Here is a 288,358-nt window from a genome sequence, read left to right as displayed (position 1 = left end):
ACAAGTATTCTCAGTTGCTGATGCCTGTCTCCCGAGTCCCTCCCCACCCTCTCCTCTCTTGGATCCCCGACCAGCAGCCAGTCTGTGCCTCTTCTACTGCAGAAGTGACACACCACCCTGAACTGACACCCACAACCACACAGTTGCCTGGGACTAGTCCCTCCAAGTGTGTACTTACAACTGTCACCAACCTAAATTGCTGTGTGAGCACCATGGTGAGACCCTGCTGAAAGCCAGGGCCCCCCAGGAGCATGTGGGTCCAGATCCAGCCCTGTCTTGAGACACTGACCTGCACCTCTAAGCTCACCTGCAGCTAGCCCCTCCAGCTATGCACCTGGAAACCTCTGGTCCCCATCACTGGCCTCCTCAGCTATGTGTCTGTGGCAAGATCCAGTAGTCATAGTGCTGCACACCAACAGCCAGGACCCCCACAGACGTCAGCACCCCTGCCACTGGCACTTGCCTTGATATCAGCTGTGGCCGCCAGGGCTACACGTGTGTTTATAACCAGCTCTGTCACCACACAGGTACCTGTACCTGGCCCATGTGGCCGAGAGTGTGCACACCAGGCAGCTTGGCCCACTACTGCTGTTTGCTCTGGTGCTCTCCCTCGTTTACGACAAGGAGGTGTCACTGAGAACCCCAACAGTCCTTGGAGCCTCTGCAGACGCCTGGCAGTGCTTTCCAAAGATCACACAGTTGTCGATGTTGTGGATCCCAATGGCTTAATCCAATGAGTTACACCACAATCCCCGAGACATGGAGCCACACACGCCCCTTCACAGGGAACTCTGCACCATTAACCCAGTGTCACAGCAATCTTCAGCATGTCCCCACCCACAGGGGAATAGGTCTTTTCTTAGCAAAGTCAGTCCATAAAGTCTTTTCTTCAGCATCCAGACACCTAAGCAAGGATACAGGATTGTGGAGAGTCAGGGAAACAAGACTCCACTGAAGGAATACAGTAAACCTCCAGGAACTGATCCTCCCAAAATGGACAGAGAGGATTTACCCCTTTTTCCAGGGTGTCACTGGCCCAAACTGATTTAGTTTTACTTCATCTTGGAACCAATCATTGATATAGTAAATGAAATTAAGCATGGGTGGTTCAGTCCACTCATCTGGGATGGAATGCAAACTGAGATGCCAAGTACAAATTCAACCTCAGTGTCAAGATAGGTACTGACGATCTTTAAAATGATACCCTTTCACGAAAATCTGAAATGTTTAAAGGAGAGTTATCTTAAAACAAAAAGGGGTCAAACTGATACGAATAGGGCAATATAAACTTAAGAACTGAATTCAGTTCTCTATTATCCACTGAGACCAGTTAAAGTTCTTAACTCTTCAAAACACCTCTCAAGACTCTTAGGAAGAGGAGAAAACATTCATTTTCCTCTGAGGGTGATAAAATGAAGAACTGACTCATTTGAAAAGACCCTGATGCTGGGAAGATTAAAGGCGGGAGGAGAAGGGGACAACAGAGGATGAAATGGTTGGATGGCATCACCAACTCAATGGACATGAGTTTGAGTAAGCTCTGGGAGTTGGTGATGGAAGGGAAGCCTGGCATGTTGCAATCCATGGGGTCACAGTCAGACACAACTGAGCAACTGAACTGAACTGAACTGAATTAAATACATTTTCTGACACAGTAGGCACTGAAATGCTCAATGAGTGACTGAATACACATATATTTAGATGATTAACATGTTTCTGCTGATTTCACACTTAAGAAGTAGTAGATGCAATGTGGATGAGAAATGGAGACTGGTGCATTTTTGGAACTACTTGCTTTTGATAAGATAGAAATTATAAACTCCTCTAAGGGGAACAACAAAAAGAAAAGCTAGAGGCAGTCATTATTAACACTTTCTCTTTTTATCTGTCTATCCTATTTTTCTCTTCCACTAACCATTCTGGTATTTCCTTTTAAGAAAAAAAAAAACCTATGCCTTAAGGCTACTTAAGGGTATCTTCTAGCATCACTCATTTAAAATGATGACATTAAAATGTAGCTTAATTTAACAATTAATTGCCCACTGTGTTGCCAGACTCAGTTCCATACAATGGACACAAAAACAAGTAAGATAAAACTCATAATGTAGTAAGGAAATCAGACAAAACCAATATAAAATAAGTATCAAATACTACGGGATATAAATGAGTTCGTCTAATTGGGCAAATACATAAATCCTACACCTATTAGTCATTTAGAATGTTCTGTTAGGTCTTGTATAGTTGGGGAGTTGTTTTAACTCTTTTGTAATGTTAACAGGGAGAAATAAATGGTTGAAATGAAGTATTAGGGGGGATTGTGAAAAAGGACACAAATTAAAATGCCTAATATAACTCAAATCAAGGAACAATGCAAGAATTAATTTTTGATCAAACCATTATTTCAATCTGGAGGGGGCAGCATATAGTCAGTCCATTCTACTTTTGCTCAAAAGTGTGGTTTTTAGGAAAGACTATGCCATGAACTAATTCTGTCATTTCTATCCATTCTCCCAAACTGATACCAAGTTGGGTAGCATGTTTGAGTCAAGAAGAACTGATTCTAAAACAAAATAAAGAGATCAAACACATTCTGAAATGAGTTCTCAATGTGAATCCATCAAGCTACAGTTAGGTTCTAACTTAAAATGCAAAATGGTGAAGGAAGCAAGTTCAGGAAATGAAAATGCTGAACCGTGTTCACACAACATCTGTACCTACAAATACAAAATGTTTACAATGAGAACTTCCCATGTGCTGTTATTTTTTCTTATCAAAATTACCTAATGGAATGTGTCTTTCCTCAAAACAGAAGGGGCACTTTTTTTTTCTTTTGGTCCTGCTATGCGGCATGTGGGATCTAGTTCCCCGACCCAGGATCGAATCAGTGCCCTCTGCGCTGGGAGCATGGAGTCTTAACCAGTGGACCGCTAAGGAAGTCGAAGAATGGGTACTTTCTAAAAGTTAAATGTCAGAAATTGTGGCTCTAGTGGGATAGTTGGAAACAGCCAGATACAACTGTGCCAGATTAAAACATCAACTCAGTCTCTGAAGGACTGAATCAAGAAAAAAAGGTACATTCTAAATACTTTAATGCTGTTTTATATTATGTAAGAGGCACAAGGCATCTACAAAATGCTGTTTAATTAATGTGCTGATGTTATGCTTCTGAAAAATTTACGAGGATTAAAAAATTAGAAGGGTGTGTCTGAAACCTGGCTACAATAACGCATGAAACTTACTAATCAAATCTCACATGTACCTCTTTACTGTTACAAAAAGCTATGAGATGGCAACAAAATAATGAATGAAACACTTCTGTACTTATTTTCTTGGTAACACTTATAAAATCTCAAATGGCAGAAATAAAAAATTTGTATAAACACCTCACAGAAAAAGCAAACAAAATCTCAAACATCTTTAGGTCACAGTAACTTACCTCTTAGAAGTAAAATTTTTTTCTAGGCCCTCATTGTGAATCAGTTTTGTATCCCCAAACTGCCATGAAGACTGTAGGTCAGTGCTTACATCAAGCCGGCACTCGTTGAGAGTATCATGTATGAAACTATACTCTCTAGTATTGGTGTAACAAGGTGACAAGTAAACTAAAAATAAAGAAAAGGGTAAGCGGTTATTTGTGTTTAAAATGACATCATTGTAGGATAGTTAGGGTCTTTGGGAAGGTCATGTACACACTGCTATATTTAAAATGGATAACCAACAGAGACCTAGTGGACAGTACATGAAACTCTGCTGAATGTTATGTGCTAGCCTGGATGGGAGAGGGGTTGGGGGATGAATGGATGCATGTATATGTATGGCTAAGACCCTACATTGTTCACCTGAAACTACAACATTGCTAATCGGCTATACCACGATACAAAACGTTTTTGGTGTTATAAAAAATAAAATAACATCATTGTACATCCGCACAATGACAACTATAGATATGTATAAGACACAAAATAACCAAGTACTTGGAAGTTTCATTAACATCTGGAGGCATTTATATTTAAGACTTTATAACAGTAATACAGACTTCCTATACCCGGTATAAATGAAAATAGGAACCTTGTCTTACTCCACTTACCTACTGGGAGTTCTTAAAAGCTGACACAGATATACTAGATGGTATATAGGTGACTCATTTTCAACTTAAGATGTACAGGCTCTACAACATACATTATTACACAAACCACATTTGTTGTATTTCCCCCAAATAAGGCAACCTATATACTAGTAAACTATTTGGTTATTTTGACTTGCAATAATATCAGAACATCTTTGTTAACTCTTGACTGATATGGTGGCATGAGTCTTTTGGAGGACAGTGAGCAATGTTTTAAGCATTGTTATACTAAGTAGATGCATTAAAGAATCAAAACCCTTTAGGAAAAGGACCCAGAGGAAATTGGGGAATACAGCTGATTCTTGTTATTTGTGGAAGTTACAGTATATTAAAGTTGCTGCCAACCTTGAATCAGTGAATACTGAACTATTAATATTAGTCTTAGTAGAAATACAGGGTTAGGTTCCTGTAGGCCTCTGGTGACATTTTTGATAACTGGAATGCCATGTGCAGTAAGCTTGCCTGCCAACATCTCTGTAAAACGAGCCAGTCTCATTGGAAACTTGCCACATAACTTTTTCCTGTAAAACACTTAGCAGGTGTCTTTGAAATTCTTCCCCAGTCTCCTGTTCTGCAGAACTTGCCTGCATCCATTATCACCTTCTGAAACGTGGGAGCCAGCAAGCTCTAGCCAAGAAGGGCTTAACATTCTCCTGACCCTTGGTGCCATGATCAAATGTCTCTTTGGCTTTTCACCTTCCAACAATGCTGCCTACAAGCTTTTTACTGGTGGTCATCTCATGAATCTACAAATGTAGATTCCATTCTCTCCACAGGAAAGGTACTCAAATGTTCCTTCAACACTTTCTGGAGAGGCTTGATGTACAAGTTGGTGAATTTTGTTTTCCTTTTTCTGAATGTGCCATATTTTTAGCCAATAGTCCTGTAACTTTATGTCACAGTGTAGCTTATGTAACATGCATTTTCTCTGTAAGGCACATAATAGACCTCTTGAGCTTAGGAACACTAGACAGCATTTCTAGCATTAAAATGGGAGGCCATTTTAAATGATGACATCACCAATAAAAATGCAAACAACACAGCACTAAGCAGGTGATGAAGTGGACACTTAATTATAAGATGACAGCTGGAATAAGATGCGGAGCACTGTCTCATCTGGATACAAAAGTGCACCAAGTGACTCAAATTTTTCACCATTCTGCATATGCCTGCAAATGACTGAAAGTGCTGCTGCTGAGTACTGGCGCTGAGGTTACAAACACATTTTAGCAAGTAGGAGAATTTGAAAATATGGCAAATACAGAATCTGTGAATAATGAGCATCAGTGATATATACAACTTAAGGCAATTTCTGTACACATGAATCTAACATAAACAATGGTCCTCTGTATTAACAGGATAAGACAGTGGCAAAACTAACACAAAATACTACAAACCTCTGTTTTTCTAAAACAACTTATTCTTCACCTCCTTTCCATTTAATTTTCACTTTAATATTTGTAACAGTTCATTACAAAATTTGGTCATTTCATAAGATATATGACTTTGGGCATGTGTGCTTGTGTTTAACTTATGTTGAAGTGAATACAGATCATATGACATTTTTATAGAGGCTCTCTATATATACCCTTAGCCCAGACTCCCCAGTGTAAACACTTCATGTAACTATAATGAAATATGAAAACCAGAAAAATGATATTGGTATAATACACAGATCTCATTACTATTTTACTAGTTTTATGTGCAGTTACGTGTGTGGGGGTAGTTCTATGCAATTTTATCACATGTGTAGATTCATGTAACAACCACTATAATCAAGATACACAACCATTCCATCACCACAAAGATCATTCTTATTCTACCCCTTTACATATAGTAATACTGATAACCTTATTCCTCCTCTCTGCCTCTAAATCCTAGAACTACCAATCTGTTCTCCATCTCTATGCTTTCATCATTTCAAGAATGTTTTGTAAATGGAACTTTATATTATAAAGTTGTTATATTTACAATTAATATTTATAACCTATGGAGACTAGCTTTTTAAATTCAGCATATTGCTTTTGAGATTCAATTAAGCTGCTGATACAGTGAATCTTTTTTTTTTTTTAACTTGCTAAGTATCCTACAGTATTGATGCATCATACTTTAACCATTTACTCAATGGAAATCAGGGTGATTAACAATTTTTGGCTACTACAAATAAAGCTGCTATAAACATTTCCATACAGGTTTTAGTGTGGACCTAAGAGTCCATTTCTCTGGGATAAATGCCTCGAAGTACAACAGCAGGGTCATATGGTAGTTGTATGTTTAGTTTTTCAAGAAACCATTAAACTTTTTCAAAAAGTGGCTGAACTACCTTATGCTTCCATTGGTTGCATGACTGATCTGGCTTCTCCTATTCTTCCTAGCTTTTGGCATTGCTATTCTTATTTCAGCTGCCTTAACAAGAATAAAGGGAGCCCCTATTGTGGTTTTCATTAGCATTTTGTTAATGGCTAAGATATTGAATATCGTTTTTTTGCTTATTTGCCAATACACATTCTCTTTAGTGAAATGACTATTCATGTCTTTTTCCTGTTTTCTGGTTGATTCCACTTTATGATTCATCTAGCCCAGCACTTCACATTATATATTCTGCATATAAGTTAAATAAATAGGGTGAAAATATACAGCATTGATCTCCTCCTTTCCCAATTCTGAACTAGTCTGTTGTTCCATGTCCAGTTCTAACTGTTGCTTCTTGCCCTGCCTACAGGCTTCTCAGGAGGTGGGCAAGGTAGTCTAGTATTCTCAACTGTTAAGAATTTTGCAGTTTGTTGTGATCCACACAGTCAAAGGCTTTAGTGTAGTCAATGAAGGAGATGTTTTTCTGGAACTCTCTTGCTTTTTCAGTGATCCAAAGGATGTTGGCAATTTGATCTCTGGCTCCTCTGCCGTTTCTAAATCCAGTTTGTATATCTGGAAGTACTTGGTCATGTACTATTGAAGCCTAGCTTGAAGGATTTTGAGCATTACCTTGCTAACATGTGAAATGAGCTCAACTGTGCAGCAGTTTGAGCATTCTTTGGCATTGTCCTTCTTTGGGACTGGAATGAAAACTGACCTTTTCCAGTCCTGTGGCCACAGGTTTTCCAAATTTGCTGGTGTACTGAGTACAGCATGTTCACAGAATCATCTTTTAGGATCTGAAATAGCTCAGCTGTGATTTTATCACCTTCACTAGGTTCATCCTAAGGCCTACTTGGTTTCACACTCCAGGATGTCTGGCTCTAGGTGAGTGATTATCTGGGTCACTAAGACCTGTTTTGTACAGTTCTTCTGTGCATTCTTCCCACCTCTTCTTAATATCTTCTGCTTCTGTTATGCCCATACCGCTTCTGTCCTTTATTGTGCCCATCTTTGCAAGAAATGTTCCCTTGGTATCTCTTGGTATTTTCTTGAAGCAATCTCTAGTCTTTTCACTTCAATTGTTTTCCTCTATTTCTTTGCATTGTTCACTTGAGAAGGCTTTCTTATCTCTCCTTGCTATTCTTTGGAACTCTGCATTCAAATAGGTATATCTTTCCTTTTCTCCTTTGTCTTTTGCTTCTCTTCTTTTCTCAGCTATCTGTAAAGCCTCCTCAAGGAACCATTTTCCCTTCTTGCATTTATTTTTCTTGGGGATGGTTTTGGTCACCGCCTCCTGTACAATGCTATGAACCTCCATCCATAGTTCTTCAGGCACTCTATCAGACCTAACTAATCCCTTAAATCTATTTCTCACTTTCACTGTATAATCATAAGGGGTTTGATTGAGGTCATACCTGGAATGGCCTAGTGGTTTTCTCTACTTTCTTTTAAGTCTGAATTTTCCAATAAGGAGCTCATGATCTGAAGTCACAATCAGCTCCAGGTCTTTTTTTTTTTTTTTTTGCTAACTCTATAGAGCCTCTTCATCTTCAGCTGCAAAGAATATAATCAATCTGATTTCAGTATTGATCATCTGGTGATGTCCATGTATAGAGTAATCTGTTGGGTTGTTGGAAGAGGATGTTTGCTACGACCTGTTTATTTTTTTGGCAAAACTCCATTAGCCTTTGCCCTGCTTCATTTTGTACTCCAAGGCCATATTTGTCTGTTACTCCAGGTGTGGCTTTCTACTTTAGCATTTTAATGCTTTTAACGAAATTTTAAATTTTAGCATTTTAATGAAAAGAAAATCGTGTGTGTGTGTGTGTGTGTGTGTGTGTCTGTGTATTAGTTCTAGAAGGTCTTATAGGTCTTCATAGAACTGTCTGACTTGAGCGTCTTCAGCATTAACGGTTTGGGGCACTGTGGTGTTGAATGTGGATTACTGTGATGTTGAATGGTTTGCCTTTGAAACAGAGATCACTGTGTCATTTTTGAGACTGCACTCAAGGACTGCATTTTGGACTCTTCTGTTGACTCTGAGGGCTACTCCATTTCTTCTCAGGGATTCTTGCCCACAATAGTAGATATAATAGTCATCTGAATTAAATTTGCTCATTCCCATCCATGTTAGTTCACTGGTTCCTAAAATGTTGACATGCACTCTTGACATCTCCTGTTTGACCACATCCAATTTACCTTGATTCATGAACCTAACACTCCATGTTCCTAATACTGTTCTTTATAGCACTGAACTTTACTCTCAACACCACTGTGATAGTTGCCTGACTCCTTGCAACCCCATGGACTGCAGCCCGCCAGGCTCCTCTGTCCATGGTATTTTCCAGGTAAGGATACTGGAGTGGTTTGCCATTTCCTTCTCCAGGGGATCTTCCTTCTCCAGGGATTGAACCCAGGTCTCCTGCACTGCAGGCAGAATTTTTACCAACTGAGCTACCAGGGAAGCCCATCCACAACTAGGCATCGTTGGCTTTGACTGAGCCTCTTCATTCTTTCTGGAGCCTATCTCTCCACTCTTTACCAGTAACGTACTGGATACCTACTGACCTGGGGGGGTTGGGGGGCGCATCGTCCAGTGTCGTATCTTTTTGCCTTTTCATACTTTTCATGGGATTCTCAAGGCAGGAATACTGAAGTGGTTTGCCATTCCCATCTCTAGTGGACCATGTTTTGTCAGAACTCTCCACCATGACCCATCCATTCTGGGTGGCGCTGCACAGCACAGCTCATAATTTCATTGAGTTACACAACGCTGTGGTCCATGTGATCATTTTGGTTGGTTTTCTGAGACTGTGGTTTTCCTTCTGGAGGTTAGCTATATGTATTTTTTACATTTTTTTTTCAATCAATCTGAGTTCTGAATTCCTAGAGTGCCGAGTCTTTATCATGAATGTTGCTTTCTGTCAAGTTTTTTCTGCATAAATTTATATGATCATGTGATTGTTATTCCTTGTCTTGTGAATATAGACTGACTTTCAGATACCAAACCAGTCTTGTATCCCTTGAACAAAACTCCCTTGGTTATAATATATAATTCATTTTATACATTGCTGAATACTACTTCTTTATATTTTGTATAGAATTTGTGTGTTAAGGTTCATGATGGGTATTGGTCTGTAGTTTTCTTTTTTTGTATAACATTTGTTTAGCTTTGGTACCAGGATACTGCTGCTAAGTCGCCTCAGTTGTGTCCGACTCTGTGTGACCCCATAGACGGCAGCCCACCAGGCTCCCCCGTCCCTGGGACTCTCCAGGCAAGAACACTGGAGTGGGTTGCCATTTCCCTCTGTAATGCATGAAAGGGAAAAGTGAAAGTGAAGTCAGTCAGTCATATCCAACTCTTAGCGACCCCATGGACTGCAGCCTACCAGGCTCCTCCATCCATGGGATTTTCCAGGCAAGAGTACTGGAGTGGGGTGCCATTGCCTTCTCCAGGATAACACTATACTAATAGTTATTCTTTCCTCTTCTATTTTATAGAAAAAATTGTAAAGGATTTGTATTAGCTCCTTTCTTTAATGTTGACTAGAATTCTCCAGTGAAACCATCTGGGCCTGGGGATTTCTTTTCCAACAGGTTTTTTTCAACTATGAATTCAATTTCTATAATACAGACATATCTTGGAGACGTTGTGTGTTCAGCTCCAGACCACCACAATAAAGTCTATTAAGTATGTAACAGCATTATGTTTAAAAAACAATTTATATAACCTTGATTTTAAATACTTTATTACTAAAAAAATGCTAACAATCATTTGGGCCTTCAGTGAATCATAATCTTTTTGCAACAGTAACATCAAAGATCACTAACAAATGTAACAGCAGAGAAGTTTGAAATACTGTGAAAATTACAAAAATTTGATAGAGACACAAAGTGAGTGATTACTGTTGGAAAATAGGCATCAACAGACTTGCCTGATACAGTGTTGCCACAAACCTTCAATTTGTAAAAAACACAGTATCTGTGAAGAGCAACAAAATGAAGAATGCCTATAGTTATAAGGCTATTAAATGATCTATTTAGTACTGTGTGAGTTTTGGTAATTTGTACTTTTTAACAAACTGGCCCTTTCATCTAAGTTGTAAAGTTTATGTGCTTAGATCTATTCATAATACTCTCTTCTTACGCTTCCAATTCTGTGGCTCATAGTGATACACTGTGTCATTTCTGAGAGGTGTAGTTTGTGTCTTTTTTGTCAGTCTCACTACAGGTTTATCAACTTCTTTTTTTATCTTTGCAACCAGCTTCTTAATTTCATTTTTTTTCTTTGTGCTAGTTATGGGCTTATCCTGTTACTCTCTTTCTAGTTCCTTAAGAAGGAAACTTAGACTACTTGTTTGAAACCTATTTTCTAATGGAAGTATTTAGTGTTATAAATTTGTCAGTCATGATTCGGTTGTTCCCCTCAAATTTTGATGTTTGATCTCCTTTTTTATTCAATCCAATATATTTCTGAAATCTCATGAATATTTAGAAATGTATTGTTTACTTTCTACGTGTTCAAAGACTTATCTAATGCTTTCTATCATTAATTTCTAGATTATTTGACTTCTGCTGCTGCTAAGTCACTTCAGTCGTGTCCGACTCTGTGTGAGCCCATAGACAGCAGCCCACCAGGCTCCCCTGTCCCTGGGATTCTCCAGGTAAGAACACTGGAGTGGGTTGCCCTTTCCTTCTCCAATGCATCTGTTCTTTTAAATATGTTGAAATGTGTTTCATGGCCCAACACATCATCTATCTTGATGAGCATCAAATTAGTTCCTGAAAAGAATGTCTGTTCTACTGTTGTTGTGTAGAGTATAATGTCGTAATAATGTGCAAATGTCAGTCAGATCTTGTTAGTTGACAGAGTTAAGTTCTTCTATATCTTCACTGATTTTTTTTGTCTCTGCAGTTCTACTGGTTGTTGAGAGAGGTGCTGAAATCACCAACTGCCATTCCAGACTTGCCCATTTTTCCTTTAGTTCTATCAGTGCTGCTTCATGGTTTCCGAAGCTTTGTTATTTAGGGATACATATTTAGAACTCCTGCATCTTACTAGTGGATTTATGCAATATCCCCTTCTGTTCCTGGAATTTTCATTCCTCTGAAGTCTACTGGTATAAATAGCCACTCTGCTTTATTCTGATTGTTTGCACGGCTTATCTTTCTCTATACACTTACTTTAAACCAACTTATATCCCTATATTTAAAGTGCATTTGTCAACAGTCTATAGTTGGGTCATGGATTTTTTTTCAATCCATTGTGTAAACATCTTAACTGGTATGAGATAAATTATACTTAATATAACTGATACAATACGGCTTAAGCCTGCCATTTTACTGTTTATTTTCCCCTCAGTTGTTCAATTCTCTATTTCACTTTTTATGCCTTCCTGCGGGTTATGTGAACATTTTTAAAATTCCATTTTGATTTATCCATAGTGTCTTTATAAACAACTTTTAATTCTGAGATAACTATGTGTACATGTGCTCGTGTCCAACTCTTTGTGACCCCATGAACTGCAGATCACCAGGCTCCTCTGTCCTTGTTCCAACTGTCAAACAAAATTAGAAAACTCAAGAGGACTATCGATTGTATTTCCCTGTATTTCTCCTCTCCTTTGTCCCTCCTTCATTCCTAATGTTCCCAGCTTCTTTTGTCATTTTCTGCTTGGAAACTTTGCTTAGCCACTCTACACCAAGATTTACCAGTGAAAAATTTTGAGTTTTACTTCATCTGAGAATGTCTATTTCAGTTCTACTCCTGAGAATATTTTTCTGGGTATAGTTCTTTTCTTTCTGCACTTAAAAAATGTTGTGCCACTTCCTCTGGGCTCCATGGTTTCTAATGAAATATCTGCCATTCAATTTTTCCCCAATAAAAACATTTAGTTGCTGTCAAGATTTTTCCTGTTCTTAATTTTCAGAAGTTTGATTATGATGTGCCTTGTGATGGACTTCTCTGGCTTTATCCTCTTTAGGGTTCATTTGACCTTTTGATTGTATGTTGTTAAGACATATCCGACTCTTTGCGGCCCCATGGACTGTAACCTGCTGGTTTCCTCTGTCCATAGGATTTTCCAGGCAAGAATACTGGAGGGGGTTGCCATTTCCTTCTCCAGGGGATCTTCCCAATCCAGGCATCAAACCTGCATTTCTTGCATCTCCTGCATTGACAGGCAGATTCTTTACCACTGCACCAGCTGGGACTGTATAGGTTTATGACTTTTGCCAAGTTTGGGGAACTTTCAGACAGTATTTATTCAAATACTCTTTCAGCTCTATGCTCTCTTCTACTTCTGAAGCTCTGAGAACAAAGAAATTAGGTCTTTTATTATTGTTCCACAGGTTCCTGAGGCTCTGTTATTTGATGTCTTCTCTGTTGTTTAGGCTGGGTAATTTGTTACTGTATCATCCAATTCACTACTTCTTTCCAAAATCTTCTCAATTCTTCTCTGGAACCCATCCAATTAGTTTTTATTTCAACTATTTCATTTTTCAGTTCCAAAACTTCTACTTAGTTCTTTATTACATTTTTCATTTCTTTCTTGCAATTTTCCATTTGTTTCAAAAGCATTTGTAATTGGTTGTTTAAGCATGATTAGAATGACTTTAATTTTTTAACTGGTAGAAATGATGACTGGTTTAAAAGCCTTGTCAGATAATTTCAACATGTTTTATTGTGTTGCTGGCATTTGTTGATTCTTCTTTTCTCATTCAAGTTGAGATTTTCCTGATGGGTGGTAAGATGATTTTTTAAATATTTTGGTCATTTGGGATACTGCTGGAGAAGGAAATGGCAACCCACTCCAGTATTCTTGCCTGGAGAATCCCATGGACGGAGGAGCCTTGTAGGCTACAGTCCACAGGGTCACAAAGAGGAGTTGGACACAACTGAGTGAAGAGACTCTAGATCATAGTCAATCTTCTGTGGTAATAAGCCTCTACTAAGACTAAGTCACAGGGGTAACTGTGCCTGTAGGAGAAGGCTGGGGGTGGAGAGACTAACTCTTTACCACCAGGAAGTACTGGCTCTCCACAGGGTCTCCACTGACACCCTGGTGGTGACGGGGGTGAGGGTTGGGGGTGGGTCGGAGTGGGGGTGGCGGGGGGTGGGTGGGGTTGGGGCGGCGCAGGCGGCTGTCTTGTTACCAGGAGAAGTCGATGCTCCTGACTCAGCCTCCACTGACACTGTGGGAGGGGGAGAGCTACCCTGTTACCGGTGTGTGTGACAGAATCTCGGCTCCCCTCCTGGTCTTCACTGACTCTGCTCCCACCGAGTGTCTCATCCCCAACGGCAACTCATCACCACAGGGCAGGAGCAGAAATCCACAGACACTGCAGGGACAGCAGAGAGGGGGCCATATGACGGTCCACGCAGGGAAAGGCACTGGCACGGGCGGAGGTGGAGGCGGACGTTTCGGCCCTCCGTTCACACTTTGCTGAGAAAAGGAAGAGACACTCTGCTGTTTCTTCCTCCAGGTGTTTTGCAGGAATAGAGTGTTCATTGTCAAATAGGTTGACATTCTAAGTCACCCTACTCCCAGTCCTTGGCAAAACAGAACAGACTTTTCTTAGGGCTTTTTGTGTCTGTAAGAGTTGGCATTTCTCAGTTGTGGTCATTCAGTTTGAGACATGAAGGAAACAAAAGGAAAATCTGAAGAACTTTATACTATGTCAATACTTAACTCCCAGGGTCTCACACAGGCTCATCTTCCTCTCTCCACCCTTCACAGTCTTGTTTGTGTGTGATGTCCAGTGCTTTTAACTGTGTACTTACTGGGAGTGATAGGAGACATGTGTCTATCTTTCATTGTGTGGGAAAAAAGTACATGTGTGTTTAAGGAATTAAAGACCTAACTGAAGCTAATTTTACGAAGAGTCAAAATTGAAGATGAGCATAAACTAAGATCAGAGAAATGCAGTAATAGTTATGAAATAATCCCATGTTCCATAGAATTATTACCTTTCCCAGCTGTCCTCCTGATCTTGGGAATGGTGAATTTTTTCAAAGGATTAGTTACAAATAAAGGTTGACTGGTTGAGTTCATTTTCCATAGACTCTTGTATTTAGCAATCTCTTTCATTTCCATTTTATTGGTGGCCTAAAATCAACCCAAAGTTATTAAACACAAGGTCAATAAATAATAAAAGGCAATGGCAGTAAAACTGTTTAAAAGTTCTTATATGGAATTGAATAAAGATATATTTTTAGTCAAACAACAGATTTCAATCTCATTTTGCAGGTTACTCAAAATAAAAATGAATTAACTTTCGATTTTATATACTATTTAAAATATTTTCTAGTTTTTTTTTTTTTTTACTCATTTATTTATTTATTTTAATCTGGCTGCACTGGGTCTTGGTTGTGGCATACAGGATCTAGCTCCTTGTCCAGGGATCGAACCCAGGCCCCCTGCATTGGGAGGACACAGTCTTAGCCTTTGGACCACCAGGGAAGTCCCTATTTTGTAGTTTCTAACAGACTTTTTCCTGGAAGTTTAAACCTTCTGTGTTTCTAAAAAGCTTAATAACTCCTGCTGCTGCTAAGTCACTTCAGTCGTGTCCGACTCTGTGCGATCCCACAGATGGCAGCCCACCAGGCTCTCCCGTCCCTGGGATTCTCCACGCAAGAGTACTGGAGTGGGTTGCCATTGCCTTCTTCAAATATCTCCTAAACAACAATATTTATTAACATTTGGTAAAATTCTTGCCAAGTACCTATTTTTTAAAACATTTTTCCTATGGGCTTCTGAGAATTTAACATATTCTCTAAATTAGAATCTTTGGCTTTTGGAAAAACCTTCATGAAGGTTGTAGATCTGCACTGGTATCCCTACAACTGATGGGCTAAAATAGTCAACCGCTATTGTTCCACAGTATCACTACCAACGGATTAAGACGTTATATATTGCCATACCACTATTCCTTTTCCTCCTTTCAACCTTTTCCCCAAATATACACACATACATTAAAATTAACCTTCCAAGTAGAACTCAAACACAATATCAAAGGAAACCTATGGTGCCCACACACAGAGAAATATATGCAAAGATATATTTTTCATGCCATTTCATAATATGGCTCTGGGCCTCCTGAAACCCAGAGTCACAAATATGACATCACATTCCAAATTAAGAGCTGCCAAAATTCTACAGAAGGGTCACAAAGGAAAAGATTCTATAGAAGGTTCACAGTTACCCTTCCAATCCCTACTCCTTCATTCTTTGTGAAAGGTGATCTCTCAATCTCACAAACATGGTTCAATACAGGGAATGGAATGAGATCTCTAGAAAAAGAAGAAAACCAGCCTTTCTCTCAACCAGTCACATGGAGACACACCAGTGGTGGTGCCTACTAACAAGAATCCCCCTAAGATATACCAGCTCCAGAAATATTTGTCAAGACTTCCATAAGTTTCATGAGGCAAAAAAGAATAATTTATAGAATAACTCACATTACAAAATACTCTTTATTGTGATCTACACCTACTCTACACAAGGTATACAACCATGTTGAATATACTTCACCTGAAGAACTTCATCCTGTGACAATGTTTTAACTACAGTTAAACTGTATTTTCAGTTAAGGTGGGTAATATTTCAGCTATATGGTTCCTTATAAAATGTTTTCCTAGTAGAATTACAGTAAAGACTTCTGAGATTTACTCATTTTGTTCCTCAGTGCTTGGGATAATACTTAGCCACAAAGTGGCTAAAAAATGTATGTTAAAAACTGTCTGATGAAAGATGAATATTCAGGGAACAACAGTATTCAACTTTCTTCATTAAGTTGTATCCAGCAAGTTTTCAAGGGTAACCTTTCAAGTAAGAATAATATATCTTTAAATTCAACCCAAACAAATCAGCCACATTAAAGTGATAACAAATTTATAATTTCTTCATGCTCATATATCACAGTCCTATATCCATTTATATTATTCAGTTTTACATACAGAGGCAAAGATACATCACACTATGCTGTGAAATATACTCAACAGTCCTATTATCATTATCAATATATATATATTGTTTATTTTTCTATATGTAAAAATAAAATCAGGAAGTATGAACCCAACAGCCTCATATTATGGCTGTCCTATAAGGTCCTGGATTATCTGGGTGAGAATAAAGAAAAAAAAATCAACACTAAAAACTTTAAGAATAGTTAATGCACAGGACATTGAACTTGGTAAGTCCTTAACAGATACTAAAACGAATGAATGAATGAATTGAAGATCAAACAAAGAAACCAAAACCAAAAAGCTTCCCCTACAACTAAAATGTCCATTCATGCAGATCATAAGGGTGTGTATATTATGAACAACTTTAAGCCAAAACACTTAAAGATTATACAAAACAATAAATTCTAGGAAAAAATTATTTTACTAAAGTTGCAAGAAGAAATTAACATAATGCATCATCCTACCACATTAAAATGAAGTTGAATCAGTCATTACAAATTGATTCTAAAGATAAAAATAATATTAATATATCATAAGCAAGCCAAGTATATCCAAGGATGCAAGAGAGATTTAATATGTATGTTTTATTTACTAATATAAACCTATTATAGGAGGAAAAAAATAAAGTGATTATCTCAATAAATGAAATCAGCAATCAAATTCAAAATTCACTTATGATTTTAAAAAGTCTTAAGAAAGCATTCATTAACTTGATAAGTTATTTGTCAAAAATTTACAGTAAATTGGTAAATATCCAATGCACTCCTTTTAAATTTAGAATAAAACAAGGATACCACTATCTCTGCCTCCTTTGAACAATGTCCTGGAGGTGCTCATAAGGGCAGAAGACAAGACATAAACAGTATAAAGAAACTAAAAAGCTGAAAGGGAAAGGAAAAGGGCTTGAGAACTTCCGGGAGTGAAAGAGAATGATTTTTGGCTTGTAAGAGAAAGATCAGACTCAAATAATTTGGAGAAGGCAATGACAACCCACTCCAGTACTCTTGCCTGGAAAATCCCATGGATGGAGGAGCCTGGTGGGCTGCCGTCCATGGGGTCGCTAAGAGTTGGACATGACTGAGTGATGTCACTTTCACTTTTCACTTTCATGCATTGGAGAAGGAAATGGCAACCCACTCCAGTATTCTTGCCTGGAGAATCCCAGGGATGGGGGAGCCTGGTGGGCTGCCGTCTATGGGGTTGCACAGAGTCGGACACGACTGAAGTGACTTAGCAGCAGCAGCAGCAACACAGATTAAGAATGAATTTTACTTAAAACAGGTAAAAAATCACAGTGGTTCAATTTTTGGTTCTACCATTAATTAGATATGCTGTGTGCAGCAGAAGGTCTAACTCCTCTGAGCCTAACAGTATCCATACCTCACATGGTTGCAGAAGCTGGTACAAAACAACTGCATACTATGAACTGCTAACTGATAGCCTGAAGCCTATAGTATGGAACCAACTCACAGAGTTCATCAAGAAGCAGTACTGCGAAGAAGGTTCAAAGTCAAGTCATAATGGTTCTAATTCTCAATCTGCAATTAACCAACTTTATTTCCTCTAACAATTTTCTAGAAAACTTACTTTACTGAATACTTTGTAGTGCATGACTGTGCTGGGATTATGAATCCTAACACACTTTTCAGAGGCAACTTAGTGGCAAAGGAATAAATCCCTTCTATGTCAAATAGACAGTCTAAAACAGGCCTTGTAAAGGTTTCTTAAAAGAACGTTTGTGCTGAGTTTCCTAACACTATCATTAAAAATTAAGGACTTGAGACCACTGGTTATGAATTATAGATTACTACAGAGACGACCTGGAGAAGGCAATGGCACCCCATTCCAGTACTCTTGCCTGGAAAATCCCATGGATGGAGGAGCCTGGTAGCTGCAGTCCATGGGGTCGCTAAGAGTCGGACACGACTGAGCGACTTCACTTTCACTTTTCACTTTCATGCATTGGAGAAGGAAATGGCAACCCACTCCAGTGTTCCTGCCTGGAGGATCCCAGGGACGGGGGAGCCTGGTGGGCTGCCATCTATGGGGTCGCACAGAGTCGGACACGACTGAAGCAACTCAGCAGCAGCAGCAGTCCATAGACCTCCAAAGTCTTCTACCTGATTGCTATCCAAAAATCCTTAATAACATAACTTCGTATTTCAACTGAATGATTTAGAGAGCCTTAGAGTTATTTATTTACTTGGCAGCGCTGGGTCTTAGTTGCAGCATGTGGGATCTAGTTCCCTGACCAGGGATCAAACCCAGGCCCACTGCATTGGGAGCTCAGAGTCTTAGCAACAGGACCACCAGGGAAGTCCCTAGAGTTTCTTAATAAGACTCATGCTATCAGTTAGGTTTCCTAGTATAAAGCAATTAAAGATGACTGTAATACATACATGAAGCATCCAGTTGGAAAGTTTTTTTCAGTTCTCTTTCAAACTTTCACATTAGCTTGCTAACTTACTTTTAACATCTCTAAAAGTTTACTAATCTCTTTTTAACAAAAAGAAACAATGTCTCAGTTTCAGGATCTTCTGGCAAATGACACTGTTTCATCTAATTTTTACAATTATGTTTTTGATTTTTATAAGTAATACTGATTTTCTACTTACTTTCCACCCCAAGTATACTTAAGTAAACAGTAGGTTTATTATAAAACATTAAAGACATTATTGTAATGGTGATATGCAGGTATAGCAAAGATCATCCCTTTTCCAGTAATCTCAGGAAAGAGCATCTGATGAGTAAATAAATGATGAATAAATAGTCTTGGAACTTGAGTCACAAACATATACATTCTAAATTCTTCAGCAGAGTTCTAAATAGTTCAAAGTAAGAATTCTGATAAAAGGTTCAATCAGATCTATACATGATAAACTACATACACATTTAATGAGATTAAGTCAAGAATCCCCCAGCTAGGACAATATGATGTCAAGATGAAATATGTTTTAGTCCAACTTTTCATTTTATAGATCAGGGGTTGGCAAACTAGAGCCTGTACATTCAATCCAGCCCACTACTATTTTTTGTAGAGCTCACAGCTAAACAGTTTAAAAAAAAAAAACAAGGATAGTTATTTCATGTCACTTGAAAAATCATATGAAACTCAAATTTCAGGATCTGTAGGAAGTTTTACTGGAATATAGCTACTCTTACTGTCTATGGCTGCTTTCCTGCTAGAACAGCTGCTGCTGCTGCTAAGTCGCTTCAGTCGTGTCCGACTCTGTGCGACCCCATAGACGGCAGCCCACCAGGCTCCCCCGTCCCTGGGATTCTCCAGGCAAGGACACTGGAGTGGGTTGCCATTTCCTTCACCAATGCATGAAAGTGAAAAGTGAAAGTGAAGACGCTCAGTCGTATCCGACTCTTAGCGACCCCATGGACCGCAGCTTACAAGGCTCCTCTGTCCATGGGATTGTCCAGGCAAGAGTACCGGAGCGGGCTGCCATTGCCTTCTCTGACTAGAACAGCAGGGTTGAGTAAATGAGACCCCTGGCACACAAAGACTAAAATATTTACCATCTAGCCCTTTACAGAAAAACTTTGCCAACCCCTGTTGTAAATGAAACAACTAAGTATCAAAGAACCAGGATGATAATAACTAGACTTTATAACTTCCATTTTAGGGTTTTTTCTCCTACATTCCCATTGTTTCAATTATTTCTCCACTGTATCCTGAATTTCATTCCCACCCAGTTTGCTTCTCTGTATCTACCCCCATATTTAACCAGGTTCACACCTGATCAAGTAAAAAGCAAAACAGACAAAACCCGCCAGGGTCAGATTTGCCCCTCTCTCGATCACCATGGGGTCGCAAAGAGAGCGACTGATCTGAACTGAGATCACTTCCTACTTTCTCCGCAATCTACTTCTATTTGTACCTCCATTACTCTACCTAAACAGCAGTCTTCAGTCACCAGTGGTTTCCACATCAATCTCTCATTCACACAGAACGTTTCTGATTCACAGCTTACTTGGCCCCTCTACCTTTGAAACTGGTGACCAGTCTCTTCTTGAAATAAAAGCCTGATTTGAAATAATGCCCTGCCTTTTGTGACTTCATAATCCTGATTTTACAGCTACTGCTCAGGCATGTTTTCTTAGTCTCTTAGCAACTCACCTGTCTTTACCTGGCCTTTATTTTCTTTTAAGTTTTACTTGTATAAGATACATTTAAAAATATTCTCTTAAATTTTCTTTTAGTATTTTGCCAAACTAATCTTTGTAAATAATAAAAATAATACTCAGTGGTTTCAATTAGCATTTCTTTATTAGTGAGACCGAGTCATCCTGTTTATTCTCTGAATCACTTGTTCCAATCTTTTTCTCGTTTTTCAGCTAAAATGGTCTTTTAGTTAATGATTTGTACGGACTCTATATACATAGAAATTAACTTCTGTCTGTCATCAGTATTGCAGCATTTTTGTCTTTTAGTTTTGTTGACAGCATTTTCCTCCCATAGAAAAACTTTAATTTTTGTGTAGTCTAGGGATGAGATGGTTGCACGGTATCACCGACTTGATGGACATGAGTTTGAGCAAGTTCTGGGAGTTGGTGATGGACAGGGAAGCCTGGTCGCAAAGAATCAGATACGACTGAGTGACTGAACTGAACTGAACTTCTCAGTCTGTTAGCATACTGGATTTTTATATTATCAACAGAAGCATATGAGTTCCAGTTGCTCAATACCCTAACTGACATTCATATTGGCAAACTTTAATTCTTGTCAATATGATGCACATATCTCATTGTGGTTAGTTTGCGCTACTCTGGTTTTTGATGAGATCAGTCATCTCCTGGGAATATTTATTGGTCATTTGGTGAAAACCTTTGTGAAATGCCTGTTTAAGTTTTTTCTCACTTTTCTGTAAAGCTGTTTATTCTATTCAATGTATTTGTAAGGAAAGAGAGACTAACTCTTGACCAAGTATACTTATTGCAAATAATTTCTCCCATGTTTTTAAAACTTGCTGTTACACTTCTTTAAACAAAAAGATCTAATTTTAATGCAGTCAAAATTATAGATTTTCCTTTATATTGGTGCTTTTTCACTTTTGATCAACTTTAAGAAAGAAGTGCTGAAGATGGTAGAGTAAAAAGACCCTGGGCTCACCTCCTCTCACAAGCACACCAAAGTAACAACTATCTGCAGAATAACCACTAATAAAAACAGACTGGGACCTACCAGAAAAGATCTTCTACAGCTGAAGACTTAAAACATGGAACCACTAACATCATACTTAACAGTGAAAAGCTGAAAGCAGTCCCTCTAAGATCAGGAACAAGACAAGAATGTCCACTCTTCCCACTTTTATTCAACACAGTTTTGGAAGTCCTAGCCACAGCAATCGTGTTTTAAAGAATTTATTCCAAGGCACTTTATGATTTTTAAATCACTACATGGTATACTATGGATTTTTCAAATTTACATTTTATTCACTGCTAATGTTTTAAATGGTGTTGACAATGATAACAGCACTTACTAGTGTTTTAGATACAGATTGATCCATTTAATCCTCATTATACCCCTATGAAATATGCTTTTTCTTTAATTAGAAAAAGAAGTCCAGGGAAGTTAAATTACATTCCCCAAGACACAAAGCTAGAAAGTGGTGAGTCTGGAATTCAAAGTCAGGCAGTCTGGCATCAGACTGAATGCACTCAACAACCAGGCAAACTGACGTTCAGTGAAACTGATGCCTGCATATTAACTATCCAGAAGCCTTGTTAGGCACCTGTTAGTTCTAATATTTTGACATATGTTTGCATTTTTCCATAAGAAAAACAGAACTATAAGACTGCTTGTTAAATGTGCATGAGTTATCCAAGAGAAACAGCTGCCTGTGGAGAACAGAACACTAGAAAATTTAGGAATGGGGAGGAGGGAGATTTATCAGTTTCTACCTTTATTCTCTTTTAAATCTTATCTTTATAAATGTATATCCTCTAAAAAACTGGAAGACTTCCTTCACTCTTAGTGAAGACTCCCTTCATTCCCTCCCTATAGATACAAAAAAAAATATATCTAAGAATAAATTTTAAAATGGCCTGGGCTGATATGAAGACTTGTTAAAAGACTTGAGGATTATAAAATTTTTGCTTAAAAGGAGAATATCCTCACAATTTTTGAGAAGGAATACTTATTATATTGAATAGGCAAAAATCTTCTCATATTAAGCCTTTAAAGTTGATTCAGTCTTAAAGTGGATTCAACCGTGAAGGTGACAAAAATAATATGAATAGCTATATGGAAGAAAAAACAGAATGATCAAGGAAATTTCAAGAAATGATTGGAGGAGGAAAAATGGCACTGCTGCTGCTGCTGCTGCTGCTAAGTTGCTTCAGTCATGTCCGACTCTGTGCGACCCCACAGACAGCAGCCCACCAGGCTCCGCCATCCCTGGGATTCTCCAGGCAAGAACACTGGGTTGGGTTGCCATTTCCTTCTCCAATGCATGAAAGTGAAAAATGAAAGTGAAGTCACTCAGTCGTGTCCGACTCTTCACGACACCATGGACTGCAGCCCACCAGGCTCCTCCATCCATGGGATTTTCCAGGCAAGAGTACTGGAGTGGGGTGCCATTGCCTTCTCCAAAAAAATGGCACTACTGAATATTAAAATTTAGTTAATAGCTACAGTAATTATAATTAGCTTGGTACACAACTACTCAATTAAATCCAGGTTCTATTAATAAGAAAGGGGATGATGAATAATAGGCAACTTGAAACTGTGCCACTGACTCAAAAATAAACAATGGACACTGTGGTCCAGAAAAAGTCCAAAAAATCCTATGACTTTGAAGATGTTAATGTTGCTATTTCAAATCAGTAGGGAATCTACGGTATTAATTATGTTAGTGGTTTCTAACTAAAATCTCTGAGAATCACTGCCCTAGAGAAGCTCTTGCATATATCTACCTAGAGGCAAGCAGAGGAACGTTCAAAGCAGCACTGTCACTGAACTACTAAAATGTTTTATCACCAACCAGCAGATAAACATGTTGCAGTATATATACCAGGAAATAACAACACATGGGTGAAAAGGAATGAACCACAGTCATATGAAACAAAATGTCAAATCAAGTTACAAAGATTAAAGCATGATTCCAATTATCAATGGATAATTTCCATAACTGATTAAGTCAAGAAATACTACTAAACCCACACTATCTCTAAGTGTGGAGAAGAGCCAGGAGAGAACCTCTGAGAGTTGAAGCTGGCGGCCCCTAGGAAGTAAAACTAGCAACAGAAGAGACTGGGGCAAGGGAGGACTGCTTTTCGGTATATACCTTCAGTCCTGTGACTTCGTAAATAATCATTAATTTAACAAGCAAAAGTTAAGAAGTGTCTATAGCTCATATTTTGATGAAAATACAGATGAATATATATAGAAAACAGAAACAAGACTCACAGATAGAGAAAGCAACCTTGCGGTTACCAAAGGGGAGAGGGAAAGGGGGAGGGAAAGGAGAAGGGGAAATTAGGGGTATGGGATTCACAAACTACGACATAGAAGAGGGAACAGCAAAGCACTCCAGTATTCTTGCCTTGAGAACCCCATCAACAGTATGGGGTATCAAGGCAAAAAGACAGGACACTGAAAAATGAACTCCCTAATATGCTACTGGAGGTACGTGCCCTATATGCTATTGGAGATCAGTGGAGAAACAACTACAGAAAGAATGAAGAGACGGAGCCAAAGTGAAAACAACACGCAGATGCGGATGTGACTAGTGATGGAATTAAGTCCAACGCTGTAAAGAGCAATACTGCATAGGAACCTGGAATGTTAGGTCCAGGAATTAAGGCAAATTGGAAGTGGTCAAACAGGAGATGGCAAAAGTTAACAATGACATTTTAGGAATCAGTGAACTAAAATGGACTGGAATAAGTGAGTTTAACTCAGATGACCACTGTATCTACTACTGTGGGCAAGAATCCCTTAGAAGAAATGGAGTAGCCATCATAGGCAACAAATGAGTACAAAATGCAACAAACGACTCCAAAATGCAGAACTTGGATGCAATCTCAAAAACGACAGAATGATCTCTGTTCATTTCCAAGGCAAACCATTCAATATCACAGTAATCCAAGTCTATGCCATGACCAGTAATGCTGAAGAAGCTGGAGTTGAACAGTTCTATGAAGACCTACAAGACCTTCCAGAACTAACACACAAAAAAGATGTCCTTATCATCATAAGGGACTGGAATGCAAAAGTAGAGAGTCAAGAAATACCCAGAGTAACAGGCAAATTTGGCCTTGGAGTACAGAATGAAGCAGGGCAAAGGCTTACAGAGCTTTGCCAAGAGAATGCACTGGTCATAGCAAACATCCTCCTCCAACAACACAAGAGAAGACTCTACACATGGACATCAGCAGATGGCCAATACCAAAATCAGATTTATTATATTCTTTGCAGCTAAAGATGGAGAAGCTCTATACAGTCAGCAAAAACAAGACCGGGAGCTGACTGGCTCAGACCATGAACTCCTTATTGCCAAATTCAGATTTAAATTGAAGAAAGTAGGGAAAACCGCTAGACCATTCAGGTAGGACCTAAATCAAATCCCTTATGATTATACAGTGGAAGTGAGAAATAGATTAAAGGGATTAGATCTGATAGACAGAGTGCCTGAAGAACTATGGACGGAGGTTTGTGATATTGTACAGGAGGAAGGGATCAAGACCATCCCCATGGAAAAGAAATGCAAAAAAGGCAAAATGATTGTCTGAGGAGGCTGTACAAATACCTATTAATAGAAGAGAAGTGAAAGGCAAAGGAGAAAAGGAAAGATATAAGCATCTGAATACAGAGTTCCACAGAATAGCAAGTAGGTAAGAAAGCCTTCCTCAGCGATCAATGCAAAGAAATAGAGGAAAACAACAGAATGGGAAAGACTAGAGATCTCTTCAAGAAAATTAGAGATACCAAGGAAAGTTTTCATGCAAAGATGGGCACGATAAAGGACAGAAACAGTACTGACATAATAGAAGCAGAAGGTATTAAGAAGAGGTGGCAAGAATACACAGAAGAACTATATGAAAAAGATCTTCACAACTCAGATAATCACAATAGTGTGATCACCAACCTAGAGCCAGGCCTCCTGGAATGCGAAGTCAAGTAGGCCTTAGGAAGCATCACTATGAACAAAGCTAGTGGAGGTGATGGAATTCCAGCTTAGGTATTCAAATCCTAAAAGATGATGCTGTGAATGTGCTACACTCAATATGCCAGCAAATTTGGAAAACTCAGCAGTGGCCACAGGACTGGAAAAGGTCCATTTTCATTCCAATCCCAAAGAAAGGCAATGCTAAAGAATGCTCAAAATACCACACAATTGCTCTCATCTCACATGCTAGCAATGTAATGCTCAAAATTCTCCAAGCCAGGCTTCAACAGTACATGAACCGTGAACTTCCAGATGTTCAAGCTGGATTTAGAAAAGGCAGAGGAACCAGAGATAAAATTGCCAACATCTGCTGGATCATCAAAAAAGCAAGAGAGTTCCAGAAAAAATATCTACTTCTGCTTTACTGACTATGCCAAACCACACAGACCACATGGAGTACAACAAACTGTGGGGAATTCTTAAAGAGATGAGAATACCAGACCAACTGACTTGCCTCTTGAGAAATCTGTATGCAGGTAAGGAAGCCACAGTTAGAACTGGACATGGAACAACAGACTGGTTCCAAATAGGGAAAGGAGACATCAAGGCTGTATACTGTCACCCTGCTTATTTTACTTATATGCAGAGTACATCACGAGGAACACTGGGCTGGAAGAAGCACAAACTGGAATCAAGATTGCCAGGAGAAATATCAATAACCTCAGATATGCAGATGACACCACCCTTATGGCAGAAAGTGAAGAAGAACTAAAGAGCCTCTGGATGAAAGTGAAAGAGAAGAGTGAAAAAGTTGGCTTAAAGCTCAACATTCAGAAAACTAAGGTCATGGCATTCGGTCCCGTCACTTCATGGGAAATAGATGGGGAAACAGTGGAAACAGTGGAAACAGTGACAGACTGTTTTCTTGGGCTCCACAATCACTGCAGATGGTGACTGCAGCCTTGAAAATTAAAGACGTTTGCTCCTTGGAAGAAAAGCTATGACCAACCTAGGTAGCATATTCAAAAGCAGAAACACTACTTAGATGACAAAGGTCCATCTACTCAAAGCTATGGTTTTCCCAGTAGTCATGTATGGATGTGAGAGTTGGACTATAAAGAAAGCTGAGCTCCAAAAAATGATGCTTTTGAACTGTGGTGTTGGAGAAGACTCTTGAGAGTCCCTTGGACTGCAAGGAGATCCAACCAGTCCATCCTAAAGGAAATCAGTCCTGAATATTCATTGGAAGGACTCATGCTGAAGCTGAAATGCCAATCCTTTGGCCACCTGATGTAAAGTACTGACCCATTTGAAAAGACCCTGATGCTGGGAAAGATTGAAGCCAAGAGAAGGGGATGACAGAGGATGAGATGGTTGGATGGCATCACCAACTCAATGGACATGAGTTTGTGTAAACTCTGGGAGTTGGCAATGGACAGGGAGGCCAGGCATGCTGCAGTCCATGGGGTTGCAAAGAGTTGAACACAACTGAGCAACTGAACTGAACTGACATATATAGATAAGCAACAAGGATATAATGTATAGGACAGAAAATGATACCCATTAACTTGTAATAACATATTATGGAATATAATCTGCAAAAATACTCAACCACTATGCTATAGACCTATGTACTATTGCTGTATACAATACTATAAATTACACTTCAATTGAAAAATAAGATATAAGGTTATGCCATTAAATATGGTGACAACTTTGATAAGAATCAGAGTATCTAGGAAGAACAGTATAACATCTTTCAGAAAGAAAAAGAGTATTCACTTTGATGGAAAAACATGAATTTTGGTATCATATGTCAAGGAGTTCTCACAGATCCAGGTAACATCCTGAGATTATGGGGGAAAGTTTGTTTTTGTTGTGGTGGTGATTGTTACTGTCATATAAATGTTTATGTCCTTTTGGTATTTGGCTATATGTATCATTTAGTTTTTGGAATACACTTGACATTTTTTATAAGCAATGTTTGTCTTTTGGAATTGTCTAGTTCACTTAATGCTAAATATAAAGTAGTAATATTTTGTATATGAAAGAAAATTAAGGCTAAAAGAACAACAACTATAAGCTAGGATGTACAAGAAAAGTGTTCACCAGTAAGTGCATTTATTTAAGTAACAAAATCTTGAAGAAACAGGGATTAGACAAAGAAGCCTGAACAAAGTTTAAAAAAAATCTTTTCTCACTACAATTTACCTGGAAAGGAACTCTTCTTGCCATATTCCTACCTGCCCACTATAAGAACTACACACACTAACAGCTTTTCAATGTAAATGTGTGACTTTAAACTCAAGGTCTGGGTTGTCACGCAATTCTTCACTAAAAAGAATGCATGAGGAGACAGTCTGGGATGCTTTAAGCAGGACTGGCTTGTTTCTATGAGATGGAAATACCATGGGTCACAATGTAAAATTCAGCAAGGAAAAAAAAAACTGGCAGGTAATGTAACAAAAGTTAAACACTAATTATACCTTAGGTTACTGGAAATTTCCTTTTCACAGTCTACTTTTATATTTTATTTTCTAACATATTAAGTTCAGAGGGATAGAGTTAAGAATGTTCTATAGCCTTACATTACATAGAAGGATAAACATACTGATTTAACTTCAGACTTAAGTTACAAATGCATGTTTTAATTTCTAGGCTGTCAGGATAGAGGAATCATTGGTTTGGGGAAGAGTCTCACTCACTGCTTTGTAAACAGTGTGACATCTACTTTTTCAAGGACTGCTGCCATTGTGCTGTGTTAATTCCCCTCTCTCCCAGTCTCCTGAGTAGTGTGTTCTCTTACAGAGTTCTTAACTTTTAACTCATTCTCCATTAAGTCTCATTTAAAATTAGAGAAAGCAAACAAACTTATAATAGAGAAAACGAACAAAAGACAAAAATTGTTTCTTTGTAAAAGCAAAAAAAAAAAAAAAATCTTAAAAATACTTCTGCTAAGGCTGAAGACACGAATTTACTACAATTCTTCTACGTATCCCTGTAAAAAAAATTTTTTCCAGTTAGAAAAAAATGATTGGAAAATTCATGCGGAAGAACAAGTGCCTGAGAATAGCCAATATCCTTAACTGTTATTAAAATTTATTATTATGTTACTGTAAACAAAAAATAAAGTATTGGCTCAGGACATACATAAACAGCAGAATCAGAAGAGAATCCAGAAATAAATCTAAGTATCTATGAAAATTTAGGACTTCTCAGGTGGTGCTAGTGGTAAAGAACCCACCTGCCAATACAAGGAGACATAAGAGACACAGGTTAAATCCCTGGACTGGGAAGATTTGCTGGAGGAGGAAATGGCAACCCACTCCAGTATTTTTGCCATGGACAAGAAGCCTGGCGGGCAACAGTCCATAGGGTCGCAAAGAGTCAGACATGACTTAAGTGATTTAGCACATATGAAAATTTAATACATAAAGGTATCTTGTCAAATTGTTAAGAAAGAGATGGTTTATTTGTTAAATAGTGCCAACACAAATGGTTATTTTTTAAAAAACAAGACTAGATCCCTGAGAACATAATATAAAAAATTCAAGTTGTTATGGTAGAATTAATTATGACACTCGAGCACTACTCGGCATTTCAGGGGAAAGGAAATCTACAATGTTAGAAAGATTATTAACGAAATGAGTGACCATGAACAAATCCAGCTTCAATAATGATTAAAAAATATGCCAAAAGATTAAAAATACAATGGTGAAAGGGACAGAGATGATGGTGGAGCTAAGGGGACTAGGGCACAGATGAAATGGGAGGTATGGGAAAAAAGACTGTGGTTAAAAAGGTTAAGAGTGTGTGCAATTCCAGAACAGTGTCAGCTTCTGGTAATGAGTTCCCAAGTGGGAATGAAACATTACACTGAGGAGGCCAAGCGCAAAAGGATCCAGGCCCATGGAAAGGAAGAGGATGACAACAGAAAACCAGAAGGATACATTCCTTGTGATGTCACAATGAACAAATAGAACACTAAGAGGGAAAATAAGAATACTGGAGGATTTTTACAAGATTTCCAATACATCAGGTTGCACTGATCATTAGAGAGCAAAGGAATATGGTCTATATGATGGGAAGGAAAAGTCTCAGATGAAAGAAATATGTAATGTTAACATACAGATATGTTAAATATATAAGGTTAACACCTAATTTTATACAGATTTTCAATAAATGTCTCTTGAATTGGGGAGAGGGGATTGGAGAGAAAGTCAAACAACACATTGGTTTCATGGGCTGGGAAGCTTGAAACCAAATTTTGTTGAAGGGCAGAGAATGCCTCTAAGTTGCTATCATTAAAAGCCATCTGTTAAATAATCTCTTCTTTCACCTAAAGAAGGTTATGGACCTTTATTTGTCCATTAATATGGGCAAGATTGTACGTGCTAAGTCGCTTCGGTCATGCCCAACTCTTTGCAACCCTATGGACTGTAGCCCCCCAGGCTCTTCTGTCCACAGGTCTCCAGGCAAGAAGACTGGAGTGGACTGCCATGCCCTCTTCCAGGGGATCTTCCCAACCCAGGGACAGAACCCGCGTCTCTTGCACCTCCTGCATTTGCAGACAGGTGCTCTACCACTCACGCCACCGGGGCATGAGCATCTGGCCGAAAATCAGATCATTTCTTCTTAATTAATTCAAAATTCAACATCCACGAAACCATGATTACATGTCACATGTTTCAGTAGCTATTTCTAGAGGTTGTTCAAAAGGTTTAATGTCCTTGGCCAGAGGAGCCCACCAGTGAGAAGAATGTCGCCACAATCGGGGTCAAGCCCAGGAGCAAAGAAGGGGTGTGAAGGCCGGGAGTGTGCCTGAAAGCAAGGCGCACCTGGTCAGAGCCCAGCCCCAGGTCCTACTGGCAACAGAGGCGGCAGTGAGAAGACTTGGCCTCCTTGCCTAGGGTCTGTTTGTTACGACGATCTCATGGTGGCTAGGCAGAAACTTGCTCTAGAAACCACTGACTGGGTAGTTTTGGGGAAGATCATGTCCTGAAAGCAGGCGGCCACGACTAACTCCCTGAAGTCCGGGGGTGGGACTCTCACCTCCAGGCAGACTCCTGTGCCTGAGAAGCCACCTGCCACTGGCTAGGCTTACTATAAGGCCAACGAAGCCAAGGCTGGCTTGGCAGACGACTTTGAGAAGCTTAAAGCCCTGAAGGTTCTGAACCAGAAAATAAATATACTGCCCAGGTGGACACTCAAGAAAAAGAAGATGTGAAAAACTGTGCTGAGTTTTTGTCTCTCTCAGAGACCAGGATAGAAGGACATGAGAAAGAGCTGGAGAAGATGAAGAACACTAATTCCATCTGATCAGACAACCACTGAGGATATGAATGAAGTCTTCCCAGAAACCAAACTAGACAAGAAATATCCCTACTGGCCTCTAAAGCCTATTGCAAATTTATAAGCTTGGGTCTAGGAGAAAGCTCTGGGCCCTGGCCCTTGAATTATAAACTCTGGACATTACAAATAACTATATTCTGGCCAAAAAAAAAAAGGTTTAATGTCAACACCGTGTGAGCACATGTATTTAAAGAAAGCTCGATTTCACTGTAGTAACTTAGAAAGTTCTATTCTTAATTCTCTCTTGAGCTCTTCTTCAACCTGAGGTCTAGCAATGGCGACTTAGAGCTTGGGAGCAGAGCAGGGCATCTGGGGAGCCTGAATGCAGCATGTGCATCATACAGTTGTGTTTAGGTAAACTGCCCCTCAGTCTTATCCACAGAAGGTGTGCTAAGTTGCTCAGACGTATCCAACTCTGTGACCCTGTGCACCGTCGCCCACCAGGCGCCTCTGTCCATGGGATTCCCCAGGGAAGAATGCTGGAGTGGGTTGCCGCGCCCTCCTCCAGGGGATCTTCCCAACCCAGGGCTTAAACCTGTGTCTCTAAATTCTCCTGCATTGGCAAGCAGGTTCTATACCACTAGCACCACACCTGGGAAGGTGGAAGTTATGGAATCAAAAATGTTTTCTATAACATCTCCATCCTCTTCATATAAAGTTAACCCCAAATTGGAAATAAAACAGCAAAGGAAGTTCAAAAATAGTTTTATTTTGCTTTTAATTTTCTTAAAAATGGCCATTAGGACTATCTTCTCATTTCTTTCCACTCATCATATTTACTTTGTCACTGCCAAATCTCAATCTTTCAGAAAGGCACCATGTGGAGATCATCAAATCCTTTTGGAGAACAGGGGCCATCTGTTGAGTCCTACTTCCCCAGAGGGCATTATTCTAAATCAAGACAAGCTTAAAACAACCACATAGTAATTCTAGAAGCTATCTGGACTCACTGGAGAAAATAACAAGGATGATTTAAAAAAAAAAAAAGCCAAAAACTCCCAAGAGAATAGCTCTGCTTGTTTGACCAGCTCTACTTGTTTGACTAGGTTTAAAAGATTTAGACAAACAGAATTGTGTACTTCTGAAATCAGTGCCCGTACCAGCCACTTCCCCAGGAAGCATGCTGTTATCAAAATTAAGTATCAGACATTAGAACACACTATATCTTTAAACTCCTAGAAATGTACAGTAAAACATTACCATCTTGAACTATTTAGAGAATAAAATCTTATTTCCTTGGAGTGACCTTAATAAACACACTATAGAATGTTAACAGGTAAAAAATCTGAGAGAAGCTCTCAGATTTGTTTTGAAGACTTAACCAGGGTTGAAAAAGCAATTTTTCCCCAGTGCAAAAAAAGTCCAGAACTGATCACTGTGACCAGTTAAAATATGAGGAAAAAATCTAAATGCCAGCCCCAGTTACAGAAAGCTGAGGGTAACCTGGCTAGACAGCTCACACTCATGATTTAATCCAACTGCTCACTTTCCTTCTAAATCTTATGAAACTGGTTTGTAAAAGAATTTTTTTTCATCAGTATTTATGATATACAAGAGATTGAGGGCTTCCCTGATGGCTCAGTGGTAAACAATTCGCCTGTCAATGCAGGAAATGCAGGAGACGCGGGTTTGATCCCTGGGTTGGGAAGATCCCCTGGAGAAGGGAATGGCTAACCAGTCCAGTATTCCTGCCTGGAAAATCCCATGAACAGAGGAGCCTGGCGGGCTACAGTTCATGGGGTGCAAAGAGTCAGACACAGCTGAGCAACTGAGCATGAAACGAGATCAGCAGACAAGGATTTCTTGTCCCAATCCTGCCACTCACTATACATATCTGTTCCTACGCTTTACTGTCCTCATCTGCGCTTCAGGAAGGGTTAAGGCTGTATTATAAACTGTGCCTTTCTCTCTACCACTTAATTTCATCTTCTCTTTAGTTCCATATATATGCAAGAAATTGTATACTGTATGCAAGCCAAAGCCGTAAAAGGTTGATAGCTTCGTAAGTTAAACATTCCTGATCCCTCCTCTAACTTTCAAGTGACTTAGAAAATCTATTTGCCTCGAGCACTTCTGTCTATAACTATGGCACTTTTTTAGTTTTTAAATGTCAACAGTTGGTTCAATTTCCATCATGTGAGACGTTTTGTTTTTAGAATCAACTAAATATCACTTAAAACCCATCTGATTAATATGCGGGTGATGAAATGTGGCAATACCATTTTTGATTAAAAATATGTAAAAATAGAAAAAATCTGGACACAAAAGAACGAAATTTCTTATTCTGCTTATGTTCTGATTCAAAAGACAGTTCCAAATCTTGAATACCACAAATCTTCTAAGTGATATTTGCATATTGACCTGACTTTCCAACTTATTAAAAAATGCAATATCTTTGCTAAATTAAAGTCACTTTTGTATGGGCCAGTCTTCTCCACTGGACTATAATTTACCCATTTTTCTATCTCCAGCACCAACCATAGTTCCTTACAAAATAAGTACCCAATAAATATTCACTGCAAAAGATAAATGCGTATATACTTTAACATATTCCAACTTCAGGTATCTTTTTTTATTGCCAATTATGTATATGAATTGTAAAGTAGAAGAGCTTACCCAAGTGGGTTCAAAAAAGTAGATACAGTATTATAAGTAATAGCAGTAGTGAAGCTGTTATTTGAAATACTTATCACTCTTCAATGGAATTTACCATCATATGGTTATGACTGAGACTCAGTTCATACATGAAAAATGACAAAGGAGTATCTACAAAAAAAGAAAGGCAGAAATATGTAGAGAATTACAGTCATTAACTCCTTCCAGACTCACCTCTTCATTGTCCTCTTCATTCACTGTCTTCCCTCTGGTTTCTGCTCGCCTTTCCCTCCTGTTTGGGGAGAAGGGGGGTTGATGTTCTGCATGTCTCAGTGTCTTCTCTCTTGCACCCTTGCAGTCTCTTCTCCTCCCTTGTTCGTCTTTCCCCACTAAGTCTCTCTCTCCCCTTCAGTACATTCTCACCTGCTTTTCAGAATCAGCTCACCACCAGCCACCTAGGAGGGAAAACGACACTGTGACAACAGATGAGCTGGCCCTTGGATTTTTACAAACAGCACAAAACACTAAATAACATAGATAGTTTTATGTCACAGTTGTGGTTAACAGTCACTGTAAACAGCTGTGATACACGCTGTGCTTGCTCTGTGTAGGTATTTTGTATACAGTATCTCATGCAATTTCCACTGGCTGTAGTATTATTCCCATTTTCCTGCTGAAAAAACAGAGACTTGGAAAGTTAAAATACTTGCCTAAGGTTACCCAACTGTGAAGTTGGTTTTCAAGTCCAGGCTTGATGTCTGGATTCTAAACTACTACATTATCTCAACCAGTTCTTAAATTTCTTTCTAGAGCCATTTAAACCCTAATTTCAAGATAATACTATTTACGCCCTTACTATGAAATACCAACTTATGCTTAGATTTCAGGATACTACTACTGATTAAATGGTAGTAGCTACACGTCACTAATCCATACATTAGTATGGGTCCATGCTACATGTTCTCTAATGGGTTGCCATTCTCTTCTCCAGGGGATGTTCCCAATCCAGAGATTGAACCTGGGTCTCCTGTACTGCAGGCAGATTCTTTACCAACTGAGCCACCAGGGAAGCCCTCTCTAAGATACGATATCTTTTCATAGTGAAAACATCCAGCAAAATTTTTGACTAACTTTAAAATCTACATTTTTTTCTTTCAGCAAATTAAACATTCAAAATATAAAAATGTATTTAAAACAGACACCATAGATCCCTTTTTGAAAAAATCATGACCACACACTTTAATTTTTTTTTGGCTGCAACATGCGGTTTGTGGGATCTTAGTTTCTCAACCAGGGATCAAACCCAGGTCCATAGCTGTGGAAATGCAAGTCCTAACCACTGGACCACCAGGGAATTCCCCATTACTACACATTTTAAAACTCAGTGTATAAACAGAAATTTTTACCCTTTACCGAATTTATTGCCTATGTTTCACCCAATTGCTTTAATTAAGTGTCATTGCCCAAGAGACCAAAATAAGTAAAAGGTGAAAGCAAAAGTCGCTCAGTTGTGTTCGACTCTTTGTGACCCCATGGACGGTACAGTCTGTGGAATTCTCCAGGCCAGGACACTGGAGTCTGCCCTGAAGGACCTAGCTGTTCCCTTCTCCAGGGGATCTTCCCAACCCAGGGATCAAACCCAGGTCTGCTGCGTTTCAGGCAGATTCTTTACAAACTGAACCACAAGGGAAGCCCAAATAAAAGGAGAGAATACAAATAATCAAGGGTACACGTAATCAGGAAAGTTAAAGTGTTAGTCGCTCAGTCATGTCCAACTCTTTGTGACCCCATAGACTAGCTCGCCAGGCTCCTCTGTCCGTGGAATTCTCCAGGCAAGAATAGTGGAGTGGGTTGCCATTCCCTGCTCCAGGGGATCTTCCTAACCCACGGATCAAACCCAGGTCTCCCACACTGCAGGCAGATTCTTACCATTTCAGCTATCCAGGAAGCCCTTGAGTAGTCATGAAGTATCAAGGCAATAAGCATGAGAGTCTAGTGCATAAAATGAAATGCTAAATAATCTAGGTAATAGAAATTCTGAGCAATCTGATAGTGATGGTTCATCCTAAAGTGTGAGCTGGCAGTCACATAAGAATATAAAAAATGGTATGAAATATTTAGTAACACTTATATGGATATGTACATTTGAAAGTTAATGATATAATTACCGTAAGTTAAAATATAATTGTTAAGTCAGTACAACAGTAAGAAGCTGAAGCAAACTTGTAAATTAATATGACTGGCATGTCTAAAAAATACATAAACATTTCCAATTTTCTTTTAATCTGATCATGAATGTTGCTCAAGGAAGGATATTAACATTATGATTTTTGCACAGAGTTGTCCCAGGCTTTCTGGAAGAGTAAAAGAATGGCAAATAAACCCCTGGAACAAGAAAATACTGGTATGGAGACAGTGAAATTACAGAGCAACATCAACCACAGGTTTTTACAAAGATGGTAGGGATCTGGTAAGCCTTTCCACAAATTCATGGAAGATAGTCTATTAAGAGAAAAACTATTAACAGAAGTGTCTTCAAGATTTTTTTCCTCTACTAGAAGCTATCTGGGATAGAAACTCCAACTTGACTCTGCAGAGGATGCATGCATTTGATTCGAATGGGTATGGCTAAAACATCTAACTAAAGTCTCTATTAAACTTAATTCTTGAGATTCCCTGGAGGTCCAAGGTTAGGACTCAGCTCTCACTGCTGAGGGCCTGAGTTCAACTCCTGGCTGGGGAACTGAGATCCTACATACAAGCAAAGAAACAAACAAGTAAACAAAGAAAACAAACAACAACAATAAACTTAAGAATTCTGTATTCATTGAGCCTTTTGAGATTTTTTTCTTTACAACAATTTAGCAAGAAAAAAATGTCTTACAAAAGAGCTGGGGGAAAAAGGCTCAGTTTCACCTCATTTTAATCTGTTTCAGATGCTAAGAAATACTAGAAAATTGTGTTCAGCTGTGGGAAAAAACCCAAATGAAAGAAATGTCAACTTTCCCATTCTTTGGGAAGTTGTATTAGAGAACATAAAACAGAGGAACAAATATCAACTCCAGAAGGTAAACAAACAACACATGTTTGGGTATAAAATTACACTGGAAAATTAATAAGTGTGTTATGAATTTGTCAAATTAACACGTTAAGTGGAGCACAGGGGCTGGGTGGTAAGCCAAGGTTCAACAGCAGATCACAAGAGGAAATGAAATAAAGAAGTTCGTTCTTCACAAGTCCTAGAGGAAGTACTTGACAAGCCTTAAGGAACCACAAGGGGAGGTCAAGGCAGAGAGCAGACAGAGAGACAAGACCTGAGGCACATGCCTTTCTTAGTGTCTGTGTGAAACGCGGAGAGCTGACTCACTTGAAAAGACCCTGATGCTGGGAAAGATTGAGGACAGGAGGAGAAGGGGACGACAGAGGATGAGATGATTGGATGGCATCACAGACTCAATGGACATGGGTTTGGGTAGACTCCGGGACTTGTGATGGACAGGGAGGCCTGGCGTGCTGCGGTTCATTGGGTCGCAAAGAGTCGGACACAACTGAGAGACTGAACTGAACTGAACTGAAGCGCTTCCTGGGTTAAGCCTATACTGATAAACTCAAACCAAATGACCAGGGTTTTGGTAAGCCACATGGGCACAGGAGGGCAAGGCAGTGGGAGGGAGAGGGCACAGCTGACTAGCAGTCCTGTCAGAAACCTGCATGTTCCTGTGACTCTGAGTGTCACCATGCAGGGGATGCACTTGCTTGAGGGGACGAGTGTCAGTTTAAGGTCACTGCTGGCTGCTGGGCCAAACCAAATGGATGCCAACAAGAAATACCATGGAGTAGCTTAGCTAAACTCTCAACCAAGCTTGAGATGAAAAGTAGAGAAATGATCAGTGTGGCAAGATTTGGGTAAAGAATCTATTTCAGTCAATTAAGTGCAGTCATCTAAATAGGTGAACTTTAAAGTAGTTTTTAAAGAAGTCTGAAAAAAAGAAAGTCTTGTGTTGATAAAAAAGATCTTAACAACACCTTTGGGAGGAAAATACTCTTCAGTAAGTTTGTTAGCCAAGTACGTGTACTTTCCAATTACAGATCACTGGCTATGCAAACACCAGGAACTAATATTCACATGTATGAAATGACCTATATTTCTAGTCTTGGAGAACCAAAGGCAGCAGTTCTCAAATTACAGTCCCGAGACCAGCAGGGTCAGTATCACCTGGAAATGTACAGGCAATGAAAATCTTCTGGCTGGATCCTAGACTTGTTAATCAGAAACTCTTGGAGCTGGGCCCAGCAATCCGTGACTCGACAAGTTCTCCAGGTGATTCTGATGTAAGCTAAATTTGAGATCTACTGATAGATAATGCTGAGGAAAGCATCCAATCAGCTACATAAGAACCATTCTTTTCTTTCTTCTTTTTAGTGTTAGCAATCTCTTAACTGATATCACTATTAGGTGAAAGAAATGCTCTTAACTGGGAACCTCACTTTCAGACTTAATGCTCCTGCAAAGGACGACTCCAAAAGAAATTTTATAAGAATGTGGTTTTGTTTCAGGGAAGGGAAGGGAGGCAATTATTCATTTAACAAGTATTTAACAAGCAGCTACTTTGTTCCAGGCACTCACCAAGAAGGAAAGATAAGGAAGTAGAGAAGAACTCTGAAATCCACCAACAATCAGTGTATTACTAATAACAGGCTGTCTATTCTTGGAGTACACCTAGACAGTAACACCCACATGAGTAATAAGGTATATAGATTGAAAGCAATGGACTAGCAAAGCAAAAAAAACCTTGGTTTATCCCAGATGATCTAGGAGCAGTGGTTCTCAAACTTTTAATATATATCAGAATCACCTAGAGGGCTTATTAAAACAGATTCCTAGGTCCCATCTCTGGAGTTTCCAACCTCAGTATTCTGAGGCTCCCAATTTTTTACTTCTAGTAAATACCCATGTGATGCTGATGGTCCAGGAAGCACATTTTGAGAATCCCCAATCTAGACGATCAAGCACAAAAAAACGTGGGCATTCCACGTAGGAAAAGTCTAGGGATTGCCAGTACATTCCTCAAGACTTATTTCAATTGTATTTATTGCTCAGATTCAGTCTGTTGCCCTCAGGGCAAAGATAATAGACAAGAAAGAGATTACCTTTTAAGCAATTTTATCATGATAAACTGTGATCAGCTGTCTATGGTGGATCAATAAATCTCCAATATGAGGGATTTCCTAAACTAGAAGCAAAAACGGGTCCTCAAATATTTCCATAATTGTGATGCAGAAATCCAAATCTTGTTTTAATATTCTGTATTATACGGATGGACTTCTCTAAAAAATTTGAGACAAGCTCTCCCTTCGGGTCCAAGGAAAATCCTGTATCTACCTAATTATATGCAGCCAAATGAGAGTAAAGTTAGAAGTAATTTACATGCTTTAAAGACTATCCCAAGAGCCTGGGCTATGGGGAAAGAGCACTTCCAGTTCAGCTGCTTTTCAACAGGAGAATAATTAAAGTGAAGTAGTCCCCAAGGCTTAGAAGTCCCCTGGTTCCTTTCCCTTTGGAGTCTAGAAGCTTTGAGAAAAATAGATCAAGTTCCACAAAGAGGTCAAAGTCATTCTGGCTACAAAGATGAGAAAACAGATCGACTTTCACTAACTCAATCCTCCAGTCCTTAGTCCTTCCTTCAGTCTTCTCAAATGCCAAATTCTGACTGGCTAGACCCAAACAGAATCATTCAACTATGGAGTAAATTAGCAAATGATAACTTGAAACCTACTGCATAACAAGGAAAATAACCTGGATTACCTAACTGGATTATTTACCCTTATCGTCCATATCAACCTTGTTTTATAATACTTACAGATAAATACAACTTGGGAGTAACTGTTACTATTAGTGAGCCCAAGTATTAAAGAATGCCTTCCTCTAAGATACTGAAACATACTGTATTGTAAATACAGTGGAAAGTCAATGACAACAGCTAGAAAGTTGCCACCTTGCCTGCTTAAAGTTACTTCTTGTCCTCTCTATGCAGAAACAAGAAGAGAGGTGATTGCTTAGCCGAAGTCCTGGAAAGTAGATGTTTTGCTGAAAAGTGTAAAATATGTAAGTTGTGTTACCAGACTGTGAAAGATGAAACATGGATCAACATAACCCCAATCTTGAGTGCATTCTCTGCTCAGCAGATGGAAATTATTTGTAAGAGAAGTCAGGGAATTGTTGAAAAGCACAGGGATTAAAATTAGTAGGTAATCTATTACGGCTATGAGACTTTTTAAAAGACATTAGGGAAATACGAAGTAATAATCAGATGACTAATGATAATGACATACAATTTTCAAGAGGCTAAAAAAAAAAACCGTGGAAGAGAAATAACAATAAAAGCATCCTATAATCCTGGTAGAAAGATTATGAGTTACTTTCTCTAATAACAAAATAATCTCTAAAATTGGTCAGATCTAAAATCCACACAATTCTTTTTTTTTAATATTTATTTATTTGGCTGCATCGGATCTCAGTTGTGGCAGGTGGGCTTAGTTGCCCTGGTGACATGTGGGATCTTAGTTCCCTGACCAGGGATTGAACCTGAGTATCCTGCACTGGAAGACAGATTCTTAACCACTGGACCACCTGGGAAGTTCCCCACACAATTCATTTTTATTTATGTAGGAAAGATAACTAGATGTGAGGCATCCCTCGGTAAGTATCTAACTAGAACTGAAACTATGCTGAATCAACTTTTCCTCCTGCATTGGCCTGTTTTCTAGTTAAAAACCAAGAGATTCTTCAGACTGCCCTCTTAGATCAATGAACTGTGCACTGAATCATTCTTGCTATTCAAGATGTTCCTCTTGTTTAAGAATATTAAGCTATCTTTCTTTACTGGTCCAAAGAATTCAACAGTAGTTTAATTTTCTACACTACTTGGTATGGAAAATATAGCCACCAATCATATTCACCTAATATGGTCCACTGAATGTCAAAGTAAGAAATGTACAGCTGAGGCCAGAAACATAAGGTAAAGAAATTTTTTTTAATAGTTAATACTAAACTATGTAATTTGTAATGGAGTCATGTCCAGAAAACACTAATACACAATTATAACTTCTAAATAAATTCATTTAATTATCCACTGTTCTCATGAAAGAGGCAAACGATTCACTTAAAAATTAATCTTTTTCCCATGTTTAAATTTGAGAAGGTAACAACCAGCAATTATCCAATATTCTTTCACATTAGCAACAAACTAATAAAATGTGCATCCTTACTAACATCAGAATAGATTTTAATATATAAAGAACAAACAAGTAGTTTACCAGTGAGGAGAGGGAAGACAGACATGGACTCAGACAGACTAGAAACTTAAAAGGCTTCAAAGAAACCTGCAGGCAAACCTCGAATACTCTCGAGTTCCCAGAAAAAAAGGAACTAGAATGCAAGTCATAGCACCTTAGGCATAGAAGTGAACTTGGATCAGCTTTCTTGACTTCTGTGATGTTATTCTTTTGCTAGACTTTCAGTCCCACTTTTGGATAGTCCATAAATACCACAGTGACCAAAACAGAATAATGTGCTATTAGCTTTTCTTCAGACTCAGCAAAGTTGTAGCAAATAATTCTTTTAAAAAATCAGCATAAATAGTTCATACAGATTGTTTTAAAGAGATTATTATTTAACTCATGCCCTAGATCAGAGATAAATACATTTTTAGCAGCAATTTGGTAAAGCCAGATCACCTGGTTCAAAATCCTGTTCTGCCTCTTCCTAACTGCGGAACTTTGGACCACTTAAACTGAAGCTCTCTGTGCCTGAGCTTCTTCATATATAAAAACAGGAAAATTAGTATCTATTCAGGGGCTGCCCTGGTGACTCAGTGGTAAAGAATCTGCTTGCCAATGTAGGAGACACAGGTTTCATCCCTGATCAGGGAAGATCCCACGGGCCATGGAGCGACTAAGCCCGAGTGCTACGATTACTCCAGAGCCCGGGAGCCCAAACTGCTGAGCCCTCAGACCTAGAGTCAGTGCCACACAAGAGAGGCCACTGCAGTGAGGAGCCCACACCCCGCAACTAGAGAGGAGCCCCCACCAGCCCCAGAAAGCCCACACAGCAGCACAGACCCGGCACAGACAAAAAGACATAAACAAAAATTATTTTAAAATACCCAGTAAGTTAATTCAGTTAATCAACACTCTCCTATGGTACTGGTTAACTGAATTAATATATGCAACCCAGAAAAATGATTGCAAGTGCTCTGTAAGTGTTGGCTATTACTGGTGTATATTTAACATAAAGAAGTGTAATTTTTTAATCCTTACAGTTGAATATTAAACATCTAACATTCCTCCATCCTTTTTCTTCTAGTTACATTATTTATTGACCTGTGAAGCCCTATGCTCTTTTCAGCCTTAAGAAAGAACAAGGATTTTTAGGGGCTAAATGCCTCAGATGGATAGGCGCAAAGTATTTGAAGAAACTAAAATACTTAGTTTAATTGACTGGATGAGGCTTGAAAGATGCCTGCAAACACAAAATTTGGATCTTATAGAGACAGAGAGATGGATTGTGGAATGTTTAAAATGTGTTCATTGAAGCTACTTCCTATTCCCTGGCTAAATATGATACCATACAAACACACCCCACAGAACCTAAGGGATGTATAAACTTTAAACAAGATTGTCATTTCAAGGTCAAAAGGGCTTACAGACTTCCCTGACCACCACTACAATCTGTAATTCTACTAACAAAGAATCTGACTTTACAAAAGCTTTGTCCCTTTTGGACTTGTTCAATTACTAATGGCACAAAGGAGTGGTAATGTTTTCATCTATATTAGGAAGTATTTGTTCATATCTTCCTTTACGAATGATCATTCATTTTTTGCTCATAGTTTCTGTTAAGATCAAGCATTAAAATGCTTATGTGAGCTTTAAAAATCTCTCTAAACCAGACTTTACTTGTAAGTCAGAGTACAGAACACTGCCTTATCAAAACAAGAGGTCACACGAAGGTGCAATAAATGTGGATTAGTGAGAAAAACAAAGGATTGACGGTCAAAAACCTAGGCTTGAGGTTCCTGCTCTGCTACTAACTAGCTATTTCAGCTTATAAAACCGAAAACGTGTTCTGAAAATAACCTCTCTCAAGTTCACTGCTAAATTTATTTTAGGAGGAGGGAGTCTCACACTTTTTAGAAAGTCTGTTACGCTATATATCTTCTCCACAAAAAAATGAACACAATTCACTCTTTTTTTTTTTTGGCAAAGAATTAGGAACTTCTGTACTCACTGACGTCCGTGTATCCCAAGTTTAAAACTTTTAAATGAGACAATTACAATGGTACCTGCGGATTTAATATAAGAAAATGACACTTATCCATTTTCATTACCCCCACACTTCGCAGTTTTGCTGTTCAACCTGTAAATATACCAGCGCTAATAAGGTTATGCTTAGAAAACTGTAAAGGAAACGCCACTTCATCCTCATCAGCAAAAGGAAAGTGTTTCCTCCACTTGAGGAGTATGTGCTCACCTGGGACGTTTGCTATTTCTTTCCGGACAAGCTAGACCCTCAAATCAGTGATTTTCTCTATTACATTGAAAGTCGCTCACCCAAGTCTGACTCTGTGACCACATGGACTTGCCCACATAGGCGGCCAGGCTCCTCTGTCCGTGGGATTCTCCAGGCAAGAATACTGGAGTGGGTTGCCATTCCCTTCTCCAGGGGATCTTCCCTACCCAGGGATAGAACCCAGGCCTCCTGCATAGCAGGCAGATTCTTTACCGTCTGAGCCAGCATGCAGTACTGTCCTCAAAATTCTTAAGTTGAATTACAGTAAGCCTCTTGAAGACACTTAAAAAAAAAAAATGTGTGTATCTAGGGTCTAATAAGCACTACCAAAGCTATCCAAAAAGGAAACTTAGGTTCTGATAAGGACTGAACCATTGATATGTTCACAGCCGCACTGCCAGAAGCCGTAGCAAGAGCTTTGCCAGAGTCTCAGCTGTTGTAATTAAAGACAGACCCTCAGGAGCAGCTATCATTAGTGTTGAAGTGCTGTAATTACAAAGGCTTTGCATTATGTGGATTACACATTTCAAGCACAATGAGTTGCTACCAGACCTCAGGGACGATCTTTAATCAAATTTTCTCTATGCATGTGTTTAAATTTTTCTAAACTTTGCTTAACTTGTTGTGCAACTTTATCTAACCATGTAAAACAGAGAGATCTCTATAGAAGTTCTGACACTCTAACTCTACTACTTGACTAATTTTAAAAACCAAAGCATGACAAAGTAAAAACCAACCACCCAAGAACATCACTTAAATAGACACATCAGATCAACAAATAAAATACTGCTGCTCTGGAAGTAATTGTTGGACCAAAAAAAATCACTGTTTAAAATAATAAGTATAAGCAACAAAATATGAATGGAATAAAACAAAGATTTAGAGGAAAAGCAATTTCAACTGTGCAACACAGTCACGGTTTGTGATCCAATAGAAAAAGTGCAGGCATTTCAAACCCTCTAAATCATTCTTCAATGAAGTACAGATATTTCTAAATAAATGAGAAAGGAAACAGGAACACAGAAAAGCAAAACAAAGTAGTATGCTTACCAAAAAACCATAATTGCCAGTTTTCTAAAATTAAGTACTGTGAAAATGGTGACTATTTTCCCAAACTTAAGATTCTGCAACCCAAGTATAGTATGATTATTGTTGTTTAGCCACTAAGTCCTGGCTGACTCTTGCAACCCCATGGACTGCAGCCCGCCAGGCTTCCACATCCATCTTTCTTGGGATGGAGTGGTTGCCATTTTCTTCTTCCAGGTATCTTCCTGACCAAGGGATAGAACCCCCATCTCTTGAGTTGGCAGGTGTATTCTTTACCGCTGTGAAGCCCACATTATGATAGCCTTCAGTATCAGTTCAGTTCAGTCACTCAGTGGTGTCCGACTCTTCGAGACCCCATGAATTGCAGCACGCCAGGCCTCCCCGTCCATCACCAACTCCCGGAGTTTACCCAAACTCATGTCCATGCCTTCAGCATAATAAAACATAATTTTACAACTTAAAAGTGCCCATGTACACTAGCTGTACTAGAGAAAAAGTGTACCAGAAAAAAAGTGATTCTCATATAACTTGTCATTGAGTAAAAATGCAACAATATTTTTTATTAACAAAAGTACTATATTTTACTGGTTCTATAAAGTAATTTTTACATATTCTTGACATACATTGAGCTATAATTGACATATCACTTTCAGGTGTACATCATTCCATATGTATATACTGCAAAGTGGTAAAAACATTAACATATTGTATGATAAAAGTAAAAAACGGCTAAAAATTATACTAAAATTGATATTATCACTAGCCACTAGGTAGAAATTCCAGAAAATGTAAACAAAAGTTATGCTATTTTTTTCTCATTGTTCAACAACTCCATAGATAATTCCTATTTTTTCCCCCCAGTCATATGAATTCTTCCATATGTTTTTTAAAAGGAAAATGTGCATGGGTATATTCAAGATACTTGAGCATTCTCTCCAAATTTTGACATCTTTATGTTTCAGTAAGGTTTGGCTATTTAAGGATCTGGGCAATAAAGCAGACTTGTTTTTGTTTTAATTGAAAGCTTTTAAGAAACTGAGCAATGACCGAGTTTCGAAAATGTTTCTAAATTCTGACTTCACTCCTCCAGTCCCCTTGGGCCTCAAATGTTAAAACGGTACCCTCCTTTCCAATCAACAATATCTTTTGAATGAAGCCTAAAACCTTTTAAGAATATCTCATAAACGAAATTAACAGTTTTCTAAACGTGAACTCAAAAACATTTAAAGCCTGTACTACTTCTATTCCCTCTACACATACACGACACACTGTCAAAAAGAGAATTCAAAAATTTAGGTATAATTTTGTGCCACTCTGATTTCATACTTTGAAACAGTCCCATATTCATCTGTCGCTCCCAAAAGTGAATAATGCACTCACAGTTGGGATGCTTCACATTGCACTTGGAATCCACAATTTTGAAAACTTGAGGGAACTTGCAGTTACCAACAACCTCAGCAGGTTTTCTGTAACTTCATTAATCACTACTAAGCCGTTTCTTTCCACACAGCCATGACGGCGGCCAAGTACATCAAATAAATACTGAGAAACTAATTGGAATATTGAGCATTCCAAACGGAGAAAATTCAACCCTAAGCAAGGGAAGGATGGAAACTGCCTTGAAAGATCTAAGTGGGCGCGAGTTTAGGAAATGGCTCAAACTAAACTACCTGGCAGTGGGGAGACGTTTTTCCACCCACACCACCGTGGGATCTTAGGCGTTTCACGAAGTTCAGAGAACTGAAATCAAGGAGTCAAGAACTACCGACCACACAGCAGCCTCGCAAACACTCCACCCAGCCCTTACAACGGCCGCGTCGCTCGGGACACGCGGCGGCCGCACCGCCGTGCGCGTTAGGTCCGCCCGCCCGGCGGGGCTGCTCACCCCTCGCCGCTGCCCGAACGCCCTTCGCGCCCCGCTCCCGAGCCGCCCTCGCCTACCCGAGCGCCCCCAAGTCCACCCGCTCCTGCAGCGAGACAGCGGAGGGCAGCGCCGGCGGGCATCGTCCGGAGAGCGCGGGCTCTGCCCCGAGGCGACGCGGCGCGCGGACGGCCGAAGCGGCCCGGGCGGTTCAGCTTCTCGGGGCGCCTCGAGAGCAGCTGTCACTCGGGCGGCTTTCGCCGTCTCGCGCTCCGTGTGAACCTGAGGGGGCGGCTTGTGCCCGGAGAAGCCACGCCCACCAGAGCGGCCTCGGCCCCGCCCCCAGGGTGCCGCCACCCCCCCCTCCCCGCCCCCAACAATCCCCACCCACCCATCCTCCACTTCAGCCTCTGCGGCCCGCGACGAACGCGAGTGGCTTCCTTCCGAAGGCCCGCAGGATTCCAGGCGCTCTTCACCGCTTTCGGGCGACAGAGAACCGCGGATTTCCGGGCGCGGGCGAGGCCGCGTCCGAGCTATGGGCCTTCCCCCTCCCGCTGCCTCGGCGTAACCCGAGAGAAGCTAAAAGTTCACTTTAGGCATGGGGCGTTCACTCCCCTTGCAGGCCCCACCTTTGGGTCCAAATGCTGAACTTCGTGATAATTTAACGTTCTCTCTTGAATTCAACCTGGCACCTTGCTGGCTTCTAAGTCGCCTCTCCACAAACGCCACATTTGCCCCACAAACCTTGAGCATCCTTTGCCCGGCCAGTTCTTCAGAATTCAAATCTTCGAGGCTATACAGTCGATACAGAACTTCCACCAACCTGCAGCCGAAGAAGCTTCAGGAAGGAAGCAGGCGCTCCTCAGACACGTGTACCTACGCACGCGGAGGATTCTGTGCCCCGAAGATGTCACATCTGAGCCTGCGCAGACAGGAGCCAGCCTTCGGGGGCGGAACCTGAGGATGGGGGCCGGGGGGGGGGCTGCATTGGGGGTGGTGGGAGAGGGCGATTGGACCCTGAGCGTGGGTTCAGTGTCCCAACGTGAAAAGGGTGTTCACCACATACGCTATTTGCACATGTGAAAGTGAAGTGAAAGTCGCTTAGTCTGTTGAACTCTTTGAGACCCCAATGGATTGTAGCCGCCCCCGCCCCAGGCTCCTCTGGCCACGGAATTCTCCAGGCAAGAAGACTGGAGTGGGTTGCCATGCCCTTCTCCAGGGGATCTTCCCAACCTAGGGATCGAACCCAGGTCTCTCGCATTGCGGTCGGGTTCTTTACAGTCTGAGCCACCAGGGAAGCACACAGTAGACCTTAAATAAAGATCATTGTCTACGCCTGCTACTGGCATCCTTTCCACTCTGTTGGGGGCCTGGGTTCTCTTCCACAGAACTGAGTAGAGTGGGCACTGTGAAAATAAGTTTCGAACGTAGACTGGCGATTCGTTTCTTCTATGTTCGATACAGGATACAGGATGCCTGGGGCTGGTGCACGGGGATGATCCAGAGAGATGATATGGGGTGGCAGGTGGGAGGGAGGTTCAGGATTGGGAACTCATGTACATCCGTGGCTGATTCATGTCAATGTATGGCAAAACCAATACAGTATTGTAAAGCAAAATAAAGTAAAAATAAAAATAAAAACAATAATATTTAAAAAAAAAGAAAATAAGTTTCCAGGCATCCGCAGAAGGGGCCATTCATTTTTGATGACTGTAATTAAAAAAGTTTTTGATAAACAGTGTTTGTTAGACAGCCGAAGACCAACTGCCTTAGCTGAAGCTTGTGCTTGGAAGTAGTAAACACTTCACAACAAGTTTGAGAGATGAAAATGACAAGATTTTAAAGACTTCTTGCATTAATTAACTATATATAGTGAAGTTGCTCAGTCGTGTCCGACTCTTTGCCATCCCATAAACTCTAGCCTACCAGGCTCGTCTGTCCATGGGATTTTTCAGGCAATAGTACTGGAGTGGGTTGCCATTTCCTTCTCCAAGGGATCTTCCCAACCCAGGGCTCGAACCCGGGTCTCCTGCATTGTAGACAGACGCTTTACGGTCTGAGCCACCATGGCCTATTATAGCCAGATTCAAGGATTATCTAGATCATAGAATCTAGCTACTCCAGTCCAGTCACTTAAACTTAGCTTTCCATTCATGGGCCTGCACAATCCTTCTCTATTCATTTTGGAACAGGGAATCCAAATGATGCTGAGTTAACTTCTGCAGGTTGATAAGGAATCCAAGCCTAAGTTCCCTTTGAGGAGGAGGTGAACATTCTTTCTTTTTCACATTCTTTTGTCTTAGATACGTAGGCCTTGTAGGCAGCAGTATCTCTAGTTCAAGGACATGTCTTTTTTGAGCTTTGGATGAACATTATGGGAGAAGGCCCGGGGAAAACTTCCACAGCCTTGAGCTCTCGATTAAGCTGTTCCTTCTGGCTATTCTCATGCTGATGTCATCCCAGGATGTATGTTACTGGGAAAAGGTCTGGGCAAAATTGTCACAACCTTGAGGTATTTTTTATCTATTCTCAGCAGCTAGTTGAGAAGTATATAAGGCCCTGCTTCAACTAGTAGGCGGGTACTCTCCTGCCCCCCTCTGATGTCTATGTCAGAAGCTTTTTCTGTCACTTTCACTTTAAATAAAATCGACACTAAGTTCTGAGTGACTGAGACTGTCAGTCCCAGAGTTAAATCTTCTTTGGAGACCCTGAATCTGGGAGCACTGTTCACCATTCACCATAAGCTATCATCTTGGGGGCTCATCCAGGATCTTCAAGACAAGGTAAGGACACTTGGAGTACGTCAAGGCTGTGTATTGTCACTCTGCTTATTTAACTTATATGCAGAGTACATCATGTGGAATGCCAGGCTGGGTGAAGCACAAGCTGGAATCAAGATTGCTGAGAGAAATATCAATAACCTCAGATATGCAGATGACACCACCCTTATGGCAGAAAGTGAAGAACTAAAGAGCCTCTTGATGACCGTGAAAGAGGAGAGTGAAAATGTTGGCTTAAAACTCAACATTCGGAAAACTAAGATCATGGCATCCCGTCCCATCACTTCATAGCAAATAGATGGGGAAACAATGGAAACAGTGAGAGACTTTATTTTGGAGGGCTCCAAAATCACTGCAGATGGTGATTGCAGCCATGAAATTAAAAGACACTTGCTCCTTGAAAGAAAAGCTATGATCAACCTAGATAGCATATTAAAAAGCAGAGATATTACTTTGCCAACAAAGGTCAGTCTAGTCAAAACTATGGTCTTTCCAGTAGTCATGTATGGATGTGAGAGTTGGACTATAAAGAAAGCTGAGTGCAGAAGAATTGATGCTTTTGAACTGTGGTGTTGGGGAAGACTCTTAAGAGTCTCTCGGACTGCAAGGAGATCCAACCAGTCCATCCTAAAGGAAATCAGTCCTGAATATTCATTGGAAGGACTGATGCTGAAGCTGAAACTCCAATCCTTTGGCCACCTGATGTGAAGAACTGACTCATCGGAAAAGACCCTGATGCTGGGAAAGATTGAAGGCAGGAGGAGAAGGGGATGACAGAGGATGGGATGGTTGGATGGCATCACTGACTTGATGGACATAAGTTTGAGTAAGCTTTAGGAGTTGGTGATGGACAGGGAAGCCTGGTGTGCTGCAGTCCATGGGGTCGCAAAAAGTCGGACACGGCTGAGCGACTGAACTGAACTGAAGGACACTTCGAGCTCTAGTTCTTTTGTTCTCCTAGTAAATACATTTTCTATTCTACTTTACTGACTCTCTGGTGTGCCTGCATGAGTGATTGATTGAAAGCCAGATATGCACAAAACAAGTGCGAAACTAGAGTTAATCCCGGCTTTGTGGTTCCGAGACGCCTCCTAACAATTGAAGGTATGCCCAAAAGGGGAGGCTGTAGTGGGTTTAATACTGACCTGGCAGTGCCAAGAGGGACCCAATGTCCCCACAAGGGGAGCAACCAGAAATGGGTGAAGCATGTGGACCAAACTTTCCTTTCTCTGTCAACTTCTCCTGGTCTCTTTGACCATTTCATAACTGCCTGGGGAATTGAAACTACTAATCTGTTGAATCATAGACATTCAAGGGGCTTGCCATCCATGCTGTACTTTGTACGATTACTTAGACCTCAAATTTAGATTGATAGTTACCAAACACCTAGTCTTGCTAGAAGCCAAAAGTTACACCTGGGTTGTCTTTTCACACACGGCAGACAGGCGCGTGTTTGGGAGCTGGGTGGAGCTCTGGCTCCAAGAACGTCTCTCAGGCTAGAGGTTGCTCTCTTAGCTGCCTGCCTCAGGGGCCAACGGCTCGAAAGTGAGTCCGTGTCACAGCTGTGCCTCTGGTCTATATGGACGAATTCCTAGGTCGGGAATCCTAGGATCTGGTCAGATTGCAAGGGCAATGGGCTCCTTCCTTTGGTAACACCGGACCTTAGCAGACGGGAGGAGGCTCTCCTGTGGTTTTGGTCTCAACTCCTTAGATATTCTTTCTGTGGAGTCTGTGGAAACGAACTGGAAGGATTGGCCCTAATAGCTCGAGGACAAAAATCACTTTTTCCTTGCTTCCCAGCCCTTCACCATCTCTTTTGCTGTCACATATCGCCCTGGGTGGCACCAGAGGAGGAGCAGAAATCAGGCAGAGGTTTTAATGGTGAGGATGCTATTTTCCACACACTTTTGCTGGGGTGTTTTTGTTTGTGTTATATCTTTTGATACATGGACTACATTTTCTTTTGTTTTCCTCTAATGTTTTGGCAGCTACAGATAAACTTTTGTTAACTAAACAATAATAGGATTTGTTCTTTCTAATCATAAAAACTGAAAACTCTGCCATTTCTTCCACTTGACTACTAATTCAATTTCTATTTCTCCCTGCTTACTTTTTCGGAGAAGGCAATGACACCCCACTCCAGTACTCTTGCCTGGATAATCCCATGGACGGCAAAGTCTGGTAGGCTGCAGTCCATGGGGTCGCTAAGAGTCAGGCACGACTGAGCGACTTCACTTTCACTTTTCACTTTCATGCATTGGAGAAGGAATTGGCAACCCACTCCAGTATTCTTGCCTGGAGAATCCCAGGGACTGAGGAGCCTAGGGGGTTGCCATCTGCGGGGTCGGACAGAGTCGGACGCGACTGAAGTGACTTAGCAGCAGCAGCAGCAGCTTACTTTTTACCACAGTCTATTGACCTGATGACTCAGAGGTAAACAATTTGGCTGCCAGTACAGGAGACGCAGATTCAGTCCCTTGGATGGGAAGATTCCCTGGAGAAGAAATGGCAACCCACTCCAATATTCTTGCCTGGCAAATCCCATGGACAGAAGGGCCTGGCAGGCTATAGTCCATGAGGTCACAAAAAATCAGACATGACTTAGTGACTGAACAACAGCAATTGATTTATAATCTCATGTTTAAATTTTTAGCATTATAAAAATTATTTAATACTTGAGGAAAGTTCATCACACAACTAATACATAGAAAAAAAAACATTGAGTGCAACTCAAAAGTGAGTTCAATTATCTAAGTTTACAAATGGGACCAAATGTTTCACAAATGTCCATTAAAGTAATTTTTATAATTTACTACATTTATAAATCGAATAATAAGATTTGTAAGGCAACTCATTGTGAGCTTAAGAGTTAAGTTTATGATTATAGTCTACATTGATTATTTAATTATACAGTTTCAACTACATTCTTAAGACTAATCAGGTAGATGTATTAAAGTGCCAAAATTCTCTTAAACATTTTTATACTTAATTCTTGTTTTCTGTAATCATCACATGCCTTTATTTACTTTAAACTTTTTTATTTTGTATTGGGGTATAGCCAATTAACAATGTAGTGACAGGTGAATAACAAAGGGACTCAGCCGTATATATCCATGTAACCTTTCTCCCCCAAACACCCCTCTCATCCAGTCTGCCACATAACATTGAGCAGAGTTCCACATGCTATACAGCAGGCCCGTGTTAGTTATCCATTTTAAATATAGCAGTGTGTACATGTCCATCCCAAACTCCCTAACTATCCTGTCCCCCGATCCTTCTCTGTGGCAACTATAAGCTCATTCTCTAATTCTAAATCTCTTGGTTTTGAAAGATGTTTACCTGCAAAGAAAATAATGATATCAACATGAACAATCTGGGTTATTTTTCCGTATAACTTCAGGCGTCAGTTTGTCCGCTTTCTGCTGTTTCTTTTTATAAAAAGAAATTTATATACAATCGTATACAATTCATTAATTTATTTATTTTTGGCTCTGCTGAGTCTTCATTGCTGTGCAGGCTTTCTCTAGTGGCGGTGTGTAGGCCTCTCCTTGTGGTGGCTTCTCTAGTTGTGGAACATGGACTCCAGAGCATCAGGGTTTCGGTAGGCATGGCTCCTGAGCTCCAGAGAACAGGCTTAATAGTTGCGGCACACGGGCTTAGTGGCTCCCTGGCATGTGGGATCCTCCCAAATCGGGGATCGAACTGATGTCTCCTGCATTGGCAGGTGGATTCTTTACCCCCAAGCCACCAGGGAAGCCCCTTTCTGCTGTTTCTTAATGAACAGAAAGTCTCCTGGCCCAGACACCAACAGAATTCTTTTCCACAACACAGATTATGAGGTGAGTTTTGAAAGCAACAAATATCCTGATGAATCTTTTTCTACTTAAATTTCACTGGATGTAGGTGAGGATTTCATTTTTCTTCCAGCCTGACTTGTCTTCCTTTGAGTCAACAGACTTCTTATTTCCTGACTTGGTTGCTGATTAACATCTGCTCTATCTGGGAACTCCTCAAACATTGTCAGCTCATTCTGTCTCTCTTGTTACTGGGATGAAATTTTCCTTTATTCTATACCTTTCATCCTAAATGTGGAAATATTGTTTCATTCTAAAATTCTATTCTAACTTTAAATAGGTGCTTTAAAAATAATTTCTAAGATTAACTCTGATTTCTTTTCTAGATGTCACTAGCCACCAGGTATCACCAGGTATCTTTTTTTCATCAAAAGGCTGTAGGGTTAACAATAAGATTTTACCAAGGTAATGGTGAACTTCAAGTATAATCTACCTCCCAGGCATGAAAAGTTTCATGTTGAAGAGTTGGCAAGTACTTTAGTGTTTCTGGAAACAGAGGTCTCAGATGTTAAGTAACTTGCCCAAAGTCATATAGCTATTACTTTATTAAATATTTATAAGTAAATCATATTCTTTTCTTCCTAGTAAGAAATCCCTTACTCCCCACATACTGTACTCCATGTGAAACTAGATTGAAGAGAAATGGGTTATTGAAAGACTCAGTGTCTGAAAGACAGTGTCAATTTCCAGATATATTTCATGGATAGTTAATTTACCTAACTGGGTTTTCACCCCAAACATCCTTGTATCAGGACATATCAGTCTGGGGGACTTCCCTGGCGGTGTAGTGGTTGACTCCGCGCTTCCAGTGCAGGGACGTGGGTTTGATATCTGTTTGGGGAACTAAGATCCTGCACGCGCCACAGCACTGCCAAAAAACAAAAGAAACGTTGGTCTGTTCTCTTCTCTCCCTCTCTCTCCAACACAGAGACAAGATGAAACTAACTTTTGACACTTTCAGTCAGATCAAGTCGATTTTCTGTTGAATACTTTCTAGTCCTTAAGGGCTTCAGTAAATTATTTTGGAGGGACACTACATTTTGTATGTGTTACCAGAAATTGTGCCCTTTACATATTCTTATCTTTTTCTGACAACAATCCTGAAAAAGTGACATTAATTTCATTCTACAGTTGGAGAATCTGGGGCTCAGATCTGCTAATTTCCTAAGCACATACGGCTAATAAGGGATAGAGCAAGCATCCAAATCTAAGAGCTTTGGCTCTAAAACCCACTTTCCATTATACTACACCGAACAGAAATTTGAAAAGAATAAGTTAATTTTTTTAACCAAATTTCAAAAGTAGAGGTAGTTTATTTGTCAAAGTTTTTAGCACCTAACAATGTTATAACCTTCATAAGTTCAGGTCTTTGATATTCTGTAAGGTGATTACTGTAGTTTCAGGGCAGTGCTGCTGCTAAGTCGCTTCAGTCGTGTCCGACTCTGTGTGACCCCTTAGACGGCAGCCCACTAGGCTCCTCTGTCCCTGGGATTCTCCAGGCAAGAATACTAGAGTGGGTTGCCAGTTCCTTCTCCAATGCATGAAAGTGAAAAGTGAAAGTGAAGTCGCTTAGTCGTGCCTGACTCTTAGCGACCCCATGGACTGCAGCCCACCAGGCTCCTCCATCCATGGGATTTTCCAGGCAAGAGTACTGGAGTGGGGTGCCATTGCCTTCTCCGTCAGGGCAGTGCTAGGCACTTGAAAAAGCTGCTCAACAAATGCTGTTGACTTAAATCCAAAGAAATATTTTCTCTTGAATGATTATTAATTTCCTGGGAAGAAATCTATCATGTAAAACTTTTCAGCATCTTCCCCATATAGAAAGAATCACTTGAGTAATTTTGTAATTATGGCAAATATGCACCCAATTCCTTACAGAAAGAGTATAGTGGTAACTCTTCCATGACTTAAAAATGGCTGCAATTTCCATTACCCTCTTGGTGTGAAAATCTTGATACTGGGAAGAATATGTACAGATTTAGTCCAGAACAAGTGAGCTACTTGAGAGCAAAGAGATGGAGGCCTTGATTAACTCTAAGGTCAATATAAAACTTCTCTGATGAACTTAGATGTCACTACTAGGATATGCTGAAAGGGCAGCTCCCTGAAGGACCCCCAAGGATGAGCACAGGATGAAGGATGGGAAACTGTGGTGAGAATGGCCAGCTTCTATACTCAGCCTGGCTTGAATGTGGAAGCTCTTCCAGACAATGTGGGATTATTCCGGTGTTATAGTGGGGTTGTGTAGCCTTAAGGAGTACAAGCTTGGGACATCAAACTGGAGAAAAAGACTCTTTCCTCTTGAAGAATCTCTACATCTTTAAGAAGCTAGATGATCAGTGGCTCTATCACAAACACAAGCAGGGGTGCAGAGGTTGGGAGTAACAGGAGTGGTGCTGGCTATGACAGACCCATTGGCTGCAGAAGAAACCAGAAACAGTTCACCAGCATGCTGATCTCTGAGTTCTTTCTCCAGGTAGCCTTCCTGAAGCAAAAGAGGCCCCTCTGTTATTTCCAAGGGCTTCCTAGGTGGCACAGTGGTAAAGAATCTGCCTGCAATGCAGGAAAGAGACACAGGTTCCTGTGTTGGGAAGATCCCCTGAAGGAGGAAACAGCAACCCACTCCAGTATTCTTGCTTGGAGAATCCCATGGACAGGGGAGCCTGGCGGGCTACAGTCCATGGGTTCACCAAGAGCTGAACACGACTGAGCTATGCATGCATGCATCGCACTTACTAAGTTCCTGGAGTCCTTAGACAAATCATGGTTAGGGAGGTGGTCAGAGTCAGCAAACAATAAACCTAAATATAGGAGGCCAGGTTAAATTTAAACTTCAGATAAACAAGTATTTTTTCAACTGGAGTATGTCCTGTGTAATATTTATCTGAAATTCAAATTTAACTGGTACTTTTTTTAATCTCTCAACACCCCACGTCCAAAGTAAAAATTAAGGAATTTCTGGATAATTTTGTCAGATGAGAGTTTAAACATGGGTCATACCAGTTAATAAGCCAAAGTAGAATATAAAGAATATTTTGTCTGTAATCTACTAGTATTTGTGCCTACTACTATTTTAGCACTGTACCCTGTACAGCAAGCATCAATTTTCTTAAGTCTACCCCAATTTTCTGTGAGTTATCTGAGGGAAGGCATTGTGTTTTCCCCATATCTGTATCCCTGAAGCTGAACGCAGAACCTAAGATAGCCCTATTTGTTAAATGCTAAATGGTACTTGGGACTTAGCTGGTGGCTCAGTGATGAAGAATCTGCCCAGAGGGCAGGAGACCTGGGTTTGATCCCTGGGTCAGGAAGAATCCCCGGAGAAGCAAATGGCAACCCACTCCAGTATTCTTGCCTGGAAAATCCCACAGACAGAGGAGCCTGGCAGGCTAAAGTCCATGGGACTGAAAAGATTTGGAAATGACCTGGCAACTGAACAGCAACAAAATGAATACTTGAGAAATTAGTTCCAGTTTCAATGAACCTGGGCAAATTGTCATTCTCTCCAGTAGAGGGCAGCTGTGCCCACAGTACTGTATAGAGCAACCTGTCCATTATAGCAATCCAGCATTCTTAGCTTGAAAAACTGTAAACCATCAGCTCTCTAATTACAGCAATTCCAGCCACTTCCCACTCCCACCCCCACTCCTGTGCCTGTGTGAATTCATACAGGATCCAGATCAGTCTGTGGGAAAGGCTCACACATCTTCCAGTATTCTTAATGTTCATTGTTAAGACTTTGATCTAGATAGGGCCATACTCGTCCCTACAGCTATATTGCACTTTATATAGATGTTGACTAAGTTACCGACTAAGTGTTAGCACTAAGTGTCACTAAGTCATGTTTGCGACCCCGTGGGCTGTAGTCTGCCAGGCCCCTCTGTCCATGGAATTTTCCAGGCAAGAATACAGCAGTGGGTTGCTGTTTCTTTCTCCAGGGATTGAACTTGCATCTCTTCCATCTCCCACGTTGGCAGGCGGATTCTTTACCACTGTGCCACCTGGGAAGCCCCACACCTCTATTAGTGGTTCTCAGTCCAGGGTCACTGTGACTGCCAGGGCACATCTGACATTGTCCGCAGACTTGCTGGTTGTCACTTCTGGGTCAGGAGAGAAGTACCATTGGGAATACTAAAGACCTGTGATGTACTGGGTCCAGAGATGGTGTTAAACATCCTACAATGTGCAGGACAGCCCCCTACGACAAAGAGTTACCTGGCCCAAAATGTTAACAGGGCTGAGGTTGGGAACACCTGATCTATATGAGCACACTTTGTATTCAGTTTGGTAGTCACACTTAATAATGTATCACGGACATTTTCTCATGTCAAAACATATTTTACCTTTTCTCTTTGTATTCTTCATTCAATAATAAATTTTTAAATAAGAAATGAATTTTGAATTTTATCCAGATATGTCCCTATTCATTGAGATAACCCAAGGTTTTTTTTTACTAGGTTAGTAATATACACTATGAATTCATTTTCTAGTGTTGAGTCAATCTTATAATTCTCAAATAAACCTTTGTGATAAACATTTTTAATCTCCAAGAACTCTCCTTTCTCAACATCCTTTACAAAAAAAATTTTATGGCAGTTTGAATCTTTTGCAAGTTCTCTGTGTCTTCAAATTTGAGGACAATAATTAGAAGTTTTTTATGGCCTCTTGTATTCATGAAATACCCGTTTCTTCTGGAGTGGGTGGTTCCATTTTGTTTATCTTAAAGCTTTTCTTCAGGCTCTTGCTTTGCTTTAACTATCTGCTTTGAGTAACTTGTTCATGCATATTTTTCAATGACAGACTTGGTCATGCAGCCTTCAGGCTAGCCCAGGTACCCCAGGGCACCTCCATGATGGCTTTTCTCACCATAGGTGAGTGGTCAGGAATGTGCTGACAGACAGGATTCCATTCAGAGAGGGTGAAGATGGCACAGGTGGGAGAAGCCAGCTGAGCTTAGGTCCCTTATTTGCTGCAGCAAGAAAGCCCTGATGTGGCATCAGAGTGCTATTGTGTATTTCATGCCCAGCATGTTGCTCCACTTGCTTTCTCCCTTTGTGTCTGCTGTGGGGTTGCAAAGCTTCCCTGGGTTTCATTTAACTTCTCTCTTGGATTCCAGTGCTCTCCTTGGCAGGCTTCCCCTTTTACATATTTAGAGTTTTTTCTGATTATATCTAACTTGCAAGCAAACGCCTCCACTAGGTATTCCATCTACAAACAGTACAATTAATTAAATTATCTCATTCCATGACTTATCCCAGCTTTCACTCACTCTGAACTTGGAGTTCCTCCTAGAAACCCTCGGGGAAGGTGGTGTTCAGCTGTGAATCAGGCCTTGATTTTGGACAATGGGTTTCTTATTCAGTTTCCTCATCAGGCAAAAAAATTTCCTTTTATGTATTTTCTAATTCTTCAGTGAGATTCTGGTAGATATGAGAGAGAAACACATTTGCTTAGGTCACCACCTTGAGCAAGTTAATACGTGTTTTAAATTTCAAAACATATATTCAGTGTTCGCAAAGAGTTGGACATGACTTAGTGACTGGAAACAACAAGAGTGGCAAAATATTCAATACAACCTTCTAAAATAAAATTTACACTGGTTTGCACTTTTATTAATAGTAGATGAGCAGGTCAACTTCCCCATTCCCATGTCAGCTCCTGGCAAAATCTGGACTTTAAATTCATATCTTCATGGACTCAAAGTATTTTCATTTTCTTTTGATTTGTATTTTTGTCAAATATGGATTTTGTATTTTCCATCTTTGTAATAGCTTGTTAGTTAGTTTCTGTTTCTGTCAATTTTTAGTTTGATCTGCATTTATTGTTCTATTGATGTGTTTGCTGATTTTTATTAATTTGAAAATCATTTGTATATACCAAGTGTTTTAATTATATCTTTACCATGTTACGTGTATTTTTCCCAGTTTGTTACTTGTATCTGATTTTTATTTATGACCTGTTTTGCTCCAGAAGTTTAAAAATAAGTTTTGTAGTCAAATCTGTCCACATTTTCCTTTATGGTTTCTATTTTAGTATATGGCTTAGAATACTCCTTTATCTACTTTCTTTTAGTTGTTTTTTGTTTCTTGAGATAAATGCATAGTTGATCAATATTTATTATTTGTTCATATAAATATTAATATTTACAGCATTGAATTTTACATAAAAAGCTTCACAAAATAACCAACAGTATTTTTTTTTTTTTTATTAACTTCGATGCTCAAGGAAGAAATGTAGTTTTTAACATTTGGGTTTGTATGGCCTTTGCAGTATTTGCCTTTTTCTACTGTATCAGATACAAAGAATCCATTGCATCAGTTTTATCCTATATGCTGTCAATATAACCATATGTAGACAACTCACAGCATTGCCCGAAGAGAAAATAAAACTAAGCTATTCAGTGATAGCACAGGCCTGAACAAAATTATGGGTATGGCTGGGAGTTGTTAATAATGGGTTTGATCACTGCAGAGTGGGTTGTCACGGAATATGACTAGTAGCAAATCGTCTGTATCGCATTTATCTGAATAGGAGATGAATTCAGGTATCGCACGCTCCCTGGGGGCTGACAAGCCCATTACTCACATTGTGCAAGGATGGCAGAGTTGTTGTTACCCCGACAAACACTAATTCTTTGTTGTCTCTCCCTTGAATACATGAGACAACTTTCAGGAAAAGGAGTAAGTTTAGTGGATATACTGTTGAAAACATGCTGAGCAAGAGCCTGTTATGGACTGAAATGCGCTCCCCTCCCCCAGTTCATATGAAGCCCTAACCTTCAATGTGACTATATTTGGAGGTTGGGCCCTTATGAAGGTAGTAACGGTTGAATGAAGTCAAAAGAGTGGAGCCATAATCTGGTAGAACTGATGTCCTAATAAGGAGACACTAGAGATCTCTCTCTTTTGAACTCACAGAGGAAAAGCCACAGAGACACAGTGGAAAGGCAGGTGTCTAAAGGTCAGGAAGAGAGGCCTTAGCAGAAACTGATCTTACCAACGCCTTGATTTTGGACTTACAGTCCCCAGAACACTGAAAAAGTAAATCTCTGTTGTTTACACCACCCAGTGTGTGGTGTTCTCGTGCGGCAGTCCAAGCAAACAAATGTCCTAGCATCTTTCTTTTAGCCTCTCTTTTTATTAAACTGCAATCCCCTGTTGTCTTTTTTCAAGCCATTCTATTCAATCATCAGTCTCATCTCTGTTTTTTTGTTCTCAATCTTGCTCTCTTTCAATCACTTCTTATCATTTTTATCTTGCTAGCTTTTATTAAAAGTCAGTCTTTTGCTCTTTAGATAAGAGACTGAGAAAAATGTACAATGTTATTTCATTCTTTGAAAAAGCTAGTTGGGAAAAGTACAGCTTAAGACTCTGGCTTAGAACCAAATTGCTAAAATACCTTAGAATCCATACACATTTTTATTACCTTCTTTGTATGCTCTGTATTAGCTTTATTCATCTGAATCTTTGGAAAATGGTGACCCTCACCATCAGTCTATCAAGGTTACCATTTCTATGCAGGAGTTGTTAAACACACTGAACTTTTTTTTAAAACCTCAGGAGTAAAGAATTCTGTCTTAAATATTATAGCTTCAGTTCCTAGCATGATCCCTGAAAGAGATGAGCAGATATTTTAAAAGTTGAATTTAATTCTGTGCACACTCTCAAAATTCTCATCAGTAATAAGCTCAAGCCACCAGAAAAAAGATCCAACTGTTAATGATATATAAAATCTACTAAATGCTAGGCAATTAGTTCTTAAACATAACTTGCTTTAAGACCTTTGGTAAGGCACTTGGTTACTGGGCTTGTTTTCTTGTCTGTAAAGAGCAGACACCCACTGCTATTTGTGTTTTCCCCTGTGTGGTTCAAAGAAAAGGTAGAGGAATAGTCAACAAGATGATCTGTAAGGTTCCTTCCAGTTCTAATATTCTTTCAATCACATGTCACAATCCACAGCCTGTGCTGCACAGCATGCTGGGACATTCCACTGTCAGAAAGTGGCAGTGCTGTAGAGAAACCCCTAGGACATGAGCTCTCTCTGGAAAAGAGATGTGCTATCAAATCAACAAGTCCATGGAGATGGAACAAACTCCAGGTTACTCTAGGTCAATGGGTACTCTCCAAGAGGGGGAACTTGACTCAGAAAACTGGGCACAGCCCAGGATTTCTGGATAGCAGTGATTCTCAGTGCCAGGTGGGTTTCCAGATTTATAAGTCAGGGAGGACTCAGAGTAGAGTCAGGGCAAGGAATAGCAAGAGTCCTGGAGGGAAGCTATGACCAACCTAGACAGTATATTGAAAAGCAGAGATACTACTTTGCCAACAAAGGTCAGTCTAGTCAAAACTATGGTTTTTCCAGTAGTCATGTATGGAGGTGAGAGTTGGACTATAAAGAAAGCTGAGTGCAAAAGAATTGATGCTTTTGAACTATGGTGTTGGGGAAGATTCTTGAGAATCCCTTGGACTTCAAGGAGATCCAACCAGTCCATCCTAAAGGAAATCAGTCCTGAATATTCATTGGAAGGACTGATGCTGAAGCTGAAGCTCCAATGCTTTGGCCACCTGATCCGAAGAACTGACTCATCGAGAAAGACCCTGATGCTGGGAAAGATTGAGGGCAGGAGGAGAAGGGGATGACAGAGGATGAGATGGTTGGATGGCATCACCAACACAATGGACATGAGTTTGAGCAAGCTCCGGGAGGTGGTGATGGACAGGGAGGCGTGGTGTGCTGCAGTCCATGGGGTCGCAAAGAGTCAGACACAACTGAGGGACTTAACTGACTGACTGAAGGGAAGTAAGCAGAATACACTTAGTGAAGGGAACCTGAGTTACGGTCTACCTAGCTCGGACTCAGGGTCAAGCTTCATTCCCACTGGGGAAGTTGCTTGAGGGCAGAGAACCCTAGTGGGAAAACCAGACAGACTGGCTATACCTGGAAGCCACGTGAGTGTCTCTTAGCTGGGGGTAGGATCAGAGGCAGGCTCCTGCTCAGTGCTCACATCAGGAGTCTCTGCATCCTTGGTATAGCAATTATTTCCATGCTCCTACTCACTACTGGGGAAAGCTCTCATTTCTTGCCTGACTGAGTTTTCATGGGTTTCGAAACTACGTAGGGCTGAGCTTACAAAGAGAGGGATGTGAGCAAGCAGTGACTGACATCTGACAAGTAGAAGAGGGAGCTGACTTCTCTGGGGCCATCAGAGGCTGGCGGTTTCGTGTTGGTCTCACCTATCCATAGTGATCTACGGGCTAGAGATGCCTGGGGCACTCCCAGGGGAGCCAACAAAGACAATTCTCCTTTCAGAATCAACAGTGTGGTTACACCAGCTGTTGTGGGTCTTATTATGATTGCAAGACACACAGAGGTTATCAAGGAGGAGTTTAGGAGGCGAGGGGAATGAGAATTAGTATTTAATGGATATAGAGTTTCTGTTCAGAAAGATGAAAAAATTCTGGAAATGGATAGTGGCGATGGTTGTACAACACTGAATATTCTTAATGCCCTGGATTTATACACTTAAAATGGTAGTGTCTGTGTTTTGTATGGGGTTCCCAGGTGGTGCAGTGGTAAAGAATCTGCCTGCCAATGCAGGAGACCCGGGTTCGATCCCTGGGTCAGAAAGATCAGCTGGAATAGGAAATGGCAACCCACTCCAGTATTCTTGCCTAGGAAATTCCATGGACAGAGGAGCCTGGCAGGCTACAGTCCATGGGGTCGCAAGGAGTCAGACACGACTGAGCACACACACACGTTTTATATACTTTATTACAGTCAGCAACAGCTATCAGGGAACTTTTGAAAAACAAAGTTTGTTACCCATAGGTCCTAGATGGCGCATGGCGTCTAGGACACATGGAACTGCACAGTAAGCTCTCTGGTAGAGAGAGTCAACGTGGGCCTGGAATTCTTTCTTTGGAGGCTGAGGGTGGGGTACCTAGGATTTCACAGATTCACTCCTGTTGAATTTAAATGTTAAAGAGTGGGAATTAAAGATGGCAAAGGCAAAACAAGCAAATAGGGTCAGTTATCTAAGTCAACCGGAGATCTCTAAAACAAAGGAACTTCTCTACACCTATGCACCAATAAAAATAAATAGAACAGGGGAGCTTCAGGGGTGGGGTGGCCTGGCTCTTCAGTCACGTAGCTGGCAATGTGTTTATTGAAGTGAATGCCTCAGCAATCAAAGCTTAATGTCAGACACCGGTATTAAATCAAAAAGGCGAACTTTCAGGCATTTACACTATGCTGAGCTAGGACCACGTGGCAGAAACATATGAGGTGGACTTAGCTCCCACAGAAAAGAAGATTGTCAATTAGACCTGTCTGAAAATGAATTCTCCATCAGTGTTAGCTGAATTAGAGTTGATTGAAGAGCTGTAAGGGTTGCTGTTGAGGGTATTCTTCCCTAAGCCATTAGCAAGCCAGTCAGCTCTGCCTCCAAAATTTGTCTGCAACCTGACCACTTTTCCCCATCCTCTCCCCAGTCCAGCCACCTTCACTTCCTGCCTTGACCACTGCAGACACCTCCTCACTGGGCTCCCTTTCTCAGGAAAAGCCTAGGCAGTCTTTGCAAGGCTCACCTGATTAGGTTAGGCTCACCTCAGATTCTTGAGTCAATGGACTAGGGATCTTAACTACAACTGCACAACTTCTTCACCTTTGCTGTATAAAGCTACAGAGTCACAGGAGGGATATTCCATCATAATCACAGGGCCTGTCTACACTCAGGGGAAGGGATCATGCAAGGATGTGGGTCATTGGCAGCCACTGTAGGGTTCTGCCCACCATGGATATATTGTTATACCAGCCTCGACAGGACCCCACAGGGAGCTCTGAGCATAAGCACACCAAACCAAATCAGTGTGAGAAAGTCAGTGCTGCTGGGCTCTACAGAGCCTCCATCTCAGCCATCTTTTTTTCAGGTACCTGATGGCTGGTGATAGAAGTCACCAGACATTTTGGGACTTCCCTGGTGGTTCAGTGATTAATACTCTGCCTTCCAGTGAAGGGAGCATGGGTTCCAGCCCTGGTGGGGAAACTAAGGTTCCATATGCTCTGTGGTGTGACTACAATTTTTTTTTTTAAAGTCTGAAATTTTAGGAAACTCCTGTTTAATGTCTCTTCTGCAATGGATCTACTCTGGTGAACATTCATGGGGCATGCAAAGACCCTCTCACTTTAGCACATTCCTCTAGGCCCCCAGGCTTACTCTTTCCAAACCTCTGACAACCGACTGAGTTATTCACCACAGCCGATGAGCAATGGTGAACCTAGGGGATCACCACTGGTGGAAGTGATCCACGCCTGTGTGAGCAAGAAGGGTCTGTAGAGAATTTATGCAGAAATTCTTAAAAGACAAGTCACGTTTTATTATCACTGGGCAGTGGCAATTATAACAATGTCAGTATTAAACTATTTCTCCATAGTGGGGTGGACTGTTCCCACTACTCCCCTCCCAACAACTTGGTAAGTCCCAATAGTATCTGCTCAACCCTCCGTGATACCATCACTCAGACATTTCTCTCTTCCACAAGTAGATGACCAGGTGTGCTGCCTGAAACTCACCCCGTCAGGAGGGCCTCCACTCACTACTCTCCTTGAAGAACACTCCTGAATCGGGCTGGAGTGCAGCGCATTCTGTTTGTGGTCCCCTCTGATGAACTGAGGGCTTCCCTTGGGCCTCAGGCAGTAAAGAATCTGTGCCTGCGATGCAGAAGACCCAGATTCAGTCCCTGGGTTGGGAAGGTCCCCTGGCGAAGGACATGGCAACCCACTCTAGTATTCTTGCCTGGAGAATCCCATGGACAGAGAGGAGCCTGTTCATGGGTTGCAAACAGTTGGACACAACTAAGCAACTAACACATACACACACACACACACACACACACACACACACCGATGAACTGACCCATCCGTCCTCACCAAACATTACAGTAATTAAGTTCCCCTTGTTGGTGGTAGTTAAGGTCTACCACCTGGCTTCTGCTGTTCCGGAATCCTACCACCCACATTGTCATTAAGGAGAACAGCCTCCGGAATGGTGAGCCCTAAGCAGTGGAGGATCCCACGACCCAGGAGTGCTCTGTCCTCTCCTTTGTACATCCCTTATTGCATAAGAGAAAGAAGCATCATCTGGACCTTCTCAAGGAACAAAGTGAGTCCTTGATTCTAAATAATTGATTCGTTCATCTCTGAGCCTTCAGATTCCATCCTGAGCACTCTGCCAAAGCACTTCTAACATCTCCGCTTCTTTTAATGTGGATTACTTCCCCCTATAATTTCTAAAAGCCTTCCCAAGAGCACATTAGGACAGGCTCCACTGCCAGGAAATTAATTCCTGAGTCACAATATGGTGCCCCCAGCATTTCAAACTGCCCCTTATCCAGACTAGTGCACCGTGCCCCGCTCAGGTCTTGAAGTTTCATGATCCAGGTCTTGAAGCTCCTTCAGTGCGTATTCTCTTTCGCCCCATGGCAAAAACAGCTCTTTCTCAATCAGGCCACAGTGAGATTTGTCCTTTGTTATTGGTCTAGTGGCCAGGATGGGAGGAGACTGCTGAATTTGAGGAAGATGGCAAATATCATCTTTTTCTTAAAAAATTTATTTATTAATTTGACTGCACTGGATCATACTTGTGGCACTGGATCTTTGATCTTAGTTGTAGCACGTGGATCTTTCATTGTGGCATGTGAACTCAGTTGCAGCATGTGGGATCTAGTTCCCTGACCAGGAATCGAACCCACTGGGAGTGCAGAATCTTAGCCACTGGACCACCAGGCAAGTCCCAGTAAATATCATCTTGAGCACAGGGCATCAGCCATACTTGAGGCCTTAGGTGTTCTTCAGGTGAAGAGTGGGCTGCTATTCTCTGACCAGGGGCATAGAGGCCATTTCTCCAGACCCAGAGGGTTCGAGGTTCTCAAGTGCATCTATCCAGATGTCACCATTCCAAGATTTAGGTTCCCATTCCTTCCTGAACAAATCCCTGGCTCTGATCTAGGAGACTTGCCTCTAGTGTCTGGTCTCCAGACTAAATTGCTCTCCAGGCTGCAGACAGCAGATTATGGGACTTAGCCTCCATAACCAGGTGACCCCAGGCCTGGTTATAAATCTCCTCCTCTTATATCTCTCTTTATAACCCTATGGATTCTGTTTCTCCGGAGCACCTTAATAATAAGAAAAACATAGTAGCATAACAGAATTCAATAGATAGGGAACTTGGTTAAAAACCTTTAGGTCAGGGACTTTCCTGGAAGTCCATTGGTTAAGACCGTGCTTCCCTTGCAGGGGGGAAAGGTTTGATCCCTGGTTGGGGAACTAGGATCCCACATGCCACATGGTGAGACAAAAAAAAAGTTAGGTCAGTGATAATCAACCTAACTTTACAGATTTATTTATCAGGAAATAAAGATGATCTTAAAATAGACATGATTCCTGGTCAGACTACCACACAATTGCACTCATCTCACACGCTAGTAAAGTAATGCTCAAAATTCTCCAAACCAGGCTTCAGCAATATGTGAACCGTGAACTTCCAGATGTTCAAGCTGGTTTTAGAAAAGGCAGAGGAACCAGAGATCAAATTGCCAACATCCGCTGGATCATGGAAAAAGCAAGAGAGTTCCAGAAAAACATCTATTTCTGCTTTATTGACTATGCCAAAGCCTTTGACTGTGTGGATCACAATAAACTGTGGAAACTTCTTCAAGAGATGGGCATACCAGACCACCTGACCTGCCTCTTGAGAAATCCGTATGCAGGTCAGGAAGCAACAGTTAGAACTGGACATGGAACAACACACAGAATTCCAAATGGGAAAAGGAGTACGTCAAGGCTATATATTGTCACCCTGCTTATTTAACTACTATGCAGAGTACATCATGAGAAATGCTGGGCTGAAGGAAGCACAAGCTGGAATCAAGATTGCCAGGAGAAATATCAATAACCTCAGATATGCAGATGACACCACCCTTATGGCAGAAAGTGAAGAGGAACTAAAAAAAGCCTCTTGACAAAAGTGAAAGAGGAGAGTGAAAAAGTTGGCTTAAAGCTCAACATTCAGAAAACGAAGATCATGGCATCTGGTCCCATCACTCCATGGCAAATAGATGGGGAAACAGTGGAAACAGTGGCTGATTTTATTTTTCTGGGCTCCAAAATCACTGCAGATGGCGATTGTAGCCATGAAATTAAAAGACGCTTACTCCTTGGAAGGAAAGTTATGACCAACCTGCTGCTGCTGCTAAGTCCCTCCAGTCGTGTCCGACTCTGTGCGACCCCACAGACAGCAGCCCACCAGGCTCCCCCGTCCCTGGGATTCTCCAGGCAAGAAACTATTTGAAAAGACCCTGATGCTGGGAAAGATTGAGGGCAGTAGGAGAAGGGGATGACAGAGGATGAGATGGTTGGATGGCACATGGCATCACTGACTCAACGGAGGTGAATTTGAGTACATTCTGGGAGCTGGTGATGGACAGGGGGGCCTGATGTGCTGCAGTTCATGCGGTCACAGAGAGCCGGACGCGAATGAGCGACTGAACTGAACTGAACAGTCTCATGGAGTAGTAGTGGGGAAAAACAACATTAAATAAAAACATATAACTACAACTATCATAAAGAGTACACCTAGAGAGTATACGGCAGGAAGTCTGTGACACAGAAGGCCTTCTTTCGGAGGAAACGAGCAGGCCAGGGTACTCTGAGAAGAGCAGGAAGGAGAAAGTGGTACGAGATGAAAACTCTGAGAGACCAGATCACTGGGCCAAGTGGGATGACAGAGAAATGGGAAATACTGAAAAGTTTTGCACAAGGGAGTGATGACTTTCGATTTGTGTTTGTAAAGACCATTTAACGATGTAATTTCTGTTATTCTAAATAGTATATATATATGCTCTTAACAAACCAGGAATAGAGGATAACTCCTCAACTTTGTAAAGAACATCTACAAAAAAGCAACAACGAACATCATAGTGAATGGTGAGAGTTATGGGCTGAATTGTGTCTCCTCCCTGCCCCTCATTCATATGTTGGAAGTCCTAACCACTAGAACTTGGGACTGGGACTGTATTGGGGGGTAAGGTCTTTCAAGAGGTAATTAAATTAAAATGAGCTCATTAGGGTGGACCCTAATCTGATTGGTCATCTATATAAGAAATGGAAATTAGGACACAGAGAGGTACAAAGGGAAGGGCTTGTGAAGACACAGGGAGAAAACAGGCGTTCACAAGCCAAGGAGGGAGAGCTCAGAAGAAACCACCCCTGCGACATTTCGACCTCAGACTTCTAGCCTCCAGCATTGTGAGACAATAAATTTCTGCCTAAGGCGCCCAGTGTGTGTTACTCTGTTATGGCAGCCCTAGCAAACTAATATGGTGAGAAACTAGATGCTTTCCTAATGAAATCAGGAATAAGGCAAGGTGTCCTCTATTAACACTGTTATTCAATATCATACAGAAATAACAGCAACAACAACAAACATCACACTGAGCTCCTAGCAAATGCAGTAAAAGAGAAAAGGAAATAATATGTATACAGATTGAAAAGGAAGAAGAAAAACTTTTTCATAGGTGGCATGCTTGTCTATGTAGAAAATCCCCAAAAATCAAACAAAAAGCCTTGGGAACTAATAAGCAATTATAGCAAGATTGCCAGGATACTAAGTTAATGTACAAAAAGTCAATTGCTTTCTTATATACCAAAACTGGAAATTTAAAATGCAAAGTCATTTACACTAGCACCTCCAAAATTAAACACTTAGGTATAAATCTAACAAAATATATATAAGAGCTATACGAGGAAAACTGCAAAAATGCTGATGAAAGAAATTTAAAAAGATCTAAATAAGTGGAGAAAATATCCCATGTATATGAATAAGAAGATTGTAGAAGATTGTCTCAATACTGACAAGATGTCTGTCCTCCCTAACTTGATCTATAGATTTTATGCTATCCCAATCAAAACCTTAGCAAGTTATTTCATGGATATTTGTACATGCTTCTGTGTGTAGACTATATTCAGAAAGCTTCATTATAAACTGCTAACAATGATTGCCTCTGAGGGTGAGGAACACAAGGATATGAGGGGGGAGACTTGTTTTTACATTTTGTGTGACTTGAATTTTATACAACACACATGCTATGTAGATAAAAAAAATTTAAGTTGGAAAAGAATTTGCACAAGCTCACACAGGTAGTAATGGACAAAAAAGGACAGGTCTTTGGAACTGTAAGGGGGACAAGCGAAGGCGTTTCTCTTTGTGCAGGTGGGTAGTGATGGAAGGAAGGAAAGAGCCTTGTGGTAGGATCAGGAATGGGCTTGGCGGAGTGCCAGGCTCAGGAGTGTGGATGTCATCCTACGGATCATGGAGCGGTGGCCAAGTTTTATGCAAAGGAGAATTCGATCAAAGGAGTATAGGGAACTTTACTCCTCTCTTCTCTGATGACTGCCCAGAATCCATCTCATCAGATTTCAGAGGGAGTGAATCAGGAGAAAAAGGGATTCTGTAAGAATTGAAAAAGTAAGATATAGAATGATTCTCTTTTACTAGAAGCAAACAGCTTATTTAAATAAGCCTCGAAGGGCTGCAGGAGTGATGGAACACCTGGGTAGCCCAAGCAGGGACAAAGGAATAACTTGGTAAGTTGCTTAATAGACAGCATATGCATATCCAGCGAGCCATTAGAGGGCAGGGAGCAAGTCTGGGGAAAAGAATCAGGAACAACTCTAACATTCCTGCTACCCTTCACAATGATTGCTTTTTCTATTGGACCAAAAAAAAAAAAAAAAAAAAAAAATAGAGGAAGCTCTGTTCAGATTAGAAGCACTTCTCAGTGTTATGAGTGAATTGAGGATCTAAAGTCATAGCATTTGTACATGGAAGCCTAGCTATAATGCAATCATTTGCATTTATATAGAAACATTCATCTAAGGCAGAAACGTGCTTCCCAGCATTAACTCATTAATCCTCACAATGTCCTTGTGAAGGAGCTGGTGAGTATGATTATCTCCATTTTACAAAGAGGAAAAACGGAGCCGCTGAGAGGGTAAGTGATCTGGGTGAGAAAAGGTTGGGTCTGTACAGGGAATTCATACTGGTATTAACATAAGGCTCTTGAAATGAGTTATAAATGATTGGTCGGTTCAACACAGCTTAGTGTTCAGATTTCTCAAAATTTTTAATAAATGAAGGTCTTGCTTTGGCTTTATAAACAACAGAATCTGATTATTATTCAGTCTTTAATTCACGCTGATGAATAACAACACTTGTCTCCTGGGATTCAAAGCCGCATTTCTCCCTGACTAATAACTTTAGAGCCCAGGAGTCACAGACACTGCGGAAGGAATTGCAAGGTCAGGGAAATAATAATGGAAAGTCACTTGGCTTAGTAGGTTATTGGCAATTAGTTGTAGTTTCTGAACCTCTCCCCTTCACACACACGCAAAACAGCTTTAGGATAAAGATTTGACTGGACGTAGTTTATCCAGAGGGCATCCCAGAAAGCTTGTTGAAGGAGTGTGGAGATAAGACAGGGATGAGAGGAAAGTTAATAAAGTGTTGAATGAGCCGCTTGCAGGTGTGGGAGTGGACCCACAGTGAGACTGCATATACCTGCACCTCGAAATTGTCCCATCCAGGAGCCATGAAGTTAGGGTTTGATGCCCTAACTCCCGGACCACTTTAATTGATCATTTTTCCTGCAGCAGTCTGTGCAGGTAGAACGGCTCCTGGAGCCAGAAAGCCCTCAGAGAAATGCTACGAGGCTGTAGTCTAAGTGCCTCACTTTACTGGTTTGATTTCTGAGGCATCCATTGCAAAGACAGCCCCTCTGAATAGATAGCTGCCAGCTGTGCGACACAGCAGCTGGCAAAACAACTAGATGAGAAAACAGGCTGCCCCCGCCTTTGAAAGTCCCTTTAAGAAAGACCTGAGTGACCTAGATAACCAACCGCTGGAGTGACCTGGCTTTTCTTTTCCAAAGCCCCAATTCCTGACCTTATGTTTGAATTAGACACTGCTGGGACTTCCCTGGTGGTCCCGTTCAGGGGGCATGGGTTCGATCCCCAGTTGGGGAACTAAGATCCTGCAAGCCCAAAATAAACAAAATAACTTAAAAAGAAAAAAGAAAGAAAGAAATTAGCCAGTAAAGAGTGAACCCAGGAAGCCCTAGATACCCCACCCTGAACCCAGTTCTGTGTTCACTCCCTCTCTCTTCCTGCAATTACGATAAGAACCACATGGTCTAGGCACATCATTGGCTCTGGGAGAATGTCTGGGGGCTGCCACGAGTAGCAGGAGCCCAGGTGAGTGCCTCAGGGATCCTAACTGATAGCATCGCTGTCAACAGCCGGATGAACACTGCAGAAGGCTTCAGTAAGTCAGGGATGTCACACCTGAAACTGCTGGGGACCTCAGGGCAGGTCAAGAGGAAAAGACGAATGCTCTGACAGCATGTGTTACAATAGTCAGGTATTCAGCATTTACTTAATACCTACTATGTGCCATTTTGCTAGGTGTAGGAATACAACATAACTAAGACATGGCATTTCTCAGAAGCATAAATTCTGAACATGACACTCTTGAGAATCTCTTTAATAGTTCATATCTGCTTCAAACTGCTACAGTATTGCGAGAGATGCAGAGAAATTTGACAGCTTGAGATGGAAAAACATTAAATAGCGTTAATATATTCTATTCAATTGGGCTTGACTAAGGGAGTGACTCCCCAGCCTGCTTCTCTAATCTCATCCCAAAATCTATGCTATAAGACTTTGGCTTCATTCTAGAACATGGCAGAATCCTCTCACTTTATGAACCCAATTTCACCACAATTCAATGACTTCTTCCTTACTAGGCACAATATCTATTTGGCTTCAGTTTTTTCCATTTGTCCAAGACTGAATCACAAATATACTGGTTTCTCTCCCATTAATTTCTTTGCCTGTTTTTTAATCTTTTCAACGTGATTCTTCCCTTGAGAAATATTTTCAATGAGTTCATTTTGAGTGTTCCTTCCCTATTACAGTGACCTGATAATGACCACACCCCCAGACAATTTCTGCTCTCCATTTAAATTGAACGACATTGTTATGTAGTCCTGAAATTCTAATACTCTTTTGTGATTTCTGAAGGTAAAGCTAGGTGAATTTTTCCCTGCATTAGTAGATTGTGAGTGAGAAAAGACAAGCCCCACTGCTCGGCCTCACAAACACACCCTAGGTAGTGTTTATGGATTTTAATCACGGCTCCGCCAGCTGGAAAAAAATGCACAAGAGTTGTGAGGTAAGTTTTATTTGGACTATAAAGTATTATAAAAAGTATTATAGCCTGAAAGACAGCATCTTAGATAGGCTCTGAGTAACTGCTCCAAAGAGGTGAGGGGGAAGGTTGGTATGTTGCAGGAAGGGGGACCCCTTCCAGGGCTGGAAAGTGGGCTCTTGTCTAAGACTTGGAAATGAATTGTCTGAGGAGACACATGTGCTGATAAAGCAAGAGGAAAGGGTGCCTGGGCAGACAGCAGTAGGGTAAGGGAACCCAGGAGGACTGCTCTGGCAGTCCTGGTTTTTATGGTGATGGAATTAGTTTCAGATTGTCTTTAGCCAATCATTCTGACTCAGAGTCCTTCCCGGTGGTGCATGCCTTGTTCAGCCAAGATAGATGCCAGCGAGGAGGATTCTGGGAGGTGGTTGGACACATGGTGTCACTTTTTGACCTTTCCTGAACTCTCCCAGTTGGTGGTGTCTTATTAGTTCCGTGTTCCTTACCAGGACCTCCTGTCATAAAACAATTCATGCAAATGGTTACCATGGTGCCTGGCCAGGGTGGGTGGTTTCAGTCAGTGTGCTTCCCCTAACAAGTATACGTGTGATTTTGGTGAAAGTAGAGTACATGCAATCAAGCACTTTTTTTTTTTTTTTTTGGTCAGATCACTGCTAGTCACAGTGAGCAAAAGTCATCATGAAGGATTTTAGTGCTTTTCTGGGAGACACAAGAATTGGGCTCACAAAAATCTCCTGAAAATATCTATCTGAAGTCCTGTCCTGCCCACTTTTCCCAGAGCACAGAGTGCCTCATTTCTGATCCCCACCCTGAACTCTTTTCAGGGGGTGTTGATGGTCAGCAGCTTCAGCAGCTCATAACTTAATCTTTATGGAGGTAGATGGCAAGTGCCAATTGGTAGGTGAGAACTCTTAGGAGTCAGCCTTTCCCCTTTCTGACCCAATAGAATAGATTGACCCAATGGCATAAGGGTGGCAAGACCCTCAGTTTAATGTAAAGGCAGAGGTAACATGTTTTCTAGACATTGGGTTATTTCTGCTTAGAACTTGAATCGTATTGTGTATATTTCCCGATAGTCTCGTGAAGAAGGGAAATAAAGTAATTTGGTGTGGTGGGGAGGATTCAAGTTATATTTCTGTTAACTATATAGTTATTTTGATTCAAATCATTATCAAATTGTGTCCAACTTCTAATGTCAGAAAATGAAGTTTAGAGAACAGAGCCCATGTGAACACAGGGTTTGCATGTCCACGACTTGGTTGATGTTGGTTTAGTCGATAAGTTGTGTCCAACTGTGTGCGACCCCATGGACTGTAGCCCACTAGGCTTCACTGTGCATGGGATTCTCCAGCCAAGAATACTGGAGTGGGTTGCCATTCCTTTCTCCAGGGGATCTTCCCAACTCAGGGATTGAACCTGGGTTGCCCACATTGACCATCTGAGCCACCATTTTTTATTGCGGTAAAATATACATAACATAAAATGTACCATTTTAACCACTTTAAAACATACCATGCAATGGTGTGAAGTACATTCATAATATTGTACAACCATTACTCTCTCCATTTAGCTGAGCCTTCTTGAAAAAAAAAATTCTTATCACCTGTTTCCTAAGAGATCAAGTCAATTACAGTAATACTGGATTAAAAACATTATGTAAAATTAACTTACAAAAGCAATTCTGTGCGGGCAAAGAAATAAGCCATCTACAAGCCACGAAGGAGCCATTTCTCCCAGATTCATATTGAGTGGACAGATCTTGTTGCACCCTGAGTACCTCTTAGCCTAATTGTCTTAGTTTGGGCTGATGTGTAACAAAATACTGTAGGCTTGGTGGCTTCAACAGCGAACATTAATTTCTCACAGTTCTGGAGGCTGAGAGGTCCCAGGTTAAGGTCCCAGCTGATCTGGTTCTGGTTTCTGGTGTGGTCCCTCTTCCTGGATTGCAGGTAGTCACCTTCTTGCTGAAACCTCATGTGGCAGAGGGATCATTTCTCATGTGTCTTCTTCTGAGAACTTGAATACCAGTCATGCCCTACTTACCTCCTGAAGACCTCATCTCCAAACACCTCACCACCAAACACCATCACGTTGGAGATTAGAGATTCAACATGGGGATTCTGGGGGACACATTCAGTCCATAGCACTGCTACTAGTATTAGAGAAAGATACCTGTATTTCCAGTGCGTGGAAAGCAACTACACCAAAACTCAAAATCAGAGACTCTGTGGAAGCATAAACATCATTGGATTCCCACTGGCAAATCAAACCACCCCAGGTCCTTGATAGTATGATCTGCAGTGTCCTCACTCTTCTGAGCCTTTAAAAATAATTTTGAAAGCATTTTAAAACTTGGAGGGGAAAAACTGGACCCAGGAGAGAACAAGGCACTGAAATGAACAGCCGATGGGACACACATATTATTGTGTGTATTAAATGGCCCTGTGTTTGTGTGTGTGTGTCTGGTGGTGAGAGGAGGGGGTTTAAGGGAGGCAGAATTTAGAGAAAGCTGAGAAAGACACTGTCTTGTTCATTTTGGTAGACCAGTGGTGGTCTTCATTTAGAATCCTAAGAGAGATTTCCTTGATGGTTCAGTGGTTAAGACTCTGCACCTCCACTGCACAGGGTACCTGTTAGATCCTTGGTTGGGAACTAACATCCTGCGTGTCATACTGCTGCTGCTGAGTCGCTTAGCGACCCCATGGACTGCAGCCTCCCAGGCTCCTCCGTCCATGGGATTTTCCAGGCAAGAGCACTGGAGTGGGGTGCCATTTCCTTTTCCATGCATGCCATGAGGTGCAGCCGAAAAATTAAAAAAAAAAGAATCCTAAGGGATTGTTAGAGGTGATCTTTCACTTCCCATCCCTCAGTTATACCTGTTTTCTTTTCTCTCCCCACTGTCCCTCTCCTCTTTGCTGACCAATTTTCTCTCCCACAAGTGTCCTTTGCTCTTTCATTTTTTTCTTTGCCTCAGTCCTGTGCTCAATATCACAGGCAGTAACATAACATTTAAACAAGTACCCAAAGCCTCTTAGAAATCCAAAATGGATCCATGCAGGTCCAGAATCTCCTTAATTTCCCTAAGGAACTCAAGATTTGCCCTCTTCTCATGGCTGGCTGCATGGGAGTTCAGAAGTTATATTCTCTGCTATAAATGCATGATATTTCCTTGCCAATAGTGGATAATTGTGATTTCTGATATTTCAAGCCTTCAGGCATCCTTCAGTGAAAGATTCAGGAGAAATAATAATGATCCCAGACACCTATTCTTATTAAAAGTGAGTGTAATGTTTGTATAAGTTTTTTCAAATCTTAACTAAAGACAACAGTAGGAACTAGTGATCAAAGGCAATTAGGCATAATTCCCAATGATTAGAACATCTGCCCTGCTTGTTACTCTGCCTAGGATTCTTTTGTGATGTTAGGGTTAATGAATTAAATCGAGATTTGACTAATATGTGGCAGACGTTGGGGAAGCAGACACCCTTGTAAATAGAGCAAGGATTTTCTCTAAAGGGATCAATTATTTCTGACGTCATTTATTCAGTTGGATTTAGTAAATCAGAACTTAGAATGTATAGCAGGGAACAGGTGTCTAATTTGAGGTCTTGTTCTTTTCAAGGACAGATTTTAAAGAGGACTCTCCGTGAGGTGAGTGTCTGGGTGTGGGATCCTGGGTAAGAGATACAAAGATGCTATCTGTAGTAAATTGGACAGTCATCACCTACGGGGGTGGGAGGGAGCCTCAGGAGGGATGGGATATATGCATACATATCGCTGATACACTTTGTTGTACAGCAGAAATTACAACATTGTAAAGCAATTATCCTCCCCCCTAAAAAAAATTGACAGTCATCACTTTCTGATCCACAGTGCTATTTTCAAGATATTGTTCTGCCCATAAGCACTGGAATACACCGTCTCATATCAAAGCTTATAGGACAAGTTGTGGATATCCAATACTAGATAATGCCTATTAAATTTTTGTTTTTGAGAAGTTGGAATTGTGACAATGAGAGTTTGAGTCAATTAGATGGTTGGGGGTGTTTGAGCTAAAAGGTCAGGACAGTCAGGGCTGAAGTTGAATTTAGGGAAGCCCTGTGTTCTAGCCAAAAATGATAGGGAGCTGAGAATTCATCCTCAAAGAAGAGCAGGAGACTGGCAGAGCAATGCAGCCAACAAGACACTGGAGATCATTCAGCATCCCTGATTAGTAAGGGGCAGTCCAGCTAGTTGTAGTTTGGTCCTTTTCGTGGCTGAATAGTATTCCATCCAACATACTACACCATCCCATGGTAAAGCATGACTCTTTTCTTCATCGAATTCTCTAGTTTGAAAGCTCATACTTGCCAGGTTGTTCAGGCAAAAAAACATTCATATCACAAAGAGATTCTTCACTTTCAGAAGCATTTTCCCCCAGAGATTCTTTAACCAGAAATGACCCTAGCAGCACTTAAAATGTAGATCGATTTACCAAAAACCAACTTATAGGTTTTTTAATGTAAAGATTTTGTTTACATGTTAGTGTTCTAGTCCAGAAGACCCTTAGTAAAATTCCTTATGCTAGTCCTGAAGTTTATTGATACTCATTATGCATTTAATAGTTTTTCCTCCTCTCTGAGTAAAAAAATAGGAATACAAAACCACGACTAACGAGATTTCTCAAGCAAGTCTCACTAAGATTTGCGTGACATTTCTTGGGAAAAAAAGTCATACTTTATTACAAATAGCACATGCAAGGTTTGCAAACTTCCTACAGGTGTGTGTTAGTTGCTCAGTCATATCTGGCTCTTTGCAATCCAGGGACTATAGGCACCAGGCCCCTCTGTCCATGGGATTTTCCAGGCAAGAATACTGGAGTGAGGAGCCATTCTTTTCTCCAGGGGATCTTCCCAATCCAGGGATCGAACCCAGGTTTCCTGCATTGCAGGCATGTTCTTTACCACCTGAGCCACCAATATTTGTACTGACATTAATATAAAGGATACCATATTAACATTATACCAATGTTTGAACTAATATAAATGCTAATATTAGTACTAAATAACAGAGAGGGACCCACCCACTGAATCCTTCTTAACTGAGATAATAGAACTACTATGAGATGTTATCATCGTCCATCTTTTCTGCACCACAAGTTTTATTTTTTTATTTTTTTTATTTTTTTAAATTTTTTATTTTTTTAAATTTTAAAATCTTTAATTCTTACATGCATTCCCAAACATGAACCCCCCTCCCACCTCCCTCCCCATAACATCTCTCTGGGTCATCCCCATGCACCAGCTCCAAGCATGCTGTATCCTGCATCAGACATAGACTGGCGATTCAATTCTTACATGATAGTATGCACCACAAGTTTTAAAAAGGACCTGAAATGAAATTCTGCCTGCACCACAGCCAACTAGAAAGAAAAGGAACTGGAACATTTTCCCCCTTTGAAGCGGAGGAAAACCAGTGCAGACAAGAACCACTGTTAGAATCACTGTTTTTTGTCTTTTAATTGGAATATGGGGAGGGAAGCTTCTAATTAAACATATGAAAAAAGAAAACTCCCATGGACAAAAGGTTAAACTTAGAGTGGTCATATCTGAATGTTGTTTCATTTTGTTTTGGTTAAAGAATACATAGGTATTGAAATTTCTTTTTACTTGTCTCAGAGTCTTTTGGCATTTTAAAACTTTTTCCTGTAATGTATTTCAAAATACTAAACTTTGAGTTTAGTAAGCTAAACACAAAAAGGAGTAAGCTCTGATTTTAGCTAGTGTTGGGCATAGATACCAACTGATCCTCTTAGATTCGTCTTTAAAAAGTCATCACTTCTAAAGGAGTAAGCTCTGATTTTAGCTAGTGTTGGGCATAGACACCAACTGATCCTCTTAGATTCGTCTTTAAAAAGTCATCACTTCTGAGCAAGCAGAAGAATAATAATTTGCAAGATTGCATTGCCTGCTTCCAAGTACTCACCTGGAGTGATGTATTTCTCAGAATTCTCTTTGATTAGATGCCTACATTGCACATATCTTTCTTGAAAAAAAAAAAAAGAAATCATTCAGCATTCTTATTTTCCTGTAACAAACATGTGCTAGGTGTCAAGGGTATAGTAGTGAAAAAGCAATAAGTTTATCATGAAAACACTGTGAATGAACAGTTTCCAAGTGAGAAATGTGTCATGCTGAGATTTTGCTTTGCGGGAAAGATGCAGAAAATGAAGAATAAAGACATAAAGAGACACTTCTTAAGGAATAACTTTCAGCTTCACCTCCCTAAGCTTGAAAAGTCTGGAAGTTTTTTAGTGCAGAAGCTGATGCTGGGAATTAAAATCTCCTTCATTCAAAACGGTCTCAATCTCCTCTCCCCAACATAGAATATTGTTTCCAAGGTACAACATACAAAGAGTGGTATTTTTTAAACTTAAAAGAGAAATGGAAGATGTAGTTTGGATTGTGTGTATGAATTCCATAGATCAAAGAGCAAAATAAATTTACTTCATCTGCAGAGAAAAAGTGAATTTCACTTGAAATCATTCTTTCAAGATAAAAATGGACAGAAAATCAAGCCTAAAGAAATATGTTGGGTATTTTTTGTCTTCAGTGAATGAATTTGCTTAGCTCCAACACCTTTTTACTATTTCCTGATGAGAATGAGAGAGAAAGCCTCATATGTAACTACTGGCACTGACCTTTTTTTGCTGCTACGTAATCAGCAGGCTTTGTCCAGAACTAGCGGGAATTGGCCCAAAAGACAAGAACAACCCCTTGCTTTTTAACTGACTACTGCTGTTGGCAGTAATTTTCACAAAGAGAAAACATTGGCTGAAAGAAAAGGGAAGTTCTTTTCCATCATCTATTCCTCTATAATACCAAAAATAATCTGCTGAAATGCAATAGGGGAAAAATAATCTGACTGTATCAAATGATCAAATGATTTTTCTTTTTTTTTTTAATGAATTCATTGCAAAGAATGGTTGTTTCTGCATGGGGAAGAAGCAACTTAAGATTTCAAGATTTACCAACTAACAGATTCTGCTAGCCCAATAAAGATGGTGGGGGTGATAGAAGATACTATATATTGAACGTTTACAACATGCCAGGCATTATTCTGCTCATCATCTAATCCCCAAAACCTAATGTCTTCATAGTGCAATGAGAAAATGCCCAAGATCACAGAACTAATACGCAGCAGAGCTGGAATAGGAACTTGGGTTAGTAAGCTTCAAAATACACAAGTAAAGTAAACCGTAAAAGGGCTCATCTTTATTGATTTTGGATATGCCTATAAAAATCATGACTTAATATTAAAAACCTAGTAATAATAGGGCCCCAGGTGTCTTGGATTTAAATAACCATTTTTTTCCTGAATAGTCATCTTTGGAAAGAAATTTACTATCACTATTTTCCACCACTTAGTCATCTCATCTTGAAGAAATTGCAGAAGAGGATTTTTATGTCTGAAAGTTCCTAAAAATTGAAAGTGGTGTTCATCCATTTAGGTAGTATTTCACAGTATATGTAACATACTTTTGGATGATGACGGTGCTACAGGTGGGCATGGGGGATTAGAGAAAATAAATAAGTTTGGAATGAGAATAAGAAATCATACATCTTGTATAAACTTGGGCAAGCCAGCCCATTGCTGAGGGGTTCAACATATGTATACTTGGAGTAAAAGAGTAGCATAAATTCCTGGGTTACCTGACAAAGATAGATCACAAAAAGGAGGTAATATACAAGAAGTGTTTAGAATGCTAAGTACAACGTGCTATGTTGCTCTATTTCACGTATATGACATATAAAACTGCACTATATTTTTAGATATATGTCTTCTCTTTTTGTACAAAGGGCTTCACCTTTCTGTCAGTTAGTCCTCTTTTTCTCTCATATCTCACTTACTACCCAAGTCCTCTAAGCTGCCTCTTCAGGACATATTTATTTTCCTTGTTTCTCACTGTCTCCACCGCTCCCCTGGTTTAAGCCACTGCCATCTCTTTTTTGGGTTACTGCAACCTCCTAACAGAATTCTCTGCTTCCCTCTGGCCCTCTTGTGGTCTCTCGGGTCCTATGAAAATGCAAGTAGAAAACAAAATAAAATGCAAGTCATATCATGATACTAAACATGCTTAAAACTCTCCAGTAGCTTCTTATTTTGATCAAAGTACACATCACTGGTCTACACATCACTACAGGGTCCATCCCCTTTCCCCATCAACTCCTCTCCCATCTTATCTCTTATTTTCTCTCTCTCTCTTTTTTAAAATAATTTTTAATTGGATTTAAAAAAACTGTTTATTGGGGGCTTTTTTGGCTGCACGTCGCAGCAGTTCCCTGACCAGGGAGTGAACCCACGCTCCCTGCAATGGAAGCTTGGAGCCTTAGCCACTGGAGTGCCTGGGAAGCCTCACTTCTTATTTGTTAACTTTCCCAGCCACACGGACTCCCCTTCTGTCCCTTGAACACTCCAGGAACAATCTTGCCTCATGGCCTCTGCACTTGCTGTTTCCCCTGCCAGTAATGCTCTTCCCTCCATATCCAGATGGCTCAGTTCCTCACTTCCCTCAGGTATTTGTATATGTTCAGCATGTCAGAGACCTCTTCCCTATGGGCCAGGACTTCATCTAACCCCTGCACTCCTTATTCTTCATATTCTGCTTGATTTTTCTCTCCATTCCAGCACTTTTGGTCACCTGACAAATTCTTGTTTACTTATTGTCTGACTCTCTGCTCTAGAACATAAGCCGTAGAAGTAAGAACTTGTTCAGTTCACTGCTGTATCCCCAGGACATAATAAACATTCAATAAATAATTATTTTAAAAAATGAGTGAGTGATTTTGTCTTCATGATATTTTAGGATTGAGGATAGGATGGAAAGCAACTTCCCCTTTTAAAAAAATTGACTTGGAAGCAGATTTCCAAGAGACAAATTCTGTTTGCATGTTACATAAACTTTTACATGATTTAGGAAAACTGGTTCTAAATTTCCAAAAGTTTCAACCCATGGCTGATTCATGGCAACGTATGGCAAAAAACACTACAGTATTATAAAGTAATTAGCCTCGAATTAAAATAAGTAAAAAAAGTTTCCCAATGTTTCCATTTTGAGTTGGTGATAACCAAAGTGATATAAGTATAGGAGAGAGATGCATTAAAAGTTTGAGGCAAGGGACTTCCCGGATGGTCCAGTGGTTAAGACTCCTTGTTTCCACTGCAGGTTTGATCCCTAGTTGGGAAACTAAGATCCTGCATAACCCTGGGCATGCACCCCCCCCAAAAAAAAGATTTGAGGCAGATCTATGTAAGCTGTATGAAAGCAGAGACTTTTTCCTGTTATAGTCATTGCTGCTTTCCTAGAACTTTGAACACACAGAGTATGCAGTAGGTGCTCAACAAGTATTTATTGAACAACTAGACACATTTGAGCTTCCCTGGTGGCTCAGTGGTAAAGAAGCCACTTGCCAATGCAGGAGACAGGGGTTTGATTCCTGGGTCAGGACGGTCCTCTGGAGGAGGAAATGGCAATCTACTCCAGTATCCTTGTCTGGAAAATTTCATGGGCAGAGGAGCCTCCATGGGGTTGCAGAGCCAGATTGACTGAACATGTGCATGCGCGTGCGCACGCGCACACACACACACACACACACCACACACACACACAGATTCATTTATTATGTAACAAGTTCGATATCTCAGCTGAAATCTGCAGTGCTGTTTCTTAAATATTTTGAAGGACATAATGCATACTCTAGTTTTGTTACATGTATTTTTGATTTTGATTTTGGGCTGTAATTCAGTTGATTTATTCCCTGAAGTATTTCTGCACCTCTATGTCCAAAGGATGGATCAATGCAGTTATTGGGCTTTTGCAGAGCCCCATGAGTGGGAATGGGCCTAAACTAGGCTATTAGCCACAAGGGACTATAGAAGGAGCAGATACTAACTTCATTATGGCAGGAGTCTGGCCTGGACTGAATGTGAGGGACAAGAAGAAGGAGTATTGACTTTTCTTGACCTTGTTACTGTTCCTCCTGCCCTTTAAATGGCTATATGGAAAAAGTCCCTGAACTTCTTCAACTGGAGGCCCTATGGAAAAGGCCCTGTGTACAGGCCTGCTGTACACAGTGTGAGAAAGCTTACAAACAAGTCTCAGATGGGACTTGAGACTTCAGGGACAGAAAAGTTTATGACACAACCCTTCTGTCTTTTAAAATAAATATTTACGTATTTATTTGGCTGTGCCAGGTCTTAGTTGCTGCATGTGGGATCTAGTTCCCTGACCAGGCGCTGAATCCAGGACCCTTGCAGTGGCAGAGTAGAGTCTCAGCCCCTTGACCACCAAGAAAGTCCCAGTGCAATTTTTATGTTAGGATGTCTATACTTTGCTTGAAGATAATTCAGCCCTGACTAGGTGTTATTATGGATGTGTTACTTAGATTAAGCTACAACCTAGTTACAGCGAGCATTGTGATCAGATATTACTGGGGATGGCTATCCTACACAGATGATATTTGTGTGATTACGTGTGTTACGTGTATCTTGATCCACTCGTAGTTACTCTGTTACTTAGCAGAGTGTCGAAAAGGTCATTTTCCTGGCCAGGTTAGTGAATTGTTAAACAGCATAAAGAAGACAGAAATGGGTCATTTCAAGATATATTGACTGGTAAATATTTTGGAGACATTCCCCGAAGTTACCTGGAGAGAATAACAAGAATCTACAGAATACCTTCTGGGGGTAACCGTAGGCTAAGAGGATTCTTATCATCTATTGTTCTGGCATGTCCATCTAGAGTGGTAAGAGAATCTGGCAAGAAAAAAAAAGGACAGGAAAGGAGGAAGCAAGCAAGCAAGCAGAAATTTCTTCTTCTTTTTTTTAATGGGAGGAGAATTGCTTTTTGCTGGGAGTAAAACTTTAATGGGAGTAAAATTGGGCTTCCCAGGTGGCTCAGTGGTAAAGAAGCCACTTGCCAATGGAGGAGATGGGGGTTCGCTCCCTTGGTTGGGAAGATCCCCTGGAACCGGAACTGTCAACCCACTCCAGTATTCTTGCCTGGAAAATTTCATGGACAAAGGAGCCTCCATGGGGTCACAAAGAGTCAGACATGACTAAGCACAAGCACACACACATGCACACAATTGTTTTACAATGTTGTGTTAGTTACTGCTGAACAATGAAGCAAATCAACTATATGTATGCATATATCCCCTCCCTCTTAGGCCTCTCTCCCACCATCCCCCCATCCCACCCTTCCAGGTCACCGCAAGAAGGAGGAGTTGCTTTTGAGCACAGAATGGATTGTGTGAAAGGCTTTGCTCTTGCCTGTTCAGCGAACGGTTCAATACAAATGTGTGTGTGGATGATATTTTACTTTTATCTAGTTTGTTTCACTCTTTCTATTTCATATTCAGGGCTCCCATTTCATTTAGTTTATATTTTCCAATTTCTCCGTCTCTTTCTTTTTGATGTTCTTTCTCAAGCCTTTATCAGGTGTAGTAGAAAAGCTTTTGTATACACGTATATAAACAGTATGTAAAATACATGTGTTTTAGAAAACATGAATTTTTGCCTAACTAAAAAATGTATGACATTTTGATTCCACTTGTTTAACTTAGTATGGATAGAATGTTAGATTTCTAATTAAAATAAAATAGATGTGCAACAAAGCTTTACTGTATAGCAGAGGGAACTATAGTCAATACCTTGTCACAGCCTATAATGGAAAATAATCTGAAATAGTATATGTGTATATGTATAACTGAATCACCTTGCTGTGCACGTGAAACACTGTAATCTATCACACTTCAACAAAATATATATATATATTAAGAAAAAAAAGAAATGTGAGTGTGTAGGCAGAACGTGGTCTGAGGGCTCCTTTCCTCATATCCAGGTATCAAGGAGTCAGCTGAGTGCTAATCCTCATTCAAGGCAAACTTCTGGGCAGCTACTGTCATCTTTCTGAAAGAACCCCAGTGTTTCAAAGCAGCTTGGATCAGGTGGCAGCCCCTCACCACCATGTGGTGTAAAATAAAAGCAAAAACTCACATAAAATAAGTGTCAGTCAGTCCAATTATTTTAAAATCTATACCAGGATAACCATTAGATGATTTTTGAAAATAGTAAGTGCATGATTATTTATATTCTTTCTTATTGTCCGGCATCCCTCTTTTGCTGAAGCTTTAAGACTGTTTGCCAAGTCTAATCAAGATTGTTTGGGGACTTCCCTGGTGGTCCAGTGGCTAAGACTCTGTGCTACCAAAGCAGGAGGGCCACGTTCGATCCCTGATGGGGGAACTAGATCCCACGTGCCACAGCTAAAGGTCCCGCAGGCTGCAACTAAGACCCAGGTCAGCCAAACAAATAAATATTAAAGAAAAACACACTGTTCTGCCCAGAAAAACCCACACTGATGAGGTTGCCACTTTGAGCTTCTGGAGACAAAAAGTCACTTGGGCGATTTGTTCCTGGTCACTCGTGTCATCTTCCCCTGTGCAAGTGCATCGGGAGATGGAACGGCAAACCAAGGCCAGGGAGAGAAGGCAACTGAAAGCCAAGGGGAAGTTAGAGCAAAGGGTCGTGAAGAGACCTACGAAAAACAGTAGAATTAGGGTGAGTTGCTGAAGGATAGGAGAAGGCAATGGCACCCCACTCCAGTACTCTTGCCTGGAAAATCCCATGGACGGAGGAGCCTGGAAGGCTGCAGTCCACGGGGTCGCTGAGGGTTGGACACGACTGAGTGACTTCACTTCACTTTTCACTTTCATGCATTGGAGAAGGAAATGGCAACCCACTCCAGTGTTCTTGCCTGGAGAATCCCAGGGACAGGGGAGCCTGGTGGGCTGCTGTCTGTGGGGTCGCACAGAGTCGGACACAACTGAAGCGACTTAGCAGCAGCAGCAGCAGCTGAAAGATACCATTGCTGCCCAGTGCCCTAAGGGCAGCTGGCAATTTGCGTGGTATTTTTTCATGTACCTTTTACACGATGGAAAACCCATGATCTTGCTTTGTTTATGAGGCAACTGAATGTTCTTACTCTAAAATGAGCTTTCAGACCTCTGGTATATGGTGAAAGGAAAACAACCTCTTCATCAGTTTTCAAGCATCTGTTTTTTCAGCCCTTCAGATTTTTTTTCTTTCTGAATGGATTAGAAGTACTAACTTTCCACCATACCTACAAATTTAGAGAAATGGAGAGATACATTACCAAATTTAGGGAAGAAAACAGGTCTTGCTTACTTTAGTCTTTCTCTTTAATTATTATTTTCTGAACTTAAATTATACTGCTGTCTATAAAACTGTGCAAATAAATCGCTACCTTGACACAATCAAAACAAGATACTCAGGTACATAGCTAAATTACATGCTTATCTTTAATATACCTTATTCATTACCTCACAAAGAACTTACTTGATTTGGGGGTATTTTTAAAAAGCCTTCTTTATAAATGAAGTACTGATTCATGCTACAACATGGATGAGCCTAATTCCATTTATAAGAAATGTCCACAATTGGCAAATCTATAGGGACAGAAAGGAAATTAGTGGTTGCTGGGAAAGTGGGGCAGAGGGGAGGAAGTGGGCACGTAGGGATTGACAGCTAATGGGTATGGGGTCTCTTTCATAAGGGATGAAAATGTTCTGAAATTAGTAAACAAATATAACAAAAACTCTGATGACACAGAGGGGTGAGATGGGGTGTGGTGGGAGGGAGACACAAGAGGGAGAGGATATTTGTATGCATATAATTGATTCTTATAGCTGTACAGCAAAAACCAACACAATACTGTAACGCAATTATCCTCCCAAAATAAAACAAAGTAAGAAATGTTCTGTAATTAGATTATAGTGACATTTGTGAGTCATCTTCTTTTATTTTCCTTTAAATCCCAACAAATCTGCACATAGGAGCATATATCACCTTAAGTACTAACACAGCAAAACCACACAGTTGCATTTGGAGTTATTCAGTGGTGAGACAGGCTGCTGTTTATACGTCATCTTTCACAAAGTTGGAATATGGCCAGTGATTTCAAATCCATACACAGGGTGCAACGTTTTCCAGTGTGATTAACAAATGAGAGTTTAAATGACGGACGGGGATGCTGTGTATCTAGTTTTAGCTCAACCAGGAAACAATCTTTTAAAACCAGGAACTGCAACATAAAGAAAGTAATTATATTTAAATAACAATGCTCCATCTGTAGGAAATTGAAGCCGATTACGCTACCCCTTAATTTGCTCTGTCCTCAATGTTGAGGATTCAGGCAAGTCAAGAGGCATAAAGCCCTGTTAGATACTTTTTTCCCTGCTACCAGTTGTGCAATGAATGAATAAATGCACACACACACACAAAAGATACAGTGAAGGAAATCACTTATGTGAAAAGAAATAACATCTTGTCTAACATATGGTACATAAGAGATAAATAAATGATATGGTTGTTTCTTAATAAGTAGAAGGGGGTGTTTTCTGCTAAATAGAAAGTATGCTTCGGCTTGAAGCCGTTCAGTAATACATAATTACTATTTCATTATATGAAGGGTTCAGATTATAATTATGGAGTTTTCAGTAATTAGACCTTAGTTTATTGGACATGAGTGAGAGTACAGAATGTGGAAAGGAGATGATTTTGTTAGTATCTACACTTTGCTAGCACGGAGGAAAGAAACTTAATCTGTTTGGTAGGTGTGTAGGTTTTTAACCTTTCCCTCTCTGGTCTCCTTGGAGAACTGTCAGGAAGTTTCAAAATTTGCATGCTCTGCTTCAGTTCAGTTCAGTTCAGTCACTCAGTCGTGTCTGACGCTTTGCGACCCCATGAATCGCAGCACGCAAGCCCTCCCTGTCCATCACCAACTCCCGGAGTTCACTCAGATTCACGTCCATCGAGTCAGTGATGCCATCCAGCCATCTCATCCTCTGTAGTCCCCTTCTCCTCCTGCCCCCAATCCCTCCCAGCATCAGAGTCTTTTCCAATGAGTCAACTCTGCGCATGAGGTGGCCAAAGTACTGGAGTTTCAGCTTTGCCATCATTCCTTCCAAAGAACACCCAGGGCTGATCTCCTTCAGAATGGATCTCCTTGCAGTCCAAGGGACTCTCAGGAGTCTTCTCCAACACCACAGTTCAAACACATCAATTCTTTGGCGCTCAGCCTTCTTCACAGTCCAACTCTCACATCCATACATGACCACAGGAAAAACCATATCCTCAACTAGACGGACCTTAGTCGGCAAAGTAATGTTTCTGCTTTTGAATATGCTATCTAGCTTGGCCATAACTTTTCTTCCAAGGAGTAAGCGTCTTTTAATTTCATGCCATCTGCAGTGGTTTTCGAGCCCCCCAAAATAAAGTCTGACACTGTTTCCACTGTTTCCCCATCTATTTCCCATGAAGTGATGGGGCCGGATGCCATGATCTTCGTTTTCTGAATGTTGAGCTTTAAGCCAACTTTTTCACTCTCCACTTTCACTGTCATCAAGAGGCTTTTTAGTTCCTCTTCACTGTGCTCTGCTTAGAGATCTATGAATCAGGAAGTTCTGTTCTGAGATGCGAGGACGCTTTCCCATGCAGCAGCACAACCTGCAAGTGGATCTGAGAAAGGTGTTGAGTGCAGTCATCAGGCCAAATCATTCTGAACTGCAAAGGTAACGGGCGACAGCAACATTAGAGAATTCAGAGAAAACAAGAAGCCCAGCAAACCATCTCTGCAACATCATAAAATATCCCTGTGCTGTTGGTTTTTGTCCCATTCTTGACATAGAGCTTCTAAAACCCTCATAATTTCCTGAATGCTAGGAGTATAATAGGACTTCCCTGGTGGCTCAGTGGTAAAGTACCTGCCTGCCAATGCAGAGATGCAGTTTGATCCCTGGGTTGAGAATATCCCACATGCCACCTCCCCTACGCTCTAGAGCCCACGTGCCGCAACTACTCAGCCCACGTGCTGCAGCTACTGATGCCAGAACGCCCTAGAGCCCAAGCTCTGCAACAAGAGAAGCCACTGTAATGAGAAGCCTTTGCAGTGCAACTAGAAAGTAGCCTCTGCTCACCACAACTAGAGAAAGGCCCATGAAGCAACGAAGACCCAGCAAGCCAAAGTAAATAAACAGGTAAATAAATTATTTTTTAAAAAATGTATGCTATGGATCACTAACCCCTGCATCCTTTAGGCCTCTAGGGATAGAATCAATTTTGGCCATTCCTCCCTGGGATTCAGTATTGTTTTTGATTTACTATCTTTGCTGGGAGAAGGAAGTAGTTCAGAGACTTCCATCTGCCTTTTTCCATTAAAATTTTTTTTTCCAAAAATCAAGGAACCAAGGTAGGATATTCTGGTAACTAGAATAGAGTCCAAAAATAGAGCCACATGTATATGGACAATTGATTTTCCAAGGAAGATGCAAGGGTGAGTCAGTGAAAAAGAATAGTTTTTGCAATAAAAGATGCTGAAACAATTGTATATTCTGTTGCAACAAACCTCTTCCTTGGTGGCTCAGCCTGTAAAGAATCTGCCAGCAATGCAAGAGACCTGGATTCCATCCCTGGGGTTGGGGAGATACCCTGGAGAAGGGAACGGCAACCCACTCCAGTATGACTGCCTGGAATATTCCATGGAATTTAATCCATATCTTACATTATGCACAAAAATTAACTTGGGGATTCCCTGGCTGTCCAGTGGTTGGGTCTCCATGCTTCCACTGCACGGGGCACAGGTTTGACCCCTGGGTAGAGAATTTAGATTCCCACCTGCTGCAACATGGCTAAAAAATACAGATTCATTCTAAAAAAAAAAAACTCAAAATTGATCACATGCTTATATACATAATGTATAATATTATAAAATTTGTGAAATAAAAAAATGGAGAAAATTTTTGAGACCTTGGATTCTATAATATGGTATTAAAAATAGGATTCACAAGAAAAAATTGATATATTGGGCTTTAGCAAAAGTAAAGGCTTTCATTCTTTGAAAGGTATTGAGAAGAAAATGAAAAGACTAGCCACAGAATGAGAAAATATTTGTACTCATACAGCTGATACAGGACTTGTATAAAGAACTCTCAAATTTCAAACAAGGTGGACTTCCCTGGAAGGTCAGTGGTGAAGAATCCACCTGGCAGTGCAGGAGAGTTTGATCCCTGGTCCAGGAAGATCCCAACTAAGCAGTGTGCCACCATTACTCAGCCTGTGCTCCAGAGCCCTGGGAGCCACAACTACTGAAGCCCGAGTGGCTTAGAGCCCGAGCTGCCCAAGAAAAGCCACCACAGTGAGAAGCCCTAGCACTGCACCTCGAGAGTAACCCACGCAGCAAAGAAAGCCCAGCACAGCCACAAGCAATCAACAAGGAAAAGTCATAAAAAATTCAAACAAGGCAATCAAACAAATTGCAAATCAAAGATGGGAAAAGATTTGACACTTTACCTAAGTATATGAAAAGATACACAGCATTGCTAGTCATTAGGGAAATGCAGATTAAAACCATCTGATATACCCCCTATATACCTATTCAAATGACACAGATTAGGAAAACTGATCATACCAAGTATTGGTGAGGATGTGGAGGACTTGCTGGTAGGAATGTAAAATGGAACAACAACTTTGGAAAACAGTTTGACAGTTTCTTAAAAAGGTAAACATACACTTACCATATAATCCAGTCATTCCAATCTTAGATATTTGGGAAAGAGAAACGGAAGCAAGTGTACATGAAATACTGGAACACAACTTTGCACAGCAGCTGTACTTTTAATAGCTAAAGGCTGGACACAACTCAAATGTCAATGAACAGATTAATAAATTTAGAAACTTAGTATATCCATACATTGAAATACTATTGAGCAGGTGTGGCAGGTTTAGGTGCATCTCATTGATTTGCCGAACATACTTCTCAGATGTAATTGTTTCGCTGGGATTCAGAAAACTGTAGTGGAGCAGACAGGCAGCAGATCACCAAACGACCACAACCTTTTTTTGGTGCAAGTTTGGGAAGTGCTTTGGAACTTCTTCTCAGTCTAACCACTGAGCTGGTTGTCACTGGCTGTCATATAAAATCCATTTTTCGTTGCCTAGAATAAGAGAAGGGCACACATGCCAAGTCGCTTCAATTATGTCTGACTCTTTGTGACACTATGGAGTGCAGCCCACCAGGCTCTCTGCCCATGGGATTTTCCAGGCAAGAATACTGGAGCATGTTGCCATGCCCTCCTCCAGGGGAACTTTCCGACTCAAGGATTGAACTCTCGTCTCCTGAGGTTCCTGCATTGTAGGTCGATTCCCGCCCCCCGCAATATTCATTTATTTGTTAACTTTATTTGGCTTCACCAGGTCTTTGTTGTGGCATGAGGGATTTAGTTCCCTGACCAGGGACTGAACCTGGGTCCCATGCATTGGGAGCATACAGTCTTAGCCTCTGGACCACCAGGAAAGTCTGTGCAGGTGGTGCTTTACTGCTGAACCACCAGGCAAGGCCAGAATAAGAGAACATGACACTTAAAAATGACAATTTTTTGATTTTCAGTCAGCTCATGAGGAACTCATTCATTGAGCTTTTTCACCTTTCCAATTAGCTTCAAACGCCAAATGGCCAAAGAATGGTTGACGTTGAGTTCTTCGGCAACTTCTCATGTAAGAGGATAAACTTTGATGATTTCTCTCAATTGGTTGTTGTCAACTTCAGATGGCTGGCCACTATGCTCATCTTCAAGGCTCTAGTCTCCTTTGCAAAACTTCTCGGATCACTGCTGCCCTGGATATTTGTTAGCAGTTCCTGGGCCAGAAGCATTGTTGATGTTGCGGGTTGTCTTTGCTGCTTTCGACCCATTTTGAGGTCAAATAAGAAAATTGCTCTAGTTTGCTTTTTGTCTAACATCACTCCCATAGTCTAAAATAAATATAAAATAAATAGCAAGTAAGTCATTAGCAAAAAAAACGAAGGTAGAAATGCTCATTAAAATGATGTATAACAAACCACATTTATTTAAGAATGCATTACAATATCAAATGGCAAATTTCAACAGTGCAAACACAATTATGTTTGCATCAACATAATATATTATTATATTATAATATATTATCTACAATAGGTAATTCCATAGAGACAAGTAGATTAGTAGCTAACAGGCCCCGTGGGAAGGGAAATTGGGATTAACTGCTAATAGGTACAGGGTTTCTTTTTAAGGGGATGAAAATGGTGATAAGTGGTGATAGGTGTGTAATATAATGAATATACTAAGACCAGTGATGTGTACACTTAGAGATAATGAATTTTATGTTGTGTGAAGTATATCTCAATTTTTTAAAATGTTATTTAAAAAACCTATGAGGAGTAAAAAAGGTGATGTTTAAAGAACCAATTTGGGTAAAGCATAGTTGAGTAGAGTAAAATATTAATTTTAAAATTGTTTGTTTACATTAAATAAATAAACTTGGAAAACTATTCACTAAACTGTTAGCAACAGTTGCCCTGATGAGTGAGATTAGGGAGGAACTTAACATTCTAATTAATACGTTTAATAATAAGTAATCTATTGTATATATAATATATTTAGCACTATACTATATTATATCTATATATGTACAAATGACTTTTGTGATTGAGTAAAATCAAAGACTTTTCAAGGATTAAATAAGTGTGCTAGCAGCATTTACTATTAAATACGCAACATAGGAAATCTTAAAAAATAATCTGGTTACTTTAAAATCATTCCTTTTTGTACAAATTTAGGCTTTTATATTGAAAGAGATATTTTTACTTTTATACATAAGATGCAAGTTATATAATGAGATATTTGTATATTAAAATGTTTTTAAAAGTCATAAAGTAGTTGCTATTACACAGCAGAAATCTGACTATCGAGCTTGAGAGTACTCATGAATATTTTACCATTAATTTTATTTCTCATGGTCAGTTCAGACTCCACTTAGGCTAATCTTTCCCCACAAAGTTTTAGCATAAATATCAAAATTACCCCTCATTCTAAATGAGCCAAATAAGCCTGAGCATTTCATCCATGGCCGAGATGAGCTCTCTGTGGCCCAAACACCACCATGTGCTGGGCAGCCTTGAGAGTGTGCCTCCTGGATCTCCTAATGCAGGAGGAGGGTGAACCAAAGGCCCCAGCTGCTGGGCTCTGACTCCCACCACTGGGTTCAAGCCAAGACCTCATTCCCTGGACCATTCCCAGAGACTGCTCACGGCAGGAATACCAAGGCAAGCCCATTTCTGAAAGACACAGGACTCCTCTGAAGGGCGCCTTTGGCTCGAGGTCTCCCTCTGGGTCTTGCCAACCTCCTTGGAACAGTGCTGTGGTCTAAGATGTTCCCTCTCTCATTCACACGGAGCAGCAATGAGCTGATGGCCTGTCTCCTCTGTCTCCCGCAGCTTCCCATTTTCCCTCTGTAGTATTTGCCCCTTACAACTCTGATCCCATCTTAGCTTTTTTTTTTTTTTAATATTTATTTATATTTATTTATTTGGCTGTACTGGATCTTAGCTGCTACATGCAGGATTTTAGTTTACATGCAAATTCTTAGTTGTGGCATGTGGGATCTAGTTCTCTGACCAGGAATTGAACCCCAGTCCTCTGCATTGGGAGCAGAGTCTTCCCTGGACCACCATGGAAATCTGCATCTTAGTTTTGCTTCTTGGATGACCTCGATTGATACAAGCAGAACCAAGACTAACATTTGAGCCTGGCCCACCAATCAGGCAGAGGGCAAAAAGGATGATAACCTGGTTGATAGCTGGGGCCTGGGTAGGCCCTGGTGTAAGGTGCGTGCGTGGTAGGTCACTTTAGTCGTGTCCGACTCTTTGTAACCCTATGTACTGTAGCCCGCCAGGCTCCTCTGTCCATGGGTTTCTCCAGGCAAGAATACTGGAGTGGGTTGCCATGCCCTCCTGCAGGGGATCTTCCCAACCCAGGGACTGAACCCACGTCTTTTACATCTCCTGCATTGGCAGGTGGGTTCTTTACCACCACCTGGGGTGCCCCTGGTGTAAGGTGGGTGACTGTCGAATGCTAAAGATTTCATTGATAAAATCTGGGAGAAGGTCTTGGAGGAGGCAAACATGATGTGACATCCAAACATTTGAAAGCTATGGAGAGAACAATGGGCTCGAAGACAGCTGAGCTGTCTGATTAATGCTAAGCTGTACTGATGGCAGCAGAGGGATAATGAGGGGCTCAGAGCCATTAACGAGCAATTAATGACTAAGTGTGAGAGCCAGAGGGTCTCTTTGGTGGCTTCCAAAGAGGCCCTTACCTCCTTCAGAATGTTGGAGGCCAAAGTTGAACAGGCCAAAAATCAAATAAAAAAATTTAAAGCTTATTGCGCGTGTCCACAGGGCTTCGTTTTTATTTATTTGGCCGTGGCAGGTCTCAGTTGTGGCACGCGAGAACTTCACCGCAGCACGAGCTTAGTGGCCCTGTGGCATGTGGGATGTTCGTTCTTCGTCCAGGGATTGACCCTCCATTCCCTGCTTTGACAGGCAGATTCTAGACTATTGGACCACCAGGGAAGTCCCCCAAAGATGAAATAAAATCGCGGAGATCCCTAGATATTCACATACGCAGCTGAAATAGATCTGCGATACCAAGATCAGAGTCGGGGAAAAGCCTGGAGCCCTGAAACCTGGGAGGAGAACATGTAGGTAGATCCCCTGAGTGCGTTGAGTCTGCAGGACTACCTCCGCCCCCATCATTTAGGTTTGGAGAGCTGTCCATCCTTTCCTGGGAAGAGTGAGTACTTCCATCACACCAGAAGGTGCTCCAGAAACATCTCCCTCAGGGAGAACCCAGGCTCCCCTCAGTAGCTGCTCTCACCTCCTCCTGTCTGATGACCAAGGTTCACTCCCAGCATCTCTTGGGTGGTTATGTTGCTGGCCGAAATTGGCTTTTTCTGCCCACCGATGTGGAATAAAACATACGGAGACAGAGTTTGGAGGAAATAGATGGCTTTAATTCCCAGCTGGCGGAAAGGGGAACATAGTAGGCTCATGCCTCAAGAACTGTTGTCCTCCTCCCCCCATGAGGGGTCTAGGGGCTTCTACAGATGAGGGCTTGAAGTCAGTAGTTGGTAATGAGGAACCAAGGTGTTATGATCTTGACTTCTTTCTCAAAGACAGTCACAGGCTGACGTCATAGCCCAGTCGTCGAGTCAGGCAGTTTGGGTGGCTCTGTGTCCTTCTTTCTGATACGTAACTACAAGAGGAAGGGTGTTGGAAGGGTAAACACCAGATAGGGGATGTATTTAGCACAGAGTCAGAGGAAAATGGGTGTGAAGCGTAGCTCCTGCAGAGTTAGAGGGCAGAAAAGCAAATTTCGTTACAGACATTCAGAGTTAGGAGTGGTTAAAGTTAAAAACAAACAAACTATGAATGTTCACTGTTTTCTTTATCTTCTTTGTTCTCAAGAATGGGAAAGAAGAAAACCTCATTCCTCTTTTTTTTTTAAAATCCTTTTCACTGCAACAGGTACATGTTAGGAATGATTAAGATGCAAGGAGGGAATTCCCTGATGGCCCAATGGCTAAGATTTCTTCACTCCCAATGCAGGTGGTGTGGGTTGATCCCTGTTTAGGGAACTAGATCCCACGTGCAGCATCTAATACTCAATGCAGCCATATAAAAACGTATTCTAAAAAAAGGAAGGAGACCATACCCCAGAAGAACTGAGAGAATTAGCTGGTATGTAAAACAGGAGCAGAGGTGTACCCCCAGGGCTGTATTTTGAGGGTGATTGGTAAGGGGCTTAAATGTAACTTTCTCAGGACCGGAAATTCAACACGTTTGCGAGGACCCCAGGGAACGGGGCAAATTCACTGCCAGAGTGGTTCTTGGAAGTTTGGGCAAAGCAATGACAGCACTCAGTGAAGTGGAAATTTCCGAGTTGCACTCAGGAGGAAAGGATTCCACAGCAGGTCCAGGCTGCGGTGCCACGATGCAGCTCGTTGGTCCAGGGGATTAGAGGAAGGAATAAGGAGGCTGAAGGAAGTGGGTACGCCAGCCTGCACCCCGTGGAACATGCAGACTCCTGCCTCTTCGGTGACGTTTTTAGGGGGTTCAACGATCAAGAGCGTGCCAGGATATCTCCTCAAAGTAAAAGGCATATGGGTACATCTTGCGTTCCCACTACATAAGGAAGCCCCACCCACTTACGTAGCTTTTTTGGTGGTTCAGGAGACAACACACTCCGCAGATGAAAATGTGGCTCTGGCCCATAGATAAACTGCTTAGATAAACGCCAGCTTTGAGAGAGCGGAGCAGGAAATGCTCTACGGCAGGTACGGCAGCACTGCTCGCCTGGTCCTCGGGTGAACCCGAGGCTTTGGAACTGTCAGTGTTGGAGAAAGATGCAGGGGGAAAGAGAACTCAAGCCACCATTGGCTGCCTCAGAACTGACGTGATGGAACGGGGTGGCCATGGTAAAGAGACAACTCACCAGGGGACCACTTCACCCTGAAGGAGGTGGATGGAGTTGGCCTACAGCATGAACATCACACCATCTAGAAGAAGGCAGCTTCACAGAATGCAGAAAGGCTTCTAAAGGTACAGGTGAAGTGCCCGCTTGAGGCAATCCTCTGCAGGCATAGGGTACAGTAGGGCCTCCCAGGTGGCCCTACTTTATAAAGAATCTGCCTGACAATGCAGGAGACCTAAGAGATGCAGGTTCGGTTCCTGGATGGGGAAGATTCCCTGGAGGAGGGAATGGCAACTCACTCCAGTATTCTTGCTTGGAGAATCCAATGGACAGAGGGCTATAGTCCATAGGGTCTGACTCGACTGAAGTGACTTAGCAGCCTGGATGAGACTCAGGAGTCCTAGCCACCAGGCCAGCAAGGGCTAGAGTCTAGAAGCTATTTCCCCCTGGATCTTTGCCCCCAGTGAAAAATATACTTCTCATGGAGGCAAAAGCTGCAAATGCAGGTATGAAGTTTATTATTAGAGACACAGCACAAGTGGGAGAGCACACAGAGAAACAGTTTATTTAGCTAGGACAGAAGCAAGGCAGAGATGGACACCTGGAGAGAAAGAGTGTGGGCATCCGCCCTAGTGAAGAGGAGCGCAGTAAAGAGGCAGGTAGTCACTTATATAGGGCAGTTCTTCAGGTGTGTGTTTACCTTTAGCCAATTATCTGGTTTCTTTTCCCACACCTGACCTACCCCTAGGACCCTCCTCAACATGCCATGCCTGCACAACTTTTTTCCAAGATCAATTCCAGCCCAGAGACTTATGGGATCACATTTTGACCCTCCAAAAGGAAGGTACGTGTGAAATGTCTTATTGCCCCAAGTATGGGACTATATGACCTTCTGAATATTTAGTCAAACAAGGTTTAGCCCCGTTCTCCTCCGGCCATGACTGTTGCCTTAAGGTGTCCACAGGAGACAAAGCCTGTTATCCTTGTTTCAGCTGTTACTTCCATTTCAGAGAGCAAACAGGAGGCTGGCCATAAACGTCTAACTTGGAGTTTACCTACCTCCTGTTTCAGGAAATGCAAACAGGAGGGCAGTTGTGAATGCTTAGCCTGGGGCCCATCTAAGTCCCTCAAAATCAAAGGCCTCCATATAGCAACTGGGCACTCAATAGGACGAATCCATGAATCTTCCTGGGAAGAAGTGGGAATCGAGGGGTGGAAGCAGGAAAACTGTAGGGGAGGAAAACTTTTCCTTTCTTCCCTCCTAGGGAACCAAAAAGCTGTCTGGTCATATCTGATTCTTTTCTAATCACAGCCTTGGTAATATAACCAGTGTTTCCATCTGTGTGCTGTTACAACGAGAACAGATTCTTTTCAACTATGTAAACAATTATTGTGCCATAAAAATAAGAATGCTCACTAAGAGTTTTTGGATTCTGAAGAAATTGGGTCGGGAGAAAAAGATAAATATTTTTCATCTCTGTTCACAAAGGTGTATTTTCCCAAATCTCTGATTAATTAAGAGAAAAATATCCTTAAATCTGGGAAAACAAAATATAAAAGAATCAAAAATATTTCAAATATTGGGACTTCCCCCACGGCCCAGTGGTTAAGCCTCTACGTTTCCACTGCAGAGGGCCCAGGGTTCAATCCCCGGCCAGGGAACGAAAGTTCCACATACTGCTGGGTGCAGCCAAAAAGAAAAAAATAGAAAAAAATTTTTTGAAAAAAAAAATTCAAATAAATAAAACCATGACAATTATAATCATCCTCATTGGTTCATGCAGCCCCATGTAATTAATTCTTCTTCATCTTGATCCTCTTTTAGCAGTTTTACAAAGCCATTTGTTTCTCCATTCTATAAATTCTCACTGAATTCACCAGTAGGAAAATTATTAGTAATCTGTATTCTAGAGTATTTGTCCTTTTTGTGAGGTTCTCTGAAGATGAAACACTTTTGCAAAAACATCAGAGTAAAACAATAACTTGTGTAAATAAAAGACTAACATGACCTTGGGTAAAAATCTGATGAGAGCTCTCATTTCAATGTTGTTGATAAGGACGTTTGGCTATTTCCATGACATACATCTTAGGATAATAGCTAGAATGACAAGTGATGACATTATATTAGGACATATCAGATTTCTAGGAACTTCATAAAATTTCTGGAACACTTATACACCTCTACAAGTAAAACATAAAGAAGGCTTAGTATTAACTCCTTATTTGATAATGTTTCCCATGTAACAACATATAAAATAAAGCTTATTAGTTTAACCCCTCCATGTAGTTTAACATATCAAATAAAGTTAATTAGTTTAACCCCTCCCTCTCTCTATTTTTTTTAACAAGGAGAGGGAGCAAATTTTGTTTTTGAGATGTTCCAGAGTCTCCTGGAAATAAATCCCCGTAGTTTGAGGTCAGAAAAACTTCATTTAGAATTTAATTGGGGGGAGGGGGAGTGTGGGAAGTTTGCTAAGGTTTTTTTTTTTTTTTTATAAAAAAGTTTTAAAACACTTAAATAGATGGGTTCATTGATTACTGTGAAACAATACTTTGTTACCCATTTAACCAAAGTGACAGAGACAAAATCAGAAAGTTACATAGTTGTCAAAAAACCTTAGTTCTTTTAATGGAGAAGACTTGGTTTTAGATAATCAAAGACCTGATAAAGACAATGTGAAGCACAGTCAATTTTTTCAGTAAGACATAAAATCTTTGCTTTTCAAGCAGATTACTTAAAAGGTAAAGAAAACCTTTCTAATCTTATCAAGAGCTGACCAGGGGTCCAAGAAAACGTTGAGTTTTTAGTAGATGAAAGAAAATTAAGTTTTAGCTTTACGTAAGCATAAGTACACTATTTAAAATCTATGATAATAAATTTATTACATTTTTAGACAGCTTGAGTTATACCAAGTAAAACGCCCTTTCTTTCTCTCCTGCCAAGTTTTTCTGTCAACTTAGTTTGTCCTTTACTTTCCTCTTTCTCATTCAGAAATGACCAGTTTGACTTTGGGGCAAATTAATTTCTTTCATCTTTACAAAAATGCACCTCCATACCTCATACCTTTCTTACCCCCAAACACATCCTATGTCCTTTGCATAGAGTTGCTTCCCTTATCATTTCTAGTATGTGCGTTAGTCGCTCAGCTATGTCTCTTTGCAGCCCATGACTATTATTAATACATCTTATCCCTTAAAACCTTAATTTCTATTGAAAACTAAGAAATAAGCAACTGTGAACTGTGCTACATAAACATTCTTTACACTGACAAATTTGTGAATGCATTTCATAATTTCTAGATGCATATACTTTCTCATAGTATAATTTTTCAATGTGGAACAAGACATGTTAACTAATGAGTCCAAGTCTCTTTTGTTTGGGCTTCCCTCATAGCTCAGATGGTAAAGAATTTGCCTGCAGTGCAGGAGACCCGGGTTCAATTCCTGGGTTGGGAAAATCCCTTGGAGGAGGAAATGGAATCCACTGCAGTATTCTTGCCTGGAAAATCCCATGGACAGAGGAGCCTGGTGGGCTACAGTCCATGGGGTTGCAAGAGTCGGACATGACTTAGCGACTAAACTACCACCACGAACTTTTGTTTCTCTGTAATAGGCAACCAAAACCAAAAATCATGTTTAACATAATTAATGTACCTGTGTTTTATCTTACCTGGAAGTGATCTAGATATTCAATAATTTCTAGCATTTAACTTAGCAAAACTACATATCACAGAGATTTGGGAAACTATTTCAGTAGACATACCATAAAACACTTATTGTTGAAAACTTCACTTAAAATTTTTAATCCCACTTCCATTTATTTAATTTACTTGCTCCCACCAATCTTCCTACTAATCAAACTTGTTCCCACCAATCAAAACAGTTTTTGATCAAACTTGTTCCCATCAATTAAAACAATTTCCACCAATCAAAACTTGTTCCCACCACTACCTTCATGAGACAACAAAGCAGCTAGTCATCACCTTAAGTTATTTTTTTGCTGATAAATTTGACAACAGAGTTAATATGAGCTTTCAATAAACCTAGGCAGAATAAAAGTATTATATTTAATGATGATAACTGTAAAAATATGCCCATTTTTATAAACCAAACAAGGTAACTTTTATTTAACAAAATTATTCTAGATCATGTGAACTTGAAAACATTTGGGTTAGTTTGTATATTTCTGAGGATATACTTAATTTATATAGCACTTCATTGTCTTTAAGCCAATTAAACAGAACTCTTCAGAAATTAATTTTGGCAATACCCTTCAGAGGTAGAAAAATATCCCATATATAAAACATATATCCATATACAAAAACATATAGACAGACACAGAGATCCTATAGCTTTCATTCCCAAATTTTAGCTATGAATCAGGTCTAACAATATAAAACTCACTAGTTTATAAATAACAGTTGGAATATGTTAAGATTACCCACTCAGATGACTAAAGCTTTTACTATTTGTGGACAAGACTTTTAAGATTTGGATTTTCCCATGACAAATCCTGTAGTAGCTATGGACTAGAGTTTGGGCAAAGGAGATTTTTTTTATAGCAGTGTGCCTATTTCAAATCCTTTTTTCCCCCTTCTGTCTCAGGTGTTTGTGTGCAATGTTTTAATTATCTCCTGGGGTGTTTATATTTCACAGACATGGTAAGATAGATGTCTTCAATGCATAGAGAGAGAATGTAAGTTTTCTTTTCTTCTTTTTTTTTTTTTTCTGAGAGTTTTGGAGTCATCAGAAGTCGAGAGTAAATACTATTTAAAAATTTCTTTCTTTTCCTTATGTGCAGGACAACTGGAATTCCAATGTCCTATTTTTTTTTTTAAATTTTATAATATGTGCAGATGTCTGTTTCTCTAAAGATTCAGTTGGCAATTCAAGGATTTTTTATTTTAACTTCTGTTTTCTCTTGCATTCCTGCAAGCTATCTTCCTCAACTGGGTGGCTGCTTTCATGACCATGATAACAGTTTGACTTGCCCACTCAACCACACTATTTTGAATTTGTCTTTTTATACTTTGGAGAAAATTTCCTACTAAAGTAGAAACGAAAAGATTTCTATGTTCTGGAGCTTCACGGTTTAGTGCAGTACGCCTTTGAATGGTCTGTACAAAGCATTAACAAAGACTTTTGGATGTTCTTTCCGAGCGCATAATTCAACCTTAGACCAGCTCACCTTAGGGGGGAAAGCCTTTTTTATGGCTTCTATTAGCCCCTGAACCTCTAGCTGATCCATTTGCTGATAATTTGTAGGAAGGCCTGGGAGAAACTTTGGTCATCGGTCTCCTCTGTGAAAGGGCTTTTGAATGACCATTAATTTTTCTAATTCCCCTAAGTTTGGTAGGATCTTCTGCAACTGGAGGTAAAAGGGCTTTATAATTTAAAAGGTCTGTCACTGTCCAACCAGGGTATATAAATTCTTGATGGTGGGGGGTCAAAGATACATCTGTAAAGGATATTGCTTGGGAAGGACTGATGCAGAACCAGATTTAGAGCCCAGGAGGGCAGGAGCTGTACAAGACAGCAAAAGCAAGCCTTACTGATCTTCCCAGGTGCTTTTACTTAATTCACTTTCTGATTTTAAGCATTTACACTTGGCACCTGAATACCCTGGGTGTAAAGAGCAGGCAGAAGGGCTACCTATAAATCTTGTAGAGAAAGGAAATTAACAGACAGCTGGGTGTTTAAGGGATTTTCTGGGGAAGATGGGGGAGTTTTGAGAATTTGCTAATAGATGATGCTGGAATTTATTTTGGATGTCAACTTTGATTTTTGTTCTAAATCTAATTTCTGTTCCTTCAGCTTGTGAAGGGACTCCCTCAAGTTAGCCTTTATAGTCTTTTCTGAACTTTTTAAATTTGGTCTTTCCATAAGTAATTGTTGAGGATGAGCACTCTCAAAATTTTTTTTTCTTTCAAATATAGCCAATTCAAAGGATTCATCAGCCTGTCATTGATGAGCAGGATCTTACAGTAATCTCTATAGTGACTCAAACCAATAAGCCTTTTTATAGCTCAACCATGAACACAAGAGCCGTCCCAAAGGAGAGTGCAAAACATGCAGTCCTTGCAAGATCCAGAAAACTCATTCCCAGACTTAGCCCAAGAAATCTAAAACCTCCCTTGTCATAGGCAGTAAGACAGATGGAGACCAAACAGGGTCTTGAGTCTCGCATGAGAATGTGAGACATCCGACCACAAAGCTGCTACCCTGTGACCCTGGACAGGAGCTACTGGAATGGGGCTTTTCCAGAAACAACAAGACAATGAAGGGTGAAATGACCACGGTCCCGTCAACTACAAATTGGCACTTGCCATCTACCTCTACAAGGATTAAATCATGAATCCACTGTCGCGGCTGGTCTTCAACACCCCCTCAAAGGAGTTGATGGTGAAGATCAGGAATAAGGCACTCTGTGCTCTGGGAAAAACCACCAGAACCAGTCTTCAGATAGATATTTTCAGGAGATGATTTTATGAGCCCAGTTCTTGCATCTCCTCGTATCTAGAGAAGCACTAAAATCCTTTGTGGTGACATGTGCTCCTTATGATTAGCAGTGACATCCATGGGACTAGCAGAAACTTGTGCAAAAAAAAATAAAAAAATGTGCTTGATTGCACTTATATACTCCCTCTTCACCAAAATCACGTGTATACTGACCTCCCACCACCTCTTTGGAGCAGTTTCTAAGAGCTATAGTCCTCATTTACTCCCAAATAAAACTTAACTCACAACTCTGACATTGTGGGTTTTTTTTTTAAAGCTGACAGTCCCTTTGGGTCTGGGACCCCTTCTGACAAATTCCCCTTTGAGTTGGCACAACGAGAGTGCTGCTTGCAACCTTGTGTCTCAGAATCCTAGTGTGTTTGGCCACCAAAGCCAAGCCAGCACCGCACCTTCCAACTGATGGAGACCAGAAAGTATATCCTCATTGGCCACAAAGCCAAGCTCTCAGGACAGAGAACAAAATGAAAGGAAAATCTCCTCTGGTTTTTATAGAGGTGACCCACCGCCAAGTTTGTCTAAGTAGATGCTGGTTGGATGCCACCTGTGAACTCACCCGCCCATGAGGCCGCCTTGAGTAACAGACTTACAGGACCTACACCTGTGTTCCACTCTATGGTTTTCCTCCTTACAACAAACGATACAAAAGAGAGAAAAGGAAACAGTGGCCATCTCTGGGGAGGAAAGGGATCCACAGAAAACAGGTGTACCCATTACAAATCTCAACCAGAGTTGCTGGACCCAAGTAACCAATTCACACAAATATTTTCTCCTGCTCATCTAAATTTAAGAGAATGAAAACGACTCTCACATGCTCACTTCCAACACACCCTTAGGCACAGATCCAGGAGACTGATGTGTTAAGAATTCTTACCTTCTGCCGGCATTTTTCAGAGGTCCCAGGATCTCTCAGTAGGCCCAGAGCAAATACAACCAGTCTGTGGAGAGTCCCACATTGGGCACCAAAACTTGCTGTTGTTGTCGTGTCCAGCTGTTTGTGACCTCATGGACTGCAGCACGCCAGGCTTCCCTGTCCTTCACTATCTCCCGGAGTTTGCTTAAGCTCGTCCATTGAGTGGGTGATGCCATCCAACCATTTCATTCTGTCTTCCCCTTCTCCTCCTGCCCTCAGTCTTTCTCAGGATCAGGGTCTTTAGGGGAAGAAAAAATTTCCCTTCTTCCCTTCCAGGTTCTTTGACTAGTCTGATAATTAAATTGACACAGGACAGATTAGCAGGAAAAAAACTGAATTGTATTTCATACATTTCAGAGTCCATAAAAATAGAAGACTCCAAAAAGTGACCAAAGCAGGCAACTTTTATTCCTTTTAAATAAAGAATCCTTTTATGATAAATTGACTGAACAAAGGGGTTTGTACTTGGGGTAGCACATTACTGAAGAAGTGACAAGATATACAGCCTTTTGTGCCTTGAATTCCCTACTCTGATGACAAAGATGCCTGCCACTGTCTTGGTGCAGAGAGTAACTTCACATGAGAATAACTTCTTACTTTCAGGGGACAAAGGAGGATCATAATGTCCTTTGTGTGCTGGCTGTTTTTTAAGTAACTTTAATTCAAAATAATTCATATGCCCAAATGGTACATTTTGGGGTGATGTACTCTGCTCTCTTTCATCGTTACTGCCAGGGACCCACTGGGGAGTTTGTCTCCCTGTCCTCAAAGCTCTGGACTCTGCAGAGCTGGAGGCTCTCCTCTCCAAATGAGGCACATTCCTGCCAAGAAACACAGCTAGGAGCCATTGAATTACAATGTAACTACAAGTTATAGCTGCTGTAGGGGGCACCCTGGATTCCTTTTGCTAAGGAACCAGCAGGTTGGAAGAGGAGTTGCCACCTGAGGATATAATTACAGATAATTGACTGATCAGTAGGAGATGGTGCTGCTTTAAACAAGGGGGCAAGGAGGGAGGAATTGTGTAAGGAACCTACATGATCCACTCCAGCCACCTTTGGGTACCCCCTTGCCCCACTGTATCTGCTCTCAAATGTCTGTAGCAGCCACAACCTGAGAAAGGAATGCTGCTGGGTTTGATCTCAGGGCCACAACTGGAACGCATCCTGTTCCTCTATCATCCATTCTAAATTACCGCTCACCCCTGCTCTCACCTTGGCAGGAATCAGTGGCTTACCTGGTGCTATGATTCAAACCTTCACTCCCAAGTGGTCTGATCTCTTGGTAATCATACCTTTCTTAAGGCTGGAGGATCACTTGAGCCTAGGAGTTATTGGCTGTAGTGAGCAATGCTGAGCCCGTGTCCACACTACATTGGGCATCAATATGGTGACCTCCAGGGAGTGGGGGTCTTCCAGGTTGCCTAGGCAGGGTGAACCTGCCCAGGTCGGAAACAGAGGAGGTCAAAACTCCAGTGCTGATCAGTAGTGGGATCACGCCTGTGAATAACCCTGCTCTCCAGCCTGGGCAACATAGCGAGACCCCCGTCTCAAAAAAAAAAAAAAAAGAATAAAGAAGCAGATTTTCCTACGGAGAACTGCCAACCAGTTGATACAGATATTCTAATCTATCTAGCGTTCATTTCCTTCCTTTAAATAATCATTTTTAAAATTATAAAAATAATGAATACCACAAAATAATTTTAGAAGTATAAAAGCAAAATTTGAAGTCTACTTTTTGTGCAGTTTCCATCGAAGCAACACTATTTTCTGTTGGAAATTGTTTTCTCCATTGGATATTGATGCTCAAGGTATGATTTTAATGATCTTGTTTGAAAGGACTCTTGTGTATTTACCCAGAATGAACTAACAAGACTGAATTTTTAAACACACAAAACTGAGGGCCAACTCTTTCATGCAGAGTCGTTTTTAATTTTCACAAGCCAATCTTTCATTAAGTCTTTTATAATGGCAAACACTATGCTTTGTAAAAAGTGCAAACTTCAGTTACCACTTAGAATATGAGAGATTGTTTAGGGAGAGTATGTGTAGTGCTGTGCTTACTGCATTTTAGTTTTTATTTACTCTTATGAACTGTGACTTTTTTTCTAATTACTTAGATTAAAAATTTTTTTTTAACTTTCTATTTTGTATTGAGGTTTACCTGATTAACAATGTTATGATAGTTTCAGGTGAACAGAGAAAGGACTCAGTCATACATATATATGTATCCATTCTCCTGACTCATTTGTTTTTGTGTTAATTTCCCCCCTTATTTTATAGAAGTCTTTCCCTAGAGGGTAAGAAAAGTAACTGTAGTTTCGGTGTGAACTCAGTGCACTTACTTCTGTAGTTTTAAAAAGAATCTGTGAAGACAAGTTTGAAATAATTTAGGTTATAGATTGACTTTATAAAAAAGAAGGTCAGAGAATTCCCTGGAAGTCCAGTTGTTAGGACTCTATACTTCCAATGCAGGTAAGCATGGGTTTGTTTGATCCCTCGTCAGGGAACTAGCATCACACACACACACAACACACACACATACACAAAACTGAAAAACTAAGAAGAAGGTCAATATTATTATCATTTTCAAATTCAAAAAAATTCTTAATGAGAAAAACCAGTTCCCTAAGATGAGTGAGGTTAGGCTGTTAGTGTACACAAAATTTAGCTTTAACAATGTTCCTCAGTGGAAAACATTTGGATCTTTATTTAAGTTTTCATTCAAGAATTTACAAATGACACTTGAGCTTAAGATCTCCAAGGGAAATTATTGTTTAGGGAACAAAAAAATGCAACTTAACAAAATAACGTTGATAAAACTGTAGAGGCAAATATAATTTTGTACCTTTTAAAAAACTTCAATGATGTTTTCATTCAATGAGGGAGGGACTACTTTACTTTCATAAACAACTAAACTTACAAAGTATAGTCATTGTATTACTTTTTAGTTATAAAGGGCAGGTGAGATTTTAAAAGTAATTTCATACTAAAAAAGATGATAAAGAATTTATGAGAATAATTTTTTAGGTGGGACAGACAAACTATGGTCAACTGTAATTTTAAATATGGTTGACCATGGGAATAAAAATAAGAGATCTTTCCATGTAGATTAAAAAGTAGATTGCTTTTTCCAAAATCAACTTATTCTCTTATTCTTTCATAAAGTTAGAATTTTCTTTCAATTTACAGGCAAAATATTATCACAGAAATAAAAATACTCTAAAACTTTCATACATTTTTCTCCTTTTGATGAAAGAAAACCTGGAACTATTTTATAGTACATTTATTAGTTGCCAGTTTTCAAGAGATGAAATCTTGTAAAGGTAGTTATAAAAATATACAGTAGAAATGTCTTTGGGGAGAGCCTGTGATTTAGTACATATCGCATTTGTTCAAGATAGTCATGGAGATGAGCCTTCCCTGGTGTCTCAGTAGTAAAGAATCCGCCTGCCAATGCAAGAGGCATGGGTTTGATCCCTGGGTCAGGAAGATCCTCTGAAGGAGGGCATGGCAACCCACTCCAGTATCCTTGCCTGGAGAATCCCATGGACAGAGGAGCCTAGCAGGCTACATACAGTCCATGGGGTCGCACACAATTGGACACAACTTATTGACTAACATCAACCAAGTCATGGACATGCAAACCCAGTGTTCACATGGGCTCTGTTCTCTAAACTTCATTTCCTAACATTAGAAGTTAGACGTGATTTAATAAGTATTTGAAGCAAAATAACTGTAGCTTACACTTTTTATGTAATGAAGGGCCACAGTAGCATGGGAATGTCATTTCAGTCATGGACCCATTGGATTAGGTTAATAAGTTTGATCATCTTCTATTTGAGATCAATAATTGTTGCTTGAGGAGTTTTATAGATTTAGCTGGATCTTTTCTTTTTACTTATTTAAAATTAATTTATTTGTTCTAATTGGAGGCTAATTACTTTACAATATTATAGTGTTTTTTGCCATTCATTGATATGAATCAGCCATGGGTGTACATGTGTTCCCCACCCTGAACGCCCCCTCCCACCTCCCTCCCCCATGGTACATATACACAATGGAATATTACTCAGCTATTAAAAAGAATGCATTTGAATCAGTTCTAATGAGGTGGATGAAACGAGCCTATTACACAGAGTGAAGTAAGTCAGAAAGAAAAACACCGATACAGTATATTAACACACATATATAGATCTTTTCTTTTTAAATTTAAGGTTATCCTTGAGTTAGGAAAAACACCAAGCTCAGCATAAGAATTCACACTTTGCCATAATATTGAATTTATCTCTAGTTGAAGAGAGACAGCCCTCTGCCGTCATGAAGAAAGGGAAGCAACTTCATTTGTCCTAACGCTGTGATTCTTCGTGCAAATACTAAAGTTAAAAATCCAGTGAACCCCCTGCACCCCTGCATGGAGTTATTTATTATGCCATTCTGGCACGTGATATTGGCTTTGTTCTGGAAAGTTCCTATTTGATTTATTTTTTCTTGGTCCTATTTCATACTCATGGGGAGCAACTTTAAATATCATTTAGGAATGGTCTTTACAATGTCTTTGCATTGTACTAAAGATTTTGAAGGCCTACTTGCTTCCATATAAATGTTATCTCATGGACCAGGTGATAAAATTTTATTAATAAAATATTAAAATAGATACTCAGAACAGTTGTGTTCTTCTCAACTTACTTATTTCCACATTTGATCAGTCTAAGTTCTATAGCTCTGATCTAAACTTGATTTTAGAAGCCAGGCCAGCTGGATTTAAATTCTTGAAGATACCATAGATTTGGGGGCACAAATAACATAATACACACTTCTAGTAAGATCTACTTTGGGTTGATATGAGGGCTCAGGAGAACTAATCTGCTTTCTGAAAAATAACCGAGAATCCAAACTAATCACACATATAAACCAGTTTATTAGATTGTCAGTGATACTTTGAGACAAATTCAAGTTATTTTTATTGTACTTTATATAAACAGAGGAAGGGAGGAAAGTTTTAAACTTCAAGCTTTGTTCAGCATGTGTGCAGTTAGCATCCACAGAAGCACCATCGGATATGGAAGAATTAGCACCACAGAATTTTCGGACCTAACTGTTAACATGCATCACTGAAAAATTTGGAACATGAAAACTGAAGTAGTACGTGGTATGGTCTATTAGAAACAATACAAGGCAATTTATGACTCGTTTTCATACAGTACAATACAATCACCAATCAATGAGAACCTTTTAAGTACAATAAAGGACAAGAAACACTTTGTACCCTGTTAACACTAAAGCAGTTACAGATTTAAAAACATGTTTTCTTGGAAGAGGCGGTGGGTTGAAATGATCCCTCCTCCTCAGTTTTTAAATTCAGAGTTATATGGTTACATGATCTCTTAAGAAAGTATTTTCAAATCTGTATCTCTCTACCAATGCCAACAATTTTATTTTTTTTGAAAACAGAAAGGTTTGATGAATTAAAACAAAACAAACAAACAAACAAAATAGAGTCTAGAAGTACTCCAGTGTGGTGGAAGATATTCCACATCAGATCGGTTTGAAAAGGATGCCAATGGTGCTGACACTTGTCTTTCCTTCCGTGGAGGAATGTCAAGTACAGAAGCCTCGCATTCACGATGAACTTCGGTTCATTTCTCTCACCGAATGCCTTTATTCTGGAGTGTAACATGAGAGATTTATTCTTTATTCCTCTACTGTTTTTGTAGTGTCATGGGGCTGTTCCTTTTGCTGGATTTGACAACAGTGAAAAGGGTTGATATTCTCTCTGGATTTAGGGTAATTTGTGAGCTAAAGAAAAAATATTAATTTAAATTTAGCACAGATGAAATTTTAAAGGGACTTTTACTATTTTCACAGTACAAACCCATAATGAATATCATTGAAAACCTTTCTGTTAGAAAACATGTAACATACCCTCAATTTTAAGTCTAGGCCAATTTTGGCATATTTGAAGATACTGTATAAGAAATGTGCAATAAGAATAGATACAGGTATATTCAGATCTCAATGCGTTGATGCCAAGGAAAAAATATTTTTACTCACCAAGAGAAGAATATACCTTGAAGCATCTATGCAGACACATGAATCAATCATATATCTGCCCAACTTCTAATTCTGGAATAGTGATAACAGGGTCATTTAGGAAAAAGTACTCAATTACAGTACGGCAGCAATTTTATGTTGTATATATTTAACAGCAAAAACATCTCTGAAAATAGAATCAGTACTATACGGTAAGTTTACAATTCACCATTTCTATACTTGTAGTACATGCATTTGTTTTCCCAGTTTTTAAAAATCTCACTAGGACCAACATCTTTCTGAACAACAATCTAACATGAAACAAAAACCTTCTAAGGAAAATTTTTAGCATCACAGAGACTTGAGGAAAGTCGGTTACTCAGCATCACAAAATACTCCATAGATCTACATTTAAGATTGTTCATGCCATGACATTAACACACCTTTGGGTTAATATATCTTATTTAGAAAAACAAAACAAAATGAAGAAACAAACCAAAGAATTGACATGGAATTTATCTTTAGTCTCTTCTTGGTAAGAGTAGACTTCTAATAAACTTGACTCCTTTCTGTACCATGTAATGATGATTGCATCTATGAAGCAGCATTTACATGTAGTAAAACATTTAAGACTAGTGACAGGAAAATGGCCACGACAGAGGAAGAATTAAAAATAAGTAAAATTATGGAAAAATGATTTTTTTTCTTAAGTGAACTGCCCTCAAACTAAAGAAACAAACAAAAAATCATGAAGTCTGTTTGCTTTGAAATATTCTTGTGTTAAAAAACATATTTGGATACAAGTTAGTCTATCCTTACAAATATCAGAGAGATGTAAGGGGTACCTTGAGAAAAAAATTTAGCTTTTGAAAAAAAAAATCCTGTTTTTTTTTTCTGCTGAATCAAATCTATTGTTTAAATCAAGTATTAATGTTCTAACGAGGAAGCACGTATACACGGCAGCACATCCACGTTACTGATTTAAAGCTGGTAATTTGCCAGGCATGGTTGATTTGAGCAGAGATGCAACACTGATTTCTTAATGTGTTAGGGTTACATTAAAAAAAAAAAAACTCAACTAAAAATTGAGTAATGACATGCTGGCTTAATAGTTTTGATTGGCCTTATCTTTGATCAACATTTCAAAACAAGGTAGTACCAATTAAAAAATAAGATTAAAAAAATACAAGCTGTCTAAAAATTGTTCAATGAAAAAGCCTTCAAATTTTATAACATTTTAACCTCAAATGATTGTAGACTAACTCAGACTAACAGTTTTGCAATCATCACAAACACTTTTGTTACACTTGAGTTTTTTCCTGTAGTGTTCATTGGTTGTATTATGTAATGCAATTTTGTTACATTAAAATAGTTTGAATTATTATATTTTATTATAAGAAGCTTTAGAAAAACACATAAGTAGGATAAATTCATAAAAGGATAAATAATATTTTATGGGATTTTAGACAAGTTCTATACAGACATATAGCTAGTTCAAGGTAATAAAGTGCCTTCATTTCCAGGTAATTACTTTTTCATTAAAATATTTTAAGGCTTTATAAGAAACTTAATGTTATCAGAAGTTTGATAGCATATGGGATTATGCTATTAATTAGCATTCTTTCATAGTTTTCATTTAATCTTTTGATCTACATTAGGTAATTTTTAATAATTAGCAGCTTAAAATGATAAAATTTGAATTGCAAATTCTGAATTCATTTTGTGAGGGAAAGGAAAGATGTATAATTTCTAAATGCTGTGATTTGAACATAAGATTCACAAGTTTCTTGTGACTGATCCGTTTATGTCTTAATATATAACGGCCAATGCCCCCCCAAATCCAACAGAATACTTCATTTCATGGCAAACAGGGCCAAGACTTCATTCATTCATATGTTCTGTTGTCTGTACATTTAAAATGATTGTGCAGCCTTAAATGAAAAAGGCCACAGAAAATCTAAGATAATATCTTCAAATACAGGCACAATTAATTTTATTGCAATAGCTTATGCATAATCTATATTGATGCCAATGCCTAATGTTAAAGCATTTATATTTGTTTTCATTTTGCTTCTAATACCCACAGATGTATCAGAATAAAATACTGGTAAGCTAATCGAAGTATATACAATAGCCATAATCATACAGAATTCTATTTCTTCTTGTCATTTTTCTTTGGAGGATATGGGGGTATTTTAAACACAGCTGTGTCCTTAGTTCTCTTGGCAGCTCCAGATCTTAAGATAAATTATGTCTATATGGACATCAACTACTTGATTTTGCTCTAATGAATTAAAATGTTTAAATATTCTTTTCAGGCATTTTGGTTATTTTTATCAGAAAATTGCTAAAGTCAGGCACCAGATTAAAGAGCCATGATATCTAAAATGCTTTCTTAATTACCACTGTGTTAATTTAAAATGTTCCTTAAAGATTTTTGAGATTAGATGTAAGAGGAAAGGTAAAACGCATTGCAAAGAATGGTTTAAGTTAACATTTCCAGACAATTAGAAAAACAGGAACTACCAGTAGGACCAAAGTGCTAGTTTTAAAACTGGGTTTGGTTTCTAATTTAAAGCCTCGTAAGAGTCATTCCTGGGAATTCAAAAAAAATTACAATGGCATAAACTTTTATAATTGCACATTCCTTTACCAAAGTGCCACAAGTTACCAAAACATTTAAAAAATGGACATGATGCTACTTTTCAAAATCTAAGTATATATAAATTTACCTTTATTTTTAATAGTATAGTACAGACAAACAGCACAAATATAAGCAGGAAGATGAATTATAACTTTCTAGAAACAGTATAGTGTATTTAAAAAAAATAACTATTAAGAACTTTTGTCATTATGAAGATTCAAACCCAAGTATAGCCAAAGCACTTCCATAAAATCTGAAAACATCATGAGAATTTATGTAGGCAAATTTTAGTCACACCCTGTCATGCAATGCAGAGATATTAAGTGCTTTTTTTTAAACACTGTTTTTTTAAAAAATTTGACTACATATTATACTTACTTTCTTCAAATGTTGAAGGGACAATATATGCAATAACTGAGCTTTGGAGACAGTACGAAACATAAGGTTTCTAGCCTTAAGTGTTTGTTCCTATTAAGCACAGCAAAAAAGGTTTGATGCATGGGTTATTAATTTTCATGCTTCTATCTTTTTATTCTAAACAGAAATGTAGAGAGATCATATAAGGACAAAAGGTCATTACAGACCAAAGCACAAACATTTGGAACAAACGTGGTGGAACCTCTCCATATGATTAAATTTGGTGAATTGGGGGAAGACAATAAAATAAATGATTTCTTTACCATGTAATAATTATATTAATATATATTTTAAAATAAATGCCCCCCACATAATATTAGAGTTTTAATAGTTTTGTAGTTTGAACGTGATGACATTAAACTAAGGAGGTGTCTCTTTATAAATTGTGACCAAAAAAAATTGTATTGTTCAAAGGAGAGAACATGGGATTGTGATTGTCAACGACAGCCCCTTTATTGTTATGCTGCAGGTTAAACACTGTGGTGGAGCGTCTCATTTAATTAGGGTGAAAATGCTGGGAAAAACATACAATAACTTATGTTAAAATGAGGATTAGTTCACAGTCATGGAATATTAAATGACTAGCAAAAAAGGACCCCTTCCTTTTCCTACAGTTTGAGAATCTCCCTTGGATGTAAAAATGACCACATAAAAGCATATGAAAGAAGTGCCCAATTCAATAAGTTCTTTATCTTCTGAGGATATAGAATGGGATACAAATTGAGATTTGTATCCTCTGAAAAATCCTCTGAGAAAAGTAACAAACTTTAAAATCAAGTAAAATCAGAAAGGATCAATCATGGTAAATCACTGATAACGACTCTCTCCAACCCAACATACAGTAGATAAGTCAGAGAAACAACAAATATCCTTCCTATATAATTTAAAGGATCTTCTTGTAGTTTTTGAGTATGAAGATATACTCTCTTGTTGGTAAGTAATAGTCTTGGATAGTGGTAGCATTTAAAAATTACTAGACAAATACTTCAAATAATGGAAATGCATAATATTTCTAATAGAAATTATAGATGTGTGGAAATTCCACACTATGTATGATAATCCAACTATATATTACCTCATGCAATACCCAGTATAAGATTCCACAATCTTTTTTGCTGACACATACACATATTTTTTTTTTCTTGAAAAACAGTTGTATTTACCTAATTTAGCTTTTCCCTGGGAGCAGTGCTATCGTGATGACATAAATACTGAAAATACCTATGAGAACCATTCCTACCATATAATTTAATCTTGCTTTCTGTTTCTACTGTATTTTCTACTTAGTATTTCAATATCATTCAGCTGTTGTATAGCACTTTTGATTTCCAAATGCCTTACAAATGATTAGAACAGCCACTTCTCACTTCATTCCTATGAGGAAAGGAAAGTTCATAAACTGCTTGAGCAGTGGTGTAACTATTCAGACCTTAGGTTTCTTCTCCAAGCCAAAAGCAGTTGTCCAATTCTATGTATCTATACCATACGATCCCTGGGGTCAAAGGCAAGAGCTTCTCTGCTCTACAGACCTAGCAACCTGTTTAGGTCATGCTGTATGCAAAATAAATATTTGTTGACTTAATGAAGGAGAAATGAGATTGGAAAAAAACAGAAGAAAGAACCTCGACCCCACCCCCAACTGAAACGGTGCGCTTGCCCATTCTTCCTCCTCTGCTACCAGAGTGTTGATAGTATTACACGTCTTAAAGTGATGGGGTGGTATTACTCACTCACAATGGCAAAACCATGTTGTATATGCTCACCAGAATATCAATGACACAACCGTTATTACAATCACTCCTAAAACTTTGAATGAATCACCTTGCCTTTTGCCAAATATTTAAATGAGAAGTTGTACTTTCATGTACAGTAGACTATTCTTTTCCTAAGCTAATTCAGGCACAAAACAATCAAGGAAGTAATCCTTCCAGTGCTTATCTTGAATATGGAGAATAACAGAAGGGAGTGGAAAGACAGCTACACAGACAGTGTGAAAGGAATCGGGGACTACTGGTTCTTCAGTGTTTTGGAAGTAAATGCAGGAAAGTTAATGTCCTTGAGAAGACAGAGATTTTAGTGAGCTAGGTGAATGGTGAGGTTCAACTAGATGATGTCAGGCTTTTCCAGCTCTAAAATTCTATGTTGTGCTGTGCTTCCTTCTCTGATATGATGGGAATGTGTATGGTAACCAAAATAAATTTTACTTTTAAGAAAAAAGAATAACTTTGTAACATTTAATATCCTGGATCTCTGAACAACTGAGTATTAAGTTTTTTCTTTAAACCATCACTAGACCTTGTTGACTGAAAAAAAAAAAAAAAAGCACAATGTGAGAGTTGTGAGTATAGTTTTATTTGGGGCAAAATGAGGACTGCAGCCAAGGAGACAGCACCTCAGATGGCTCTGAGAAACTGCCCCAAACAGGTAGGGTGGAAGGTCAGTATATTTGTGATTTTGCAGAAGGGGGAATATATGCATCAAGCAAATATTTTTTCCAAAGGTTTCTGCTAGTCTCATGAGGGTCACTGCCAGTCCCAAGGAGCTGACATCACCATGAAGGACGTTAGTTCTTTTCTAAATATGAGGAGATACAAGAACTGGGCTTATACACCATTCTCCTGAAACTATCTTACTATCTGAAGACCTGTTCTGACAGTTTCTCCCAGAGCACAGAATGCCTCATTCCTGATCTCCACCCTGAACTCCTTTTAGAGGATGTTGAAGGTCGATAGTTGCAGTGGCTCATGTTTTAATCCTTGTAGAGGTAGATGGCAAGTGCCAATTTGTAGGTGACAGCCTTCTTTTGCAACATGCCATGTCAAGCCTTTTAAATCCTAAATAAACCTACTTAAATTATGTCAACCCACTGTGGATATTATAATACTTTATATTATCAGCAAAATTAGCAGCTAAGAGCTTGCTCCTACTTCCACAACTTTATATGAATGTCTCTGAATAGGTCTTATCCACTAAGCGCGACTCATGACCTCATGTTCAATTTCAAAGAGAGAAAGGTGAAATTATTTTTTGTAAAAATGAAGACTTTTGGTTTTAAATCACAAATGATAATCATACTGAGCATGAATCTCTAAGCTGCTGTACATGTTAATAAAAACAGCACTCTACAATAGCTAGATTAATTGACAGAGAAGCAAAAACATTATTTATCCAAAATTAGGAAGCAAAAGTCTAATTGTTATTAGCCAGAACATAAATACATGGGTGGAGGAAAGATGATTTACTATGAACTTTAATTTCTGCTAAGCTAGGACTTCCAAAACTCTTTAAACTGCATGTACTCACTGAGAAATCAGGCATTTAACTTTTTATTTCACAACCTAAGACCACTCTACACTTTGAACATTAAAATCATGTCCTTGAGCATACCAAAATGGGAACCAGGGCTATATCCTCACTTCTCCACATGGCAACAAACATATTGACAGTTAATTAAAATTACTTACTACAACCAAAAAAAATGATGAACTGCTTAGAGAATTCATGCATACTGCTCAAAAGTGGTTAACCATCTTCAGAGTGTAGAACATACATCCTTGAAGCTGAGTATGATAGCACTTCAAATCCTCTGTATGGGTTAAATTACAGTAATGAGATTCTTTTGGTAATTTAAATGTAACTGCCTTTTTATGAGAAATAAGACTTGGGCCAAATTCTACATTAAAGTAGGTCATGTTAAAGGGGAGTTTCATTTCAGTATTTCTGGAATAATCAGAATGAAATATGAATGTGGTAAAATAATTTAGGAACCATAAGGAGAAAAATAGCTATCAGAGACAAGGAGGAAAGTATGTGTATTTAGTGGCAGGCAGAAAGGCAAAGGAAATGAGAAAATAAGTAGATGAGAGGGATTCAGAGACTGGGAACAGATGAAATGTTATTAATACTCTCTCATGATCTGGCAAATATTTCCTGTGAGTGTGTTTTTCCATAGAACTGACGCAACACTGTAGTACCATATGGTTCCTCTTTCCCTTGCTGAATAGTTGTATAAACTATTGTTGAAAATGACCTCCTACCTTCCCATAAAGTTAGGAGAGCACCCGTTGGGGGTGCTCCTCGTATAACTGTGTTCTGCAACCTCTTTGTGGTTCTGCTGCTCCCCATTTCAGAATCTTAAGGGGGGGTATGGCATGGATAGGTAAGGACTAAGACAAAGGCCAGCTCAAGCCCCTCCTTTTTCTAGTTACATCTGAATTCAGACTCCTCTTTGGCAAGAATAGGATTCTCTTAAAAAAGACAAAAGCAGATCTATTGGTACACAATTGACTATGCCACACCAGAATCACAGTATTATCTTTGCTTAAATATATTGCTGCTCCCCAGAATCTCAGTGACTCTTTGCTTAAAATGGTAAAATTTAGGAATTTCCTAAATTTTTTCCTGGTGGTCCAGCAGTTAAGACTCCACGCTTCCAATGCAGGGGACACAGGTTTGATCCTTGCTGGGGGAACTAAGATCCCACATGCTAAGCAACCAAAAAACAAAAAAATCTCTATTTAAGAGGTGATAGTTATACAACTCTCTAAATATACCAAAGATAACTGAATTGTGCACGTAAAGCAAGTGAATTGTATAGTATGTAAATTATAATTTAAAAAATTAAAAAACAAATAAAATGGCAAAATTTTGGTAAATTCAATTAGAACTTTCAGAAAAACAAAAATGTAATCTGGGTATTGCTTTCATTGTATCCATTCTTCTTTCATTACATAAAATATGGACCAATGTGAGTTTCCAGTAATAAAACTGAGTTTATAAGGTTTATATTATATAATTTAAAAAGTATGTATAAGCAACTGAGGCATCACCATACTGATAAACAATGAAAGCATTCCTTCCTGTATGTTTTGATAATAGAGATATACAGAGATATCATAAGAAGTATCTCCTAGCCTGGAATTATTTTTCACATTACTTTCTGAGCTCAAAACAGAGCTATAAAGTAAAAAAAACAAAATAGTAACCGTTCATTGGCTATTGAATTGTTGAACTGCACAAGCCCATTACCTCTGTTTTTAATAGAACAATAGCATAATTTAGGGTTTCTCAAAAGAGGACGAATATAACTAAGATAGAGTTGCCTGAATGTTAGGAGCATGATCATTTAATATTAATATTAGCAGATATTTTGTCCCTCCATCCTTACTACAGGGGTTGCTGCCATGATTCAGTTAAGATACTCAGAAAAGATCTGTGCTTATTTTTTGCCTGTTTAGCTTCATTAGCAATAAAAAGGAAACATAAATGCAACAACAGGGATGCACCCGAAACTACTAGACTGAGTGAAGGAAGTCAAACACAAAAAATACTTGTCAACTTATATGAAATTCCAGAATAGATGAAAGTGACTTATGGGGTGAGAAATCAGACTGGTGACTGCTTCTGGAAGTCAGGATGGGGGGACGGTGTGTGTGGTGACTAGGAAGGGATACATGGGAACTGGCGTGAGAAAAATGTTCCATGTCTTGATACTGGCCCAAACTGACTGACTGGTATAAGAAGAACTGTATATAAATTAAACTTGAATATAAAACGTTCAACAGCATTCAGTTCAGTTCAGTCGCTCAGTCGTGTCCGACTCTTTGTGACCCCATGAATCGCAGCGTGCCAGGCCCCTCTGTCCATCACCAACTCCTGGAGTTCACTCAGACTCACGTCCATCGAGTCCGTGATGCCATCCAGCCATCTCATCCTCTGTCATCCCCTTCTCCTCCTGCCCCCAATCCCTCCCAGCATCAGAGTCTTTTCCAATGAGTCAACTCTGCGCATGAGGTGGCCAAAGTACTGGAGTTCAGCTTTAGCATCATTCCTTCCAAAGAAATCCCAGGGCAACAGCATTACGACTAAGCAAAATATACCCACCGAAGAACCATCGTGAAGGTTGGTGTCATTCTCTTTTTTCATGTCAAAAGTTCTACCCTCACTGTGCCCCATAGAGAGCAACATATCCCAGAATGGGGTCTATGATGTACTCTGCAGACGACATGGATTTTGTATCAGTGCACTAAACCCAAACAGGCTCTTTGTAACTGGAGAAAAATTAAGACACATTCTTTTATGGACCATAGTAAATGTGTCTTTATATCTAAGGAAAGATATAAAACATCTGTTTCAAATATACCATAGAATTGGGACTTCCCTGGCAGTCCCGTGGTCAAGATTCCATGCTTCCCATGCAGAGGGCAGGGGTTTGATTCCTGGTCAGGGAACTAAGATCCAGGATGCCCCGCCTGGTATGGCCAAGCAAACAAAAAAACCCCTAGAATGTGATAGGTTTTCCAAGTCAGATTTATTCATGTGAAAATACTAATTTATACACACAGAAAAAAAAAATCAATTAAAATTTTGGCTCAAATGCTTAAAAGTAATCATGGCAGTATGGCCTTCAATCCTGTTTTGGTTCCCCAAGGAAGTGTGAAGGCAGGTGCAGCAGTAGTGACCACTAGTATCTAAAGCAGGTCGATGAACTTAAAACATTTAGGTGGGAAGGAAACAAAATTTTATCTCATGCTGTGGTGGCAGTGAAGTTGCTAAGTCGCGTCAGACTCTGCAACCCCATGGACTGTAGCCTTCCAGGCTCCTTTGTCCACGGGGTTTCCCGGGCAAGAATACTGGAGTGGATTGCCATTTCCTCCTCCATTACCTTGTGCAACCTGGTGTGTAACCAAGCGTTTACAGTATGCCGCATTTTAAAGCTACTTAAATGCCACTGGTTGGGGCCTAATTTCTAATGATTAGCTCACCACTTCAAATCTAAGGGGCCAAGCTCGTTGACTTTAAAGAGGTGACAATCAGAGGTAAAATATTCAAGGAATTCCCAATTTCCTATAAAAAGAATCTTATTACACTACTGGACAATTCTAAAAATAAAGTGAAGAAGTTCTACTGGTTCTGAGAAGAAAATAGTAATACCCGGACATATCCTGAAGAGAATTTATGTGCAAGTTGACGCCAAGTATTCATAGGCAAAATTAAGACTGTAATGAAAACCAGATACTTATTTCTCCAAATTATTTGTTTTAATTCCATTTCTAACCCACCAAAGGCTTATGCTGTCCTAAACTGACGTGTTATACAAAGGCATCTAACATATTTAAGTGCTATTCATCATTTCCACCGGAGTAGAGGGAAGAAATGGAAAAAGTAAGCCATTTCCCTAGCACAATGCCTGTCTGTAGGAGGGACTCAATAAGGATTCGTGGAATCAATGAATGAATGCTTTCATTTCCTGGAATTGTCATTTCTTACCTCACACAATGACTTCTTACTATACATTAAAATTTCAGTGTGATTGAAAAGGAAAAACATAGGCACATACTTAGTAAAAAAAAAAATGTATGCTCTGGGGGTTGCCCTGGCAGTCCAGTGGTTAGGACACCATGCTTCTACTGCAAGGGGCATAGGTTCAATCCTGGCTGGGGAAGTAAGACCCCACATGCCACACAGTGCAGCCAAATAAGTTTAAAAAATTAAATAAAATGAAAGCAGTGCTCTGAAACCACATCATTATTGCTGCTATTGCTATTGTTGACCCCCAAAGTTGTATAAATATACATTGATGTAACTGGAAAACCACAACCATAAATTGATACATGATAACCTAGATGCTTAGCTATAAAAAAATTTCCTTTTAAAAACTCAGTTGACACTAAAGGACACCATTTGCTTTTCTAGAGGCAATGGTAAAAACATATAATTAATGGCCTGGGTAGTTGTATGATGCTTCAGATAAATATTTTTTGAAATAGTGAGAGGTTTAAAGGTTCATAAGCACCAAAGAAAAACAGAATGCCAGGTGCCAGAAGATAGAAGAAATATAGTCCAAGATGATATAAAATGAGGAAAAGCTCAGTATTAGAATGACGGTCTATGGGAGCCTCTTCATGACGGTAACTGGACCTCAATTATCATGGTTACTTTCTGGTTAAATAAGGGTTAGAGTGTGTGTCAACTATCAAACAGCTATTTTTCAGAAGCAAAAAATGACTCACAAACATGATCTTGTTTGTAATAGCTTTCAACTTTAAAATAAATGAGTGAGAGAACTCTTGTAGCTGAGAGAAAACAAACACGTATTCTAAATGAATCGCATATACCATCCCCAGCAGATTTTGAAGCAAAATAATAGAGAAGTAGGTATTAGGTAGTGGGAAGACCATTTAATAAGGTCTAGCTCAAGTTCTGAAATGACTAGTTAAGTGATTTTGAACAAGATACATAACATCTCTAATGTTTTTCCTATCTGGTATAAGAGACTCGGGTTCAATCCCTGGGTTGGGAAGTTTCCCTGGAGTAGGAAAAGTCCACCCACTTCAGTATTCTTGCCTGGAGAATCCGTGGACAGAGGAGCCTGATGGACTATAGTCCATGGGGTTGCAGAGTAGGACACAACTGAAGTGACTTGGCACAGCATAGCACATAAAATGAAGGTGTTACACTACTGCAAACATTCCTTTGTTGGTTGGGGGTGAGGTGGGGGGAAGTTGAGGCAGATTAAGACAAGAAAATCCTAGGTTGTCAAGTCACTAAGGATACTTACACAAATACTAGGAAACAGGTGATTATAATCCTTTTAGCTGTGCGGCACTTGGCCCCAAATTATGCAAACTGCCAAATGATCATCTTTTAAAAAAAGTCAAGCAAAGCATTTCTGTTTTCCTCCAGCAATGAAACCATGCTTTGATACTTCCCTGTCTGCAGATAGATTATTCACTTTCTTAATAGTGTCTTTTGATGAGCAGAAAATTTTAATTTTGATGTAGTTTTTTTTTTCTTTTATAAAGTGCTTTTTGTTTCCTATCCAAGAAATTTCTGCCTACACAGTTGTTGGCTTTTATATTTTACTGAAAACAGCTTCAACAGATTTTAACTAACCCAACTGCCTTGTTGCAGCTGTACCTGACTGAGAGTTACTCTGGCAAAAGGAAACTTCCACTTCCTTCCAATTTTGCATACTTTTGTTCTACTTTCTGGAGAACCATCCACTTTAAGGGTTGGAAAGAGTTAATAATGAGGTTATTAAGTTTATTAAATGCTTATTATGTGACAGAAACTTTGCTAACCGCTTTATGTATCTTGAAAGTGAAAGTGAAGTCACCCCATTGTGTCCGACTCTTTGTGACCTTATGGACTGTAGCCTACCAGGCTCCTCCATCCATGGAATTTTCCAGGCAAGAATACTGGAGTGGGTTGCCATTTCCTTCTCCAGGAGATCTTCCTGACCCAGGGATTAAACCTGGGTCGCCGTCATTGCAGGCAGACAGATGCTTTACCGTCTGAGCCAGCAGGGAAGCTCAGCCTAGCCACCTAAGCTTATGTATCTTAGAACGCTGAATTTTCTTGAAGAGCATTTTGGCTGACTATAGGTTCTGTGAGGCAAGGAACCTTATCTGTTTTGTTATTGATACATCCTTTGGCCCAGCACATAGTGAGTCATTATAAATGGAAAGCTGATTGAATAAATTCTCACAATGATTCTAAAAAGGTATAAAATTTGTCCCAACTTACACAGTATGTGACAAAATTTGATCTTGAACCCAGGACTGGCTGACATGAAAGTCTGTTCTATACTCTTTACCATTCTCTACTAGACTACTGACACTGCCTGATACCTCTGTGGGGAACCAGTACCTAGAAATACAGCTGAAACTATTGCCATAGTTTAAGGGGGTGGACAAAATGCACTGAAATTATTTTATTCCTCTGAAAACAAAAACCAAACATGGATTTTCTACTAAGTTCCTTCATGATAATCCTAGGTGTATAGACCTTCTTATATTTATAGCTATGTGATTATTTAAACAGATTGAGCCACATAAAAGTTTTATGGTCACAGAAATATATGCAGAGATAAATTCAATCTCCAGGTGAGAATTTAGAATTCAGCCTGCTAATTCCTCAGTGAGGCTACAAGTGAGAGTGAAAGTCGCTCAGTCATGTACAACTCTTTGCAACCCCAAGGACTATACAGTCCACGGAATTCTTCAGGCCAGAATACTGGAGTGGGTAGCCTTTCCCTTCTCCAGAGAATCTTCCCAACCCAGGAATCAAACCCAGGTTTCCCGTATTGCAGGCGGATTCTTTACCAGCTGAGCCACAAGGGAAGGCCAAGAGTACTGGAGTGGGTAGTCTATCCCTTCTCCAGGGGATCTTCCCAACCCAGGAATCGAACCAGGGTCTCCTGCTTTGCAGGCAGAATCTTTACCAACTGAGCTATGAGGGAAGCCCCTGTGAAGCTACAAAACCATGGTTAACTGGGAATGCTAGGAACAATTCATTTATTCAATGGAACTTCCTAGTCAACAGTTTTAACCACAATGCTCTTGAGCCTGTTGAAATTCAAATATTCCTACTACTACTACTGCTAAGTTGCTTCAGTTGTGTCCGACTCTGTGCAACCCCATAGACGGCAGCCCAGCAGGCTCCCCCGCCCCTGGGATTCTCCAGGCAAGAACACTGGAGTGGGTTGCCATTTCCTTCTCCAATGCATGAAAGTGAAAAGTGAAAGGGAAGTCGCTCAGTCATGTCCCACTCTTAGCGACCCCATGGACTGCAGCCTACTAGGCTCCGCTGTCCGTGGGATTTTCCAGGCAAGAGTACTGGAGTGGGGTGCCATTGCCTTCTCCGCAAATATTCCTAGTATGTATGATTGTTTTGATTTTCTGCTTCAATAAATATAACAGTGAACATGACAAAATTTTGTGTGTGGGTGAAGAAGATTACTGCACTGTTAACTATTATAATGATATAATGGAAGATGTGGGTTCTTCAGTTAATTTGCTAAAAACTTGGAACATCTGTTTCAAACGGGTTTCCGAAAAAGCCTGCTTCCAACTTATTATGTGGTCATTTATCTCTTGTTCATGAGCTTGTAGGGGAAAAAAAAAAAATCACTGGTTGACTTTTAATTATTAATTGAATTTACTGTGCAAATGAAGTAGTTTTCTCTCTTAAATTCTCCAAATAACATTGTTTGAAGGCTACAATGCAACACAGTGCCATGACAGGACTCATGTCTACAGGAGGGGATTTGTATTCTAGTCAATAGGATCCAGTTCTGGGAGGTTTACTAAGGTGGGAAGCTCGGGAAAGAGGGTCAAATTCTCAGTAACTAGCGGCTGAATCTAGGCAGGTGCAGCAATATAATGATTTGACATGCCTTCCACCAGGGCCAAAATAGATCAAAGATTCAGTGCAGAATTGCACCTAAAGATGTAACAAAAACAGGAAAGTAACTAGAATGTGTTAAAAAATATTTTATTTAGCTATAAAAAACATGTACTTAATTTGAACAAATTTTAAGTTTACCATTTAAAATTTCTATAGTTTTATTATGAAGGCTTCTAACAAGCCGTGGGCTCCTTATAAACCTTGGTTATTTTAGTAGATTGCTAAGTGATTTACAGCCAACTGTTTAACCTGCCTGGACCTGTTTTCTTCATCTGTTAAGTGAGGTTAGTGATACTGATCTAAACTCATCTGAATTAGTATTTTCATCAGGATGAAATGAGATCCAATATATGAAAGAACTTTGAAAAATGTCAAATTACATGAAAATTATTATAATTTTAAAATCCTGTAATTCTTTTTTAACATTTAATTAGAAAATATTTTAGCAGCAATGACCATTTATAGAAAAACTTTCAAGATAAATGAATCTTTTATACCAAAAAATAATTGAATTTATCCATTAACTGCTCTTCATTGCAATGAGTCTACAGTGAAAATGGTTACAGATTGTGATTTACACAGACACAGTTGAATTCAGCTAAGATATTGGTGAGTAATTCATAGTTGAGAACATGGATGGATTTTGTATATCAATCCAGACATACGGAGAGAAAAGGAGTGCATGAAGATATCGTATACATGATGAAAATGAAATTAAATTAAAGTGAGATGAATATAAAGATCTGGGGCAGGGAGGACAAATATTTGACATGAATGTTACTACTCCTTGCCTTCCTCATCTTCCCCCCAGCTCAAGCCCATGGACACACAGAAGTCACAGCAGTCTTAGGATGAGCCTGCCTGGGACTCCACAATCTCCAGCCTTAGAGCTCAGGAAGTCATCACCATTTGAACACAGCACATGAGATGAATCAGACTCATTATTTTCATCTGAGGACATAAAAAGAGACTTGGAATGGAAAACTGAAAAAGACACGTGTATCCCATTGTTCACTGCAGCACTATTTACAATAGCTAGAACATGGAAGCAACCTAGATGTCCATCAACAGATGAATGGATAAAGTAGTTCTGGTACATATACATAATAGAATATTACTCAGCCATAAAAGGAATGCATCTGAGTCAGTTCTAATGAGATGGATGAACCTAGAACCTATTATACAGAGTGAAGTAAGTCAGAAAGAGAAAGATAAATATCGTATTCTAATGCATATATATGGAATCTAGAAAAATGGTACAGAAGAATTTATTTTCAGGGCAGCAATGGAGAAACAGACATAGAGAATAGACTTATGGACATGGGGAGATGGGAGGAGAGGGTGAGATGTATGGAAAGAGTAACATGGAAACTTACATTACTATATGTAAAATAGCCAACGAGAATCTGCTGTATGATTCAGGAAACTCAAACAGGGGCTCCTGTATCAACCTACAGGGGTGGAATGGGGAGGGAGACAAGAGGGAAGTTCAAAATGGAGGGGATATGTGTACACCTATGGCTGATTCATGTTGAGGTTTAACAGAAAACAACAAAATTCTGTAAAGCAATTATCCTTCAATAAAAAAATTAATTAATTAAAAAAAGAGAGACTTGGAATGGAGAAGACAGAGATATTGTTTAAAGTAGTATCATTGTAGTTCTCTAAATTGGCATCAATGAAATATATCCTAAATACCACAACAGATGCAGATCATTCATCACATTTAGAGAATAAACTGTTCAAGGGAAAAGTACATACAACTTTTACAACAGCTCCAAACATACTTACATTTACCAACACATGGCCAGGCCTGTGGCAGATAATCAGATGAGTATCCAGTGAATGGAAAAAAATGACAGATTGATTAGGCTCCAACAGATGCTTTGAATCAAATAACTTTGGACATGGCCCACTTCAAGCTAATGGTGGTGGAATATTATTCTTTCATAAATCACTGTATCTTGAGTTCTTAGCGAAAGGGCTGGCACAGAGTAGCCACTTAATACTCACTGAGTGAATATAAGAACAGGATCATTTATCTATTAAGCAAGGGACAAAATATTTCTGAAGTAAAATTTAGGATGGGCAGGAAACCAAAGATCTCATATGCTACAAAATTTGTGAGTCAGTTTTTGGAATAAGATGACATAGTATTTCTTATCAGGTTTTTAAACGATCACTTTCATTCCCACTTGTCATCATTCTGATTTGTCTGTTAAGTACTGTGATCTTCAGGCAACAAGATTTCAAAGGCAAAACAGGAATAGGAACGCTTGTGATTAAATGAAGAGGGATGATTTTAGTCATCAGCCCAGGGCAAGGTGTAGAGGGGAATAAAAAAGAGGAAGAAAAAACAGCCTCTGGTTTTAAACTTAAATTCAAGTTAAGGAGATGGGATTTCTGTACAGGAAAGTTAAGTTTAAAGTTTTAAATATATTTAATCATGTTCTAGGCTGTGTCTAAAAAAAAAACCTTTTGGAACTAGAATGCCCTGTTGAAAGTTTTTAGTATACAGAACCAAAAGGTAAGTATACACTTTATTAAAGCAACTGTAACTAAACATGAAGGATGCCAAGAAAGAAAAGATGACCAGTTAATGTCAGATGAAATGGGTAAGACGTGGAGAAAATAAGAAAGGACCAGAGAATGAAGTTGAAGGGAACTTTAGAAGTTTCATGACTCCATGGATATTGAAATTGAAAGGTTCTTCTGATTCAATGCCCACACTGATGGATAAACAAGCTGGGGTCCACAGCAGTGAAATGACCTGCATTAAGCCTACCTTGGAGAAGGAAATGGCAACCCACTCCAGTATTCTTGCCTGGAGAATCCCAGGGACAGGTGAGCTGGGTGGGCTGCCGTTGATGGGGTCACACAAAGTTGGACACGACCGAAGGGACTTAGCAGCAGTAGCAGCAGCAAGCCTACTGAGGGGCTTCCCAGGTGGCTCAGTGGTAAAGAATCCACCTGCAAGCAGGAGACTCAGGGTTCAATCCCTGGATTAGGAAGGTCCCCTGGAGAATCCAATATTCTGCCTGAAAAATCCCATGGACAGAGGAGCCTGGTGGGCTACAATCCATGAGGTCACAGAGTCAGACATGACTTAGCATCTAAACAACAAGCCTATCTTGAAAACACCAGAGCTGGGGCTTTCGAATGATAATATACAACACCGCGCGCTCGGCCTCTGCACCACACCTCTGCATACCAGGAGAGCAAAGGCGAGACCTTAGGATTCTTTAAAGTCCATGAATGCTTAAAATAATAGTCCCAATAATACACACTTGAAAATTTTTTTTGCTTTATAAATTATAGCACAGATATAGTAATTTGGCACCCACAGTCATTTTACAGTTATTTTTGAACAAAATCATTAAAACAAACCTGTCAGTCAGAACTGAACTATTAAAATCTAATAATCAAATTTCATGTTTATCTAAAATTAATTTTTCCATATAAATCATAAGTTTCCATCAAAGTGTAGATTTTCTATAATACGCCTCACATCAGAAGCAAATTACCTAATAATCAAATTTCATGTTTATCTAAGATTAATTTTTTCCACATAAATCATAAGTTTACATCAAAGTGTAGATTTTCTATAATATGTCTCAGATCAGAAGCAAATTACCTAATGGAAGGTACTGCTTGGATCCCAGCTTGGCACATCAGTAAATGTAATATTGGGAGTCTTTTTCCAGAAATGAGTCAAACAGTAAATGGTAGTGGTTAACAAACCAAATTGCACATAGTTACTTAATAACCCAAAAGACCCTTAAATAGAAGTACTGTTCAGCATGTTTAAAGAATATTAGAAACTAGTTTTAATTATTATAAGTCACACAGGCAGTACTAATTCTAAGTAAGTTTAATCTTATAATTGATAGAGTAAACAGCTGTCAAAAAATAAAAAAAGGCTCAGAACTTGGGGGAATTTTCAGACTGGAGTTTACTACATTAAAGATTCCCAACTGGCAAAACATTAATGCCTAGCTTATGTTAGAGACTTCGAAGAGAGGAGAGATTAACTTCTAGGTCATTAACAGCACGTGCCCTGAGGGCTACATGACACCAAGAGAAGTTCTGAGGGGTGACAATGGTGGGCAATAGAGAAAGATCATAAATAGTGATGGGAGGGAGTTCCCTGGCAGGCCAGTGGTTAGGACACAGCACTTTCACTCCCGAGGGTCCAAGTTCAATCCCTGGTGGGGGAACTAAAATTCCACAAGGTGCACAGGCTGGCCAAATTATATATATAGTGATGGGAGCACTGCAAAGAAAAAAAATAACTGCTTAGTATGTTACTGAACCAGATGCACTCCAACTCTTTCATTAAATCTTTTTAACTCAAAAATTTTTTCCCCTTGCTGAGAAAACATTTTTGATTTTTAATAGAAATCAAAGGAGTAACAAAATTCAATTTTAAGGAATTTTCTTTGAAATATTATCACTCTTGTTGTAATGCCATTAAAGAAAAATCTAGGTGCTACAAAAAGTATGGAGATAAAACTCATGATACATTGATATTATAAATTAGTAAAATGAAGATTCAGTTATCATTATTCAAGAATCATGATCAATTAGTTTTTGTGCCAGTTCCAAGATATTTATTTATTTATTTTTATGGCTGCCCTGCACAGTATGTGGTATTAGTTTTCAATCAGGGATTGAACCCACATCCCCTGCATTGGAAGTGTGAAGTCTTAACCACTAGACACTACATAAGTCCCAGTTCCAAGATAATTTAAGCCAAAAAAATTGACTTTTTTCCTTATGTCAAGAACATAAGCATAATTCTTATAATTACAGCATTTTTGGTTATTTAGATGGATACTGCTTTATTGAATTCTTGAAAAACTTTAAGAACAGAGTAAGAGAAACTTTTTGAGGAAAAACTTAAAGCGTTTTGAAAATGTTTCTTGGGTTTTTTCTCAACTGCCAATGATTTTGAAAATAGCATGTCAAACACTTTACTTGCAGAAAATGTATTTTTACTTATGGCTATTCCTCCCAAATTATGTTTCTAATAAAGCTACTTAAAGCTAAACAGTTTTGTACTGTTCTAAGCAAAGATTCTGAAATTACCTAGTGAACATCAACACTGTCAAACACCAGAAAAATTTCCAGTCTATTGTAAGTAAATTTTCAATCCATTATATATACAAGTATATATTATACAAGTAATCTATTATATTATACAAGAATTGTCTAGAAGAAGACAATTCTAGGATGTACATAGGAAAAGTCTAGGAAATTCCAGGATTTAGCCGAATTGCACTGGTAAATAACTGTAACTTCAAACTTCCAACAAACAGGCACAAAGATTCCATTGGAATCCTCTCAGTCTCAGGAAGAATAAAGGGTTACCTTTCCCTGTAAATCAAGTTTCCAGAATAAAATATCCTCATTCATAGTCACTCAAAGATTATAAGGGGCTCTTAATAGAAGCATAATTGTCCTGTAATCATAAATCTTTTTGCACGATAATTGTAACAATATAGAATATATAAGGATTCTACTAAGAGAACTAAGTAGCAATAATTATAAACCCATTATTGATGGAAGAACAGTTAAGGAAATACCTTGCTTATTGAGAAAAAAGGTTGAGAAGACAGTAGAATGGGGGTTGCCAGAAGATGGGGATGGTAGGATGAGGAATGTTTAATGGGTACAGAGTTTCAGATTTGGAAGATGAAAAAGTTTCAGAGATTGGTTGTATAACAAGCTGAATATATTTAAACACCAATGAACTATATACTTAGAAGTCGTTAAGGTAGTACATTTCTTGTTATGTACTCTTAAACACACATAAACACAAGTTGAGTAAGATCAGAAGTGAGGCATTCAGATTGATTAAGAATATGTTTTTCTACTTCTAATAAATTGTAAGTTATAGCTGAAAAAAATAAGGCCGAGGAAAGTTATTCAAGACTTGGTCAACTTGTGAGAAGACAAATTACCTATGGATTTGATTTGGGCTGGAAAGACTCAGAGTATCTTGGTTGTCAAATCTGGGGAGAATGTAACTGGTAGGTACATGTCAAGAAGTTTGAACCTGAATTTCAGAGGAGGGGGAATTGACATTCCCAGTGATCACTGCCCAGAAAGCTAGCCAATGAATACTGAAGTGGGGAGCCATTCCCTCCTCCAGGGGATCTTCCCGACTCAGGGACTGAGCCCGAGGAACCCAGGTCTCTTCACTGCAGGCAGACTCTACCATCTGAGCCACCAGGGAAGCCCCTAATGTGACAGCACAAAATCTTAGACACTTGGGTTTGTGTATTAAGCCACTCTTAGAGAGCTACAGATATCACCTGTCAATAAGATAACCAAAAAAATCATCTTCCATTGTGTCATGGCTGACAGTATTAAAATTTAAGCAATTTCAGCTACAAAAATGATATGGAAGAAAGACTGTAAGTCTAAGACAACAAATGGCCTCCAGACCATCTGTATCAGAATGAAAAAAGCCAATCTCAAACTCTACTCTGGACCAACAAAATCAGAATCTCCAGGGATGGGGACAGAACCTGCATTTTAAATTGCTATATACGCTCATGTTTGAGAATGTCTAGGCTGAATTTTGGCTTCAATGCATAGTACGTGGAATCTTAGTTTACCAACCAGGAAGCAAACCCACATCCCCCACATTGGAAGGTAGATTCTCAACCACTGGACCACCAGGGAGGTTCTGGGCTGATTTAAAGGCAGAAAATGTTGTAATTTTAATGGAAGTTAGAATTCATTAAAGGCAAATATAAAGTTTAATACCGAAGGATATTCTTGATGACATCATCATGACCATGGTCCTTTGAGCTCTTCAGAGACACAGAAGAGATTCTCTGCTGTGTTAAAGGAGGGACCCTTAGATTAACAAAAAATTCTCTTGAAGCATTAGAAGAGACACATTTCTAGGTGAGTCACATGACACTTTTCTGCTCCAAGGGCCAGTTGTCTGGCTAAGTTTGAAATTTTCAGAACTACAATGAGAACTTTATAGCTCTAAAGCAGAGATGACTTTAGCCAAAAAGCAAATATTTGGCATGAATGCTGTTCTCTCTTTCCCTCTAGATGCAAATTTCAAATTCTCAATGCAGCACTTTAGGGCAGCCAACCAATTGTAGTAGCAAACAAGATGAAGCCAATTTGCCCTTACTTCTCCAAGGCATGGAAGGGGATGCAGAAAGAACTGGTCTCTCTTTATAATTTTATATACACACACACAATAATCTTGTAGAGTAAAATTTAGTTAGCTAAATAGTTAGAAATATATAATACATATACAGTTTATAGACATTGGCATAATATATTTCATTGTATTCAGGTCTCTCTCTTAAAGGTATTAGTATGTGTCCTTTTGAAATCTGGATATGTTACAGTATCACAGAAAGCACAAATGGCTTAAGAAGTGACCAGAAAAAAGTGGACTCTCCAAGTGAGAACTGAGTTTCATATTGGTTTACACTAGATCCCTGAATTTAGATATTATTGCCACTAATATCCTTCAGCCTTTTGTAAAGCCTTGAAATTCTCCAAGAGAGAATCACACATATTATTTGCAACAATAATCAACTTTCTCGGAAGCCTAATCTCTAATACAGACTATCTGAGCTGAAATTAGCAAACTTCACGGCTTCTTTCCATCTTAAATTAGTAGTGCAAAAAAAAAAAAAAGAGAGAAGTGAAAATATTATTTTATAGCTTCAACCTTTAAACAGAATTTAATCCAGACTTCTATAAAGAAAACATTTGATAACATCCAATAATTTGGTTTTCCAATTTACCATACTGTCATGGCTTTCCAAATAAGTCTTTATAAGTGCTTTCAAAAGAGCAAAAATAAATATTAAACTTATTCCTTTAAAAAATCCTTTCTGAAAAGAATGATTAAAAATAAAAAATTTCTCATGAAAATTCAAGTTGGATTTCATTTTGAAGGGCAAATTTCACGAAACCTGTCTTAACTAATTCATTTAAGTAGTAAAGCTCATGAAAATTTGAAAGCTGGTTCTTGTTTTGCAATAACAAGTGGTGGGAGGAAGTGACAAAGTTCCTCTTTTTTCAGAGTAATATTAGAAAAATTGAAATCACACTTCTTTATCCTACCTGTTAAATTAACAGAGGACCTGACTACAAAAGTTCTAACCATTACTTCTGAGAAATTCACTCTAAGCAGAAAAGAGTTATCAAAGTTACAACAGTCCAGTTATTTTTCTGATTTATTAATTACCTTTATGCATCATGTGTGAGGGGATCTTCTCGACCCAGGGATCAAACCCAGGTCTCCTGCACTGCAGGCAGATTCTTTACCAGCTGATCCACTAGGGAAGCCCATCTCTGCTAGATCAGCAGTTAATCTTTTTCACAATTAGAAATTCCCTCATTGTGAATTCACTCATTCGCTCATTATGAATTCACTCATTCACTTACTAATCACTGAAGCTGGAAAGAGAAGTTAATGAACTTGCAGAACCACCAAGCGTATACATATGAATTTTCTAATAGGATGTGATCCACTAAATGACAGCTGCTAAGAGTTTATATATAGTCATATTTATTAATTATATTTATATATAAAATAGCTATTAATTTTGATCAACATGCTAATTATAGAATGTCAAGTTGGTAAACCTAAGATGAATTATTCTTAAATGTTATATTTCCAAATAATATTCCCAGTGAGTATTTAGGTGAAGTACCTCTAAATCTAAATCAGTGGGTCCAGTTGTTAATCTGAAAAAGTACTATAGTGTGTATTTCCTCTATCCTCTGCATATAGATAGGACTCAGGAAGATGGTGAAAATATTAGTCTTTCAAAAGAAATTATACTGTATCTCTTACCACTTTATGTATCTTGAGAGCTAAGGAGTATTTTAAGTTTTAACCTTTATTATCTGTTTACCTAGCCTATTTTAGTAATTATGAACCTCTGAAGTACATGGAAAGTGAAAGCGAAAGTGAAGTCGCTCAGTCGTGTCCAACTCTTTGTGACCCCGTGGACTGTTGCCCATCGAGCTCTCTGTCCATGGGATTCTCCAGGCAAGAGTACTGGAGTGGGTTGCCATTTCCTTCTCCAGGGGATCTTCCTGAGCCAGGGATCGAACCCAGGTCTCCCGCATTGCAGGCAGATGCTTTAACCTCTGAGCCACCATGGAGTATATCACAAAATGTAAATTTAAGGGACCAAACTAATTGCAAGGTCCCTTCAAGTCCTAATACTTAGTATTCACTAAAACTTGTATTAACAATTCTTGAGTATAGAAATTATTCACTCTCCTTTAGTAAGACTTGTCTAGAAGTTATTAATAAATCAAAAATATGTTACAGTCTCCATAAATCTGAAAGCTAGGCTTTTCATATAAGGATTCATAATGGTTAATTCCAAACAGAATTATCTCAAGATAACTGTCAAAAAATCAGAGGGAACTAATAAGTTCTTAAATGTAATGAAACGGTAAAAAGGGAAGAAAATAATTCTTTACCTAACCTCTAGTCAATTTATTCAAAAAGGTTAAGACATGAAAGTGAATGGCATAAAGCAGAAAGAGTAGGATGGCAGAAAAAGTTGCAAAAAACCATCTTTTTGTCAACTTTGAGATTTGTAAACTTCTCAAAGCAGAAGGAATAATACTGGATCTTTTTCCCAGCAAGATGCTACAGTTGTCTTGACCCAAGTTTCTGCTTCAGCATCTTGGTAGCTAAGGTAGAATCGTATCAGCCTAGAGTACTGGTTCTTAAGTGTGGTCCCCAGATTGGCCGCATGGGGTCACCTGTGAATATATTAGAAACACAAATTCTTGGTCCTCTCTTCACTCCCCAAAGCTAAGGAACAGAAACTCTGGGGGTAAGGGCCACTAAACTGGTTTAACCAACCCTCTAGGTGATTCTAATTCTCATAAAGTTTGAAAACCACTGGATCTGTAAACAGGGCAGGCATCACAATTTATCCTTTTGGAGTTCAGAAGAAAAAGAGGAAACTTGGTAATTAAAATATGAAAATGAATGGAATAATGCAGAAAGAATAGGATGACAGGAAAAGCTGCCACAAAAAAAAAAAAAAAAAAGCCCAATGAAACTCTAATATTGCTAAGACCTGTTTGACATAACCAGTTGACTTTGGATCATGAAAATTAAATTGTAGACCCACAGTTGCCAACAAAGCTTCGTCTAGTCAAGGCTATGGTTTTTCCAGTGGTCATGTATGGATGTGAGATTTGGACTGTGAAGAAAGCTGAGTGCTGAAGAATTGATGCTTTTGAACTGTGGTGTTGGAGAAGACTCTTGAGAGTCCCTTGGACTGCAAGGAGATGCAACCAGTCCATCCTAAAGGAAATCAGTCCTGGGTGTTCATTGGAAGGACTGATGCTGAAGTTGAAACTCCAATACTTTGGCCACCTGATGCGAAAAGACCCTGATGCTGGGAAAGATTGAGGGCAAGAGGAGAAGGGGACGACAGAGGATGAGATGGTTGGATGGCAACACCAACTCAATGGACATGGGTTTGAGTGACTTCCGGGAGATGGTGGTAGAGAGGGAGGCCTGGTGTGCTGCAGTTCATGAGGTTGCAAAGAGTCGGACACGACTGAGTGACTGAACTGAACTGACCCACAGTGAATAGTAATTTGTTTCTTCTGTGCCCTTTGGGTAGAACTGGGGTGATCATCTACATTTTCATCATCTGATCCCTTTAAAAAATTATTCACATTTATTTGAAATAATTGATCAAGATGAGAAGTTCAATCTATAATCTACACCAAAAATCAAGTAAGTTAGATTAGCATCATACTTTAACCAGCTAGATAAATGTTCATGCAAGTAAGTGTCTTTCGGTGGTACCAGCCCCGGGCGTAGGGAATAGTTTTGAATTAAAATTAATTCCCAGTAATGGGAGGCAGATTTATTGACAGTGGTGGCTGGGGTAGATTGTGCTTTATTAGTTGGGGGTTAAATCTCAGAGTAAGTCTTAAATGCAGTCTGGCCTAACTGAGCATACTCTTTGGCTTTGTGTCAATAAGGATCAAATATATTCTGAACCAGTTTCTAAGCCTCTGGAAAATTATATTAAAATGAGGATAACTGTAGAAGGTCAGGAAGCAACAGTTAGAACTGGACATGGAACAACAGACTGGTTCCAAATAGGAAAAGGAGTATGTCAAGGCTGTATATTGTCACTCTGCTTATTTAACTTATATGCAGAGTACATCATGAGAAATGCTAGGCTGGAGGAAGCACAAGCTGGAATCAAGATTGCCAGGAGAAATATCAATAACCTCAGATATGCAAGATAATACCACCCTTATGGCAGAAAATGAAGAACTAAAGAGCCTCTTGATGAAAGGAAAGAGGAGAGTGAAAAAGTTGGCTTAAAGCTCAACATTCAGAAAACGAAGATCATGGCATCTGGTCCTATCAATTCATGGCAGATAGATGGGGAAACAGGGCTGATTTTATTTTCTGGGCTCCAAAATCACTGCAGATGGCGATTGCAGCCATGAAATTAAAAGACGCTTACTCCTTGGAAGGAAAGTTATGACCAACCTTTTTAAGCATATTAAAAAGCAGAGACATTACTTCGCCAACAAAGGTCCGTCTAGTCAAGGCTATGGTTTTTCCAGTGGTCATGTATGGATGTGAGAGTTGGACTGTGAAGAAAGCTGAGTGCCGAATAATTGATGCTTTTGAACTGTGGTGTTGGAGAAGCCTCTTGAGAGTCCCTTGGACTGCAAGGAGGTCCATCCTAAAGGAGATCAGTCATTGGTGTTCATTGGAAGGACTGATGTTGAAGCTGAAACTCCAATACTTTGACTACCTGATGCAAAGAGCTGACTCACTTGAAAAGGCCCTGATGCTGGGAAAGATTGAGGGCAGGAGGAGAAGGGGACAACAGAGGATGAGATGGCTGTGGGAACACTGACTCGATGGACATGGGTTTGGGTGGACCCCGGGAGTTGGTGATGGACAGGGAGGCCTGGCGTGTTGCAGTTCATGGGGTTGCAAAGAGTCGGACATGACTGAATGACTGAACTGAACAGTAGATGATGTCTAGCAAAGCCTAGAGCATGGAAGACAATAGTTATTAGTACTTACTAGAGCATGGTACTAGTAGTTATTAGTACTGATAAATCTTATTTGACTCTCCCTTTTGTTAACACCTTCTGTTTGAAAATGGTCATGGTATAATTTTCCTAGAGGCTAAATTCATTTCCGAAATTACCTGTCAATCATGCTAGTCAAAATATTTTCTGAAGACCTTCTGGGTACTGAAAAGTGGGAGTAACTGACCCTTTTCTCATCTTAAACTGTTATACAGAAGTTCTAATCAGTGTTGAAATTAGTTAAGTGAAGCAGCAGCCCTTCTTTGAGTCCAAAGTCAAGTTCATAGTGCCATTTATATATTTTCAAAATGAGCTTTAGCCTTTCTTTGTGGTGTTTCAGTAGTCATTGGAACAAATAAATAGGATAGAGAGGGGCCACGGTGATAGTGAGAGAAAATGAGTCCTTAACCACTTTCAAGGAAATCAACACTGGATATTCATTGGAAGGACTAATGTTGAAGCTGAAGCTCCAATACTTTGGTCACCTGATGTGAAGAGCTGACTCATTGGAAAAGACTATTGCTGGGAAAGATGGAGGGCAGGAGGAGAAGGGAATGACAGAGGATGAGATGGTTGGATGGCAACACTGACTCAATGCACATGAGTTTGAGTAAACTCTGGGAGATGGTGAAGGACAGGGAAGCCTGGCATGATGCAGACCATGGGGTTGTGAACAGTTAGACATGAGTTAGGGATTGAACAACCACCACCACTTTCAATAGGGTAAAATGTACAGATGGGATGGGAAAAATAAGGAAGGTTATTTACAAGTGACAGAACTTAAAATTCTATTTTTATGCCTGATGGTAACATGGTTTACCCTTATGAGGGAATTTACTAAACAGTGATCGATCTGTTTATGTTCGCTCAGTTGCTCAATTGTGTCTGATGCAAAAGTGTCTGATTCTTTGCAGCCCTGTGGACTGACTGCAGCCTACTAGTCTCCTCTGTCCATGGGATTTTCCAGGCCAGAATACTGGAGTGGGGTGCCATTTCCTCCTCCAGGGGGCCAGGGATCTTCCTGACTCAGGAAGAGTCCTTGCGAGTCTAGAACCCGAGTCTCTTGCGTCTCTTGCATTGGCAGGCAGATTCTTTGCCACTGAGCCACTTGGTAAGCCCTTTATGCATCCTACCCAATAGATAAAACCCCATAATAAATGCAACTGAAACTTCAGACTATTCTACTTATTTAAATTCTAGACTGACAATCATTGGTATAAATCATATTGCTAAAGGACCTAGATGTAAAATATAGCTGTTTCTGAAGTAAATTAGCAAATGGTAAGAAAAGTTCTGTATGTTTTGTACAAAAGTTCTGTACATACAAGGTGTTTTGTATGTATCCATATCTTTATTCCTAAGCCATTAGCTCAAGATTTCGTTGTTTCATTTGCTGGGTAATTCTGTCACTTAGGTGTGTTCTTTTGGTGAAGCTGCTTGGAGGGTTTGAAATGGGAAACTGAGAAAAATTTCTACAAAATGGCTAGGGTAACGAACTGCCAAACTATTCTTTTTCATCTGAGTTAGATTTCAAACTACACTGAAGAAGAAGCAATCATGAATCTAAAATGGATCTGCTATTTTGAGGAGAAGGAGAGAAAAACAAACAAACAAACTTCTACAACAGCCAATTCACTCTACAGAATCTGTTGATCAGATTACTAGCGTGAACCACCACCAGGCTTTCATTAAATGCTTCTGCAATGGAATTTTATGTGAACAGGTATTTTTGAAATTGACAGATCACATGTGTATATGCACTTCAAAATACACTTTCCTTGCTCTAAAATGCTGTCTTTGATAAAGAAATAGGCCTTCAAAAGACGGATTTAGAGAGAAAGGTGTCACTTTTTGTGATTGCTGTTGTTTAGTCGCTAAGTCATGCCTGACTCTGCGATCCCATGGACTCTGGCCCTCTAGGTTCCTCTGTCCATGAGATTTTTCCATGCAAGAGTACTGGAGTGGGTTACCCTTTTTTTCTCCAGGGGATCTTCCCAAGCCAAGGATCAAACCTGTATCTCCTGCATTGGCAGGCGGATTCCTTAAAGCTGAGCTACCTGGGAGGCCAGTCACTCTTTTTAACTTTTTAACTCCCCTCTATTGGCAGTGATGGTGGCAGTGCACAGTGGAGGACTGGGATGCCCAAATAAAAACCTTTGAGACAAAAACCTGTGTGATGCTTCTTGTCTCTCCAATCACCAAGCTCTGTAGTTTCTCAAGGCTAAAAACAAAAATAAAACAAACTTATTATGTTTTATCTTGGCACACGCTAGTAGTTACAGTCCTCTACAGCAGAACAATACTGTTGGAAGTTCAGCGTTCTTGATATTCTCTGTTAAATGTCATGACTTGTAATATAGGAAATTCAATAGGACCAAGGATATTGGGGTCAAAGTATCTGATTGTCTAGAACAAATGTGATGATAATTGTAGTATATTATTTAGCAGTATAATTTATGGTCAATTCTGGAACAATGGCATTTCAAAAACTGATGTTAACTTTAATAATTCTTAATATTAAAAAAATGACTACGGTATGTATAGATCTAGTGATGCTGCTTTCCACAAAGCAGACCTTGAATAGACAACAAAAATATTTGGTAAAAAATTTAAAGCCTAGGATAGTTACGGAGTAAGTATTCAACAATTTGGTTCTAAAGAAGACTAGGAACAAAATTTTCTCTTGTGTGGTTACAGGGATACACACATTCTAAAACTGACACTTCTGCTGGTCTTTCGGGCATCCTCTCAGGTTGTTACATTATTACAGTTGTTTTTAATATAAAGAGAGCATCTCTTACACTTTCCAGTTCAGGTATTATTCATGTATTTTTTTCTCTCGCTCTCCTTCAATACAGAATTTTAAAAGTTTAGAGTAGGAGGGAACCCTAGCTTCTAGGACAAAATTGTTCATGTTTCACATAAAGAAACAATTGAACCAAACTTAAATGATTTGCTCAGGGTCAGGCCATACACTGGCAGAACTGCTGCTGCTGCTAAGTCGCTTCAGTCGTCTCTGACTCTGTGCGACCCTATAGACGGCAGCCCACCAGGCTGCTCTGTCTCTGGGACTCTCCAGGTAAGAACACTGGAGTGGGTTGCCATTTCCTTCTCCAATGCATGAAAGTGAAAAGCGAAAGTGAAACTGGCAGAATTAGGTCTTATTATTCTTTCTCAAATGCTCTTTCAAAGGTTAAATAAACAGATTTCGTTCTGAGAAGGACTTATTTATCTCAGTTCTATTAGACTGACTTCTTTTGTTATAGTCAAGCAAAATAATCAGCCACCACCTTTCTCTTCTCTATTTCTTTTGTATTTGTGACCTCTAGACAACAACTTCATCAAACCCACAACAAACCATAAATAAAATCCTGAATTATCCTACACAATTATTTGTTCTAAAAGAACCCAAATACTGAATATTTCAAAATATAGGTGTCTCAGATTAAGACATTCTGCCTCTACCCATATCAAATAATCAGATTTCTATTGCTACCTTGATAAAGACTTATCAAAAGATCTTCCCAACCCAGGGATTAAACCTGGGTCTCCTGCACTGCAGGTAGATTCTTTACGATCTAAGTTATTAGTATTAGTCGCTCAGTCCATTGTGACCCCATGGACTGCAGCCCACCAGGCTCCACTGTCCATGAGATTCTCCAGGCAAGGATACTGGAGTGGGGTGCCACTGCCTTCTCCAGGGGATTTTCCCAACCCAGGGTTCAAACCCGGGTCTCCTATACTGCAGGCAGATCCATTACTGACTGAGCTACAAGGTAATCCCTTGATAAAGACTCAAACCAACAAAAGCACTTTTTCCACAATCTTACACTTTCAGTGACTTTAAAATTTTTAAATACTGTAAACTCTTTTCTTAGGGATTACTTTCTTTTTTCTTTACTCCTAGTATTTCCTGGGAACAATGAATAGTTTGAGTAGAATAATATGGAAACTAAGTATAAAGAGGTAAAAATCAAAGTACAGACAACGGCTATTCAATCTCAGAAAAAAGTCAACAACACTCAAGAAGAAATCGTATATCTCATTTAAAAGAGTATTCTCTCCATATTCACATTATAAACTACTTTCACTACAGCAGCACTAATTCATTTCCAGTAAGTTTATTTACTAGATGTTATTGGCCTCAATAAGGCTAAGCAATTTTTCACAAGGGATATTGCAAAGAAGGTAAAGTTTGGAAAAAAATTTACCAGAAAACATCAACATGGGACACTCTTTAATGAAGGATGTGCGTTAGTTGCTCAGCTGTGCCCGATTCTTTGCGACCCCATGGGCTGCAGCCCATCAGGCTCCTCTGTCCATGAGATTTTCCAGGCAAGGATACTGGAGTGGGTTGCCATTTCCTTCTCCAGGGGATATTCCCAACCCAGGGATCGAACCTGGGTCTCCTGCACTGCAGGCAGATTCTTTACTGACTGAGCTACAAGGATTCAAAATTATTAATATTTTTAGCCTAAACGTAAGCAAAACTCTTTCCAAAGGTGAATTTACCTTCCTTTTGATCCCTCTTTTTAAAAAAGGAACAATACCAACACACCATTTTAAGCTTAAACAAGTAAATACCTGGAAATCTTAACCAATGTTTTAGACTCTGCAAAGGATAGTGAGTTATTCACTAAAATGAAAGAAGCAAACTATTAAGCTTTAAAAATATATGTTTAAGACAATCTTGCTTTCTAACAACACCTTTCTCATGTTACAAACAGAAAATCATATCATCAATTATGATTATTCTAAAGATGAATTAAAGTGCTTTAATTTTTTAAGTCTTTAAAACATTTTCATAAAGTTTACATATACTAACCCATAAAAAAATTCTTTCTCAACCCATATACTCTTTAAGATATTTCTAATAGTATTGGAGTTTTTACTTTGGTTGCTTTAAATCATAACTAGATAGGATCCTTCATGGTTCAAGTATGGGACATTAATCTTTCAGATCATAATCTTTTCCTATTGGCTATTAGAAAAGTGACCTTAAAATGCCTCCTTGATGCCACTAAAAAGAGAAATACGACTTTTTGCAAGGAGGGGTTGGGGAACTATTAAAGCAACTTTGTTTATATTTTCAGGAATAGTAATTATGCTACATTTTTAAACAATTATATGTGCTATTTTATATTCTTCTGGCAGAGAATAGAAATGGTTTAGTTGTATTTTTAACCACATAGCCCTAAGGTATTTAATCTTTTTCCAAATCATCATAGTACCTTTTGGTCTCAAGGATATCTGATAGACTCGGTCCAGGGACCCAATGCTTTAAATAATCAAAACTAGCATTTTCTGTTTTTTGTTTAGTCTTGGATTTGACTAAGTGCTAACTGAATGATTCATTAATAACTATACATTTCTTATTATACATATATAAACGCTCATGTTATTAAATCAACAATCTTCAACAGGGTTGTAACCTTTTGTGGTGGTTCTAGTATTGATTTTCTCTAATAATGGTAAGGGCTTTGTATAAAAATAATAGTAACATAATCAGTAAAAACTGATAATTTATTAAAGCTTTAAAATATGGGTATTTTTCATGAGGACACAGTTAATTTAAAATAATCTTTGGATAAACAATTTCACATCCTGAACTGTATTACATCAAGAAAAAGAACACCACTTTTTTGAGGGGCAGAAGAGGGAGAGATATGAGCACAAAGTAGTTTGGAATAAGGATGGAGAACTGAATCTAAATACATTTAAAAATTGATATGTACATATATTTGCACTTTGAGTAAATTCCAATGGGAGTCATTTGAAATTTCCTTGGGGTTCCCTTGGTGTCATAAATAGCTCAAATTAAATGCTATAGTAACTAGATCAAACATGGCATCTAAAGGAGAAGGGAAAAAATACACTTGTAATGATAGATCTAATATTGATACTACTGGGTACAAGAGAGTGTCTATATATTTTTAATTATATGTTTGAAAAGAATATGTGTATATATACATATGTGTATATGCAGAGTAACTCTAGAAGGATACACAAGAAATTGGTAACACTAGTTGCTACCTTTCAGTGTCTATCAATCTGGAGCATCTAAATTTTGTACTATATGCAGGTTTTCCCTATTCAAAAATATTGATTAAATAAATTTAAATTACTTAAAAAACCATGTCAAATTAAGGAGAAAAGATTAATTTTTGACATTACTCAAGAAAATACACTAACATATAAACTGTTTTTCTACATAAATTTGAGTATGACAGAGTAACTGTGATCTAAAAACTCAATTTTCACAAGACATTAAATTGGGAAAAACACATTTCCCTGTACCTCATTTCTACAGCATTGTGGACTACAGATTGTCTTAACAGCATGCGAACATCTCTCCTCTCTTCCTCTGATGGGCTAGCCATGAGCCATTATTTCTCTATGAAATTCAAAGAATCTTGAAGGAAACTCCAGAAAGATTTTAAGAATCTGAATTTGGCAGGGATAAATATTACATCTGTATTATTCTGTTGGCATAGAGTCAATTTTAAATTCTCTTTGTGGTTTACTTTAGATTTTTATCCTGCCAAAGATGTTTGGTGTTTTGGTAAAAGACAGACTTCAAACTATGTGGTGACTAAGCAAAGTTCTTATATAAAGCTTGGAATAAGATTTTATAAATAGTTCCAATGAAAGATACTTGGAAATAAGCAGGAAAAAAGAAACTCATACTTATGAAAAAATTATTTTCAGTACACTACTTCAAGTTTCCAATCAAGTCCTATTTAAATATTAAAATAAACATAAAATCTAAAGGAATGATAGTACATATATCAACTTTCCATGGCAGCTGCTTATTAAAACTGAATGTCTGAGGGTATATTCCAATTTCATCCTCTTCAGATTGTGCAGCTCAGATAAATGTTTATTTTACTGAAAATATTTGCAAAATTACAATATAAATACATGAGTATATTAAGATAGGATCACTCTATATAATGTATTCTTATCCACATATATAAAATGAATGCAGTAAATATAGTATACTCTTGATGAATCGTTAGTACACAGTGTTTCTTAGTAAAGTACATACAACCTATTATTAAGCAACAATTATCTACTTTTCAAATGTACATCTTAGGAAGTTTTCAGGATGGAAGGATACACTAAATCCCCTAATACCCTTTTCGGTTGGTGAAAGTTCTTCTGCAAATTTTGAAATAATGTCATATTTATTTTGGCAATTGTTCTTAGTTTCTTTGCATTTCCTTAATTTGAACTTTATGTCTCGAGTCTGGTTTTTTTCTTAATGATGCCATATCAGCCAATCATACTTTGAATTCTAATACAGTACCAGGTACTGTCTTTTCATTAGTAAGTGAAACATGCATCAAAAATGAAACAGAATCATTAAAAGCTTTTTTTTTTTTTTTTTGCACAAATTCCCAAAATTCATTTTCAGGGTATTATGGGGAATGTCAATTAGATATAATCTCAACTGTAATACTAGTCTGGGCTAGAAAGAGTTTTATTAATTGATTCTAGTCCTTAAGAATACAAATATGAACTCTAAAATTCTTTGTTAGGTGTCTTGGGATTTACTTCAGAGGTATCTTCTAGCCTTCTCCATGACACTGGTTGAATGGAAACTTGTTACTACAGCAGTTCCAACACAAACATGCATGCAAGAGCTCACCCTACAGATTCTAAACTACACAGTTATTGAAACACGTCCCACCAGTCAAGTGGCATAAATGTACATCTTTTATATACAAAAGGTAAAGTGCATTATTAAATTAGTGAACTGACAGATTGTCTGCCTGGACCATATAGCTTTCAAATAGACAAATGTGAAATTCCCCCATTAGAACCCATTATTTCAAGAGGTTCCAACTAGCTTTTCCACCCTGTCATTTATTTTTTGGCCATGCTCTTTAGTGCAAATAAGCTTGTGTTTGACTCAAGTTTAAGGGACATGGCAGTTTGGGGCTTTAACAAGGAAAATTATAAAATGTGGCAGAAGTTGAATACTTTTATAATACATTGCATCTCTTGCATATAAGCAACAGATTAGTGCTGCTTTCAATTGGTAGGAGCACACTGCCAACAATGAAGAGGAACCCGTTTCCAGATTTCGTACTATCAGCTTATATGATTACAGTTTTGAGTCTGTACCACATTATGCTTGGATTATTATGTGCAAACATCATCAGTGTTTTAGAATTATATAGTGAAAGAGTAATTTTGGTTACTAACTTAAATGCTCACTTTTTGATTGCTAACATCCAGTTGCCTTAAGAGTTTTATATCTTTAAGGCAGGGATCCTAGTATTTTGAAGAATACCATGTACACTTGCAGCTCCATTTGTGATACAAATGACAATAAATAAAATGTATATTGCACAGATAAGAGTAGTAGCTTATTTTATAAGATACATGGCAATACATGTCCTAATACCAGAGTTTTGGACTGGATCTTACTGGATTATGGCTAATGAATGATTGGAAATTTTAAGTATCAAAAAATCATAGCATCATTTCCTTTTTCAGTGAACATTAACTTTGGGAAAAAAAGAAACTAAAGGACTGGCAGAAGGCTTAATGATTTTAAAGTATATTCAACTGCCGGTATATATGCATCTATGCAATCTATAGCTTTGAGATGGTAAAAACTTTGAAGTATATTTTCTACATACCATGTAGAAAATTTGGCTGCTTAACCCATTTTTAACTTAAATTGTTAATGAAAAATTAAACTAATAATATTTATATACAATGAGTTAAAGATATTTACGTCTGACATAGTAGTGTGTGTGTCTATATATATATAACACACATATATACATACACACACACACACACATATATATATATAGACACACACACTCAAATCTTACCAGAGTAAAATCCAAAAGGGAAATTATTTAGACTCAACGGATATAAATATATTAGAAGAGAAGGTTTTAAGAGAGAGTACACAGTCACAGCAATGGTGATAGGAATGCTCAAATAGTGGAATATTCACAGCTCCAGTTTGCCAAAATCTGACAGGTTAATTATTATTCATAGGCACTATGATGGGCAGCAAAGCAATCAGTAGTATTGTAATTCAAGGGCACACCATTCCTTCCTAGACCCCAAAGCTACTTTTTATCAAGCCTATAATAGTTACTTTACAGTGAGGACTGTTCAAAGATCCTTGCTACTTTTAGAGTCTCAACACCCACCATGTGCTATTAACTCTAGTACTAACATCATCTTCTAACCTTCAGCTGTTCCACAGTGATCCAGATGGTCCACAATTATAACGAACTAGTGAGATTCCTTCACACTGTTTGAGGAAACCGGAAATACAATCCGTAAGCCAACACCAGCATATACGTCTGAGTTACTGACTGCTTGTTTTTAAGTAACGTGAATTAGTGAAACTCATTTTCTTAATTCATCTCGTTTAGTGACCTTTTGGGGGACATCCTCTGGAGGGAAAACAACTGCTAAAATAATTGTGAATTACTTATAGCATATAGAAGAAGAGCTACATTCTGATCTCAATCCGTGCAGTCAGCTCTCATCAATGAGAGCTATATTTAGGGGTTGAAATCAGTGTTTGGCTCCTAAACATGATTATATGGACTTATTGTGTGGGAGGTGAGTAAAGCCAAGAGAAAAGACAGTAATTTCATTCAGAATAAAATGCAGCTCAACAGATAAAATTTCAGTCAGTTAATACAGGGTGGGTTGGTACACATATACATTATATCCACTTGTTTAAAAAACTGCTTAGGTGTTGGAAAATTGCAGTGGCACTTCCTGGAAAGTAATTTTTCATACAAGTAAATGGGTGAGTCTTGTGTAAACTTTTTTAAGTATCATAAAGAGCACCTTGGAAAATGCCTGAATTTTCTTTTCAAATATGCTTATAACCAATCTTCAAATAATATTTTTTCAGGCTGAAATTTTATGTTTATTCTAAACGCTTTTTAGAAAAGAGAAAACTTCTCCTGGAATTAAAACACCTGTAAAAGTCAGGTTTATACTGGAAGTGTTGAAATGGTCTTAAGGTGCTAAAAGTGCTACTAAAATATATTATTATAGATGTATTTTTATATCAGATAACTGGTGCACCAACCCCTCTGAAACAGTGTTAAAGCAGCAGCAAAAAATGTAACACCTTGAGTCTATGATATATTTTGGGAAAGAACCTCTTACAACTTTCAAATTAGTATGAAAAGGTAAAATATCAAGATTTCCATAGCAAAGCCATAGGATGAAGCCTCCCACGCAACAGTGACATAAAAAGTAATTCCTGAAACTTTGGAAAGCCACTAATAATGTATGGTACAATCATCAGAGGTGAAGATAGGATTGTAACTAGCTTAGAATAACCAATAAAAACTCTCATGGCGTTGGTATGGCAACTATAAACTGTAGGGTTACCACAAAATTTGAAATTATAGCATACTATAGTAACTAAGATTTGATTCTTTAATGGGACTGTTTAATATTCAGTTATCCAATGGACAATGAATATATTTCAACTTGTCCTTTTATAAATAAATAAATATATTTAGAATAGAAGTCAATTTCTGTTTCTGTGGTAACCGTCCTACAGGTAATCCTAGCAGCTTTTAATGAAGTAGGCATGGAATCCTTTTTGGGGGAAACTTATTAAGTAGAAATTCACACTTCCATATTAGGTATATGTATTTTTTTCAGGCTTATGTCATAGTGCAATGTAAATCTTAGCTAGGGTACTTAGAAGGTCAGAATGTCATACTTTGTGCTGATTTGCATACTTCAATAGTCTGGAGCAGTTGAAGCAGCTAAACTATTTAGCTTTGGGAAGGCAGGAGTTCCCATAAGAATTGAGTGTTCTACCGGTAACATAACATGAGAATCAGACTCCTTGAAGTATAAACTACTAGAGGTATTACTGATAACAAAGGGCCCCAAAAGAGGAGAAATTTCTTCAAATGAGTATGGATCAGTTCTTTTAGCCAATCTATGATTTTAACTTTTGCCTGATGGAGTTCATTTTCATCTTAGTCGAGGCATACTTGTTCTTCACCACTGGCCCTTCTGCCATCCATGCTCTTTTCTTTATGGCTGTTGCAAATTTTCCTCATCTCTTCTTCATACTTGATAAAATTCTCCCCAAACCTTGTCCAAGCTTTGAACGGAACGGTAATAGTATTACGGTAAGGTGGCCTCACCTCACTTACCTTCAGGAAAATTCCATATTTATTAGAGCCCACATCAAAGTAGAACCTTTTATTGTCCACTCTGAAAGAAGTCCCCTCGGGGAGTTCCACGGGGTCGTCGTCTCCACCTCTGCGTTCTTCGATGTCCCCTTCGCCATAGTCTTCGATGAGCTGAACCAAGGCGTCGCGGAACTCGATCATTCCTTGAGCTGGGAGGACAATAGTCTGCTCTAGGCCCAAAGTGTGGCCAAAATAACCTATCATGCCAGTTCCCCGCATCATGGTTTGTCTAATCCTTAGGAAGCGACCCCGCTGGTTTTCCTTCAGGTCTAGATAGTATTTCCTGTTGTCCCTCTCGATGTAGTCTGTTTTGAGGACACTGTGAGGGTGCTCTTCGGACCCCACCGAGACCGGCGGGGAGGGCGCTGAGTGCTTCTGTCTCCTCCTGGAGGTCTGCTCTTTGCCGTGACCGTGCTCTTGCCGGTGGCCTTTCAGGCCCAGGTGGGCATAGTGCTCGATGAAGTCCCCTAGACAGTCCTTCAGCTCCGCTGCCACCGACAGGGAGAGGGTCAGTTTACTCTTTCTGATATTGTCTTGCCGGCCTCTCCCTATCCAGACTTCGGCTATCTTGAGGAACCGGCCCCGCGAGCTCTGCTTCACGTCTAGGTAAAACCTCTTTTTCTGGATGTCCACTCGTTTGGAGGCCAGCTCCTGGATTTCGGCTGCGCCCCCAGCCTGATTAGGGGTGGCTGAAGCCGCGTAGTGGGGGTAGTGGGAGTGCTGGGCCTGGGGGTACAGTCTACTCTTGCTTAGGCCAGAGCCCCCTACATTCTTGCCGCCGCGGCCACGGCCGCCGCCGCCGCCGCCGCCTCCCCTTCGCCTGGCTCTTTCCATCTTCAGCTGCAAGTGACAAACAGACACACGGGGTGGGGTGGGGGAGGGGGTGTTGAGAACAATCGCAGACGCCCCTCGGCCTGCGCTGCCCCAGCCTCTGCCCGGGACCCCCACATCGGGCCGCCGCAGCGCCGGGCTCCCCGCCTCTCCCGGACGGGCTGCGGCGGCCGGGCGAGCGGACTGGCGGGCGGGCGGCGTCTCCCGGCTCCGCACTGGGCGCTCAGCATCCCTCCGCCGCCCCTGGCCTCCCGCTCCCGCTCTGCGCCGGGCCGCCCGCCTCGGGCTCGGCAGCCCCCGGGTCCCCCAGTCAGCAGACACTCACATCAGCACTACCATCATCGCCGCCGCCGGTGCCCTTCACGACCGCCGCCGCCGCCGCCAGTTCTCGGCCCCTCTGTGGCAGCCGCCGCCCCCTGCCTGCTCCCCCGCCGCCGCCGCCGCCGCCGCCGCCGCTCGCACCGCCCCGCGCCGGAGCAGCCGGGCAGGGGCATCGCCCGCGGCGCCCACCGCCGCCGCCGCCGCCCCTCCAGCGGCCGGTGCGGGGGCCGCCGCCGCTCTCCGGGCACCGGCCCGACGCCCGCCGGGGAGGAGGGGAGGGGGCGGGGAGGGGGGCGGCGGGAGGCAGGCAGTGGACCCCGCCTCCTCCAGCACAGCCCGCTGAAGCGAAGATCGGCTCTCGGGCTCTCCTCTGTGGCCCGCTTTGACGGAAGCCCAGCGCGTGGGACTGGGGAGTGAGCGTGAGGTGACCGGACAGGTGTGAAGATGGAGACGAGGACCTGGCTGAGGCGAGGCTGTTCTGACTTCTCCAGGTACCGCTGAGATGTAGGACTCGGGCGGCCCACCGGCTCCCGCGCGGAGACTACACTTCCCGTAGTGCTTAGCGGCGGGGAGGGCCCCTCCGCGCATGCGCGCCGCCTAGCCAGCTGGGCTAGGGTGGGAGGGACTGCAGCTCGGCGCTCTGCGAGCGGAGGACTTGGGGGCGTGGCGGAGCCCGGACGTGGGGGTGGGGAAGGTCTGTGTCCCAGGAGTGACGCGTTTTTGCGTGCGCCGTGATCCTCCCGCGTGGGCTCCGCAGCGCGGGAATGAGGTCTGTTGAATCGGTATCGAACCCGGATACCTGGTTCGAGGCTGTGGTGTTGGGTCGCTGCACAGGTCATCCAGCTGATGGACGAGTCCCGTTGAACTGGCTCATCTCAGGGTAACGTGTCCCTCCAACCTTACTTCAGGCTCCACGCCCTGGGGTATCTTTCTAGCCTTCTCCGACCAGGAGGTTCTCAGTCCCACAGAGTAGGTCTCTGGGCTTTGGGTGGGAGGTTCCTTAAGGATGGACATTTTCGTTCTCCTTTTCCGCCTCCCTTTTGTGTAATGTAACAAATCATGTTGCATTTTTGAATTCAAAATATTCAGTCTTTAATTTTTTTTTTCCTGGTTAAAATTGAGTTGTTTTCTGGTTATGTGTCAGTATGTAAATATTCTCCCTACAGAAGCGGATATTAACATCCGTAAGATGCTAATTTAGTAGTGTTTTAAGTCAGAGTACTTAGGCATGTTAATTTTTAGGGAGTTGAAGTCTATGGGTAGGGCATTATTAGATTTTCATGCTATTGAACAGTGATCTCCCCTTTCTTAATTACACAGATATTTACCGAGCGCCGCTCTAGGTCCCATCAGTGAACAAAACAAACACAAATCGCTCTGTTTTGGGAAGTTTGCATTTTGGAGAAAGATAGGCTGTAAGTCAAATGCCTAATATGTCAGAAGGTGAAAATTCCGTGGAGAATAATAAAGGAAAGAGAGATGAGGTGTGTGGATGAGGGTAGGGAACTGAAATTTTACGGTAAGGTGGTCAGGCAAGGCCTGGCTGAGAATGTAATTTTTTTGAATTAGTGTTTATTGGAGTATAGTAGCTTTGCAATGTTGTGATAGTTTCTACTGTACAGCAAAGTGAATCGGCTACATGTATACATATATCCTCTCTTTTTGGACTTCCTTCCCATTTAGGTTACCACAGGGTACTGAGTAGAGTTCTTCCTGCTGTATGGTAGGTTCTCATTAGTTATCTATTTTATACATAGTATCAGTAGTATATTTGTGTTAATCCCAGTCTGGCAGTTAATCCCTGCCTTCTCCCCACCTTAGTGTCCATACGCTTGTTCTCCGCATTATGTTTCTGTTTCTGTTTTGCAAATAAGATCATCTATGCCGTTTGAAAAGGAACTAAAAAGCCTCTTGATGAAAGTGAAAGAGGGGGGTGAAAAAAATTGGCTTAAAGCTCAACATTCAGAAAACGAAGATCATGGCATCTGGTCCCATCACTTCATGGTAAATAGATGGGGAAACAGTGGAAACAGTGTCAGACTTTATTTTTTCGGGCACTGCAGATGGTGACTGCAGCCATGAAATTAAAAGACGCTTACTCCTTGGAAGGAAAGTTATGACCAACCTAGACAGCATATTCAAAAGCAGAGATATTACTTTGCCAACAAAGGTCTATCTAGTCAAGGCTATGGTTTTTCCAGTAGTTGGACTGTGAGAGTTCGACTGTGAAGAAGGCTGGGCGCCGAAGAATTGATGCTTTTGAACTGTGGTGTTGGAGAAGACTCTTGAGAGTCCCTTGGACTGCAAGGAGATCCAACCAGTCCATTCTGAAGATCAGTCCTGATGCTAAAGCTGAAACTCCAGTACTTTGGCCACCTCACGCGAAGAGTTGACTCACTGGGAAAGACTCTGATGCTGGGAAGAATTGGGGGCAGGAGGAGAAGGGGACAACAGGATGAGATGGCTGAATGGCATCACGGACTCGATGGACGTGAGTTTGAGTGAACTCCGGGAGTTGGTGATGGACAGGGAGGCCTGGCATGCTGCGATTCATGGGGTCACAAAGTCGGACACAACTGAGCGACTGAGCTGAACTGAGTGTGGTTTTTCTAGATTCCACATATATGCGTTAATATATGATATTTGTTTTTCTCTTTCTGACTTACTTCACTCTTTGTTAGTGTTAGTTGCGCAGTCGTGTCTGACTCTTTGTGACCCCACGGACTGTGGCCTGCCAGGCCCCTCTGTCCATGGGATTCTCCAGGCAAGAATACTGGAGTGGGTAGCCATTCCCTTCTCCAAGGGATCTTCCTTACCCAGGGATCAAACCCGGGTCTCCTGCATTGCAGGAGGATTCTTCATCCTCTTTGCCACCTAGGTAATTTTTGAGTAAAGAGCTGAAGGAAGTGAGAGAGCTAGTTTTGTGGCTATCTGAGGTAAACGAAAGTGCAAAGGCCCTGAGGGAGCCTGCTTGGTGTATTTGAAGAGCAGAACTCTATAACTGGTTAATTAAGCAACAACTTTCCATTGCCCTTCTGTCCAGCCCCAGGTAACCTCTCATATGCTCACTCTCTATGAATTTGCTTATTCTAGATAGTATATACAAGTGGAATCATATTTGTTTTTTTGCATCTGACTTATTTCACTTGTCATAATGTTCTCAAGGTTCATCCACGTCGTACCATGTATTAGAACTTACTTTCTTTTTATGGCTGAATGTGTTTCCGTTGTGTGTACATACTATATTTTGTTTATCCATTCATCTGTTGACAGACAGTTGGGTTTTCCCCCCTTTGGTTATTGTGAATAATGGTGCGCTGAACATTGGCTTACAAGGATCTACCTGAGTCCCTGTTTCCAGTTCCTGTTTCTTTTGGGTCTGTACCTAGGAGTGGACTTGCTGGATCATATGATACTTATGTGTTTAGCTTTTTGAGGAACTGTTTTCTATAGTGGCAGAACCATTTTACCTATGAAATTTTTTTTTTTTTTGGCTATGCTTGATGACTTGTGAGATTTTAGTTCCCTGACCAGGGATTTAGTCCGGGCCACAGCAGTTAAAGAGATGAGTCCTAATCACTGCTACCAGGGAACTCTCAATTCCATATGAATTTGAGGATTACCTTTTCCATTTCTGCAAAAAAAGGCCTTTGGAATTTTGATAGAGATTGTGTTGAATCTGTAGATAGAAAGTCTTTCTTTCCATGAACACAGGTGGCATTCCATTTGTTGTGGTGGAACTTGTCTTCTTTGTGAATGAAATGTCTTCTTTAATTGGCAGCAATGTTTTGTAGGTTTTGATGTACATGTTTTTCATTTCACCTCCTGGGTATTTTATTTTTTTAGATGCTATTGTAAACAAGATTGCTTTTTAAGTTTCCTCTCAGATTGCTCATTGCTGTTGTCTAGAAACTCAGCTGATTTTTGTGTCTTGATCATGTACCCTGTAACTTTGCTGAATTTGCTTATTAGATTTAGTAGGTTTCTTTGGGATTTTTTTTTTTTATAGACACAGTCATGTCATCTGTGAATAGAGTTTTACTTCTTTCCAATTTATTGCCTTTTATTTCTTATTTATATCTAATTTCTCTGGGGCTAGAAATTTCAGTACTCTGTTCAATAGCATTGGTGGAAGGAGTATCTTTGTCTTGGTCTTGATTTTAGGGAAAAGATCTTCAGTCTTTTACTGTTGAGTATGATGTTAACTGCGTTTCTCATAAGTGCCCTTTATTGTGTGGAGGAAATTCCCTTCTCTCCCTAGTTTTCTGACTTTATATCATGAAAGAATATTTGATTTTGTCAAATGCCCATGTCAGTTGAGATGGTCAGGTGTATTTCCTTCATTCTGTAAAAGTTACATATTACATTGATTGATTCTCTTATATTGAGCCATCTTTACATTCCTGGGATAAATCTCACTTGGTTATGGTATATAATTCTTTAAATTGAAACATTTTTTAACACAATCACTCTGACTTCTGTTTTGAGAAGACAGTGGAGGTGACGGAAGTAAGAGGTAATGTGGCTTGAACCAGGGTTTTTCTCTGCAGGTGGTCAAAGATGAGAAGTGCCTCCTTTATCTTATGTCAAGTTTCTGTATTTACATGGCTCTGTTTCTGAACATGATATATTTTGTTCCATTGATTTATATCTATTTTTATACCAATTCCACACTATTTTAATTTCTGTTTTTGTGTACTGCTTATGTTTAATAGAGGAATTCCCTGGGGCTTCCTTTGTGGCTCAACTGGTAAAGAATCCGCCTGCAATGTGGGAGACCTGGGTTCAATACCTGGGTTGAGAAGGTCCCCTGGAGAAGGGAAAGGCTCCCCACACCAGTATTCTGGCCTGGAGAATTCCATGGACTATACAGCCCATGGGGTCGAAAAGAATTGGACAGGACTGAGTGACTTCCCTTTCCCTGGTGGCTCAGACTGGAAAGAGTCTGCCTGCAACGTGGGAGACCCAGGTTCGATCCCTGGGTTGGGAAGATCCCCTGAAGAAGGAAATGGCAACCCACTCCAGTATTCTTGCCTGGAAAATCCCATGGATGGAGGAGCCTGATGGGCTACAGTCCACAGGGTCTCAAAGAGTTGGACACGACTGAGCGACTTCACTTTAGGAGTTCTCAAACTTTTTTTTATGTTTAATAGAGTGAATTTTTCTTTATTGGTCTTATTTTCTCAAAAAATACATTTTTTTGAACGCTCTTGACTATTTTCTTCTCTTAGTGAACTTTAATATAAGCTTGTGTGGTTTGATGAAAAATCCTGCTGATATCTTTTCTTGGTGTTGCTTCTGGAGTATATTGATTTAATTAAAGTTTTGAGTCTTAACTGTCCAGGAACTCGGTATGTCTTCTCTAGACCTTTTTTGGTGTTTTACTAAGCTTGCCTAGTTGTCTTTAAAATGGATCTTAGGTAGTTTACTTTAAGTTTATTCCTTGGCAGATTGCCATTTTTGCTGTTATTGAGTTTAGATATAAATTATACTTTTTAATTGATTCTTGCTCATATATAGATAAGTCCCTTCATTTGGATATGCCTATCTTGAATCTGGTCATCTCCGGAGTATTTCAGTCTTTTAATCAAATCGATACAGTTTTATAAAATCAAATTACCTCAAAGTGGTACTGGGGGACAAGTATTTCAGAGACTTTAGCCCTTTGATAGGAGTTAAGCTTACCTCTTGTGAAAACTGGTTAGTAATAGCGGTCAGGTGCTTACCCCGTCTCTCGCCTTAAAATGATCGTCGTCAGCATTATCATCAACACCATCATTACTCTGCACTACTTCCCTTAGGGATCATATAGGTTTACCCTGTATCCCCCTTCACCTGCAGAGCAGTCAGCTTCTTTTAAAGGTGATTTGCTTTCTTTTTTGATAAATGTTTTATATATGGGAGGATTAAAAAAGAGGATGGTTTTGGAATAATTTCTTCACTGGGAAATAAGTGATTAGAATAATTTCACATTATCTCCCGATAAGTGGAACCAGTGACTTTCCCTTCCTTCCCTTCAAGCCTTTGCTTCTTTCAAACTCCAGTGTCTTGTCTGAATTTTATGATCTTCTACCTTTAGTCTGATAGGCTGGCTTTTCGGGGCAGGGCAGAGATTCACCCACTCTTTAGGTCTCTCTGAGGCCAAGAAGGTAGAGGTGTGGGATCTCCCTAGTGTATTGTAGGAATAGTAGAAGCCATTAGGAAAAATATCAAAGGTTTGTTGTGTCTTCTCATTTTGATCTGTAGTGTGAGACATCACCTGTGGGCACGTGATCTACTTTAGCTATTCATTCTTGAAGTGAGGGCACCGGAGTGCGGTGGAAAGATCACTGGACTAGAAGATAACTTTTGCCTTCTGTACCATCACAGAATTGCTTGTTTTTCCTTTTACTCATTTTATATAAACTTTCCCTGTGTGAAGAAGTTAATCTGAAGTTCTTGGCACTGGATAAACTTATGGTTGCTTTCAGAATTTTATATTAATTTTCCAATTTCTTTTTTACTCTGTCTCTATTTTTACCTTTTGCTCTTCCTTCCACACTTACATTGGTCTTATTGTAAAATACTGCATTTTTCTTTCTATCTGAAAATCCTGCATTTCAGCCCAACGCAGAGCTGTGCATCCTAAAGTTCAATATCACCCCCGTTTATTTAAGTTCTAATTTTCTGTTAATTGCTTTTTAATGTTATTTTAACTCTTATTTTGATTTAAAGATGATATGAAGCTCTGTTTATGAAATTTTGAAACTTTTGGTACTGTATACTTTGTGTGGCTAATATATATGTGTGTTTGTCTGGGGCTAGTATTTTTATCCTTATAATTTATTTTTATTTAAGATAAGGGTTTAAAGAAAAGAATTGGCCACATGCTCTTATTTTCAATTATATTTGTGTGTTAGTTACAACCCAAGCACAGAAAACTTGATTCAAACAGGCTTAACAAATCAGGAAACTTATTTTTAAAATGAACCTTGAAGGCTAGGGGAGGACTGACTTGAAGACTAGTTTAGTGCATTGACTGTAGCTTCATTTCTCATCTTTTCCATCTCCTGTGTGTTGGCTGCATCCTCCCGCTAATTTCCATCACCGTGGCAAATTGGCTGTTGAAGGCCCAGGCTTCCCATTCCCAAACAAGACATCTCTTGTGGTACTTTCATATAAGAAAAAAAAAAAAAAATTATTCTTAGAAGCCCCATAAACATCTCTTGTATCTCATTGGTCTCTCTTAGGTTGCAGTTTTTATTCTTAACCCAAAGCTAGGAGAATGCCTTGAGTTCAGGCCTGAGTTTCTGAATCATTGTAACTGGGGGAATGGGATTTATTTTAGATCAGTTGGATTTTCCATGGGAGCTGGCAGTTGGGGGCAGCTTCCTTGAAGCACATTGGCTTTGCGAATAACTGGTCATTATCTGAATTAAATTTACAGCACTGTGCAAAAGGTGCAGGGTGGAATGGATGCTGGGTAGCCAACCGTCAATGTCCTTTTGATAATGAGTCTTATAAAATTTCATCTCAGCCCATAAGAAGTGACAGGGAAAAATAAAAAGAAAAAATAGGCAGCCTAAGAAAGTTTTAAATTGACTTACCTGAAAACTTTCTCTGCAGTTTCCCGGTTTATAGTGGCTGATTTTAGCTGACTGGCTATAGCTACTTACAGAACAGAGGAAATTCATTAAAAATAATGAATTATTCAGTTGGATAGTGAAATTCAGTTATAAAGCACTTCGCTGTGCCATGGACTCAGTTCAGGTCAAGTCATGTTCCTGGTTTATGGGCAGTGCGGCTTCTCACAATGACACAGCATTATTCTTTTTCCCCTGTTGCTAGCATTTTAATGACATTTTATTGTATTTATTTGGTTTTATTTATACTTTATTTCAATTGACTTTATTAACACAAATTTTAACTTACACTTTAAAAATATAAATTATATATTACATAGTGTTTGACAGTTATGAATATTTAGTAGATACCTATAAAGAAATAGGTCTCTCAAAAGAAAAAATTAAAATTGCTGTGATTTACTGTAGCTGAAGGAAATGCTAATGGTGGTTTTATTTACATTTGTAGTTTGTTTGCCTGGGTTATTTGGAGGGAAATTAAGATTCAATAGATTAATGAAAGCCTCTTTAATTAGGGAATTTAATGAGGGCTTTTTCATGGATTCCATGGTTCTTTTTCCTTTGCCCCTTCCTATTCTTATTAGTGCACTGAAAAGTAGAAAAGAATTCTCAAAAACAATACAGAAAGATACCTTATAAGTTATGTCCTCTCTGGTAATTATAGATCGTGCATGCTTGTGTAGAAATATGTGTGTACATGTGTCTCTATGGGGACTTCCCAGGTGGCTCAGTGGTAAAGAATGTGCCTGCCAGTGCAGGAGACACAAGTGCATTCCCTGGATCGGCAAGATTCCCTGGAGAAGGAAATGGCAACCAACTTCTGTATTCTTGCCTGGGAAACTCCATAGACAGAGGAGCCTGGCAGGCTACAGTCCTTGGGGTTGCAAAGGAGTTGGACACGACTAAAACAACAGTGTGTCTCTATATGTATCTGTGTGTGTGTGTGTGTGTGTATATATATATATATATATATATAATTTATTATTGTTAGTCTCTCTGTCATGTCTGACTCAAAGTGTCTAACCAAAATTTGGACATTGATAACCAGAGTGAATTGCTGAATCATTTAAGCTGCTTTGGTTTTATATTATGTATAACAAGGATGACTGTCCTTGTATATAAATCTTTCTGGAGAATGCTGGTTATTTTTGTATGATTAATTTTTAAAAATGTAACTATAGGTAAAATGGTGTGAGAAGTAGAGAAGTATTCTGAGCAGAAATCTTAGTATTGTGTGAAGAAATTTCCTTGGCCTGCCTTCATGAAGATGGCTTATCTTTCATTTTCCCTAGGCTCTATGTAGACATTCATTTTCACACTAGACCATCAAACTAGTCCTTTTAATGATTTGACTATTGAAGCATTTGATTGATGCTGATAGTTAATGGACTGGAAGAGCTGAGCTCGTGCCCCCTCTGGGTTCATTGTTTTCAGTCCCAGTTTTACAGATGAGAAGGTAAATGACGGGCTCTGTGGGTGCTGCTCGAGTCATTGTGGAATCCATAGGGTGAAGTAATGCGCCAGGCCAGTGTGAGTTGACAAAGACTCAGAAATGGGGAGAAAAGGAGACTTGCTCTAGTCTTCGGATAACTTCCCTCCTACTCTACCCTGATTAAGTACGTGTCCCAGACTACAACCCTCTCTCCTGTTTTGGCATATTCCTACTGCTTCTCAACTACTCATTCTATAGTGTACCTCCAAAAACGTACCCAAGTATTTCACTCAAAGAATGTTTCATAAAGGGATACTGACTCTTAACATTTCGAGAGATACTCACACCAGCTCTGGTATTGATTTGTCTACAGCCGAGGTTAGAATTAAGAGGCCTACAGGAAACTGGGTCTTGGAAATTGGTATCAAATGGGAGATTGAGTAGCATATCCATTTCTTTTGGAAAATTGGAAGGTCTGGCAAAACTGGGACCATACTGACCATTGGCAAGAGTTAGCTGAAGCAAGGTTAGTGCCTTTCAGTTTGTGCTGCAGCATAATGATATGGGTTATGGGTAATGCACGATTTTGATGGTTGCGTATTTTTTATAATTTTCAAACATAAAAGCTTTTTATAAGGCAAACATTCAAAGATTTGCAATAGGTTCAATTATGTTTGAGCGTTCTTTATGTAGATCGTTTTGTAAACTACTTGAGATCTATAACGTGTATAGTTATGCACAGTAAACTTGGTTGAAAAGGGCTGTGTTGTGGCTGTATCCTTCTGTCTTAACTGTTAAATAATTTCCTATCTGTTAATCACTTTAATTGGGTATGTGTATGTTATTTACTCATTGGGAAAGTTATATGTGTTCTTTGAATTTTCTTTCCTAATTCTCATAGTTTTACTGGAAACATAGAAAAGAGCATTAGTTATTATTACTATTATTAATTGATTGAACATATGCAACTCAATTGATTCAATAAAATATGTCTTTGTATCTTCAGAAACTCATTTAAAAATATATTTGATTACCCTGAAGTATTTTTTGTTTACTTTAAAATTTTTTAATTATTGAAATAAATGAAAATAAGTATTTCAGTACACTTAGTTTTTGTTTAATCTCCTTAATTAAAAAAAATTGTTTTTTTGGATAGGACTTCAGAAATGTTCATAAGAATACAGACAGGCTAAACAACAGAAAACTTTTCCTGAGGAATTAAAGACCTGTAGTATTTTAAGTACTTTTTATGCAAATAGATTTAATTTCCTTAGTTACTTACTTTCCCAGTTTTGATGTGTAAGACTGATTAAAGCTGGAATGTCATCCAGTTTATGAGTTGAACATAATAGTAAATATTTATTAATCAATAACTAAGTAGTAAAGGATTATCTCAGAATTGGATTTGGTATTCCCAGAATTCTTCACTTTTCAGCCTAAATCAAATGGAGTAGGGGTGTCAGGCAGAATATTCTGATACCTTTTCATAAAACATATATTTTACTAAACAAAAGATCTGAACGTTTGAAAGTGTCTATGAGCAAAAAATAAGAACAAATTTAAGAGACTGATAAATAATCAGATTGAACTCAAGAAGCTAGTTACAGGATTGAACAGTTAATAGAGCCCAGATTACCTCACTAGTTTGCTAAATCTGCTTTTTCCCTCCTGCCTATATGGAATACTATGTTTGGGACCAGTGAGGCAAAGGAAGTAGAAAAGTTGCCATTTTTCAGTTATCTTTTAGAAGATAATGTTGAAGGTTTATGCTGAAGACAACATTAGAAGAAGATTAATGAGAAAAGTGTTCATTGCAGTTATGAGTTCGTAAATACTGGCAGTGGTCCTCAGCAGGCTTTATAGAATCTTTGAAAAATGCCTGGAAGGACATTATTTGCTTGGCACAGAAGTTCCAGAACCAACTGGAGATGAAAAATGAAGTGAAAAATGAATATTTTGAAACATATGAGAAATTATAGAAACTGGAAATGTGGGGCTGGTAACAATAGGAACATAGAAAGGCTTTATGTTAAGTTCAACATAAAAAACCTGATATTCCTAGTTATATGTTGTTTTTTCACAGAGAATCTCTTGTATATTAAAATTTACCTGTAGTTCTGAATTCTCCATTAAATGATGTCATAAGAACGGTGAATCTACTGAAATCCAAGCGGCTACAATGCCATCCTTTCAGCTTTAGGTGAAGAAATCTGATTAGCTGTTTCATTACTGAAATAGGTTGACAGTCCAAAGGAAGATTTATAAGCTAAAGGGAAAAATTTCAAATTATTTCTGTGTGAATGACTCTTACTTTGCAGATTTTTTGAAATCTAATTACTGGCTTCAAAAAATGGTATCCTTAACTGACATTTTGAGCACTTGAATTAACTTAATCATCACTATAGTGATCATGTGGAAAATATATTAATGTGTACTGACAAAATTTATGGATCAGAGTAGAAATAAGGTTTGGCGGAGTGAAGTTAAAATAACTTTTAGAAGTGATTGTTTAATTGGTGTTGTTTGAATCCTAAAGAAGGATTAATATTATTAGAGAAAAGCCAGTGTGTGCCTGATAGAACTTTAGCATTGCAATTCTTGATATAGAAACATTCATTTGTATTTGAAGCTGATTTAACATCATCGGAAGAAATTAACATATTTCTCAGTAGAGAAACAGGAGAAGCATTAAAGACTTCCACCAGGCTTGAAGTTCAGTTTAAGGAGATCGAATTGTTGGAGTGCTGGTTAACAGTGAAAAAGGAGATTTCAGTATGTCAGAGCAAAGCTTCCCCTTTTGTCATTTGCCGCTGCCATTGGTGCTAACAAAGCTTGTTTGAGATGGTTGCTCTACAGAGTATTAAGAATATGTTGTTTAAGGATCTAAATCAAGAATTTTGTGTAACCATGCTAAACATAAAACCTAATATACAGAAGTATTTCTTCTAAATAATTTCAAGTTTGTTATTTTAAAAGTTTGAAAATTTTAATTTTATAAAGAAGGTAGAAGTTTCACAGTATATTCACATTCCCAGATCCCATACCCAGCATGCCATGAAAACAGTTTCATTTTCTGAATGTGCCATGAACTTGAAAATGTCGTCCACTTCTGATGTAGAACTTCATTTATAAATGAATCGGACAACTGAGAGTCATCATGTATTTGAGTAAAATCAACAGATATCAAATCACTTAGCTGAATAGTTGACTCTTGATAAAAAAAGAATTTTCACACAAAAAATAACTTAGAGTCCTTGTAAAAATGGATTCAGTGGATTCAATAGAAAATGTATTAAAGAACTGGAAATGGTGTAAAAGGAATATTGGAGGTTAGGAGAGGAATTAAAACATTGTTTCCTAAATAAAGTACTCGTTAGAATTACTGTGGTAAAACCAGTGTGGCTGAAAATTAAATTGGTATTGAATGTACTGAAGAACCAATTGGACTTAGGAAGCCTACTTGATATTTCCCGTCTTACAGGACCTAGAGGAGTTGCACTGGTGGGTTCTATGTGCTGGTGAGCTAGCGCTTGAGATTACAGCTCTGGATACCTGTGAACCAAGGTATCCAGACTATATTAAGAAGACTTCATATAGTCTCTTGGTGCTCATTTTGCAGCTTTCTGATGGACCCTAAGAGCTGAGACTGCTGATGGTAAACAGAGTTACACAGGTAAAGTAAGATAACATTTTACCCAAGGAATTCAGCATGAGGAACGTCCAGAATAGGAAAGTCCTGTTGAAACAGGTCTTTGAAATAATTAAATCATAACTTTTACTAAAGAAAGAAATTACAAGCACATTTGGGGGGACTCAACTAGAGTGCAAAGGAACTTTCTGAAATTAATAGTCCAAATCTTAACATTGTAAAAGTTCAGTAAGGCAAATTGTCAAAGGACTTTGAAATGAAAGGGAGAATATTGAGAAGGAAATTAGCATCTTGGAGATCAAGTAGAAGAGGTGTCTTGTAACAATGAACGAAGTTAAGGACGTCATCATCAGGTAGAAGAAAATAGACATTAACAGAAGAAATTCAGGCACGTTTTCACTGGAATGTGAATAAGTGGTATAGAAGGAAAAAAAGAATAGGTTATAGCAATTAATAACTAAACCAGTAATAGGAGTGTATTAGTTTGTTATAGCTGCCGTGATTAAGTACCACAAGCTGGAAGACTCAACAGAAATTTAATATTCTGCAGTTTTGGAAGCTAGAAGTTCAAAATCACATTGTTGGCAGAGTTTTTTTTTTTTTTTCTCCCTGAGGGCTGTGAGGGAAAGGTTTGCTTCTGGCCTGCCTTTGTGGCTTGTAGATGACTTTTTCCCTACACAGTGTGTTTTTTCACATCATAGTCTATGTATGCATGTCTTGTCTCTGTGTTCAGATTTGCCCTTTTTTATAAAGACTTCACTCATTTTGGATTAAGGACGGCTCTAATAACTTTATTTAAATTTGGTTACCTCTGTAATGACCCTGTTTCCAAACAAAGTGGCATTCTGAGGTACTTGGAGATTAGGACCCCAACCTGTCTTGTACTGGAGAGGCATACAGTTCAGTCACACATACAAGTCATGTCCGACTCTTTGCGACCCCATGAATTGCAGCACGCCAGGCCTCCCTGTCCGTCACCAACTCCCGGAGTTCACTCAGACTCACGTCCATCGAGTCAGTGATGCCATCCAGCCATCTCATCCTCTGTCGTCCCCTTCTCCTCCTGCCCCCAATCCCTCCCAGCATCAGAGTCTTTTCCAATGAGTCAACTCTTCACATGAGGTGGCCAAAGTCCTGGAGTTCAGCTTTAGCATTCCTTCCAAAGAAATCCCAGGGCTGATCTCCTTCAGAATGGACTGGTTGGCTCTCCTTGCAGTCCAAGGGACTCTCAAGAGTCTTCTCCAACACCACAGTTCAAAAGCATCAATTCTTCGGCGCTCAGCCTTCTTCACAGTCCAACTCTCACATCCATACATGACCACAGGAAAAACCATAGCCTTGACTAGACAGACCTTAGTCGGCAAAGTAATGTCTCTGCTTTTGAATATGTTCATCCTATAACAAGAGGCAAATTTTCTTAAGACTTGGAATCCTTTCCACGGACTCTCTGATCCCAGGAAGAATAGAGTGGAGCGCTTTAAAATATAAAAATCCTGTAAAGTGTCTAAGGCTCCCAGATGGGAAGAATGTTACTCATAATTGAGGAAAGCAGCAGAAAAGCAATGGACTTCTTACTTGTGATGTTAAATGGCAGAAGACTGTAAGAGAACATCTACAAACTGCTAAGAGACTGTTAGATGCTCCGTCAACACATCATTCTCTTATCTGTCTGAAAAAATAGGTTTTTATATATGTAAGGGATCAGCGCTTATCCCCTACATATTCTACCTGAGGAAAGCAATTGAAAAGAACCTCTGAGCAAACAATTGAATTCAGAACAGAGATCCAGGATAGGGCAGGATGAATTGAAAAGGAAACCATAGTAAGCAATATAAACACTTACATATCCTGGTGGCTCAGAGGTTAAAGTGTCTGCCTGCAATGCGGGAGACCTGGGTTCGATCCCTGGATTGGGAAGATCCCCTGGAGAAGGAAATGGCAACCCACCCCGGTATTCTTGCCTGGAGAATCTCATGGATGGAGGAGCCTGGTGCGCTACAGTCCACAGGGTTGCAAAGAGTTGGACGTGACTGAGCAACTTCAGTTCAGTTTAAACATTAAAGTGGATGATGAAATTTGTAACAAAAATGTTCAGAAAACAGTAAGGGTTCTTGAAATAGAAAAGTAGTACTAGAAAGCCAACAGGCTGTAGTAGCCAAAACTGTATCAGCAAAAGACAGTGGTTAAGGGTGGGGAAGTCAAAACATTCTAAGAGTTTTCCCTTACTGGATGGAGAGACAGTGTAAATGTCAGGTCTTGATGGGGAAGGGATATAGTTTTATTATTTTGCCCAGAGAGTGGAGTAATAGTGGGATGTGTAAAAAGTGAAGTTTTAACACTGACAATGGTAAAAAAGAGTATGAATGGTAACTTCACCCAGTTGGGAAAAATGGACGAAGAGTAAGAGGAAACCGAAGAGAGGAAGATAAATATTAATCAAAAATGAAAGGGAAAGCACAAGTTCTTATACTAACTGTGAATGAGATGAATCTCTTATTGAAAGATAGCATGTTCAAGTTGGCGCTGTTAAAAACCAAAACCAGAAAAGTAAACCACAACAAAAATCCCAGGTGTATGTTGTTTAAAGCCAGCCTTTTAAAAAGTGATAAAGGTGAAAAGTGGTAGATAGTGGTGGATAGATAGGTGAGATTATTCTAGAAAAATCCAAACCAAAGCAAATCAAAATACATTATTGATTTTAAAGAGGAACTTGGGATCCTTTAATGGCTCAAATAAGAAATGATAAGATTTGATTTTGGAAAAAGATGTGTGAACATTGTTCATACTCAACAAGGTAACAGCTCAATATATAGTTTAAAAATTCTATTATTCAATGACTTAGATCCTTTCCAAGAATAAGCTTTATCTGATCAATGATTAAAAGCCACATGTATGCAGAAGAATTTCTCTACTGTGAATTATTCTCCAACTTTCCTTTTCTGTGTGCTTTTTATCTGGCCCAAGATATAAGTATGAATAAGTTTGATAAAAATGTTAGGTTTGTAAACACGTTTATTTTAAAATTCTTAACCTGGAGGCATCTAGACAGAATTTTCTGTGCAAAAAAGAGTATGTACATCTAAAGATTAGACATTTTAAATTAAAATGATTTCAGTCATATAGCTGGCTATAGGGAAGAGTTACTGAGGTTTATTTCTGTTCTGGCAGTATGAATAATTACTTACAGAATTACAAGATTTTATAGCTGTTTTAATAGAGTTGTTTATTATTTGCAGAAAACAATTTTCTGGCAGTTTTGCAAATGATCTACTCTGTATATAACAAAACTTGTTTTCCAGTTTAATAAAATTGTTTTTAAGATTAAGAATAGACTCTTTTCCTATGTGTGTTGTGTGTATATACACATACTTTGGGATTAGCTTTCGACTTTCCTGTTAAGGGCTTTGGATTTGTGGCAAATCAGTTCAGTTCAATCGCTCAGTTGTGTCCGACTCTTTGTGACCCCATGGACTGCAGCATGCCAGGCTTCCCTGTCCATCACCAACTCCTGGAGCCTACTCAAACTCATGTCCGTTGAGTCAGTGATGCCATCCAACTATCTCATCCTCTGTCATCCCCTTCTCCCACCTTCAGTCTTTCCCAGCATCAGGGTCTTTTCCGATGAGTCAGCTCTTTGCATCCGGTGGCCAAAGTATTGGAGTTTCAGCTTTAGCATCAGTCCTTCCAATAAGTATTCAGGACTGATTTCCTTTAAGATTGACTGGTTGAATCTCCTTGCAGTCCAAGGGACTCTCAAGAGTCTTCTCCAACACCACAGTTCAAAAGCATCAATTCTTCAGTGCTGAGCTTTCTTTTTTAGTCCAACTCTCACCTCCATACATGACCACTGGAAAAACTGTAGCTTTGACTCGACGGACTTTTGATGGCAAAGTAATGTCTCTGGTTTTTAACATGCTGTCTAGGTTGGTCATAACATTTCTTCCAAGGAGCAAGTGTCTTTTAACTTCATGGCTGCAGTCGCCATCTGCAGTGATTTTGGAGTCCTCCCCCCTCAAATAAAGTCTGTCACTGTTTCCATTGTTTCCCCCTTTATTTGCCATGAAGTGATGAGACCAGATGCCATGGCTTAGTTTTTTGAATATTGGGTTTTAAGCCAGCCTTTTCACACTCCTTTCATTTTTATCAAGAGGCTCTTTAGTTCTTCTTTGCTTTCTGCCATGAGGGTGGTGTCATCTGCGTATCTGAGATTATTGATATTTCTCCCTGCAATCTTGATTCCATCTTGTACTTGATCCAGCCTGGCATTTCGCATGATGTACTCTGCATATAAGTTAAATAAGCAGGTTGACAATATACAGTGTTGATGTGCTCCTTTCCCAATTTGGAACCATTCTGTTCTGTGTCTGGTTCTAACTGTTGCTTCTACACTTGCATATAGATTTCTCAGGAGGCAGGTAAGGTGGGCTGGTATTCCCATCTCTTGAAGAATTTTCCAGTTTGTTGTGATCCACACAGTCAAAGGGTTTGACGTAGTCAATAAAGCAGAAGTAGATGTTTTTCTGGAACTCTTTTTCTTTTTCAGTGATACAGTGGATGTTGGCAATTTGATCTCTGGTTCCTCTGCCTTTTCTAAATCCAGCTGGAACATCTTGAAGTTCTCGGTTCACATACTGTTGAAGCTTCACTTGCAGAATTTTGAGCATTATTTACTAGCATGTGAGATGAGTGCAGTTGTGCGGTAGTTTGAACATTTCTTTGGCATTGCCTTTCTTTGGGGTTGGAATGTAAACTGAACTTTTCCAGTCCTGTGGCCACTGCTGAGTTTTCCAAATTTGCTGGCATATTGAGTGTAGCACTTTCACAGCATCATCTTTTAGGATTTGAAATAAATATAAGCTTATTAATAACCATTAACATTTATAAATTGCCTTGCAATATGTCAGTCTGTCAGTTCACCTCAGTCACTCAGTCGTGTCCAACCCTTTGTGACCCCGTGGACTGCAGCACTCCAGGCCTCCCTGTCCATCACCAACTCCCGGAGTTTACTCAAACTGATGCCTATTGAGTCGGTGATGCCATCCAACCATCTCATCCTCTGTCGTCCCCTTCTCCCACCTTCAATCTTTCCCAGCATCGGGGTCTTTTCCAGTGAGTCAGTTCTTCGCAACAGGTAGCCAGAGTATTGGAGTTTCAGCTTCAGCATCAGTCCTTCCAATGAGTATTTAGGACTGATTTCCTTTAGGATTGACTGGTTGGAGCTCCTTGCAGTCCAAGGGACTCTCAAGAGTCTTCTCCCACACCGCAGTTCAAAAGCATCATTTCTTCGGTGCTGAGCTTTCTTAATAGACCAACGCTCACACCCATACATGACCACTGGGAAAACTGTAGCTTTAACTCGATGGACTTTTGATGGCAAAGTAATGTCTCTGGTTTTTAATATGCTGTCTAGGTTGGTCATAACTTTTCTTTCAAGGAACAAGCCTCTTTTCATTTCATGGCTGCAGTCACCATCTGCAGTGATTTTGGAGCTCCAAAAAATAGTCTGTCACTGTTTCCATCGTTTTAGCATCTATTTGCCGTGAAGTGATTAGACCGGATGCCATGATCTTAGTTTTTTGAATGTTGAGCTTTAAGCCAACTTTTTCACTCTCCTCTTTCACTTTCATCAGGAGGCTCTTTATTTCTTCTTCACTCTCTGCCATAAGAGTGGTGTCATCTGCATATCTGAGGTTATTGATATTTCTCCCGTCAATCTTGATTCCAGCTTGTGTTTCATCCAGCATATATTTTATCTTATGACATATAATACAGGTGGTAGTGCTAACATTCGAGTTGTTAGTTGATTGACTGAATCATAGATCTTCCCCAATGCCAGACTTCGCTAATGACTCAAAGAGTACAGGCAGGCATGAAGTGCAGATGGAATATTATTTTCTTTTTGTTTTTTGGAGGATCCCCAAACTCTCACACACAGATTCCAAAAATGTCCTTTTCTTCTGCATTAGTACATGTTATGGTTTTGGATTAGCAGAATAGTTTTGAGCAGTTAAAAAAAATTGCGCAAAGGAAGTTGTCTTCATTTTGGAACTCTTCTGTTTTATATTAATTGTACAGCTTGCTGACTCCCATTTTCCAGACATAAATTAATAAATCCATCATTCCAAGCTTATTTGTGAGAAGCAATCTAGATAGGTTAGTTATAGATGGCTAACAACATTTTCTAGATAGATGCTCTTTGGTATTTTTTGACTAGTAGTTACCATTGATAGGTGAGCCCTGGTGGCTGAGTGATTGAGGTCTTTCATTCCCACTTCCTCAATAGAGTGAGTGAGTTACCTTCTACTACTGTTAACTGTTTCCTTCTCAAGGTATAAGAGTGAGTTTGTTCTGTATGACCGGTTTGCCAAAGTAATCTTTAAAATTTTTCTTTCATACATTATTAGTGTTATCAGTTTTGGGGGTTTATGCTTGGGAAAATGAGAACTTGATACTTGCTGGATGCTGTTTAATTTCAACGTTTATAATCTCAATAGGGATGACAAGTTAACCCATAATCATAAATAGTTGCTTTGATTATTTTATGTTAATATCATCTTTCATCATAAGAATCTTCAGGTATATATTAAAATCTGCTGTGCATTTACTAGAAATTTGAGATGTCAGGAAGTAAGGTTGGGGTTTGAAGAGCTTTATTAAGAACTTAAGGCCACTTCAGTTTATTGTGTAAAGTGACATGAGGAGATGGCTCTGTTTTACCTTTAACAGAGTATGTCATAGTGTTTCTAGTCTTTGTATTTCTGTAACCATTCTTGAAGTGCAGTTTACGTTGAGGAGAGCCCTCAAAGCTCATAACAGATTTTTAAAAAAATACTCCCAACGAAACTAGAGAGACTAGTTCACTTGATAGGTCAAGAGTGTAATAAAAACCCTTAATATAGAAAAGCTTTTCTGTCTTTTCAGGTAGATTTGTGAACAATTTAACAGTTTTGTGAGTTTACTTAGATCTTAGGAAATATGATAAGAAAATTCAAGTTATCAGAAATGTATAGAAATTTATATACCCAGAGATTCTCATTGTGAATGAGATAAAGATTATTTTTTGAAGTGCTCAAAGTCAGAGAATAATAGAATTTTGAAACTGCTAGAAGCTTAGAATTTAGAACTCTATTAAACTGCTTCATTTTTTTTTTTAAAGAAGAAATACTAAATGAATGGCTTGTCGAGCTAGCATGTTGTTCTTTTGCGATTCTGGCTCTTACATCCTGTATTTGGGTCCAGATGCCATAGCTTACTTTAAATGTGTGTGTTTGGCTCCTCAGTCATGTTGATTGGTCTGTCTGGATTTTCTTACAAAGACTGGGTTTATTCACAGAATAATTGTTCTTTGGGTTTTGCAACTAGGACCTTTTAAAGATGAGTGAACAAACATTGGAAAGAGGACAGCAGCGGAAACTTCCTGAATGGATGTCTATGCAGAAGAGCTATATAGTAAAAGAAAAAAAGGTATGCAGTTCATCAGTAATTCTTTCAGATGGAAAATTTAATGTATATTTGACTGTAAACTGAGTTCATTCTCACACTTATAAACTTCAAGCCATTATTTACTTTTAGAGTTGTTGTGAATAAACCAGAATCTAGTCATTGAATGGATGAGTGGGATTAAATTTTAATTGGATTTACAGTATAATAATTCTTATTCTGTTTTCTCTTTTTATCTAGTTCACATGGCTGGCCTTGCCAGTTTGTTCCATTTCAGATTGTAATTTAGACAGTATTTATTTTTGTGAATTTTTTTATGGTCAAGTGAATTTTAAGCCCTGATAGATTTAGGCTTCACCAACCAACCAGTTTTCAGCATTTTAAGGCAACATTATTGCATCTAGAATACTAATCTAATTGCAGAAAAGCATTAACAAAATAAATGCTTTTATGAAAATAGGGTAGAAGTTTGCAAGTAAATTTGTTAGAAAAATAATTTTACAGTAGATAGCTTCATCTTTTTTAAATTGTCCATATGACTCATTAGTCTATAAAGCTTTAGTTGATAAAACTTAGAGCTATAATTTGCCATATTTCAGTGAATTTTATTATTTCAATGAACATTTATTACTTAATGTGACTTTTATTTGTGCCTTTTTGGAATTTTGTTTAACTCAAGGCATCTGTTCAGAAGAGTGTTTTGGAAGATCACCTGCCCTTCTTAGAATTCACTGGATCCATTGTGTACAGTTATGAAGCTAATGATTGTTCTTTGCTCTCAGAAGATATTAGGTAAAGATTTAAATTTCCAACTTTCATTTGAATTTGGACCCTTAGACTATAAGCCTTATAGTAGTATTTGTAAGTGTACTGAGTTTTATAGAGGTGTGTTTAGTACATAGTTATACATGTAAAACATCACTAATTCTACTTTTTAAATAAAAACTTAAAATTTCTGAATTAAATATGTAATGTCCCTGTTTGTTCATTCATAAACCTTTGTATTACTTTAGCTAATTTTTAATCTTTTCAATACTTAAGATATTATATATAGAATACTGAACACACCAGTTTAGGAAAAACATGCAAAAGTTATTCAACCTCTAAAACGTCCCTTTCTATTTCATTAAAAATACCAAATTGTAATACTGAATAGTGACTGTGACCGTCTCTGTTGCATTTAATTAGCAACAATTATAGCAAATGATCCTTTAAGAGAACTTTAAAAATGATTATTCATATTTTTTAGTTTGCCAAATTAGTTTTCCGTAATAATCCAGTCTAAGGCTCTTCAAGCATTTTACAAGGAGAAGTAGTAGGCGATCCATTCAAATCTTTGACATTACTATACTTGTCCTTTTTTTTTTTTTTTTTAAATTACTGTTTACACATTGGACCTTCCTGGTGTCTCAGATGGTAAAGAATCTACCTGTAATGTGGGAGACCTGGGTTCAGTCCCTGGGTTGGAAAGATCCCCTGGAGAAGGGAATGGCTTCCCACTCCAGTATTCTTGCCTGGAGAATCCCCATGGACAGTGGAGCCTGGTGGACTACAATCCATGGGGTTGCAGAGTCAGACATGACTGAGTTTAGGACTCAAGCGATAGCACACATTGGCTTGAAAGAAGCAGAAGTAAGTTAAGCTGTTTATTAATGGTCTCCTGGTAGATATATTATAGAAAGAGGGGTCAGTTGAGCTCACTTCCACTGTAGTTCATTGGCTTTTTTTGGGTCTCTTCAAATAGAACTAAGTTTGTCTTACAGAGAAAGTAAAATCTGTTGTTTATGTATTAACTCTACCATCTTACCTTTAACAATGCTACAATATGTCCTATCTGAAGGTAATAAGCCTAAGTGTCTTGAAGGGTGTAGTTCTGATGAATTGTGTTTTATGGAAGGTAAGCAAGTAGTTTGGGTTTGGTTTTTTTTTTGGTCACCTCATTTCAGGTTTTCAGCAATTTGATTATGATGTGCCTTTGTGTAGTGTGGTTTGTGTTTGTCTTGCTTGGGTGTTCAGTGAGCTTTTTGGATCTGTAGATTTATAGTTTCATCATGTTTGAATAATTTCTTCAAATGTGTTTTCTCTCACATCCTGTTTTTCTCTTCTGCCACTCTGTATGTGTGTAGGTTACATTGCTTAATTCAGCAACTGTGTTCTTGGTCATGAGGCTCTTTGTCTTGAAAATTTTTGATTCTTTTTATTCTCTGTGCTTGGGCTCTGTCTGTAAGTTCCCTTGTTTTTTTATTCTGTAGTATCTGATCAGCTATTATGCCATCCTGTGAATTTAAAATCTTGTATTTTTCATGTCTGGAAGCTCTATTTGTTTCTTTTTAAAAATACCTTCTATTTTGGCTCTTACCATATTCGTATTCATAAAAAGCAGAGACATTACTTTGCCAGCAAAGGTCCATCTAGTCCAGGCTAATTTTTTTTCCAGTAGTCATGTGTGGAGGTAAGAGTTGGACTATAAAGAAAGCTGAGCACTGAAGAATTGATGCTTTTGAACTGTGGTGTTGGAGAAGACTCTTGAGAGTCCTTTGGGCTGCAAAGAGATCCAACCAGTCCTTTCTAAAGGAGATCAGTCCTGAGTGTTCATTGGAAGGACTGATGTTGAAGCTGAAACTCCAATACTTTGGCCACCTGATGCGAAGAGCTGATTCACTGGAAAAAACCCTGATGCTGGGAAAGAATGAGTGCAGGAGAAGAAGAGGACAGAGGATGAGGTGGTTGGATAGCATCACTGACTCAATGGACATGAGTTTGGGTAAACTCCGGGAGTTGGTGATGGACAGGGAGGCCTGGTGTGCTGTGGTCCATGGGGTCGCAAAGAGTTGGACACGACTGAGCAACTGAACTGAACTGATATTCATATTTTCTTTTAAATCTTTGAACATATTCAGCATATTTATAATAGCTGTGTTAATATACTCTTCTGTTAATTCCATTATACTAATTATTTTTCTATTAAATGACTGTTATCCTGCTTATAAGTCATGTTTTCCTGTTTCTTTTCTCATGACTGACAATTTTTGATTAAATGTTATGATCTTACCTGGTTGAATGTTAGATTTTGTTGTCTTCCTTCAAAGAAAGGAGCTTTGCTGTGTTGGGCAGTAAAGTCACCTGAAAATCAGTTTTACACTTTGAGGCTTAGTTTTAACTTTTTTCGGCCAGATGTCAGTAGCCTTTATTCTGGGCATGATTTAGTCAGTAATGGGTGTGACCTTCCTGGAGTCTTTGCTGACTGCACCAGGTGATCAAAACGAATCTCTCTACTCCAGTTTTGCAGAACTCAATGCCTCTTACCTCTGTGTAAGCCGTAGGAGTTGTCCAGATTGCAGTTCCCTGGTTTTTCTTTGTCCAGCCTCATAGTTTCTCTCTGTGCTTGCATGTCCTTTCCTGCCTAGCTCCCTCCTCCCCAGGACTCTGCCCACACCTTCCAGCTGCTTCCCCTCTCTGGCTCTGAACTCTGTCCTCCCAATTCAGTGCTCTGCTTTGGACTCTCCTTCCTCTTCTGTTGTCCAGAATGTTCCAGGCGGAAACCTGGGGCAGCATTTGGGCTTACACTTGATTTCTTCCCCTCAGAGAGCACAGTCCTGTAGCGCCTGTTGTCCAGTGTCTGGAAACTCTTATTTATGCATTTTGTTTAATCTTCTCTATTTGTTCATGGGAGAAAGTTATGACTGATCAGTGTTATTTCATTTTAGCCCAAAACAGAGGTTGAAGTTTTTTAAAATTTATGAAATAGGTTTTTCACTTTTAAAAACTATGAAGCAGGCAAATATAAGCAATAATTTAACACTCACCCATAGTCCTTCCACTAACTTTGTCAAACTTTAATCTTCCTTTTCTTCAAATCTTTACTAAGAGAAAACAATAAAATACAGCTGAAGCCTCGTGTGTGCTCTTTCTGATTCTCTTTTGCAGTCCTCTGAGCTAACTTCTATCGTGAGTTCAGTGTTTAGTATTCCCTCACATATTTTCTATAATTTTCATAATTTAGTGTCCCCCTCAATATCATATACTATTACTTGCCCATTAAGAAACTTTAAAAATAATGCTATCAAACTCTGTGTATTCTTCCACTTGTCTTTTTCACTCAACACTATATTCTTGTGAATTTTTCTTTTTGGTTTGGTATGTGAGGTTCTATTTAAACTTTTATATAGTATTACATTGTCTCAGTATATCATAATTTATTCACTCTCTTGTTGATGGAAATGTAGTGCTTCCATTTTTGCTAGTTGGAATAGTATTGCAATGAACATTCTTAAATATTTCTAATTATGCACATGTAAGTTTCATATATTTATGAGAAAATCTTGTCAGGTCATACAGTTCATACATCTTTAGCTAGATATCGTCAGAGTTTTTTCCAAGAGGATTATCAGTTTAAAAATTCACCAGTATGTTAGTGGTCCCACTGGCAGTTTTCTTTATCAGCATTCAGTATTGTGGAGCTTTAATTTTTGTTAGTCAGATAGATGTGAAATTGTAAAGGTTCAATTTACACTTATCTGACTTCAGAGGAGATCTCTCTTCATATATATATTTGAATGTATTGGCCATTTGGATTTCCTTTGGGGAATTATGTGTTCAGTTGGTCAGTCATGTCTGACTCTCTGTGACCCCATGGACAGTAGCCACCAGGCTTCTCTGTCTATGGAATTTTCCAGGCCAGAATAGTGGAGCAGGTTGCTGTTTGCTACTCCAGGGGATGATCTTCCCAACCCAGGGATTGAATCCCGATCTCTCGCATTTCCTGCATTGGCAGTTAGATTCTTTTCCACTGGACCACCTGGGAAACCCTCCTTTGGGGAATTACCTGTTCATAATTCCCTCCCCCCTTTTGAAAACTGGATTATTAATCTTTTGTATTGACTTTTCAAGGAATTTTTTAGTATTGGGTTGGTGAAAAAGTTCATTGTTTGGCTAACCCAATATTTTCTGACTATTCATTATCAGTTGTATGTATTACGATATGCTCTACAGTCTGTGGCATGTATTTTAACATGTTGAATGCTGTCTTCAATGATGCAGAAATTAGAATTTTAATTAAATAATTTATTTTATTTGCCCCCCTTTAGCATGAGTCTCTCTGATGGAGATGTGGTAGGATTTGACATCGAGTGGCCACCAGTGTACAAGAAAGGGACACTGGGCAGAGTGGCCCTCATTCAGCTGTGTGTGTCAGACAGCAAGTGCTACTTGTTTCATATTCCTTCTATGTTAGGTTGGTATCTCTTGTATCTGTTTCATTTTTATATGGTAGATAATTGTATTATGTCAACTTTGTCCACATGAAATTAAGCTCTTGAATTAATGGATGCCTCTCTCATCACCTTATATTTAAGTATTTATATTTTAATTTATATTTTATTTATATTTTATATTTATATTTTATTCACTCATATCCCTGTTTTATTTAATTTTCATGTCATATCTGTCAGTCAATGATATTATTATTCCTGTTTCACAGGGTAGAGGACTGAAGTGTAGAGGGGCTAAATGTTAGTGATAATACAGTTATTAGCATGTAAATTAGCTGTTTTTCTTATCATTTATCTATCAGTCAGGACTTCTTGCTTTAGGTGAAAAAAAAAAAGCTCTCAAAAACAGTCAAGGTAAGTGTTGGTTTCTGAATTTAAGCTTAAACACAAATTTAAATATAAACATAGAATGTGTATGAAGTAGAACATAAATCTGTCATGTTTGATAGAACCTATGGAAATAAATATTATATATTATTATATAAATATTAATATAAAAAATTATAGTTTTCCCTCAGGGACTAAAAATGTTGCTTGAAAATGAAGCAATTAAAAAGGCAGGTGTGGGAATTGAACAAGATCAGTGGAAACTTCTACGTGACTTTGATGTCAAGTTGAAGAGTATCGTGGAGCTGACAGATGTTGCCAATGAAAAGGTAGATATAATGTATATATTATTTTCAGAATAAAAACAAAATAAATTTGTGTTTTACAGAATGTCGCTTCTGAGTGTTAGAGTTCTTTTTTGAGAGAATATTTTAAGCTACGTAATGTTTTTATAAAAAAAGAAGTCCCTAATGCATGTCTCATAATGAAAACTTTCAGTTCTAATCAGTTGCCTTAGCGGATAGTTTCTTTAAGCAGGCACCCTCTCCCATATTTGGTACTGTGTTACTTTGTTTTATATATTTGTGAATTTAATTATTATATTTAAAGTTTCTCTCTTTAACCCATCTATATCAATATCCCCCCTGTTATTTTTTTTTTGACGTGAACATAACACAGCTCTTGTGGTATGATCCTCTTAGTGGAAGTTTGACCATCGTTTCCATGGCCCATATTTCACATATTTTATTAATGTAGTCATTTAAGTTACATTCTCACATTAGCCAAGTATTCATTTGGCTGAGAAGTAGGAAAATCACCAACTTATTCAACTTTTGTCCGTGAATGATACTTTGACAGTCCAAGAATTTTAATACCTATCTTGAGGAAATGATAGAATTACATTCTTGTAAGGTAGACTGCAAATAAGGTTTTTAGTGACTGGAAATCTACTAAGGACTATCTCTGCCTTGTATTTTGGTGCAACATTTTCAACTTTATGTGTGACATGTTTGTTTGGTATCAGTTAGAAATATCTAAGAATAAAAGGAAAGAAATCACTTTTGCTGAGTTGATTTTTCCATTATTTTTAGCTGAAATGTATAGAGACCTGGAGCCTTAATGGTTTGGTTAAATACCTCTTTGGTAAACAGCTTCTGAAAGACCGGTCTATCCGCTGTAGCAACTGGAGTAAGTTTCCCCTCACTGAGGACCAGAAAGTGTATGCAGCCACTGATGCTTATGTATGTACCAAAGATCTTTTTCAAAAATTAATTTTTATTAGAATATAGTTGCTTTACAATGTTGTGTTAGTTTCTACTGTATAGCAAATGAATCAGCCATACATATACACATATCCCCTCTTTTTTGGATTTCCCTCCCGTTTAGGTCATCACAGAGCACTGAGTAGAGTTTCCTGTGCTATACAGTAGGCTCTCATTAGTCATCTGTTTTATACATAGTAACCATGTAGTTAAAAGACGTGTGCTCTGTGGAAGAAAAGCTGTGACGAACCTAGAAAGTGTATTAAAATGCAGAGATATCACTTTGCCAACAAAAGTTCATGTAGTCAAAGCTATGGTTTTTCGAAAATAGTCATGTATGGATGTGAGAGTTGGACCATAAAGAAGGCTGAGCACTGAAGAATTGATGCTTTTGAACTGTGGTGCTGGAGAAGATTCTTGAGAGTCTCTTGGACAGTGAGGAGATGAACCCAGTCAGTCCTAAAGGAAATCAATCCTGAATATTTATTGGAAGGACTGATGCTGAAGCTGAAGCTCTAGTGCATTGGCAACCTGATGCAAACAGCCGACTTGCTGGAAAAGACCCTGATGCTGGGAAAGATTGAGGGTAGGAGGAGAAGGGGACGACAGAGGGCAAGATGGTTGGATGGCATCACTGACTCAATGGACATGAGTTTGAACAAACTCTGGAAGATAGGGAAGCCTGGCATGCTGTAGTCCATGGGGTCACAAACAGTCAGACATGACTGAGCAACTGAGCAACAACAGATCAATACTGTATATGTGTCAGTCCAAATCTTCCAATTCATCCCATCCCCCTCCTAAGATCTTTAGACTACAATCTATTTTCTAAACTTTATAATAAATTACTTTATAGAATTTTTATTGTGTAAACTAAAATGTTTTAAGTCAGTTGGGCATTAAACATGCTTAGGTAGAAATTTAGTGAAACTGTTAATTCTAAATATTATTAGCAAGTATCAATAGATTGTAATGCTAGTTATTTTTATCATCATGAAGCAAAAATAATGTCCAATTTTTATGTGAAAAAAAAATGAGTTCTTTGAAAACATGAGAGGACAGTAAGCTCAGACTGAACAAGCACAAATGGTGTTGATGATGTATTTGATTATAAGCCACTTCAGAATAAAAATAACTACAATGCAGTTTCTGTATCGAAACTGGCCTTATTTCTTATGTTTATATTTAAAATGTGGTAAAAATTTAGAAAATTGGCTCCACAATTAGCTCACCACTGCTGTTAGTCAGATGATTTTTATAGTTACCTCTTTGTACATAGTGAAATTAGGGCTTATCTCTCTATCTATACATACATATGTATATATAGCACTCTTCTTTTTCCAAAAAGTCTTATTTTATGTCCTAATAGACTTTTTCCCCCCAGCTTGTACTTTTATTTGTAGATTAGTATCTTGTTTCTTTTCTTTGCATCTTTTTTTAGAAATGGGAGCTTATTTTATTTATAACCAGAAGAAAATTCATCTGTGTGGGGAAATAAAAAGATAATTTTCCTTTATGTTTTGTTTAAAATAGAAACCTTGTTGAGAACTAATCCAAGTCCTGTAGCATTTTTTAGTCATGAGAAATCTGTACGGCTTGATTGTTCCTGTTTACAGTAGCTAGCTGGAGGACTGTCTATACACTGACTAACAGCTAATAATGAGATGATGGGAAATGGATATCTGTAGCATACAGTTTTCTCTTACTTGATTATATTTTGTTAGATTCCATTTATAAGGTATTTGATTTTGGTACTTGGTCATAATATTGGCTGTTAAAATGAGAAAGTTTTTATTTTAAAGGTGTGCCACTTTCTCCATTCTCACGATGGGTGTGGTGAATAAATGAAGACAGGTCTTTGTTTAACTTAAAGGGTTGCATTCAGCTTATTGGGTGCTTTGGGAATCATTGTTTTTGATTTTTGTAAAGGTGAGGCATCGGATTTTATTCTGGTGATTTTAGCATACTGTTTTCACCTTTCTGTTTTCCTACAGGCTGGTTTCATCATTTATCAAAAATTAGCAAATTTGAGGGATCCTGTACAAATATTTGTCAAGAGTAAAGGTATGTGATGGTCTGAAAATAAAAGGTAAAGTTTGAATTTGCTCATTTGTGAGTCAAGCTCCAAAAGCACAAATTTTCACACATGTGTATTTAGCATTATTACCGTGTGTTGGTTGTCTGAGAATTAGGATGAGGTCTACTTGGCCAAAGCTTAGCGTTTCAAGCTTGTTACTGTGTCAAAGCAGGACTTACTGCTTATCCTTTGTGGCATTGCTGTTCACTAGGGTTCTAGAGTTGGAGCTTGGAGAACATCAGTGATACAAACAGCCGCCTCGCAGCCTGGAGATTATACATCTTTGCTATAAATATTTGGACTCCGTGGGTGGCACAGTTGGTAAAGATCTGCCTGCCCATGCAGGAGATGGGGGATTCGCTCCCTTGGTTGAGAAGATGCCCTCGAGAGATGGCAATGGCAGAAGGAAATGGCAACACACTCTAGTATTCTTGTCTGGAAGATTCCATGGACAGAGGAGTCTGGTGGGCTACAGTCTGTGGGGTCACAAAGAATCAGACGTGACTGAGTGACTGAGCACAGAGTACCCTGGTTTAAATTTCTAAGTTTTCCCCAGGATGCGATAATTCTGCTGTTTTTCTGCTAAAAGAATGGCCACTTGCAGCTTTCAAGTTCAGCTCTCAGATCTCTTGCTAGGTCAGTAATGGCAGATCTGCGTGTAGTGTCACATAGGCCAGTGGTGGATTCCCAGCCATGTGACCTGGAATTTACTTGTTTCCTGTGTTTGGGAAGTGACTGATGGTGTAATACCTGTTTCATAGAGTAGCTGTTGAACTCATGATATACTGAGCACCCATACTGGTCTCTGTATAGTTGTTATTCTTGTAGCTTCCTTTTAGAGATTTTAAATAATTGTGTTTGTTAAGGTGTTAGTTAAGGTGATTTTGCCAAATTTTTAAAAATATGGCATGACCTCCTTATAAAAAATTATATAATATCCTTTATAGCTGTTATTGAGAAGGAATCCATGCCCTCTGTGGGTGATCCTCCTTTACACGTTAAGGAAGATTTCTTATACTTTGTCTCATTGGAAGGCCACATCTGTTGAGTGCCTGTTGGCTCTCTGTTGGCAATCATATGGTGGCTGGAAATTACCTTGATAACTGAGGCAGATGATATGTTTTTGAAGCTGGTGTGGAGAACAATATATAAGAGCTTATTTAACTCAGAATTCAACAGAGGGATTCGTGATTTTTTGATTTTGTGGTTTACAAGATTCCTTGTAGGTTATACTTGCTATTTTGTCTCTGATGAAAATGCTTCTGAGGGCTGTAAGATATTTCTCAAGTAAAGTAGCATATGTTTTATAAGTTTTTATGCAAGTCCTGATACCTGTCATTGCAATATTGCATTCTTTGACCCTCACTTTTATTCTCTGTTATGTTATTTGTTTAAGTGTGTTGTGACATCTGAAGGGAAATAACTTGACTAGGATTCCAGTGAATTGTAACTAACATTACCATTCCTTTTTTTTCTACCTCCTTTCATCCCTCCTTCTTTCTTTCCTTTCTTCCTCCCTTCCTCCCTCCCTCCTTCTCTTCTTGTTACTAAACCAGCAGTGTCAACCTCACCTTTCTCAAATATAGATGTATATATAGATGACATTTTCAAATGATATTTTCAAAACTTTTGGTTTTTATTACATTTGTTTTTTTCTTCTTTTACTAAAAAATAAAAGAAGATTAGAACGTAGTATTATTCAGCCCACTATAAATGGAGAGCCATCAGTGAACAAGACAGGCATGATCTGTCTTCTGAGGGGGGAAACCTACAGCTTTATGGGGGATATAGGTGAATACCAGAAAAAAAGGGCACTGTAGGAAGATGAGGCTTATGATGTGGGGGGAGAAAGGTGTTATGGCCAGCATATAGAGGCACCCAGTGAATATTTGGAGGTGTTAGAGAATATTTTCTGGAAAAAGTGCTGTTTATGGCAAGATCTTAAATATGAGCAGGAGTTAGTTGGCGGAAGAGTAGAGGAAGAGTGTCGAAAGGCACAGGCAGTGGCAGGTGCCCAGTTCCAGAAGGAAGAGGTGTCTACAGGCAGTTGAAAGCAGTTTGGTATAGTCAGCTGTTGAACATGACAGGGTAAGGGATAGAGAAGAGGCAGGGGTTTTCATTTCCTCCCAAGAGCTGTTGAGAGTTTTAAACAAGAATGACATGCGTTACGTTAAAAAAAGTAGAACTTGAGCAGAATATTGATTCTGGAGGGCAAGGGTCACAGTGTGAGACCTGTTGGGGTGATGTGCCCACAATCCAAGTGAAAGGTGATGGTGACCTGGCTTGGCTGGTTGCATTGTGAGAGGAGAGAAGTGGATAATGCAAAGTACCTTTAACAGAGCAGTAGAATCCACAGGATTTAATGTGACAGTGTGAGCCGTGTGCACGGATCAGTCCTGTGTTGTCAGTGTGAGCAGCAGGGATGAGAGACATTGAGGGTAAGGAGCCAGATCTGGGGTCAAGGGGTTGTACAGTTGATTCTAGACACATTAATGGAAGGAAGCCTGCGAGATAGCAAAGTGGAGGTGGTGGCCAGTAGGCTCTTAGATGTACAGCCTGTTAACTCAGGGGATGATTGGAGTTAAAGAATTAGGGGTTCTAGGTAGAGAACTGGGGCTGAGTCTCAAGGAACTCTCAGTATTCCATGTTTGCATGGGGAGGGGACCCTAGAGGAGTTGCCATGGGCATGGAGGGAAGTGAGGAGGTGGACATGCGACAGGTCAAGTAAAGGACATGTGTTACAGAGGAGGGCATTACCCATTGTTTAAATTTTCTTGCAAGTTTGAGAAACTGAGGACTTAGAGTTAGTTCTTGGGTTTGGCAATGTGGCAGTTGTTGGTAACCTTTTACTACAGCCGCTTTGGTAGACTGGGTGATAAAAGACTGTTTTGAGGGGACAGTGGTCATTGGGACACAAAAACAGGGTTGCAGGCTTGGGTACCGTGCAGGTCCCATAACCGGAGCCAGAATAGAGTAGTGGAAGGCGTGGGTGGAAATCGCATTAGCGTGAATAGAGGCCTGAGATCTAAGGAAAGTGAGAAAGCACCTGTAAACATTTTTTTTTTTTTTGGTGAAGAAGCTTAGTTCAGAAAGGGACTATTTATTCATTTATTCATCTAACAGAATTGTTGGGGGTTTACTAGGCATCAGGCACTGTACCTCTTGCTGAGGAAAGTGCACTGAACCAAACAGACCAAACCGTGACTTTGTTTATCTGAGTGATGGAATGAGCCACACGGATGCCCAAAGGGAGAACATAGAAGGCGTGAGGGGAGGAGAGAGCAAAGCTGTGAGGGGCAGTGTGTGTAACCGAGATGAAATAACAAGGGTGAGAGGAGTCGGAAATGAGGCCAGAAAGGTAGCTTGGGCCAGATCATTTGGGGCTTATAGGCTGTGAATCTGACTTCATATTTTATTAGTTAAATACAAGGATGAGTGATGGGAAATACTTAGGATTTGGAGTAGCAGCATGATGTGATTAAATATTTATCTCAAAAAGATGTTTCTGGCTGCTACAGGAGGGTAAGTATTTAGGCAGGGAAATCGATTTGGAGGCTATTGTAATAATCCAAGCAAGAGCTGATTGGATTGAGCTGGTGGCAGCAGAGGAAGTGAGAAGCGATAGATATGTATATATTTGCTGATGAATTCTCTGTGGGGAGTGAGATGTAGAGGTGTTTTGGTTGGATCCACTGAGTGAATGCAAGGGTCAGTCACAGTGAAAGATAATGAGAAGAGCAGGTTTGGGTAAGAAAAATCTGGATTCCAGTTTTGGTCACTTCCCAGATGGCTCAGCAGTAAAAGAAACCTGCAATGCAGGAGATGCCAGTTAGACCCCTGGGTCGGGAAGATCCCCTGGAGGGGAAAATGGCAACCAGATCTCATGGACAGAGGAGCCTGACGGGCTATGGTCCATGAGGTCGCAAAGAGTTGGACATGACTGAGAGACTGAGAACACATGCATGCCAAGTTTTAGATGTTTGTTGTCATCCAAGGAGATATCTTGGTGGGAACGTAATTCTGGAGTTTGGAGGGGAGACAGGTTGGAGCTGTAACTTTGAGGGTCGTCAGTATACAGATAGTAGTTAAGCTTAAGAAGATAAAATAGAAGATAAAATAGGAAGCAAGTGGAATAAAGAATAGACAAGGCCCACATATTGACATCAAGGGCGCACCAGCCTCTATAGGTCAGGAAGACATGGAGTGTATAGTGAAGAGGCCTGTAAAGGGGCAGTGATGACGGAGGAAGTAGAGCAGGGGTGGTGTTCAGAAGCCAGCCAATGTTGTGAGCTGGAGCAAGTTATCAACTATTTAAAATGCCTCTGAGAGTCTGAGATGTTGTTCAGTCATTCAAGTTGTGTCCAACTCTTTTCAACCCCATGGACTTCAGCATGCCAGGCTTCCCTGTCCTTCACTATCTCCTGGAGTTTGCTCAAACTCAAGTCCATTGAGAAGGTGATGCTATCCAACCATCTCATCCTCTGTCATCCCCTTCTCTTGTCCTCAGTCTTTCCTGTCATCAGGGTCTTTTCCAATGAGTCGGCTGTTCACATCAGGAGGCTAAAGTATTGGAGCTTCAGCTTCAGCATCAGTCCGTCCAGTGAATATTCCAATGAAAGAGTGAGATGAACAACTTGGATGAACAGATTTGGCTATGTGAAGGCCATTGGTAGCCTTTCCACAAACAGCTTTTGGAAAAAGCTCAGTGGCAGGCAGTCAGCGTAGGAGAAATTGGCACTAGAAAGTTGAAGACAGCGAGTGTGGACAGCTCATTCTTTCAAGGAATTTTGCTGTAAATGGGAGTTGTGATATGAATTAGCAATTAGCAGATTGGTGGCAGGAAGATAAGATAGTTCTCCTTTTGTTTCTGTTTCCTTAGTGAAGTAAGAGATGAGGTTGTTCTCTGATTAAGGAGGGACAAGTGTTGGAAGTGTTGGAAGCATGAAGAGAAAGAAGGAAGTATGATACAGTCCTCTTGAGAGTCAGAGAGTGGGAAATGTAGAATAATAATGAACAGTCATTACTGAGGGTTCATGGGGTGTGTGCATGAATTGAAAGCAAAATATCACCCTCATAATTGTGTTTTATTTTCGACTGTAGTCAACTGCTTGGGTATAGGCATCCAGTATGTGCCATGGAAGAAGGAAGGAACAAAAGAGTTGAGTCCACAGGAGCGAAGGATTAATATGGGTAAGGGAGGAGAGTAAGGCATGGGGGTATGGGGAGCGGTGAGAAGAGTAATGGGTAAGGAAAAGGCAGGAGGTCAGTGGGCTTGGTTCTGAAAGTGTGCAAGAATGGTTGTATTGCAGAAGTCATGCTGGTGTTCAGAGGATGGCATGCTTGCAGTTGGCGTTTGGAAGTGACGACTTTATTGACAATTTTAAGATCAAGGGTATGGTTATGGGCTTCCCTGGTAGCTCAGATGAGATATAAAGAATCCACCTGCAATATAGGAGACCCTGGTTTGATTCCTGGGTCGGAAGATACCCTGGAGGAGGGCAGGACAACCCACTCCAGTATTCTTGAGCTTCCTTGGTGGCTCAGATGGTAAAGCATTCGCCTGCAATGCAGGAGACCTGGGTTCGATCCCTGGGTTGGGAAGATCCCCTGGAGGAGGGCATGGCAACCCACTCCAGTTTTCTTGCCTGGAGAATCCCCATGGGCAGAGGAGCTCGGCCGTCTACAGTCCATGGGGTCGCAAAGAGTCAGACACAACTGAGCGACTAAGCACAGCACACGGTTATGGGAAGGGTGGCTGAGATCAGTTGAGGAAAAGATGGCTGGAAATGGAGGGATTGAGGAACTGAAAAGGCCACATTCTTAGGCAGAGAGTTTCTGTGAATGTTGAAATCACTAAGAGTTATCACAGAAGTAGAGGGAAGAAAGAGACAGTGAACCAAGTGCTGAAATCTTAAGTGATGTGATTTTGAGATCACAAGATAACTGCAACTAGTAGGAATAGCTGATGACGTAATCCAATGTCCAGTGCTTCAGAGGAGCTGGACTTGTTGAAGGATACAAGAAGTGGTGATGAAGAGTAGAAATTGTAAGCAGGGGAGGGGTTTGGGAAAGGTGGGCAAGTTGGGTGGTGTTGGCGGAGACACTATCAGACAGAATGAAGCTGAAAGTTCGGAAGGTGATCACTTATGAATGAGAAAGGCTTGCATTTTATTTTGTGATGACTGGTAATGAGGACAGTGAGGAGTGTCTGTCGGGTAAGGTTATGTTTACCAAGCTGTTTTAGTAAGTAGCGTCCCATATGATGTTCTGTTGGTTTCTGATGTTGAAACAGTGCAGGTGAGGTCACAGTCTCATTTCTACCTTCACCTTCTGCCAAGGTTGAGAACCACTGGGTTGTAATATGTATGAATGTAGATCAGTTAGAGTTTAGTCTAAAATTTTAAAGCACAGAAATTTGGAAGGGAAATAAAGTGATTGAGGTGATTTTGGGATAGGTTAAGGAAGTCTTTTTGTTGCAGTTCATTTAAAGAAACAATGAAAATTTAAGCCCTAATAGTGTTTAAATAAATATCTCTGCTTTGTAATTTGAAAATTAGTACTGATTCTTTTATTCCAGAGGAGGAAATACTACCTAGTGATGTGAAGAAACAATTGACATCGATCTCCAAGGAGATGATGGATTTGGCTGAGTCTCTTCCTGATACTTTTGGAAAACTGGAAAATCCACAGAGGTTAAATGTTTCTGGTTTTTTTTTTTTAATATAAAATCAATTCTGTTTTTTCTTATTGCATTTTTCTAAATACAGTAAAGAAGTTCATTAGGGTGGGCTCATAAATTTGCTTGCACACAGACTGATGTATAAATTTAAGAAATATCTTCTAATTGTGAAATTGTGCACAAAAGTTGGAGGCTTTTCTGCTTTGTAGGATGCTTTACGAAGCAAAGCCAAATAAAACTCTTTAAGTTCACTTGAACAAAACGTTGAAGATTCACAGTGTTCTTTTTCTTTCTGTTTAGGGGCATTTTTCATTTAATTATCTTTATAGTTTGGTTACTTGAAATCAGTAAATAGCAACTTTTAAACCTATAACCTCATTTTTCTGTTTTTTAAGTGATTATTATATGAGAATTCTGCCTAATCAGTAGACTATTAAAACAAGAGGCATTTAGATTTTAAAGAATGTTTTATATAGCTGAAGCATTGGAAAAAAAATGAAAGTGTTAGTTGCTCAGTCATGTCCACATGGACTGTAGCCCACCATGCTCCTCTGTCGATGGAATTCTCCAGGCAAGAATACTGAAATGGGTTGCCATTCCCTTCTCTAGGGAGTCTTCCTGAACCAGGGATCAAACCCAGGTCTCCTGCATTTCACGCAGATTCTTTACGGTCTGAGCCAAGCGTTAGATAACTTTTGATATTTGAATTAACAGGTATTGGGCTACTGGTTGTTGTTTAGTTACTCAGTTGTGTCCGACTCTTTTGCGACTCCGTAGACTGTAGCTCCCAGTAGCTGCTTCTTGGAATCTGGCTTTGCTCTGTCCTTAATGGATGGATGACTCCCTTATAAAACCTCTAAAAACAGGAGTACTCTTGAACAGTGATTGAATATAACATGGTAATACAATTTTGAGGCTAAAATCCTTTGTAGAAATGTGAAGCAGTTAATTGAAATAGAATTCTGACTGAAAAAATGTAATGTTAATGTATTCTTTTTTGGATGAGGTTTGTGATATATTTTGATAGATTTCAAAGTATGAGATAGAAATTCAGCTCTTTTTCAAAGTCATTTTCCTCCTGGCAATTTGTTTTAGTAGTTGCTATGTAACTTTGAGAATATTTGAAAGAAATAACTGTCAAAGGGGGAAAGGTACTAATAAAGCTATTTCATATTCATTTTTACATTTTTCCCTCCATGAAAGAAGAAAATACCATTTATATGAAAAATCACTATTCACATTTCAGGTTTTTTTCTAGGAATTAAAATAACTATTGAGTATAAATTACTTGTGCTTAATACTTTGCTTTATAATATCAAAGCTAAGTAGGTTTTCTTAAATTTTGAGAATGGGCAACATTGGATTCATTTTTTAAGAAATTGGAATATAATTGTTTTACAATGTTGTATTAGTTTCTGCTATACAACAACATGAGTCAGCTGTATGTATACATCTATCTCCTCTCTCTTGAGCTTCCCTCCCACTTCCCTGGATGCATTTTTAATAAAGGTAGATCTTATGAACTTTTAGTGGGTCAATACAAGAACTAGTTAAGATCTTTTATTTCAGATTCTTTGTAACAAGTCTATGCTCCACTTATTTAGATACATCTCTGAACTGGGGGAGAACAAGAGATCTGTGAATAGCTAAAATACATGCCATAAGCATGAATTCACATCCGCTTAACTGAAGTTCCAGTGGAGTGCATGAGGCCACATTCAGGGCATATTTGCTTTGCATTTATGACACAGTTTGGCAAGCTTGGATGTGTGCTTAACATGAAAATCAAGAATGGATAAGGAGTGACACCATAAACAATTAGTTTGGGGCCAAACACTTCTGACACTTAGTAAGCATGCAAGTTAGGTGTTGAGTGTAGAAGTACCTTGCTGTACTAGCGAGGAGCCCAGAAACTATAAGCATGAAGGGCATGAAGAGCAAGTGTAATCCAGTGTGTTCTTTAAGTGAAGGTCTTCTTATTAAAAAGCATTAAAACTTGTCCTTAGAGTTAACACAATTAAAGTTGAATTCACCTTTATTAAATTTTTTTTTTTAGGGTTTCCCTGCTGTTGAAGGATATTTCAGAAAATCTGTATTCATTGAGGATGATGATGTTTGGCTCTACTGAGAAGGAACTGAGACCCAGCAGTGATTTTCACTTGTTACCACTGGAGGAGCCAACTGCTGGAGAAGCACAAGAGAAACAAATTAGAGCACATAACATTTTTCCTGAAGTTCAAGATGAGGCATGGGATGCCACACCTGATGATTTAATTGAACATGATGGAGAACAGGCACTTGGAAATCAAATGAAACAAGAAGATGGATCGGAAGATGCACTGGAAGGCAATAACTTGAAAGAGAATACAGAAAGAAATTGTTTCATGTCATTAGATATTACAGAAGAGGAACTCCAACTTTTGGAACAACAGGCTCAGGAAAAGGATCTTATTGATGTTACTAGCACATCTCCTGAGGTACTGACTACAGTAAAGAGCAAACAGTTTTCATTCATGAAGGTGGTTGGCTGATTTTTGCTATAGATGGGCAGATAGTAAATATTTTAGGCTTTGCAGACCATCTGGTTTCTGCCCAGTTTTGCCAGTTTGGTGTGAAAGCAGCTGTAGACCAGCAGCCTGTCTGTATTTTAATAAAACTTTATTTACAAAAGCAAAAAAGTGGGCTAGGTTTGGCTTGTGAGCTGTTGTTTGCTACTCCTGGCTTAGTATGATCAACAGCATTTTATAGTGGAAAGATTTTTAGTGTCAGTACACATTTGTTATCATTTGCTAAGCATATAATATTTCTCCTGCTTTTTAACCTAGTATTTACCTCTTCTTTTTGTAGATCCCTGTGTACCTACTAGAGTTTACTTTTCCAAACGTGATTCTTAAGGGTAGTTTTGTTTCCTCATATGGGTTTTCTTTACTTGGTATTCTGAGAGGGTTTCTAATAAACGCATATTTTTACTTGACATTCACCTATACTGTCATCTAGAGTCAGAAACCTCATTTTGGTCTTGATAGATTATTGTTAAACATTGTATATTTTTTCTCAACTTCATGTTTAGATTTCTAATCATGTTCTGATTTGATTAATTTATGAGATTATGTTTTTCTGTTTGCTAATAACAGGCATATTTTTTGAAATAGTGAAGTTGTTATTAGCGGAATTACGGTGTTTCTTTAAGATAAAAGAGACATATAGCGGTAAACTTTTTATCTCATTTGTTTTTCATTAATTAAAAAATTATCTGTATTGCCCATATTTGGCAGAATTATATACATTTTAAAAATAATAACTGCATTTTAAAGTTTTTAAATTAGATTTGAAAGTCATTTAATATTATTTCCTCAGTTTTCTAAGGACAGATTCTCAGTATTTCTTTGTATTTGGTAACTATACTAGTAATCACTTCTATCAGTATACAAATGGATTTTAGCATTGTTTTCAAACTATTTTCATACCAACCATTTGTAAAGTGGACTCCACTTTTGGGAAATATCTTTTGCTAATTCTGTAGTACCTTCTGATTTTCTAGAAATTTCATATTACATTCACTTTAAAGTGATAGGTTTCGTATAATGATACAGAATTATGATGAGGATTTCATGATCTGACTCACATCTTTTACCCCATTTGTTGCCATTTTTTATTGTGTAATAATTAGCATTTAAAAAATTCATGAGACCCCATTTAAAAAATAAAAGTATATGACTTATTTTAAGATCTTTTTTAAAGGTTAATTTTTGTGGTTAATGAAGTCTGTACTTCCTTTTCCTATTTCCAGTTTAAATTTTAGACTTTTTTGGGGTCCTTCTGTATTTCTGTGGTGGGTTTCTTTCATACAGGTTACTATCATTGGACATTTGCTTTGAAAGGATTGCCAGATTATTGTAGTTTTGTCATATCTCCACATTGGCAATAGCTAATTAAATAACTTATCTGACACTATTTTTCACATACCTGTAGGTGCTATTTGTAAAATATCAGTTTATTTAAAGGTATTATTAATCATTGTAACTTTTTGTGATCTTTAAAAAATCGGTATCTGTAAGAGAACAAGTATAGTTCCTGGCTTTGTACAGAATTTCTCAATATTGTGAAGAGGTTCCTGTACTCAAAAAGTTTGGGAACCACAGTTTGGGCTTTTTTTAAACTATAAATGAATTTGTCATTTGTATTCTCATTTAGAGAGTGTATACTATTGCAGGCTTGTTTATCTATCTTGTTTATTAGGTAAACAGGGTAGTTTTTTTATTTGCTTCTTTGTTTCTATATTTATTCCTCCTTCTCTTTTTCCTTCCTCCCATCCTCTTTCCCTTCCTTTCTATCTACTTGTCACATAAACCTATAAATATGTTATAAATTTATTAGCGAAGAATAGGAGATGGTCTAAAGATATTTAATGTAAAATAACTTTATTTTTAGAAAAGAGGGTATTGAGTCAATTATATTGGAAACTAATGTTTGACAAACTTTTTTTTTTAAAGCATTCATCTTCCAAGGATAATGAAGAGGATCTATCTTACATAATTGAGAGTGATGAAGATTTAGAAATGGAGATGCTTAAGGTATGTTTGCCATTACGGAAAATTACTTCTAGTTCTTTACAATGGACATTAATTAAGTAAAATATTGCCTGATTCTAAACTGGTCCTACCACGATGAGATTGCTGTCACTTATGTAGCATTAGATTTTGTGTTCCTTTTCATATTTCTTTATGTCTTTGTATGGCCTATGCATCATTTATTAGCAGTAGTGATGTAGAAGTTGTTAGGCAGTTAGTGTAGGAACTCTGAGACCTCCACCTGTTTTAATAAGCATCCCACTCCATTAAACTAAGCCTATCTCCTTTGTCCTGAATTCCTGGCTCTTAAAGGAATGTGCCCTTGGTCTGATAAATTATCATCACTCAGACCCAGGAAGGGTAGTAATTAAGTTGTGTTCCATATGCCTGAGGGAAAAACAACTGGTGATCATTAATCTTTAGTGCATACATCTGGTCCATTGTAAAATGGCTGGGAGTCATGAGAAATGGTTGCAGGTGGTAACTTAACGTCTAAGAAGACTAAGAATCCAAGGATCAAAAGAAGCCATAAAGATGTCAAGTCAAACGTTGTGGTCTTTAAGCTGATTGGTTAGAAGCAACATATGTTAAAAGTAAGAACCAATCAAAAGTGTACAAATCATTACGAGTAAGGATATAAACTGCTGTTAAGTCCCACCTTTGTGGGAACTTTACCCCCTCTCAGTGTCTATCCTGAGAGATTTGTACTTTTCTTTCTGAAATAAATCCTGTTTGCTTGCTCCTGTGAGTGTGCTGAGTGTTCACGAAGTTCATTCTTTGGCTCTGTGAATAGGAACTTGGATTCTCATTTCCTTAGTAACTAATTAGGTCACTTTTTTTTAATCTTTTCCTGGAATGTGGGTAGTGGTTCAGCTCTCCAGTATTAAAACATGTTTCTCTTTCCTCCCATCCATGTGTGTCCACTTTTATTTGGAAGTTCTGTTTTTATACATTCCATCTTCTTTACTTTGGTTTTATTTGCTGTGGATGTTTTCTTTTATACATAATTTTCTAATGTTTTAAGTGATTCAGTTTCCCCCTATTACCAAGTTGAAAATAGTATTTTATAATTTATGTATATTCTACTTCACCTGACCTCCAGTTCCTTCATCAAATCTTATGAATCAAGGATGGACAGTTAGAGAGAAAAGCCTAAACTTAGCTAAATTAAGGGAAAATGAAGAAAAACATGGAAGTTCACCATTATGCATACTCTTTAATTCTCGTCTTTAGGTCGATGTGATTTTTCTTTTTATGAAATGAGATTTAAGTTCCTGATTCTTTGAATTTTGAGGCAGTGTACTGGGTAGTGAGAGGAATGTGGATTCTGAATGTGAATGTGGGTTTAAAGTCTTAACTTCTCCCTTAATTAGCTGTGTGACTTTGGGCACGTTTCTTAGCTTTTTGATACTCCATTAACAGTTGTATTTATTATTAAGGTGTTACTTGTGAAGGGTTTAACTAAAGAGCCTGGCGTTTCCTAAGTGTAATAAATATTAGCTAACAGTAATAAAAGGATATAAATACTAAATCATATGCCTTTATTGATGAACCATTTCTCTGAAGAGTCTTATTAAAGTAGTGGATTTATAGGATACTTGTGGACTTCTACAAATTTATGTTATATATTGAACCTCCTAGAAGGCAACTTGGGTGCACAGATAAAAGTACTTTTTTTTTTACAAGTATATTTGTTGACTGGAATAAAAAAATATGGAAGACAATATCTTTTTTCCCTTTTGAAGGCCTGAAATGAATACTTTTTAAAAACCTTTTAAGTCAGACTTACTGAATAGAAGTTTTAACATAAAGAGAAAATGACAGCTGTGGTTTAATAATTCTTCCTGTTATTTCTCATTAAGAAATTTTTACAGATGAAACAATTTTGAAATACCTGCAGATTCATTAAGCAGATAATCTTCATTTAGGGGAGGAAATTGGAAACCAAGCTGACATGAAAGCATTTGTTTTGCATTTGTAATATTCCTTTCCTAAAATTATTTCAGTGTTTTTGTTGTTGCTTTGACAACTCCAGAGACACATTTATTGTTGACTTATAGTTTAAACTTGATGCTTCCTCAAAAAATAATGTCGCTGACACATGATACAGAGAAACTCATTACAACAGTCACATTAAAGCCCACAGTTACCACTTGGGAATTGGAAGCATTGAAGTATGATAAAGAAAAAAAAAATGTTTTAAATAATCTAAATGCGAAATTTATGAAAACTTTCCCTAGGGCCAGTTCATCGTATGCTATTAATGAACCCTGTTTGTGCTGGCAGTATTCCATCTTTGGCCTTATGCCTGAGAAACCATTCTTGAGCACATATTTAAGCGGGAGCACACATGTTCTTTTGTGGTATTGCTTGCGCATCTGCCAGCTTTGAACAAAATTGTAGGCTCTGTTAATAATACTCCTTTTGTGTTTGCTGAAAAAGATACAGCACTCTCAATGCTTTTGCTTTGAAAAATTCTTTTAAATGTTCAGTCTTTAGAAAACCTCAAAAGTGGCATGGTAGATCCAAATCATTCAGAATGCATAGAAATGGAAAAAAATCTGGATCTTCCTTCCGAAGAAGATGATGAAGATGAGAACGAAGCTATTGAAGAGGAAAAAGAAGTTGAGGAAGGTAAGCACTGTTTGAACTGACTCGTCTCTGATACCTATCACTGATTTTAATTTAGGTTTTAATTTTAAACATTTTGGACATTAAGGATTCTGTGGCATGTAGTTAATTAGGCCCTGAAAACTTGTCATTAAATCCTATAGTGCTTTGGTCTTCATAAAGGACAGTCATACTACTAAGAAAAGTAAGTGATAAGAGTGTTGTGTCATTTGGTGAACATGGCGACGTGAAACTTTTCATCCTGAATTTTATACTTTGTCAAAAATGATAAAAAATCATTTAATAAGAAGCAGGGGCTTGCCCAATGGCTTAGCGGTAAAGAATGTACCTGCGATGATGGAGACAGAGGAGACATGGGTTCAGTCCTTGGGTTGGGAAGATCCGCTGGAGGAGGAAATGGCAACCCATTCCATTACCCCAGTAATCTTGCCTGGAAAATCCCATGGACAGAGGAACCTGGTGGACTACAGTCCATAGGGTTGCCAAGAGTCAAACATGACTGAGCACAGTACAGAAATAAGAAATAATAAATTAATTACTTATATTAAACATTATTATAAATGGCATTGATAAATATCTGTTCTTCAGGTGCTTATTACTTAAAATAAATGGCAAAGTGTCAAATAGCAAAATGGACTAATTTTCATCTTGTATGTGCAAACTCTAGTAAAGAATCTGCTAAAAGAATCTTCTATCATTCAAGTATAAGTGATGATACTCATTATGGCAAGCTGTAGGCATCTCCTCAGAGAATAGAATGCTCTCTGGAGCTAGATTTCTTCAATGTTGTAATATGGAAAATTTAAAATACATTTCATAAATGGAAAGTATATGAAAATGTTAAAGTTTTTTCCCTTTGTTTTCTTGTATTAAAAATGGACAAATATTCATTTGTTTAGAGGTAGGTTTTCTTGACTCTTTGCTATTCTCTTTCTTGGCAACTCATGAATCCTTCAACTTGAGGGAAAAATGAAAATCAGTGGGGTGAAGTTAACATAATTCCATTCTGCTTTGCAGTTGGATTTTTGATCAGAGATTTTTGGTGGAATGGTAATTACAATGAAGGTTTTACCTATGGATTTTATTTGTGACAGTAATTAATTCCTGCTTACTGTTGACTGAAAATTGGTTATATTATAAAATTTGGATTGCTATTTTGTTGGCCATGGTTGGCTCTAAACGTTGGTTTTTAGAAGTATAACAAATTCTAAAACATTGTATTTATATGAAGCTGGCAAAAGTGTGAATCGTAGCAAAGTTCTTATCCTTAGTATTAAGAAATTAATCAAACAGTTTATCTGGAGTTGTGACTGGTACCCAAAGGAAAAATAAGTGTCAGTTCAGTTCAGTACAGTCACTCAGTCATGTCCAACTCTTTGCGACCCCATGAATCGCAGCACGCCAGTCCTCGCTGCCCATCACCAACTCCTGGAATTTACCCAAACTCATGTGCTTCGAGTTGGTGATGCCATCTAGCCATCTCATCCTCTGTCGTCCCCTTCTCCTCCTGCCCCTAATCCCTTCCAGCATCAGTCTTTTCCAATGAGTCAGCTCTTCGGATCAGGTGGCCAAGGTATTGGAGTTTCAGCTTTAGCAGCATTCCTTCCAATGAACACCCAGGACTGATCTCCTTTAGGATAGACTGGTTGCATCTCCTTGCAGTCAAAGGGACTCTCAAAAGTCTTCTCCAACACCACAGTTCAAAAGCATCATTTCTTCGGTGTTCAGCTTTCTTCATAGTCCAACTCTCACATCCATACATGACCACTGGAAAAACCATAGCCTTGACTAGATGGACCTTTGTTGGCAAAATAATGTCTCTACTTTTTAATATGCTGTCTAGGTTAGTCATAACTTTCCTTCCAAGGAGTAAGGGCTTTTAATTTCAAGGCTGCAGTCACCATCTGCAGTGATTTTGGAGCCCAGAAAAATTAATTCAGCCACTGTTTCCACTGTTTCCCCATCTATTTCCCATGAAGTGATGGGACCAGATGCCATGATCTTCGTTTTCTGAATGTTGAGCTTTAAGCCATCTTTTTCACTCTCCTCTTTCACTTCCATCAAGAGGCTCTTTAGTTCTTCTTCACTTTCTGCCATTGAGTAAACTCTGGGATATGGTGAAGGACAGGAAAGCCTTGAATGCTGCAGTCCTTGAGGTCGCAAAGAGTCAGACATGACTGAGTGACTGAACAACACAGTAACTAGATTCTTTAAAAGAAGTCAATAAAATAAAACTTTCTCTCACTTTGTGTACCTTTATTTTAACATAAATGCCCATTTTATTTTAAGACTATCTGATACCAAGACCTACTGAAAAGCAAATTAACTGCCTCAAGACCTACTTTGGCCATTCTAGTTTTAAGCCGTGAGTATAGTCTCAGTTAATTAAATTACTTATTTACTGTTTTTTTTTTACAAACTTAAAAAGAGAAATAATCCATCCATTGAACAGTAAAAGTACAACTTCATTATAGTTTATACGTGCTACACTGTAATTTTTCTAAGTGCAGAATTATTTTGAAGTAATATTTATATAAAATTCATATCTTCATATTGTTTTTATAAGTAAGGAAAATGGTTTTCCTTAATATAGAGTTCTGAGTTTAAATACATTAATAAATTCATCTTAAGTTAATCCTGAATTTTATTTTATTACAAAAGTATCTGTGTGCCTGTTTTGTGCATCTTACTGTCTAATGCATATTGATGTAATAGAAATTCATAAGACAGTAGTTTGAGAAACAGTGATAATCATATCTGTTTCTACATGCTGCTGCTGCTGTTTTTACATAGTCAAATGTATTTACATCCAAGGGAGCATAGTTATAAGTTTTAAAATGAGAGGAATACAAATGAGATGAAGAACAAATGAATTTGAATAAAACTGTTGGTAATAGGAATGTAAAAATCTATACTGTTTTTTTTTCTATTCTGATCTTAAAACATGTTTTTTAGATTAAGCTGTGTCCTACGCATAGTACACATCAATGTACATATCTATGAATTTTCACAAACCAGACACCCTGTGTATCCAGCTTTCCGAAAAGAAAGATCAGATCATTATCAGCATACCAGAAGATCACCTTTATAGTTGTTTTTCCCTCAAAATTTTATTAAAAGAAATTTCAAAGATACTGTTGTTTTTTTTTTTTACAATGAATACCTGTATATTCACTGTTAATTCACTATTAGGATTTTAGTATACTTGCTTTATCACATATTGATTATCTGTCTATCCACTTTTTAATCTATTCAATTTTATTAATAAAATGCATCTCAAAGTAAATTATAGTCATCTTTTCACTCCACCCTAATTTCTTCAGCATGTAAATCATTAATATAGTTAAATATTTATTTTACTTTTTCGCTAAAATTTGCATGTAAGGAAATGGTTAAACTTAAGTGTTTAACATTGGCAAGTCTTAAGTGTACACACACACCCACATGTAACCTAAACCCTTTAAAAAATATGTTACGTTACACTCACTCCAGAAGGTTCCCTCATTTCCCTTCTTACTCAGTCCTTGCACCTAGAGCATTTCTCTTATTATTTAAATGAGTGACTCTGTTGGATATCTAGATTGAAGCTTGGAATTTATTTATATTTTAGATAATTAATAAAATTTAATGCAGATATAAATGGAAATACTAGTTGTTCAGTCACCTTGAATGGGAAGTTGGTCAAGCAGGAGTTCTGTTTTAAAGCTCCAGAATTCACGTATTTTTACTGAAACTTGGAAATGTAAAAGGAATTCTGGAGGAAATGAAAAAATAAAATGGCTTTATCACATATCAATTATCTGTCTATCCATTTTTTAATCCATTCAATTTTTATTAATAAAGTGCATCGGCATAAATTGTAGACATCCTTACATTCCCTTCTAATTACTTCAGCAGGTAAATCATTAACTGTATGATTTATTTATTTATTTATTTTATTTATTTATTTTACTTTTAAGTTAAAATTTACATGTAAGGAAATGGTTAGACTTAACTTGTCTCTTCCATTTCGTATTAGTAAAACAGTGCAGCCTTTTGCTTTTCATCCTCCAGGGTTCAGTGGAAAGTGATTCATTCTGTACTGGAAGAAAGAAAAGATAATGTTGTTGTCATGGCAACTGGTAAGTTGTACTTAAGCAAGTAACTTATTCTTTAAAAAATAAAGCTTCAAGATTTTGAAATACTTAATCTTTCCATAAGGTATGTATGTATACAAATGGTGTAAATTGTAGAAGAGAATGAGCTGAGGGTAGATGCTTGAATTTTGCACGAATTAACTCTTAGGAAGGTAGCACATTAGTAGTGACTGTTCATCTCATGCAAGTACAGTGTAAGAAGAAATCAGAGTACCAGCGATCTAATTTTATTTCTCTGAGTGTATTATTTTTATTTTAAGGGTATGGAAAGAGTCTGTGCTTCCAGTATCCACCTGTTTATGTAGGTGGGATTGGCCTTGTCATCTCTCCCCTTATTTCTTTGATGGAAGACCAAGTGCTTCAGCTTGAGTGAGTAAGGCTTTCAGAGCCACATTGCCACCCTCTTTTTTTTTTAACTCCTGTGAAGGAAATACTTGATTTATCATGTATGTTAAAATCTAGTTCCTATTAACACATTTCTGTAAATGTTGCTTTGTTTTTACTAGTAATATATGATACTTTAGTGAAACAGCTTATCTTCTTTCTTGAGTTCTCTGTAATTTAGGGCTACCAGATGACCCCCCGCCCCCAAATTTTTTTAAAAAGCAAATTTTATGCTGGTTAACACTACATATCACAAAATTCTTCTCTCTGTTGGTTACCCTTCTTCTTTAGCTTGGTATGAAGTATATACATAGAGGTGTAGTTTTCATTTATGAAAACCATTTAAATTCCTTCGACTTGTGCTTGCAGTCTTTTTGGAAAATCCACCTTAACAACCAGTCTTCCAATATAGCCACTGAAGGAATTTATTTACCACGTTAGTGAGTTACAGAAAGAGATTGCAAACAAGAGAAATGTACATCATAACTTTTTGTTTCTTCTCACTTAAAAATGAAGTTGATATTTGTAGTGTGCACATGCTTCCAGGATATTTGTTTTTCTTCTTACAGAATATCCAGTATTCCAGCTTGTTTTCTTGGATCAGCACAGTCAAAAAATGTTGTAGAGAATATTAAATTGTAAGTTATTTCTATGATTCCTGATCATGTTGTCAAGTGTCTGTGGTGTTTTTCTCAGTGGAAAAACCTGACTGAACTTACTAGCCTACCCAGTATATTCAGATTCATCCATGTTGTTACGTGTACCAATAGTTCATTCTTTTTTATTAGATTACATTATGTGGATATGCCATAATTTGTTTATCTGTTCACCTGTTGATAGACATTTGGATTGTTTCCAGTTTGGGGATTTTACACATAAAGATGCTGTGAGCATTTGCATGTGTTGTTGTGTTTAGTCCTGCGACCCTGTGGACTGCAGCCTATAATGTTCCTCTGTCCATGGGATTCTCCAGGCAAGAATACTGGAGTGGGTTGCTATGCCCTACTCCAGGAGATCTTCCTGACACAGGGATCAAACCAGGGTCTCCTGCATTGCAGGAGGATTCTTTACCCACTGAGCTCCAAGGGAAGGCCTGTGCTGAATTACATAGTTATTCTCTGTTAAGTTTTTGAGAAACTGCCAGAATTTTTGAGTGGTTGTACCATTTTACATTCCTACTAGCAGTGTCTTAGAATTCTAATTTCTCCTCATCTCAGCCATCACTTGGTATGGCCAAAGTTTTAATTTTAGCCATTTTAATACAATGTCAGTGTTTGTTTAAAATTTTTTTAATTTAGTTTCATCTGTGCTGGGTCTCTGCTGCTCTGCGGGCTTTTCTCTAGTTGCAGAAGAGGGGCTACTCTTTAGTGGCAGTGTGTTGGGTTCTTATTGCAATAGCTTCTCTTGTTGCTGAGCACAGGCTTTATGGTGCAGGGGCTTCAGTAGTTGTGGCACGTGGGCTCAGTCATTGCTGCTGCCAGGCTCTAGAGCACAGGCTCAGTGGTTTCAGCACGTGGCATGTGGAATCCCCCAGTACCAGGTATTGAACCTGTGTTTCCAGCATTGACAGGCAAATTCTTCACCACTGAGCCACCAGGGAAGCCCCTCAATGTGTTTTTCATTTGGATTTCCCTATGAGTACATTCGGAGAAGGCAATGGCACCCCACTCCAGTACTCTTGCCTGGAAAATCCCATGGATGGAGGAGCCTGGTAGGCTGCAGTCCATAGGGTCGCTAACAGTTGGACACGACTGAGCGGCTTCACTTTCACTTTTTACTTTCATGCATTGGAGAAGGCAATGGCAACCCACTCCAGTGTTCTTGCCTGGAGAATCCCAGGGACGGGTGAGCCTGGTGGGCTGCCGTCTATGGAGTCGCACAGAGTTGGACACGACTGAAGCGACTTAGTAGTAGTAGTAGTATGAGTACGTTAAGGCTGTTTATTGTCACCCTGCTTATTTAACTTATATGCAGAGTACATCATGTAAAATGCCAGGCTGGGTGAAGCACAAGCTGGAATCAAGATTGCCAGGAGAAATATCAATAACCTCAGATATGCAGATGACACCACTCTTATGGCAGAAAGTGAAGAAGAACTAAAGAGCCTCTTGATGAAAGTGAAAGAGGAGAGTGAAAAAGTTGGCTTAAAGCTCAGCGTTCAGAAAACGAAGATCATGGGATCTGGTCCCATCACTTCATGGCAAATAGATGGCAAATAGATGGGGAAACAGTGGAAACTGAGAGACTTTATTTTGGGGGGCTCCAAAATCACTTTAGCTGATGACTGCAGCCATGAAATTAAAAGACACTGCTGCTTGGAAGTAAAGGTATGAACAACCTAGAGAGCATAATAAAAAGCAGAGACGTTACTTTGCCATCAAAGGTCTGTCTAGTCAAAGCTATGGTTTTTCCAGTAGTTATGTATGGTTGTGAGAGTTGGACCATAAAGAAAGCTGAGTGCTGGAGAATTGATGCTTTTGAACTGTGGTGTTGGAGAAGACTCTTGAGAGTCCCTTGGATTGCAAGGAGATCCAATCAGTCAATCCTAAAGGAAATCAGTCCTGGATATACATTGGAAGGACTGATGCTGAAGCTCCAACACTTTGGCCACCTGATGTGAAGAACTGACTGATTGGGAAAGACTGACGCTGGGAAAGATTGAAGGCAGAGGAGAAGGGGACGACAGAGGATGAGATGGTTGGATCGTACCACCTACTCAATGGACATGAGTTTGAGCAAGCTCCGGAAGTTGGTGATGGACTGGCGTGCTGCAGTCTGTGGGATCGCAAAGATTCGGACGTGACTGAACTGAACTGAAAGACTAATTATGTTGAGCATCTCTTTATATATTTATTAGCCATCTGTTTATGTTGTTTTTAAATCTGTGTATCTTTGATGAAGTGCTTATATCCATCTTTTGCTTATTTTTTTTCTCTTTTGAATTTTGATAGTTCATATTATACATTCTGAATATAAATCCTTCACTTGCTATGTGGTTACCAAACATTTTCTCTTAGTTTATGACTCCATTTTTCATTCTCCTAAGAGATTTGTGTGTGTGCGTTTGTGTGTGTTAAGTTTTATTTGGGGCAAAATGAGGACTGCAGCATGGGAGGCAGCATCTCAGATAGTTCTTAGAAACTGCTCCAAAGAGGCAGTGGAAGGAAGATCAACATACAAGATTTTGGTGAAGGCGGACCATTCTCCTAACAGTTAGTTTGGAAAGTATCAGGTTTTCATTTGTATAACGTCCAGTCTGTCAGTTTGTTTTTTTATGGATTTTGCTTTTGCTGTTGCTTTTGGTGCCTCACTCAAGGTCACAGAGATTTTCCTTTATATCTTCTTCAAAAAATGTTATAGTTTTTATGTTTTACATGTAGATCTATGACCCATTTTGTGTAAACCTTGTATGTTATATCAGGTGTTGACTGCAGTTCTTTTTTTGTTTAATCTAGGCACATCCATTTCTTCCAGCTCCATTTGTTGGAAAGATTACCTTTTCTCCACTGTGTTGCTTTTGCACCTTTGTAAAAACTAAATTGACTAAATATACATGAGTTTATTGTTACAGTGTTTAGTTTCTATTTTGTCACTCTGTTTGTCTGTCTTGATTGGTGTCTTGATTACTATAGCTTTATAATAAGTTTTGAAATCAGGTAGTACAGGTCTTCTACTTTTGTTTTCTTGTTCTTTCAAAGTAGGTTTGTTTTTTTTTTCCCAGTTTTTTGGGATCTATTCTAGCTCCTTTGTATTTCAATATCACCTTTTTAACTAAATTGCCGATTGGGATTTGATTAGGTTTACTTTGAATCTAGATATCTAAAGAGTCAGCTGTCTTTATAGTTCTTATCACTGTTTTACCCTGAAGAACTGATGCACATTGAAGTTAAATACTTGCCTAAGATTACTTAGCTTGTAAGAAGTAGAACTGAGATTCAAACCGAGATAGTTTTGGCATCAGAACTAATTATACAGTTCCCTTTGTTAATTAGACTACTGAGTTAGTTTTTAATGATATGAAAATCATAACTTTTTTTCTTAGTTGTTTTCTACCCATTCCTAGTGAAAGCACCATGCCTAGCACACAGTAGATTAAATATTTTGAAGTGGTTTCATAAAGAATATTATTTCATTTTATTTAATTTGATTTACGTCTTCATTTGGTAGAATGGAAAAGAGACTCTACTTATTTTGCCCTAGCCCTAACCTTCATTGCAAACATTGTCTTAATTAGGATTCAGTCTGCACAGAATAGAAATCAATCAAACTAGTTTAAACGAATATGAAATTTTATAGTAAGGATACAGGAATGGCTTGTGGATCCCTATGAAAAGAAATTAGCCAGCCCTCAGGAAGAGACTGGAATCAGTATTGAAAATACAATAGGGCATTTTTTTTTTTAATCTAAATTCTCTGTGTGTCTTCCTCTTGCTTTCTCTCAGAAGGTAAGCATTCTGTTCTGTTCTAGTCACAAAATAGATTGCAGGTATTTTTCATTTACATGTTACAGATCTTGCTGCTTGGAGACTGACTGGTTGTTACTTGGTTAGACCCCCAAATTCTAGGACGGAGACTGACTAACTTGACCTTAGTATGCTTTGCATCACTGTCGCAAGAAGGTGTGGGCAATAGAGCAGAATATACAGGAGAAACGTGGGTGCTGCGGGTTTAATTGTGGAGATGGGATCAGTTGTGTAGGGTAATGCGGTTGTCGTTCTCCAAGGAAGGTGGCATGTAGGTGGATTGCTAACATATAGAAGATTTACTGTAGGCTTGATCAGTTAACTCAGGCGCTGCGATTTGGGGGCTAGACTGCTGGAAATCAGAATCTGGCTTCTAATGGCATCTTATACTGAGTACTTTCTGACTGGTGTTGCCATGTTTGTTTTGATGAATTGAAATGAAATCAGAGAACAAATATATGTGCATATGTCCACACATATAATATGCATTTTGGTTTTATTCAGTGGTTTAATGCATTATTTTAAAAAATTATACTGTGTTATGGTTTTCAGTTATATTCACTGGGTGATTATTTTTACATTTCCTATTTCTTTGTTTTACAGAGGCAAATACCGGATTGTATATCTAACTCCAGAATTCTGTTCAGGTAACTTGAACCTGCTTCAGCAGCTTGAGGCTAATATTGGTAAGTGGGATGATAGAATCTTTATAAGTACTTGTTAAAGTGAGATACTCTTTAAACTTGTGGATGGATCCAGGAAATCTCTGCCTCTCCTGTCCTGTACCACAATTCCTTTTGCCCTAGAAATTAAGCTCCTGGATTATAATTGCCTGTTTGTATACCTGTTTTCTTCTACTGGAGTATAAACTTTTTAGGAGAAAATGCTCTTCTTATTTATTTATATTTTCTTAAATGGCATCCCACTCCAGTACTCTTGCCTGGAAAATCCCATGGATGGAGGAGCCTGGTGGGCTCCAGTCCATGGGGTCGCAAAGACTTGGACACAACTGAGCGACTTCACTTTCACTTTTCATTCTCATGCATTGAAGAAGGAAATGTCAACCCACTCCTGTGTTCTTACCTGGAGAATCCCAGGGACAGAGGAGCCTGGTAGGTTGCCGTCTCTGGGGTCGCACAGAGTCAGACATGACTGACGCGACTTAGCACTAGCAGTAGCAGTATGTTGCTGGCACATAGTAGGCATTTAAATATGTTATTGAATAAATGTTGAATCTTGGATTCTATGATATAATTTCCTTTTTTTGGTATTCTGAATCTTAATCAATGTAGTGGTTCTCTACTCTTATTGTTCATGAGAATCACCTTTCAAACTTTAGAAAATTTCTGATCCTCCAACCTTGAAAATTGTGATTTAATGCACTTGCTGTGAGGTTGTGGCAGCTGTAGTCTTCTCACTGGTGATTCTGATGTTTGATTTTCAGGTTGGAGACCACAGTACCTTTGACTATTTGTTGTCAATGAGTACGATTAATTTTAAAAATTACGTAATATGTCTTAGCCTATTTCTTAGAAAATGTGAATAAAAAATTAGTCAAAAGCTGGTATCGTCTTTGATGTGTATGCTAAAAACATTTTGTCTTGTTTTTTCCCTTCTTGGTGGTCAGGCTCAGCTATCTAACAGCTACAATCACAGATTCTATTGCAATTGTTCATGTTTCAAACATTAAGTTAAACCAGACAATCTTTGCTTTCTAATGTAATATGATCACACTTTATATGTTAAGATAATTCCTAGCACGTAAAGTTTTTTTAAACATTGTGGCGTCTCATTTAATGGTTACTTGCAGATAACTCTGGGAAAGCATTTAACAGTTATTCTAATAATATAATGAAAACAAGTATTTATTTTTTAATATGTGTTGCTGCTGCTAAGTCACTTCAGTCGTGTCCGACTCTGTGCAACCCCATAGACGGCAGCCCACCAGGCTCCCCCGGCCCTGGGATTCTCCGGGCAAGAACATTGGAGTGGGTTGCCATTTCCTTCTCCAATGCATGAAAATGAAAAGTGAAAGTGAAGTCGCTCAGTCGTGTCCGACCCTCAGCGACCCCATGGACTGCAGCCTACCAGGCTCCTCTGTCCATGGGATTCTCCAGGCAAGAGTACTGGAGTGGGGTGTCATTGCCTTCTCCTTTAATATGTGTTAAGTATCAACAAAAGAATGAGGGTAGAAATTAGCATTTGATAAATATATTATCAAAACTGTTAAACTCCCTTATTGGCATGTTATATTTTTACCATTAAAACAAATTTAGTGTGTATCCTATTAGGTTGTATAAAGTTCTTATGAATATTTCAATTCAGATTAAAATCAACAACTCTAGGTATATAAACTCCATGGTTTTATTGCAAAAGTTAGGGTCTTTGTACCTAGTGGTCTGGATATGTTTTGTTCCATTTTAACATTTGCTTTGTTTCTGTGATGGATTTAATCCAATATTTACTTAGAGCTTCTTGATAGGTTGTTCTAATTCTCTATTTTAATTTTTTGTAAAGGAATAAATTATGAACACTGAAATTATTAGAGCTGAGTATCTGCATAAGATGGATGAAAATGCTCTTTTTGGGTGGCTGTCAATGTTGAACAAAATACGATAAATTCTCTCAAGTATTTTTATTTAACTTTCATTTTACAATGCTTGCAGCAGTGAATATACTCAGAATTTCATTGGTACAGTAGTTTTGACATTTAGCTATTCTGATTTATGATTTTTATGAAATGTTATTATTTTAGTAGTGTGGGTTTTTTAACAAAAGCAGCAAGCAGAATTTTATATAGAGACACCTTAAAGGCAAATGTACCTGTAATTGTCTTGTAAATTTGGGAATAAGGCTTTAATGACTGGTGTGCCAAAATGAAATATATCCTGGACCTGGGCAGACACCTGGACTTGCACATTTAATGGGAAAGTTGGCAGAAGCTTGCATCAGCTGGTTGTGAGGGACAGTTTAACTCCATTAAAAAATAGTAGTTGTTGTTGTTTTAGTTGCTCAGTTCTGTCTGAGTCTTTTCCTATCCCTGCCTACCAGGCTAATCTGTCCATGGGATTTCGCAGGCAAGAATACTGGAGCGGGTTGCCATTTCCTCCTCCAGGGGATCTTCCTGACCCAGGCGGCGAACCTGCATCTTCCACGTCTCCTCCATTGCAGGTGGATTCTTTACCACTGAGCCACTGGGGAAGTGCAAAAGCTAGTTAATCAAACCTGTGATTTTAAGGAGGGTTTTAAAATGAAGGAGCTGTCATTCTTTGTTTTAACCTATTTAATTTAAAATCTGGGTCATATAGTTTTGAAAGCCAAATAAGTATAGTGGTAATACTGAATTTTTTCCACTCATCAATTAATAGAATTTTGATGTGAATCAACCTGGATTTGCTGAGATTTAGCAGGGTTTTCTTTTTTTCTTTCCTTTTTCTTCTCCAACCCTGTTGTAATCGGTAATCTCAATGAATTGCAGTTATATGCATGCTTCTCTGTCTCTTCCTTTAGAAATGTGAGCTCCTCAAGATCATGAATTGCATTTTACTATTTTATTCCTAGGAAAGTGTCTGGAACATAGTATGCATTTCCCCAGGTGGCGCTAGTGTTAAAGAACTTGCCTGCCAATGCAGGAGACAGAAGAGACACAGGTTCGATTCCTGGGCCGGGAAGATCCCCTGGAGAAGGAAATGACAACGCACTCCAGTGTTCTTATCTGAAGAACCCCATGGACAGAGAAACCTGGTGGGCTACAGTCCATGGGGTTGCAGAGAGTTGACTGAGCGACTAGCACAATAACTATAATAATAATATATATATATTTAAATTGAGCAGTCTTTTAATGCCAGCCCCTATCTTAGCATTTTATGTGAATGATCTTAATCTTCAGAGTAACTAAAAAAATGTTAGCTACTTTTATTATCTACCTTATACTTAGGAGAAGCTGACACTTGAAAGCTTAAGTAACATGCTTAAAGTAATATAAATGGTAAGCCAAGTTATGCATCTAGGTAGTCTGACTTATGTTTTTAAATAGGCCCCAGTGGCAAAACTTCCCCTGGGCCAGGAAGATCCCCTGGAAGAGGGAATCACAGTTTACTCCAGTGTTCTTGCCTGGGGGCTTCCCTGGTGGCTCAGAGGTTAAAGCATCTGCCTGCAATGCGGGAGACCAGGGTTCAGTCCCTGGGTTGGGAAGATCCCCTGGAGAAGGAAATGGCCACCCACTCCAGTACTCTTGCCTGGAGAATCCCATGGAGGGAGGAGCCTGGTGGGCTGCAGTCCATGGGGTTGCAAAGAGTTGGACACAACTGAGCAGCTAACACACAGTGGCAAAACATAAATATGAAGATAAACATTAAATTGTGATCATCCCCGTGGAGAGGAAAAATTATTTTTTTCTTAAATATTAATTTGGTGAAAGTGAAGTCGCTCAGTCGTGTCCAAGCGATTAATTTGGTAATCAAGGGCAAAAGCTCTGCTGTCATTACTTTGAAATATCTGAAGACATTTTCATGGATGGTTATATAGTAAAGCCCTTTTCTGAGAGACATTACTATACATTATTGATTCTGATTCAGTGTGGGGGTAGGGGTGGGGGCTGAGCAAAGGGGTTGCTAGGTGAAGAAGGAACAATTTGCCTTCCTTCTTACCTACTTTGTATAAAATGAGATATAGTTCTTCCCTTCCCTTTTTATATTAGAAACTGTGGATGTCATCCTGTCTTTCAGAACTGGCATTTCAGAGGAATTCTGTAGTGATCATTCACAGACAGTGATGAATGTAATCTCAGTAGAAATATGCTGACTTTTTCTCTTTGGATAGCTAATCCATGAGATAAAATTAAAAGTATTATGAATGAGAATTAGAACAGCTCTTCTTTTTAAGGTATTATCATTGCAGATGAGTGATAGCTTTGAGGACAGAGTAGTAGTAATTAATTTCTCTGAGAAATAATGATGAAAATCAAAATTGAATAAATATATTATTTGAAAAATAGATATTAAATACTTCTTTCTTTTATCCATCTGCCTTTTATCCATATATCTCCCTTTGCTTATTCTCAGTAATAATTTTTGGTGTACGTGCTAAGTCACTTCAGTTGTGTCTGACTCTTCGTGACCCCATGGACTGTAGCCCTTGAGGCCCCTTTGACCATGGGATTCTCCAGGGAAGAATGCTGGGGTGCGTTGCCATTTCCTCCTGAAGGGGATCTTCCTGACCCAGGGATCAAACCTCCGTTTCTTAGGTCTCTTGCATTGGTCTATTTGTTCTTTACCACTGGCACCACCTGGGAAGCCCAGTTTTTGGCATTATCTGCTATTATTTATGCTTATATTTTTATATGACTCAATACTTTGAATTATTTTTCTCCTTTCTGTTATATTTACATATTCAAAGTGAAATTGGTGGTAAAACTTTAGATGAGTTTATTACTTTTTTGAGCTTTATCTTCTCCATTTACATATTTTTCTGTTTTGATAGGTATCACACTTATTGCTGTGGATGAGGCTCACTGTATTTCTGAGTGGGGACATGATTTTAGAAGTTCATTCAGGGCTTTGTGTTCCCTAAAGGCAGTACTCCCACAGGTAAGCTTTGCCAAGTACAATGTCTTGAAATGACTTGCTTAGCAAGGGAGGATCCAGGATTGGGGAATGGCCAAAAATCTGAAAATGTTTTTATGAAAGGGCAAATCATTGATTTTTAAGCAGGGGAAAGATTTTTTTACAGCATGGTGTATCTTTTACTTCTCTCAAGTCTTTGCTGAAAGAGTACTTTTTCATTTAGGCCTCCTGTCCACAACTCTCAGCATTCCTCATATACCTTTGCTGTCTTTTAAATAACACTTACTTAGCAGTGTTAACGTACTTTAATATATTTTGTCTGTTGCCTGTGGGTCCCTACCAGAATATTCTTTGTGAGGAGGGATTTTTGCTGGTTTAGTTGATAAAATCTACAACAGTGCCTGTCACATAGTGAGTGTTCCGTAAATAATTGGGTAAATGAATAAGTGAATTCAGATGAGAAAGCTGAGACCCTGAGAAGTAACTTTACCGCACATGCAGTGAGTGGTAGAGCTGGGCAGTGCTGCACAGTGGGATACTATATGGCTTCCAGAGTAAATGACTTGAAAGAAGTTTAAAACAGTTTCTTCCCTGAAGTAGCACAGAGTCCAGTCAAGGAGTTTAGATTCAGAATTACCCATAAAAGTGGAAGTAGTAGTACCAAATGAAGTGCATGGAACAGTATGAATAATATAGAAAGATTAGTAGTGTTAATAGTACCGGTGATATTAATAAAAAAAGAAGATTGATATGGTGAAGTCCAGTAGGCTCAGATTCCTTGAGGACTGCTTTTCATTAATGTAGAAAGCTTTAAAGTAAGCTTTTGGAAATTAGGAAGATTGCTGTCTGTAATCCTTTCCTGGCCCTTTGATTCTAGAGGGATTGTGTTAGAGGAGTTTTAAGTGTTTTATGCAGTTTGGAAATGCTTCTCGATATTGAATTAGTCTTTTATTGTGTCAGGCTGTGGACGCCATTGGATTCTTTTCATTTCTTGGGATGATTCACTGAGCCCAGGATGTTCGACAGGCAGTGGCAGAGAAACTTTTTCCCTGGTGTTTTCATGAAATCTCTTTGTTAGCTAGTGGTGAGAAATGCCCCCTGGTGGCTGTAGGGCTCTCATTTTCCTCACTGTTCTCAGTGCTTTTTTTTCTTTAATCGCAGTTACAGGTGACTGTCACCAGTGCTTCACACTGAACTATTTTAATAAGTTCAAAAATAGCAAAAAAAAAATCACTGACTTATTCCCATTTGGAGAGAATCTGACAAAATGACTCTCCAAAGAACAACTTTGTTGTTGAAAGCTTTGTTGTTGTTGTTTATTTGCTCAGCTGTGTGTGACTCTTTGCGACCCCATGAACTGTAGCCCACCAGGCTCCTCTGTCCATGGAATTTTCCAGGCAAGAATACTGAAGTGGGTAGCCATTTCCTTCTCCAGGGGATCTTCCCTACACAAGGATCAAACCTGGGTCTCCTGCAATGCAGGTGGATTCTTTATTGCTGAGCCACCAGGGAAGCCCTGGAAAGCTTTACATCAACCTTAAAGTTCTATAAAATTCAAGTAAGAGGAACTGTAAGAAATGAGACATTTTGGATCTTTCCATGACATTCCTCCCAGCCCTTTTACAAAGATCAGCACATTGTAGACAGTAACTATTTGGAGTAAGTGAGTGAATGAATGAATGAAGCATATTATGGAGTATATAGATTAACTGCACCACCCAATGGAGAAGGCAGTGGCACCCCACTCCAGTACCCTTGCCTGGAAACTGCCATGGACGAGGAGCCTGGTAGGCTGCAGTCCGTGGGGTCTCTAAGTGTTGGACACGACTGAGCGACTTCACTTGCACTTTTCACTTTCATGCATTGGAGAAGGAAATGGCACCCCACTCCAGTGTTCTTGCCTGGAAAATCCCAGGGACAGTGGAGCCTGGTGGGCTGCCGTCTATGGGGTCGCATAGAGTCGGACACGACTGAAGCGACTTAGCAGGAGCAGCACCACCCAAATTCAGAGGCAAATGGAATAGTAACAGTTCTTGGAATTTGTAGTGGTAGCACCATTGAAGTATATGTCTAAGGCATTCCTAGATTTATAGTCACAAGATTAATTTACATTTTACTGCTTTTTTCACCAAAACTTTGTACTTATTACCAAAGAAACCAAGATTTGCCAATTTAAAGAACAAGTTTCATGAGTTGTGAACTTGATAAAACTGAGTGACAAGGTAATTTATCAGCCATACTAGTTTGCTTTTAAAAATTAAAAGGTTGAAGCTATTAAGAACTATGCTGTAATATAAAGAACAGACTTTGGACTCTATGGGAGAAGGCAAAGGTGAGATGATTTGAGAGAATAGCATTGAAACATGTCTATTACCATATGTGAAATAGATCACTAGTCCACGTTCGATGCTTGAAACAGGGCACTCAAAGCTGGTGCACTGGAATGACCCAGAGGGATGGGATGGGGAGGGGGGTCAGGATGGTGGACACGTGTACACCCATGGCTGATTCATGTCAGTGTATGGCAAAAACCACTACAGTGTTGTAAAGTAATTAGCCTCCAGTTAAAAAAAAAGAACTATGCTGTGATGACCAGATAAACTGAGAGCTTCCTAGTAAACCAGGATGTATGGACACACTGTTCTCCCAGCCAACCTGAGTGTTATTTCTAAGCTTTACCCTAGTTTACATCTTTTAAATATCATAAAGCACCAGACTTTCTAAGCAGAAATATTCTGTTCATTTCTGAAGTGAAAGTAAACATTGTTCCTTTAAATTTAATGCATTCCATTACTTTACTGTGTTTTCTAAGTTACGGAAGCAACATTCTTATCTGTGACTTTCTGGGACATCGGCAAAGGAATGAATCATTTATAGTGATTTTCTCTGTTAGCTGGTCACTAGAATAAGGAGTTCCTCGTGGCAAAGTGGGAATTTTTAAGTTAGAAGAAAGGTTAACATCCAGTAGCCCTCTCCATCTCACATTTTGATGAAAAAACAGAGGCCGAGAGAAGTTAGCTCTTGCCAAAGTGAATGGCAAATCTGAGAGAAGTGGCCGTGTCTCTGGAGTTTTTGTGTAGAATTCTTTTCAGATGTTGCCTTAATAATATCAGTAATAGCTGACACTTCTCACGTGCTTTCTGTGTACTTTGCCGTTATATTCGGCATAATAGACCTTTTATCCCATTTGCTCTTCACGGTGACTTTCTGAGATTGTTGCTGTTATTGTAGCCATCTTATAGATGAGGGAACCAAAGTTTAGAATATGAAGTAAATAACTCATGGGAATTCCCAGGCAATTCAGTGATTAAGACTCTGCACTTCCACTTCGAGGGGCATGGGTTCGATCGTTGTACAGTGCAGCCAATATATCTAAAATAAGCAGCTCAGAATCTCACATCTCGTTAGTGGCAAAAGCTGGCTTTGAACTGAGGCAGCTGTTTGTAAGCCAGATTTTTATACTACTGTGCTGCTGTTTTGCCTGATTTTTCTACTAACGTCTTCAAAATGTGTCAGGTTCATGCTTATTTCCTTTTTTTCACAAAGGCATTGCTTTTCTACTCTTACATGATACTGCATAGAAACAAACGAGGCCCTCTTTTCTTATAGTTGCCATCCTGAAAATGTCTGTCTTTATATGTTCAGTTCAGTTCAGTTCAGTCGCTCAGTTGTGTCCGACTCTGCGACCCCATGAACCACAGCACACCAGGACTCGCTGTCCATCACCAACTCCCGGAGTTCACTCAGACTCAGGTCCATCGAGTCAGTGATGCCATCCAGCCATCTCATCCTCTGTCGTCCCCTTCTCCTCCTGCCCCCAACCCCTCCCAGCATCAGAGTCTTTTCCAATGAGTCAACTCTTTGCATTAGGTGGCCAAAGTACTGGAGTTTCAGCTTTAGCATCATTCCTTCCAAAGAAATCCCAGGGCTGATCTGCTTCAGAATGGACTGGTTGGATCTCCTTGCAGTCCAAGCGACTCTCAAGAGTCTTCCCCAACACCATAGTTCAAAAGCATCAATTCTTCGGCACTCAGCCTTCTTCACTGTCCAACTCTCACATCCATACATGACCACTGGAAAAACCATAGCCTTGACTAGACGGACCTTAGTCGGCAAAGTAATGTCTCTGCTTTTGAATCTGCTATCTAGGTTGGTCATAACTTTTCTTACAAGGAGTAAGCGTCTTTTAATTTCATGGCTGCAGTCACCATCTGCAGTGATTTTTGGAGCCCCCCAAAATAAAGTCTGACACTGTTTCCACTGTTTCCCCATCTATTTCCCATGAAGCGATGGGGCCGGATGCCATGATCTTCGTTTTCTTAATGTTGAGCTTTAAGCCAACTTTTTCACTCTCCTCTTTCACTTTCATCAAGAGGCTCTTTAGTTCCTCTTCACTTTCTGCCATAAGGGTGGTGTCATCTGCATATCTGAGGTTATTGATATTTCTCCCAGCAATCTTGATTCCAGCTTATGTTTCTTCCAGCCCGGCGTTTCTCATGATGTACTCTGCATAGAAGTTAAATAAGCAGGGTGACAATATACAGCCTTGACATACTCCTTTTCCTATTTGGAACCAGTCTGTTGTTCCATGTCCAGTTCTAACTGTTGCTTCCTGACCTGCATACAGATTTCTCAAGAGGCAGGTCAGGTGGTCTGGTATTCCCATCTCTCTCAGAATTTTCCACAGTTTATTGTGATCCACACAGAATTTATGGATAGAGAGTATCAAAATGTCGGTTAACTGGTCACATTGATTTTGGTATCATTTTTTTTTTCTATTTAAAAACTGCTCCCAGACTTAATTGATTTTTCTTTGCATGAACTTTGAGATAGTTTTCAGTTCAGTAAAGCTATATTGATTATAAAAATAGTTTACAGTTTTTAATAAATTGTATCTTTTTTCAAATTCTGTATTTGATTTTTTACAGATTACACTTAAATTTTCACTTATGTACAGTAATTGCTTCAACTGATTTGCAGGGCAAATGTATTGCATCTGAAGAGCTGTGTTATGAGCATATTATTTACCATATTTTATAATAAGCCAAAATGTATTCAGAAAGTTGTAATTTTGGATATCAAGCAGCTAATTATATAGGAACAATTTTTCTGATTATGAGATGATTGCATAGTTGATTAATACACCCAATAATAATAGTGATGAAAAAATTAAATCTAGAAGTCTACTGTACTGAAAATAGAACATGACTTGGTTGCTCAAGGAATCAGTTAATACTAGATGTCTTATTTTCTGCATTTTTCTTTTATATTGTATGCTACAATTAACCATTTAAAACTGTTGATAGGTTATCCAGGTAATTGAGAGCTGTTATTTTAGATCTGAAAAGCCATATAGCAATGTATTTAATATAGGAGTAAAAAAAGAGCCATGCTTGGGCTTTGTATGGCTAAATTTTCAGTGATTGCAGGGTTTATAATTTGTGAATTATCATTATCAAAGATAAGACATAACTTACCCCTCATTTGTTCCAGCACTGTTATAAATGTATAAATAATAAATGGAGAGGTAGATAGCTAATAAGTGGATTTAGCTTAAGACAGGAATTGCCTTAGAAATCTTATGAGTTTAGTGTTTGAATGATTTCTTAGAAGGCTGAGAAACAAGTAAGAAAGTGTTTTTCTTCTTTGAAAGAATAATTTTAAAGTTTCATTTTTATCACTGTTCTCTACTCTTCCTGTAATTGTCTTCCAGTGTCTTTCTAAGAAGGCAGTAGAAATGTTGGGAATTAACGACCTCTCTCCTTTGTTAAAAATCGCTTTTACTTATTTCAGGTTCCAATTGTTGCAGTGACTGCTACGGCAGGTTCTTTGATCCGAGAAGACATTGTACGTTGCTTAAAACTGAAGGATCCTCAGATAACCTGTACTGGTTTTGATCGACCAAACTTGTATTTAGAAGTTGGACGAAAAACAGGAAGCATCCTGGAGGATCTGAAGCAGTTTCTTGTCTGTAAGTCAAGGTGAGTCACGGCCTGGAATGCTGCCGTCCATGGGGTCACAAAGAGTCAGACGCGACTGAGTGTGTGACTGAAGTGACCCCAGGATGAAAAAGCTAATCCCACCACTGAGATATCTCATAGGTGGGACTTCCAGTTACCCAGGACCAGGGAGAATGTGTCCTCCCAGGCAAGTGGCAAATGGCAAAACACAGTCAGAGTGCACATGCCCTCTCTTTAACTGATTCAGCAGAGTGCAAACAAAGACTGGGCCAGTTTTCTGAAAACCCTAGTAGGTTTACTGAAGGATTTCAGGCCCTAACCCTGGCATTTGCTTTAGCCTGGAAGGACGTCCAACTAATATTCTCTACCTGCGAGGAGAAGCAGAGGGTTTGGACGGCAGCCTCGGGGCACACTGAGCAGCTTGCTGGGGCCCAACCTAGCGCTTATGATACTGTGGGGATGCAGAATCCTGCTTGGGATGATAATTTCCTGGTGGGCATGAGGGCCGGGAACCACATGATTCAGGAATGCATTAGAAAACCAGTCAGCTATGAAAGGGTCAAGGAAGTGACCCAAGAGAAAGAAGAAAATCCAGCCCTCTTTTGGGGACAACTTGTGGAGGCTTTTAGAACGTTTACTAACATAGACACCTCCACTCCTGAGGGTCAGTCCCTACTGGGACTACCTTTTATCATTCAGTTCGCCTCTATGACATTAGGCGAAAACTTCAAATGTTACAATCAGGGCCACAAACACTGATGCCCCACCTGCTAGAGGTGGCTTTTGGGGTAAAAAAATCAAGCTGAGGATAAGGAAAGAACAAGTTCAGCTGATAACAGTTGCTGCTGGACACGCTTTGCAACTTCAGGGCCACTGAGAGGGGACAGCAGGTGCCAACATCAGTCCAGAGGTAAGACAAACAAGGGGGAGTGCTTCGAAGGCAAGTCAACTGACCACTGGGCCTATGAATGCTGGAAGGAGCCTCCCAGGCCATGCCCAGTGTGTAGACAGACTGATCATTGGGACTACTCTTGGTCCTGAAGAGGAAGAGGGACTCCTGCTTCTGAGATGACCATGCTGGGCTCCTGAGGTGTCCCGGCAGCTTCCCCCACACCCACCCTGAGATGTCTATGTCCATCAGGGAGCCCCGGGTCATCTCTGATGTGGCAGAAAGAAGATCGATTTTTTAATTGATACAGAAGCCACTGTCTCTGGCCTGACTTCTTACTCTGGACCTTTTTTCTCTAAAAGCTGCACAGTGACAGGTGTCAGTGAAAAGCCTCACACCTGTTACTTCACTAGAATCACACTTGCCAGTGTGAACAGTGTTTGGTCTCATCATTTCACATGGTAGCAAAGAAACGCTCAAAGTTCTCTAAGCAAGGCTTCGACTACACATGAACAGAGAACTTCTAGATGTTCAAACTGGATTTAGAAAAGGCAGAGAAACCAGAGATCAAATTGCCAGCATCTGTTGGATCATAGAAAAAGCAGGAGAGTTCCAGCAAAACATGTACTTCTGCTTTAAAGACTACACCAAAGCTTTTGACTGTGTGGATCACAACAAACGGTGGAAAATTCTTTAAGAGATAGGAATACCAGACCACCTGACCTGCCTCCTGAAAAATCTGTATGCAGGTCAGGAAGCAACAATTAGAACCAGACATGAAACAACAGACTGGTTCCAAATTGGGAAAGGAGTACATCAAGGCTGTATATTATCACCCTACTTATTTAACTTATATGCAGAGTACATCATGAGAAATGCCAGACTGGATGAAGCACAAGCTGGAATCAAGATTGCTGGGAGAAATATCAGTAACCTCAGATATGCAGATGACACAACCCTTACGGCAGAAAGTGAAGAGGAACTAAAGAGCTTCTTGATGAAAATGAAAGAGGAGAGTGAAAAAGTTGGCTTAAAGCTCAACATTAAGAAAACGAAGATCATGGCATCTGGTCCCATCACTTCATGGCAAATAAATGAGGAAACAATGGAAACAGTGTGAGACTTTGTTTCCTTGGGCTCCAAAATCACTTCTGATGGTGACTGCAGTCATGAAATCAAAAGTCACTTGTTCCTTGGAAGAAAAGCTATGAATAACCTAGACAGCATACTAAAAAGCAGAGACATTACTTTACCATCAAAGGTCTGTATAGTCAAAGCTATGGTTTTTCCAGTAGTCATGTATGGACATGAGAGTTGGACCATAAAGAAGGCTGAGTGTCAAAGAATTGATGCTTTTGAACTGTGGTGTTGGCGAAGACTCTTGAGAGTCCCTTGGACTGATCAAGGAGATCCAACCAGTCCATCCTAAAGGAAATCAGTCTTTAATATTCATTGGAAGGACTGATGCTGAAGCTGAAGCTCCAATACTTTGGCCACCTGATGCGAAGAGCTAACTCATTAGAAAAGACCCTGATGCTGGGAAAGATTGAAGGCAGGAGAAGAAGGGGACAACAGAGAATGAGATGGTTAGATGGCATCACTGACTCAATATACCTGGACAGTGTTGCCTTAGGGGTTTTGAGAGAGCCCACACTTGCTCACCCAGGCCCTAGGAAAAGAACTGCAGGAAATATGCCTAAAAGAAGGGCCTGTTCTACAGTATATAGATATATTAATATGTAGCTCCTCCATGGAGACCTCAGATCAGAACACCATTGAAATTCTTAATTTCCTTGGGACTTGAGGTTATAGGGTCTCCCAGAAAAAGGCACAGATCTCAAATCAACAAGTTAAATACATGGAATATATTATAAATCCTGGAAGTAGACAGCTACGTCCAGATAGAAAATAAGCTGTATTAGGCCTAGATACTTCAAAGACAAAAAGACATCTCTATACCTTGGGTTTCCTAGGTGGCGCTAGTAGTAAAGAACCCACCTGCCAATGTAGGAAACATAAGAGATGCAGGCTCGATCCCTGGGTTGGGGAGATCCATCAGAGCTCCTGCTCTGAGTCTTCCCAGTTGACAAAAGCCGTGCATCTGGTATGTTAAGTTTCTTTCTTTGAGGTAGCAGCAGTTCCATGTCAAGATGATCGTGATGCAGGGATCCTAGCCACTCCCTGAGACAGATTCTTCTGGACCAACAGCAGAGGTCTCCCTGGGGCTTCGCAGCAAGGCAGGATGAGAATTCTGTGGCCCCAGTTAGGTAGGGTCCATGAGCCCAGTGCCAGCCTGAAGGAGCCACAGAAGGTGGACCTCTGCCCTGCACCCTCCCAATAAAAGTTCCCTGGGGTCCAGGAACCTCAGAGGGGATATGAGGTAGGCAATAGACGGGCCCCAGGCTGAGCTGCTGCAGTCTCTTGTTGACACTTTGAGAGAAGATGCCATCAGGAGCACTGGGCCCTGAGACCACATTTCCTCTTGCTGTGGTCAAGGGGATTTCTCATCCTGACGTGTGCAGAGAATGTCCTCAGTTGTCCTCTAAGGAATTCTGCATAATGCAACTCTAGGGGAGGGGAAAAGAAAGGAAGAGATGCCAGCCCATAATATGTCCTGCCAACCTCCCAGAAACCTTCAAGCTGACCAAGGAAGAACCCTGAGACAGGCCAAATATGGGAACAAGCAAGAAGACTGGCCAGACATAACCTGGAAGAGTGCCCTCATATAAGCAATCTAAGCCACCCCTATTGGGTGCAGCTCACTCCACGAGTTTGCCTTTGTTTTCTTCCGCATGTGCTTTGCCTCCAATAAATGCTGTGTCTGCTGGTCTCCTATGATTCTTTTGGCAGAGAAGACAAAGACCAAGGCCCTTTTTCCAGTCATTTCACTGCCATAGTCAATAGGAATGTTCACTGCTTTAATTTTTTGGTTCTATAAATTCAGATTTTTATATTTTCTACTTTTTTTTAATGTAAAAAGTGATCCATATTGTTAGTATCATTTTGAACAGTACAGATGCATGTAAACTGAAGAGTACTTAGATTTCTCCAATCCCGTTCCTCAGTTTTCATTGTTGATATTTTTGCATTTAGCTTTATAGGCTTCTGTTCTTTGTCTTAGACTGTGCAAATATGTGCTCTCCATTGTTTTTGTTGTTGTTAGCTTGCCACAGAAATGGTGTTGTAGTATATCCATTTGTCTTCAATTTTCTTCCTTTTTGTATCTCTGTTATCTTTCTGTATATTGTGTTTTCTTAAATTAGGCCTTAATGTTTTAAGATGTTACAGCATTCACGTTTTGGTGCACAGTTCTTCCTTCTTTGAAAAATATTTTTTTAAATGAGATTCTTGTACATTAAAAAGATGATTTGCATTTTTCTTCACTCCATGGAGTTATCTACTATGAAATTTTGACATGGAAGCCCCTTGGGTCACTCTCAAAAATTACTTTGGGTAGATTATTTAGTAAGACTCTTAGAGTAAAATTGCTGCATTATTTTTCTAAGTTTTCTATGATTTTTACCGTAGTCTTTCTTAAAGGTTTTTATACATTTACTTTTTAAACATTTGATTCACTTTCATAGTATGTGTATGATCATGAATATTTAGATAATTTTTCATTATCATAGTTTTGCCATGAATATTTGTATGTATCTTTTGGCTGATCTTTAAGTATATTTGTAAAATAGATTCCTAAAATTAAAATGGTGTCACAGGTTATGTGCATTAAAAATTAAATAAAATAACTTTCTAAATCTAAGTGGTACATTCTTTTTATATTCATTGGGTCAGCATAAATGAATGTATTTATGTAAATGAATATATTGAGGAATTAAATATTCTACGAAATCATCATTTAAACTTTTAATAAGTGCAGGTTTCTAAAATAGACTTTTAACATGTTATTTTCTATAACATAGCCTTAAGATTACCAGTAAATGCTTCTTTGAACTGTATAAATGATCTTTTATTATTATATGAAAGTTCTTGCTTTTTTGGTAAACATATAGATATTCAATTTTACAATCATAAGAGAGATAAGAATAATGTAAAAATTTTATTCTCCTATGTAAATATTACATTTCTTGTATAAATGAAGAGTAATTGTTAAACTAGTGTTCTGTATTTCCAAAAGGGTGGTAATTGTATTACCATTAGTTTGTCGGTTTTTAGCAAAGCTTCTGCATCAATAAATAAACCTGTCTCTGGTTTTAATTTTTTTAATTTGAACAAAACAATGAAGTCAGTGGTGTTTGTGCGTAACATAATTTATTTCCACATCTGAGTGTCCAAAATGTTTTAGATTTTTGTTAAATATATCATTGTTTTTTATATGCTTTCTCCTTTCAGTTTTTTACTAAAAGGAAAATGTAAATTAAAATTTAAAAATGAAATGAAATTAAAAATTTTAAAAGAAGGGGAAATTAAATCACATAAAACTCAAACATATATATATATATGTTTTTGTCCTTTTGCTCTTCTTTTTCTTTAGTTCTGCTTGGGAATTTGAAGGTCCAACTATCATCTATTGTCCTTCCAGGAAAAAGACAGAGCAAGTTACAGCTGAACTTAAAAAACTGAATTTAGCCTGTGGAACATACCATGCGGGACTGAGTATTAACCTAAGGAAACAAGTTCATCATAGGTTCATGAGAGATGAAATTCAGGTGTGAAGATGGATCATCATTACCGTCTTTTCCCCATACTGGAAACACATATTTCTATAATAGCTATTTATGAAGTCTTTATTGAATATCTTCTTTGTGTTCCCTAACTTCCTTGCCTCTGCCTCCCCAGGGAGGGATAATGTTTTTTGTTTTCTAATTTAAAATTTTTTTTCATTTTTAAAGTATATCTTATAGTTGATTTACAATGTTTTGTTAATTCGGGTATACATACTATATATAAAATAGGAACTAATAGGAACCTATGGTACAGCACAAGTAACTAATTAGTACTCTGTAATGACCTCTATGGGAATGGAATCTGAAAAAGAGTGGATATATGTATTCCTGATTCACTTTACTGTACAGCAGAAACTAATACATTGTAAAAAAAACATTGTAAGTCAACTATATTAAAAATTAAACAAAAATTTCATTAAAGTTGGAATTGAACTTCATAATTTAATCCTGAAATATTATTTGTTTAAAATTGCAGTGGTAAAGAATCCCCCTGCCAATGCAAGAAATGTAAGAGATGTGGGTTCGATCCCTGGGTTGGGAAGATCCCCTGGAGGAGGGCATGGCAATCCACTCCAGTATTGTTGCCTGGAAGATTCCATGGACAGAGGAGCCTGGTGGGCTACAGTCCATGGGGTCGAGTTTGACATGACTGAGCATGAGCACAAAAATGGAAGAACAGCAATGTATATTAAAAAATTTTAGGTGTACATCCAGGTGATTCATTCATGCATATACATTTGAGTACCATTTTGATGAACATAATGCAGTCACTCTTCAGTGTAGAATACGGGAGATAGACAGGTAAGAAAACTGTTGCAGGCTAGTATAAATGGCAGCCTAGACATAGAATGGTGTTTAGGTTCACAGAGGAGGGAACACTAGCTGTTAAGGTAGATTGTCAAATGGAGTTGTACACCCAGGAATAAGCAGTTTGAGTAGAATCTGAACAAGTGAATAGAAGTTCATCAGGTATGCATGGCTAGGGGGTGATGAAGGATAAGGAATTGATTATAGAAAAGGACTGATGTGTGCAAGGCACTTTGACATAAGAGAGCATACTGGGTTCAAGGAATTGTGAGTAGTTTGCAATGGTTGGAGAAAAGGGAAGTATAGAGTAGGAGGGACACGAAGTGTAGGTAAAACGGCAGGAACTGGTGGAGACTTAGGAAGAGAGTTGAATTGGTTGGTTGGCCAGGTTATAGAGGATATTAAAACTTGTAGAGAAGCAAGCTGGAGTTGGTGTGAAGTTCCCTTATTTTTTCCAGACAAGCTGTAGGACTTTTTATTTAAATGACATTCCATCTAACAGGTAAAGCAGAGTAAAGTAGAAATGGCCTTGTTGAAGTTGATGTGATGGAGAACCAAATCCAGGAACGTCCCTGTCTCCATGTCAGTGTTTTGGGGGTTGTCTTAGAATCTTCAGAATTCTGCAAAACAGAACTTGAAAACCACCGTGACAGACTGCTCTGTGAGCAAGATAATAGTATTATAGAAACATTAGACTGGGAGCACTAAGTAGGATTGATCTGAAGGAGAGAAGAAAGGTATTGATGAAGTTCACAAGAGGTGCTGCAGCTGAGATTCTTATGGTTAGGATCCTGGTTCAGTGGGTGTCACATGGATTATTTTGGAGGATTTCAATTCAAACATGTAAGTAGGTTTAAATCAACATTATCAACATATCCACCCCCGTCAATATATGCCTGGAATAGTCCTCATCTCAAATTGAGAGGAACTTAACTTCCGTTTTGCATTTTCTGTCCAGTAGATCATCCATTTCCTATATTTAGAACTCTGCATATGCAGCTCACTGTACATTGTCATGCTGCAGTGCATGTCTGCCTGAAGGCATCTGTTCTCTTTCTTCGTCTTCTTTCCAAAGGCAAGAACAGCTGCCTGGAATAGAGGTTTTATCCAAATTCTTAAATGCTTGTATGTTTATTCTGTTATCTCTGGAGCTTGAAAATTATCAGATAAAGTTCATTAGCTGCTGCTTACTAAATCTTAACAATTGATCTTTGAGTCAATAATTGATCATTGGTTTCTTCTGTCTTGTTGTATGATTACTAATTATTTATTTAGATAGAAACATCTCCCAGAGACATGAGGAAGACTAAGATTTTTTTCTTTCCTATTTTTCATGATGAAATCTAACCACATTTGGTTGTAGATTTGTGTTTTGAGTCTGTAATCAGTCTTTTAATCCTAACTTTTAATTTTATGCCCTTTTGTATTTTATTTGCCTTTTCAAGATGGCTTGAATTCCTTTCCTTTTTGGGATGAGGTTATGAGTAAATTATTTGAAAAAGTATTTTCATTTCCACCTGAGAGGTTATAATGATATTTTGAAAATCATATCTGTAGAATAGGTTGATCTCTTTTAAAGACAATATCATGAAAAAATTAGATCTTAAAAATTCTCATCATACAAACACACAGACACACATACATATACACTGAGTAATCATGTGAGGTGATGGAGGTATTAACCTTACTGAGGTTATCGATCATGTCGCAATATATATCAAATCATGTTATATATGGTAAACTTACACAATGTTATAATTCAGTTATATCAATAAAGTTGGAAAAATTAAGAAATAACATTTAGAAAGTAAATATTGGAATTATTATTAAATTGCTTTTTTAGTCAAATATAGCAAAGCTGACTAGTTGTATACACACAAAGCTTTTTTCTTAATATTGTTTCCATTCCTATGTTAATTTTTGTCTCATATTTCTCATACTTCCATTTATTTGTCCTTCCTTCCTTCCTTCCTTTTTTTTTTTCTACTCTTGGTACATCTTAACACGTGTTTTGTTTCAAATGGTACTTTATTATTTACCACTTATACACACACATAGTTTAACAAACTAAAATAGTTCTCCGGTGCTTCAAATGAAACGCTTAAGCCATCATTCCTTCCTGCTGCTTTTTCCTACTCTCAGCTTTTTTAGCTTATTCCTTTGGTGTTTGCCTCTGTATCTTGCAGTAATTTCCTTGTACTGCTACTACTTAGGTTACTTATTATTTGCCTGTTAGATTTAGGCATTATCTCTCAATTCCCCACTATGAAAGGTGAACGCATAGCTCTTTGACATCCCTTCCTGCCCTTCTCATCGTGTCTAGAAGTTTCTACCCCCTCTTTTCCCAATGTATCAATATCATAATTTTGATCAGATCAATATACTCAAATATTATGTGTATATATTCTTTATAAATGCTTTTTATATGTAAGGCATGTAGTATATTTAGAGTTACTTGTACATTTTTTTTGTATTCTAATTACTACTTTTCAAGAAATGTGGTTAGCTTTTTTTGGCAATTATCACTAATTTTCCCCTAAAATTTCCCCTAGTCATATAAATCTCACCTCTGTATATTCATTCCTGTTATACCAATTTTATCCTTTCAAATTTGCAGAGAGAAATTCATATTTCATTCTATCTCTTTAATGAGCAGCTTCCTTCTACCTTTGGGCTTCCCTGGTGGCTCAGATGGTAAAGAATCCTCCTGTAATGCAGGAGACCCGGGGTTCGACCCCTGGGTTGGGAAGCTTCTCTGGAGGAGGGAATGGTTACCTGCTCCAGGATCGTTGCCTGAAGAATCCTATAGACAGAGAAGCCTGGTGGGCTACAGTCATGGGGTCACAAAGAATCGGACACAACTGAGCATGCCCCATACCTGTCTTTCTACCTTAGAATACTGCTAGAAAAATTAAGATGCAGTCTTGAAACTTCAGAATAACCCAAAGGCTCATTTAATATAATAAATATTTTAAGAGTCTCTTTTGTGTCCTATATTTATATGCATTCAGAAGAACCATGATATTTGCTCCTTTTTGTAGAGAGGGAACAAATCCTATTTGATGGTCACCAGTCCTAAATCTGTAAATTGGGCAGATAATCTCTTAAGCTGTAAGTGATTTGTCAAAATTATATTAAATTCCCTGGTGGTTCAGACCGTAAAGAGTCTGCCTGCAATGCAGGAGACCCAGGTTTGATCCCTGGGTCAGGAAGACCCTCTGAAGAAGGAAATGGCAACCCACTCCAGTATTCTTGCCTAGAAAATCCCATGGATGGAGGAGCCTGGTGGGCTGCAGTCCATGGGGTTGTAAAGAGTCAGACACGACTGAGTGACTCACTTTCACTTTCTTTTTTTTTTCCAGTTTTATTTATTTATTTATTTTCTTTACAATGTTGTAGTGGTTTTTGTCATACATTGACATGAATCCACCACGGGTGTACATGTGTTCCCCATCCTGAACCCCCCTCCCACCTCCCTCCCCATACCATCCTTCTGGGTCATCCCAGTGCAACAGCCCCAAGCACCCTGTATCATGCACTGAACCTGGACTGGCGATTTGTTTCACATATGGTAGTTTACATGTTTCAGTGCCATTCTCCCACATCATCCCACCCTTGCCCTCTCCCACAGAGTCCAAAAGACTGTTCTATACATCTTTGTCTCTTTTGCTGTCTCGCATACAGGGTTATTGTTACCGTCTTTCTAAATTCACTTTCATATTAAATTCAGTAGCATGCCAGGGACTGTAATGAATGAACTAATTGTACTTACCAAAGGGAAACATGTAAGGTTTTAATTCTGCTAAATGTTTGTCAATCTGTGTTGTTATTTATTCTCAGTGTGTCATAGCTACCGTAGCTTTTGGAATGGGCATTAATAAAGCTGACATTCGCCAAGTCATTCATTATGGTGCTCCTAAGGAAATGGAATCCTATTACCAGGAGATTGGTAGAGCTGGCCGAGATGGACTTCAAAGTTCTTGTCATGTTCTCTGGGCTCCAGCAGACATGAACCTAAATAGGTAAAAATACTCATTGCTTTCACCCTTACAGATTTCTTTCTTTCCATATAAACTTCAAAAGTATTTGAGGCAACATTCAAAATTTAAACTAATATGTGTAAGTGCATTTAAAAACCAAAAGAAAACCCAAGACGTTCTTAAGATTTGTGGTGAGTTGCCACCCAGAGGAGATGAACTAATTTCATCTATACTTCTTTCAGCGTGAAGATTTAACTAAACCAGCACTACACTGGGAATGTAACGTAGATCTTGTGGAACACTTTCAAAGTATCATTTGTTGATGATTTGTTTTTTCTCTCCAGTTCTCAAGTTTTGATATGTCTTCAGCCATAGTTACTTTAGAATCCATTTATTTTGGTTTTGTTTTTTTCTTCTCATGCTGCCATGGTGCTTATTCCAAATGACTTCTGTCAATTCCAGTTTGGCTCTAATTACCACTTTTGTTTCTTTTGTTTGTTCTGTGAGAGCATGTCCTCTCTCCTTGCCCGTCTGAGTGATCATGTTGCTCTGTACTGACTGACTGCCATGGAAAAATATTGTGCTTAGTGTATAGAGGCAGGAAAGCCTTACTACTTAAATACTAAACAGGTGTTTTGTTGGTACTTATGTCCTGTGAGATTGATGTCGAAAGGAAAACTTCATCTTGCAGAATTTTAGTGGTAGGATTTACCAATTTATCCCTTCACCCATAGGGAAAAAAAGTTAAGAAACATGTATGTGGTGGACTTACTAGCTCATTTTATTAAAATGGTGAAAGTGCCTATCTAATACAGTTTTTATTTTTATTTATTACTCTGCAATTTTTTTTTTAACACTGTGTCCCAAGCATTATGCTCTGTGCTGAGTATCCAATGGTAAATAAAAGCAGATATAAATAGTACCTGTTTTTTAATAGAGTTTACTATATAATGGGAATGACAGATCTTAATCACAGAATCGTACAACTGTGGGTACATAGGGTTCATTTTACTGCTCTCTTTGTGTTTGAAAATTTCAGTAATCAAAAGTTATTTTGGAAAGGATCATGCAAATACGTGTAATGGTATAGCTATTACATGCTATGAAGGAAATTAGCCTTGAGTAGCCAGTGTAATATTGGGTGTGTGTTTACCCATTTATAAAGATCAGATAAGGCTTCCTTGAGGAACTAATGAGTTAACTTGAGGTATGAGAGAAGAATGGGGATTAATTAGGTAAGAATGTTTGCTATAAATTTTAAGCTTCTCCTTTTAGGAGCAGTCAGTAGCTTTTGTTTCTTCTTGTTGTGCTTTTGACACTAGTGTCTTTGTAAAGCTTTTTACAAACTAATTTAAAATAATTGGGGTAGAACACAGCTTTGTATACCACTATTAAATTTGGGGTTGTTAAAAACATTTGGGGTTGTATCAAACATAAGTTGATTCCTACCAGTTCTGATTTTATTTGTGCATTGTGTTAAAGATGCTGAAGACTTAACAACTTAAGTTTTGTATCGTGGCTTGGCAGGTTCATCAGTGGGTATAGTTTCTGTTTATCTGAGTCTCAAAGATATTTTAAATGGTTATCTCATAAAGATTTAACAGAGGTTAACAGTGAGTAGTAATCAAATAGTGTTGCCAGAAAACCCATACTTGAATCTTTAATACAGACAGGTGGTTCTTTGTATCCATACTAAAGGAAATAAAACTATAGGGTTAATCAGCATAAAAAAATATTTCAGCAATGGTTGAGGCCCAAATCTGTGCTATCCTATGACAAACCTCTTCTATTAGAGAAAAGAGAGTTTTAGAATAAATGGAATAGCTGATTTTCAAATGAAAAGATCACTGTAATTCATGAAATGTTTAGAGTCTGTCTTATGCTAGAATCCTGTGACTAAGAGAAGAAACTTGTCTGGTCATCAGTGTAAATATGCAACTAAAATTTTTTTTATCGTAGAAGCCGTACCGTTGGCAAAGTCTCAATGTCTACAGTTGCTAGTCATTATTTGAAACAGTCAAAACCCAGATAGTTACTGTAATCTTTGTTTAAAGGGAATAATTTGCAAATTAATCTCAGTTTAATAAGTCTTCCACTGGCTCCAACTGATTTCTAGTTAGGGTATTGCTTTCAGAATATTTATTCTTTTTCAACTTCTTTTTATTCTGTGGAATGTTATACTTTAACTATTTCGATGGTCCCAGAAGAAGAACAAATATTCATTTGATATGTTGTTAGAAACTTGTTATTTTATTTCCTTCAATTTGTTAGCAAAACTGATGGGTTAAATATTGGTCATTGGAACCAAAAATAAGGGATCTTGTTCTCAGAGTGTGGGCATTTGCTTCCTTTGCTCTTTCTGAGGAAAAGGAGGTGACTTAAACAAACAAATCATCGCAAAATAGGGACCGAATTTTTAGCCCAGGAGCTAGGAATGAGATTGGATGGCTGAACTAGGAACTAGAGTCAGTTGTTGGAAGAGACTTTTTAGAGAAATTACGTGGAAGGGCACGGTGGTTGGTGGTGTCAAAGGATAAGAATGTTTTTGAATCAGAGGTCATTTATGTGTTCAGACTTTCCAGAACTCTCTTAACTGGATTACCTCTTGGTATCATCCTTAAGAATTGTACTTCTATCAGTACTTTTATCAGTCAGAAGGTTGTATAGTCAAAATATGAGTGAGTCAGTTCCCTTTTGATGAGAAGTATTATCACCTAGATCTTGTAGGTTGTGTTTTCTTTTGAAGTATTTGTAACCTGTTTAACTCAGACTTCTATTTATTCTTGGAAAGATATACAAAGACTATTTGGGAGATTCTCATCATCTAATATGTGATAGTCATGGAATTTCTTCACAGAAGAGTAAATTAAGAGAGCATAAGGTATAGCAACACTACTTTAAAAAAAAGTCTTTCGTGTTATTTTAAAAGTTTATATAAATTGAGCATTATGGGGAAAGAAGTTTGAGGAAGGAACTTAATTTTGATAATTTTCTGATGTCTGGTCATTCAGTTCAGTTCAGTGGCTCAGTCTTGTGCAACTCTTTACAACCCCATAGACTGCAGCACGCCAGGCTTCCCTGTCCATCACCAACTCCTGGAGCCTACTCAAACGCATGTCCATCGAGTCGGTGATGCCATCCTACCATCTCATTTTCTGTCATCCCCTTCTCCTTCCATCTTCAATCTTTCCCAGCATCAAGGTCTTTTCCAAAGAGTCACTTCTTTGCATCAGGTGGCCAAAGTTTTGGAGTTTCAGCTTCAGCATCAGTCCTTCCAGTGAGTATTCAGGACTGATTTCCTTTAGGATTGACTGGTTGGATCTCCTTGCTATCCGTAGGACTCTCAAGAGTCTTCTCCAACACCACTGTTCAAAAGCATCAATTCTTTGGCGCTCAGCTTTCTTTATGGTCCAACTCACATCCATACATGACTACTGGAGAAACCATAGCTTTGACTAGACGGACCTTTGTCGGCAAAGTAATGAATGTCTCTGCTTTTTAATATGCTGTCTAGGTTGGTCATAGCTTTCCTTCCAAGGAGCAAATGTCTTTTAATTTCATGGCTGCAGTCACCATCTGTAGTGATTTTGGAGCCCCCCAAAATAAAGTCTCTCACTGTTTCCCCATCTGTTTGCCATGAAGTGACGGGACCGGATGCCATGATCTTAGTTTTTTAAATGTTGAGTTTTAAGTCAAATTTTTCACTCTCCTCTTTCACTTTCATCAAGAGGCTTTTTAGTTCTTCTTTGCTTTCTGCCATAAGGGTGGTGTCATCTGCGTATAAGGTTGTTGATATTTCTCCTGGCAATCTTGATTCCAGCTGTGCTTCATCCAGCCCAGCATTTCACATGATGTACTCTGCATTTAAGTTAAATAAGCAGGGTGACAGTATACAGCCTTGATGTACTCCTTTCCCAATTTGAAACCAGTCTGTTGTTCCATGTGCAGTGATGTCTGGTAAAACCCCATAATACAAAGGGGAAGGTTTTAGAAGGCTGAGAAGTTTTCTGAAGAGCTGAAGTGGTGAAGGCTCGTATTTGGATCATGAGTGTTTTCAGTATTCCTTATATAGATTAGATGCCTTAGTTTCTCATGTAAAATAACTTTAAGAATAATCTTTTACTGGAAAAATGTAAAAATTCATGAACAGTAGAATGATTGCCAAAAACGGAAGTAGCATATAAGCTAAAATGAAAAACTTTAGAGTGTTAACCAGTTTTTAATAGGCAATGAAGCAGTTGATATTTGGACATAGGTGACATTCTTTTAAAGGCAGTTTTCATAAAAATCAGAAAAATACCTAGCTTTTGTAGGGGCATTGACTGGAAAGGGATCCAATAACTTTCTGAGATGATAGAAATATTCTTTATCTTGTTAGTGGTGTGGATATTTTAGGTTACAAAAATTAAGCAGTAATAAATAAATGAAATAAACTGCTAATACAATTTTAATATTACTGTGATATTTTTAATTGACAGGCACCTCCTTGGTGAAATACGCAATAAAGAGTTTCGATTATACAAATTAAAGATGTTGGCGAAGATGGAAAAATATCTTTATTCCAGCAAGTGTAGGCGACAGTAAGTATTGTTTATTTTATATCATTTAATAACAAGGATATATAGATGATACTTTTAAGAAAAATGTTTTACAGAATAATTAGAAATACTTAGAAAATATTTGCTGGTGTTATATATGTGCTGAATTTTTAAGGCAACTTTCTTTGTGCCTCAATAAAGTGAAGCCAAATAATGAGATCCCAGCTGAGTCAGTTAATGTTGATTTCTCATTATTTTCAACAATGAATTTAACATATATGTTTTTGTGCTTTTATTTAATTTTAAATTTTCTCGTGGGTAGAATCATCTTGTCTCATTTTGAAGATAAACAACTACGAAAGGCCTCCGTAGGAATTATGGGAACTGAAAACTGCTGTGATAATTGCAAGTCCAGGTACCTTTTTCTTCTAGATGGACATTCTAAAAATCTTCCTTTGTTTCTTTCTTTTCCTTTTCAAATGATTTTAAATGGATTTTTTATTGAGGGATATGTATTACAGTTTTAAAAAAAATGAATTTATTTATTTAAAAAGAGGACAAAGCAAGCAGTATTACAACAGTTTACTTTTATAAAGAGGTAAACCAATAAGATGGTAGACCTAAATCTAAACATATCAATAGTTACATTAAATGTAAATGGTCTAAAAACTCCGTTTAAAGAAATTGTTAGAATTGGTTTAAAAATATGACCCAACCATATGCAGTCCACAAAAAATTCATTACAGATATAATTATATAAGTTGATGAAAAAAAAAGGATATATACATTGTAAAGCAGTTAAACTCCAATTAAAAAATCAATAAGAATTAAAAAAAAAAGAAAAAAACTGTGTACCATGAAGATATGAATCAAAAGAAAGCTGGAGTTATTTTTAATGTCAGATAATGAAGATTTTGGAGAAAAAATATTACCAGTGTTATAGAAAGATGTTACATGATGATAAAATGGTCAGTTTACGAATGTGTCTGTCAGGGTTCTTCAGAGAAACACATCACATTTGTGTACACAGAGATACTCACACATATACACAGAGAATGAGAATAAATGAGAGAGAGAGGTTGATTTTAAGGAATTGGCTCATGCTGTTTGTAAGGATTAACAGGTCTGAAATCTAGATCTAATTGACTTTTATAGACCATTTGTCAACAGGAACTACACATCCTTTTCAGGTGCTAGTGTAATGTTCATGAAAACAGACTGTATTTTGGGTCATAAAACCAGTATTAACACATTTAAAAGGTTTGTATTTATACAGAATATATTTTCTAACTAAAATAGAATGAAACTACAAATCAATAGAAAGATAAGAGGCAAATCTCCAAATACTTGGAAATTAAGCAACACACTACTAAATAATCTATTAGTCAAAGAGAAAGTCACAAGTTAGGTCGGGAAATATTTTGAACTGAATGAAATGAAAATGCAAAATGTATGGGATAGAACTAAAGTGATAATGAAATGGAAAATAAGAGTATTAAATACTTACAATAGAAGAAAGATTTCAAATTAGTAATTAAGTTTCTGCCTTAAGAAACTAGCAAATAGGGGTAAAGTAAGCTTAAAGGAAACAAAAAAAGGTGGGGGGAGAGTAAAGATAAGGGACTAAATCAGTGAAATAGAAAACAGGAAAACAATTGAGAAAAGTACTGAACTCAAAAGCTCATTCTTTGAAAAGGTCAATAAAATTGATAGAGACTCCTAGAAAGGGGGGGGCGGGGGAGGAGACAGATTACCAATATCTGGAATGAAAGAAGAATTTCACAGACATTGAAAGGGTAACGAGAAAACACTATGAATAATTCAGTGCACATACATTGAGTAATTTAGATGAAATGGACCAGTTCCTTGAAAATTCCTATTGGCACCTTTAACAAGAAAACCCCTACAAATATGTAAAGCACCCAACTGACATAATAGCTGGAAAAAAATCAACAAATTTACCATCAAAGTAGGAGTTTAGTTCAGATCAGTTTAGTCACTCAGTCATGTGCGACTCTTTGCGACCCCGTGGACTGCAGCACGCCAGGATTCCCTGTCCATCACTAACTCCCGGAGCTTGCTCAGAATCATGCCCATTGAGTTGGTGATGCCATCCAACCATCTCATCCTCTGTTGTCCCCGTCTCCTCCTGCCTTCAATCTTTCCCAGCATCAGGGTGTTTTCCAGTGAGTTAGTTCTTTGCATCAGCTGGCTACAGTATTGGAACTTCAACTTCAGCATCAGGCCTTCCAATGAATATTCAGGACTGATTTCCTTTAGGATTTGATCTCCTTACAGTCCAAGGGACTCTCAAGAGTTTTCTAGCACCACAGTTCAAAACCATCAATTCTTCAGTGCTTAACTTTCCTTATGGTCCAACTCTCACATCCATATATAACTACTGGAAGAATCATAGCTTTGACTAGATGAACATTTATCAGCAAATTAATGTCTCTGCTTTTTAATATGCTGTCTAGGTTGGTCATAACTTTTCTTCCAAGGAGGAAGAGTCTTTTAATTTCATGGCTACAGTCACCATCTGCAGTGATTTTGGAGCCCCCCCAAAATAAAGTCTGTCACTGTTTCCACTGTTTCCCCATCTGTTTGCCATGAAGTGATGGGACCAGATGCCATGATCTTAGTTTTTTGAATGTTGAGTTTTAAGCCAGCTTTTTCTTTTCTTTTTAAGCCAGCTTTTTTACTCTCCTCTTTATTTTAATCAAGTGGTTCTTGAGTTCTTCTTCACTTTCTGCCATAAGGGTGGTGTCATCTGCATATCTGAGGTTATCGATATTTTTGCCAGCAATCTTGATTCTAGCTGTGCTTCATCCAGCCCAGCATTTCGCATGATGTACTCTGCATATAAGTTAAATAAACAGGATGACAATATACAGTCTTGATGTACTCCTTTTCCAATTTGGAACCAGTCTGTTGATCATGTCTGGTTCTAACTGTTGCTTCTTGACCAGCATACAGATTTCTCAGGAGGCAGGTCAGGTGATCTGGTATTCCCATCTTTTTAAGAATTTTCCAGTTTGTTGTGATCCACACAGTCAAAGGCTTTTGCATAGTCAATGAAGCAGAAGTAGATGTTTTGGTGGAATTCTCTTGTTTTTTTTCTGCAGTCCAACAGATGATGGCAATTTGATCTATGGTTCCTCTGCGTTTTCTAAATCCAGCTTGAATATCTGGACGTTCTCAGTTCATGTACTTTTGAAGCCTAGTTTGGAGAATTTTGAGCATTACTTTGCTAGCGGTGTGAGATGAGTGCAATTGTGCAGTAGTTTGAGCATTCTTTGGCATTTTGTTTCTTTGGGATTGGAATGAAAACTCACCTTTTCCCATCCTGTGACCACTGTTGAGTTTTCCAAATTTGTTGGCATATTGAGTGCAGCACTTTCACAGCATCATCTTTCAGGATTTGAAATAGCTCAGGGGGAATTCCATCACTTCCCCGAACTTTGTTCATAGTGATGTTTCCTAAGGCTCGCTTATGCTATTCTTTGGAACTCTGCATTCAGATGTATATATATTTCCTTTTCTCCTTTGCTTTTCACTTCTCTTCTTTTCTCAGCTATTTGTAAAGCCTCCTCAGATAACCATTTTGCCTTTTGCATTTCTTTTTCTTGGGGATGTTCTTGATCACTCCCTCCTATACAGCATCACAAACCTCTGTCCATAGTTCTTCAGGCACTCAGTTAGCTCTAATCCCTTGAATCTATTTGCCATGTCCACTGTATAATTGTAAAGGATTTGATTTAAGTTATACTTGAATGGTTTTCCCTACCAGTTAAAGTCTGAATTTTACATTAAGGAGCTCATGATCAGAGCCATAGTCAGCTCCCAGTGTTGTTTTTGCTGTCTGTATATAGCTTCTCCGTCTTCGACTGTGAAGAATGTAATCAATATGATTTCAGCATTGACTATCTGGTGATGTCCATGTGTAGAGTCTTCTCTTGTGTTGTTGGAAGAGGGTGTTTGCTATGACCAGTGTGTCCTCTTGGCAAAATTCTATTAGCCTTTGCCCTGTTTCATTCTGTACTCCAAGGCCAAACTTGCCTGTTACTCCAGGTATCTCTTGACTTCGTACTTTTGCATTCCAGTCCCTTGTGATGAAAAGGACATCTGTTTTTGGTATTAATTTTAGAAGGTCTTATAGTGGAGGTGATGAAATTCCAGTTGAGCTATTTCAAATCCTGAAAGATGATGCTGTGAAAGTGCTGCACTCAATATGCCAACAAATTTGGAAAACTCAGCAGTGGCCACAGGAATGGAAAAGGTCCGTTTTCATTCCAATCCCAAAGAAAGGCAATGCCAAAGAATGCTCAAACTACCGCACAATTGCACTCATCTCACATGCTAGTAAAGTAATGCTCAAAATTCTCCAAGCCAGGCTTCAGCAATATGTGAACTGTGAACTTCCAGATGTTCAAGCTGGTTTTAGAAAAGGCAGAGGAATCAGAGATCAAATTGCCAACATCTGCTGGATCATGGGAAAAGCAAGAGAGTTCCAGAAAAACATCTACTTCTGCTTAATTAACTATGCCAAAGCCTTTGACTGTGTGGATCACAATAAACTGTGGGAAATTCTAAAAGAGATGGGAATACCAGACCACCTGACCTGCCTCTTGAGAAATCTGTATGCAGGTCAGGAAGCAACAGTTAGAACTGGACATGGAACAACAGACTGGTTCCAAATAGGAAAAGGAGTATGTCAAGGCTATATATTGTCACCCTGCTTATTTAACTTCTATGCAGAGTACATCATGAGAAACGCTGGACTGGAAGAAACACAAGCTGGAATCAAGACTGCCGGGAGAAATATCAATAACCTCAGATATACAGATGACACCACCCTTATGGCAGAAAGTGAAGAGGAACTAAAAAGCCTCGATGAAAGTGAAAGAGGAGAGCGAAAAAGTTGGCTTAAAGCTCAACATTCAGAAAACGAAGATCATGGCATCCGATCCCATCACTTTATGGGAAATATATGGGGAAACAGTGGAAACAGTGTCAGACTTTATTTTGGGGGGCTCCAAAGTCCCTGCAGATGGTGATTGCAGCCATGAAATTAAAAGACGCTTACTCCTTGGAAGAAAAGTTATGACCAACCTAGATAGCATATTCAAAAGCAGAGACATTACTTTGCCAACTAAGGTCCATCTAGTCAAGGCTATGGTTTTTTCAGTAGTCATGTATGGATGTGAGAGTTGGACTGTGAAGAAGGCTGAGTGCCAAATAATTAATGCTTTTGAACTGTGGTGTTGGAGAAGACTCTTGAGAGTCCCTTGGACTGCAAGGAGATCCAACCAGTCCATTCTGAAGGAGATCAGCCCTGGGATTTCTTTGGAAGGAATGATGCCAAAGCTGAAACTCCAGTAGTTTGGCCACCTCATGTGAAGAGTTGACTCATTGGAGAAGACTTTGATGCTGGGAGGGATTGGGGGCAGGAGGAGAAGGGGACGACAGAGGATGAGATGGCTGGATGGCATCACTGACTCGATGGACATGAATCTGAGTGAACTCCAGGAGTTGGTGATGGACAGGGGGGCTTGGCATGCTGCGATTCATGGGGTTGCAAAGAGTCGGACATGACTGAGCGACTGAACTGAACTGAACTGATAGGTCTTTGTAGAACCATTCAACTTCACCTTCTTCAGCATTTGTGGTTGGCGTATATACTTGGATTACACAGAAAACTAACCAGATTCATCACGTGGATCACAGCCTTCTCTAACTGAATACAGCTATGAGCCATGCTGTGTAGGGCCATCTAAGATGGACGGGTCATGGTGGAGAGTTCTGACAAAATGTGGTCCACTGGAGAAGGGAATGGCAAACCACTTTCATATTCTTGCCTTGAGAGCCCCATGAGCAGTATGAAAAGACCAAAAGATAATGACTCTGAAAGATGAACTCCCCAGGTCAATAGAGCCCAATATACTACTGGAAAAGAGTAGAGAAACAGCTCCAGAATGACTGAAGAGGCTGAGCCAAAGCAAAAACAACCCTCAGTTGTGGCTGTGACTGATGATGGAAGTAAAGTCCAATGCTGTAAAGAACATTGTTGCATAGGAACCTGGAATGTTAGGTCCATGAGTCAAGGTAAATTGGAAGTGGTCAAGTAGATGGCAAGAGTGAACTTTGACATTTTAGGAATCAGTGAACTAAAATGGACCGGAATGGGCGAATTTAATTCAGATGACCATTACGTCTACTACTGTGGGCAAGAATCCCTTAGAAGAAATGGAGTAGCCCTCATAGTCAATGAAAGAGTTCAAAATGCAGTACTTTGCAGTCTCAAAAATGACAGAATGATCTCTGTTCTTCTCCAAAGCAAACCACTCAATATCACGATAATCCAAGTCTATGCCCCAAAGTAGGAGAGGTTGATGTAATTTTTAGTTTTTGGTAGGCTAAGAAATAAAAAAGTAGGAAGCAGTAGGTAATCTGGTCAATACAGTAAGAAGTTTGATTTATCGATTTGTGGTATACAGAGAAGCTTGTATTAAGCAGTTAGAGTAATGTGTGTCAGACATTTTTACTTTATGACCTACATAGTTAATGATAATACTTATATCGCACATGAGGCTACTTGAGTCTAGATTGTGTTCAGAACCCTACGGTCAGAAGGGATTAGCCTTCAGCACAGCTATAATCCATTTGCAACATCATTGCTGGGGAGCACTGAATTAGAGACTACTTCTCAAACGTAGGTAGCATATTTATAAGCAGTGGTTGGCAAGCTGTGGCCCCTGGACCAAGTGCACTTGCAGCCAGTTTTTGTAAATAAAGTTTTCTTGGAACACAGATGTGTACTTTTATTTATGTGTTATCTGTGACTGTTTTGCAAAGTTGAGCTAAGTAGTTGTGACACAGAGCTCATATGGTTCACTAAAGCCTAAGCTATTGACTGTCTGACCATTTATAGGAAAAGTTTTCTGACCTCTGTGTTAGACTGTTTCAAATTTTTAGTGTCTTGATATCAAACACACTACATTTTCTGGCCAGAATGCCACTGAATTAGAAGTAAACAGAGGGCAAGCAGAAAAATTCTCATTCATTTGGAAATTTAAAATACTGTTTTACAGTAACTCATCAATCAAGGGAAAACTCAAACTGAAAATTAAAACATTTTTAGAGCTTAGTGATCATTACACTAATATACACTACAACTTGTATGCTGCAGCATAGGTGATACTTTATGGAAATTTGATAACTTTAAATACTCAGAAAAGAAAATTGATGAGCTAAGTATCTTGCTAAAATAGTTATTGTAGAGAATAAACCTAAGCATAGCCTTTTTCCCTCAAATATATCTAGAATACTGACTATATTCTTATTATTTCAAAGATATTTATTATAAAGAAAGCAACTGAATTAGATAGTTGAGCTGTGTTAGATTTTCTCTTAAGTTCTTTTGTTCTCAATGTGCTCTAAAGAATTTTCATTTGTATTAATGATAATTTCAAATCTGCTTGAAGGATGGCTTAGGAATTTAACTTCTAAATGGTCTTAAATGAACAGTTTATCATCTTTGGTCATATTTTACAGTGGTTAGATTTTAAACTAATGATTGATAGCACAGGAGATTTGTTTGTTCAGTTCAAAACGTTTTGGGGGAGTGAGGGCAATAACCCTTTTTCTTCCACCAAAACCTAACGCAAAAATCCAGCGTTTATACAATCGATCAAGTGAAGCGCTTCAAGCGATAACCCTACATTTCTGCCTGCTTGAACCTTTTTCTCTTCTGTTTTTGGGCTGAAGTACCTCCTGTGAAACTTGGGTTCTGGGGCGCTAGGGTTTGAGAAACATCAACATGGCATAGCTGTGATGCTGTATTACAGCTTATATTTCATGTTCTATATAACTTCACATGCTCTTTGCTGTGCTGAATTTTATTTGTAGTTTCTGAAGCAGTTGGCACATTTGAAATATTTTTTACTGGAATTTTTTTTTTTTTTTTTACAATTTACTTATTTAATTATTATACTAACTCTTTAATTTCTAAAGGTACATGGCTTGACTAAACTTTCTTAACATATTGTTTTTATTTAGATTGGATCACTGCTTTTCCCTTGAAGACTCAGATGATATGTTACAGGACTTTGGTCCACAAGCATTCCAGCTCTTATCTGCTGTGACCATCTTAGGAGGAAGGTTTGGCATTGGGATTCCAATTTTGTTTCTCCGAGGATCTGTAAGTCTTCTTTTACTCCCATTGTACTTTTCTTCAGAGGTTTGCTGTTTTGTGATTATAGCTTTGGCTTTAGTTATCAGAAACTCAGAGTCATATTAAGTTCCAGGTCAGCACTGCTTTAATTACTTTTGACAAAACCTGGGTGTATCATTAAGAATGCTTCCAGGCTGTCTGTCTTAGTTTATTACATTGCAGTCGGATGAATCCCTAGGCTGGTCTTTTTTTGGGATAATTAAGAATAAGTTAACTTTCATTGTGTCAAGGGACAAGTAGAACAAATTTGTGTTTTTTGTTACCCTGAAAAGTAGTAAAATTTTTGAGCATAACTTAAAATTTTAGTGATCTTTTGTAAATGTCTCAGTTCAGTTATAATATTTGGTTATATGTTTTTTCTTTCCTTCTGCTTTTTTTTATAAGAAGTATTTAAAATTCCTAGAAAGTTTTCTGTTTCTTAACTAATGAAAAAAATAGTTAATTCAGCTACTTGTTTTCTTTTGAGTGATTAGTGTGCCAGCATTATGCTAGCAGCTGCAGGTACAAATATGAGTAGGTCATGACCCTTATAGCCAAGGAGCTTTTTCTGTAGTCCTTTTGTTTATGTGATTTTATTCCTGATTTACAAGTCTGTAAAGTTAAGTTTTATATATTGATATTGGTTGAAAAAAAAATAAGTGGGAGATAGAATCCTTTGCAACTGTATATAATTATTAAAAATATACTAAGAGTAGAGATTAAAATTCTCACTTTGTATGTAGAATTCTGAAAATAATTTAGGTCAGCATTTATTTGTTAAATTCTTAAATACCTCATGTAAATATTTACTTTCTGAGTTTTTGTTCTGTTTGGAAAGAGGATTTTGAAGGTAGTCAGTTGTAAAATATTTTTAATGAAAGACTGAAAGCATGTTACCTTCAGGTACTGATATTTTTAGATTCTGAATGGAGTTTAAAATTTGATTTGATTTGATTTGAAATCTCATGGTAGAAGTGTTGCCTGAGGAGCTTGGACTAGCAACTATGAGTGCTGCAGTATTTTTTTATATAAAAGAATTCAAGTTGCAAGGAACAGATTAAATATTAAATTGAGATCTATGAAAATTTTTTGTCTCTGTCATCCTCAAATCCTGTGTATCCCAGCTGAATGTATAATTTATAAAAATTAGCCTTGTTTTAATTTGGTATAACCCAGCAGTATCCAGTATCAACAGATAAGTGGAAGTGGGCTCCTAGACAAACTTGAACTGGTCACAAGAGGGATCAGATTTCACCTATTATTTAAAAACCAAGTCAGACCACTTATACTGACAGTCTCTTCTGGGAGTCTACAAATTAAGAAGTTTATTCTTTGTGAAATTTTATATTACCCTTGCTAGATAAAGGTGTAAAACTTTTTCAAAAGTACCACTTAACGAAAATTTGTACACATTAACTACAGTGAAAATAAGGCAAGTTTTTTTTCTCTCTTATTTCAGAGATCTTGGCATCTACTGGGATATTATTTTAAAAATTATAATTGTATCTCCTTTGAGAATTTAGTGAATTGTCCACCTTACCTAATTTAGGAAAAATTGATATCTTTATAGATAATTTTTATCTCTGTGATAATTAAACACCTTAAAATGGAAACTCTTTGAGTTTATTTAAAGAGATATTTGTACATGTAAAACAAGTATTGCAGCTATACATGATTTTCCTCTGTTACATAAGATGTTTACAAATAGTATAAATGATTTTTTGGGCCATCCAGGTGTTTGTGAATAGTTTGAAATTTTTAAAATTAATTTATTTATTCTAATTGGAGGCTAATTACTTTACAATACTGTAGTGGTTTTTGCCATACATTGACATGAATCAGCCATGGCAGTATGTGTGTCCCCCATCCTGAACCCCCCTCCCACCTCCCTCCCCATCCCATCCTTTAGGGTTATCCCAGTGCACTGAGAAATTTTGTTTTTAAAGCGTAAGTTTTGTTGGAAAATAAATAGTAGAAATGTTGCCTAAGGAAATTTGTTTTAGGGGTCTAGCTCACCACATAAAGAGATTTCCAAAAATCTTTAAACACCTTTGTGAATAGTATTAAGATATGCAGTTATCTTAATTTTACAGATTAGAAAACAGATACAGTGATTAATTTGCATAATTAGGAGATTAAGTGAAACCTCTTTCCTATTAAAGTGCTGAACCATATCATGGCTCCAGAATTCGAGAACACTTGATAAAAGATGCTTTGACTATATGCAGCCATTGAAAAACTATTGGTAGTTTTAATCACCCTTTTTAATTTTCAAGCTTACTAGCAGGAGAGGGTTATCCATTTAATTTTCTGGACAAGTTATTTTATCAGATTGATATATATGCCTAGAGATAATTATCTTTATATTTTGGCTTGATTGTTCACATAGAATAGCAGGTCCAGAAATGACTTTTTTAAGACCTGAAATGGTAGCTGCGAACTTTGGCTTGAAGGGACTGGAAAAGAAGCAAAAGGAAAAAATTAGTTAATACAGACAGAGACTATGAACTTTGTACTTTAAGAACACAGGAAATTAAAACCTCAGGAGTGAAGAGTTTATAATTTTTTTTTCTGCTAGTTATTAAACATCTTCGGTGTGTATGTGTGTGTGTGTGTCTGTGTGTGTGTGTGGCTGTGCCTCAGGGGCATGAGAGATCTTAGTTCCTCAACCAGGGATTGAACCTGTGCCCCAGGCAACGCAAGTGCGGAGTCCTAGCCACTGGACCATCATGGAAGAACCTAAACATCTATTTTTGTGTGAGGCACTGTACTCTGCTTTGTGGGGAATTCAAAGTGAAATCAGATGAAACTTATCATCCAGTATGGAAGAGGTTACTTGAGAAGAAATAAGTATATTGCAGCATAGAAAGAGATGAGGAGCAAAGGGATAGGTTAAAGTATTATTCAGATTCTGAAGAGAGAGTGGTTGTTCATAGCTGCAAAACTAGAGTAGTTTTTCCATTTTGTGCATGCTAAGAGTAGATTGGTGTGCTCAGAGATGGATCAGGGGAAGAAGGCGTGGAGGGGAATGTGGCATTCCTAGCAAGAAGAACCTCCACAACAAGCAACTGTGATTTTTTTAAAAGACGTTAATTCAGAGAAGTGGCAAGTTTGTTCTCTGTATTATGATAGCACGTGTGTGTGTTCAGTTACTCAGTCGTGTCCGACTCTTTATGACCCCATGGACTGTGGCCCACCAGGCTCCTCTGTCCGTGGGATTTCTCAGGCAAGAATACGGGAGTGGTTTGACATTTTCTCCTCCAGGGGATCTTCCCAACCCAGGGGTGGAAAATTGTGTCTTCTGAGTCTCCTTTCATTGGCAGGTGGATCCTTTACCACTGAGCCACTTGGGAAGCCTGATAGTGGTTTAAAGATTGGGGATATGATTCTCTTTATTCTAACACACATCCATCTGTTAGTAGGTTTCCATATTCCTTGATGCATCATTTGGTACCCTGATTTTCCCAACCTGCTTTTTAAAGGGCAAGAATGGGTTGATAATTTCCATTTTTGAGATGTTGCCCCATAGACGTAAAGACTCTTATTGGAGAAAAACGATTGTTTAACTCTACCACCTTTTACACAATGGCTGATACAAAATCCCAGAAGTTAAATGAGCTGCCTCAGGTCTGCTTTGTAACAGAAGCAGGATGAATGACAGCTTTCCTAACTGCTGTTCTAGGGCTGTTTCTGTTTTATTATGCTGTTCACATGCAGTTTTTTTTTTTTTTTTCACATGCAGTTTTAAATTTGTATTTTTAAGTTGAATGATCTAGAGGTACTGGAAGAAAGGTTTATGATTGGTTAGAATGTGTGTGTAAAATTGTGTGCTCTGTAAAAATCAGTGCCCAAGTCCCCATGTCCTCTATAGCAACTTTCTCATCCTTAGCAGTTTCCTTTGTCTGTGGGTTAACCTGGAAAATTAAGTTAACTCGAACATGTATGTAATAAATGGAAGATGCCTCGCACAGAGGAAAAAATTGTTAGACATTTGTTGCTGAAAAGTATTCTGACTTTTCAAAAATGTTACTTGGGTAAGTTTGGATTTCTAGTTGAAAAAGGAATATGGTTCCTTTAAGACAAAATGCTCCATGTGGAAGAGCAGAAATATTTTCTGTGTGGGGATTGCCATGGAAACAAGGCAGTGTAAATTTATTCCCACCATACACAGTATTCACAGTGATTATTGCTCATGAAAGGGGAAGAGACAGTTACCCCTACTGATGAGAAGAGCATCTTCTTACTTCATTCTAGTAAATGTGTTCATTCACTTCACGTGTTCTGCTTATGAAAGGGAAGACTAGAGGAATGATTTTTAGAGTCCAGATTGCTAATAAGTACTAGTCAGGCAACTTAATACCTTTGGTGTTATTAGTTTGCAAGCAATAGAGTCTCCTACTATGAAAGTAAGCCCCCAGCAAGTGTAGAATGCCATTACAAGTGTTCCAGGAAAACTGACTAGATACTGAGTCAGGGCTTTTACTTTTATGTTAAGGAATGCAGGTTAAGTTAAAGGATCAGCTGTTAGCTCATAAAAAGAAAGTTAGTATTATGGAGCCAGGTTCTGTCCTGTCCTGGTTACTGACTTAATCTTCACAACATCCCCAAGAGTTGGAATTATTATTATATAGCAGCCAAGGAAATAGAAACACAGATAAGTAACCAACTTGCCCCATATCAAAAAGCTAGTAAGTACCTATGCATTGGGAAATGCTTGTGATTTGTATATGAAATTTCCTGCCATTTTCTTTTAAAGCAGAAAAGGAACACTATTTGAAGTGTATTTTTTGTGAGTTAGGTATTCAGAGCAAGCCGGATGGGTATAAAAATTCGTGGGTTTTTAAAGCTGAAACTTAAGTTATTAAAGCCAAAGAATCAGTGTATGGTTTTGTGTTTTACTTCTCCTGTTTAATTAAATAAACACTCTAAGTTTTATTCCCAATTTCAGAATTCCCAGCGTCTTGAAGATAGATACCGCAGTCACAGTGTCTTTGGTACGGGCAAGGACCACACAGAGAATTGGTGGAAGGCTCTTTCCCGTCAGCTCATCATTGAGGGATTCTTGGCAGAAGTTCCTGGGCATAGCAAATACGTAAAGATTTGCACCCTTACAGAAAAGGTAAACCATGCAGAAGTCTGCCTGTTTGATTTCATGTTCTCACTGTGCATTAAAAAGAGTCTTCTTGTGTTCAATAGGGTAGAAACTGGTTTGCTAAAGCCAAAACAGAATCTCCTCAGAGGCTTTTACTTCAAGCCAATGAACAATTGTGTCCAAGGACATTTCTACCAAGGTTCATTTTTCATTTTTTCTTTTAAACTTTCAGGTTTTTATGATTCATTTTATGCCAATTTGCAGGCACCACACGGGGTAAAATGAATAAAGAGAATCATCTTTGCATGCCTCTTTTAGTCAGTTTGGAGGTGGCCGTCAGTAGGGAGAATAAATCATAGAACACTCAGAAGGTATTCTTAGTGTATAGGAAGTAGTTGACTATAGTATTTAGGAAGCTGCTTTCCTATTGATTAAAGAAGTATATAGCAAAGGGAACTATATTTGATATCTTGTAATAAACTGTAATGGTAAAGAATCAGGAAAGAAAAAGAATGTAGACATATACATATATATATATATGTATAACAGAATCACTTCACTTTACACCTGAAACTAACACAGTCTGGTAAATCAACTGTAATTAAAAATAAATAAAATAAAGAAACAGCATTGAGATCAGTACGAAAGAATCCATATCCCTTATTGCCTTCTTCTATACAGAAGATGGGAGAGGAATACATGTGTTTTTGCCTCTTACTTTTATACATTATTTATACATTTTTACAATTTTTATACATTATTGATCATACTTTTATACATTATATACTTTTATACATTATTGATAATTTTTCAGTTTTTTTCCTTTTTTTAAAGAAATGAGATATAATTGACATATAACACTGTGTAAGTTTGAGGTGTACAAGTATTGGTTTGATACATTTACATATTACACTATGATTATGGCAATAGTACATAACTCATTACTTGAACATAAATTTTCTGTGTAGAGAGCAAGTAAGATTTAGTCTCTTAGTGACTCTGAAGTTTATAATACAGTATTACTGACTAATCACAATGTAATACATTAGATTATCAGTTTTACTTTTAAAACTTAAAAAATTTAAAAAGCTTAAGCTCTCTTGGGGTGGCGGGGAATTGATTTAAAGAAATCATCAGTCCTAAAAGAGTAATATAATCTCATCTGCCTCTCTAAGAGTAGAGGTGTGATGATTCATGTAATAAATAATTACATTTTAACATTTGAGAAAATTTTATTACTTTTCAGTTCTAAAGCTGTGTCTTCAGGCACTGAGGAACATGTCTCTGATCAAGTACCAGTTAAATTAACTTCAGAGAAGGTTTGTTTTTGTTAAAGAGATGGTTCTTATTTATTTCATTCTTCATTGGTGCAATTTCTATTTTAATTTTTATTTCCATTTTATTTCCACTCAAAGAGGAAAACACCATATAGAGTAAGAGATAAAATTTGGAGAGAGAAATTATATGAACAGAATAAAATATGCAATATATGATTTCTGGAATTAATAGAAGTATTTGAGCAAATAACTTTCTTTTTCTTTTACACCTACTTCATAACTCATTTGGTTTGGAGTCTTTTTTGTTAACGATTATGATACTTTTAGTTGATGGAAAAACAAGCTTGATTCCTGAATGTTCTCATTAAAGTTACACACACACACATTTTCTTGCTTTGTTTTGGATCTTAGGTAACTATTACAGATTAAATACTTATCCACAGGCAGACTTCCACTAATTAGAATACTAGGGTGATGGGGTGATGGACAAATGAATTAAATTTTCTGGTGAATTTTTTCTGCTTTCTTAAAGTATGCAGAATGTAATTAGATCATTTTTATGACTTTGGCTCTTTCTATGTCTCTAAGAATTCTTTAGATCACATGTTCTCTAGATTTGGAAGGAATGGGATATTACACTGTATTCCAACTGCCTTTAGAACATTAGAAATTGATAATTCATGAGCTTATTTTCAGCTGATTTCTTTGATGAGGTGTTTAGTCAGAGGAAAAATTATCATTGTAATATTTTGTATTTTATTTTCTGCATATTTAAAAGATTTTTTGAAACTTTTTTTTTAATGGATCTTTATATGTTTAAAAGCAGTTTAACTTGGATCAGATGTATTCTTACAAAGCACATGATAAAATTTCTTCTGGGAGAAACAGTCCTAAAAACAGGTACAGAATTCACATTTTTATTCTCTATAATCACTGTGTTAGCACTTTTTCTTTTCAAGAGAGAAAGCTCTATCAGATGTTGGGTTATTTCATTGGCAGGAGGAAGTTTAAACATAAGCCTCCAGTAATACAATTATTAAGGCAGACTTATAAAATTATAGTTTCAATATTAAGAGCTAACACTTCTGGGTATTATTGTTTGCCAGGCTTGTGCTAAATGCTAGTCTTTATAGAAGTGATATCTCATTTAATGCCTACAACAACCTATGAGTTAGCTACTGTTATTTGTCCCTATTTTACAGTTGAAGAGACTTAAGGGTTAAGTTAACTAACTTGTCAGGAGCATAAATTAGTAACAGAGGTGACTTTCAAATCTATATTTGTTAACCTTTAGCATCTATACACTATTTAATTATAATTTGTATGAAATATATATATTCCCACTTCATTTTCAAGAAAGATCTTATGGCAACATACAATGGTGGATAGTAAGATGATACAGCTACTGTGCTTTCAAGCTTAATATTTGTCTTTCTGACTTAATAAAAGTATGGAGAATGTACCGAATTATAGAAGGTCTGAAAATAGAGAATTTAAAAACTTGTGAGGACATGCGCACCAGTTAAGTGGACTACATTTGCATACATATTAAGTGAAAGAAAATGGTTTATTCTTTAAATGGTGTGCTCACTTCAATAATATTGCTTTGGAGCGTATAGAAACATTTACTGTATATAATACCAGTCTTCCACACCAAATGATTTCTTTTTAACTGGATATATGTCATATGTGATTACTGTGTTTCATGTAAGCAAAAGGTTTAAGGAGTGTGCAGAACAATAAATCCATTCAGTATGCTGAAGCATTTCTTTACTTAAACATTCCCTGTGACTTCTTGGTGCCATGGACTACCTTAGGCACTGGGATTGGGTGGAGATTAATAGAGACATAGTCGCTGGCCCTCTCAGAGTTTGTATTCTAGTGGGATATACAGATGAGGGAACAGAAAATTACAATCCAGAGCTGTGGCACTTTGGAAACACACTTTGGAAGTGACACTTGAGGCTTAAATAGAAGTTAAGTGAAATGAGGACATGCTCTCTAAGCAGTGGAATGGCTCACACATTAAAACCTGAAAGCAGGAGAGGATGACGTGATTGAGGAGCTCAGCAGTTTGCTAGCAGTTCTCTGGGAGAGGGAAGCAAGGGAGTGGTGACATTTAAGACTGGAAAATTGAACAGGGTCTCGACTATCTGGTGGGCTTCCCAGGTGGCACAGTGGTGAAAATATCTGCCTGCCTATCAGGAGATGCGGGCTCGATCCCTGGGTCGGGAAGATCCCCTGGAGAAGGAAATGTCAACCTCCTCCAGTATTTTTGCCTGGAAAAGCCCTGGTAGGCTACAGTCAGTGGGGTTGAATAGATTTGGACACAACTGAGCGACTAAACTGGAGAAGGCGATGGCACCCCACTCCAGTGTTCTTGCCTGGAGAATCCCAGGGACGGGGGAGCCCGGTGGGCTGCCGTCTATGGGGTCACAGAGAGTCGGATACGACTGAAGCGACTTAGCAGCAGCTTAGCGGCACAGCGACTTAACAACAACAACAATAACAACAAGAATATCCAGTTCCTTTCAAGCACTCCATTTGATCATAAAGGCATTTGGAGCCAAGGAGGGTTTTAAGCAGGACAGTGACATAATCAAGTTTATGACTGAGAACAGGTGTTGACAAACATTTTCTATGAAGGATCAGATAAGAAGTATTGTAGGCTTTGAGGGCCAGGTGGGCTTCCCTGGTAGCTCAGCTGGTAAAGAATCTGCCTGCAATGCAAGAGACCCTGGTTTGATTCCTGAGTTGGGAAGAGCCCCTGGAGAAGGGATAGGCTACCCACTCCAGTATTCTTGGGCTTCCCTGGTGGCTCAGCTGGTAAAGAATCTCCCTGGAATGTGGGAGACCCAGGTTCGATCCCTGCGTTGGGAATCCCCTGGAGAATGGAAAGGCTACCTACTCCAGTATTCTGGCCTGGAGAATTCCATGGACTGTATAGTGCATGGGGCTGCAAAGAGTCGGACACGATTGAGTGACTTTAACTTTTCACTTGGTCTCTGTCTCAACTACACAACTTTGCCATTATGGCCTCAAAGCAGCCATGGATGATATGAAAATGAATGAGCAGGGTTCTTTTCCAATAAAACTTTATTTAGGGACACCGAAATTTGAATTTCATTTAATTTTCACATGTCACAAAATGTTCTTCTTTTGATTTTTTTTTTAACCTTTAAAAAACTGTACAGAAGCCACTCTTAGCTACAAACTTGGCCAGAACAGACAGATTTGGCCCGAGCACCCTAGCGTGTCGACCTCTGGTTGATGACTCTGGCTGTGGATGGTATGGATTGCAGGAGGAGCAGCATTGTAGAGACAAATAGAAAGCCTGTTGGTGTGCCGTTTGCAGGAGGTGATGGTAGATTAGTCGAGGGAAGTGGCAGTAGACATGGAGAGAAGAGATCTGTGAGATATTTAGGAGATGGAATTGTTAGGACTCAGCGACTGAAGATACGGGTTGATAAAAATGGAGGACTTGACTGTGACGCTTGGATTTCTGTCTTTGAGAGTAGGTTAAGTGCTGCCATTTCCTTCACTGAGCCTTGTAAGAGGAAGCCCTTCATGTGACATGAAGGGTTGTATGTTAGGGGATGAGGTTAACTTAGGGGTTTTAGTGATAGACAAACCCAGCTTTGAGATACCTGTGGAGTGGTCCAGTAGTTAATTTTAATGGACAGGCTTAGTGTACAGAATAACTATTATTTTAAATTTCATTTGAATTTTCATTAAAATAATACATGTGAATTTTTAAAAAGTCGATTGGCACTTAAAGACATATAACAAAGCATAAGTTCACACCCTTCTCAAACCCACGTTCTGTTTTATAGAAGCAATTGGCCTCCGTATTTCTTTTTTTAAAAAAATGCCTTTTCAACATATATTTTATTTTTATTGTACATTTCTCTTTGAAAGGCTGAAAAACTGGGGAAAAGGCTAAGAGAGGGGGCTATTGTTTTCAGTCACTCATCTTTCCTTTTTTATAAAATGGATGTATTGTTGATTTACAATATAATTTGGAGAATTCCATGGACTGTATAGTCCATGGGGTCCCAAAGAGTCGGATACGGCTAAGCGACTTTCACTTTCACTTCCTTCAGGTGTACAGCATAGTGATTCTGTATTTTTACTGATTATACTCCATTAAAGTTATTACAAGATAATGGCTACAATTCCTTGTGCTTTACAATATATCCTTATTGCTTATTTATTTTTAAACATAGTAGTTTGTAACTTTTAATCCCATTCTCCTAAATTAGCCCCTCCTCGCCTCCCTCTTCCCTTTGGTATAAAACCTGTGACTTTTCCATATACATTCATTTTGTTAGTTTTTAGATTCCACATATAAGTGATATCATGGCTTCCCAGGTGGCACTAGTGGTAAAGAACCCACCTGCCAATGCAGGGGACGTAAGAGACATGGGTTCAATTCCTGGGTTGGGAAGATTCCCTGGAGGAGGAAATGGCAACCCACTCCAGAGAATCCCATGGACAGAGGAGCCTGGCAAGCTTAGCACATAAGTGATATCATCCAGTATTTGCCTTTCTCTTCCTGACTTACTTCACTACAGATACTATTCTCTAGGTCCATCCATGCTGTTGCAGATAGCAGAATTTCCTTCTTTTTATGGCTGAGTAATAGTCCATTGTATATCTGTACACCACATCTTTTTTATCCATTCATCTGTTGATGAGCGCTTGGGTTGCTTCCATATCTTGGCTGTTATAAATAGTGAACACTGGCGTGTACGTATCTTTGAATTAGTGTGTTTGCTTTTTTCTGGCTGTGTACCTAGTCGTGGAATTGCTGGATCATATGGCAACTCTAAGTTTTTTGAGTGGCCTCCATGCAGTTTTCCGTAGTGGCTGCACCAGTTTACATTCTCACCAGCATTGTACAAGGATTTCCTTTTCTCTGCATCCCCTTCAACATGTGTTATTCATAGACTTTTGATGATGGCCATTCTGACAGGTGTGAGGTTGCCTGCATGTTTCTGACATGCCTGGATTACTGTTTTTTGACTTAATTAATTTTAGAAATTTTCTGTTTATATTCTGTAATGGTAAACTAAAGGCTTGTTTCCCATTTCCACTTCCCTCATTTCCTTACTTTCAATCCCTTTGCCTCCCTGGAACAAAATTATATTTCAAGTTTTGGTCATATAAATAATTTTTTATTATATATGCTCAAATACAGTATAGTAAGGCAAACTGTGTTATTATGACCACCGCTCCCTTAATTATCTTCTTTGTTTTCTTGATTTTCAATGTTCCTATTACTAATATTTAATTTCTCCTATTTTCAGCCTGTTTTCATTTGTTTATTTGCTTGGAGAGTTCCTCGCCTTTGTATCCTTTCCCATCTAATGAGAAGCTTCTCTGTTGGGTCATTTGGTAAAGAATCTGCCTGCAATATGGAAGACCTGGGTTTGATCTCTGGGTTGGGAAGATCCCCTGGAGAAGGGAAAGGCTGCCCACTCCAGTATTCTTGCCTTTGGAGAATCCCATGGACAAAGGAGCCTGGTGGACTGCAGTCCATGGGCTCATGAAGAGTCAGACACAACTGAGCAACTAACGCATCTAGTGAGATTTTAGTTTTAGTTATCAAAATTTTAATTTCTAAGAACCATTTCTCATTCTCTGTCTTCTTTGTCGATCCATGTGTAGCAGTCTTTTCTTGATTCACAGGTATAGGATCTTCAGTTACCTCTTTGATGATATTCATCATATATTTTGAATTTTCTTCTGTGCACTTTCTTTTTCTAATTTTATTAACTTTTGGCTGTGCTAGGTCTTTGTTGCTGCAGAGGCTTTTCTCTCGCTGCAGTGATTGGGGGCTCCTCTCTAGTTGTGGTGTGCGAGCGTCAGGTTGCAGAGCACGGGCTCTGCACTAGAGCATAGGCCCAATTAGCTGTGGCACATGGGCTTAGTTGCTCCACATCATGTGAGACCTTCTCAGACCAGGGATCAAACCCATGACACCTGCCTTGGCAGGCGGATTCTTTACCACTGAGCCACCAGGGAAGCCCTTCTGTACACTTGTTATAGCATTCATAGGGAAAATGTCTTCTATCAAATATTTTCCACATGTATTTCTGCTTCCGGGGTATATTAGCCAGAATTTTGCCAGTATATATGATAATAACATTTTTCTGAGAACTATTTTAAAGTAACAGTTTGCAAATAGTCCATTAGTATAAAGATTTCCATAAATACTAAGATAAAAGTAAATATATTACTTCAAACAAATTTATAGTTGTCTTGAGTAATCTGATATGACTAATTCTTTGAACTGGAGTTGTCTTTCCTCATGTTCAAATCTGTTTTAGTGATAGGATCTGATAATTATAAAATTGTAGATATTGAGCCCTTGCAACTGGGAAATTTATAAGCATTTCTTAAATATCAAGCGTGTTCTTCTCTTTCACCCCTAAAAGCAGAAATTTATTTAACTTTGACATCTTTTACGTATGCTATTCTATACAATTTCATTTTTATAACTTTTCCTCTTTATAAGTAATTTATCAGTGAGAAATGCCTCTTGTAGAAGTTGGTGTTCTGTCTAATGTGCTGCCAAACACCTTTCATATATTTGCTAATTGGGTGTTTTGAAGTCTTCTTTTAAGGAGTCAAAGGCAAAATTACACCTTCTGGCTTATTTTTGTTAGTTTGATTTTGAAGAAAATTGTCAATAATTAAATCCATGCTAATTTTCGTCAGCAACCAAAAATTATTATAATTTATTAACAGTGCTATCACAAGAAGGATTATAGATTGTATTCCTCTTGGTTTAAAAACATCTTATTTTACTTCGGTGTAGATAAGGAGTATTTTCTTTCAAAGAATTTGATTGAGGAGGAGGAGGAGGCAAATGCTGTTCTTAATTATACCAATTTTGTGATGAACTCAGATTACAGTTTTATCTTTACCTTTTTGTATGTATTTGATCCAGAATGTTTAAAATCTAGGCTGTCATTTAAGTAACAGTCACTTTACTGGTATTACGACATACAAGTGTTAATAGTGATTTGGAAAGATATTCTCATTTGGAAGGCAAAATAGAAAGTGAACTTGGAGAAAGAAGACCTTTTGTTATTAATTTTCTTTTCATTGTTTTAGCACCATAGTGTCATCACCAGGAAAATATTACAAGTCCTCAGAACCTGTTACTTCCACTCAAGAGCAGGAGACTCAGGTATGGCTTTCGTAGAGAGGCAGTTAGTTTTTGAGAAGATAGTTATGAATCTAAGCATGCTTTAAATTCTCTTGCCAGTATTTTAAAAATTGTTCTTTAACAAAGAGGCTAAGATACAGTTCAGTTTATTTTTTCATCCTAGGAGGAAATGTAGTATCTGAAACTCTGAAATAAGGGACTGGATATTTCTAAGCACATTTGAACAGATGTTGTTTATTTGTTTTTTGTTCAGACTGCATTATATGGCGAATTGGTAGCAGCTAGGCAGAAACATGCCAATACAATGGATGTTCCTCCGGCTATTCTGGCAACAAATAAAATATTGGTGGATATGGCCAAAATCAGGTAAACTATCTACATATTTTAACTTATTTTCTTCTAACATAATAGATTTGTAAAATTTATCATTAAGTGATATCATGACTATGGCTCCAGCAGTCACACCTGAGAAGTGGTTCCCAAATCTCCCGTGGTGACTGAGCTCTAGTCCTACATTTCTACATGAAACCAGCTGTTTTCAGCAGTCAGATCCAGGATATATTATAAAATCTTAGCACATTACCCACCAACCCCCCATACGTACGTGCATTTCATGCAAATACCAGAACTCTACTTTCTGAATTCCTTAATTTTGTTAGTCATACTATCATGTTCCTCATCACGCCTCTTTAATACCTCTGATATTACTTTTACTCTTCTAATATATAGCCCCGTCTTTTATTATGTAGTAGTTAGACTTTTTCGCTTAATTGTTCCTTGTGTAATCTGTTTATGCTTTTCTTCATTTTTTTCAGTGACAGCATGGTAGTTCAGACCATTACCCTTGTACTATTGCAAAAGCCTCTAATTAGTTTCTCTTTCATCAGTCTCTCTCTCTATCTCATCTGATATATGAATAACAAATTTATCTTTCTTTACCATGCTTTACTTTTGTTTAACTAGTTTCTCAGTCTTAACTTCAAAGAAAGTGAAAGTGAAGTTGCTCAGTCGTGTCTGACTCTTTGCGACCCCATGGACTGTAGCCCGCCAGGCTCCTCCGTCCATGGGATTTTCTAGGCAAGAATACTGGACTGGGTTGCCATTTCCTTCTCCAGGGGGTCTTCCCGACCCAGGATCAAACCCAGGTCTCCCATATTGCAGGCATACTCTTTACCATCTGAGCCACCAGGGGAATTTAATATAATTTCAACAAATCACTTACAGCTTAAAAGATTATCTGCCCAATTTACAGATTTAGGATTGGTGACCATCAAGTAGGATTTGTTCCCTCTCTACAAAAAAGAAGCAAATATCATGGTTCTTCTGAAAGCATATAAATACAGTTCACAAAAGAGGCTCTTAAAATATTTACTGGATTAAATGAGCCTTTGGGTTATTTTGAAGTTTCAAGGCTGCATCTTAACTTATTTAACTCACAATTCAAGGCCTTTCATTTATAGACTTAAACCTATTTTTCCATCTGAGTCACAGAATTTTGATGCTTTAACTTACCTAGGTTGTTCAGCATTTGTTTAAGTCTCCTTTTCAGCTTCCATATACATATTTACAGTGTTGCTTCTGCTTTGTAGTTCCCTTGATTCCCCAAAACTCCTTTTAGGAAATCCTTTAAGATCTGACAGTATTATTTGCTCCATGAAGCCCTCTATGTTCTTATCATCAAAGTGATTCTTCTCTCTGGAATTCATAAAGGACTTTTAAATGTAAATTTAATAGATGATTCTGTGGCACTTACTATATCATGCTTTATTTATGGTTTTGTTTTTATTGGTATTCATGTATTGTGTCCTCTAGCTTTTAAACTCTGATAAAGGTGTTACATTCTTCATCTTTTTGTGTTTTCCAAAGCAACTAGTGCAATGCTTAATAATCAGGTGGTCAATAAATGTTTAGAAGAAATTATTTCCAAAGAATCTCGTTGCTTGGTAATTGTACTTATCTTTTAGTCTTCCTTTTCAAAAATTGTTTCTGTTTCTAAATTTCATCCAAGAGATGTTACTTTAGGGAAGAATTTTCTAATAATATTACATAGTGCATGTATTATATAATAATTATTTCATTAAAAATACATACTCAAAGGCCACATTGTAATATTAAGTAAAGATATTTAAAGGAAAAATAGTAATCGTTAGATTGGCAGATTTTTAGAAAGAAGACATCAGACAGTTTCTTCATATTGGACCAATAAGAAATATTGAAAGCCTGAAGTAGTTAGCAAGTTTATTGCTACAGGTAAAAACTTTGGAAATAATGAATGAAATTTTCTTCTGAGTTTCTTAGCCTTCTCAGCTCAGCTCAGTTCAGTCCAGACTCTTTGCGACCCCATGAATCACAGCACGCCTGGCCTCCCTGTCCATCACCAACTCCCAGAGTTCACTCAGACTCACGTCCATTGAGTCAGTGATGCCATCCAGCCATCTCATCCTCTGTAGTCCCCTTCTTCTCCTGCCTGCAATCCCTCCCAGCATCAGAGTCTTTTCCAATGAGTCAGCTCTTCACATGAGGTGGCCAAAGTACTGGAGTTTCAGCTTTAGCATCATTCCTTCCAAAGAAATCCCAGAGCTGATCTCCTTCAGAATGGACTGGTTGGATCTCCTTGCAGTCCAAGGGACTCTCAAGAGTCTTCTCCAACACCACAGTTCAAAAGCATCAATTCTTCGGTGCTCAGCCTTCTTCACAGTCCAACTCTCACATCCGTATATGACCACTGGAAAAACCAGAGCCTTGACTAGATGGACCTTTGTTGGCAAAGTAATGTCTTTGCTTTTGAATATGCTATCTACGTTGGTCATAACTTTCCTTTCAAGGAGTAAGCGTCTTTTAATTTCATGGCTGCAATCACCATCTGCAGTGATTTTGGAGCCCCAAAAATAAAGTCTGACACTGTTTCCACTGTTTCCCCATCTATTTCCCATGAAGTGATGGGACCAGATGCCATGATCTTCGTTTTCTGAATGTTGAGCTTTAAGCCAACTTTTTCCACTCTCCTCTTTCACTGTCATCACGAGGCTTTTTAGTTCCTCTTCACTTTCTGCCATAAGGGTGGTGTCATTTGCATATCTGAGGTTATTGATATTTCTCCTGGAAATCTTGATTCCAGCTTGTGCTTCTTCTAGCCCAGCGTTTCTCATGATGTACTCTGCATATAAGTTAATAAGCAGGGTGAAAATATGCAGCCTTGACATACTCCTTTTCCTATTTGGAACCAGTCTGTTGTTCCATGTCCAGTTACAACTGTTGCTTCCTGACCTGCGTATAGGTTTCTCAAGAGGCAGGTCAGGTGGTCTTAGCCTTTTAGTTGTCCTCTAAGACTCAAAACCTGATTACTTGTTTTATACATAGTTTTTGGTTTCTGGAACAAACATTAATACATGTTTAATGAATGTCAGTATGAAGCTAAATATCTATCAGCTTTGTTGCTGGTGTAGTAATGTTTCAGTGGTTTCTTGACTTTTTAATTTTTTAAAATGATAGACCTACTACAGTTGAAAATGTGAAAAGGATTGATGGTGTTTCTGAAGGCAAAGCTGTGATGTTGGCCCCTCTGTTGGAAGTCATCAGACGTTTCTGTCAAATAAATAGTGTTCAGGTAAAATACTGTGGTTTACTGGAGCTCTGAGAGAATAAACTTTTTTTGATGATTTCAAAACATGCTTCAAAAGCAGCATTTTCTCCCTTCATTTTAATTTCTGTTCTGGACACTTAGAAAATGAATTTGGAGAGTTTCTTTATTAAATCAGTTATAAAAACATATTAGTTACCAGTTTTTAAAAATTAAGTATAGTTGACTTATAGTATTAGTTTCATATGTACAACATAGTGATTCAATATTTTTATATATGATACTCCAAAGTTATAAAATACTGGCTATTTGCCCTGTGCTGTATGTTACATCCTTGTAACTTATTTTATACCCAGTACTTTGTACCTCTTAATCCCCTTTTCCTATTATGCCCCTTCCCCCATACCTCTCCCCGCTGATAATCACTAGTTACATCATTAAGATACTAAAGTAGTTATCAAGGCTGCTAGTGTCTGTTTATTTTGTTGCGAGGTTTTGTTTTAAAACTTGAATAAATACTGTATTTTAGATTAATAAATTATTTTACTTTCAAATGTACATAGAAATTAAAGCTTCATTTATTTATTCACTATTCACTTTCAGGGGATTTAGGGGACTAATTTAGAAGCAGAGTGGTCAACATTATAGTTCATCTGTATTCTCTCCTTTTGGCTTAAGGAGAAGACTAGGAATTTTTAGTTCTGTAACCATGTTTGCTATTATGAATACTTAATTCAAAATTTATTCACTGTAGCCTATTTTACTTTTAAAAATCAATGTGTAAAAAAAAAAGTTCTTTTTTGAGCTTCTCATAAAAAGAGAATTTGGGGCTGTTCCTTGAAGTTTATGTTATCTTTTTTCCTTAATAGTTAATGATCATGTTTATATTCTGTCATTATATTGATATTATTTTTGATTATTTGTGCTATGTTTCAAATTGTGTAGACAGACCTCTTTTCAAGCACAGAACTACAGGAAGAACAGAGGAAAAGTTTGGTGCTGGAAAATAAAGCAAACTCACTTTCACCATCTGTGGCCGTCACGTATTCTTTTTTCCAAGAAAAGAAAATGTCTTTGGTAAGTGTTACTTTCAAGTTAGAGGGAATTTTTAAATTTATCTAAATGTATTTTATCAGCTTTTCAGTATTAATTGGGATAAATTTCTTATAATCATACAGTGTTTCACATTGGTTCATTTTATAATTAATTTTAGAACAAGGTCATTTTCTTTTTCTAAGCCTACTTCTGGTAAAATCAGCAAGTATAGTTTGAGCATGATTATCTTACAGAGGTTGTATCAGAGGTACTGATTAACACATTTATAGCTTAGGGATGTTGAAGCAGCCATATTTTGAAGCTTTTTTTTTAAATGGGTTTAATAGTTAAAAAACTATTACAGTATGTACTGATAATAGATAATCTCTAAGATACATTGTTAAGTAGAAAAAGGAAGGTGCCTAGTGGTGTGAAAAATTTACATAAATGTGTATATATATGTATGTATTTGCATGCTTATATATTTATAAATGGGTTTCCCTGGTGGCTCAGATGGTAAAGAATCTGCGTGCAGTGCAGGAGATGGGGGTTCAGTCCCTGGATCAGGAAGATCCCCTGGAGAAGGAAATGGCAACCCACTCCAGTATTCTTGCCTGGGAAATCCTACAGACAGAGGAGCCTGGTGGGCTACAGTCCGTGGGGATGCCAAGAGTCGGACACAACTGAGTAATTCTTTCTTTCACTTTTACACATATTCATATATGTGTATGTATATGTATATAAAAGTGTAGGTATATACAAGTGCATAAATATCTCGAAGGATGTCCAAGAAGCTAGAAATAAGTTTTAAAAAAGCAACAAACTTGCTTTTCACTCTCCCCTCTAGTGTCGTGTTCTTTTTTTTTTCCTTAACCGTATCTACTTGATGCTCTTTGAAAGAAATCTGACTGCTGTGAAAAATGGCCATACTTCCTGTTTCTTCATCATTATGGCAGAAGTCTTTAAGATTGTGGAGATTTTTAAAATACACAAAATGAAGAGGGTATCTTAGTGGCAGAAGGGCAGAATGAGGCTTCCCCGTGAGTTTCACTGATTTGCATTCCTGTCCTCTCTGGTGTTAAATTGATTTAGATCAGGCTGTATGGTGCAGGGCCTCTTTTTCCTGCTCTCTGTGGCTCATGCTTTAGGCTCCATTACACGCTTTCTATTCTGTTTAAGATTCAGTACAAATAAGAATAAACAGTCCTTAGCTTGTCTCAGTCATTAATAGATGTCCTACTCAGATAGCCAAACTCCTTAATTAAAAGTTTGAAAGCCATTACACAAAGAACCAAATAATTCCACTGTACTCTTTTTGAAACAAATTACATGATAAAGAGGAATTATAAGTTCAGTCTCTTATTTAAACAGTTACTTACATATACATGTTAAACATGCTTGTATATATATAAGTGGACCAAATATGTATGGCAAAACTGTATGTAATTACTAAGAAAATATGGAATAGCCTCTAAATTTTTTGAATAAATTATATTCTCATACTCAGCCAGGATATGAAGTTTCATATATTACATATTCATGGTTAAAAATATGAGGAGTGGTATATCTTCATTTGGGTCTTTTGCTATTATTTGGTTGTATATTATTGTGAAAAACTGTAGTGTAATTATCTGTGCCTCCTGGGAGCCTGAGGGGGGTCTTGCTAGTTAAGCACAAAATTAAACATGCCTAAGGACTAATTAATCAGGAGTTATAATACAATTAGTTTTCGGTAATATGATGCCTGGTATCAAATAACCCTGATATTAGGCAGACATGGCAGTAACTAAAAACCTTCCTTTGAGTGATGAAGAATATTGCTTTACATGTCCTGTTCTGTGAAAATATCAGCATTCATACAAATACAGTCCAAATTTAGACTTTCAAGGTGTGTTAAAAAAGAGTATCATGAAATAATTTAGAGCTGAGTGATTGAATTTCCTGAATGTTGAGAAGAATATTTTATCTAACAGACACCTTAACTGGATTTGGAGCTGCATTTGTTTAAAAGCTACATAAATACGTAGCAATGTCCTTAACAATTCATGTTAAGTTTAGTAGTAGGCAAATGATGACAGCCACTTGTAAATTATGTTTGTTCTTATTTTATGAATAAAGTCCACTTAAAGCACTTTTTAAAGTCTTTTTGAGAACCTTTTATAGAATACATTCAGAACCTGATTTTATCACTAAGCATTTTAGCATTTGTCTTCCTGGAAGTTCATGTAACTGAAATGCCATGTGTTATTTCAAGTGTACAGTTTATTGAGTTATAGTTTACTGTATTTTTAAAAGGTCGTGGCAGCTATTAGACTTGTGTAGAATGACTGTTCTCTGTTACTAATGGGTTTTTAAGGTGAATAATTGCAGAAGGGTGAGTACTGATCTCTTAGCTACAGCTGGGTGATTTTGCTTCATTCAGTATAGTAAGTGTACAAAGCAGCAGCCCCTGTGGAGCTCTAGCATGTGAGTCATTTTGAAGAATTAGTTAAAATGAGAAATTCAAATGAAGTTTCAGTCTACTGTTCTATTTCTCAGTGAACACTTACTATCTGAAGGTTTGGGACCGTGTGTTTCTATACAGCACAGTGGAAGCTTAAAAAATCTCACTGGTGGTTTTGCTGCCTTTGCTCTAGAAGGATACAGCTGAGAAGAGGACTCTGCCTCTCACAACAGTTGGCATGCACTTATCCCAAGCGATGAAAGCTGGCTACCCAGTTGATACGGAGCGCGCAGGCCTGACTCCAGAGATTCGAAAGGTTATTGCTGATGTTATCCGAAACCCTCCCATCAACTCAGGTGATAACCATGAGCCTTGTCTGCAGCCTTAATGACTTGAGTCGTTGAACCCAGATGAAGTAAACAAGCAATCTGCTGATATTTTCCACTCTGATCACATTAACCCTTTATGCTACTATGAAAACTTCACTTTTCGAATGCTTTGTCTTGTTTTAGAAATACAATCTTTCTTCCCATCATCACTCAAAGGACAGTCTGAATCAGAGGAATTCTTTTCTTGTTTGTTTGTTTCAGCTTCTGATTACACCTTCCACACCCATCTCCAAAACAGAGCTCTTTTATCCTTCTCTGATTTCCAGTTCATCACTTGGAGAAAAACATCCTTCCCCATAGCTTACCGACTCTTAGTTTCTTCCTACATCTTTTTGATTCCCTGTCATTGGTTTCACTGAACTAGCCTTTCTCGTCCAGGCAGTCGTGTCAGGCACTGTGAAATTGAAGGGATGGACTTGGGTCTCTTGGGCCCTTTGTGGAAGGGTTTTCTCCTGTCATTATGCTGTGGAACCTCAACTGTGGTCAAGCCCCTTTGTCTGCCTTACAGAAAATGTTAAAATCTGCCTATTTTAAAATTATGATCCCTTTCTTACAGAAGTAAAGACGAAGTACATTAGAAGGGTTTTCCTCCTCTAAATGTACAAATGTAAACTAGATGTATCATAATAATCCGGTAAATCTGATGAATTTTTTTGGGCTGTTAGGACAGAGCAGAGGACATAGCAAAAGCCTCATCTCCAGAGCTGCAGTGCAAATAGTTAATTAAGCTTTTTACTACGTCAGACTATTTCCCACTCAGGAATAAGGATACAGTTCTCCCCCCAAGGTTAGAAATAAGGTGAAAAAGATCACAATTAATACTATACTTAATTGATAAGAACAAAAGTATTTAAGTTACCTTCAATGGCAGCCTTCATTCTAGGCCTGAAGAAGACTTGACTGAAGAACACCTCCATCTCTTCTGCTGATCAACCTAAGAGGCCAGGGGAGGGACAAACACAGGTTTGAGCAGGGAAACCTGCTCAAGGTTAGTTCCAGGGAACCTAAATTTCCCTCTTTAGGGAACCTAAGTTAGTTCCAGGGAACCTGTTTCCCTCTTTAGGGTTAGGGTTAGGGTTGTTCTGCCAACTTTTATTTAAAGGAAAGACACACGCAACTTCTAATCCTGGTCGATGAGACCTTCAAGTATTTTAAGGGTTTGTTGATAAATTATGTCAAAATCTTATTGGAGGGAGGGGGCACCTTAACAACTAATTCTGCTTCTATGTCACAGCTTTCTGGTTATGTTTTGATGTCCCATTTAGGGCAGTCTCTATAGGGAAAATATGTGCTAGGCTTGCTAATCTATATAATAGTTGTGAGTTCATAACTGGAAATTAATGAATTGGCATTGTGTGAACTTGGTTCACAATGGCTCTGTTAAGGTTAATACTGGTTTGTAAATCTGAAAACCTGAGGGCCAAATCCTGTCCTGTGATAAAATATCCAAGGTCACTTAGCTGGAGTATGTTGTGAGGAAGCTAGCCATCTCAGCCGGTCACCCTCCAGTCTTTCTCACTTCAGCTGCCATTTTACTAGAAGTTAAGGCAGAGAAAGGACAATGGTAATTACTTGTGGGGTTAGAATCATGATTGTATAACATCTTTCTTTCTTCAGTGCAGAAGGAAATAGTATTTCAGAGAAAGTCAAATGCCTTCTTGCTCACATGCCTGCTTGATATTAACACCCTAGAATTACTTTTTTCCTTATATATGTATTGTCTCCTAGGATTTAGAGAAAGATGTGTCTCTGATAAGCAGTTTGATAGTATACAGTATCATCTTAAAGAGCTTGTGCAGTTTTCCCCCCCTTTTCCTATTTTCTTTACTACTACATATTGAGTATAGCAAATTTTCATTCAGAGTTAAATATTAAATTGAAATTAATATTTCAATTGAATTAATAAATTCAATAAATTGAATTAATAAAGATATTAGCATAAATTGAAATCCCAAAGAACAATGAAATTTAAATTATACTTATTAAACACTTCATCTTTCTGTCCAAACATTATATATACATTATACAGATAATATGAAAATATATATTATTGTAGTTTACTTCCAAAGCCAAAATTGAGAACGTTAAGATTCATGTGCTCTATCTAAGCTTTATTTCTTTCGATTGTACATTTATAGTCTGTAATATATCATTTATTGATGTGACATTTTTTTTTTGAATTCTTATTTTTCCATAATAAAATACTGGTTGTTATCTCACTGGAGGAAACATTGTTGAGTTATAAACTATAATAAGAAATGAAGATATCCATGTCACACTAATGATTCAGATAGGTTATTTCATCTTTTACTTAGCTGTAGCCATATCACATAATTTGGTGTTTTAATGAACCAGTTTGTTGGCATTTAAATTCTGCACAATCTTGAATTGATAATTTTCTATATTTTATTATGGCATAATCTTATACTTAAACATAAGAGTATTTGAGAACTGAGAAATTATGTCTTATTATTTTCATGCTTATTTACTAAATAGATTTTGTCCTTGTAACTTAATATTTTAAGGAATTCTGCACTTTTTTATTCTTTTTTTTCATGTTTACATAATTTTAAGCTGCTTCTTTTATGGAGTTGAGATTGTAACTATGCCTACTAATAAATAAAGCAATGTATTTAATGATGTACCTGGATAATATTTTGAAGAATTTTGTTCTTTCATTCTTAATGTACATGTCCCTGGAAAATTAAGGGTGGCTTCCAAGGGACATGCCACAAAAATAAGGGTAATTTGATCTCTTTAACCACTGAAGGAGTACAGGCAGTGTTCATTGTTTCACTTGATTTTTCAGCCCTTATTTGTGTGGAAAGTTAGGGCAAATAAGATCTTACAATAAAATCTATCTTTCTCAGAAAACATATTAAATTAATAGACATTTTAAATAGTTGATATGTTTTGTTATGCTTCAATATCTACTGAAAAAATCCTTTTTATTAGCATCTTATTTACAAGTATGATTAGCTTCTATTTTAAGAATAAATTATTTTCAAAAAAATTAGCTTATAATTGATATTTGGGATTTGAAGCATAATTCCTTTAGAAACAATTCTATGGATGGTGGTTTTGATTCTCAGTTTGAAACAGAAGTTCTGCAGAGTGGATGAGCTGACCTGATTCTGGCTCTTAGAGGCAGGGGTGCAGGAGTGAGGGGGGCATGTGCTTACTCCATTTCCGATCTGTGAGGGGGTAGGCATTTGCAAGAGGAACATCTTCTCTAACCACCTTCCTCCTTCCTCTCTACAAAATATTTCATTATTTCCAGCTCATAGATTTTTCTGTAGTGATCTATGTAATTTACTTTTAAATCTTTTTAAAAATTCTTTTACAGATACAAATAAAATTAACCTAATTAGAATATATGTTCCTGAAAACATTGACACGTACCTTATCCACATGGCAATCAAGATCCTGGAAAAAGATGGTGACCACAGAATGCGATGCCACTCTTCATGTGATCCCATCAAAAAGCGATGTTTCCCCAACCCTGAAGAGAGCTCTTCAAATTCTAAGAGAAGCAAGGAAGAAGTAGACACCAAGACCAAGGTGTTAATTATGTGTAGAATTTTCATATACTGTCAGTGTTCAATTTCCGTATCCTAATACCAGAATGTTGTATTTTTTGATGTGTTATAAATTCTGATAGGTTACTTTTTTAAAAAAAAAATCTCTGGGCTATGTTTCCTTTGGTTTCATAAATCTGATCTAAGAGATTTTTTTTTTTTAATGACAAGAAAGTGAAGTGAAGTGAATTGAAGTCGCTCAGTCGTGTCCGACTCTTTGTGATCCCATGGACTGTAGCCTACCAGGCTCCTCTGTCCATGGGATTTTCCAGGCAGTAGTACTGGAATGGATTGCCATTTAGAATATAATCCCATCTATTCTAGCTTATTGTGTGGGAATGTCAGCTTAAATTTTACATCTACCTTATAATGACTGTATAACCTGGAAATTCCCTTTCTTTCAGGGACTTCCCTAAAATTTGGGAGTCCAATGGTTAAGACTCTGTTCTTCCAATGCAGGGGGCACAGAGTCAGTCCTTGTTCAGAGAACTCATCCCACATGCCTTGTAGCATGGTCAAAAAACAAAACCCAACTTCTGTTATAAATACCTCTTTAGATACTGGAATTTGTCCATCATTCTGCTACTCTTCATGCTCTGTTCCTGTTACACTGAATCTCTCAGGTACAAGGGTAGTTGTTTCTCATGGTCCTGGGCATATCCCAGTGCACTTTTGCATGATCAGAGAACGACCATGAGTTTAGTAGTATTTTACATGGTATATTTTATTAAAATCACATGCTTTGAAAATTATTGTTCTATGATTTATCTGAGATAAATTGTAATTAGAGAATAACTATTCTTTGACACTGTGACTCTACCAAATGATTACAAAGACTTGAAAATTTGACATTTAATTTCTTCTGGGCCTGAAGTTTGTGAAAATCATAATTAACTCATAAATTAGTTTAGTTCCTGGATGATAAATTCAGCATAGCGGTAGGTGGTTGCTACTATTTATATTAGAGAATTAGGAACTTTATTTCAGTTGTAATCTTTACAAGATTTCTAACAGTTAAACTCTTTTTCTCTCAATAGCTTAAAAATAAGAGGGACTGGTTTTTTAAAACTGTCCTTCAGTTAGATGTGTATATATATTCATGTCCCAGATAACCTAATGAAATTTGTTTACCTGGAATTCTTTACATTATTTTGGCAATTGATTAGCTATAAGAAGGACATTAAAGAAGATATATGTTGGGCAGTGGTAGTGAAATTTGGCTGCTATTCCCAGCCTTTTATTTCTGAAATCTGTATACCGAGTGCCTAAGACCTAATTTTTTTCCCAGCTGTATCTGTCAATACAGGAAAAAGTGTAACTTGTCATTTTTCCTGAATATTGAAGCACATTTAGAGTGAAATATTGTTTCAACCACACATTAACATTTTTGCTTCCCTCCTGTTCTAATATCATATTCTGACAACAGAGTGGAGGTATTTTTTTTAATCGGGACATACCTGCTTTGTGGTATTGTGTTAGTTTCTGCTGTGCAACATGAATCAACCACATGTGTTTATGTAGAATGGAGCTATTGTGGAGAGGGTGGGTAAGTGGGTGGAAATCATATTCAGCTTACTGCATTTAGCCTTTTCTTTTTCCCCATTTAGGGGAACAAGAATATTGAGGCTGGGAAGTAGATTATGAGATGAGTGAGCCAGCCAGACTGTTTTTCTTCCATCCGCCTTCCAGTATAGAAAGCTACTCTGAGCGCTGTAGAGTCTGTTGGAGGCCAGGTTTCAAGATCCTTCATGTGTTAACATTCGTCTTCTCTACCGCCCTGGGTTGTATTCCTTAGTCCCTTTCATTTTATGATTATGAGGCTTCTAATGAAAGCTAATGTCAAAACAAATTCTCTTTATTAGCTGATGCACCATTAGGTTCACATCTGTTGTGACTGCTGTTTACTGGAGGAAGATTATGTCTTGATAATGGTAGTTCTGATTAATATACTGAGGCACACAGTAGATTCTTCAAATATGTTTTCTTCTTTCAGAGAAGTTTTTTTCAAATAAGATTCTTCAAATAAGTTTTTTAAAAATTGATGGCAAGTTTTCATAAATTGAAGCTTTTAAATTTTTGTTTATTTCAGGATGTTTAAAAAATTTTTGCCTTTTACTATTTTTGTCCCATTGCTTTTTATTTCTTCTTAAGGGAGAAGAAATTTCTGCCCTCTATTGGATCTGCTTGTGCAAATCATATAGTAGGCAACCACTGCCTCTGGGTTTAATTTTTTCCCCTAAAAGTTAGAGACTTTTAACTTAGAATTCTGAGGCTTCATTTGGTGCACAGGACGCCCTAGAATTAGACAAAATATTGTGCCTGTGTACATTTGTCTTTTTTTCCTAAGTGGATCCCTAGTTTCAGCAGATCCTCAAAAGAGTCTACAAAACAAAGATCGTTTTTTTCCCTGTGTACGGAGCAAATATTTTTTGAGTACGTGTGATGTCTCAGCAATTCTGCAAGGTCCTGATGATGCCTGGACTACTCCAAGCTTGTCCACCAGTGTAGATGTACACGTTGTACGCTTTTTTAATCGCTAATATAACTGTGTGTGTGTGTGTGTGTGTGTGTGTGTGTGTGTGTACACATGCTCAAGCAGATGCCTTCCTCCAAACATTAAATTCACCATTTTGGCGTACCCAAAGTTAATATGGATCTGGAATAATATCCAGTTCTTTCCTTCCCAAATGAGAGTATTTTAGACCCTTGAGTGTCTAAAAATACATAACAGGGTGGCAGGTAATTGCCTAAACAAATGATATAGTGATTTTGTCTCTTATGTGTTTCCTTTTGAATCAGAAATAAACTCTATAGATATCATTATTTTGTTTTATTGAAAAGGGAATGATGATGGGTATATATTTAGTAACAATGCAGGAGATATAAGAGATGTGGGTTCGATCCCTGGGTCAGGAAGATCCCTGGAGGAGGGCATGGCATCCCACTGCAGTATTCTTGTCTGGGAAATCCCATGAACAGAGGATCTTGGTGGGCTACAGTCCATGGGATCTCAAAGAGTCGGACATGACTGAAATGACTTAGCACACGACACAGCACATGTTACTTGCTAGCAGTACAAATATATATATACATATATATAATATAGATACTTTTTTTGTTGTTTCTTTCCTATAGACTTCATCTGAAACCTCCAAGAGAAAATTACCTGGGTGGTTTGCCAGAGGAAATGAGACCTTACCTGATAGCAGCAAGAAATCAGTGGCCAAAACCAAAACGAAGGGTCTTTTTAGTTAAACTGGCAGCTGTCAGAGGAGTTATGTGTCCTGCTGTATTATGAGAAGGAAGCTGTAGATCATTTCTGAAAAGAGTAGGCAGTGTTTGTTTAAAAATTATTCTAATTTTGAAGTAAAACTCACCTATTTATTGAACAGCTGGCATTTTAAAACAGCCTTGGGCAAGCCACGTAAAGTTGAGTCTTCTGAGAGTCTGAGTGAGTACGTCCTAGGACAGAATCTTAAGTTACCTTCCTGTGAGATTGCTTTAAGAAATCATGTCATTGCCTGTTTTCTAATCTCTTCACTTATTTCCATAGTATGTTTGGAATATGTAATGTGCAATGATTTAATACAGGTAACACATTAGGAGTTGTACAGTGATTATGTGTGTGATATGAAATATTCCTGTATTACCAAAATTCTGTCTTATATATGAAGAATGCGTAGTTATTTTACAATTTTTTTTTTTAGAAGAAACTTATATGCATTTTAAAATGGTGCTAGTGGGCCAGACCAGTGAAAATGAAACGTTTAGGGTTCTGTGTAAATAGAGAAAAGAATAGAATAAAGGAGACCAAATGCACTAGGCAGCTATGCACTTTGTATCTTACATATGATTTCTATTATTTTTCAAATAATAATAAAAAGTCTTTCCTACTGAAAATTATAAAGATATGTATTTTCTTAAACTTTCATTTATTTAATTATCACCGTGAACAAAGCTAGTGGAGGTGATGGAATTCCAATTGAGCTATTTCAGATCCTAAAAGATGATGCTGTGAAAGTGCTGCACTCAACACACCAGCAAATTGGAAAACTCAACAGTGGTCACCAGACGGGAAAAGGTCGGTTTTCATTCCAATCCCAAAGATGGGCAATGCCAAAGAATGTTCAAACTACCACATAATTGTACTCATCTCACACGCTAGCAAAGTAATGCTTAAAATTCTCCAAGCAGGGCTTCAACAGTATGTGAACCGTGAACTTCCAGATGTTGAAGCTGGATTTAGAAAAGGTGGAGAAACCAGAGATCAAATTGCCAACATCCATTGTATCATAGAAAAAGCAAGAGAATTCCAGAAAAACATCTCCTGTTTTATTGATTATGCCAAAGCCTTTGACTGTGTAGATCATAACAAAGTGATCACTGTGATCAATTTTCAACAAAGTGGAAAGTTCTTCAAGAGATGGGAATACTAGACCACCTGACCTGCCTCCTGAGAAATCTGTATGCAGGTCAAGAAGCAACTGGACATGGAACAACAGACTGGTTCCAAATTGGGAAAGGATTACATCAAGGCTGTATATTGTCACCCTGCTTATTTAACTTAAATGAAGAATACATCATGAGAAATGCTGGGCTGGAGGAAGCACAAGCTGGAATCAGGATTGCTGGGAGACATATCAATAGACTCAGATACGCAGATGACACCACCCTTATGGCAGAAAGTGAAGAGGAACTACAGAGACTCTTGGTGAAAGTGAAAGACGAGAGTGAGAAAACTGGCTTATAACTCAACATTCAAAAAACGAAGATCATGGCATCTAGTCCCATCACTTGATGGCAAATAGATGGGGAAACAATGGAAACAGTGAGAGACTTTATTTTGGGGGACTCCAAAATCACTACCGATGGTGACTGCAGCCATGAAATTAAAAGACGCTTGCTCCTTGGAAGAGTAGCTATGACCAACCTAGACAGTAGATTAAAAAGCAGAGATATTACTTTGCTGACAAAGGTCCGTCTAGTCAAGGCTATGGCTTTTCCATTAGTCATGTATGGATGTGAGAGTTGAACTATAAAGAAACTTGAGTGCTGAAGAATTGGTGCTTTTGAACTGTGGTGTTGGAGAAGACTCTTGACTGCAAGGAGATCCAGCCAGTTCATCCTAAAGCAATCAGTTCTGAATATTCCTTGGAAGGACTGATGTTGAAGCTGAAACTCCAGTAGGCTAATCTACCATTAATCTAGGGTTGTTAACCCTTTTCATGTATCTGGCAAAGTCGTTTTATATTCACTTCTTTGTTCATTACATGAATCATACATGAATGAATATTGTTTGTGAAACATTCAAGCTACACTTAAAACATGAAAGTCCCCATATTCCCTTTTCCCTGCATCCCAGTACCAGCCCTTTTCCAGGTAACCCCTATCGAATATGTGACGTATAGTTCTCCATAATCATTTCTTCTGCACTATGTGCTTCTGCCACAATGGCAGCCCACTCCAGTGTTCTCGCCTGGAGAATCCCAGGGACGGGGGAGCCTGGTGGGCTGCCGTCTATGGGGTCGCACAGAGTCGGACACGACTGAAGCGACTTAGCAGTAGCAGCTTAGCAGCAGCCACATATGTACCAGACATGTGTAGCTACACATACATTCTTGTTTTTTCACTTATATTTTTACATTGAAGTACAGTTGACTTAAAATTTATATTTGTTTCAGGTGTATAAAATAGTGATGCAATAGTTTTATAGATTATATTCCATTTATAGTTATTGTAAAATGTTGACTATATTCCCTGTGCTGTACAGTATGTTCTTGCAGCTCATTTATTTTATATATAGTGGTTTGTACCTCTTAATTCTCTAGTCCTATCTCACCTCTCCCCATCACTCTACAATTTTCTGCAACAAAGGGTTTTTTTACTTGGTTTATTGTGAAGATCTTTGTATGTCAGTATATGTATCAATCTTGTTTTTTTTTACAGCTATATACTATGTTATTTGGTGAATATACTGTTATTTATATAATCACTGCCTATTAGTGATTTTGTTATTTTTTTTCTATTTCAGATTATTTCAAGAAGTATAATTAGTATCAAATACAAACGTGCTCTTTATTATATTTCACTTGGTGTAATATGAACATGTTTTTCCATGTCGTTAAATAGTCTTCCACACAGTCTTTTTTGGGGCCTTCTACAGTGCGGTGATTCTCAAAGTGTGGTCTGCAGACCATTAGGAGTCCCTGAGACCCTTCTGGGGATCTGCAGAAGGGAAACTATTTTTATAATACCAGGAGGTTATTCACCTTTTGTGGTATGTTGATATTTGCATTGAGGGTGCATAGCCATGTGAGTAAAATCACTGGTACTTTACTGCAAATCAAGGCAGTGGCAGCAAATTACTGGTCTGATTAAGTCTCATTTCTTGAACACATTTTTCCAATATTCTGTGTGATAAAAAGGCAAATTCACACCTAGCACCTGTGCTGTATACCAAGGTATGATGGTTGATTTCCAGGAAAGCCCCTGTTTGGTTGGTTAGTTGTGGATTAGCTGCTTTTCTTCTGTGGGATATCGTTTTTACTGAAAAGAATGACCAAGAGAAAACACCATTGGTTACTGCTCCTAGGCGGAGGCATAGGAGTTCCTAGATCCCCCAGTTCTCCGCTTTCTGTGAGTACCTTCTGGGTTGGTTTCTTTTGTTTTGTTTTGTTTTAAATCCTCCCTGACTCCCTCCTCCTGTCTCCTGACTCCTTGCCAGAGTGTGTTTTGGAAGCCGTCCCATACATATCTGCCTCATCACCATGTATGAATAACTGGTTCAAAATGACCCTCGCACATTACAAAGTCTTTACCATAAGAACAGATGGACTGAACTGTAATTTCCTGGATGAAACATCTTTCTTCAGCAGGCTCAGGCCTGAAGTTGGCCTCAGGTTCATTCTTAGAAACAGGGAATTTCTTTTCTTTATTTATTTACTTCTTTTTTGGCCACGTTGTGGGACTTGTGGGATCTCAGTTCCCTGACCAGGGATTGAAGCTGGGCCATGGCAGTGGAAGTGCCGAGTCACAAACACTGGCCTTCCAGGGATGTCCCTGAGGAATTTCTTCTAGAATTCTGTTATGCTATCTCCCCCCAAAACATGAATTGCTTTTTCTTCTGTGTTCTTTGTCACTGGACCTTAGGACTGTGATAACAGAGTCAAGTAAATCACTGACAGTTATTTAGAATTCAGCAGAGCTGTGGTCTAGATAAAAAGAGAGAAGAATAGAGAATTCTTCCTATTCAAATGGGTTGCTTTAGAATCAGCTGAGAGCATGAAAGATTCAATGGAATGACCTTAAAGTCGTTGTAGAGTTATCATTTATCTTATGAGAAGCAAAGAAATGCAAAGCCATCAAAAACTGAAGAAAGTCAGCTAGTCTTGATGGCAGCTGTGAACCGTGGCCATCTCAGCTGTCTGAGAAGACATTCCCATCATTCCGCTTGGAACGGCAGTCTAAAAATTACTTGGGGTAATGTATTAACTTCCTTACTGGTTACATGTGCTTAAACTCTGGAAAAGGTGAGAAATAAGTAGAATGCAGAGTAAATTAAACCTTTGGATATATTAGAGTTAATAAGTGCATATTTGATATCGTAAGCATTTGTAATACTTGAGATATTTTACCTTATTAAAATAATAGATTATTCTTGTAAGTCAAAATCCTACCAAGTCAAAACATTATTGGATTATTTAATAAGTCCTTAAGTTTGTTATTGCATAGAAATAGTATCATCAACAAATTTCCTTTATATGAGTAGAAAAAAATCTAATATTATGCTTAGTATTAATATTAAGGTTAATACTAATATCTATTCATTAAACCCAAAGCTTTCATTGTTTTTTATAAAAATTAATAAAACTTCAGCCTCACATCCAGCTTCATTTTCTAACTCAACTTAAAAGGATTACTGAGAAGTATGTACTTATTATGTCTTCATTCAATAAACATTTGCATCTGTAGTTTCCAAGACCATTTGCTGACTTCATAAGAGATGGAACAAAAAGGAGAAGAAAAAGCAACATGGATCCCATGCTTCCAAGATGGGAAGGTTTACTCTGTAGAGAGTTAATAGAAGAGAACATCTCACAAAAGTATTTTCTTACAGGAAACACAACAGTTTTAGGAAAATATTTACTTCGCCTGCTCAGTAAGATGTAAGAAAAAAGTGTATGAAAGACATTTTCCTCTGTGAAGGAAAAAAGGAGCTCCTATGAAGGGATCATAGTGATAGCATTCATAACTAATACTTTACCAGGCGTTTGCAATGTGTCACAGCATGTACATTAACCTTTGGGATAACCTGTAGAGCTGGAGTCATGTACTGGCCTTTCGTATACGTAGAATATACAATCTGGGAAGGAGATCACAGTCTGTGGGTATGTTACCAGGTAGGTTAGAGACCAAGTGGGTCTTTCCCTTTTTTCAGATGGAACTTTCCTTTCCCCCCTACCCCTACCCCCTGACTTTTGACTCAACCTAGAACTGATAACAGTTCAGTTCAGTCGCTCAGTTGTGTCCAACTCTTTGCGACCCCATGAATCGCAGCACGCCAGGCCCCCCTGTCCATCACCAACTCCCGGAGTTCACTCAGACTCACGTCCATCGAGTCGGTGATGCCATCATCTCATCCTCAGTCATCCCCTTCTCCTCCTGCCCCCAATCCTTCCCAGCACCAGAGTCTTTTCCAATGAGTCAACTCTTCCCATGAGGTGGCCAAGTTTCAGCTTTAGCATCATTCCTTCCAATGAATAACCAGGACTAATCTCCTTTAGAATGGACTGGTTGGATCTCCTTGCAGTCCAAGGGACTCTCAAGAGTCTTCTCCAGCACCACGTTTCAAAAGCATCAATTCTTTGGCGCTCAGCCTTCTTCACAGTCCAACTCACATCCATACATGACTACTGGAAAAACCATAGCCTTGACTAGACGGACCTTAGTCGGCAAAGTAATGTCTCAGCTTTTGAATATGTTATCTAGGTTGATCATAACTTTTCTTCCAAGGAGTAAGCGTCTTTTAATTTCATGGCTGCAGTCACCATCTGCAGTGATTTGGAGCCCCCCAAAATAAAGTCTGACACTGTTTCCACTGTTTCCCCATCTATTTCCCATGAAGTGATGGGACCAGATGCCATGATCTTCGTTTTCTGAATGTTGAGCTTTAAGCCAACTTTTTCAGTCTCCTCTTTCACTTTCATCAAGAGGCTTTTTAGTTCCTCTTCACTTTCTGCCATAAGGGTGGTATCATCTGCATATCTGAGGTTATTGATATTTCTCCCAGCAATCTTGATTCCAGCTTGTGCTTCTTCTAGCCCAGTGTTTCTCATGATGTACTCTGCATTTAAGTTAAATAAGCAGGGTGACAATATGCAGCCTTGACATACTCCTTTTCCTATTTGGAACCAGTCTGTTCCATGTCCAGTTCTAACAAAGGTACTAAAGATAAAGGTACTAAATTCTAAATTCGAGCAGTAGAATTCTAGCTGTTCAAGTGATAGTGTCTTTCTAGCAAAAATGGCCCCTCTGTTTCTCTCTCATCGCTACTTTGAGAAAGAGGAGTATTGGGTGAGAAAGAGAACTTGCTTTGCAAAGGGACATGGAGAGCAAGACACCTTCCAGTTTTCCTTTATTGTGAGGAAGGAGGCATTTCACTTGGATCTCCATCCTCATTTCTGGAAGACTGAAGGCATTGGAACTGGGCACTATATTGAGTGTGATGGTCTCTTTCTGAAAGTTCTGACCTTCTAGTCCAGCAGAGGACCTGGTGTTCCTGGAGCTTGTGAATACCTGGGGCTGAGAGTCCAGATGGAGCCCGCCCTCCACCATGCAATAACAGCAAGAATGTGTGTTTCCCGAGGGTGGAGTGGACCCCTTGGAGGGAGCTGGGTTTAAAGGCCATCCCTCTGGTACCCTCAGAAGAAGGCAACCTGAGCAGTTAGGGCAACCGAGCAGCAAGAACACACTTGGCAGGAGATAAGTGAACCCCCTTGAGCCCCTGGAGGGACCAACTAGCAAACCCCGAAGAGAGCCAACATTCAGGTGATCGGCCAACAGACTGAGCGGCCGCTAGTCAACTAGCCAGAGAGGCAGCCCCAGCCAGAAGATGGAATAAACCATCCTGCTGGGCAGTGACATGCTCTTGCTTTTCCCTGTCTCCCCAACTTTGAACTCCAGAGGCTAAGTGCGTGTAAGAGGGAGGGGGTGTGAAAGAGACAGCTGGAACCGTCGGTCTAGTGGGAGGTAGACGTGAGGAGAGCTGGGAATCAGACACACGACTGCAGACTCAAAACCTGAACGGACATTGTTCAGACATCCCGAAATGATAGAAAACTCTTGAGATTGGACTGAATAAGCAAAGGGAGCCACCACCCAAGGGGGATGGGCGATTTGATACTTGGTAGAAGTTAGAAGAAGTACAAGTTTATACCCCAACGCGTGCACTTGTTATATGTTTGGAGGAGCAAAAACAAGCTATGGACTGAAGCACTCCTCATTACTGAGTCAGTGGCCGGGTGTCCAGAGGCAGGCAGTCTACCTCCCTAGACGATATTTGGTGGATGCTACTTGAACTCACTGTGGTCCTGCGTATGTTCCTTACTGTGTGTGCTCAGAAATCTGGGTGTCAACACCCATAGTGTCTCCTCCTCTCAATGGCAGATTCAGCTTCTCATCCAAGTTGACAGAGATGGAAGTAAATATTCAACAAAGATTTACTGAGAGCTGGCTATGTGCCACAGTCCTAGATGCTGAGGGTATGACAATGGCCAAGAAAAAAGATGTTCCGTCCTGAAGGTGGCAAGGGGGTGGAGAGCAGAGCAGCTGGGAAGGGGTAGAGGGTTGATTCACATGGGCTCAGGTGGTTTCACAGCCCTGGTGAGCTCTGGAATTAGCCTGAGTGACAGTTTGTCACGGCAACCTTGAGCAGATCAGTCCCGTCTGAGCCTCATTTATCAACGTTGTTGTATAGAAGAGGAAACAGGCTTAGAGTGTTTGTGGAATTAAATGAAACACAGCCTTTTTCATAGTTCTTGGCACACGGTAGGAATAGTAAACGTTAGCTCTTCTCATTCGTTGCCTCTGGGAAAGCTATAGGGGAATCCCCATTAGATATAATCAGAAGCTGCTTAGTGGTTTGGTCAAAGAAAGGGGAGTTAGGTGATTTTAATATTTAAGGACACCGGATAGAGGGTACCAAAGTAAGTATTTGTCATTTGTTAAATGTTAGTCGCTCAGTTGTGCCCGACTCTTTGCTACCCCATGGACTGCAGCCCACCAGGCTCCTGTGTCCATGAGATTTCCAGACAAGGATACTGGAGTGGGTTGCCATTTGTCATTTAACAGAAGATAAAAAGGGATGGATATTCCAAAACTTTTAAGAAAATAATTGTAATAAAATATTTGGAAGTTGATGAAATACTCTGGTTCATGAATTGGTTATCCAAGGCCTTGTCTTAACATTTCGGAATATAAACCATTTTAAATTTCCCCAAGGGTTTACTGCGGGGTAGGGGTATTTAAGCTGGGGAGAGCAGAGTACCGAAGATGAGGAGGAACAAGAGGGGAGAAACAGGCTTTGCGAACTCTAAGCCTTGAAGGAGATTTGGGACTTGACAAGGCCTGCAAACCTCCTTTTGTTTTAGGTCCTAAGAGGATCAGGTTATTATTTTTACTGACTCCTTTGAATTACGCAGTTTTAAGCACCAAAAACCCATCTGTGTCTTTTATCTTGCACCTTCATTTCATTCTGGGGAGTAACCAAAGGAACATTGATCTCAGTGGTTCAAGGGCACCACCAGGTGGTCAAATATGGTAATGTTAGGTGATAGGGTACACAGAAAAATCAGATAATTTCTTTGGGTTTTATCTTCATGGGGCTTCCCTGTGGCTCAGCTGGTAAAGAATCCACCTGCAATGCAGGAGACCTGGGTTGGGAAGATCCCCTGGAGAAGGAAATGGCTACCCACTCCAGTATTGCCTGGAGAATTCCATGGACTGTATAGTCCATGGGGTCGCAAAGAGTTGAACTCGACTGAGCAACTTCACTTTATCCTCATGTGGGCTTCCCAGAGGGCGTCCCTGGTGGCTCAGTGGTAAAGAATCCACCTGCCAGTACAGGAGATGCAGGTTTGATCCTTAGGTCAGGAAGATCCCCTGGAGGAGTGGGTGGAAACCCACCCCAGTATTCTTGCCAGGAGAATTCCATGGACAGAGGAGCCCGGCGGGCAACAGTCCCAAGGGTTGCAAAGGGTAAGATGCAACTGAGCGCTATGACTGTCTTCAGGTGGTGCTCAGCTAGTTTGTCAAGATTTGGAGGGAAAGGTGTTGACTCTGAGCCAGTTTTTATGAGCCACAGAGAAACTGTAATTTGTTTATTCATTTATGGAGCAGCCAGGATTTGAATCCAAGTCTGTTGGTCCATTCTAAGGTCTAAGTTCGTTGGTTCAAGGGATAATAAGATTTACTTTTCTACTCTCAACTGGAAATCTTCCTTGACCTATACTGAGAAAATCTTGTGGCTTCCCACAGTCTAGAAAGGGGCTTCTTAAATCTTTTCTCACATACTCCACCATCACCATAGAGAACTCAACTCACAGTTTCCTATACATAACAAGAGCAATGTGTAACCATCATTTAATGAATCTTTATGTCTAGTCTCCAAACCTAGATTCTAGGTCTTGAAGGTGGAACTTCACGCTTTTAGAGAGGACCTGTGAAGCCTAGGGCTTAGCACTTCCATCTCCCCTCTCCTACTGACACCAAGAAGTGCATCACCCAGCCATTCCCTTTCAAGGACTCTAGATTAATTTCAAGGGGCAAGGTGATGGTGGTTATGATGGAAGGGCCTGAGAAGGATTGGAGAAGTGATTCCGACAGTATAGCAAGATCAGCAAAATGGAATCTAGAGGGATTAATGAGCAGCTGGGCTTAAAACCTGCTGGGGTAAACAAAATCTGAAATTCTTAGTTCTCCTGGATAACTGTCAAGTCCCAGAATTGCTCTAGGTTTCCTTTGTAATTTTCTCATTAATCAGGAGAACTCTGCCTTTTAAAAATGTTATGAAGGGCAGATTTTTATATCCTTACTAGTTAATCCTGCTGTGTACGCTGGCACATCTCCATAATTCATATGCCAGGGTCCCCAGCCTGCTGGTCCTTCAATAAATCTGTGCAGAGTTCTGTCAAGTGAACTGAGATATTTATAAATAAAACAATGTGCTGTCTGACTTTAATGATCTTAAAAAGGTAACTAATTTTTCAAGTGTGCTAATTCAACATAACAGTAAAATTGCCTTGCATTTAGAAATATGTTATTTTAGAACCTACCAAATTAGCCTGCTTTCAAAAGTTCAGTTTCCCTAATGGAGAAGAGCTTATTTAACTCAGCTCCAACCCTGACTTCTGGTGATAAAATGCCATGGATATATTCATAAGCCACTAGTTTTATGGGCATTTTTAAAGCAAAAAAAATGATCTGAGATGAGAAATAAAGTCAAGTGATCTTTATTATTTTTGCTGAGATCCAGTGTAGTGAAGAGGAACTAAAAAGCCTCTTGATGAAAGTAAAAGAGGAGAATAAAAAAGTTGGCTTAAAGCTCAAAATTCAGAAAACGAAGATCATGGCATCTGGTCCCATCACTCCATGGGAAATAGATGGGGAAACAGTGACAGACACTTTTTCTGGGCTCCAAAATCACTGCAGATGGTGACTGCAGCCATGAAATTAAAAGACGCTTACTCCTTGGAAGAAAAGTTATGACCAACCTAGATAACATATTCAAAAGCAGAGACATTAGTTTGCCGACTAAGGTCCGTCTAGTCAAGGCTATGGTTTTTCCAGTAGTCATGTATGGATGTGAGAGTTGGACTGTGAAGAAGGCTGAGTTCTGAAGAATTGATGCTTTTGAAACGTGGTGCTGGAGAAGACTCTTGAGAGTCCCTTGGACTGCAAGGAGATCCAACCAGTCCATTCTAAAGGAGATCAGCCCTGGGATTTCTTTGGAAGGAATGATGCTAAAGCTGAAACTCCAGTACTTTGGCCACCTCATGCGAAGAGTTGACTCATTGGAGAAGACTTTGATGCTGGGAGGGATTGGGGGCAGGAGGAGAAGGGGACGACAGAGGATGAGATGGCTGGATGGCATCACTGACTTGATGGACGTGACTCTGAGTGAACTCCGGGAGATGGTGATGGACAGGGAGGCCTGGCATGCTGCGATTCATGGGGTCACAAAGAGTCGGACACGACTGAGCGACTGAACTGAACTGAACTGTGTGTGTGTGTGCACGCACGTGCGTGTGTTTGTTCGTGTACACAACTATACAGATTCCTATAAATCAAAATCCTCAATGTGAACCAACCATGAATGCCAAAGCTGAACCATCCAGGTTAATTTCCTGAATAATGTATTGAATTGTACCTTCATAACAATTTCTTAAGCCCTAAGCCAATCCAATTGTAAACAAACATGGAAGTCCTAGTTTGATTTTAAGTGTATTTCTGCTTTGTTTTTCCTTTTCCTTCTCTTCTCCTTTTACCTCCATAACTTCCCCAGCATTGAATGCCTGAAGACAATGGCACAATATCCACAAAATTCTGAAGGAACGGAATTTTGATCTGAGACTATTATAGCCAATGAAGATGTCCTTCAGATAAAGATTTCTGGCAGGTATTGCCTAATACAAAGCATGTAAGACATGCAACACAAGAAAATTAAATTGCCAATGAATGTAGAAAAATAAGAGTTGACTCAAAGGACGAAAGAATAGAGACCCTGTGTTGAATCTATTTAAATACAGATCTCACATTAAAACCGATAATCATCATTACAGAATACAAAACAAATAATACAAATCTGAACAACGTAAAACAATATGTAAAACTAAGAAAAATGAAGCAGTTGGAAGAAGGGACATGGAAGAAAATGTTCTTTCATAGCAGAGAGTCAAGTCTGACTAAAACTTTTTTATATATAAATTTATTTATTATAATTGGAGGTTAATTACTTTACAATATTGTATTGGTTTTGCCATACATTGGCATGAATCCGCCACAGGTATACACGTGTTCCCCATCCTGAACCCCCCTCCCTCGTAAGTCTGTCTGAAACTTAAGCACAGGAGAAAAAAAAAAACTAAATTTTCCTTATCCTTAGAAGAATATTTTACGAAACAATATCTCTTGAGAGAAAAAGAACATTGATTTGATATTGACAATTTTCTGTCCATTAAACTCAAGTGAAATTAAATTTAGTATATTTATAACAGTGGTGTGATGCCAGTTAAATAAATGTCATTTATTCTATGTTTTTATCCATCCATTGTCCATCAGTTAGATGGACATGTATGTACAGACACTTGCCCCCTTTGGAAACTTCGTGTTAGTCGCTCAGTCGTGTCTGCCTCTTTGTGGCCCCATGGACTCTTTCCTGCCAGTCTCCTTTGTCCATGGGATTCTCCAGCCAGGAATACTGGAGTGGGTTGCCATTTCCTTCTCCAGGGTATCTTCCCGACCCAGGGATCAAACCCGGGTCTCCTCCATTGCAGGCGGATGCTTTACCATCTGAGCTGACAAAATCTTTTTCCTAATTCTCAATTTGCAAGGGCTTCCAGGGAGCCCACTGGACAGGTTTGCGATGTGTTCCCGGCAGCTGGGAGACACAGGGAACTGGGGTCTGACCACCAAAGAGCAGTTCCAGAGAGTGGGAGAAGGACTCCCAGCTGCTCTGGTGGCAGAGCCGGGAGCGGTGCTTGCTCTGCAGGGAGCAGCCTGCTCTCCTAAGGTTCATCTGGGTGAGCGGTGTGCACTTGTTTCGTGCGGACCAAGCGGCAGCGATGCCTGGTGTGGGCTCTTCTGGGAGCTGGTGGTCTAGTGTGGCCTGATAGACCGAGGACAGCTCAGCACGAGGAGTCTGGTCACACCCCTCTGGATGCCCAAAGGTTTTCTTTCTGGAGCATGGGAAATTCAGGGACATTCTGATGAGCCCTGAAAAGTACCACCTCAATCTATGTGAAGTTAACAGCCAGACCCATCTGGAAATACCAGTTGAGCAAGAACCTCAGTTGACTGTAGCTTCACCAAGAGAGAGAAAGCAGTTAGGAGACAGTAGATGGCAGAAGAAGCCCCTCTTCTGAATTGAAGGCAATGAAATCTGAAGGATGGAGAAAATGTAACACTAAGTCAAGGTTGGGGACTTTCCACGTTATTATGTGACTAGGTATCTTAACTTTTGAATTGAGGCTTTTCTTATGACCAAAGTCACTGGAGGATATTTTGTTATCTTCCAGGAGTTAAGAAAAGTCCGTGTACCTGCATCCAACCATATGTTTACCGCGGTGTCTGGCATGTTTATGCTGCTCTGTCTTTCTCGAATGTTCTCCATCAGTTGAAACTCTGCTCTCCCTTGAAAGCCCAGTTCCAATGTCACCTTTACCGGGAAACCTTCAGGGATCTACTGAAATGAAACTTCTGCTGACTCCTCTATACTGTCTGAGCACGTTCTTTTATTTTTTCTCTTTCCTTGATTTAGCACCAAACAGACCCTCCCTAGAATTTCACCCACTGTCTAGACTAAGCTGCAGTAATATGCTAACACTGAAACAAACCAGTTCTCTCTTTTGCATCTGTATCGGTCTCTCTATGCCCGTGGGAAAAGGAGAGCAGTATCACTTCAAAACTTGATGGAAAAGCAAATTAAATTCTTCGCCCTGAGGCCGGTGAAATCATGAACCGCCACCTTCACCAGCCCAGCAAGGGTCCTCACTCCACGAGATTGGCATTCAGGAAACAGGAGCACAGCTGAAGCGATCATGTTTGATTTACCCTTTTCACCTGGGACAGGCTGCGCGCATCAGTGCAGCCCTGCCTTTTCTGTAGACTTTCGCCTTCCCTGTAATACGGCCCTTGGTTCTGTGCTGAGAGCCCCTTCCCACCAAGTGATGTCAGCCAGGGGCTACATGAAACTGTGGAAAATGGAACGAGTGCTAGAAACGGGTCATATAAAATTTCAGGACCTTGTTGAAGTGAGAAGTCGCTAAATTAGAGACACTGAGGCTAGAATATCGATGGAACTGGGGTTTTACTTTGTGTGATGTTTTATGGTGACTGGGAAATGTCTGCCTCAGTGAACCCTTTTAATATCTACAGGAATAGTGACAGTCCTGTCGGCTAACACTAAGTAAATGAGATGTGCCACATTTGGAGATGATGGTGTGTTCTCCCCAGGATGGGCAGACTTGATGATGGCGTTAGAAACAGTTTGGTAAGAAGGAAAGGCAATGAGGAACTGTCCCCCTGCACCCCACCCCCAGGAAAATTTAGAGCAAATTCTCAAATGGTTCAACCTGATGAATTGCTTCAGTGAAATGTTCAGTTTAAGTATGTTAAAGACAAACAAAAACCTTCAGTGGCTTGATACAAAAATGGCAGCTCCCCTGCACAAGGGAAGGAGGCTCTTCTAATACCAAAATAAAGAGAAACAAAAGGAAACAAGAATCTTCTCTTCAGAAGTGACTACAAAGAATTTCATGCAAATAAGTAATATTTAATTGACTCCCAAATACCTATGAGCCTAAATATTTTGCTAGGTGACATGTGAAAAAATGAAGAAGTCCAAATCACTAATGATTGTACTTTCGGAAGAAATGTATGTTTAATATCCTGAAGGGATCTTTCAGTGCAATAAAGAAATGGACTTTCTATGCAGATATTTGGAAACTCTAGAAGATGCATTTAGAGGGCTTGTGAACACTTGAAAAATCCTGTTTTCTCCCATAAATGGTATAGTTTTTTGGTAGGTGAAGCATTTTAATAAAATGCTCTCATATATGAATTTTCAAAGCTGTTTTCTGAGCTAGTAAGCATTATCCTTTTCTGCATTGAAAACTTTGTTGTAAAGAGCAGACTGCTTGAAAAACAGGTGATTCCTTTTTATAGTCTTACTTTTAGTGTGAGTAGAAAAGATTGCTTTCAGCTTTCCCGACTCAGTGATGGGATGTTACTTTTCCTGGCTTTATCTCTCACCCACTTTATTCTAACTGGGGAGGGTTCGGTTGCAAGATTTGTGTCTTTCTATACATTATTTGCTAAAAGTGATGGGAAGAAAACATTATAACCTGATCATAAAAAGTCTCCTTTCCTAGTCTTATCAGGGAAGACAATCACAAACAGAACTAAAAAAAACAATTATTTTATTCGTTACCAATGTAACAATACACTACATAGTCTTGTCCTTTAGCATGCCAAAGCCAAGCTGTCATCTTTGGTTGAGCTGCAAAAATGGGTGGGTAGGAGCCCCAGACAGCTGGGTAGAAGAACAGAGATCTAAACTTTTTCACAAAAATTTCCAGAAAGACCCCAACAGCAAGATGGCAACATTGGAGGCAACTACCTGCCAGGCTGCGGGCATAGACTGTAGACAGGGTGCCTTAGTTTGTATTCTTGGCTCTGCCGTTAACTAAGTGCGTCCCTGCATCATACTCACCTCATTTGTAAAATGAGACTAACAATAATGATTGTTGTTATTGTTCAGTCGCTTAGTCGTGTCCGACTCTTTGTGACCCCGTGGACTGCAGGACGCCAGTCCTCCCTGCCCCTCACCATCTCACTAATAATAATAATAATAACCTACACTGTAAGGTTGTGAGAGACAATATACAAACAGACCATATATAAGAACAGAACTCTGACCCATGACCCACAGCACCTGGCCGAGGAAACCAACCTGTTATCTACAAGAAGACAGCCTACCATCTCCAAGTCAGACTGGTGAGTATCAGATCACTTTTTCTAGCAAGGACTCCAGGAAGCCAAACAGTAAGCCCTGTAACAATTGGCCCCGAAGAGCCCGGACTTGATTGCTAACCTAATTTTTGGCCCTGCTTCCAACTGAGGACCATCCAGAGAAAAGCAAACAAACCCCTTGCCCATCACCTAGGATAACCCCTTTCAGTCTTCCTACAGCTGCCGCCCCTCCACTCCCCACCTTGCTCGGCCAGTAGCTTGGATCAGGGCGTACTGGAAGCTGGCCCTTTTCCCACTGTCAACCCTTCCCACTCCTCTCCCTGCCTTCAAGCCTCCACCAAACACAGTTGACGCTGACTGCCTGCCTTGCTCCACGGGATCCGGATAAAGAGTCTCTGCTTGCTCTGCTTTGGGTGGTCTTGGTTTATCTCTCAGCTCTCCTGAAGTCCCTCAGAACCTGGCTTGTCCTGTCCCTGCAGACCCCTGGCTTCACCAGGAGCAGAACCACCCACAGGGGCCCCATCCCTTCTGCTGGAGGCTTGTCCAATCCGGGAGGACACGGTGAGTGAAGAGCTGGGTCTTAATTCCGCTCTCTTTGCGCTGAGTTTATTTATTCTCAGTTTGGTACCAGGTTTCGTACCAAACTGAGAACAAATCGGCTCCCGTTTATTTGGCATCCTTGGTGGAGTCAGATCATCCCTTTGCGCCACTTGCTGCCCTTTGCATTGCTGTGTTGTGTTACGCTGTGCTTTTAAAACGTTGTTCTAAGGAGACTCAGGTTAAAACAGGGGCACAAGCTCCGAAAGCCTGTTTGAACCTGCCTCATGGATTTTGCAGTTCTCACTGGACAGGAATCTGCTTGGACAAACTTCGCTGTGAATTTCATGAATAAAACCAGCTGAGGTTTTCCCTTCCATGTCAGTTTTGTGTCCAGAGGGCTTGGCTTTCATGGAGCGAGAACATTCTCTGGTTTTCCATCTGAGGTCACCGGGAGGGGTATAGATAGGTCTGTTTTCACTTTGCTGTGCTATCAGTTAACTTGGGGTCAACCTCGATCAGAACATATTAAAAGAAAAATTCTATTAGTCTTAAATTGCAAGCCATTGTGATTAGCTTGATGAAATCTTGCCAGATCCCACTTGGTCCTGCCCAGACGTGTCCTGCTGTTTGCCGTTTGTCCCTTCATAGCCCCCTGGGTTATCAGAATGCCCGTCGTGGCATCGTGGTGCTCGAGTTCAAGTGACTTTGAAAGTGAAAAATGAAAGGCGCTCAGTCGTGTCCGACTTTTTGTGACCCCATGGACTATACAGTCCATAGAATTCTCCAGGCCAGAATACTGGAGTGGGTAGCCGTTCCCTTCTCCAGGGGATCTTCTCAACCCAGGGATCGAACCCAGGTCTCCCACATTGTAGGCAGATTCTTTACAAGCTGAGCCACAAGGGAAGCCCTCAAGTGACTTAATAATAGCCCCAAATGCCAGAGTCAGTGATGCTGGCAATTCGGATATGCTGAAGAGAAGCTGTAAGGTGCTTCTTCAAAGCAGAAAGATGAAAGTTCTCGACTTAATAAGGAAAGACAAATCCTATGCTGAGGTCACTGAGATCTACCGTAAGAAAGGATCTTCTGTCTGTAAAACTGTGAAAGGAAAAAAGAAATTCATGTTTGATGTATTGTTGCACATCCAACTGTAGAAGTTACAGCCACAATGCATGATACATGCTTAGTTAAGATGGAAAAGGCATAAATTTGTACAATACGATGTTTCCAGAGAGACCAGGTTTATGTAACTTTTTATTACAGTGTATTGTTATAATTGTCCTATTTTATGATTAGTGATTGTTGTTAGTCATATTCTGCCTAATCAATAAATTACACTTTATCATAGGTATGTGCATACAGGAAAAATCATGGTATATTTAGGGTTCAGTACTACCCATGGTTTGGGGCATCCACGGGGGTCTGGGGATGTATCCATCGTGATAAGGGGAGACCACTGCCTGTTCATGCCCACCGCTGCCAGATTTCTTGGGTTAGTCTAGGTCCACAGCTGCTCCTCTGCCTGGAAAAACTCCTGCATCTTCCCTGTACCCTTCTCGAAATACCGATTCTCATGCCTGTCTTCCTAGATGGCGTAACTTTACCGAGGTTAAGTTGGGCTTTCAGTGGCCACTCAGAGAGCATTTGACTTGAACAAAATTGTTCATTTGAGAGATGCTTTAGAAAAGAAACAGGAAAAGTTTTTGAAAGCCCAGAAGGCAGTGTTGTTTGGATCGGTAAGGAGAGACCTCCAAAAAAAAAAGGTTCTGAGTCAAACATTGCTTCATTATAAGATTCTTTGGTCAAGGCTAACAAGCAGTTGGACAAACGTCAGCAAGAACAAACTAGACTCACTCTCCTAGTTACCCCCTCACTCCTGTTTTCCAGTTGCCTCCCTGGATCCAGCTGTCCTTCCCCCCTAGTCCTTCTGATCTCTCTTCCCTTCCCCATGTCCAGACCCTTTGTTTTTTCAACAATGCTCCTAAAATCCCCAAATGTCCATAACTTTTAAAGATTCATCCTTCCCATGAGCCAGGTCTGAAAATAACTATAGAATTTAAGCTTTGGATCTGAGTTGAAGTAAGAGCTGTAATGAAAGAGTTCCCCAAACCCAAACAAGACCAGAAAATATTCATAGAAGAATTTAGAATTCCTCTGAGTTCATAGGATCCAGGGTTATCTGACTTGCATCAACTTATATACATACATGTTAGCTGGAGCATCAGATGCTAAATTCTGAATGTTGGAAGCTGATTGGACTAACTCAGAACCCCAGCCTGGTAGGGATCATAGGATTCCTCTTCTCACAATAAACCTTGAGGTCAAAAATGGGCTAGAAAATGAGGTCAAAATCTCTTAAAAGCTATCCCTGAAACATTTCCAGTAAAAGATGATTGAACCACAAATCAGTCATGCAAACAAAAAGATGAAATTGCAAAAGAAGAGTTTGGCCATAGACTAGGAAGTAACTTCCAACAATATTTGGAAGTTACAAAATGTGCTGATGCCACAGCATCCTTTCTCCTCATTTTGTTAGGAGTTAAACCTAAAATTGGAGACTTCGTTCAAGAACAGAAATTAGAAAGTGTGATGGCTAATTTTATGTGTCAGCTTGACCAGGCCATGGGGTGCTCCGTTATTAATCATTGCTCCGGGTGTGTCTACACGGGTGTTTCTGGATGAGATGAAGGTTTGAATTGATGGGCCAAGTAAATCAGATGATCCTCCTAGAGTGAGTGGCCTCACCCAGTGAAGAGCCTGAGTAGAATCAGGGGCTTCCCTGGTGGCTCAGGAGTAAAGAATCCTCCTGTAATGCAGGAGACACAGGTTCGATCCCTGGGTTGCAAAGATCCCCTGGAGAAGGAAATGGCAACCCACTCCAGTACTCTTGCCTAGGAAATCCCATGGACAGAGGAGCCTTGAGGGCTACAGTCCATGGGCTCACAAGAGTCAGACACAGTTAGCAACTAAACCACCACCACCACCACCATAATCAAGTTAAGAGCCTGAATGGAACTGAAAGACTTCCCTGCCCTCCTCCAAGTAGGAGGGAATGTCTTTTGCCTGCCTGCCTTCAAAGTGGGACATTATTTCTTTCTCTCCTTTAAACTTGAACTGGAACACTGGCTCTTTGGGGACTTGCTGGCGTTTGAAATGGAACTGTACTGCCAGCTTTCCTGGGCCTCCGGTGTACTGACGGCAGATCTGAGGACTTGTCAGCCTCCATAGCCACATGTGCCAATTCTTTACTGTGAACTTTCTCTCTCCTCGTGTTTATCTAATAGCTCCAGAAGGTCTGGTATCTCACCTTTCCCAAGGTACAGTTAATCTCTTAAGTGGCTGTAAGCACCTCTAGGGAATCCCAGAGGGGTGATTTATGATGAGTACCTGTGACCCCATTACAGGATCCTTCCCCAGAGTTCTGGGTGTTTGAACTTGTTTAGATGTGGGAGCTTGTTTAGATGTGGTTAACTCCTCACTCCAGCAACTGGAGTTAGGCGTCTTCCCAGTAGACCTGGGATTTTTCTACCTATACATGCAAAGCGGCTGTGTAGGCTGCCCATCCACTCCATTTCTGGGGATTTCATGATCAATCAGACGATCCTGCAGAGTCCTGTGACTCTAAACCCTGTGAGAACTACTCAGCCCTTGTGGCTGACTGTGGTAATTATGCCCACCTTGCCTGTGTGGGTGAAGACCACCACCTGTCCTCTTTTATTCAGGGATCCCCTTATTTCCACTGAAACCAGGGTGTCCAGTTCCACTGTGGCATCTCCCCCTGTCATTGGCTTGTAGAGGGTAGCTGCCACAGGCTTCTCAAGCATGCTGGATACCTCCTTCCCACCATCAAATAACTTCCTAGTGCCTTGGTGAAGGGAGTGTCCTCAGGTCCTTTTAGAGACTGAGATTAGGTTAGGGGTGGCTGAGTAGGTCAGTCCTAATAGATCTGGTCCAACATTTCCATCTCATTGAGGCTTTGATTTCCTTCTCCTGTAAACCAGAGAACTGGGAACATTTTAACCTCGCTGACTACTAGTCACTGTTGAATCCAGGCTTCAATTAACCAAGCCAGTAGATAGTTTTTTAGATTTTATAACGATTTTACTTTATATGGAAGTGTGGTTGATTCACAGTGTTGCGTTTCAGGTGTACAGCAGAGTGATTCACTTATTCATATACACGTATATATTCTTTTTCAAATTTTTTTCCCATTTAGTTTATTACATAACGCTGAGCAGAGTTCCCTGTGCTATATAGTAGATCCTTGTTGGTTATCTGTTTTAAATACAGCAGTGTGTACATGTCCATCCCGAACTCCCTAACCACCCGTCCGCCCCATCCTTCCCCCTGGTAACTGTTAAGTTCGCTAAGTCTGTGAGTGTGTTTTCTAATCAGGTAGGTGGTTAACACTATTCCTGGGCACTGAAGCCAGTTCCTTCTATCCTAATTCCTGGGGAAGTGTACGGTTGTCAATACGTGCAGTCCAGTCCAGCTTTATATTTCAGTTTTCCTATGTCACTCTGTTCGGATCACAGGCGTTTGTGCTATTCAGAATCCTGTAGCAAACGTGCGCTTTGTCTGAGCTCTGTTAGTACTGAACTCTCGTTAGGAACACGAAGGCAAGAAAAAGTGGAAGGGCTGGGTCCTGAGTAGAAGAAATGCCCGTTTTTAAAGCAGGGACAGGAATGGCCACTGGAATTTCTTTCCCCCCAGAAGGCTGTATCCTTTGAATGGAGAGTGGGGAGACATCGACCCCACTCTTCAGGAAGTTTCAACGTCTCAGCTTCATTTCTGACTACTCAGGGGACCCCCCATCTCGTATCTGCGGTCCCTGCTCCTTCACCACCAGCCCTGTCTTGCTGCGGAGACATGGTGGGGCGGAGACCTCTTAGGTTTTATAACTGGCGTCTCCTAAGATCAGGCTTGCTCTCAGTCCTCAGTCACATTTTCTGTCTGACTGCACAAGACAAGACACCCTGTAAATCCGGCTCTGATTTTCCACTTGTGTTTTGAGTTGAGTCACCACAAACTCCAATTTCTTCTTTTCCCTGGGTATGTGCTCCAGGGCCCTCAGAAGCCAGCTGGCCCGGCGGGTTCCTATAACCAACCCCTCACATTTTATGAGCACGGTGATTGCCACGGCAGTGACAGGTCCCATGCATTTTCCTTCTCAATAACTTGCCAACCTGCAGGGCATCCCATGCCTTGTTATAGTTTGTGTGACTGTGATGCCAAAGCTGGCCATGGATTATTTGAATTCCATTTTCTCTTAAAGAAGTTTTCTGTGAACTTTTCGAATCCCAGAATTCCACTGTACAGCCTTTTTCCTAGGACCACTCCAGGCAACAATTACTGTATCAGTCAGGGTCCTGTGAGAAGACACAGGGTACCTCAAAATAGTTATTTTGAGGAGGCTTTAATAAGGGAGTATTTGCAAAGCGGTAGGTAAGATTTAAGAGAATCGACAGAGGATAATGTCACCTGGCGGGTTAGTAACTGTGGGGCGCTGATGCCATTCTGGCCTGGGGAGGCAAGGGGAGGAAATGGCTACTGGAAGCCGGAGAGGGACGCTCCCTGAGGAGGCTGCCAGGCCAACCGCCTGGCCTCTGGGCGGAGGAGGAGGAGGAGGAGGAGGAGGAGGCAGCCCGTCAGAGCACCCAGGAAGGGAGGGAGTCAGGAGCGGGAGGAGAGATCGCACTTCTCTCCTCTAATCTCAGTTGGCTCAGTCCTGCTGGAAGCCAGAAGGCAACCAACACGGTCTGATTTAGTGAGTGTATGTAAATACCAAGGGCTTCCCTGGGAGCTCAGCTGGTAAAGAATCTGTCTACAATGCAGGGGATCTTGGTTTGATTCCTGGGTTGGGAAGACCTCCTGGAGAAGGGATAGGCTACCCACTCCAGTCTTCTTGGGCTTTCCTGGTGGCTCAGAGGGTTAAGAATATGCCTGCAGTGCAGGAGACCTGGGTTCTATCCCTGGGTTGGGAAGATCCCCTGGAGGAGGGGGTGGCAACCCACTCCAGTATTCTGGCCTGGAGAATTCCATGGACAGAGGAGCCTGGTGGGTTACAGTCCGTGGAGTTGCAAAGAGTTGGGCATGATTGAGCGACTAAGCACAGCATAGCACATAAATGTCACGAATCATTTTGTTTCAGTTGACATACGTCCCTTGAAGAAGTTCTGTAAGAAAGTAGTGTTCCTGTTTCTCAAGAGTTCCAGATGAAGCTTCACTAATTCCACTTTTAACAGAGAAATATTAACGTCCAAAACAAAAATAATTAACCTGTAATTCTTCCAAATAGCAAAACCCCAAAATGGTAATACTGAGTTGGCCAAAAATTTCATTTGAGTTTTTCCAGAACATCTTACAGAAAAACCCAAACAAGCTTTTTGGTCAACCAGATAATAATAATCACAACTAAAGGGAATTACTTTAATTTTGTAACCTGAAAGATTCTCAGTAATGAGGTGATGAGGTTAAAGAGAAGAGATACATTTTAAAGTTATTACGACGCTATGATTGGTAGGCTTTGGGGACTGAATTGAGGCGAGTTTGGTGAAGGAAAAAATTTCCCTCCACCCTTTCTAGGTTCTTCTGGCTGGCATAAGAATTAAGTTGACTTGAGATAATTTAACAGGAGAAAAATCAGATTTAATTATGTAGGTATGGAAAATCTGCACAAACATTGGAGATCCCAAACACAGTCAGGCAAAATGAGGTGTATATGTCATTCTAGACTAAGGAAGAGGGCTTCCCAGGTGGCTCAGTGGTAAAGAATTCGCCCACCAATGCAGGAGATGCAAGAGACGCGGGTTCGATTCCTGGGCCGGAAAGATCCCCTGGAGCAGAAAATGGTCGACCTACTCCAGTAATCTTGCCTGGGAAATCCCATGGACAGAGGAGCTTGGAGGGGCTACAGTCCATAGGGCTGCAAAGAGTCAGACACAACCGAGCCGCTATGCACGCACAGACCAGGGAAGAAGGCAGCAGGGGTCTGAGACTTCAAAGAGAAGGAAGGCAAGTCACAGGAAGATTAAAAAAAGAACAACTGTCTGGTCAACAAACGTTTGCTGGGCCATGTAGAAACAAGGAGACACGGGGAAAATTTCACCATGCACAGTGTGCTAGGCTCTTCTCTGTCTGCGACACCTAATTCCTGTACTTTGGATGCTCTCTGATGCTCCATCTGAAATTTTCTAGGCAGTTAAAATGGAAGAGGTAAGAGTTGTTCCTGAGCCTCCCGTTTTTTTCCTTTGAAACAATCAGTCCAAAATAGTCCTCATGGTAAAGAGACACATTTTGGAATGACAAATGTTACTTTCCTATAGAAGGAAATCTTCCTTGGTAAGAAGTTGGACGATGTTTTAACCAAGACAGGGAGTTCTGGAGATGTGGAGTTGGATTGGGGAGATATTCATTTGTCTCCAGGCTGAGTTTAGAGGTACTTCTGAGACCTACAGATAATAACGCAAAAGAGACAGACTATGGGGACACAGGAGAGAGTTCCAGCGTGGAGACGCCGATTTGGGTCTTGGGCATGCGTCTGTGACTCAGAGAGAGGTGGTCCTGATGCTGATTCTCTTCTAAGCATCTTAGCGATGATGCAGAAAAACTGACAAAGAAGAAAAATCACGTTGTGTTCAGCTTCTGCTCGGGAGCCAAAAGGGGCTGGAAAAGAGGATGTTGGGAGGAGACTGGGACACCCTCATCAGCTCCTAGTTTTGTCTTGGACTGGTCCAGGCAGTGGTTCGTGAACAAATGTAGTTTTGAGGGGGCCCTGAGCTGGGTTCAGCATGACTCATTCTCTGCAGTGACAACATGGGCATGGAGACCAGGGAGTTCTGGCCACCTGCCTCTGTCCAGGCTGTAATTGGCTGAGGCTTTTCTGTCTTTTGTCATGTTCAGTGGTACTGCACATCCAGGAAGCTGGTGCGTAATCTGGGAGAGAGAAGAGGGACTCCCCTGCCTTTCCAAGGCTGCTCTTAAAGAACTCAAGCCTTCCTAAATGGACCCCAGGGGAACTCCTCCTAGCTTCATCTGAAATTCACCTTCGTTTCTGACTTACTCACTTCTTTCAAACTAGTTCCCATTTCCTGGAGACAGGCAGCGCTTTGCCTGTTTGATGTGTGTTTCATGGGGTGGGGGGCGGTCCTGTGTGGATTTCTTCCGTTTGTTAGGGTTCTTCTTACACTCTGCAAGCTGAAGTTCTCTATCTCTCGGTAAACAGCCAGCCTCCACATCTTTTACACTCACCAGTTGTTTAGTAGCCAGTTTATATCAAGCCAGCCTCCCAGCACTCCCAGGATAACGGCCACGGGGAACGGACTGAGAAGAGCCACCTGTAGAACAAACGTCCATCTCAGTGACCACTAAGAGTCACCAGAAGGTTCACTTTCTGAGGGCTTGGGGACCTATCTCTCCTTGGACGTACACTTTGGTCTCCAAGCTGGTTAGCCAGAAGAGCCTCACGAGCTCTGATACTGCTCAGGCATCTGCTTTGTGTATGCCTTACAGGGGGCTTCCCTGGTGGCTCAGCAGTAAAGAATCCCCTTGCCAAGGCAGGAGATGCAGGCTCAATCCCTAGGTTGGGAAGATCCCCTGGAGAAGGAAATGGCAACCTGCTCCAGTATGCTTGCCTGGAAAATCCCATGGACAGAGGAGCCTGGGGGGCTGCAGTACATGGGGTCACAAAGAGTCAGGCATGAGTTGGTGACTAAACTACAACCATGCCTTACAGAACCGGAATCTGTGATCTTTCGCTCTGCAGGGCTTGGGTCACCTTGTTTGAGAGTCAAGAGCAGAAAAGACAATAGCCTTGTTCCCTAGGACCATGATCAAAAATAGCTTAATGACACTGACAATGCAAAAGCCTTCAATTGGACAGATTTCCTAAGGAGCCTCTTTTTAAGAGACAGGAACCCCACAGGATCCTATGGGGCCTGCTAGAAGAGGCCTTCCCACATATCCTCTGCTTTAGCTCCTCTCTGAAGTACCTGTTGAGTAGATAACAGTATTTGATGCACATTTCCTGAGTTGTTTGGCAGATGTGAAAAAGCCCCACCAAACAAAAGATCTTGACTGCTTGATGACCACGAGCACGTGGCCCCAGGCCTCCTGGAGCCTAAGAAGGACTGATGACGTTCACCCCCGTGTACCACCTGTTGTCTCACCATCCGCCGGTCAGAGAACTGGGGTCCCATACCCTTGGATGTCCCACTCCTACCTGCCCTTTAAAGATGCTCTGCCGAAACCCTCTGGAAAGCATGAGGCTTCTCAGGGCGTGAGCCACCCCGTTTCCTTACAGGGTCCTGTGATAAACCTTTCTCTGCTCCCAACTCCGATGTTTCAGTTTGTTTAGCCTCACTGTGTGTTGAGCACATGTACTTGCGTTAACAAGACAACAGAAAGAAATGAGGGACTGTGCAATCTGGAACCTTCCTTTCTTAAGCCTCTGCTAGCAAGGTGATGGAGGTCTTTCCTTCAGGCCTTTCCCCGTTTCCCTATGGCTCAGAAAGGCTGCATTTCTGCCTGTGGCGAGTTACCGCAATGGGCTTTCTAGAGGCAGCTCCTGTGGCAACTTTAGTTGTAGGTAGAGTCTCCTGTGTTCTCTCACTCCCCAAATCCATCTACGTTTTCTCTGAGGTGATGGCCAGGAGCATGATAGAGGTGGGGTTCCCTTTGTCGTCAGAAGCTCTGGTTCATGATTAGTCACTGCTTTTTTAGGTAATACAAGCAGGCTTGACTTTAATAAAATGTTTTCACAAATAAACATGGAAATTTACCAAAGGTATAAATTAGGGGCATGACTTACCACAATTTTTGAGTTTTTGTTTTACAAAGTAAGTTTCCCTTGTGATGTCCCCTAAACTAGTTGAATTATTTGAATACAAAGAGTTATTTCAAATTTGATGTGTCTTGTAAAAACATAAGGTATACACTTTTAAGCCAAAAAATAAACAGAAAAGCGGTCTATTTGTAATTTTAAGGGTGTCAGTATTAAAGCAGTAGTTTCATGATTTATGCCCAGTTTTCTGATGTCTAAAACATCAGTTTTATGTTAACTAGCTAACAAGTTGTAAAGGAAATTACTTTTCCTAGGTTCCTCCAACAATCATAGCTTGAACTATGGTGGTTTTTTTTTTTTTTTTTTCATGAGCAGGCCTAAAGGTCCTATTTCCATTGTGTGATTGACTTCCTAGGAAGTAGCTGAAGCCGAGGACTGAGCGCATTTGCACTGATCTGTAGTGGATGAGGGGGTTGCCTGTACATAGCTGATGTCTGTGTGTCCATTCATGGAACACGTGGGAAGAAGCCAGCTGTGCAAAGACACTTGGAAGGACAAAGATCATGACTGTCTTCTTGGTCTTATGACAGCCGCTTCTGTGCAACTTACTGGGGAATAAGGAGGGTGTTGAGTTTGTGGATGGACCTGCTG

At 39.0% G+C, this 288,358-nt stretch overlaps 2 protein-coding genes and 1 pseudogene across 6 annotated transcripts; 2 read left to right on the top strand and 1 right to left on the bottom strand.

The window, feature by feature from the left end:
- Positions 30,501–31,023, top strand: LOC102175829 (annotated as a pseudogene).
- Positions 107,641–147,587, bottom strand: PURG (purine rich element binding protein G). Of its 2 annotated transcripts, XM_018042056.1 has the most exons (3): positions 147,498–147,587; positions 146,303–147,181; positions 107,641–108,541 (listed from the first exon to the last, which is right to left on the bottom strand). In XM_018042056.1, exons 2-3 carry the CDS (start codon positions 147,173–147,175, stop codon positions 108,437–108,439), a joined length of 978 nt encoding a protein of 325 aa, XP_017897545.1. In that variant the 5' UTR covers positions 147,176–147,181; positions 147,498–147,587; the 3' UTR covers positions 107,641–108,436. The 2 variants fall into 2 exon arrangements, with proteins under 2 accessions (XP_017897545.1, XP_017897544.1); XM_018042055.1 differs by lacking the exon at positions 107,641–108,541 and having other exon boundaries at positions 142,446–147,181.
- Positions 148,147–262,575, top strand: WRN (Werner syndrome RecQ like helicase). 4 transcript variants are annotated; one of them, XM_018042049.1, is made up of 35 exons: positions 148,147–148,373; positions 167,559–167,660; positions 168,316–168,428; positions 172,724–172,869; positions 173,414–173,562; positions 174,325–174,474; positions 176,490–176,559; positions 181,673–181,762; positions 183,150–183,264; positions 185,308–185,728; positions 187,745–187,825; positions 190,315–190,456; positions 192,743–192,818; positions 194,507–194,574; positions 194,850–194,958; positions 195,543–195,611; positions 200,040–200,122; positions 204,918–205,024; positions 210,794–210,981; positions 216,342–216,516; positions 221,182–221,363; positions 225,800–225,901; positions 226,182–226,274; positions 233,918–234,059; positions 239,020–239,190; positions 239,268–239,362; positions 240,410–240,482; positions 241,267–241,340; positions 247,563–247,638; positions 247,871–247,983; positions 251,110–251,224; positions 252,143–252,274; positions 254,869–255,031; positions 258,411–258,625; positions 261,778–262,575. In XM_018042049.1, the coding sequence occupies exons 2-35, from the start codon at positions 167,571–167,573 to the stop codon at positions 261,895–261,897; spliced, it is 4,308 nt and encodes a 1,435-aa protein (XP_017897538.1). In that variant the 5' UTR covers positions 148,147–148,373; positions 167,559–167,570; the 3' UTR covers positions 261,898–262,575. The 4 variants fall into 4 exon arrangements, with proteins under 4 accessions (XP_017897538.1, XP_017897537.1, XP_017897540.1 ...); XM_018042048.1 differs by having other exon boundaries at positions 241,264–241,340; XM_018042051.1 differs by lacking the exon at positions 181,673–181,762 and having other exon boundaries at positions 241,264–241,340.

The sequence above is a fragment of the Capra hircus genome, chromosome 27 (genome assembly GCF_001704415.2).
Source record: "Capra hircus breed San Clemente chromosome 27, ASM170441v1, whole genome shotgun sequence".
In the NCBI taxonomy this organism is placed as follows: Eukaryota; Metazoa; Chordata; class Mammalia; order Artiodactyla; family Bovidae; genus Capra; species Capra hircus.
Note: the sequence above shows the minus strand (reverse complement) of the source record. Positions and strands in the feature narration are given on the sequence as shown.

Coding starts and splice junctions, on each gene's coding strand:
- PURG (XM_018042055.1), bottom strand. CDS start 147,175: ATGGAAAGAGCCAGGCGAAGGGGAGGCGGCGGCGGCGGCGGCGGCCGT.
- WRN (XM_018042048.1), top strand. CDS start 167,571: ATGAGTGAACAAACATTGGAAAGAGGACAGCAGCGGAAACTTCCTGAA. Junction 194,575..194,849: donor TGTTGTTGTCATGGCAACTG/GTAAGTTGTACT, acceptor TTTTATTTTAAG/GGTATGGAAAGAGTCTGTGC. Junction 210,982..216,341: donor TTTCTTGTCTGTAAGTCAAG/GTGAGTCACGGC, acceptor CTTTTTCTTTAG/TTCTGCTTGGGAATTTGAAG.